The sequence below is a fragment of the Mustelus asterias genome, chromosome 12, assembly GCF_964213995.1.
Source record: "Mustelus asterias chromosome 12, sMusAst1.hap1.1, whole genome shotgun sequence".
Classification (NCBI taxonomy): Eukaryota; Metazoa; Chordata; class Chondrichthyes; order Carcharhiniformes; family Triakidae; genus Mustelus; species Mustelus asterias.
This window is the reverse complement of record NC_135812.1, coordinates 44205179-44493536: the sequence shown is the minus strand read 5'-3', so window position 1 is coordinate 44493536 and position 288358 is coordinate 44205179. Positions and strand designations below refer to the sequence as shown.

The following is a 288358-nucleotide window of genomic DNA, read 5'->3' as shown; positions in this document are numbered from 1 at the left end:
TTGCTTCTCTGCTAAACAATTTGAGTGGTTTTATTAATTTCAGGCGTAAACTGGAATGTGCATGATTTTTTTTTGAAAGAGCCTGTGGCACCACCAGCCTTTTAGGAGTACAATATCCATACTGAGAATATTAGTGTTAACACTGACTGCCCACTGCATGCACAGGTAAATGCGATCAAAAAGTGGTTAAAAAAAAGTGAAGTCTGCATTTAGTCACTGCCTCATTTGTTGTAATCTCTAGTGAGTTGTGCCCCTGAAGTAATTGCATTCTCTTTAGAGTAGTGAAGGTTAAGAGGGGTTTCAATAACTTTCTCAAAATCATTGTGGGGGGAGGGTGAGGGATGCTGTTGGGAGGGAGTCACTGGGCCATAACTTCCAATTAGGATTGGGGGGGAACCCCAAAGTTAAAGTTTAATTATTAGTCACAAGCAGGCTCACCAAATCATTGGGGGGGTGGCATTGTTGGTCAGGGAAAATGTTACAGCGGTACTCAGGCAGGATAGATTAGGGAGCTTGTCTACAGAGGCCCTATGGGTGGAGCTGAGAAACAGGAAAGGTATGACCACGTTAATGGGGTTGTATTATAGACCACCCAATAGTCAGTAAGAATTGGAGGAGCAAATCAGCGGAGAGATAGCTGACAACTGCAAGAAACACAAAGTTGTGATAGTAGGGGATTTTAATTTTCCACATATAGATTGGGACTCACATACTGTTAAAGGTTTAGACGGGGTAGAGTTTGTAAAATGTGTTCAGGAGAATTTTCTACATCAGTATATAGAGGTGCCAACTAGAGAGGATGCGATATTGGATCTCCTATTGGGAAATGAGTTCGGGCAGGTGATGGATGTGAGTGTGAGGGAACACTTTGGATCCAGTGATCATAATGCCATTAGTTTCAACCTGATCATGGATAAGGATAGACCTGGTCCTCGGGTTGAAGTTTTGAACTGGAAAAAGGCCAAATTTGATGAAATGAGAAGGGATCTGGGAAGTGTGGATTGGCACAGGCTGTTCTCTGGTAAGGATATAAATGGAAAGTAGGAGGCCTTCAAAGGAGAAATTTTGAGAGTGCAGAGTTTGTATGTTCCTGTCAGGATTAAAGGCAAAGTAAATAGGAATAAGGAACCTTGGTTCTCGAGGGAGATTGTAACACTGATTAAGAGGAAGAGAGAGTTGTATGAAATGTACAGGCAGCAAGGAACAGATCAGATGCTCGAGGAGTATAAAAAGTGCAAGAAGCTACTTAAGAGGGAAATCAGGAGGGCTAAAAGAAAACATGAGGTTGCTTTGGCAGACAGAGTGAAGGAAAATCCAAAGAGCTTCTATAGGTATGTTAGGAGCAAAAGGATAGTGAGGGATAAAATTGGTCCTCTTGAAGACCAGAGTGGTAGATTGTGTATGGAACCAAAAGAGATGGGGGAGATACTAAATGGTTTTTTTGCATCCGTATTTACTGAGGAAATGGGCATGGAGTCTACGGAAATAGGGCAAACTGGTAGGGAGGCCATGGAACCTTTACAGATTAAAGGGGAGGAGGTGCTCGCTGTCCTGAGGCAAATCAGAGTGGATAAATCCCCAGGACCAGACAGGGTATTCCCATGGACCTTGAGGGAAGCTAGTGTTGAACTTGCAGGGGCCCTGGCAGACATATTTAAAATGTCAGTATTCACGGGGGAGGTGCCGGATGATTGGAGGGTGGCTCATGTTGTTCTGTTGTTTAAAAAAGGTTCCAAAAGAAATCCGGGAAATTATAGGCCAGTAAGTTTGACGTTGGTGGTGGGCAAGTTATTGGAAGGTGTGATAAGGGATAGGATCTACAAATATTTGGATAGACAGGGACTTATTAGGGAGAGTCAACATGGCTTTGTGCGTGGTAGGCCATGTTTGACCAATCTATTAGAGTTTTTCGAGGAGGTTACCAGGAAAGTGGATGAAGGGAAGGCAGTGGATGTTGTCTACCTGGATTTCAGTAAGGCCTTTGACAAGGTCCCTCATGGGAGGTTAGTTAGGAAGGTTCAGTCGCTAGGTATACATGGGAAGGTAGTAAATTGGATTAGACACTGGCTCAATGGAAGAAGCCAGAGAGTGGTCATGGAGGATTGCTTCTCTGAGTGGAGGCCTGTGACTAGTGGTGTGCCACAGGGATCGGTGTTGGGTCCATTGTTGTTTGTCATCTATATCAATGATCTGGATGATAATGTGGTAAATTGGATCAGCAAGTTTGCTGATGATACAAAGATTGGAGGTGTAGTGGACAGTGAGGAAGGTTTTCAAAGCTTGCAGAGGGATTCGGACCAACTAGAAAAATGGGCTGGAAAATGGCAAATGGAACTTAACGCAGACAAGTGTGAGATATTGCACATTGGAAGGACAAACCAAAGTAGAACATACAGGGTAAATGGTAGGACTCTGAAGAGTGCAGTTGAACAGAGGGATCTGGGAATACAGGTACAGAATTCCCTAAAAGTGACGTCACAGGTGGATAGGGTCGTAAAGAGTGCCTTTGGTACATTGGCCTTTATAAATCGGAGTATCGAGTATAAAAGTTGAAGTGTTATGGTAAGGTTATATAAGGCATTGGTGAGGCCGAATTTGGAGTATTGTGTACAGTTTTGGTCACCTAGTTACAGGAAGGATGTAAATAAGGTTGAAAGAGTGCAGAGAAGGTTCACAAGGATGTTGCCGGGACTTGAGAAGCTGAGTTACAGAGAGAGATTGAATAGGTTGGGACTTTATTCCCTGGAGCGTAGAAGATTGAGGGGAGATTTGATAGAGGTGTATAAGATTTTGATGGGTATAGATAGAGTGAATGCAAGCAGGCTTTTTCCGCTGAGGCTAGGGGAGAAAAAAACCAGAGGGCATGGGTTAAGGGTGAAAGGAGAAAAGTTTAAAGGGAATATTACGGGGGGCTTCTTCATGCAGAGAGTGGTGGGAGTGTGGAATGAGCTGCCGGATAAAGTGGTAAATGCGGGGTCACTTTTAACATTTAAGAAAAACTTGGACGGGTTCATGGATGAGAGGGGTGTGGAGGGATATGGTCCAAGTGCAGGTCAGTGGGACTAGGCAAAAAATGGTTCGGCACAGACAAGAAGGGCCAAAAGGCCTGTTTCTGAGCTGTAATTTTCTATGGTTCTATGGTTCTATTAACGCTGCAATGAAGTTACTGTGAAAATCCCCTAGTCGCCACATTCTGGCGCCGGTTCGGGTACACTGAGGGAGATTATAACTGCCTCTGCCCCCTGCCTAGTTGCTGCCAGTCTGGGGAGTTAAAATTGAGACCTTAATGTCATTGAACCATAGAATCCCTACATTGCTGAAGGAGGTCATTTGGCCATCGAGCCTGCAGAGTCAAAAATTCCCCCCAGGCCTTACATATCCCCATAACACTATGTATTTATCCTGCTAATCCCCCTGACACTAAGGAGCAACTTAGCATGACCAGTTCACCAAACCTGCACATCTTTGGACTGTGGGAGGAAACCGGAGCACCCGGAGGAAAACCATGCAGACACAGGGAGAACGTGGGCGGCACGGTAGCACAGTGGTCAGCACTGCTGCTTCACAGCTCCAGGGTCCTGGGTTTGATTCCCGGCTTGGGTCACTGTCTGTGTGGAGTTTGCACATTCTCCTCATGTCTGCGTGGGTTTCCTCCGGGTGCTCCGGTTTCCTCCCACAGTCCAAAGATGTGCGGGTTAGGTTGATTGGCCATGCTAAAATTGCCCCTTAGCGTCCTGAGATGCGTAGGTTAGAGGGATTAGTGGGTAAAATATGTAGGGATATGGGGGTAGGGCCTGGGTGGGATTGTGGTTAGTGCAGACTCGATGGGCCGAATGGCCTCTTTCTGTACTGTAGGGATTCTATGATTCTAACGTGCAGACTCCGCACAGACAGTCACCCAAGCCAGGAATCGAACCTGTGTCCCTGGCGCTGTGAGGCAGAGTGCTAGTCACTGTGCCACCGTACCACCCACTTACATATAATATTAGCTTGGAGGTCATGTGGTGCAGTGGGTAGTGTGTCTATCTCTGTGTCAAATGTTGGGGGTTAGTCTTTAACGAATTTTAAAAGAGAACATCTTTCTAGACCAGCTTCATTGAATTTTCTGAGGAGGTAACAGAGAAATATAGGACTTTATGACCATTGAATGGTCATAGCATAGCCAAACAGGTTGATTATCTGCCTGATATCAGGCAGTAAGAGTGGGCGAGTTTCCTGGTTGGCCACACTACAGAAGGCAATGGCAAACCATGCAATGCTCTGTCAAACACGATCATGGACCAATCCAATGCCAGTCCATGGTCGCCATGAATATGGTACCTTAAGGAGAAGGAGGTTAGCATTATCCGCCAGTCAACTAGCGCTGCACTTTCCTCTAAAAATATTTAATAATGCCTCCACTATCCCTTCCCTAAATTATTTTAAAATGCACGGAGGTAGCCTGTCCAGACCAGGGGTTTTATCCTCTTTACGTTTGGTAAACTTATTTAATATTTCACTACATTTTTAAATGCAGTCATTGGGTAAAACTCTCAACATGAATGGCAGGTGCATCATTTATTCTGTGACCCTTTCTTTGAGGTTACCTTGGATAAGTGGGAAAGCCCCTCCCCCCACAATCCCATTTGGAATTTCATCCCCACTGTGCCCAACGAGGCACAAAGTGCAACATTATTCCATTCGTAAACTAACATACCGCAGAGCGCTTCGTCACTTCCATCCCAGCAGTCATTGATGTCATCACAGTATCCATTGGTTTTATTGACACAGTATCCACTGGCACAAGTTAGCATGTAGTCTTGGCACTGTTTAACTACAAGTAAGATCATGAGAGACATTTATCTGCTAGCTAAATAGTTATGGTTGTTTTATCAACCTACACTTTTCTCATATATGTGGTTAAACTATACTTCCTCTCTTCGTAAACCAAGTCTCCACTCTTTATATTCAACTGGCTTAGCTCTTCCACCTAGCCATTGTACATGTTTAATAAGGACAAGTTTGATGTTTGCTTTTTTGTTAATCTTGAACACTGGCAAGGCTGGTATATATTGCCCATCCCTAGCTGCCCTTGAGAAGGGGTTGGTAGACCTTCTTACATTCTGGCAGTCCATGTGGTGAAGATGTTCCCACATTTTGACCCAGTGACGATGAAGGAACATGATATCTGTCCAAGTCAGGATGGTGTGCGACTTGGAAGGGAATTTGGAGATCATGCTGGATGGAATTTTCCCATCCTGCCCGCCACGGGAATCATAGCGGGCGGGACACTGACCATGCAATGGTCAAGATTGAGGATTTAAAATATACCACTGAAGAATCCTTGGCAATTTGCTGCAGTGCGTCTTGTAGATGTACATATAGCAACCAAGGTGCACCAATGGTGGAGGGAGCGAATATTTAGCTTCAGAGATGTTCCCATATCATCTCAAATGGTGGAAAAATACCACATTGCATACAGAAAATTCAGTAGAAGATGGAAACAAAACATCTTTGGGGGGGGGAGGGGGGAAGAAGAGGAGGAGGTGGACGGGGGGCGGGAGGGGGTGCATTCTAAAACTATTAGAAATCTGAGGGAAGCTGTAGAGTCAGCTATTCTCCAAGAATGTTGTAGCAACTTTGGCCACAAATTCACCGGAAGCTACTCCCACTTGCCTCACAGGAAATGCCAATGACCTGCCTAAATCTTTCCAATGCACATTCAATGAAGTGAATGGAAGCAACGCTATTTCTATCATGAGACTACAACCGTTAAAAGTAAGACTTACTGTTGCTGTCGATGCGAATTGTTAATTGTCCGCTATTGGGCAAGGTTATGTTGCCAACAATTTGCTTAAAAATTCCAGCAATGTCCTCTTGCTGATATGTAACATTGCACCAGAAATACATCCAGAATCGGATAGCGGAGTGGACAGGACTGTGTAAAGAGAAATAGGTCCATGAGTAGAATATCTGTTCATCTTTCCTTGACATTTTAGAAATAATGGGCTCTTCGGCCAAAGTTTTAAATCTAAAGTCTTGCCCGGTGGGGGTCAGAGGTAGAAAAAAGGGATAAGATCAGTTTTGGACTACACTATTCAGTGTTTTAGTAGAATATCTTCAAATCTATATTACATAAACCAAGACCTGTGTTTTGAGTGAAAGCAAAATACTGCAGATGGTGGAAATCTGAAATACAAATAGAAAATGCTGGAAATAGTCGACAGGTCAGGCAGCATCTGTGGAAAGAAACAGAGTTAATGTTTTGGGTCTAAATGATTCTTCTACAGAATTTATAAGAGTAGAATTCTAACAAATTATATAGTTGGAAATAGGGCAGAAGATGTGGGCAGAATAGAAGAACGGGGGTAGAGCGGAGCAATGGCGCAGTTGTATTGTCACTGGACTAGTAATCCAGAGACCCAGGATGGTCAGCAACTTGGAGGAAAACTTCTAGTTGATGGTGTTCCCAGGTACCTGCTGCCCTTGTCCTTCTAGATGGTGGTGGTCATAGGTTTGGTAGATTTGCAGATGGTATAAAACATGGAAGTATTGTGAACTGTGAGGAGGATAGTGTAGAACTTCAAAAGTACATAGACACATTGGTAGAATGGGCGGACAGGTGGTATATGAAATTCAATGTGGGAAAATGTGAAGTGATTCATTTTGGTCAGAAGAATATGGAAAGACAATATAAAATAAAGGGTATAACTCTAAATGTGCGCAGGAGCAGAGGGACCTGGGGGTAAATGTGCATAATCATTGAAGATGGAAGGACAAGTTGAGAGAACAGTTAATAAAGCACACAGACTCCTAAGCTTTATAAATAGGGGCATAGACAGAAATGTAAGGAAAGGATGGAGGGTGAGGGGAGTTGATGTAAGGAAGTTATGTTAAGTTTGTACATGACACTGATTGGATCTCAACTGGAGTTTTGTGTCCAGTTCTGAGGAGCCACACTTTAGGAAGGATGTGAAGGCATTGGAGTATGGAAAAGATTGACAAGAATGATTCCAGGGACAAAGAATTTCTATTATTTAGGCAGATAGATCGCAGAAGTTAGAACTGTCCTCCTTGGAGAAGGGAAAGAAAGAGATATTAAAAATCCTGAGAAGTCTGGACAGAGTGGACAGGGAGAAACTGCTCCCACTGGTGGAGGGATCGAGAATTAGAGGGCACAGATTTTCGATAATTGGCAAAAGAAGAAATGGCAATATGAGGAAAAACTTTTTCACTAATGGGTGGTTAGATTTGGAATGCGCTGCCAGAGGGTGTCATAGGCATTTAAGAGACAAGGATCTGGAATCACATAAAGATAGGTTTTCTTCCTAAAGGAAGTTACCACAATCAACAATGGGTTCATCGTCACCATTTTAATTCCAGAATTTTTATTGAATTCAAATTTCACCATCTACCATGGTGGGATTCGAACCCAGGTGCCCAGATTATTAGTTCAGTGATAATACCACTACATCACTGCCTCCCCCTCATTCATATTATCTGCACTGTCCCCTTTCCTTCTCTATGAAAGGTATGCTTTGTCTGTATAGCGCTTCAGAAAAACACTTTTCACTGTATACCATTACATGTGACAATAAATCAAATCAAATCAAAATCTTGTCTTGTGAGCTAGGCTCAGAGCTCATATCATTATCAACTCCCCTCCATCCACTATCTTGCCCTATGCCCAGACCAAGGAGAATGTAAGAGGGATCTGAATGAAAAATAAAATATAAAATAAAGCTTTAAATTGGGAGCAAGTGGTTGCACTATCTGAGGCTATTCTACGTTTTATATTACCCTGTCAGAATTTTTTTTGGTGATGCAAATTCTGTGGCCTCTGATGCTTACCTTATACCAATGAGTTTTGTAGTTATATACATCGTTTTGAGAGCTGATGATCTGTAGGTCATATTTATCTGTCAGGAAATATATATTTTTAAAAATAGTCACAAGATTCTCATATAATAGCAGCTGTAAAAAAAAACAAAGACGAGTGAATACAATAGGGTACATTCTACTTACTCCCCTGGCTGGCAACTTTGCCTACTAGGTAAGGCAAATTGGGCAATTGGATGGAAAAGTCCTTGTGTAGAGTAGAGGGTTAAAATCAGAAGCAAAGGATGTGATGATGATATAACATCAAATGATTGAAAACAGATATCTGGGGGAGCAGAAGTTCTAACCTTGTGTGGAGGTTCTAATATATATATAGTATTTGTAAATAAAGAGCAATGGCTTCATCAAACTGTAGCCTTGAACTGCTTGCTTTGGGAGAATAGATGAGAACCAAGGAACCACTTCTAGACCTTAAACACACGATGAAACAGCAAGTAAAAGAACCAGAAAAATATCCAAAAAGCAGCTACATACCTGGCAAGTCAAGAGATGCTTAAAAGAAATCATAGATTAATAAAATCTCTAATGAGCAGAAAGAGGCCATTCAGCCCATTGAGCCTGCGCCAACAACTATCCCAGCTAGTCCCGATCCCCATAACCCCACGGGCACAATCTTACCAGCTGTCCACACCATACATCCGCTGCAGCAAAGTCAGAGAATGTGGCACCCAGACAAATCTACGTTCACTGTAGCGGGCTAGGAAAATCCAGCCGGCATGAATGGTGGCAACATCCCCCGCTGACACTAAAGGGCAATTTGGCATGGCCAATCAACCTAACCCACACAGACGTGTGGAGAATGTGCAAACTCCGTACAGGTACCCAAGGCCAGAATTTAACCAGGAAGATCAAAAAGAATAGATTCAAATCTCACCAGAAAGTCAGAGAATCTCAGCTGCAGTAGATGAAAGGTGCGGCACAGACCCAGGGTCCAGACAGCCGTGAGCACAGATTAGAGAGAACAAACTACAGTAGTGAAGCAGCGGCAATTCTAGGGCTCAGTACAAGGATGGAATCCACACTACCACTCCCAGAGCCATACCAGAGTGCTGAAAGCTCAAAACAGGCTCAGTACTGAGACAACTCAAGAAATAGGCTTTCTAGATATATAACCAATTCTGGTTTGCACAAAAAAGAACAAAAGGATCAGGTCAGTTCATTACTGTATGCAATTGCAGCTATTGCTGATGATGTAAATGCGAGTTTTTTTGAAAATATGTTTTCAAATATGTTTTTCAAATTTCGATTGACAAAAACTCCTGCAATTTGAACTGAAGCAAGCTGCTTAAAAATGAAAGGTCACATTCCAAGGTCAAGGAGAAAAACAAACAGATCACCCTCTGAGGAGTGTGTAGAGAGAGACATTTCCTATAATTCAGACATCCGTCAAAACTCTTAACTGTCTAAGGAAAGTATATTAAAAATGCAAAGTACTGGATATTGAAATGATGGTTGTCACAGACCCAAAGCCCCTTAGAAATGCGCAATGGGTGAAGTATTTATTTATTTTAAGTTTATTTATTAATGTCACAAGTAGGCTTACATTAATACTGAAGTTACTGTGAAAATCCCCTAGTCACCACACTCCGGCACCGGTTCAGGTACACCGAGAGAGAATTTAGCATGGCCAATCCACCTAACCAGCACGTCTTTCGGACTGTGGGAAGAAACCGGAGCACCCAGAGAAAACCCATGCACAGACAGTAACCCAAACTGGGAATTGAACCTGTGTCCCTGGCACTGTAAGGCAGCAGTGCTAACCACTGTGCCACCATGTTGGTGGATTTCAAGGCAAGACAGCCAGCCACTTGAGAGAGATTGCAAGTGACACAAGAGGTATCGATAAAGTTTTCAGCTGAGGAAACAGGCTGAAGACTGTACTCTCTCCCTTTCTCTCTTTTGGAATAAGTGAGTCACCCATTCAAGAAGCCAACTATATGAGAAACCTACCAGCGAATCGAGATCTTAAAAAATTACAATATCTGATTGCATCCAAGAAAGCAGCTAATTGAAAACGGTCACAACGTTTAAGATCCCTGCCTTGTGGACATTCAAAGGACATCTAACTATATATTCTCTTAACTTGTGTGTGTATGCCCAAACTATTCCGTGAGGACTGAATGCCTAATGTTGCATTTTTTAAATCACTTTTTTCACGATTAGTAGTTAATAAATTTGCTCTTTCTTTGACTGAAGAAAAGCTTGTTAGATTGGTTCCTTATTGTTCACATCTTAAGTAGTTAAATTCTGATTTGGAAGAGATATATCCTTGTGAAAAAGAAACTTAAACCTTTGTTGTGACCAGCTGAGGGGTTTGAATAGAAGGGAGCCAGCATGGCAAGCGGGGCATAAAGTTATTTTACAAAGAAATCCTGCAAGCATTTGATACATATTTCAGCATTCGCAAAATTTAATCATACAAAAATATAACATAGACCGGATGAGAGCATGGATTTGTTTATCAATGATAAAGTTTAAAGTTTATTTATTATTTATTAATCATAAGTAGGCTTACATTAGCATTGCAGTGAAGTTACTGTGAAATTCCCCTAGTCGCCACACTCCGGTGCCTGTTCGGGTACACCGAGGAAGAATTTAGCATGGCCAATCCACCTAACCAGCACGTTTTTGGACTGTGGGAGGAAACTGGAGCACCCGGAGGAAAACCATGCAGACACGGGGAGAACATGCAAACTTCACACAGACAATGACCCCAAACCAGGAATCAAACCTGGGTTCCTGGCGCTGTGAGGCAGCAGTGCTAACCACTTGCCACCATGCCGCCCCTTTAAATATCGACTGTTACCTTGTTTTCGATGGCTTGAGCAACATTTATATATTCTTCTGAGTTAGGGTCACTGTTGAGTTGAATGGAGGCATTCTGAATCACTTTCAGTTCTCCCACAAAGTCGCATTTTTCCTCTGTACTGTAGATTTGTGTGTTCGTCCATGAGCTGTTTACGCTGCTAATGTTGGAGTTGGCTTCCGTGCTGTAGTTTTGTATGGCCACACTCGAGTTGGTCACACTGCTTATCTGGGCCTTGCCCGGCTGGCTCGTGGGAACATTGTTACTGCTCTCCCCTTGTGGGTTGCTGTTGGTGGGGCTCGTGGTGCTGATGGTGCTGGCCAGGCTGGTTGTGATTGATGTCTTTGCAGGATGATTGGGGGCAAACCCATTGACTATAATTGGAACCTCTTTAAAAAAGAACGCAGTTGTTAGTCTGGTTCGAACTTGTTTCTTTAATGAAATGGATCAATACTGTGCTTTTAAGAGGATGAACATCCTTATATAAAGGACAACTATACAGGTTTGCATTGCCCTGAGAGGTTTTGGTTTGTAGGAAAATCACATTGAAAGAAATGGCCTTCAGTTTAATCATAGAATCATAGAATGCAGACAGTGCAGAAGGAGGCCATTTAGCCCATCGAGTCTGCACTGACAACAATCCCACCCAGCCCCTATCCCCGTAACCCTCCTGATAATCCCCCTGATCCTAAGGGGCAATTTAGCATGGCCAATCAACCTAACCCGCACATCTTTGGACTGTGGGAGGAAACCGGAGCACCCGGAGGAAACCCACGCAGACACAGGGAGAACATGCAAACTCCGCACAGACAGTGACCCATACTGGGAATTGAACCTGGGTCCCTGACGCTCCTTCCCACCACCCCCCCCCCCCCCGCCACCTCCCGCCGCCACCACCCCCTCCGACCCCCAATCAGTCAATTAATCCAATGTTCCAGTTCGAGTCCTGATGGTAGAGGAGTGGGGACAGCAGTTATACTGAATCTGTGCACTCTTTGGAATTTATGATCTTCTCACAGCAGGAATTGAAGTTGTGGGTTTATTTGGGAACTCGTACTGGATGTTACCTGCTGCTCACACCATAAATATCAAGAGCTGAACTTTGTGAATGGAATGGCTGATTTGTGTTGTAAAACCCTATGGGCGGGATTTTACAGCCTTGCCTGGGCGAGATCATAAAATCCTGCCCAAGGCCAATGGAAATTTCCATTCTGGGAAACTCGCCTGCCCCGATTCCGGGGTGGGTAAAGTGGTCGGGTTTCGGCCTCTGACGCTATAGCTGCTTTCTCACCAAGAAATCCACGAATCAACGTGATGGATCCTGTCACCACCAATAGGAATATAAATCCGATGACAATCTGAAGGCATTTATAACAACAAGGGCACAAGCATCTCCCAGGAGCTGTTTCCTGTTGGGACAAAGCGATTTGATTATGACAATGCAATAGAGTAATTCTCTGCAACGGTCCAAAAAAGAATGAATCCACTTGGTTCTGCTCCCTTGGCTCAGAACATCACCTACCAGGAGGGCGGGTTGGAAAATTGGGCAGGGTTCCTCTGCGCTGCGTTCGCACAATTCTCGAAGGGGTGCTCCCCGCAGATGCTGTTCCTTGTCAGGAACACCAGAGCAAAATCATTCCTCATGGCATTGCCCGGTTCCAGCTGTTGCTCAGTTAGCACCACCTGTGCAGCTGGGTTACAAGGTCATGTGTGCAAGTCCCACTGCAGCCACATGAGCATGGAATCGAGGTGCTGAGGAGAAGTGCTGCACTGTCAAAGGTGCTTTTGGATGAATTGCTACATTGAGGTCCTGTCTGCCCTCCCAGAAAAGAAAGATCCCATAGCACCATTTTGCTGAAGAGTTGGGGAATTCTCACTGGTGTCCTCGCCAATGCCTGTTCCTCAAACAACAGCACCCAAAATGGATTATCTGGCTATTATCTTATTGCACTTTGTGGCAGCTTACTGTGCTCCAGGGTGAGAGGACATGGTCTAAATATTAGAGTAAGAAGTTTAACAACACCAGGTTAAAGTCCAACAGGTTTATTTGGTAGCAAAAGCCACAGAAGCTTTCGAGGCTCTGAGCCCCTTCTTCAGGTGAGTGGGAATTCTGTTCACAAACAGAACTTATAAGGCACAGACTCAATTTACATGAATAATGGTTGGAATGCGAATACTTACAACTAATCTGCTTTCTTGCATCTTTGTAGAAACTTGATGTCTGTGTCGATATGCGCGATCTTCTTGGCGATCCTCTCCACTTGGAGCCGGCAGTTTGCGGTGTCTATGGTAGTCATGATGTGGAGATGCCGGCGTTGGACTACCGCAAACTGCCGGCTCCAAGTGGAGAGGATCGCCAAGAAGATCGCGCATATCGACACAGACATCAAGTTTCTACAAAGATGCAAGAAAGCAGATTAGTTGTAAGTATTCGCATTCCAACCATTATTCATGTAAATTGAGTCTGTGTCTTATAAGTTCTGTTTGTGAACAGAATTCCCACTCACCTGAAGAAGGGGCTCAGAGCCTCGAAAGCTTGTGTGGCTTTTGCTACCAAATAAACCTGTTGGACTTTAACCTGGTGTTGTTAAACTTCTTACTGTGTTTACCCCAGTCCAACGCCGGCATCTCCACATCCTAAATATTAGAGCCAGAACTTTCAACAGAGAAACTGGAAGGCTAACGAAATTTGTCATGTCTGCTACGACTCTCACCAATTTTTAGGGATACACCATAGAAAGCATTCTTTCTGGTTGTAACACAGCTTGATATGGCTCCTGCTCTGCCCAAGACCGTAATAAATTATAAAGGGTTGTGAACGTAGCCCAGTCCATCACTCAACCAGCCTCTCACCCATTGACTCCATCTACACTTCCCGCTGCCTCGGAAAAACAGTCAGCATAATCAAGGACCCCACGCACACCGGACATATTCTCTTCCACCTTCTTCCGTTGGGAAAAAGATACAAAAGTCTGAGGTCACGTACCAACCGACTCAAGAACAGCTTCTTCCCTGCTGCCATCAGACTTTTGAATGGACCTATCTCGCCCTAAGTTGATCTTTCTCTACACCTTAGCTATGACTGTAACACTACATTCTGCATTCTCTCATTTCCTTCTCTATGAACGGTATGCTTTGTATGCAACGGTATGCAAGAAACAATCTTTTCACTGTATACCAATACATGTGACAATAATAAATCTAATCAAATCAAATCAAAAGACATTTCTGCACACAAAGGGTGGTAGACCATTCTGAACTCTCATTGCCAAATGGCAACTGGTGCTAAATCAATTGTTCATTTTAAATCTGAGATAGACCATAAGGGGAGAAAAGACTTGTATTTATATCATATTTTGCACAACTGCATGGCAGCTCGAAGCACATTGAATAGTTTTGAATTGAAGTCAATATTGTAAATAGCAGCTAATTTACACCCAGCAATCTCCTGAAAAACAGTAATGTGAAAGTGAGCAGAAATCTGTTTTCACGATGTTGATTGAGGGATAAATATTGACCAGGACACCAGGAATAACTCCCCCGCCCTTCTTCAAAATAGTGGCGTGAGACATTTTACAACCACTTGACCAGGCAGATGGGGGCCATGGATTCATGTCTTGTCTGAAGTATGGTATCTCTGACAGTGCAGCACTCTCTCAGTACTGCACTGGAGTGCTGGCATTACTTTTTATGCTCAAATCCAGGAACAGGACTTGAAGTGGAAGCTTGTGTCTCAGGGGTGAGAGCGTTACCAACTGAGTTACTGTTGACACTATAGGACAGAAAGTTGGATATATGGAGATAGATCACAAATCAGCCATAATCTCATTAATTAGCAAAACAAACTTGGAAAGCTATACTGCCTACTCCTGTTCCTGTGAAAGCTCACCTCCTTTTGGTTGAGGAAGGAATTTGGTCAGGATAATTCCTTTCTTCAATAAGAGTGTGAGTTCTTTTGAATTCATCTGAATATTAACCTTCGTTTTAACAACTGTACTGTGTTGGAGTGTCAACCTGTGTTCTGAGCTCATGTCTTGGGGTGAGTTTTGAACTCATGATCCGCTGGCACAGAGTTGAGTTTAACACCAGCTAAACCAAGCTGACATGATTTACTTGTCTGGATAATGGATCAGTATTCACCTCCAGCTACCCCAGTTTCTCACTTGCTCCAGTTTATCATTAATATAACATACTAACAAATAGGAAAACATACAAATTAGGAGGGGAAGGCCATTTGGCCCCTCAAGCCTGCTCCACCATTCAATAAGATCATGGCTGATCTGATTGTAACTTCAATCCCACATTCCTCTTGTTAGTCAACCATAATTTTGTTTTCTCTCAGAGGGCTGTGACCCTTTGGAACTCTCTTCCTCAAAAGTCAGTGGAACAGAGTCTTTGAATATTTTTAAGCAAAGCTAGATAGATTCTTGATTAACAAGGGGGTGAAAGGTTATCGGGGATAGATGAGAAGTTGCAATCAGGTCAGTCATGACTTAGTAAATGATAAACCAGGCTTGAGGGGCTGAGTGGCCTACTCCTGTTCTTAATTCATAGCCATAAGATACCAATTAAATAGTTTTCCCTCACTGACAGAAATCAGCTGAGAGAGAACAAGGGGGAAGATGCTCATTCATAGGCCCCAAATAATTTTTTTAAATTGCGATTATAGTTATTTATTTATAACCCTGCCTGAGGTTCCTTAGACAGCACCTTCCAAACCCACAACCACTACCATTTAGAAGCACAAGGGCAGTAAATATCTGGCAACACCACCACCCGGAGGTTCCCCTCCAAGCCACACACCATCCTGACTTTGAAATATATCGCCGTTCCTTCACGCTCCCTGGAACTCGCTCCCTAACAGCGCTGTGGGTGTACTACACCTCGGGGGCTGCAGCGGTTCAAGAAGGCAGCTCACCACCACCTTCTCAATGGCAATGAGGGATGGACAACAAATGCTGGTCTAGTCAGCAATGCCCACATCCTGTGAGAGAATGAAAAGTAGCGGGGAACACTGCTGGCCAAAGAGAAGGATTAAAGAATCAGGTGTACAATCTCGTAGAACTAGTCAAGATCATTTTGTGCAGGTTTCCTCAGTGAGAGAACAGGATCACAGTATAGAATCATAGAATCCCTACAGTGCAGAAAGAGGCCATTTGGTCCATCAAGGCTGCACCGGCCACAATCCCACCCAGGCCCTATTCCCGTAACCCCATATATTTATCTTGCTAATCCCCTGACACTAGGTCAATTTAGCATGGCCAATCCACCTAACCCACACATCTTTGGAGTGTGGGAGGAAACCGGAACACCCGGAGGAAACCCACACAGACACGGGGGGAAAGTGCAAATTCCACACAGACAGTGACCCGAGGCTGGAATTGAACCCGGGTCCCTGCTGCTGTGCGGCAGCAGTGCTAACTACTGTGCCACCGTGTCGCGCTCACAAAGTCTCACTTATAATTCTAACGGAGAAAAATATTCTTCATCCTGAAATCTGGGTTTAGTTCATTGCTGAAATAAGAGTTGACTCGCTGTCAATGAGTTGCTGGATCTGGTAAGTCCTTGATCTTGGCTCTGTATGTGCCTCAAATGGAGAATTGTCAACTCAACACTATTAACCCTCACCTTCAACCATCATGCTCTCATGCTGACATCAAGAAATATGTCTTGCCTCTTCACAGCATACAGACAAACATTATATTTACCTTCACAGACTGACGGCTTCTGCCATTTCTTTGACCATTTGTCTCCTTTGTGTTTATCATCTGGAAAGTTTCAGAAAGAATGGCAGTGAATGATCATAAAGTGGTAAAGACTGAGTAACATCTACTGTCTGGTAAGCAATTACCCTATTTCTGTTCAAAAGCTGCAATCTGAAAGTCTGGATTCTTGATCACAGACACATTCCCATCCCCTTCAGACATTGGCCCATTCAACATCCCCTGACCAAGGGAAGACCCAATTGACCTGCCCTCAGTGCTCTGTGTCCAGTGCTGCCACATGAATTGGATGCTGCGAATTAAGTTTTAAAGTTTATTTATTAGTGTCACAAATAGGCTTACATTAACACTGCAATGAAGTTTCTGTGAAAATCCCCTAGTCGCCACACTCCGGCACCTGTTCGGGTACACTGAGGGAGAATTTAGCACCGCCAATACATCCAATCGACACGTCTTTCGGGCTGTGGGAGGAAACCGGAGCACCCGGAGGAAACCCATGCAGACATTGGGAGAACATGCAGACTCCACACACAGTGACCCAAGCCGGGAATCGAACCCGGGTCCCTGGCGCTGTGAGAAAGCAGTGCTAACCACTGTGTCACCGTGCCACGTATCATCAATACAAACTAATGATTATTAATTCCCCACTTTCTCCAGGGTATCTTCCCCAGCAGTTTGACTGAGGAATCCTTTGCGCATGGAGTTTTAATCATTGCTTTGGACAGTGCAGCTATCTCTTGTACCTTATTAAATTCACTACCTTTGAGCAACTAAGTACAAAGATCTCAGTATTTGTTCCTTAAGCCAAACATTACTGAATAAATAACAGCATCTGAACAACACACACTGTTATTAATGTGCCAATCAACTTGTAATGAGGGAGAGATACCCAGTGAATTGCTAATAGCCACAATTATTGTCTGATTTGTGCTGCTCTGCCATTAACTTTGCAAAAACAGCATCTCACACTTGACATCCTCATCATTTGATTGAAATTACTGCATTTGCATATTAATTGCCTGTTAGCTACCAAAAGGTTTAATCTAGTAATTAACAGTGTAAGTATCCTTTTAGCAACATGATAATTTTGCATTACTGGCAGTCATTCTCTCTTACCCAATAAGTAAATAAATTTATGTGTGGAATCTCATTTCATCAGATTTTAAGAGTGTTAAATTAAAGTTTCAAAACAATTTTTTTATGTTTCCTTTGACTATTTTTCATTCTCTCTCTTAATTCACTCAATTCCTCCCTGTAATTCTCTTCCCGTACTGATTAGACATTGAATGCCCCCTCACTAACTCAATCTCTTTCTCAGTCCTTCCTGTATTACAGATCCTTAATCACATTGGTTAAGGAGATGAACTGCCGAAGAAAGAAAAGGAGATTTGAAAAAAAGGCAAAAAGATTTGACAGAGGTGTTCAAAACCATGAAGGGTCTGGTCAGATAGGCACTCAAGGTAATTGGCAAAAGAACCCATTGAGGAGAAAGGTTCCCGCACAAAGACAGGGTAATGCCTGAGAGTGTAGTGGAGGCAGATTCAATCTTGGCTTTCCAAAAGGATCTGGGAAAACACTTGAAGAGCACAAACCTGCAGGGCTACAGAGAAAGGGTGGGGAGTGGGGCTAGCATAGAGCCATCACAGATTTGATGGATCGAATGGCCTCCTCCTGTGCTGTAATCATTCAATGATACTATAATGATCGGCTTATCCTAAATTCCAATCAATTTCTCAGGCGGAAGAACAACTGGATTCGATTCACAAAGAGTGTGAATTCACTGTCGAATCTCTATACAGCAAGAGGCAGTTTCTGTTGCACTAAAGGTTCAGACACCTATGGTCCAATTTTAAATCATAGAATCCTCACAGTACAGAAGGAGGCCACTCGGCCCATCAAGCCTGCACTAAGAACAATCCCACCCTATCCCACATACTTACACTGCTAATCCCCGTGAAACTATGGTCAATTTAGCATGGCCAAACAACCTAACCTGCACATCTTTGGACTATGGAAGGAAACCGGAGCACCCGGAGGAAACCCAAGCAGACACGAGGAGAACGTGCAAACTCCACACAGACAGTGACCCAAGCCGGGAATCGAGACGGGTCCCTGGTGCTGTGAGACAGCAGTGCTAACCACTGTGCCACCGTGCTGCCCTCATGACAATTGACAATGGTTTCATGGTCATAAGTAGATTCTTAATTCCAGGTTTGTATTGAATCTGGAATACAATTCAAGATTCCCATCCATTGATTCTGTCTACACTTCCCACAGCAGCCAGCATAATTAAGGACCCCGCGCACCCTGGACATTCTCTCTTCCACCTTCTTCCGTCAGGAAAAAATATAAAAGTCTGAGGACACGTACCAACCGATTCAAGAACAGTTTCTTCCTTGCTGTCATCAAACTTTTGAATGGACCTACCTTGCATTAATTTGATCTTTCTCTACACCCTAGCTATGACTGTAACACTACATTCTGCACCCTCTCCTTTCCTTCTCTATGAACAGTATGCTTTGTCTATATAGCGTGCAAGAAACAATATTTTTCACTGTATACTAATACATGTGACAATAATAAATCAAACTCAAATTTCACCATCTGCCATGGCAGGATTTGAACCCGAGTCTCCAAGGTATTACCCTGGGTCTCTGGAATACTAGTCCAGTGACAATACCACTAGACCACTGCCTCCCCAATAGTTAAGTGATAATAACCACTAAGCCATTGGCTTCCTAGGCAAACCGCTGGAAGTGGATGGATTCTGAATGAGTTAAAGTCTCTCTTCAGTTTCAAACTTGATTATACAAATGTAATCTTCAATTTCAATTCATCCTGAAGTAATTAATATCAGAATTCCAACTTGGCTATTTTGATTTAACAAATCATCAGAACTTAGTGCTTAAGTTAATGAGATATACATTTGGACAGGATCTGCTGCAATACAGATGCTGATGAATCTTTCATGAGCATACCTATTGCATACCAGTAAATTGCCATCATTTATCAATAAATGACTTCTGGTTTTCATTCAGAGAGTGAATTACCTATAATGCTTTAACCTACTGAACTAATACTTCCAGCACACACAGCTAACAAAAGAATATACTCATTTAACACTTCAATAAACACAACCAATACTCAATTCATGCTCAATGTGCTTAGCTCATAGACAACATACCTAGCAAATGCTCCATTACTAAGCTAATATTACAATTAAATAAACCAATAGATCAACAACAACAACTTAATAGGCAACACGGTGGCACAGTGGTTAGCACTGCTGCCTCACAGCGTCAGGGACCCAGGTTCAATTCCCAGCTTGGGTCACTGCCTGTGTGAAGTTTGCACATTTTTCCCCGTGTCTGCGTGGGTTTCCTCTGAGTGCTCTGGTTTCCTCCCACACTCTAAAGATGTGCAGTTTAGGTGGATTGGCCATGATAAATTTCCCCTTCGTGTCAGGGGGACCAGCTAGGATAAATGCATGGGGTTATGGGGATAGGACCTGGGTGGGATTGTGGTCAGTGCAGACTCAATGGCCTCCTTCTGCACTGTAGGATTCTATGATTCTATTCTATAACTTGCATTTGAATTGCACCTCAGTGAAGCATCCTAAGCCACATCGCAGGAGAGTAAAAAGACAAAATTGACACTGAACCAAAAGACACCAATAGAACGGTCACAGAGGTAGATTTTAAGAAGCATCTTGAAGCAGAAAAGAGCGGTGGAGAGGTTTGGAGAGGGAATTTGAAAACTTAGGACTTTCATACCAATTGAGGGGAGGCAGGGAGGAAGGAACAGGACATACATACATACAAACAAGGAGCAGGAGTTGTCCATTCAGCCCCTTGAGCCTACCCTGCCATTTAATAGGATCGTGGCTAATCTGATAGTAACCTCAAATCTACATCCCACCTACCCACCCCCCTCCCCCCCACCACTTCCCAAGATTCTATCCACAGTGGGCAAGAGGCCAGAATTGGACACGTGTAGAGTCCCTGAAGGGTCAGGCAGGAGGAGATTACAGACATAGGGGGAAGAAGTCTGATGCACTATCAATAAGGCGAAAGACTACCGATATGCCAATATAAGTGTAGGCTTTTATTCACAACAGAATCAGGAGCAGATCCCAACAATTAACCGACCTGGACTGAACAAGGGGGAGGAGACAGCCACCTTTATACTAGGTGCTGAGGGGAGGAACCAAACTGGAAGGGGATGTGTCCAGGTATGACAAACACACACAACGGTGGTCCATATAGGACAAAGGCACAACTGAGGTCCACAAAGTCCAAGAAGGAATTTGAAAACAAGGAGGAGAATTTTAAGATCGCAGCATAGAGTGATCAGGAGCCAATGTGGATAAGTAAGCTCAGGGATACCCAGTGAGCAAGCATTGGGGTGAGCTAGGACACAGGTTGTAGAGTTTTGGATGTCAATATTTGAACTAATTTAGCTATTTTAAATTAATTTAACCCAGTTAATGCTGAACATGCCCAACTCATATCCAAAATACTCAGCAAATTATTCAACATTTCTAATATGATGAATATTTCAACAAATCCAGTTAACATTTCAATAAACTCAGCAAATATTCAACATACTCCAACAGTACTTGGATATAAATATCTCAACATAGACAATATTCAGCAGAGTCACATGACATTTTAAATATTACAAGAATACTTTCAAATAGATACTTTGATAGAAGGGAAATGGCATCTAAATTTCAAATGACAGAGTTTCTGAAAATGTGTACTTATTACACACTTGAACTAATTCCACAACAAAGACGTTACCGTGCTTGTCGCCTTATGTTGCTCTTGTAGAGAATCCAAGCATGGAAGCGCTCTTATCAAACTTCAACCTATGCTAGTGTGAGAGGAGGTAAGCAATCCTGAGGCAGTGTGTTCCCAAAGTGTTTGGCAATGAAAATGACAATAGGCCAACTGAAAACACATTAACAGAGGAGGGGCCACGTAGCAATGGATAATATCAAGCCTGACTGAAAAAGAATAATGGTAGGTTTTCCAACACGAGCTGTGTGAAACCCTTATCAGCCAAGCGTAGCTCATTGATGTGAAGTAGTTATATGTGAACCTCAGTGAAAGGTTCATGAGACCCAGTCAAAGGCATTGATACCATTCTCCCTGGGCCCTATTGTGATGCAGAACAGCTTGACATTGACTGATAGAAAAATAGATAATATTGAAGAATGAATAAGAGCCACCCATAAAGCCATCAGGTGGCTCAATAGCATTATAACCAACAGGAGGAAACCTCGATGAACATGGCTGAACAATGATCGTTAGCTCTAGTCTTCAACTGAACCAATCTTCTGTCTTCAGCTGAACCAATTTTCTCATCTTCAATTCCCCACAGTGAACTGTAGGGCCTGAAACAAAAACAGAAAATGCTGGAAAATCTCAGTAGGTCTGACAGCATCTGTGGAGAGAGAATAGAGACAACGTTTTGAATCTGGTTGACCCTTCAACAGAACTCGAAACGTTGGCTCTATTCTCTCTCCACAGATGCTGTCAGACTTGCTGAGATTTTCCAGCATTTTCTGTTTTTGTTTCAGATTCCAGCATCCGCAGTATTTTGCTTTTATATTAAATTTTAGGGCCTTTTTTATCATTTGAAGGCTGATTTATGATTTGGGCAGTCCTGGTGAGGAATGGTACTCTAGCAGAGAGAGATCTTAGGAAATTGCAGCCCCACAGTCTCTAACTTTCTATCTGTTTAATTGAATGAATATAAAATTAAGGGTTTGTCTCATGATTTCCCAACCAGTGCAGCCTGAGAGGTCATCCCGCACCCAGGCAGAGCTGCCTACCCAGGGAACCATGCCCCACTTTGTGGAATATTGTGTTGAGCAGGATTGTAGTATAAAAGGTTCATGTTAAATATGTTAAAATATGCTCTATGTCAGTGGTGGGCAACCTGTGGCCCAGGGGGATTCTGAGTGCGGCCCACAGACATTTTGTTGACTGTTCCCACACGCAGGGTTGCCACATTCCGCTGATTTCCTTCCGCTTAACATTTTTCCACCAGTATGACTGAAGTGATTTGCACGTAAAGCAAGGGCAAGTGAAGTGAGGTGCATGCTGCTTGCTCACAACATTGACTGTGAGAGCCGTGCTCAATTAGATCGGGAGTTTCAATTCTTTTAGCCGCAGAACAGTGGTTAAAACCAGACTTCCTCCAGCCAAAGACCAGAAGGGTTCATGCTCCATCAGACGTTCAACTGAAAGTCATAAGAACATTCGAATTAGTGGCAGAATAGTCCACTGGGCCCCTCGAGCCTGCTCCGCCATTCAGTAAGACCATAGCTAATATGATTGTAACCTCAATTTCACATTCTGCTTACCCCGGATAACCTTTCACACCCTTGTTAATCAAGCTCTGCCTTAAAAACATTCAAAGACTCTGCTTCCACTGCCTTTTGTGGAAGCGAGTTGCAATGACTCATTACTCTCTGAGAGAAAATAATTGTCCTCATCTCTGTCTTAAATAGTTGACCCTTTAGTTTTAAGCAGTGATCCCTAGTTTCTAGATTTGCCCACAAGAGGAAATATCCTCTTCACCTCCACCCTATAAATACTCCTCAGGGTCTTGTATGTTTCAATCAAGCCAACTCTTACTCTTCTAAATTCCAGTGGATACAAGCCTAGCCCGTTGAACCTTTCTTCATAAGACAACTCGCCCACTCCAGATAATGGATGAGCAAACCGTCTCTGAATTGCTTCCAATACATTAACATCCTTCCTTAAATAAGGCCAAGGGAGAGGTGACTGCAAAACCCCAGTACAAAGGAAGACAAATCACAGAAGCTGTGTCTGGTATCCACAACCAAGAATGTTCACTGTTCAGCGAAAAAGCGTGTATAGACATACAACCCGAGTAGAAAGTTGATGAATTGGAAATCCTTGAGCAAGCCAGACAGAAGATTTCCCAGGAACAGCGGGTGAAGAAACAAAACAAACATGATCAAGACAAACAACTCACAACAGTGGATGCATTGTCATGCATTTTCATCGAAAAACCTGAACAGGAGGATATAAATGTCATTGGAGATGTAGAGCCATAAACCTCATTGACTACAAACTTCTTACCAGCAACAACACAGAGGCTGATTGAAATTGACAAATACGGAAAGTGAATGAAGAATGTGCACAAATTAAGGAATACTGCAAAAATGGAAGGCCGGAATACATTCCATCCTGAAACAACACCTTGAACAATCCAGACGGCGCAGTGTCGTGGATAGCCTATTAATTTTTGATGAGAAGTTGGCCATAACAAGAGGCCTCAGACTTGAAATCCTTCAGAAAATATACCTGGGACATTTAGGCATTACAACGTTTCAGTCTGGAAGCCAGGGATCTCAAAATTACTAAAGGAGATGATTTCAAGCTGCATCAACCGTGCAATCCATCACCAGGAGCAAAGAGAACCATTGATGGTTTCCTCATTCCCATCCAGACCGTGGGAATGTCTCCGAATGGATCTTTTCGAGCTCATGGGGAAGGCATTCCTCTTGGCTATTAACTATTAATCCAGATGGATTGAGGTTAAATTTCTTCATGGAACAACCTCAGAGTCAGTCATTCATTCATGAAAGAATTTTTTGCCACATGTGGCATTCCAGATCTTATCATTTCAGAACAATGGCCCACAGTTTGCGAATGGAGGTTTCAAGGAATTTACAGAGGATTACGGATTTGTCCACACTATTAGTTCACCCACGTACCCACAAGCAAATGGAGAGGCTGAGAGAGGAGTAAGATGGTTGAAAGCTTTGTTGAAAAAGAATGATGATATCAACTTAGCACCGTTGAGCTACCATTCCACCCCACTTCAGAATGGTTTGGCTCCATCAGAACTTCTGATGGGAAGAGGTCTACAGACTCACCTTCTTTTTCTTCCACATAGACTTCTGACATATCTAAAAGTAATTCTGATATTAGGGAGAGTAAGGAAGAAACAGGATGGCTACCTTGAAAGTTAGTCCGGAAACTACAATCAACGTCATCAAGCGTATGATTTACCAAACTTCCAACCGGGTGAATCAGTCTGAATTAGAAACCAGAATTGAGAAGGTCAAATACTGGAGAAGATACAAACTCTGAGATCTTGTCTTGTTGAGACTGACAATGGGATAGTGAGAAGAAACAGAAGCGCACTTATCTCTTCAAAAAGGAGACTATCAAGGAATGGGCTAACTACTCACATGACCCGAAAGACAAGCTGAACAGAGAGTCTGTGATAATTCACACACCACTATACAGTGTTCAAGAGAGAACATGGAGAACTCAAATCCCATGCAACTTTTGAGGGCACTGAGAACAAGGTTGGGAAAATAGGTGAAGCCACTACAATGCTTATCTGTGTGAACCTGAGATTTTGATTTGATTTGATTTATTATTGTCACATGTATTAGTACACAGTGAAAAGTATTGTTTCTTGCACGCTATACAGACAAAACATACCGTACATAGAGAAAGAAAGAACAGAATGCAGAATGTAGTGTTACAGTCATAGTTAAGGTGTAGAGAAAGATCAACTTAATGCGAGGTAGGTCCATTCAAAAATCTGATGGCAGCAGGGAAGAAGCTGTTCTTGAGTCGGTTGGTACGTGACCTCAGACTTATGTATTTTTTTCCCGAAAGAAGAAAGTGGAAGAGAGTATGTCCAAGGCGTGTGGGGTCCTTGATTATGCTGGCTGCTTTTCCGAGGCAGCAGGAAGTGTAGACAGAGTCAATGGGTGGGAGGCTGGTTTGCGAGATGAAGGCAGAGACTTCATGGGAGACGTTGGTTAATGTCAATAATGTATTTATTGGAGGCAAAGACTTGGGGGAGGTGTAATATAAAGGATTGATGTTAAATATGTAAATAGATAGTCTACATCATCAGTGATGTAAAATCACAAGACAACAGAGCGTGGAGAGAGATAATTCTACGTAAAGCTTTGTGCTGAGTTCGAAAGTTAGTAATGTCTCCAGCATGGTCTATAAATCTGGATCATGAACAACGCTATGCAAGATCCACAATGATGATAACATAAGGGTGAGGAGTGTCAGCACTGGGAAATGGTGCATCTTTCCAAATAACAGAGGAACATTAGGGAGAGGAAGAGGTCATTCAGCCTGAACCACCGTACAATTAAATAAGAACTGATGTGTATTATAACTCTTTGCTGCCTGCGCTCCATTTCTATTGATGTCCTTCCCCAACTAAAACAATAATTGAGGTCTGACTTATTTCCGGAAACTGATTAAGCTCAATTTCACAACGGGCAGTCCCCAGAATATAACATCATCAAAGAGCATTGCGGTCTGTATGACTGAATGATGCTCACTGTGAGACTGACACTGTGCTGCAGGCACTTATTATTATTATCACTAAATAATTCAATACAACTAAAAGACATTGTGTAAATCAGACTGATGTACAATAGGAGTAAACTGACCTCTGGAGGATTTGATAGAATAATTTGGAGCTTTTGCCATTAGCCATGCCTCCAGTCATAAGGGGGATATGTCCTTGTTATTAGATGACAGTAGCACGGTGGCACAGTGGTTAGCACTGCTACCTCACAGCGCCAGGGACCTGGTTGGGTCACTGTCTGTGTGGAGTCTGCACGTTCTCCCCGTGGCTGCATGGGTTTCCTCCGGGTGCTCCGGTTTCCTCCCACTGTCCGAAAGATGTGTTGGTTAGGTGCATTGGCCATGCTAAATTCTCCCAGGTGAACAGGTGCTGGAGTGTGGCGACTAGGGGATTTTCACAGTAACTTCATTGCAGTGTTAATGTAAGCCTACTTGTGACACTAATAAATAAATAGATTTTTATCTGTCGATCCTGGAGTGATCCCAGATCATTTTCATACATTCTGAAGCAAATCCTGGTGGAGTTCCACACAGCCCTTCAATTCCATGCAACCTAGGGTTATGGGGGGGATGGCGGTTTGGGAGCTCTGAGGCTACTTCCACTAACACTATGGGAGTTGTACCTTAAACTGACCAGTTCCAATGGTACATCTCAGCAGCAAGTTCACAGCAGCAGTGGCAATTGCCACCTGCATTTCACCGTTGCCTCTATCCTGGGAGGCAAAGCGTACGGGGATTAAATCAATGTGTTTTTAATCCCATTCTCGGGACTGAAGGGGAAGTGTGTGATTTAACTTTATCCACCATTGTAATGTAGAGCTAATGATTTTTTAAACAACTGGTCACTAGATGGAAGTCACGATGTGGAGATGCCGGCATTGGACTGGGGTAAACACAGTAAGAAGTCTCACAACACCAGGTTAAAGTCCAACAGGTTTATTTGGTAGCAAAAGCCACTAGCTTTCGGAGCGCTGCTCCCTCATCAGGTAAGTGGGAGTTCTGTCCACAAACAGGGCATATAAAGACACAAACTCAATTTACAAAATAATGGTTGAAATACGAGTCATTACAGATAATCAAGTCTTAAAGGTACTAGATGGAGCCTCTGTATTTGTTTAGTTAAAGGCTTCATGGTCCATTGTTTACTTTTAACACTAGTGAGTCTGTCTGTCGGTCAGATGCAGTGCCTGGTGTGTAACTGAGCCAAACAGCCCAGGATGGGCCCATGTCCCAGGACTGTGCTGAGGTCAACTGCAGTTCAAGCTTCAGGGATAGTGTCAGGGATTACAAGAGTCACATCGGACTCAAAACATTGACTCTGCTTCTCTCTCCACAGATGATGATGGACATGCTGAGTTTTTCCAGCACTTTCTGTTTTTATTTTTGAAAAGTAATAAAATGAATTTGGTCTGTTCGCCATCAGCAAGGCACAAGTCAGGAGTGTGATGGAATACTCTCCACTTGCCTGGATGGGTGCAGGTCCAGCAGCACTACAGCACTACTATACAGTGGACCATGAAGCCTTTAACTAAACAAATACACTAGAAGCTCGACACCATCCAGGACAAATCAGCCCATCCATCAGCTTCAACGTTCACTCTCTACTACCAGTGCACAGCGGGAGCCATACACGATGCAGTGCAGGAATTCACCAAGCAGCACCTTCCAAACACACAAGCACTACAATTGTGGTGGACCTCAGTTGTGCCTTTGTCCTATATGGACCACCGTTGTGTGTGCTTGTCATACCTGGACACATCCCCTTCCAGTTTGGTTCCTCCCCTCGGCACCTAGTATAAAGGTGGCTGTCTCCTCCCCCTTGTTTAGTCCAGGTTGGTTATATGTTGGGATCTGCTCCTGATTCTGTTGTGAATAAAAGCCTACACTTATATTGGCATATCGGTAGTCTTTCGCCTTATTGATAGCGCATCAATTTTATTCACAACAGTTACTAGTATGGAGCAGTTTCTAAAACCCGACAAGTTAGCATTAGACCCTCAAGAGGTTGGAGCCTCTGATAAATTTGATCATTGGTTGGACTGCTTCGAAGCATTCGTCGACACCGCTACGGCCATCGACACCGACGCTGCTAAACTCCACGTGCTCCGCGCCCGGGTAAGCGAAACTGTCTATGGAATCTTCCGGGACGCTGCTACTTACGCGGACGCTATCGAACTCCTAAAAGGGCAGTTCCGAAAGAGCCCTAACGTGGTTTACGCCAGACACCTCCTAACTACCCGCAAGCGGCAGCCAGGAGAATCGTGCGCCCAATTTCTGCGCACCCTGCGGGTCCTAGCTCGAGCTTGTGACTGTAAGGCTGTTACAGCAGCTCAGAACATGGAGGATCTGATCCGCGACGCCTACGTTGCGGGCATTGAGTCTACATACATCCAGCAGCGTCTGCTGGAACAAGATGACCGAGATCTCCGGAAAACGGCCACAATGGCTGAAACGTTAGAGGCGGCCTCCCATAATCTCGGGTCTTACCTTGCATCCCATTCCACCGACGGCTCCACCGTGACGGCTGTTCCGGCGGGGCCCAAATGTTACTTTTGTGGCCTACCTAAGCACCCTCGGCGTCGCTGCCCGGCAAAGGACGCGATTTGCTCCAGATGCGGTAAGCTAGGCCACTTTGTTAAAGTCTGCCGAGCAAAGCCGCTTCCGAAGCCTCGTGGAGCCATGTGTGCTCCGAGGGCGCAGCCATCTTTGATGCAGGCGGTGGCTGCGCGCGAATCGCCATCTTTGATGTGGTCACCGGAAGTGCGGGAATCGCCATCTTTGATGCGGTCACCGGAAGTGCGGGAGTCGCCATCTTTGAGACTGGCATCAAGGTGAGCTGAGCAGGAAGCTTCATCCGTGACGTCATCAGACGGCGACGAAGATGGATTCTTCTTTAATTCAACGGTGGCATCGATTTGCCTGGACCAGTCGCAGCCTCATCAACTCTCCAATTCAATAATGGAGATCAAGGTAAATGATTATGCAGAAAACTGCCTGTTTGACTGTGGGAGCACGGAAAGTTTTATACACCCTCGCACAGTGCGTCAATATGCCCTTCCCGTGCGACCCTGGAGCCAGACCATCTCCATGGCCTCGAATTCTCACTCAGTGGAGGTCCTCGGGTGCTGTTTGGTGACGCTGACGGTACAGGGCACAGTCTACGAGCGTTTTCAGCTCCTCGTGCTGCCGCGACTCTGCGCAGCTGTACTGCTGGGGTTAGATTTCCTCACCCATCATAGGAGCGTCATCCTGCAGTACGATGGCCCTTATCCCCCGCTCTCTGTCTGCCAGGCGCCGTCACGGCAGCGCCCCTCGCGCACCACCTGCAGTCTCTCGACCCTCAAGATCACCCCCCCCCTGTTATTTGATAACCTCACCCCGGATTGTAGGCCTATAGCCACCAAGAGTAGGCGCTATAGTGCGGATGACCGGGCCTTCATTCGGTCCGAGGTACAATGGCTGCTCCAGGAAGGGATGGCCACCTCTACCAGTTCCTCCGAGTCCCCTTTGGTGTCACCAATGGGGTCTCAGTCTTCCAACGGGCCATGGATCAAATGGTAGACCAGCACGGACTACGGGCCACTTTCCCGTATCTGGATAACGTCACCATCTGCGGCCATGACCTGCAGGATCATGATGCCAACCTACAAAAATTCCTTCGTATGGCCACTCTCCTGAATCTCACATATAATGAGGCGAAGTGTGTTTTCCGGACACGCCGCCTCGCCATCCTTGGGTACGTGATAGAAAATGGTGTCCTTGGCCCCGACCCAGCCCGTATGCGTCCCCTTATGCAGCTTCCCCTCCCTACTACCCTGAAAGCTCTGAGGAGATGCCTGGGCTTCTTCTCCTATTATGCCCAGTGGGTTCCCCGTTACGCAGATAAAGCCCGTCCGCTCCTAAAATCGACCTCTTTTCCCCTGGCGGAGGAGGCCCGTCGGGCCTTCGACGACATCAAAGCGGACATCGCGAAGGCCGCGATGCACGCTGTGGACGAATCCATCCCATTCCAAGTGGAAAGTGATGCGTCTGACTTTGCCCTAGCCGCCACCCTTAACCAGAGGGGCCGTCCGGTGGCCTTCTTTTCCCGGACCTTACAAGGCCCTGAGATTCGACACTCCTTGATCGAGAAGGAGGCCCAGGCCATCGTGGAAGCCATCCGGCACTGTTCCCCATACGCCACCAGGGCCACTGCTCACTCCTCTCGCCCCTGTGTACAGCTCGCTTGAGTCGCCGGAGCCGTCGCCACGCAGTGCCCGACGACTGGACGGGACGACGGATCGGTCCGCTTCACACCACCTAGTGCCTTCTCTCGACGCTCACTGTACGGAGCCTGGGCCGACATCGCTCCCTGCTCGGACGACTCTGCGACCTGCACTACGACGATCGCGACGGCGGACCAAGCCACCGGTTCGTCTGGACTTGTAATATTGTTTCCACTTCGCCCCCGTGTTGTTTTTTAAAGGAAGGGGTGAATGTGGTGGACCTCAGTTGTGCCTTTGTCCTATATGGACCACCGTTGTGTGTGCTTGTCATACCTGGACACATCCCCTTCCAGTTTGGTTCCTCCCTTCGGCACCTAGTATAAAGGTGGCTGTCTCCTCCCCCTTGTTCAGTCCAGGTTGGTTATATGTTGGGATCTGCTCCTGATTCTGTTGTGAATAAAAACCTACACTTATATTGGCATATCGGTAGTCCTTCGCCTTATTGATAGCGCATCAACAATCTAGAAGGACAAGGGTAACAGATACCTGGGAACACCACCACCTGGAGCTTCTCTTCCAAGCCACTCACCATTCTGACTTTGAAATATATTGCTGTTCCTTCACTGTCACTGGGATCAAATCTTCCCGAGCAGCACAGCGTTCCTACACCACACGAACTGCAGGATTCAAGGAGGTGGTTCACCAACACCTTCTCAAGGGCAATCATGTGTGCACAATAAATGCTGGCCTAGCCAGCGTAACAGATCGAGGGAGAGTCAATCTGGCTTCAATTAACAAAGGCTTTATTGCCAACATTAAATAATTATATATACAAAGGTCAGGCTGAATTGGCTGCACGACTGGGCAACTCCCAGAGTCTAACTGCAGGACCTCATCGATCCGGCCCTTGCTCCTGATTGGCTCTGCTTCCCGCCTTGACAATCCATAGTGTCCAACCCAATCATGTGGCCCTCGGGGAACACCTCCTTAAAGAGCCATGCTCCCACAAGCCAGCAACAACTATACCCTGTAAAATATATTTTTAAATCACTGCTGGAATACAGACGGTGGTTGTGAAGAGTTGTGCTGACTTATGGGCCCCCCCAAGTCAAAGTGCCTGCAGATACACATCGAGTGGATCCTTATTCCTGAGATGATACATCTGGCATCCTCTGGACTGACAGTTCAGATTGAGATTCCAACAGACACAATCTCAAACCTGCAATTTTCCTCCCAACCAAAGGATTGGGCAGTTGGTCTGGAGGATACAGAATTGTGAGCACAGCCATGTACAAAGGTGTTCTCTCTGAACAACAGAATCTTCATTTACCTCCAGCGGCCACCAGGGGGTGCCCAAAGACTGATCTCAAATGGACACGTGCGGCTGAACCTGGATTAATTTCAATTTATCAGCCATTATAGAGTTTTTTCTCTTGTATTAATGACTCCTCTGCAAGCCCTTATCACAACATATTGATAAAATCAATAAGCTGGAGAGCCAACAGATATTGTTTCTATTACTCTATTCAGCTGACCCAGATCACAAGAAACTACAAAGGGTTGTGAATGTAGCCCAGCCCATCACGCAAACCAGCCTCCCATCCATTGACTCTGTCTACACTTCCCGCTGCCTCGGAAAAGCAGCCAGCATAATTAAGAAGCCCACGCACCCTGGACATTCTCTCTTCCACCTTCTTCCGTCTGGAAAAAGATACAAACGTCTGAGATCACGTACCAACCAACTCAAGAACAGCTTCTTTCCTGCTGCCATCAGACTTTTGAATGGACTTACCTTATATTAAGTTGATCTTACCGTACACCCTAGCTATGACTGTAACACTACATTCTGCACTCTCTCCTTTCCTTCTCCCTCTATGAGCAGTATGTTTTGTCTGAATAACGCACAAGAAACGGTACTGAAACATGTGACAATAATAAATCAAATCAAATCAAATTAGAGGCACTGAGCAGAGACACTGTGACAAGAACAAGATCAATGAAACTGAAATAGAAGATAGAAACTTAAAGTTCCTGTCAGATTGTCGGGTCAATGGTTAACCAGTTCACTTGATACTCCTCCAGCCCTATTTTAACAGGGGTATCACTCCATAAAAAATCATTTGTCAAACTCCACTCCAACCACCTGAGCTTCTGCTCTAAGCTGACATTCCAGCGCAGTACAGGGGGGAGTGCTGCATTGTTATTGGCATCATTTTGAGGATGAGTTAAACCACGGACTCCTCTGCCCTCAGGTCAACAGTGACGATTCCCATGACTGTACTCTGAGGAAGAGAAATGGGGTTTGTTCTGGTTTCTTGGCCTCAATCCTATCCCAATCACAAAGACAAGTTGCGTGGAATTTCATGCCCTCCCTCAAGGTGAGTTTGGTGGCATGTGGATATTTAATCAGGTGGGAGGGGAGTGGTTGGGAACCCCGACAATTCCCCACCTCTGCCACAATTAAACCACCCACAAGCCTTTCCCACTCGTTGCAAATTGAGGCTCTTCAAGACCTTCATGTTGCCGACAGGGTATTCAACCTCTGACGGGCAGGTGACTTGCCATGTTGGAAGAATCACATGTTTGCTTGTGGACTTCTGTTGGAGGTGGTTGGGTGGGGGGTGGGAGGGGGGTGTGGGGGGAGGTGAGAAGCTCATTGAAGAGAACTCAGTGGCTGATCAAGGGACCCGACACCAGAAAGACACGGGAACCAACCCCCTCAGCCCTTCAATTCCTGTGACTCCCCCACCCCGCCCCCGACTCAGTGACCCCCCTCCCTCCCCTCATCACCTGTGACCTCAGCCTACTATTGTTATTGTTATAACCAAGCCTCGGGTAGTTGTAATTTTTTAAAGCACAGTTCCTCCATCTTGATATCAATACTATACTATCTGGAGACAGTCCCTTCTCCATCAGAAGCCCTGAAGCCCAGTTAACTCCCATACTGGTGACTGCCTTTATAAGAACATAAGAAATAGGAGCAGGAGGAGGCCATTCAGCCCATTGAGCCAGCTTCACCATTCAATAAAATCAAGTCTGATCTTCTATCCCAGTTCCACCTTCCCACGAGAATAGGGTGGAGACATTTTATTTGGTTTTGTAACATCAAGTATCCCTGGCTGTAGATAAAATGAAGCTTGTAGCTTATGTCTGAAGTGGCTAAAATCAATGTTCAGATCAGGTGGCTGTTTGATTATCATCGTAATACTCTGACAATGAAGGAATAACCTTCATACTCAAGAAAAGTCTGACTCGTACATAGGTCATTAAGACCTCAACAACAGGCAGTAGCCTGGTGGTATTGTCACTGGACTAGTAATCCAGGGACTCAGGGTAATGTTCTGGGGACCGGGGTTCAAGTCCCACCATAGCAGATATTTGAATTCAACACAAACACAAAAAGTTTAATGATGACAATGAAACCATTGTCAATTGTCCTTTAGGGAAGGAAATAGGCATCCTCACCTGGTCTGGCCTATATGTGACTCCACTGACTCAGTTCAAGGGCAATTAGGAATGGGCACACCCCATGAATCAAACAAAAAACCTTGAATAATTGAAAAGCAATACTTATCACAGACAATGACCATCTCCAACAAGAGAAAGTCCAACTACCTCCCCTTGACATTCAATGGCATTACTGAGTCCCCCACCATCAGCATCCTGGAGGCTACCACTGGACCTGCCACATAAATAGTACAGCTATAATAGCACCGGGAATTCTATGGCGAGTAACTCATCTCCTTGTTTCCCTAAAGCCTCGCCGCCACCTACAAGTCACAAGTCAGATCCACTTGCCAGGCTGAGTGCACCTCCAGTCAAGATACAGGCTTTAAAGGAAATATTTAATAATTCTCAGCAAAGATTTATCCCGGGGGAAAGAAAGTCTCTAAGAGAAGGATGCATCATCCCTGACTAAGGAAGTTAAGTATAGTAACAAATTGACAGCAACTTTGTACGGGTCTGCAAAGATCAAACAGATTTTAAGAACAGCAAAGAATGAAGAAAAAAGGGGGAGAAATTAGAGTATGAGAGGAAGCTAGCTAAAAATATAAAAACTGATGGTAAAAGTTTCTACAAGAACTTAAATAGGAAAATAGTAAGTAAAGCGAATCAGTCTGGGGAATTATTAATGGAAGACAAGAAAATGGCAGAAGCAATGAATAGGTTTGTGTCTGTCTTCATTGTAGAATACTTAGAAAACTTCCCAAATATACATGAAAATCAAGAAGTGAAAGGGAGGGAGGAACTTAAAACATCACCAAAGAAAAAGTGCTAGGAAAACTATTTGACCAAAAGGCTGACAACTTACCAGGACTAGATGGCCTCCATCCAAGGGTCATAAAAGAAATGGCTGCAGAGTTAGTCGAGACATAAGAACATAAGAACATAAGAAATAGGAGCAGGAGTTGGCCATCTAGCCCCTCGAGCCTTCCCCGCCATTCAATAAGATCATGGCTGATCTGACGTGGATCAGTACCACTTACCCGCCTGATCCCCATAACCCTTAATTCCCTTACCGATCATTGGTTATAATCTTCCAAAATTTCTTAGATTCTGAGAAGGGCCGTGTGAATTGTAAAATAGTAAATATAACATCTTTATTCAAGAAAGGAGGTAGACAGAGAACAGGAAACTATGGGCCAGTTGACCCAAATTCTGTCATAGGAAATTGCTAGAATCCATTATTAAAAAATTACCTTTTTACTTAGAAAATTAAAAGATTCAGTAGTTCAATCAGGCAGAGTCAACGTGGTATTGAGAAAGCAAAATTGTGTTCAACTAATTGGTTGAAGAAAGAAAGTACCTCCCTATGGTCATGCTGGCGCTCACTGTACCTCACTATGGTCATGCTGGCGCTCACTGTACCTCACTATGGTCATGCTGGCGCTCACTGTACCTCACTATGGTCATGCTGGCGCTCACTGTACCTCACTATGGTCATGCCGGCGCTCACTGTACCTCACTATGGTCATGCTGGCGCTCACTGTAACTCACTATGGTCATGCTGGCGCTCACTATACCTCACTATGGTCATGCCAGCGCTCACTGTACCTCACTATGGTCATGCTGGCGCTCACTGTACCTCACTATGGTCATGCTGGCGCTCACTGTACCTCACTATGGTCATGCTGGCGCTCACTGTACCTCACTATGGTCATGCTGGCGCTCACTGTACCTCACTATGGTCATGCCGGCGCTCACTGTACCTCACTATGGTCGTGCCGGCACTGACAGTACCTCCCTATGGTCATGCTGACGCTCACTGTACCTCCCTATGGTCATGCTGACGCTCACTGTACCTCACTATGGTCATGCCGGCGCTCACTGTACCTCACTATGGTCATGCCGGCGCTCACTGTACCTCGCTATGGTCATGCTGACGCTCACTGTACCTCCCTATGGTCATGCTGACGCTCACTGTACCTCACTATGGTCATGCTGGCGCTCACTGTACCTCACTATGGTCATGCCGGCGCTCACTGTACCTCACTATGGTCATGCTGGCGCTCACTGTACCTCACTATGGTCATGCTGACGCTCACTGTACCTCACTATGGTCATGCTGGCGCTCACTGTACCTCACTATGGTCATGCCGGCGCTCACTGTACCTCGCTATGGTCATGTCAGTGCTGACAGTACCTCGCTATGGTCGTGTCAGTGCTGACAGTACCTCGCTATGGTCGTGTCAGTGCTGACAGTACCTCGCTATGGTCGTGTCAGTGCTGACAGTACCTCACTATGGTCGTGTCAGTGCTGACAGTACCTCACTATGGTCGTGTCGGCGCTGACAGTACGTCGCTATGGTCATGTCGGCGCTGGCAGTACCTCGCTATGGTCGTGTAAGTGCTGACAGTACCTCGCTATGGTCGTGTCAGTGCTGACAGTACCTCGCTATGGTCGTGTCAGTGCTGACAGTACCTCACTATGGTCGTGTCAGTGCTGACAGTACCTCGCTATGGTCGTGTCAGTGCTGACAGTACCTCGCTATGGTCGTGTAAGTGCTGAAAGTACCTCGCTATGGTCGTGTCAGTGCTGACAGTACCTCGCTATGGTCGTGTCAGTGCTGACAGTACCTCGCTATGGTTGTGTCAGTGCTGACAGTACCTCGCTATGGTCGTGTAAGTGCTGAAAGTACCTCGCTATGGTCGTGTCAGTGCTGACAGTACCTCGCTATGGTCGTGTCAGTGCTGACAGTACCTCGCTATGGTCGTGTAAGTGCTGAAAGTACCTCGCTATGGTCGTGTCAGTGCTGACAGTACCTCGCTATGGTCGTGTCAGTGCTGACAGTACGTCGCTATGGTCGTGTCAGTGCTGACAGTACCTCGCTATGGTCGTGTAAGTGCTGACAGTACCTCGCTATGGTCGTGTCAGTGCTGACAGTACCTCGCTATGGTCGTGTCAGTGCTGACAGTACCTCGCTATGGTCGTGTAAGTGCTGACAGTACCTCGCTATGGTCGTGTCAGTGCTGACAGTACCTCGCTATGGTCGTGTCAGTGCTGACAGTACCTCGCTATGGTCGTGTAAGTGCTGACAGTACCTCGCTATGGTCGTGTCAGTGCTGACAGTACCTCGCTATGGTCGTGTCAGTGCTGACAGTACCTCACCATGATCGTGTAGGCGCTGACAGTACCTCGCTATGATCATGTCAGTGCTGACAGTACCTCGCTATGGTCGTGTCGGCGCTGACAGTACCTCACCATGATCGTGTAGGCGCTGACAGTACCTCGCTATGATCATGTCAGTGCTGACAGTACCTCGCTATGGTCGTGTCGGCGCTGACAGTACCTCGCTATGATCATGTCAGTGCTGACAGTACCTCGCTATGGTCGTGTCGGCGCTGACAGTACCTCACCATGATCGTGTAGGCGCTGACAGTACCTCGCTATGATCATGTCAGTGCTGACAGTACCTCGCTATGGTCGTGTCGGCGCTGACAGTACCTCGCTATGATCATGTCAGTGCTGACAGTACCTCGCTATGGTCGTGTCAGTGCTGACAGTACCTCGCTATGGTCGTGTCGGCGCTGACAGTACCTCGCTATGGTCATGTCGGCGCTGACAGTACCTCGCTATGGTCGTGTCAGTGCTGACAGTACCTCGCTATGGTCATGTCGGCGCTGACAGTACCTCGCTATGATCATGTCAGTGCTGACAGTACCTCGCTATGGTCATGTCGGCGCTGGCAGTACCTCGCTATGGTCGTGTAAGTGCTGACAGTACCTCGCTATGGTCGTGTCAGTGCTGACAGTACCTCGCTATGGTCGTGTCAGTGCTGACAGTACCTCGCTATGGTCGTGTAAGTGCTGAAAGTACCTCGCTATGGTCGTGTCAGTGCTGACAGTACCTCGCTATGGTCGTGTCAGTGCTGACAGTACCTCGCTATGGTTGTGTCAGTGCTGACAGTACCTCGCTATGGTCGTGTAAGTGCTGAAAGTACCTCGCTATGGTCGTGTCAGTGCTGACAGTACCTCGCTATGGTCGTGTCAGTGCTGACAGTACCTCGCTATGGTCGTGTAAGTGCTGAAAGTACCTCGCTATGGTCGTGTCAGTGCTGACAGTACCTCGCTATGGTCGTGTCAGTGCTGACAGTACGTCGCTATGGTCGTGTCAGTGCTGACAGTACCTCGCTATGGTCGTGTAAGTGCTGACAGTACCTCGCTATGGTCGTGTCAGTGCTGACAGTACCTCGCTATGGTCGTGTCAGTGCTGACAGTACCTCGCTATGGTCGTGTAAGTGCTGACAGTACCTCGCTATGGTCGTGTAAGTGCTGACAGTACCTCGCTATGGTCGTGTCAGTGCTGACAGTACCTCGCTATGGTCGTGTCAGTGCTGACAGTACCTCGCTATGGTCGTGTAAGTGCTGACAGTACCTCGCTATGGTCGTGTCAGTGCTGACAGTACCTCGCTATGGTCGTGTCAGTGCTGACAGTACCTCACCATGATCGTGTAGGCGCTGACAGTACCTCGCTATGATCATGTCAGTGCTGACAGTACCTCGCTATGGTCGTGTCGGCGCTGACAGTACCTCACCATGATCGTGTAGGCGCTGACAGTACCTCGCTATGATCATGTCAGTGCTGACAGTACCTCGCTATGGTCGTGTCGGCGCTGACAGTACCTCGCTATGATCATGTCAGTGCTGACAGTACCTCGCTATGGTCGTGTCGGCGCTGACAGTACCTCACCATGATCGTGTAGGCGCTGACAGTACCTCGCTATGATCATGTCAGTGCTGACAGTACCTCGCTATGGTCGTGTCGGCGCTGACAGTACCTCGCTATGGTCATGTCGGCGCTGACAGTACCTCGCTATGGTCGTGTCAGTGCTGACAGTACCTCGCTATGGTCATGTCGGCGCTGACAGTACCTCGCTATGATCATGTCAGTGCTGACAGTACCTCGCTATGGTCATGTCGGCGCTGACAGTACCTCGCTATGGTCGTGTCAGTGCTGACAGTACCTCGCTATGGTCATGTCGGCGCTGACAGTACCTCGCTATGATCATGTCGGCGCTGACAGTACCTCGCTATGGTCATGTCGGCGCTGACAGTACCTCGCTATGATCATGTCAGTGCTGACAGTACCTCGCTATGGTCGTGTCGGCGCTGACAGTACCTCGCTATGGTCATGTCGGCGCTGACAGTACCTCGCTATGGTCGTGTCAGTGCTGACAGTACCTCGCTATGGTCATGTCGGCGCTGACAGTACCTCGCTATGGTCATGTCGGCGCTGACAGTACCTCGCTATGGTCATGTCGGCGCTGACAGTACCTCGCTATGGTCGTGTAGGTGCTGACAGTACCTCGCTATGGTCGTGTCAGTGCTGACAGTACCTCGCTATGGTCGTGTCAGTGCTGACAGTACCTCACTATGGTCGTGTAGGTGCTGACAGTACCTCGCTATGGTCGTGTCAGTGCTGACAGTACCTCACTATGGTCGTGTAGGCGCTGACAGTACCTCGCTATGGTCATGTCGGCGCTGACAGTACCTCGCTATGGTCGTGTCAGTGCTGACAGTACCTCGCTATGGTCGTGTAGGCGCTGACAGTACCTCGCTATGGTCGTGTCAGTGCTAACAGTACCTCGCTATGGTCATGTCGGCGCTGACAGTACCTCGCTATGGTCGTGTAGGTGCTGACAGTACCTCGCTATGGTCGTGTAGGCGCTGACAGTACCTCACTATGGTCGTGTAGGTGCTGACAGTACCTCGCTATGGTCGTGTAGGTGCTGACAGTACCTCGCTATGGTCATGTCGGCGCTGACAGTACCTCGCTATGGTCGTGTAGGTGCTGACAGTACCTCGCTATGGTCGTGTAGGCGCTGACAGTACCTCACTATGGTCGTGTCAGTGCTGACAGTACCTCACTATGGTCGTGTAGGTGCTGACAGTACCTCGCTATGGTCGTGTAGGCGCTGACAGTACCTCACTATGGTCGTGTCAGTGCTGACAGTACCTCACTATGGTCGTGTCAGTGCTGACAGTACCTCACTATGGTCGTGTAGGTGCTGACAGTACCTCGCTATGGTCGTGTCGGCGCTGGCAGTACCTCGCTATGGTTGTGCCGGTGCTGACAGTACCTCGCTATGGTTGTGCCGGTGCTGACAGTACCTCACTATGGTCGTGTCATTGCTGACAGTACCTCGCTATGGTTGTGCCGGTGCTGACAGTACCTCACCATGCTCCTATGGCTCTCTAGAAGGAAGAAGTGGGAAAGTCAGAACTGAAATTTACAGCAGAATCGTTTAGGATACCTCCCAACATCTGGAGGATTGCCCACCTGAAGTATTTGGAGAGGTATTCTCAGCATCCTATTGGCCTTTTGGGTGGTCAGCCAATGGCCAAAGGGGGGACTGAAAGGGTTAAAAAATCACACAAGTTTAAGAATCACATAAGCTGCAAGCTGAACCTCAGTCGCACGGGGAAAGCTATGTGCAAAGGACAGATTTTGATTAAAGTAAGTCCAGATAACACTCAGGGACTATCTAATCGAATTATGTGCAGCTGCAGTTCATATCTGCCTATTAGAACAAGGGACAATGGAAAGGGAGGTTCAGATACCATTGGTCAGAGATACAGCTATCATTTCTTGATGATATAACATGCACAAGTTTCAATTGGACATTATACCCTTATGTATGCATGATGTAACCTTAAGTATGGGCGACACAGAGACCAGAGCCCTCACAGAGCCAGAGACCCAGGTTCAATTCCCGACTTGGGTCACTGTCTGTGTGGAGTTTGCACATTCTTTGTGTGTCTGTATAGCAAAAGAAACAATACTTTTCACTGTATACCAATACATGTGACAATAATAAATCAAATCAAATCATTCCTGACCAACTATTTTGTTAACTTCTACATTGGGGAGTTGGCATTCAGTGTTGTTAGGTTTAGAATCTAGTCTTAAGCAAATGAAATCACAATTAATCCCACTGCCGGCATTATCTTGAGTATTCCTTTTGTTCCTTCAGTGGCACTTACTAAAATGCCAGGCTGGTAGTGTCCCAACTTTACACACTAAGCACCTCTCTTTGAAGTTGTATTTACAAAACTTAATGTAAGGTAACAAAGTGACATTAATCATAGAATCCCTACAGTGCAGAAGGAAGTGCACTGACAACAATCCCACCCAGGCCCTATCCCCATAACAACATGTATTTACCCTGCTGGTTCCCCTGACACTAAGGGGCAATTTAGCATGGTCAATCTGACTGACCTGTACATCTTTGGACAGTGGGAGGAAACCAGAGCATCCGAAGGAAACCCACACAGACACGGGGAGAAGGTGCAGACTCCACAGTGACCCAAGCCAGGAATTGAACGCAGGTCCTTGGCACTGAGGCAGCAGTGCTAACCACTGTGCCACTATGCCGCCCTTAATAGTTGACAATCATAGAATCCCTACAGTACAGAAGGAGGCCATTTGGCCCATTGTTTCTGTACTGACCACAATCCCACCCAAACCCTAATCCCATAACCCCACACATTTACCCTGCTAATTGCTCTGACACGAGGGTCAATTTAGAATAAACAATCAACCTAACCCACACATCTTTGGACTGTGGGAGGAAACTGGAGCACCCAGAGGAAACCCACACAGACACGGGGAGAAAGTGCAAACTCCTTACAGTCAGTGACCCGAGGCTGGAATTGAACCCTGGTCCCTCGCACTGTGAGGCCATCCAAAACCGTCCACCGTGCCGTCCAAAATGTTCAGAAATGACCTCTTGATAAAGGAGAGTAGTAGAAGGCTTGTACAAAGCATAAACACCAGTATAGAGCACTTGGGTCAAATGGCCGAATACTATGCTGCAAATTCAATATAGTAAGTAAGTATGGAGAATTATGCAAATAAAACAAACATTATTAGAGTTTTATTTATGGCACTCACAACCACTTTCACAATTGTAACGTTTATTTTCACATAAATACAAAAAGCTAAGAACTAAATACAATTTTGCAAAGTATTAACAACCACTTCATTTTGATTACATGGTTCCTCAAGGGAAATAAGCCATTGTACACTGCCCCTACAAAGATGGCGGCCACGCATGCGCCCTGCTGCATATTGCCCTATAAAGATGGCAGCCGCGCATGCGCCATGTTCCACATTGCCTCCTATAAAGATGGCGGTCGATCATGTGCCCTGCTGAACATTGCCCCCTACAAAAATGGCACCTGTACATGCGCCCTGTCACACTTTGCACCCTATAAAGATGGTGGCTGTGCAAATAAGTTTATTTATTAGTGTCACAAGTAGGCTTACATTAACATTGCAATGTGCACAACGTTGCCAGCAATCAGACTTTTATGACAATCCAGTCCTTTTATTACTAAAACTATCTTTTAATTCCAGATTTTAAAAATTAATTGGTTGAATTCAAATTCCAAGTGTTACCTTGGTGGAAGGTGAAGCAATCTGATTTTTCAGTTTCCCAGGTCAGCAACATAATCACTATTCTACTGTGACTAATACCCAATTCATAAATTTGCCAATACCTTCAATAAGTGTCAATATCTTTCTACAAAAGGGTTTTTTAATATTTCTTACATTAACAAATCTTACAATTTCTAAATTTACCAGCTATCAGAGCTTTAATTTTGCTAATGGTGTTGCTCAGCAAAATTATTGTTGGTTTAAATTGGAAGCGCTGAGTTTGGTCCAGTTTCGGAGGCAACAGTTACCTCAGGGAAATATCCTTAGATCCTAAGAAATCCCCCTAGATAATGCAATCAGGTTACAAAGATCTGGCAGGAATCGTGGGCAATGATAGGGAAAACTGAATGTCCTGGGATTGCATGCCTTACCTTCCAAGTGTGATGAGAATGTAAGATTATTTCTGCAGTATGACATAATTATCCCAACAACAAAATCTTAATTAAAGGCAGAGTCCTGGAGCAAAATTGGGGAGTGAATCTTCAGCTTTATAATAAAACTAGGAAATGACTTAGAGAGAGGCTAAAATCACTAAGAAAGGTTTCCAGCATACACTTCACTGAAGTCACACCATGTGATACCGATGTACTGACATGAAGTGTAGGTATCTGAAAAACATCTTCAGCAATTTTAACTGATCTGTTATTTAAAAATAGGTTATAGTATCTGTTTAAAAAGTTGGACGGGACACATACTGTGAGCATTCGTAAGTTAGTATCATGTATGTGATTTGAAGGCTTCCATCCTGAATAGCAGTGTAACGGTATTTAACCATTAATTGCTAATGTTTTCCTGAGCCTCTTTTGCATACATGGCAGACCGGCCTCTGGACATTCCCTGATATTTCCAAGGTAGCAGCTGCTTCTCATTCATATCTATTTTATTGACACATTAAGAGGCACGTTTGAATGACAAGATTCCTACCTAAGCTGATCCAATGAATAAGCTTATTCCTAAATGAAACCAAACGCAGATATCATTCAAAGCCAAAGTTGAAATCCAAGTTCTGAGAGGCAGGAATCCAGCAATCTGCTCTATGTTTCTTGGCATCCTTTGGAGCATTGAGATTTGCTTACATCTGTTTCCATTCTATGCAGCTGTAATCCTTGCTTTCTGGAACAGGGGAGTGTAGAATGTGCTCAGTGAAAGGCTTGTACTTGTTAGGGAAGAAGGTTTTGGACAAAAGGCACTGTAAAAAAAAACCTATTCAACCGTTTCTGCCACAAAGAGTGAAGTATATTGAGTGTCATGGTACCATTGCTAAACAGAAGGTCATGTGTTTCTGGTCACAATTCTACACGTTAACTTCCTAATTTCAAATGTGCCATTTTGTGAACAAAAGCCAACCAGACTTCAATGCCTGACTCCTGACTGAATCAGCAACAGGTAGTGTCACTAAAAGCTGAGAGCAGTTATATACTCCAGGCCTCTCTTGCTCTGCTGCTTAAGCGCTGATGGGAGATTAGAGTGTGAGGCTTCTGTCAAATGTCTGCTGAAATTGGGAAGCAAGCTTCAGAAATTCAGTAATTTCAAATCGTGACCTGGCCCTAGTATAAATCAGTAGAACTCAGGACATAAGCATGAGATCAACATCATGTTAGCTGCTTCTTTGTAAGGCCACAACAACCAGCACAAGTAAAGGAAGCCATTCAACCCATCATCTGTCAACAGAAACTATCTCCCACATGAATAGCTCCAGAGTTTGTCTCCACTACCTTGCTGGGTAAAGTAAATAAAGTCACCATAGTCCCAGATGGCCATAAGCTGCTCTCCCCATTTGAGGGGGATTTTAATCTGAGGATCACCACACCTCAGTTGAGGGACAAGATTGAGGAGGCAGGGCCTTCATGAATAACTTCAGCCAGTATAGGAATTGAACCCACACTGTTGGGGTTGCTCTGCATCGCTAACCAGCTGTCTAGCCAACTGAGCTAAACCAACCCCCATTAGTAGCCATGCTGAGTGAAGAAACACTTTCTGATACCCGTCCTAAACCTATCGCTTTGCTGTCTCCTTTTCCTGCAACTGTGGCTGTGGTTCATGCACCAATCATGTTACCTCTGTTATGCATCCTTTCAAGGCTGGATTACTGTTTACCGCTTCTACAGAACACAGTCCACTGACACAAGGGATCAGCATTATGATCTTGCCAAGCTTGAATACTTCCCTGGCTCTCAGTGCATAGAATTGAATGCCTCACACTAAATGGCTTCAGTATGAGAGCCTGAACCTAAACTGAACTGATTTAGCAAAATAACTTTGTATTCTGACTGCTTTGTGCATTCCTATCCCCCTGGACATGGGTAGCATAGAGTCTACGTTCACTTCCAGAGTACTTTCAACAGCTCCCTTAGCTTATTCAGCATCAAACATTATAGAATCATAGAATGGTTACAGCACAGAAGGAGGCCATTCAGCCTATCTTATTCTTGTCAGCTCTCTGCAAAAGCATATAATCTAGTTCCAGTATCCAGCCCTTTCCCCATAGCCCTGAATTTTATTTTCTCTTCAGATGTTTATCCAAATTCCTATTGAAAACCAAGATTAAATCACACTCTCAGGCATGTATTCCACATCCTAACCACACTCTGCAGTGGTTAGCACTGCTGCCTCACAGCTCCAGGGACCCGGGTTTGAATCCTGACTTGGGTCACTGTCTGTGCAGAGCCTGCACGTTCTCCCCATGTCTGCGTGGGTTTCCACCGAGTGCTCCGGTTTCCTCCCACAGTCCAAAAGACGTGTTGGTTAGGTGCATTGGCCATGCTAAATTCTTCCCCAGTGTACCCGAACAGGCACCAGAGTGTGGTGACTAGGGGATTTTCACAGTAACTTCATTGCAGAGTTAACGTAAGCCAACTTATGACACTAATAAATTAACTTAAAACTTTGATGTCTTTCCTCAAGTTGCTGTTCATTTTTTAGCCATTCTACATAAATCGCTGCCACCTGGTTCACAATACTTGCGCCAATGGGAACACTTTTTCTCTACCTACTTTAGAATCATAGAATCCCTACAGTACAGAAGGAGGCCATTTGGCCCAGCGAGCCTGCACCCACAGAGTATTTTAGCCAAACCATATCCCAGCAGCCCCACGTATTTATCTTACTAATTCTCCTGACACTAAGGTACAATTTAGCACAGCCAATCAACCTAACATGAGACCCTAATTCCAAAAGGCGAAAAGACGCAGAAGAAGGGCACCACGGACGGCATGGACCAGTTGGGCTGAAGGGCCTGTTTCCCTGTGTGGTGAATCACAGATGGTTATCACTATGGGTACTTGTACATATGTTACTCTTGTTACTGTTGGGGTTAGGGTTGGGGTGTTCCACCTGTTGGTATTGTTCTGTGGTACACTCCGGTTGGCTCCGCCTTCCTATAGGAGTATAAAGGTCACTGCACTTCCTAGTGACCCTTTAGTCTGGGATTGTATTGTTAAGCAGTATGCTCCATTCTTATTGCTAATAAAAGCCTTTATTTCCCGGGTACGATCCAGCCTCCCGAGTGAATTAATCGCGCATCAATTTTATTAGCAACAATTTTTGTTTGAAAAAAAAACCATGGAGCAAATGTTAAAACCCGATCGGCTTACCTTAGATCCGCGTGCAGCTGGAGCGTCGAACACTTTTGACCATTGGTTGAAGTGTTTCCAGGATTATATCGACGCCTCAACAGCAATCCAAAACGATGCCGACAGATTGCGGGTCCTCCACGCAAGGGTAAGCGACACTGTGCATGCAACAATCCGCGATTCACAAGACTACAAAGAGGCCATCGAACTACTTAAGAAGCTGTACCATAAACCGCCAAACGAGATTCATGCTCGGCACCTACGAGCCACTCGACGGCGGCAGCCCGGTGAAACGACGGGACAGTACCTGCACGAACTTCAGCAGCTAGCCAGAGCCTGCAATTGCAAGCCAGTGTCGGCTACTCAATATACTAACGATTTGATCCGAGATGCGTTCGTGGCGGGAATCGGCTCATCCTATATTCGCCTGTGGCTGCTGGAGCAAGGGAACTTAAGACCTAGCTAAGACGGTGGAATTGGCTGATGCGATGGAAACGGCCTCCAGAAGTCTTGAAACTTACCCCACCGACCACGTGGGAACATCGTGGCAAGTACAGCCACCGACTCAACTCTACCCAGCGGCTCCGAGGAACTGCGCGATCGTGCTTTCAACCTCGGACCTGACGGCAGCGGCAGCTCCAGGTGGCCCGCGGTGCTATTTCTGTGGATCGGCGAAGCACCCTCGTCAGCGATGTCCGGCCAGAACGGTATTTTGCTCCGCGTGTGGGAAGAAAGGGCACTATGCTAAAGTGTGCCGAGCGAAACACCTTCGAAGCCAAGCAGTGCTGCGTGTGACTCCCCAGGATCCGTCTCCTCATCTCCGGCTTCGTCGATGTCTTCAACCACGTGCGATTCACGGGCGCCGCCATTCCTGAGGACGACGACGCAAGACACGTGCGACCTGTGAGTGCCGCCATTTTCAATGCCATCGACCACGTGCGATCCATGGGCGCAGCCATTTTGGTCGACACCGACCGCAGACGACCAGCAGGGGTCCTCATCATTGACCATCTCAGCTGCCTGCAGTTGCACTCGGGATTCAACGGTGGTGTCAATCATCCTGGACCAGGCCAAGCCTCACAGACTCGACAAGTCCATGATGGACATAGAGGTAAACAGGCGTCTGATATATTGTCTGTTTGACAGCGGGAGCACGGAGAGTTTCATTCATCCGGACACCGTGAAACGGTGCGGTCTCCGAGTACAGACTGTCAGGCAGACAATTTCTATGGCGTCGAGGTCCCAATCTGTTACCGTTCTTGGGAGTTGCGTGGTAAATCTAACGGTGCGGGGCACAGTTTATGAGAACTTCAGGCTCCTCGTGTTACCGCACCTTTGCGCTCCGGTACTCCTGGGACTAGACTTTATGGTCCACCTGAGGAGTGTGACCCTGCAGTACGATGGGCCACTCCCTCCACTTTCAGTGGGAGAACAGCAGCCTCCAAATTGCCCAGTGCGCTACACGTGCAGTCTCTCGACACTCAGAATCACCCCGCCGTCTTTATTTGAAAATTTCGTGCCAGGCTGCAAGCCCATCGCAACTAAGAGCAGGCGTTACAGCGCTGAGGATCGGATCTTTATTCGATCTGAGGTTCAGCGGCTCCTCAGGGAAGGGATCATTCAACCTAGCACTAGCCCATGGAGAGCACAAGTCGTGGTGGTTAAGACTGGAGACAAGCCCCGGATGGTCATAGACTATAGTCAGACCATTAATAGGTACACGCAGCTGGACGCGTATCCTCTCCCGCGCATATCTGACATGGTCAATCAGATTGCGCAGTACCGGGTGTTCTCCACCATCGACTTGAAGTCAGCCTACCACCAACTCCCCATTCGCCCAGAGGACCGAAAATACACGGCATTTGAGGCGGATGGCCGTCTCTACCACTTCTTAAGGGTCCCTTTTGGCGTCACTAATGGGGTCTCGGTCTTCCAGCGTGAAATGGACCGAATGGTGGACCAAAACGGGCTACGGGCTACCTTCCCGTACCTGGACAACGTCACTATCTGCGGCCATGACCAGCAGGACCACGATGCCAACCTCTTGAAGTTTTTACGCACTGCGTCGCGCCTGAATCTGACCTATAACAGGGAGAAGTGTATATTCAGCAAGCACCGCCTAGCAATTCTCGGATACGTGGTGGAAAACAGGGTCCTCGGCCCTGATCCAGACCGTATGCGTCCCCTCCTTGAACTTCCCCTACCCACTAGCGTCAAAGCACTGAGAAGATGCTTAGGCTTCTTTTCGTATTACGCACAGTGGGTTCCCAATTATGCGGACAAAGCCCGTCCGCTCATAAAGTCTACCTCTTTTCCCCTGGCAGCAGAGGCTCGCTTAGCCTTTGAAGGGATAAAAGCCGACATCGCGAAAGCCACGATGCACGCTGTCGATGAGTCCATCCTCTTCCAGGTGGAGAGTGATGCATCTGATTTCGCCCTGGCCGCCACACTTAACCAGGCGGGCAGGCCCGTCGCCTTTTTCTCTCGCACCCTCCAAGGCCCTGAAATTCGGCACTCCTCTGTGGAAAAAGAGGCTCAGGCCATTGTGGAGGCCGTCCGGCATTGGCGCCATTATTTGGCTGGAAAACGATTTACCCTGCTCACGGACCAGCGGTCCGTGGCATTCATGTTTAACAACACGCTAAGGGGTAAAATCAAAAATGATAAAATCTTGAGGTGGAGAATCGAACTCTCCACCTACAACTATGATATCATGTACCGTCCGGGGAAGCTCAATGAGCCCTCAGATGCCCTGTCGCGTGGAACATGTGCCAGTGTGCAGGAGGACCGGCTACAGGCCCTCCACAATGATCTCTGCCATCCGGGGATCACTCGGCTTTTCCATTTTGTAAAGGCCCGGAATCTGCCCTACTCCATAGAGGATGTCAGGTCAATAACTCGAAGCTGCCAGGTATGTGCTGAATGCAAGCCGCACTTCTACCGACCTGACAGGGCACACCTCATTAAGGCCACTCGCCCTTTTGAACGACTGAGTGTTGATTTCAAGGGTCCCCTTCCTTCGACAGATCGGAATGTGTACTCCCTCAACGTGGTTGACGAGTACTCCCGATTCCCTTTTGCCATTCCCTGTTCAGACATGTCCGCTGCCACGGTCATCAAAGCCTTGCGGAGTCTTTTTACCCTGTTCGGCTACCCCAGTTATATCCACAGTGATAGGGGTTCGTCGTTTATGAGCGACGACTTGAGGCAATACCTGCTCTCTAAAGGAATTGCCTCAAGTAGGACTACGAGTTACAACCCCAGGGGTAACGGGCAGGTCGAAAGAGAAAACGCTACAGTCTGGAAGGCTGTCTTACTGGCGTTGAGGTCTAGGGGTCTTCCAGTCTCCCGTTGGCAAGAGGTACTTTCTGATGCGCTCCATTCAATCCGGTCCCTCCTGTGTACGGCAACCAACGCTACCCCACATGAGCGGATGTTTACCTTCCCTAGGAAGTCTTCCTCTGGGACCTCACTGCCGTCTTGGTTGACGTACTCAGGACCTGTCCTCCTGCGGCGGCATGTAAGGACCCGCAAGTCCGACCCTTTGGTTGAACAGGTCCATCTCCTCTACGCCAACCCTCAATATGCCTATGTAGCATATCCTGACGGGCGAGAGGACACGGTCTCTATCCGAGATCTGGCGCCTGCAGGGGACCTGGAAACCCCCGTCGCTCCCGCACCCCTGGTTAGGGTTCCTTTGCCCATTATCTCCCCTCCTGACACAGTGCGAGCAGTATCGGGACCTCCACTTAATCCTCTTACTCCCGTGTACAGCTTGCCTGAGTCCAGGAGATTGTCGCCTCCTCGAGGTCCACCCGTCCGTGAGGAACTGGAGGAGTCGCTGGACACCACCTTGGAGAGAGGGTCACCACGGTCACCAGAACTGGCACTACCGCCAGTGCTGAGGAGGTCGCAGAGACGGTGCGGCCCTCCGATACGACTGAACTTGTGAATATATGGACAGTTCGTACTGTTTTTTTGCCCCACCGGCCTTTGTTTTTAAAGGAGGGGTGAATGTGGTGAACCATAGATGGTTACCACTATGGGTACTGAACCATAGATGGTTATCACTATGGGTACTTGTACATATGTTACTCTTGTTACTGTTGGGGTTAGGGTTGGGGTGTTCCACCTGTTGGTATTGTTCTGTGGTACACTCCGGTTGGCTCCGCCTTCCTATAGGAGTATAAAGGTCGCTGCACTTCCGAGTGACCCTTTAGTCTGGGATTGTATTGTTAAGCAGTATGCTCCATTCTTGTTACTAATAAAAGCCTTTATTTCCCGGGTACGATCCAGCCTCCCGAGTGAATTAATCGCGCATCACCCTGCTGTATTGCTCTATGACTCTATGACCCTATGACTTTGTGATTTCTCCCAAGCAACATTTTTCTTCAGTTCCCAGGTCAGGTGGACTATTAAACAATTTAGTCTCTTGTGGTGATATGGTGATTTGTGTTCTTGGAGTCTGCAAAGCAGCTTATCATCCTCTCCCAGTGACAATGTTTCTCTCAATTCAATTCAACTTTGTCATTGTATAGTGCACAAATACAATGAAAAGTGAGCTTGCAGGCTCCCAAGATACAAAGAAACAAAGCAAATGTAAGTAGTAATGATAAAATAGTGCCAATAGTCATTAAGTGTAAACATGCATATTGCACAATACCGATCACCTGGGAACATGTTGCTGCTCTATCAGGGTATGTAAAGGCGCCTACCAATAGTTAAACTTGCCCTTGCAGATATAACTTATTTTCATGGCAAATTGCTAAAAGTGCAACCTAATAATTGTGGCAGCAGGGGAAACAGGCCATCTGGGTTTTGAATTAATTGGGCAAGAAGTTGAAAAAATGGCAAATTTAAAATTTGACAGTTTAATATCTCCAACAACGATTAAAACTTGAAGGAATGAGACTTCATGCTTCCAATGGTTCATTTTCAGTGCTGGAGAGGTTGCTTGTCAATAATTGGCATTAATCACATTATAAAAAGGATATGGACAAAACCTGCGGTGAGCTGATTTCCTTTGTACTGTTCACATAAGTCATCAGAGTTTGCTGTCTGGTGCAGCATTGAAATGCAGCAAATGGGAACCAGGGAACAAAATACCATTTTTATGAAGATAATGGCAGCGGATCGATGCAACTTGGTCAGGAACTTCTGATGGCCCTCGCGTGAAGTTGCAGTACCACTTGGGGAGGCGATGGTCTGATGGTATTATCGCTAGACTATTAATCCAGAAACTCAACTAATGTTCTGGGGACCCAGGTTTGAATCTTGCCACGGCAAAGGGTGGAATTTGAATTCAATAAAAAATTTCAGGAATTAAAAATCTACTGATGACCATTGTCGATTGTTGGAAAAACCCATCTGGTTTACTAATGTATTTTAGGGAAGAAAATCTGCCGTCCTTACCCAGCCTGGCTACACATGGCTCCAGATTCACAGCAATGTGGTTGACTCTCAACTGTCCTCTGAACAAGGGCAACTAGAGATGGGTAATAAATGCCGGCCACCCAGTGACGCCCGTGTCCCACAAATGAATGAAAAAAAATGCTAATTTCTGAATCTGGCTTATTTTTATCCCTTGGATGTGTCGAGAGTATAAAACTGGTGTTTGCAAATGTATGACTTGTTGATCAGACAATATTGCAAGTATTGCTGTACTGAATGTGTGTCTGTACACTGCACATACACACATATCTCCCCTGGTGTTGGCTGGTCTGCATTTTCTGCTGTTGCTTTGTGCAAAAGAAATACCTGCTCCATCCAGTCTCTGGGTAATGACAGATAAAATTAACACCTTATTGGAGGGATGATGTCTTTTAAAAGAGATGGCCGATTACTGATGCTATCAGTGTTATAAGTTATTGACATTAAAGTGAAAGTTTTGCAAGTCAAGCAGTCTGCATTCACAAGACTGCAACAAGCTACCACCCGCACTCTGTGTTGTTCACGTAGATAATAATCTTATAGGAGTTTACAGGAGAGAAAATAAAACAAGGTGTAAACAGAGCAGTGGGGGTGGCCTAACAGTACAGTCAAAGTGATAGAATTTATGAACTTTTGAAATCAGGTGGAAAGGCAGTAAGGCTTTAGGAGAAAATGCCAAAGGGCAAAGGGCTAAATCCTCTAATAATGCAACAGGGGACACATTGGGATGCAGCATAGAAACATAGTAGAAAGGAGCAGGAGGAGGCCATTTGGCCCTTTGAGCCTGCTCCACCATCATCATGATCATGGCTGATCATCCAACTCAATAGCCTAATCTTGCTTTCTCCCCAGAATCTTTGATCCCATTCGCCCCAAGTGCTATATCTATTCTGGTGCAGATCTGGTCAGTACAGCAGGAGACAATGTTAAAGATGGAGAAGAAGGAGACCCCCTGGGAGAGTGAGAAGCAGAGTTTTGAAATGGATTCACTGAGTCCATTGGTGGATCTTGACAGGGATAAACAAAATGATAGTGCAGGACTCTGTGTGGGCAAGGATCCAGATTATTCAATTCTGGATAGCTGGCACTAAACCAGCTCAGACCAAGTCACAAATTTTATTAAGGGCAGGAATTGAGAGAGCAATCCTTGAGATAATGAATATACAGATAAAGATTTTGATAGCTGAGAAAGGTGGGGATGAAATTTTCTGGAGGTGGTCCAGAGAAATGATGGAGAGGTGGAGCTGGGTGTTATCAGCATGTATTTAGAAGCTGTCCCTGTGTACACAGACAATGTCACCAAGGGGCAGCAAGTGGATGATGGTTAGGAGAAGCCAAGGACAGAGCCTTGGACGACTTGGGAGAATAATGGTGCTGGGGAGTGTGGAGAAACCACTGCTGGAAATACTTGGCAATGAGTAGCTACAGTAGTAGAGTTAGAGTGAGGGCAGTCCTTATGAACTGGGCACAAAATAACGGTGTTGGTGGAAGATGGCTGAGTTGATTATGTCAAAGGCTGAGGTTGAAGTCGGAGAGAAGACTACACTGACAGTCACAGGGAATGTGATTTGTCACTTTGGTTGGGGTTCGGGTACACGCCAATGCTATAGTTAAGAAAGCCCACTAATGCCTCTTAGGAGACTAAGGAAATTTGGCATGTCCACTATGATTCTCACCAACTTTGACAGATGCACTATAGAAAGCATCCTTTCTGGTTGTATCACAGTTTGGTATGGCTCCTGCTCTGTCTAAGATCACAAGAAACAACAAAGGGTCGTGAACAAAGCCCAGTCCATCATGCAAGCCAGCCTCCCATCCATTGACTCTGTCTACACTTCCTGCAGCCTCAGAAAAGCAGCCAGCATAATGAAGGACCCCCACGCACCCAGGACATACTCTTTTCCACTTTCTTCCATCAGGAAAAAGATACAAAAGTCTGAGGTCGCGGACCAACCGACTCAAAAACAGCTTCTTCCCTGCTGCTATCAGACTTTTGAATGGAGTTCTTCTCTAAATCCTAGCTTTGACCACATTCTGCACTCTCTCCTTTACTTCTCTATGTATGGTATGCTTTGTCTGTATAGCATGCAAGAAACAATACTTTTCACTGTATACCAATGCGTGTGACAATAATAAATCAAATCAACTTAAAGTTATTTTGTTCCCCTTTCAGAGCAGAAACACAATTTGAGAGATTGAAAGAGGGAGTTTCAGGAAAGATAGCACAGATTGGGGAAGTGTCAACACATGTAAAATCTTATAAACAGAAAACTGAAAGAAATGAACCAGCGCAAGACAGATAATGTCATCCTAAGCTCTGAGCACAGTCAAACTGAGAAAAGTAACAAAGTTAAGAAAGTACAAATACTTGGATTATGTGGGCACAAAACAAATTGCTTAAGAGTTCAGCTCAAACAGATCAGAACAAAAATACAAACTGAGGTATTTAAAGTCAGAGGAAGCAACTCAGCTTGGGGAAGAATCCAAATCAACATGATTATCTCAATGAAAAGCAAGCTTATACTTGTGAAAAAAGCTGATCGAACTTATCACAGCCAATTATTTCAGTTCAGGTTCCGAAATGAACCATTTCCTTCAAAAGACAGATAAAGACATGCTTTATCATGCTTGTGTCACATAGGTAAACTCAAACCATGTGATTTTGTTACCTCCATTACAGAGACTTTCATTAATCATAGAATCCCTATAGAGCAGAAGAAGGCCATTCAGCCCATCAAGTCTGCGTGATCACAATTCCACACAGCCCCTATTCCTGTAACCCCATGCATTTACCCTAGCTAGGTCCCCTGACATTAAGGGGCAATTTATCATGGCCAATCCACCTAACCCACACATCTTTGGACTGTGGGAGGAAACCAGAGCACACAGAAGAAACCCATGCAGACACGGGGAGAATGTGCAGACTCCACACAGACAGTGACCTAAGCTGGGAATTGAACCCGGGTCCCCGGCACTGTGAGGCAGCAGTGCTAACCACTGTGCCACCACGCAACCCCAAAGGAAATGATTGCTAACTCGTATCTAACCCTCAGCTTTTATTCCAATAGAAAATAGGTTGATGGATGATTCCTTGCAGAACAGAAATGAATGGAAGCAATTTACAGTAAATGACCCACAGACACAGCTTTTGAAGAGGTGACCCATTGAAAGCATAACCAGTATTATCTTGAACTTAAACATATCCTATAATCATGGAAACTGGGTCTCGTTATTATATCATGTTCAGATGAACCAGCTAATGCTGTAACACTAAAGGGCATTTAAGGGGAGATGGTGGCATAGTGGTAATATCACTGGACTGGTAATCCAGAGACAGAGCCACAGGCTCTGAGGAAATGGATTCAAATCCCACTACAGCAGCTGGAGCACTTTGAATTCAATTAATAAACCTGGAATTAAAAGCCAGTAACAATGACCATGAAACTATCATTGATCTCACTGACTCAGGAAAGCAGCCAGCATAATCAAGGAGTCCAGAGATCATGTACCAACTGACTCAAGACCAGCTTCTTCCCTGCTGCCATCAGACTTTTGAATGGACCTACCATATATTAAGCTGATCTTTTTCGATACCCTAGCTATAACTGTAACACCATATTCTGCACCCTCTCCTTTCCTTCTCCCCTATGTACTCTATGAACAGTGTGCTTTGTCTGTATAGTGCAAGAAACAATACTTTTCACTGTATCCCAATACGTGTGACAGTAATAAATCAAATCAAATCATTGTTGTAAAAACCCATCTGGTTCATTAATGTCTTTTAGTGAAGGAAATCTGCCATTCCTACCTGCCTGGCCTACATGTGACTCCAGAGCCACAGCAATACGGTTGAATCTTAACTGCCCTGTGAAATAATCTAGCACACCATTCAGTTCAAGGGGAATTAGAGATAGGCAATAAATGCTAGCCCTTCCAGTGGCACCCACAATCCATGTAAAAATGTTTAAAACATTGTGCTCCTCCTGGCTCTGGAGAGAAACTGAAATATAAAATCTGGACGTCTCCAGGTGCCAGCTCCTCTTGCTGCCAGAGTGGACTAGTAGGAAAGCTACACCACTTCCCTAGTCAGGTGATAATTGCAATCAGGGCCCTACGCCATCATCAGAACCCCATCCCTAAATTTAATGATGGATCCTTTTGCCTACGAATGAGTGTTCCTCTTTCCTATTCGTAAGAGCAGATTACCATTCAACTACGATCATTGCAGATAGGTCACACAGACAACTAGCACTGTCTACAAATCTTGTTTCTACCAAATGAGCAGGGTTAAAATTGGTCCTTAAGATTCCACTCTATTATTGTGCTTGTAATGATTTAGATTCTGTTGGTTTTTTGCTAAGTAGCCATCACATTTTGACCTGGTATCACCATTACTGAACTGTATAATGGTGTTAACTGTGGTGTTGCAGATGCAGTTATTAGGATTTGAATGTTGTGTCAGTTGTTAATGTCTTCCAAACATATTAGAAATTGGAATTTCCTGCCATGCAGTTTCACCATCAGAGGCAACCTTGCCCAATCCTGTTCTATCCTGACACATTTACTTTGGTTGGGATCAATTGCATGTGGAATGCAGGCTCTCAGAGCAAGTTATTTATTTATTGTTGTTACAAGGAGGCTTACATTAACATTGCAATGAAGTTACTGTGAAAATCCGCTAGTCGCCACATTCCGGCGCCTATTCAGGAAGAATTTAGCATGGTCAATGCACCTAACTTCTTTGATTTGATTTGATTTATTATTGTCTCATGTATTAGCATACAGTGAAAAGTATTGTTTCTTGCATGCTATACAGAGCGTACCGTTTATAGACAAGGAAACAAGAGAGTGCAGACAGTCACCCAAGCCGGGAATCGAAACTGGGTCCCTGGTGCTGTGAGGCAACAGTGCCAACCACTGTGCCACTGTTCCTGAATGGTGTGGAAATGGGGCACTCACTGCCACAATGAACGGGGAAAGAAGCTAATGTCAAAGGGTGCAGAAACTTCTTAAAAGTTTCAGTATTTCCTTGACTTGGATGTTCTATTCTCAGGACAGGCATTTTAGATGTAATTGGGTCTTTTTCTGGTTGGCCAGATGTGGTGAGTGGTGTGCCACAGGAGTCTGTGCTGGGGCCTTAACTTTTACAATGTATATAAATGGCCTGGCTGAAGGGACCAAAGGTATGGTTGCTAAATTTGCTGATGAAACAAAGATAGGTAGATGTGAAGAGGATACAAGGCGGCTACAAGGGGATATTGATAGGTTAAGTGTGCGAGCAAAAACCCTGCAAATGGGAATAGTGTGGGAAATTGTTCATTTTGGCATAAATAAGAAGCATTTTTTATATTTGTTCGGGGATATGAACATCACTGGCTGGGCCAGCATTTATTGCCCCAAACATACTGTTCATAGAGAAGGAAAGGAAAGGGTGCAGAATTCAATTTCCATTGAATACACACATCTTCTATTGTTCAGGCTGATGGGTACCATCAGACGAAGTCCAACAGGACAATGTCCAAGCATCCATTCAAACAACAAATGCATGTCAGTTAATTTAAGTAACAATTTAGAGCTTCCTACTTGTGGATATCTAATTGCAGAATGTTTCTGGTGAACCTAGGGCCTCTGTGTAGCCATACTTAATGGTCTCCCAGGCATGTACTAACGATCAGAACATAGGCAGGCAGAGTCAGAGGGGTCCTATACTGCAATGTTACACACACCCAAGAATTCTGCCACAGATAGCACCAGTCCAATTTTCAAATCAAATTTACTCTAAAATAAGACTGCCTAAAATAAGGCACCAAGTCAACAAGTCTGAAACAACTTTGAATTCAATAAAAACTGTCTGGAATTAAGAATCTACTGATGACCATGAAACCATTGTCGATTGTTGGAAAACCCCATCTGGTTCACGAATATCCTTTAGGGAAGGAAATCTGCCGTCCTTACCTGGTTTGGCCTACATGTGACTTCAGAGCCATAGCAATGTATTTGACTCTCAACTGCCCTCGGGCAACTAGGGATGGGCAATGAATGCTGACCAGCTAGTGATGCCCATGTTCAACAAATGAATTTTTAAAAAGGTGGAAGTTGGCAAAGCAGTTGTTTATCAGTGGTGTACAGACCACTAAATGAAACGAAAAATGATGGTGCAGATAACTCAGGGAGGCCAACTTGCTGTAGAATTTGCACTCTCTTTCTCCCTGCTCTTGTGAAACTCATGCCCACTGATGCTATCACTCCATATGGTCACTCTGTCATCTCTTCCAACATCAAGATTTCTAGAACCATTGTTTCATGCTAGATGTGAGATGCCCAAAGTATTTCAACTACTGTCTGTACACCACTGATAAACAACTGCTTTGCCAACTTCCACCTTTTAAAAAATTCATTTGTTGAACATGGGCATCACTAGCTGGTCAGCATTCATTGCCCATCCCTAGTTGCCCGAGGGCAGTTGAGAGTCAAATACATTGCTATGGCTCTGAAGTCACATGTAGGCCAAACCAGGTAAGGACGGCAGATTTCCTTCCCTAAAGGATATTCGTGAACCAGATGGGGTTTTCCAACAATCGACAATGGTTTCATGGTCATCAGTAGATTCTTAATTCCAGACAGTTTTTATTGAATTCAAATTTCCACCATCTGCCGTGGTGGGATTCGAACATAGGTCCTCAGAACATTAGCTGAGTTTCTGGATTAGCAGACAACAGCACTAGTCCATCGCCCTGTTGTAAGGCACACATGTTTGTACATATCAAGCAGTGCCGATTTAGACTCGGTGAGGCCCTAAGCTATATAAGCTTGGAGGCCCCTTGTTAAAAAGTTACACCAAAAGGTCTCACAAAGCTGCGTATCAAAACAGGATCTTGGGTTGCCACAAAAAAATTGAAAACATAATTATGCCTTTTAATTATTTAATAGCAAGGTATTTAAAGTGAAAAATACAAATTATTTTCAAATGAATGCTGATTATTGATTACATATTTATCATTTGGCTGGCTTGATCTCTCTCATAGATTATAATATAGTATACCCTGGAAACAATACTTAAATGTAATTTTTAAAATAGTTTTAAGATACATTAATACATATACAAAATGCTGACAAAATAAGTAATCAGGATCACTTTTATTAATATAATGAAATTGTTTGCAAAATCAGAAAACTGATATCAGATACAACTTAAAACATTTTCTTTCTTGATTTTTCAAAAGCAAAATCATGAATTATGTCCTCAAATGATATGCTATGCAGCTTATCGCTTTCTATGCACATGGTGCTAAGTGCAGACACCTTGGGTTTATGGATCCTTATCTGTTTCTGGAGTAAAGTAACTGTCAACTTTTGGTAATTTTTTGAGTTGCTCTTCAAGCTGGTTCTTTCTTTTTCTGGTATCCGCTCTTAAAAGTTCTCTTCATTGTAAACCTTCTGAAATTTTGTGAGGCCCCTGCGGATTGTGAAGCCCTAAGCTGTAGCTTGTTTAGCTTATGCCTCAATCCGACACTGATATCACGGTACAGCGGCACTCCCTCAGTGCTTCCACAGGAGTGGCAGCCAAGTAGCAAGAGTCCCACCAAATTGTTGGGCAGCACGGTGGCACAGTGGTTAACACTGCTGCCTCACAGGGCTAGGGACCAGGTTCAATTCTCAGCTTGGGTCATTGTCTGTGTGGAGTTTACATGTTTTCCCCATGCCTGCGTGGGTTTCCTCCCACAGTCTGAAAGACATGCTGGTTAAATGTGTTGACCATGCTAAATTGTCCCTCAGTGTACCTGACCAGGTGCCAGAGTGTGGAGATTTGGGGATTTTCACAATAACTTCATTGCAGTGTTAATGTATGTCTACTTGTGACAATTTTTAACTTTGTTGTGGACACGATTCTTAGGAAAGGAAGATAAGAGTGGTCAACTCATATATTAAATATTTGAACTGTACAACATCTATCAGTTGGCCATTGAGCAAATATAAACCTTATTGGTCCTCCCCAGACCCAGCCCGAGCCCTTCCACTCATTCACCATTAATCAGCAATTCATCTCAACTTTGACCCACTTGGCCAACCTGCCCCATTACGTCACCGCACGGCCAGCACCACACTGACTAAGGGGGAGGGGGAAACACTTTCAGTCACTATTATAAAATAGGATTCTTATAGCTTTCACTCAGAGTTCTTTTTACTTTAAAGAGTGATATATTTTTGAAAACACCTGAGGCTAAGATCTGGTTTGAATGCATTAACTGACACGGTTTCAGTCTTATAAATTATTTTATATCCCCCTTTGCCAATAATGGTTCATTCCATAGTTGATGGGCGGGGCGAAGAGCTATGGACTGTGCCATTATTTTACAGAGGGGAGGTTTATAATATTATCCCCTTTTATTTAAAAGAACGCACCGTATTTAAATCGGACCATCGTGGTTTTAACACTAATATTTATGATTATATATTGACTATTACCCTGATAAGGGAGGTCCTGATTTATTTGATGTGAGCAGTGTGTATTTTCTCCAGCCCCCCCCCCCCATGCCCGGAGTGGTGGAGCTTGGCTCGAGCTGTCTGTTGCCTAGAAGCCGCCGCCGCCATTGAATCGCTGGTGCTTGACTCTCTCTAGGTGAGTATCGCTTCCTTCTCTCAGGTATATGCTACCGCCGCCTCCTCAGCAGCAGCGTGGGGACGGGACGGTTAGGATGGATTGGAAGGGGGCGAGGGGAGCTTCCGAGCCGCCCGGTCCTGTTGAGGGGAGGTGTGAGACGGTGATGTCCGCGGGGTCCTAGCGTCGGTGTCCTCTCCTCCGCATTCAGTTGGGAGGGGGGGAGGTGCTGTAGCTCGTCCAGCCGAACATTCCCTATCCTAACCTTTGGAGAGTGGAGGCTGCTTGGCATTAGTTTGTGCTCCCAGCCTGCGCTCTTACCAGGTTAGGATCACTCGGCTGTTGCTCAAGTCCTTGGTCATCTTGAAACTTATTTATTAGTGTCATCAAGTAAACTTACATTAACACTGCAATGAAGTTACTGTGAAAATCCGCTCGTCGCCACACTCTGGCGCCTGTTCGGCTACACTGAGGGAGAATTTAGTATAGCCAATCCACCTAACCAACGTATCTTGCGGCCTGTGGGAGGAAACCGGAACACCCGGAGGAAACCCACGTAGACATGGGGAGAACGTGCAGATTCCACACAGACAGTGACCCAAGCTGGAAATTGAAACCGGGTCCCTGGTGCTGTGAGGCAGCAGTGTTAACCACTGTGCCACTGTTAATGTTTTGCCCATGGTTACCCATGAAGGTATCAACGGTCTCTCCTTTCCGCCACCCCCCCACCCCCCGGTGTTTGCCACCCCCTCTACTGTGATCGAAATCTGCGAAAGAGCCAGGAAGCATCTGGCAACCTGCAAACTTCTTTGGCCAAACCATGATTGCATTCTGTTTGACCTTAGGGCTTACTTTGGGTCAGGGACATAATTTGCATGATGACTTCACATGAGCCCTTTCCAAACTGCTTAGGTGTGCAGTGTGAAACTTCAATTTCTGTGATCTGCACTACTCTCTCATTGTAGATGCTAATAAGAGCTTGGTGATCTCAGTTAGGATTTATCTACCAGCCAGGCTTTCCAAACCTTCCAACTATGCAAAAGTTAAACACATGAGCAAGAATCTTTCGTGAGAAATGGAATATGGGTTGCTTTTGCCTGATTGATCAGATTACTAAGGGTAGAAGGCAGAGTGGACCACTTTGAATAGCCTCTTAAGTTATGATGCTTACTTGTTAACATTATGTCCCAGGCCCCAACCTGCTTGAAGGACTGTTGGAGATTGATATGTCCAGATTCCAGTCAGGCATGTTGGTATCTGTTTTATACTGTGTCTGTCTAACATGATTAAATTTTTGGAAAGTGACAAATAGGGCCTGGGGTGGGATTGTGGCTGGTGCAGAGTTGATGGGCCGAATGGCCTCCTTCTGTATTGTAGGGATTCTAAGATTCTATTCTATGACAAACAGTATTGATGAGGGTTGTGCAGTTGATGTGGCCTGTATGGATTTTACCAAGGCCTTTGACAAGATCCCACATAGCAGACTTTATATTAAAAAAAAGCCCATGGGGAATGTAGTAAGCTGGATACAAAATTAGCAGGAAACAAATGGTAATTGTTGACAGGTGTTTTTGTGACTGGAAGGCTGTTTTCAGTGGGGGTTCCGCAGGGCTCAGTACTAGGTTTCCTGTTTTGTGGTACATATTAATGATTTGGATATAAATGTAGGGGGAACCATTGAGGAGTTTGCAGATGACACAAAAATTGGTTGCATGGTTGATGGTAAGGAGGAGAGTTGTTGATTGCAGGAGGATACCTGTGGACCTATCAGGTGGGCAGAAAAGTGGCAAATGGCATTCACCCTGAAGAAGTGTGAGCTGATGCATTTGGGAGGTCAAGCAAGGCAAAGAAATTCATGCTGAGAGGATGTAGGGTGGCACAGTGGTTAGCACTGCTGCTTCACAGCACCAGGAACCCGGGTTCGATTCTGACCTTGCCTGACTGTCTGGGTAGAGCTTACACATTCTCCCCGTGTCTGTGTGGGTTTCCTCTAAGTGCTCCGGTTTTCTCCCAGCGTCCAAAGATATGTAGGTTAGGTGGATTTGCCAGGGTAATTCCACAGGGTTACGAGGGTAGGGTGGGGAAAGGGGGCCTGGGTAAGATGCAGTTTTGGAGAGTTGGTGCGAATGGCAGCATGTTGGGAGTCTATGTGAGGGACTATGGAGTGAATGTCCACAGATTCCTGAAGGTAACGGGAGGTTGATACGGTAGTTAAGAATAATTTCCTTTATTGATGTATAGAGTATAAGAGAAGGAATGTAATATGTTCTGTTCTTGTCACTCATTACAAAAAGGACATAATTACACTAGGGAGGGTGAAGATTTATGATAATGTTGCAGGACTAGAAAATCACAGCTATGAGGAAAGATTGGATAGGCTGGAGTTGTTCTCCTTGGAACAGAGGAAGCTGAGGGGGTTTTGACTGAGGTGTACAAGGTTGTGAGGGTACTGGATAGAGTGGATGGGAAGGTCCTATTCACCTTCCTTAACAGAGAGGTCAGTGACTAGGGGACATAGATTTAAAGTGATTGGGAGAAAGATTAAAGGGGAGATGAGGAAAAAAGACCTTGCCCCAAAGGGTAGTTGGGGTTTGGAATTCGCTGAATGAAAGGGTAATAAAGGAAAAAACCCTCAGCTCAATTGAAAGGTGTCTGGATGTGCACCTAAAGTGCTGTAGCCTCCAGGGCTACAGACCAAAGGCTGGAAAATGGGATTAAGCTGGATGGTGCATATTTTGGCTGGGGCAGAAAAGACGAGTAAACACAGTAAGAAGTCTAACGACACCAGGTTAAAGTCCTACAGGTTTATTTGGTAGCACAAGCCACTAGCTTTCGTAGCGTGCTGCCCCTTCGTCAGGTGGAGTGGGAGAAAAGAGGAGCAGATGGGCTCCTGTACTGTAAGCTTCCTGTGATTTCTTTCTAATGAATAGGAGTTTCTTTATTTTTAATGACCGATCAGTGTCTTGTGTTTGTGACCAACAGCAAAGCATGTGGACTGTAGAAGGCCATTCAGTCATTCAAGTCCTGATCTATGACTTGTCATGTGCTCTCTGATATCATTCCTGAACAACTTGTCTCCAATTGTCATGTTGCACCTCCATGTTCTGGATTTGTTGACCAGAGGAAATGATTTCTGTACCATTTTGATCTCTGTTTCTTTTGATAATTTTGACCACCTCAAAAACCCCTTAACATGGTTCAAGTGTGGAAGTTGCGACTACAGGAAGCAATTGAGACATAGATGCTTTCAACAAGAAACTAGAAGAGTACATAAGAGAAGGAGGCATAGAAATATATGCTGAGATAAGACAGATGAAACAGGAGGAGATTTATGTGGCTCCAGCACAGACTAGTTAGGCTAATTGCCAGTTCCTATGTGTAATTTTAAACCTAGCAAACTTAAAACACTGTATTTTCCTTCATCCCCATGCACCTTATTGCAGCCTGGATTAAATAGGTTCAGGATATATGCTCCTGTTTACACTTTCAGCCTGGCTATTGTAACTTGGAAGATTCCAGTGATTGCTTTAGTTACAAGGTGTGTTGTGAAGTGATACATAAATTGGTAAATATAAGGAATTACAAGGTTTGAAGACTTGTTGTACTACCTGAATTCATCACCGTGGCTAATTCATTTCAAGTGGTGCCTTCGTAATTAACCCCTGTGGTATTGATAAATGTTAGTGTTACTTACCTGATCAAATGCAATGTATTTGTTAAGCATGATGGTGTAAGTGGAGGGACTGCATATTGAAAAAAAGCACTGAGCTTCTCTGAATGAAGTAGGAGCGTTTGATTAGTCTTTAGTAGGAAGTTTTGTCCTGATGGTCATTGTAGATTAGAATTGAGAAAGGTCAGTGCTTGCGTATCTCTGAAAGACTAATAACGGGTAACTGTTTTTCAAGGCAATTGTGCTTGAATTTGTTTCACCAGGTTGTATACAAAATGTTAGTTGGCCCTGCTGTTTTGAAAAGATTGGGAATTGTAGAAGGGATAGTATTATATGAACTGGTACTTTTTTTTCAGAGGGGTGAGGTTTTTTTAAGATATAAATAGTTTTGTATGAATATGATCACCACCTAAGCAAAATGTGACTTTAATGCACATGATCTGTTATACTAATAATGGTTATCGCACGTGTCTATTATTAAATAAATATTTATTTTGTACAAACTGTTTGGACCCTCATCTGATCCAAGTATTTAAATGGGATCAATCAGATGCTACAGAAGCTTTCCAGGTGTTGTGTGCTGCCATTGTACATTTGACAGTGATCGATAAATGAATCAATGCTGTCATTCACAGCCCTTGCCAACCACTGTCTACTCCCCACCTGGGTAGCATTCGTAGAGAAATCTATTTTTTAAAATTTGGCTTCAGTATTCACTCACCTCTGGTTCAATGTGCTTGCCTCCGCAGTCTGCTTCCCTCAAAGCTCAGTTAGAGCATTAATATCCGTAATAGAGCAGTTAAAGCACATCTATTTGTACCTTTTTAATTAAATAACATCTTCCAGGATGTGAACGTCCCTGACAAGGTCACAATTTATTGCCCATCCTTGGTTGCCTTGACTGAATGACATGCTAAACTTCAGAGGATAGTTAGGAATTAACTAGCTTATTGTGGGACTAGAAACATATGGGTAAGGGGGGCAGGTTTTCTTCTCTAACGGACATTTATTAATCCAGTGTGTACAAAAATCTGATAGCTTCACGGTCAACTTCTCAGTGTTTTGTTTACCTTTTGAATTGCCAGATGGATTTTGAGCTTGCAATCTATGGAAGTCTAATCCAATAATCAAATGCCTACACTACAATATGCTGGATGTTTTGTTTGTTGCTGGTGCTCTGTTTTCTGGGATGTGATTGATACACTGGCCGATGCCATATTTTTCACAATCTGATTACTAAGGGGGTATGCTAGTATAGTCTTGGGTTAGTAATCCAGAGGCCAAGGCTAAAGATTTGCAGACATGAGTTCATGCCGCAGCGCAGAAGTTGAGAGATTTAAATTCAATCAATTGAACCTTGAATATCATCAGTAACGATGATGTGGAGATGCCGGCTTTGGACTGGGGTAGGCACAGTAAGAAGCCTCACAACACCAGGTTAAAGTTCAACAGGTTTATTTGGTAGCACGAGCTTTCGGAGCGCTGCTTCTTCATCAGGTGAGTTCATAAAGTGAATCAGTAACGATGACCAAGCACTGATCAAAGTGTTGCAAAATCTATCTGGTTCTTTAATGTTCAGGGAAGTAAAATTGCTGGTCTAGCCTGTATTGTCTCCAGACCTAAGGCAATGTGGTTGACTCTTAAATGCTGTCTGAAATGGCCTAGCAAGTTACTTTTGATTTCAAGAAGATCACCCTCTCGGGACAGGCAATAAATGCCAGTGATGCCCACATCCTGTAAATGAATTTTAAAAAGTTAAACTTGCTGTTAGGAACATAGGAGTTAGGAGCGGGAATAGGCAATTCAGCCCACTCTGCCATTTAACATGATCATGACTGATCTTATCCTTGCCTCAACTCCACTTTCCTGCCTGCTCCCCATAGCCCTTTATCCCACTTTACATCAGAAACATATCTATCTCTTTCATGAATCTGTTGATTGATCCTGCCTCTGTTCTGCAGCATCTTTCACATGGTGGTTTGGCCAGGCCTCCATCTAATCTCAAAACTCAACAAAAACCATCACCCCAACTTGCTTCCTTGGTTGATCTTTTTCATCAACTTCTACCTGTTGCAATAAAGTGCTTATTAATGATGTTTGATGCATTATTGTCTAACAAGTTAGGTTCGGATGAGGGGGCGAATTTTGCCTTAATGGTAAAGAACCAAGCTGAGTACGGAATGTATTGAGGAAATCTAAAATCAGAATGAGGTGCAAAGAGAGGGAGTATGAGAGTGGCTCATCTAACCGTCACCCCATGACATTCAATGGCATTACAATCACCGAATCCCCCACTATCAACATCCTGAGGGTTATCATTAACCAGAAACCAATCTGGACTACCCAAACAAATAAGGTGGCTACAAGAGTAGGTCAGAGGCTAGCAGTCCTATGGAGAGTAACTCGTCTCTTGACTCCCCAAAATCTGTCCACCATCTACAAGGCACAAGTCAGGAGTATATAGTGAGAAACTGTTCCCACTTGAGAGCATGAAAGAAATTAGAGGGCACAGATTCAAAATAATTAGCAAAAAGACAAAGTGATGTGAGAAAGTGTTCTTATCATCCAGAAGGGTGGTTGATTTTTGCGAGGGTGGTGGAGGCAGGTTTGATCGAGGTATTCAAAAGGGTATTGGATTGCTATCTGAAAAGAGAATGTGCAAGGTTACAGGAATAAGGTAGGGGAGTGGGACTCGGTGGAGTGCTCTTTCGGAGAACCAATGCAGATTTGGATGGGCTGAATGGCCACTTTCTGCACTGTAAAGCTTCTGTGGTAGAAAGAACGGAGAGAGGCAAACAATGTGCAAGTGCAGGAGAAGGCAGCAATGAGGAGGTTGCCTCTGACTTTCAAAAGAATTGAAAGTCAGACAACCGGAGGAATGGATCTGGTTGTCTTCAGCCACAGGAGAAATTCAGTATCTTGCTTACTTGAGCAGATGTAGTTTGCGTGAACCACAAGGATTTGTAAACAAAGATGTGCTGAGCAGCCGCTGTCATGGCGGTTGATGTTATGGTACCATGGTCTCAGTTCAGCACAGATAAGCTAATATAATCCAGCATCTTGACAGCTTTGTGCGTATGTGGAAACTGTCAAACTCCACGGCTGGAAGGAAGATTCCTTTGAGGAATTGGAAGCAAGTGTTCAATTGGTTATTTCTCACAAAATAGATATTTCTAACCTATGACTGAGTTAATGTTTTTAATGGGCAGTTGTTAATAGAATAGAATCCCTACAATGCAGAAGGAGGCCATTTCGCCCATTGAGTCTCCTCCAACCACAATCCCACGTATTTAGCCTGCTAATCCCCTGACACTGAGGGAGAATTTAGCACGGCCAATCAACCTAACTTGCACGTCATTGGACTGTGGGAGGAAACCGGAGCACCCAGAGGCAACCCACGCAGACATGGGGAGAATTCCACACAAACAGTCACCCAAGGCCAGAATTGAACATGGGTCCCTGGCGCTTTGAGGCAGCAGTGCTAACCATTGTGCCACAGTGCCGCCCCCTTTGGAATTCTCTTCCTCAGGCAGCAGTGGAGGCTGGACCATATACTGGAGAGTTCAAGGTTATGAGGGATAAGCAGAAAGTGGAGCTAAGGCTATGATCAGATCAGCTCTGATCTCTATTCGAGCCAGGCGCAGGGCTGATTTCTACTCTGATTTCTCATAATTTTATAATCAGTTGTGCAGTTGTAGCTGACGAAGGCTGGAGAGTGAAGACCCCCCCCCCCCCCCCCCCCCCCCCCCCGACGAACAATGCCTCATTTCATCGTCTTATCTGAAAAGTTTATTTATTATTGTCACAAGTAGGCTTACATTAACACTGCAATGTAGTTACTGTGAAAATCCCCTAGTTGCCACACTCCGGTGCCTGTTTGGGTACACTGAGGGAGAATTTAGCATGGCCAATGCACCCAAGCAGCACGTTTTTCAGACTCTGGGAGGAAACCAGAGTACCCGGCAGAAACCCACACAGACATGGGGAGAATGTGCAAACACCCGACAGACAGTGACCCAAGCCGTGAATTGAACCTGGGTCCCTGGTGCTATGAGGCAACAGTGCTTGCCATTGGCTTTTCAGCCTGGATTAATAGCTCAGATTTCTGGAATAGGACTTGAATCAATAGCTGTCAGACTCAACGACACTGCCAATGGATTACTGTGCTCAAGAAATTTGAGGGTTATTTTGCACTCTAGCTGAGAAGATTGAGTTGTGACTTGAAGCCCTCAACACACAAAGTGTTGTGACAAAATCAGTAACTATGGATTGTACAGTTCAATGCAACAAAAAGGAGAAAGCACAAATTTAAGTTAACTGAAAGTTAGATAGAATTCTGAATCGCAAACCATTGTTGCAGAATTCCTAACCTTTTAAAAGGAAATTTGAGGCCGCCCTTCAGAAGGAAATTTGGTGGTGGTTCAAAAATGAATACTAAAAGGAGAGTAAGATTGCTTCAGGTGGTTAAGGGGGTGTAATTCCAGCACACATTTCATGAATCAGCTGGCCTATATCTGTGTTGCGACATTCAATGACGTTGTACTTGAGCAAATGCTGGGCAGTTCTATCTCTGGTTGATAAGTCCGAATGAGATATTACATCAAATTTCAATAGATATGATGCAGGCGAGGGATATGGGTTTTGGAAGCAGGAGCTGAGGAACAAGGCAATGAATTAAAATTTTATTGAGGAAAAGGAGTTGCATTTCTGTAACTCTAATGTGGTAGATGCAATGAGGAAGAAATTAAGTGAGGCTCTGAGACTGGTTTTTACTGTGGAATGCTGTTTGGCTAGTTTTTGCTCACCCAGAACAATAATGCCCTGTGATTGTTCTCTAATGTCCTGTTAGGGTGCTGGACCTATTATTCAGCCAAGCACACATACTCTGCCTCTCCGTCTTTGCTGTATTTCAGCAGTAGCCGTGGTGTTACAATTGGCCACTGTGTCCTTGGGGCCACATCTCTACTGCCTGCTGTTTGTAGGCCCTTTCTGGAAAATGTGTTTTTGTGGGTGTCAGTCCAGGAGAAGACTGGCTTTGCTGGTGATGCCGTGTGGTGGCACAACTTGCCAGTGCTTGTCCGTGAAGACTAGATAAGGGGAGAGAGCGGCATTTGAGGATTTGATTTTGGTTTGATTTGATTTATTATTGTCACGTATTAACATACAGTGAAAAGTATTGTTTCTTGTGCGCTATACAGACAAAACATACCATTCATAGAGAAGGAAACGAGAGAGTGCAGGATGCAGTGTTACAGTCATAGCTAGGGTGTAGAGAAAGATCAACTTAATGCAAGGTAAGTCCATTCAAAAGTCTGACAGCAGCAGGGAAGAAGCTGTTCTTGAGTCGGTTGGTATGTGACCTCAGACTTTTGTATCTTTTTCCCAAAGGAAGAAGATGGAAGAGAGAATGTCCGGGATACGTGGGGTCCTTAATTATGCTGGCTGCTTTGCCAAGGCAGCGGGAAGTGTAGACAGTCAATGGCTGGGAGGCTGATTGCAAGTTCCTTTGGAACCTTGCCTCAGCCAAAGTCAGTGGCTTAAGGAGGGGAGGGAATTGAGGTGGGCAAGATGTTTCAATTCAATCCTGCAATTTGGTTTTTGACTTGCGATTGAAAAGGTTTATTGATTTTAAGCAAAACTGGTGCTCTTGTATAAATGTGTACAGATCACCGCAAATCAGGCAAGTAAGTCAAACAAAATAAAGGGATCACTTTGCTGTTACCATTGCAAAACATACCCCTCAAATGATTGATCCAGTATTTGAGTTGCAGATTTCACACTGGCAAATGAAACTCATAGTTATGCACAAATAAGTTAAGATTTTGCCTCAGCACTGCTGGACTTTCAGGAGAGTTTCAGATTTTGTTTTCTTCCATGTGCAGATTAGGTGGACTGGTCATGCTAAATTGCCCCACAGTGTCCCAAAATGTGCAGGTTAGGGGGATTAGCCATGGTAAATGCACAAGCTTACGGGGATGGGGCAGGGGAGAGGGCCTTGGTAAGATACTCTGTCAGAGAGTCGATGCAGACTCGATGGGCTGAACGATCTCTTTGGCACAGTAGGAATTCTCTGATTCTGCTGAGAATTTGGGAAGATTTTTATTTTCAGATATAGTTAACTTTGGCTGCAAACTATTTTTCCTAGCTGTTAAGTTAATTATTCCCATTTTCAAGGATCATTCTATAACGAGAAGATGGATGGGGACCACTTTCCCTTTCTATCTGTCCCCTGCTTGGCTACTTCCCAACCAGCTCATCGGCATGACTGAAATTGTAAGTTCCATTGTGCGTTAAAGCCTGGGTATGGAATATATTATTGTTGGTCAGCTAAAGGCTATTTACACCAAAAGCAGAAATACTGGAAACATCAAGTTGGGCAGCACCGTCCTCCAATCCCTGCTGTCTGAAGAAATGGGAGCTATAAAAGCCTGTAATTGAGGTAGAAGATCGGTCATGATCTAATTGAATGGCCGAGCAGGCTTGAGGGGCCAAATGGCCTACTCCTGCTCCTATTTCCTATGTAAAGAGTGTCATCGAAAGATGAGACCCTGTTCCCTGAGCTTCCGTAGTGCTCAGTGTTATAGGCCAAGGATGGAGAGGAATGTTTCCTCTTTGTGTGCGCTGCCTTTTCATTTAACTTTTATTCTTAATTTTTTTTCATGCAGCTGCACACATGCAGTAACTTAAAAGGGCTGATTTATGTTAGGTCTACAAGGGCACTTCTGTTATATTAACCAAAGATGTATAGGTTAGGTTGATTGATGTGGAGATGCCAGCATTGGACTGGTGTTGAACTCCCACCCACCTCACGAAGGAACTGCCAGTTCCGAAAGCTAGTGGCGTTTGCTACAAATAAACCTGTTGGACTTTAAACTGGTGTTGTGAGATTTCTTACTAGGTTGATTGCTCCTTAGTGTTAGGGGAATTAGCAGAGTAAATACGTTATGGGGATGGAGTGGGATTGTTGTTGGTGCAGGCTTGATGGGCCGCTTTCTGCACTGTAGGGATTCTATGAACCAACATACGTAAAAGGTTAGGGCTGTCACTATGGGGGTTGGTGGGGTCTGTACTAGTAATAAGCCACATGTCGAATCATCTCTTCACTGGAAGCTTTCCCATTGGCCGAAACGCATACAGAGTGGGTTTCTGGGTGTACCTTAACTTTGTTTGTTTCTCTTTCTTTGATCTTTTAACCCCCAAAACAACAACTTGCATTTATGTAGTTAATTTGTATCTCAAAGTGTCTCACAGGATTGATATTAAACAAAACTTGACACCTAAACCATATTAGCAGGAAATGGAACAGGTGACTGAAGGCTTAGTTAAAGAGGTAGGTTTTAAATAGTGCATTCTCCTCGTGTCTGCGTGGGTTTCCTCCGGGTACTCCGGTTTCCTCACACAGTCCAAAGATGTGCGGGTTAGGTTGATTGGCCATGCTAAAATTGCCCCTTAGTGTCCTGGAATGCATAGGTTCGAGGGATTAGTGGGTAAAATATGTAGGGATATGGGGGTAGGGCCTGGGTGGGATTGTGGTCGGTGCAGACTCGATGGGCCGAATGGCCTCTTTCTGTACTGTAGGGTTTCTATGATTTCTATGATGATTGTAACAAAGGAGCTCATTAAGGAACCTGCCAATCAAGGAGCCCACCTTGAAAGCCGCTGCCGTTTTTACTCTTGTTTTAATCTCTCCCTCTAGTTTTTATTCACTTTTTGTAATACTGTTTCTTTTTTGTCGTCTTTGTTCTGTTTGTGGCTTTCACACTAAAAGACAGCTCTGAGGGGGAGTATAAGCAGTCCTTGATAAAACCTTGGAGAATGTTGATCTTGGTTGCAACTGGAGTGCTATCTGCCCGTGGAGTGACTTGGAGTGCAGCTTTTTCCACTCTGCCTTGCATAACGTTTGTAACAAGAGTTGTTGACTTGACCACTTGTGCTTTCAGAAGTAATCATGGAGTTGACGTGCATAATTGCTGACTGAATGCTGCCAATGCAGGTATTGTAGTTTTAGACGGAGGTTGTCTAGATCACCAGTTACCAATTTTCTTTCTTTGTACGCAGCCTGATACACTGTGCAGTCTCTTTAAGATTGCCTTATGGCTACACATCTTAAAGGACCACTTTTTGTGCATGGTCTGTTTGTCCCCAGCCCAGTAAGTTCTGCATAGCTGCACACCAAAATAGCTTGGAGAGAATGTAGACGGTCACAATGCTAAATGAGAGATTTAAAACAGATCAAGTAGCTCTAAACTGGGCATGCAAGAGTTGCTGTGGGCCCGCTGTGGTAGCAGAATTGTATTGCACAATGATCTCTAACTTCATGTCTCAGCATATCCCTCATTCTAACATTACCAATCAAGCTGAGGACCAAGTGTGATTCAATAAACAAAGAGCAGCAAGCTAGGATTAACACCAGATGTGTTTAAAAATTGGTGCCAACCTTAAATTAGAGCACACCAGGCATGCTAAGCAGTGGAAGCAGCATGCGATAGGCAGAGCTAAATGATCCCACAACCCATGGCTCAGACCAAAGCTGTGCAGTTCTGCTACATTCAGCCACAAATTCTGGTGGACAATTAAACAGCCAACAGGAGGAGGCAACTCTCTGATCCTCATCACCGAGTCCAACACATGAGAGCAAAAGACCAGGCAAAGGATTTTCAACCATCTTAAACCAAAATTACTGAGTGAGTGATGCATCTCTGCCTCCTCTGGCGGTCCCCACCATCACAAGCTAATCTAAAACCAATTTGATTTGTTCCACATGCTATCTAAAATAGCTGAGCTCACTGGATATGGCAAAGGCAATAAGCCCCGACAACATCCTGGCTGCAGTTCTAAAGACTTGCAGTAGTGCCTCTAGTCAAGCTGTTCCAGTACAGCTATGACACTGCCACCACCTGACAAAGTGGGAAATCACTCCGATACCCTGTTCATAAAAATCAGACAAATCCACTCCAGCCATTTACCACCCCATTAATCCACTCTTGGCCATCAGCGAAGTGATGGAAGGTGTTGTTGACAGTGTTACTAAACGACAGGGGCTCGGTTTTGCCAGGACCATTCGGCTCCAGACTTCATTACAGACTTAGTCTGAGTATGGACAAAAGAGCACAATTCCAGATGCGAGATGAGAATGACTGCCCTTGACATCAAGGCAGCATTTGAGCAAGTATGGCATCAAGGAGCCCTAGCAAAATTGGAGTCGAGGGGAATTGCGTGGAGGACTCTGCTGTTTGGTGTCATACCTAGCACAAAGGAAAGTAGAAGTAGTTGTTGGAGGCCAATCGTCTTCCCTCAGCTTCTCTTCATAAATATTGATACCACTTTCATTGCCTCCTTCATCTTTTTACTGTTCCTTTAAGAAATGTATTCGAATTATGTTTCTTGTGAAAGCTATGTTTAAAATTCAGCTTTGTTTATGGTGTTGATTTGCCTGCTCCAGGCAGCCCAAGTGCTGAGAATGCAGTAGAGAAATTGATCCTTAAACCACGCCCCCCCGAATGGCCAGTCCTGGTCACAGCCCTCCCTCCCTCTGTCACCCAGCCCGAGTGCACAGTAGCAGCGGGATCCCCCACTGATCTCCCCCTGCTGCCCCGAGGCCCTGCCCCCTCATTAGGCCCCATCTCCTTTGCACTGCCCAGTGGGGTGGCATTGCCACTTTGAGCAGTGTCCAGAGCTCAGGCTGGCACTGCCATAGTGGCAATGCCCAGAGGCTAACCCCCCCGGTGCCCAACTCTCTGGGGGGGCCTCGATGGCCGCCCTTCACTCCAGCGGGGTCTGGCCGCTAACTCCCTGCAAGTGCGGAGCTATAGTAAACCCCGCTGGAGTGAATCACTCCTGACACGGATGGGAGATGCTAGCAGGCCCGGAGATTTCAGTCCTGGGCCTGCTAATGATATTTAAAATATATTAGAATTTAAATAAATAATGCAGCTGTGCGGCACGACGACACCAGAAATCTGGCTGCCGGAGGTCATGGCGCCCAGCGGGGTGCCCGCGAAACGGCCTCCGCTTGTGTCTCCTGGCCTGCTGCGCTACAAAAGCAGTGCAGTGGGCTGGGAGAATCACCCCGAGGGAGTTTGATAAAAGCTTCCGAGCGTGGCAACAGAATCACACCTTGAGTGAAACACCTTATCCTCTCTCTAATGCCAAAATAAAGAAAATAGTTTGGACCTAGGCTAACTTCGTAATGTACCTTGGGGTTTCTGATCTGGTCCCTAACAATACTGACTGCAAATGGGTTGGATATATTCTGACCAATTTTGTTCTGACCTTGAGTCTAGACCAAGATATTTCTTGATTTGAGACTGTTGTTATACCATGGGCGCCTGGTCTAGAAGTAATGAAAATGCAAGGTTATCATCCACTAGCACTACATACCAATTTCCTTTTAATATTAAAGTTCATAAGACTCGGTTTAAATTTCACATTAACATACATAATAACTGACCTGTTATATGTGACCAATTAAACAAATGTAAGGGACTGGTGACCAAGAGTTTCTAATTTGTTCATGGGATGTGGGCATTATCGGCTAGGCCAGTATTTATCACCCTTGATTTCCCTCAAGGTGGTGGTTGTTAGCGCCTTTAACCGCTGGAGTCAATGTGCTGTAAGAACACTCAGTAAGTCAGGCTCAGTAACTGAGTGGCTTGGGGAGAAGCTTCCAGGTGATGGTGTTCCCATGGATCCGCTACCCTTATCTTTCCAGATGGCAGTGGATGTGGATTTGGGATGTGCTTTTTAAGGAGTCTTGATGAATTCCTGCAGTGCATCTTGTAGCTAGTGCAAAGTGCCACTGTGCATTGGTGATGAAGGGAATGAATTTTTGTGCATGGAGTGACAATCAAATGGGCTGTTTCGACCTGGATGGTGTGCCGCCTCTTGTGTTTTGGAGCTGCATTCATCCAGGCAAGTGGAAAGTATTCCATCACATTCCTGACTTCTGCCTTGTAGACGGTGGACGGGCTTTAGGGAATCGAGGAATGCGTTACTCGCCGTAGAATTCCTAGCCTCTGACTTGCGGTCGCAGTATTTATAAGGCTAGTCCAATTCAGTTTCTGGTCAATGGTTAGCACTAGGATGTTAATAGTGGGGGATTCCGCGAAGTTGAGGCCATAGAACATCAAGGGGAGATGGTTAGATTTTCTTTTGTTAGAGGTGGTCATTGCCTCGTACTTGTGGCACAAATGTTACTTGTCAGCCTAAGCCTGGACATTATCCACGTGTACTGAATTCAGACATGGACTACTTCAGTAATTGAGTCACAATGTTGAGCAACATTTACAAAGTCAATCAGCGAACATCCCCACTTCTGACCTTGGGATGGAAGGAAGGTCATTAATGATGCCTAGGATAGCACCCTGAGGAAATATGTGTATTCCATTATTGGATGTTCGTATTATCTTGTGCAAATTCTTGCACTTTGGAACTACTCTGATTAGAGTGGACTGGTGTTGAGTGTGAAAAGACTGTAAAACTGATATACTTGTGAGCTGGTTATGCAAGATTTTTAAATCAGTGGGTGGATGGGCAGGGCTGATGGATAAACAAGTAAAGCATACTAGATTTCAGATACCTATTGCATAGTAAAATAAAGTTTTGCAATATTTATAATGTGATATGTAGATTACCAAGTTTGTGATTATAACTAAAACTCCTTGTATGGTAAAACAATCTGGCAATGCTGGGGACTTTGCTACACAAACTGTGTTGAATGCTGGTCGTACTTTTTTTTTCCTTAGTTGAGGGCATGTTTAATTCACATGACTTTTATGGCTTTGTAGACTTCAATTGTTTCACTTTCTCTTCCTTTCCTCCTCCTCTGTGAAAAAGCATTGGTTCCTCACTGTAATGTCAGTTTCATGGGTGACCATTGATGCCTCTTGGGTGTCATTAGTAACTTGCAAACCTGGATTGTATGTGCCAATAAGCTATTGCACTGTCAGGCCACATAAGAGTCCAATCTTCTTCAGGCACTTCTATAAAGATTGGAAACAAGCTCCCTAGCTAATTTTAAAAAGTAAACCCCCTCCCCCACCCCCCACTCATCTCCAGAATCACTGGAAGCTTCTGCAGCACCCTGTACGTTGCCTAAATTATTACAGATTAGGGACGAAGCTCCCAGGTCTGAGAGGCTCAATTGCACACTACACTGAGTAACGTTCTCCTAGTGGACAGGTACTTTGGGATAGTTCCACTCAACCGTTGGAGGTTTGGAATCCTGTTGAGAGAAGTGAAGCTGTGACAGTTGTGGTAGAAACCCAGGGTAAATTGAACTGATGCTGTTTGCATAATGTCCTCGTGTGCCCTGGGCTGCTGAGTAATACTCATCTAATTAGTGTTGATAACTTGTCTAATAATACTACATACACTATGCTGACGCTTTGTTTCAACTTCCTTTATTAGTCTGGAATTGTTAGTTTGTGCTACGCTGAATCCATACAGCAAAGAGGGCTGCATCCAATATTGCAACAAATGCATGCACATAGTTAACTGCAGTTGCACTTGCAGCTTGTCATTCTTGTATCCAGCTCCCTTGATATTGGAAAAGGTCACAATTTATTGTAGATGTGCTGGTGAGCTGCAGCCAGATTGGATATGGTGGACCTGTAACAACAAAACAAGGGTGAGAATGGCTCTCTTGTCATTGGAGCTGCTTGCTGAAGTGGGCTTTTCTGGCCATAATATGCTGCAACCTGGATCAAAAGCAGTGCAGGATATTTTGGAAAACACTCTTGCCATTGGTTGCTGCTCTAAAGTAAAAGGGGGGAGGGGGGGGGTGTGATTCGTAGAGTTTTTATTTTCTATCACGTTGCCAAGCTCCATGTTGTGATGGAGGGAAAGCTCAATAAGTATCAGGGTGAAAGGAATAAAAGGGTATGGTAATAGGAGTAGATGAAGTAGAATGTTTGCATGAGGCATTAACACTGGCATAGACCCAGGCTGAATGGTCTGTTTCTGAACTGTTAAGAAAGAGGAGATTTGTATGTGGGTGTTAGTGGTTTTCTAGTTAAGGGAAAATGGAACCCAATAACTATATTGTTCCAGTCAGTCTAAGGTGGCGCTGCACAACTGATCCAAAGTAAATTGACTTTAGTCACGTAAATAGTAGATGAAATTGAACATCACTATCACAGTATATGCAGTGCCTCTTGATTTAAGAAAACAAGGCACTATTTAATCAATTGAAGTATTGTTTTAATCCATCAAAATCTGTATCATGCTCTCAGACTACAGAACTGTGTTTATCTCTGAGCTTACCCCACCTGTGTCTGTGACCAAAGAGCCACAGATCTGATTAGTTTAGAGAATTGATTTGAAGAAGGGCTGGGAAAACGTGGCTTTTTCAAAGAGCAAACTAATTTTTATATATCGCCTTTTAAAGCTTCACAGCACCCCAAAGCACTTTTCAGGCCATCAAGCATCTTGAGGTGTAGTTACTGTTGGAGCTTGGGAAACATTGAAGCTGATCGCCACAAGGCAAGAATCCACAAACAGCAGTGTGATAAATTCTATCAGGGAATTTATTTTGGTGATGTTGATGAAAAGATAAATATTGCTCAAAATACCGACAGAAGTCTCCAGCACAAACTAAACCATGATCGTAAGATAAGGAACATTGGGACAAAAACAGAAAATGCTGGAAAAACTGAGCAAAGAAGTGACAATGCTTGAAATAGAATGGGGGAAGCATAAACCCTGGAATCATTTAAGTGATTGGATGGTGAGGAGGTGGCAGCATAGGGGTTGTATGGTATCTCTGGATGGAAGATCTAAAATGGGATGCATGACCTTCCTCATCTGTTTGTTTTCAGTGAACCTTGGTGTGTGCAAATTCCTAGTACAGACAGATCATTTTTCATAGAATTTGTAATTTTGGACACTTGTTTTGATGTATGAAGCTGAGTGTGCCAAGTAGCTGGTGTTAAACTGGAGCCAGAGATCAGCCTTTCCTTCCATTTCTGATTGAGTTCCTGAGTGAGTTGAAAGAGCTGGTATGCTCAGTTTCTGATGCGAATATACCTGCTAATGAGTTGAGTGTACTCATTCATAACTTTGACGCTTGCAGCATCGGTCCTGAATGTGACACATCTTGTTCTCCACTAGCATTTCTTTAAAAGGCTCAAGTGCTATATTGGTTTGTTTGTTTGTTTTGTTTGGTAGCATCCTGTGATCTATTCCCACGTTCTTGAATTTACAAGGGGGTATAACTTAGCCAATGCTGATTCAAAAAAAAGGAAGTCTTTCTTCACAAACTGGGTGATTGGTTAGTTTGTACTGTTCTTATCCAGGGTAATTATTAATTGATGCACGCCAGTAATTTCAATCATATAACATTGGATATCCAAACTAAGGTCTGGTAATCTGTCGCATGAAGCTCAGACACATTTTGACTTTATTTATTGGCTAATCTGCCCTATTTAAATTAATCACCCTGGAGATTTGAGGGAAAAATATCTGGTTGGTGGATGACTCTGAAATCAAATCTCTGTCTGGTTGGTAGATGATTCCTAAATCAAAATTTGCACAATCTGTCAGAATTGTCAATTTACAATTAGATGCATGTTAATAGGATGTATACTTTGTATGCAGTCTCTGATGTACTCTATCCGGTGAAAACAAAAGTTTAGACACTCGTAATGTTGCCAAACTAGGTTTTGTCAATATTGTTGGATGTATTGGGATGCCTGTTGCTTTTCTGCGTAAGGGGACTGCCACGTACCACTCACCTGGCATTCAGCATAAGTATTATTTTCCTTTTTGTTATTTCATCAACTCTGCCCCACCAATTTCCTTGACAGCCCACCCTGGATAGGAAAAAATCAAAAAGAATGAGCAGAACTTTTACCAATTACAAGACTTAAACATGACACAGTAAAATTCTTAACAGCTAGCTATCTCTGTTGTTCCAATTTAAAGCAATACCCGATAGACATTCACCCATCTTTAGAATTAGCACTAATGCAAGTATGTTGACGTGATGCTAGATTTTCAGCTTTCTAATACTTCTGGACAGATATCCAGACAGTAATCAGAGTAGGAGTCTTGGCCAAGAATGTCAGCAGCTCTTTCATTTGTTGGTTGGGAGGGAGGAAAAAAAGCGTTACAGCTTTGTGTTCTTCAATCACATGCATGCATTACTCCAAGGATCCCTTCATCACAAGTGAGAATTGGACCATCAACTACTTTTTTCAGTCCTAGCTTAACGATATTATCATCTTCAGGGCCCTAGCTTATTCAAAGCGGAGATCAGCTAATCCTGTGGGTCAAATCAAAATTTTATATGACTTGTCTGCATAACAATAGTGACTATGCTTCAAAAAATAATTCATTGATTTGAAGCTATTTGGGATGTTTTTCGGGAAAAGTGTCCTATAGTGCAAAGTTTTTTTTCGTCTCTTATTAGAGGTGGTCTCATTCTATAGTCTGTAGGCCAACTATGACCTCAGTTGCAGCCCCCTGACTAGATGCGATACGAACTTAAATTTCACTTGTAATTTGCTGATCATACCAGCTTTGTGGTATCTTCTGTTTCTTTGAATCTATAGCACCAGTCAATGTCCACTATAAGTCTTGAAGGCTCCTTGTTTAGTAGAGGACTTTCACTGGTGCTATAAATTAATACAACCAATGTGACCACAAAATAGAAAGAAAATGCAGCAGCACAGAAATGAGAAGAGGGAGCAAGTGACCCACAGGGAAGATGTTGTGGGAAGATGAGAAAGAGCATAAGGGACAAGTACATTCATGTACTTTAGTCAATGGGCTGAATGGTGGCCTCCTGCACTGTAGGGATTCTATGGTTCTATGTGGGCCTGGGTAAGATGCTGTTTCAGAGAGTTGGTGCAGACTTGATGGGCTGAATGGCCTCCTTCTGCACAGTAGGGATTCCATGGTTCTGTGTCTTTACAGCACTCACTCTAACATTTTCTTTGTGATTTGAATGGCAGCCGCATTTTTGTTACCCATGCTTGTATGAAGTTAGGGGAGGTAAATGCCACACACACACCCTGTGCACCTGAGTGCCACCCATCAGTATTGCAGCAAACTGCTCAAAGTTGTAAATCCTTCAATAGGGCTTTGCACCAGTTATTTTTACCTGTAACTAATTCCCCTTCTCTCCCAAATGATTTCTGATGGGTCATTATCTTTGAGCTATTGGGTGACTTGTAAGATGGACATGGATTGTCCCTTCACCAGGTTTGTTTTATTGGCCTTTTTGAGTACATGGCTGATTTTTGGAGCATTAAATCTTGCCACTAGCAATATTTAAACACTGGCAGCTTCAGCTTTCCTTCCAGTAAATAGTCTTCATCCTGCAACATATTAGAATATGTAGTGTATTATGTATCCATGTCACAGATATGTGTCTCAGACAGATATTTATGTCAATAAGTACTTTCTACTTGGACACAATTAGCAATTAAAATACTTCACAAATGAATATTATATATCTGAGAAAATTAACTGAAACCACAAACCTGATTCTTGTGCAAACAAGTATTCCTTGTCCTCCAGCAAATTGCCTCCTCTGGCCTTGATTCGCATCTGCCTTCCTCCCTGTTGAAATGCAGAGAGCAAAAACAGCAATTTTATGTTTGCAAACAGCTACTGTGGTCATACGAGGGGAAACAAAGTGTTAAAGTGACTTCCCTTGCTGGGTTCTCAAGTCTGAATTGTTTATACTTGGTGTCATTTTCAGGCTTTAGGTTGCCCGATTAATCAAATCTTGATTTGGTCCTTGGTAGTTTTGTACTGCTAAAGGCACCCCATGGTGTAAGGACGTATGGCTTATAATCAGGGTCACTGTCTTTTATGGTGACAATCCAAATTCTCTTGTTAATTGCACAAAATGCATGGATTTTTGTTTACTATCTGCGATTCGATGGCAGGATTGTTCCATGAAAAATGAAATGGTTAGGAAATGTATTCTTTTGGTTGTTCATCTTGTTGTATTGTATTTTTGTGTCATCTTTGGTCAAGAGCCCGTCATTTACTAAATGAGTAGGTTTTAAAGTTTGATCAACTTCACCTGTGTCAACATCAAATTTTCTCATTTTAGATATAGCACTTTTTGAATACAAAGAATTTTTTTGACAAATTCCTCCTCCACCCTTAAATATTTTTTCCCCTTGCCTCAATTCACGAGTCCTTTACTTCCTTTAAATCATCTCCTTTTGGCCAAGCTTCCGGTCGCCCTTCTCAATCACAGACTTCTTGACCCGTCACATTTTCGCCTTGCCTCTTTCAAAAACACCTTGGATCTACCTAAACGGTAAATGCACTATATAACTCTAATTGGGATAGGTTACCCTAGATTTCCTAGATATTTTACTAAGAGCAGGGACTTTAACCACAAAGAACTTTACCTTTCCCCTCATTCAAAAAAAACGATTGCACAGTGCCAAATTTTTTTGGGATCTTGTGATAACATGTGTCCAAATTCCTTTGTCATGCAGCATGTGCCTAAGGAGTGATTATGCAACTGGTTCACTTTCTTTTTCATTACTTTCTGTCGTAGAGAGATTTCTAAAAAGGAAAGGCACAGCTTGTTATCATTACTCTGCGGATTAGTTCATGAACAAGCAGAGTATAAATTGCTGCAATCAGTTGATTTTCTAATCTTGTGACTAAAACCCACAAGTGCTGTGTCATAGTTTCACGCAGGTGTTTGTTGAAATTGCTGGGGGAGTTCAAATGAGAAATGATGACTAACTTGCATGTGACATTTTGAACTACATTTAGCCCAGGATCATTTTGAAGTGTAATTATTAAAGCCTGTCAACTGGAACTTTTCAGGCTAGCAAGTGGTCAAAAGCTTTAATCAGAATGCAGATTTTACATAGAAACATGGGAGCAGGAGGAGTCCATTCAGCCCCTCGAGCCTGCTCCGCTATTCATCACAATCGTGGCTGATCGCCCAACTCAATAGCCTAATCCTACTTTCTCCCCATAACCTTTGACCCTGTTCACCCCAAGTGCTATATCTAGCCACCTCTTGAATACATTGTGTCTTGGCATCAATTACTTCCTGTGGTAATGATTTCCACAGGCTCACCACTCTTTGGATGAAGAAATGTCTCCTCAACTCCTTCCTGAATGGTCTATCCTGTAACCTCAGACTGTGACCCCTGGTTCTGGACACCTCCACTATTGGAAACATCCTTCCTGCATCTAGTACTATAAGAATTTTATAAGTCTCTGTGAGAATCCACCCCCCCCCCCCCCTTCATTTGTCTGAACTCCAGCTAAAACAATCATAACCTAGTCAATCTCTCCTCATTCATTAGTTCCGCCTTCCCCGGAATCAGCCAGGTGAACCTTTGCTGCACTCCCTCGAGAGCAAGAACATCCTTCCCTGCATAACAACCCTTGTATATTGTCTATATAAGATTATAACGCACCTCTTATGACCTTGGAATGTCCAAAAGCATTTTGTAGCCAATGGAGTGCATTTTTGAAGTGTAATCTTTGTTATAATGTAGAAAAAGTGGTAAATTAAATCAGAACCAACTTGACACAATAAGCTCACATAAAACAGCAATGAAATAAAGACTAGAATTTTTTGGCAAATATATACTTTGTTCATAAAATATCTGCAGGAACATTACAGTCATTCCAAAATGGCCATCACACAATATTCAAGTTCTTTACATACATCAAGTAACACCCTTGAGACACTTCAGTGCAGTCAAAGAAACATTACAGACATTTTAAAATGGTCCTTACAAATGGTGTAAAAGTATTTAAAGGTTGTTTACATTGAACAAGTTGCACTCCAAGGTGCTTCAGCACAACTGAGTTTTGAGTTGAGAGCACTTACATAACAGCCATGGTGCTTTAGTTAGCCTTCAGGCCTGTACTTTAGCCTGCCATCATGAGCTGGTACCACTTTTTTGCTAGACCAACTATGACCCAATAAAGAAATATTTTCCTGGCTATTGGTCTTTTTATAAAGAGCACCATCTTGGCAGGTTAATTGAATATGGCTACTAACTTCAAATTTTATGATGTTCTGGGATTTAGTACCATTATAATTGTTTGATTATATCTAATTTTTCAACACATCCAGTGATCATGATGATAGTTGACCAGTTCTTGCAAGTCCCTTAAATAGGACAACTGCAATCATCAAGGCGACTGAACTTTGTTATTTGTTGTTAGGATGTAGAGAGACACTCTCAAAATGAAGTATTTGTTGCCCATCCTTAGTTGCCCTGAAGGCATTAAGAATTAACCATGTACTATGGGACTGGAGTCACATGTAGATAAGATCAGGTAGCTGTTTCTCTTCCTTGAAGGATGTTAGTGGACCAGTTGGATGTTTACAGCAATATAGCAGCATTCCTAGTTGTGCCAGTCTACAAATTTACCAGATTCATAGATGAATAGTTTGATATAGCACAGAAGGAGGCTATTTGGCCTATTATGTCTGTGCCAGTTATTTAAAAGAATCATATAATTAGTTCCACTCCCTGTTCTTTCATGATAGCCCTACAGATATTTTCCTTTCAAATATATATCAAAATCCCTTTTGCGAGTTATTATATTCTACTGCCTACTTGGATAGCATATTCCAGATCATCACACGCTAAATTAGTACATTTAAAAATAATTCTTCTCACCACTGTTTTCTTTGTCGATTATCTTAAAGCTGTTTCCTCCAATTACTGACTCTTCTGCTACTGCAGAGTTAAATTTATGCCATGCCATTTTGTGTGGTACTGGACTAGCAATCCAATGACTCATAACCAATAAGACTACCAGCCCCAGCATGAATGTTGGACATTCACAGATGCCAAAGGCCTTTCAAGGACTTTGAAAGGTCTTTGGCATCTGTGAACCTCACCCAAAGCATGAATAGTTTCCTCCGAATAGAAATGGGAAAGGAGGAGATGTGGCAGCAAAGAAATAAAAATGACAACAGGCACAGTGAATCCTTTATCTCGGTGGTTCCCAAACTTTTTTCACTGGGCCGCACTTTCGGAATAAATATTTGCTCGCGCCACACCAAATTTTTTATTGATGATAAATACATTCAAAAACAAAAAAAAACTCCTGGCAGTGCTTGCTTGATTCATAACGTAGAACACAACTACTTTCTAATATGATCATGGGACATCCAGAAAGTATAAAACAATGCTTGTTTAAACCATGTTTAAATGTTTCTTTGATTGTCCTTGAATCTTCCCGCCACACTTGCCATTCTCTCTCGCCGCACCAGTGTGGCGCGCCGCACCCTTTGGGAACCACTGCTTTATCTACTGAATCATTGAGTGCATGTTCCTAGTTATACAGAGACATAGAAGTTTAGATCTGAGGAAAATGCTGTTGAATCATATTTTTAGTGTATGTGGACTTCATTGATGAATCTTGTGAACAAATTTGCTTTTTATGACCAATAGTTTAAATGAGGTCAGCATTTCTTGTGTCCACTTGAATTATTAAAAGCTAAAGGACCATTACAATTGTGAGTTTTGTCCTTCCAAATGTGAATGGAATTGAGATTGTGATCAGCCGTGATCTAATTGGATGGCAGAACAGACCCAAGGAGCTTAACTCTGTTCCTATTTTATCAAATATTATGTCAGCCATTTCAGTTCTCCCTCTGATTTGAGACTGTTCTTGGTGACTGTAAATAGTGGACTGTGTATTGTGCAATGAGAAAGGATTAGTTGGCAATCAAGTTGTGGGGACGGATGACCATAATATAATTTTTTTTATCAAGGTCACTGCATATGGCATATGAAATACCAAGGGGCAAAAAACATTTGTAAGGGTGTTATTCAGACCACCAAACTAGTGGTAATGTTGGAAGAGCATTAGACAGGAAATCAGAGATGCATGTGTTAAAGGAACATCTGTGATTATGGGTGACTTTAATTTGCATGTAGATTAGGTGAGACAAATTAGACACAGTACAATTGAGGAGTAATTTCTGAAGTATATATGGGTCTAATACATTGAAGAACCAACTGAATAGGCCATCTTGGACAGGGTATTGTGCAATGAGAAAGGATTAGTTGGCAATCTAGTTGTGAGGATGGGTGACCATAATATGATAGAATTTTTTTTCAAGGTGGATTATGAGGTAGTTGATTCTGAGACCAGGGTCCTGAATCTTAATAAAGGTAACTATGATGGTATGAGTTGGACAGGGAGGCACTACTGAAAGGAAGGACAGTGCACAGGCAATAGCAGACATTCAAGGAACTAGGAATAGGTGAACTCCAAAAGTTGCTTATTTGTATCTAACGCAAGAATGGAGAGGGAACTGTGGTCATACCATGGCATACAAGGGAAATTAGAGATAGTGTTAGATTCAGAAAAGAAGCAAACAAATTGGCAAGAAAAAGCAATAGACCTGAGGATTGGGAGCAGATTAAAATTCAGTAAAAGCAGACCAAGGGATTGATGAAGGGGAAAATAGAGTATGCAAGTAAGCTAATGGGGAACATAAAACTGACTGAAAGTTTCTATGGGTATGTAAAGAGAAAAAGATTGACAAAAACAGATAAAGGCCTTTTACAGTCAGAAACAGGGGAATTCATAACTGGGAACAAAGAAATGGCTGAGGAACTAAATTTGAACTTTGCTTCTGTCATTGCAAAGGAAAACATGAATAATGTACCGGAAGTTCTGAGAAATACAAGTTTTAGTGAAGAGCTGAAGGAAATCTTTATTATAGAGAAATGTTTTTTGGGGAAGTTAATGAGATTGAAGGTGGATAAATCTCCAGGGCCTGAATCTACATCCCAGAGTACTTAAGGAAGTGGCCCTAGAAATAGTTGATTCATTGGTGGTCATCGTTCAAAATCTTTGGACTCTGGAATGGTTCCTACAGATTGGAAGGTAGCTAATGTAAGCCCACTATTCAAAAAGGGAGGAGCAAACTGGATACTATAGATCAGTGAGCCTAACATTGCTAAGTTGCTAACGTCTATTATCAAGGATTTCATAGCGCAGTGATATAATCAGGCAGAGTCAGTATGGATTTACAAAAGGGTAAATCGTGTTTGACAAATCTACTGGAATTCTTTGAGGATGTAACTACTAGAGTTGACCAGGGAGAACCAGCAGATGTGGTTTAATTAGACTTTTAGAAGGTTTTCAACAAGGTCTCTCATAGCAGATCACTATATAAAGTTAAAGTGCATGGAATTGCAGGTGGCATATTGAGATGGATAGAGTGCTGGTTAGCAACAGGAAGCAAAGAGTTGAAATAAATTGGTCTTTTTCCGATTGGCAGCCAATGACTAGTGTGGTACCACAGGGTGCGAGGACAGATTATGTTCACATTATGTATTTGGCCGAAAGGACTAATTGCATTATCATCAAATTTGCAGATGATAAAAAGTTGAGTGGGAGGGTGAGCTGTGAGGAGGATACAGAGATATTTCTGTGTGATTTGGACAGGCTGAGTGTGTGGGCATACGCATGGCAGATGCAGTATAATGTGGATAAATGTGAGGTTATCCACTTTGATAGCAAAAATAGGAAGGCAGATTATTATTTGAATGGTTGTAAATTGAGAGAGGTGGATACTCAGCGAGACCTTGGTGTCCTCGTACATCAGTCACTGAAAGTAAGCACACAGATAGGAGGCAGTAAAGAAGTCAAATGTTAAGTTGGCCTTCATAGCAAGAGGATTTGAGTATAGGGATAAGGATGTTGGTGAGGTTACACCTGGAGTATGATGTGCAGTTTTGGTGTCCTTATCTGAGGAAGGATGTCCTTGCTATGCAGAGAAGGTTTACCAGGCTGACTCCTGGGATGGCAGGTCTATCATATGAGGAGAGACTAAGTCAGTAAGGAGTTTAGAAGAGTGAGAAGATCTCATAGAAACTTATAAAATTCTCACAGGATTAGACAGGGTAGATTCAGAAAGAATGTTCCCAATGGTTAGGAAGTCTAGAATGAGGGGTTATAGTTTGAGGATAAGGAGTAAACCTTTTGGGACTAAGGTGAGGAGAAATTTCTTCACCCGGAGAGTGACAAATCTGTGGAATTCACTATCACACAAAGTAGTTGAGGCCAAAACATTGTGTGATTTCAAGAAAGAATTAGATATATCTCTAGGGGCTAAAGGAATCAAAGGATATTGGGGGTGAAAGGCAGGATCAGGATATTAAATTTGATGAACAGCCATGATCAGAATGAATGGTGGAGCAGGCTCGAAGGGCCGAATGGATTACTGCTTCTAGTTTCTGTGCATGTTTCTATGTATGTATCCTCTTTGCCTTTGTATGTCTTTAGGCTGTATTCGGATAATATATAATGATTCAGTCTTTTGTGTCCTTAAGAGTTGGGTCAATATCTCAGTTCAGTTCCTGTGGAGTAGATACTCCTGTTTGATTTATTACTATTGAAGCTTTTATGTTTAGGCTAACTCTTAAACTGAACACCCAAGGAGCTTTCAAATCAAAATGTTTTGCCTGAAATCTGGTTTGCCTGCTTTGTTCTTTACAGCAATCCTGCCTACTTCCACCTCCACAATAACAGGCTACCATCCTTTAAGGCAAGAGTCAATCAGGGTGGTACAGTGCTCTGCAACTGCTGCTGACATAGCTCTGTATTGAGGAACAAGGCAGAATTGACAAAGCTATTTTAGCTTCATTTAGCCCACTGTGAAGCAGACAACTGCAGACAACTGGGCGGCACGGTAGCACAGTGGTTAGCACTGCTGCTTCACAGCTCCAGGGACCTGGGTTCGATTCCCGGCTTGGGTCACTGTCTGTGTGGAGTTTGCACATTCTCCTCGTGTCTGCGTGGGTTTCCTCCGGGTGCTCCGGTTTTCTCCCACAGTCCAAAGATGTGCGGGTTAGGTTCATTGGCCATGCTACAAATTGCCCTTAGTGTCCTGAGATGCGTAGGTTGGAGGGATTAGTGGGTAGATATGGGGGTAGGGCCTGGGTGGGATTGTGGTCGGTGCAGACTCGATGGGCCGAATGGCCTCTTTCTGTACTGTAGGGTTTCTATGATTCTATGATGAACTGTTCAGCCTTTCCAGACACTGTCCCATACAATTAAATAGAATTGTTGAATTAATCTCCACCTACAATTTACTGTTCAGGCTTCTTAGGCACATATCCAAATCTGAGATTTGAATGCTTCGGATAGCTGAATTCAGTTTCTCCTGGTGCAGCAAAACCACCTCTCTGGCAATGACTCAGCACTACATTCTTGAAGAAAAGCAGAAAAGGACAAACAAGTGGAGGTTCAATTCTGCCTTGTTCCTCAATACAGAGCTATGTCAGCAGCAGTTGCAGAGCACTGTACCACCCTGATTGACTCTTGCCTTAAAGGATGGTAGCCTGTTATTGTGGAGGTGGAAGTAGGCAGGATTGCTGTAAAGAATAAAGCAGGCAAACCAGATTTCAGGCCAAAACATTTTGATTTGAAAGCCCCTTGGGTGATCAGTTTAAGAGTTACCCTAAACATAATGTCTGTGCTTGGACCTTCTGATTTTACATACTAGCTTAAGATAACCACTGAGCTGAGGCATGCTGATAACTGTACATACAGTAACCACAATGGATTTTATGAATGGTTTACTACAGGGCACACTTCAACTGAGCTGCTGCTAATTATTGTTTGTTTTACTTATTGAATAGTTTTTATAGAACTGCTACTCTTTTTAAGCTTGATACTTCGGTGGGTCACTGGCCTCTGTCAGCTATGTCTCAGTAGTTAACTTACTCTGATCAAACCCCACTCCAGAGATGAAGCACATAATCTAGACTCATTCCAATGCAGCACTGAGGGAGAGCTGCACTGTCAGAGCTGCCATCTTTTGGATGAAACTTTCAAGCCAGGCCACGTCTGCCTTTTCAGATGGACATAAAAGAACCCACTAGGTTATTCAAAAAAGAGCAGAGGAATCGTAACTCCTTGTCCTGGCCAATGTTCATCTCTCAACTGCCACCACTAAAGCTGATGATCTGGGTCATTATCATGATATTGTAAAAGAAAATGCAGTGCAGAAGATCCTGCATATGCATGGAATACCCTGTCTTGCTTGCCATGTCTCAGCTCCTGAATTGGATTTGGATCAGCAATAGTGCTCTGCATTACTCCCAACAACATGCTGCAACTCGGACATAAAAGTGCAAAGCTGTTTCCAAACCTGTGTCCCTCAACATTTATCAAGATTTGGCAGCATTTTGGGAAATCAAGTAGTATTGTTTTATCTTTTCACCATAAAATTCAGTGTCTAAATGTCGTCCTTGTATTAAAGGCATAAAACCCTACTCAAGGGCTTAACCTAATTGAGAATATTGGATCTGGGAAACAATTATTCATGGTTTAGCTTTTTCATTGTGGCTTGAGTTTAAGTGAGAGGACATTTTCCTATTGACACTGCCAAGCTTTTGTGAATAAATCTGCTTTGAATTGTGGCATGGGTTCATTGCCCAACCCTGCCAACCTCAAAACAGCAGGATTCTAAGACCCGTTGACTTCTGGGTGCAAGTTTGGTACCAGTGTAATGCTGGTATTTTCACCTCTGCAATTCTAAATATCAAATATAATGATAAAAGACAACATGCCCTTTCCTCTTCTCTTCCCCAGCAGCCTCTTGAATACATCTGTCTTGTTTGTCTCAGCCACTAATTACCTAGCAAGTTCCACAATCTAACCTGTGTTTGGGTAAAGAATTTTCTCCTGAATTCCATATTTTTGTTAATGACTATCTTGTATTAATAACCCCTAGTTTTGGTCTCCCTGACAAATGATTTGATTTATTATTGTCACATATATTGGGATACAGTGAAAAGTATTGTTTGTTGTGTGCTATATAGATAAAGCATACCGTTCATAATACATAGGGGAGAAGGAAAGGAGAGGGTGCAGAATGTAGTTTTACAGTCATAGCTAAGGTGTAGAGAAAGATCAGCTTAACATCTGGTAGGTCCATTCAAAAGTCTAATGGCAGCAGGGAAGAAGCTGTCTTGAGTCGGTTGGTACGTGATCTCAAGCTTTTGCACCTTTTTCCCGATGAAAGAAGCTGGAAGAGAGTATGTCCGGGGTGCCTGGGGTCCTTGATTATGCTGGCTGCCTTTTCAAGGCGGCGTGAAGTGTAGATGGAGTCAGTGGGCGGGAGGCTGGTTTGTGTGATGGACTGGGGGCTATATTCACAACCCTTTGTAAATGGAAGTATTGTATTCCATTCTTCCCACGCCCCCTATATCTCACTGAGTGAGACATCCAGATTTCATGTCGCCGTCTTCTAATGTTATGTCGCACAAATCTTTTGTTAATGAAGACTGTTTTCGAAAAGGGAGTTTGTTGGGAAAATTAAAAGCAGAAATTGGCTTTTTCCAAAAGTGCTAATTAGTTTCTTGTTTTAACAGCTTTATCTGTAAGGAACATGGATTCTTCTGAAGTGGAATCTGGGGCATCAACAGCAGGCAGTGATGCAGAGTCTTCTGTGGTGGTAGAAGAATCGTTATTTAGTACGCTGGACATCTTTTTATTCTCCCTTATTGCTGGGTTTGCAATTTATTGGTTTGTCTTTAGAAAGAAAAAGGTGGAAATCCCAGACTACAGAACACTTCAGCCACAGTAAGTATTTAAACAGAAATGCCTGGAAAGTATTCTGCGGGAACTAATTGTCTTGTGGAGAACTCCACAAAAATATTGAAACTCAACCAGATTTTTTCGTTGCAACCTAGTGCCAAGTTTGATCACGCACCTCCACTCCACCACTGAGACTGTCAAATTCAAACTCCTAAACATGTCCTGACTTTGCCTCTTTGTTACTTCTAGACTCAAACTATTCCAAAGTACTTGCGGCCAATCTCCAATCTTTCACCCTCCATAAATTTGACCTCATCTGAACTGCTTAACTTGCAGCGAATCTCATTCACCCACCACCCTGACCTTGCTGACCTACATTGGCTCCTGGTTGAGCAACACTTTGGTCTCAAAGTCCTCATCCTTGTTTTCAAATCCTTCCATGGCCTCTTCCCTCCATACCTCTGTAATCTCCTCCAGCCCGACAACTCATCTTTGTTCCTCCAATTCTGCCCTCTTATACATCCCAAATTTAATCACTCTACCCTTGGTGGCTGTGCCTTCAACTGCTTAGATTTGATTTATTGTCACATGTATTAGCATACAGTGGAAAGTATTGTTTCTTGCACAATATACAGACCAAGCATACCATTCGTAGAGAAGGAGAATGGAGTGTTACAGTCATAGCTAGAGTGTAGAGAAAGATCAGCTTAACATCTGGTAGATCCATTCAGAAGTCTGATGGCAGCAGAGAAGAAGCTGTTTTGAGTCGGTTGGTATGTGTCCTCAGACTTTTGTATCTTTTTCCTGATGGAAGAAGGTGGAAGACCGTATGTCCGGGGTGTGTGGGGTCCTTGATTATGATGGCTGCTTTTCCGAGGCAGCGGGAAATGTAGACAGTGTCAATGGATGGCAGACTGGTTTGAGTGATGAACTGGACTTCGTTCATGTCTTGGACAGAGCAGGAGCCATACCAAGCTGTGATACAACCAGAAAGAATGCTTTCTATGGTGCATCTGTAGAAGTTGATGAGAGTTGTCGCGGACATGCCAAATTTTCTTAGTCTCCTGAGAAAGTAGAGGCATTGGTGGACTTTCTGAACTATAGTGTCAGCATGGAGGGACCATGACAGGTTGTTGGTGATCTGGACACCTAAAAACCTGAAGTTCTCGACCATTTCTACTTCATCCCCATTGATGTAGACAGGGGCATGTTCTCCTCTATGCTTCTTGAAGTCGAGTTTTGTTCCTTTCTGTACCTACGTGGTTTGTAGATATTTCTGTAATCTACTGTCCTCTCATTCTTTCAGTAAATCCTGATATAAATGGAAGGCGGATTAACTTAAACAGTCCTGATTTCTCCTCTTTCCACCCATCCATAAACAGAAAGATGTTTTTGATTTTTTTTCCTCCTTTAGAAGTGGTGCCGTATTTTCCTATCCCTTTAGTTGGGTGGTGATCTATTAATAACACTACAGCAAACTCGAGATAAGGTAAAATAAGAGGGTTGGCTTATTTTACACACACTCAAAACCTGGCAAAGGGTTTTGTAACATCCACCCCTTTTCCCTCGTACAATAAAAGAGGGACAAGGGAAAGAAAGGGGTACAGGGCAAGGCTACGGTAAGAATAAGAGTTGTGGTTTCATGTGGGTCCACATCCAGAATGAAAAATCCAATGGTGTATTCCAGTACGGTGGTTTAGCACTGCAGCCTCACTGCGCCAGGGACCCAGATTCGATTCCGTCCTCGGGTGACTGTTTGTCTGGAGTTTGCACATTCTCCTTAGTTTCCTACCACAATCCAAAGATGTATAGAATCGGTGAATTGGCCATAGTAAATTGTCCCTTAGTATCCAAAGCTGTGTTTGTTAGGGGGACTAGGGGGTAAATGCATGGTCTTCCAGTTATAGGTGTAAGGGGAAGTTTTTGCTTCCGAACAGCATAAAAGACAAGCAGACATGAGTACAGTACAAAAGGCAACACAAGCTTTATTCCCTGTCCAAAATAACAAACCACAGGCCTGGGGGAACACAGCTGCTTGCCAACTGCTTCCCCTGGTCATTGTGCGCTTTACAATTTATAGGGTTTTGAACTTCACGCCAAACATATGGTAATGGGCTCATTCAAAGCGGTTGCTGATAGCATGAATGGGACCCACGTGGATTATTATAACACTAAGCAGTGACACAATAGCGAAGTATTGAAAAGCCATTATAGATAGGTGGGGTTGATCTGTGGCTAATGGTGAAGTGATCCTATTTCTCCTGGGCCGATCTCTTTCTGGAGAGTTCCCTTTGTGATTTGAACTCCTTGCATAATCTAATCAGTTGGACTATTGTCTATGTTTCCCTGCCTGGAGTCTAAAGTGATTAAGCCTGTCTGTAGTGATTAGAGGGTGCAAGGAACCTCTCCATGAGTCATCGCATTGCTGTGAGCTGCTGACAATATTTTTCATCATTCACTGCCAGGCAAAATAAATTCGATATGAACACGTAAAAATGTCCATGATATTAAGCATAAAAGTCGTCCCCTTCATAGGTTATGATTAAGATGCTCTTTTGGAGAGTTGATGCAGCCTTGATGGCCAAATGGCCGCCTTCTGCATATAGGGATTCTATAATTCTACAGAGATCAGCTAACTGAAACTGCTGTCGGGTGATTTGTCTTTCCAAAAGCGAGGGCTTACACAATGCAGCAATATGGAAGTTTCAGTGGTATACTGTAGATGATGTCCAGGCAATTTACCTGGCCAGGCTTCTTTGTACTGCTGTGTGTTGGGTGGTAAAATGGTAGACTGCCTGGGTTCAATTCCACACAGTAATTTTACAGGTTCTGGGGAGAGATCATGTGACATATCTCCCACTTCTCCTGGGATGTTGGACAAGGGTATCCCCCAAGGTCTGGAATCTTGAGAGGTTTAATAGATGAGTCAGGATCCCTAATGTCCTTGTGAACATCTTGCTTCTGTTGACCAGAGTGAGGTCATTCCATTAAAAATGTCAAGGAGATTGGTGGAGTGTTTTGGAATTTGATGTTCTCCGGTCTCTCTACAGATAACCGGGCCCCTGATCCTAGAAATTCCTCTGCTATGAATCATGGCTATTCAGGCATGTCAGGGTAGAGCCTTTGTCTATTTTTACAAGTAAAATAAATTTATAAAATAGCCAAGTTGATATATATTTTCTTTCCTGTCTCCTGGACGTGATACTTGCTTGTATGTCTCCTGGTGTGTCTAAGTTCCTTTATTGCAGCACTCTGTTGCCATCTTTCAGCTTAATGTCTGTATGCAGTAGGACAGCAGCCCAATGGGCAAATTAATATGTAGTTTGAGAACTTGGACCCTCTCAACTGTTGTAGTACATGGATTTTTAAAAAACTTAGAGCTGAGAGACTGAGATCTTGGAGGGACTGCACTGAGATTGTCAGGAAGGCTTAGGCTGTTTGAGAATATAGCAAATTATTTGGGGCCTGGCTGCACGCGTGGGCCGCGATTCTCCGATCCCGCTGTGCTAATTTTTTTTGAGCAGCGGGCCAGGAGAAGTTTGCAGCAGGCGACGATTGGGATTCGCGCACACGTTCCCATCCCGATAGTGTCTCCTGGCACCAGATTTCCGGCAGCGTCTGGTCCATGCCGGAAATCGGGGAGGCGTGGAACTAATTTAAATACTCATTTAAATATACTTTAAATGTGACTAGCAGGCCTCCCAAGTTTTCTTCGCAGGACTGAGTCATTTCACTATGTGGAGCTGCCGGCGTTGGACTAGGGTAAACTCACTAAGAAGTCTCAGAACACCAGGTTAAAGTCCAACAGGTTTATTTGGTAGCAAAAGCCATGACTCATGGCGTCAAAAGTGGCTTTTGCTACCAAATAAACCTGTTGGACTTGAACCTGGTGTTGTGAGACTTCTTACTCATTTCACTATCCCAGTGCTGCCAGATCCTAACTTTAATTTCTACTCTAAATCCCACTGCAGTGAACCACTCTGCCCCCCAGAGTGGTTCACTGCAGTGGGATTTAGAGTAGCTCCTAACTAATGGGGAACTAGCAGCCCAACCCCTGGAGGAGTGAAGGCGGGGGGGGTAGTAATCAGGGCCCCTGAGGGTTGGGCAGCGGAGGAAAGGTTCCCCCTGGTTGTTGGCACCCTGGCAGTGCCAGCCTGTGCCTCCTGGCACTGCCCAAGGGGCAAAGTACCAATGCCCAGGGGGCAACTTGGCACTGTCCATCAGCCATGGGGCAATACCAAGGGGGCAGGGCATATGGGAGGGCTAGGGGGCTGGGCCTAGGGGATGATCATTAGGGTAGGGCGTTCCGCTGTCACTCTACATAGGGATCGTTGGAGAAGGAGAGGGCCAGTGATTGGGGAGGGTGGGGGAGTGGGCACTGGAGATCGAGGTGGGGTCAGGGCGGGAATGGTTGGGGCGCCAGCGATTGGACTGCACTGGGCGGGGGGGGGGGGGGGGGGACAGCCAACAATGAGGCGTTGCGGGGGTTACAGGGCTGGGCCAGCAATCGGGAGGCCATCAGTGTGAGGCCGCTGCGCATACAATGATCTCGGTGCTGACAGATCAGCGCGTGCACAGTGGCCCGCTCAGTGTGCTGATTTGAGCCTCTCCAGCAAGGCCCCACCCCCTAGTTTTTAATGAGATTCATGCCGGTGGCTTCTGCAGTGTACAGTGTGTGGGAAATCCTTCTCTGAAAACCCACTGCAAAAAACAGCGTGAATTACTCCAGTTTTCAAATCGACACTTGGAATTTTTTTCGGGAGAATTCCAGGCATGACGTATGGAAATGAGTATCTGGCATGATTTAAATTAAAGTTAGGATCTGGCAGCACTGGGATAGTGAAATGAGTAAGAAGTCTCACAACACCAGGTTCAAGTCCAACAGGTTTATTTGGTAGCAAAAGCCACTTTTGACGCCATGAGTCATGGCTTTTGCTACCAAATAAACCTGTTGGACTTTAACCTGGTGTTCTGAGACTTCTTAGTGAGTTTACCCTAGTCCAACGCCGGCAGCTCCACATAGTGAAATGACTCAGTCCTGCGAAGAAAACTTGGGAGTCTTCTGCTTAAGTTAATGAGAGGCAAGAGGAAACTGCTTAAAGTCATGGGAATCTAAGATGTGTCTCTCCAAAATGGTCAACTCCTTTGTCCTGAGAATGTGAGTCATAGTTTGAGACTCTGCAGCCAGTGGAAACATCCTCCCAGCATCTACCTTGTTGACCTCTCTCGCAGTCTTAAAGTCCCAGTGAGATCATTTCTCATTTTTCTCAACTCCTTAGAGGTTAGGCCCATCTCACTCGATCTCCTCCTAGGATAGCCCCCTCATCCTAGGAATCGATCTTGAGATCTTTGTTTCATTCCCTCTGAGGCGACATAAGCATGCTCCCACTCAGCCTCTTGACCATTCAGTAAGATCATGGCTGATCTGATTGTAATCTCAAATCCATATTCCCAACCCAAGAACCTTTCACCCTTTGCTTGTCAAGAATCTATCTACCTGTGCCTTATAAATATTCAAAGACTGTTTCCATCACCTTTTGAAGAAAGGACTTCCAAAGACTCATGACCCCATGAGTCAATTTTTCTTCCTCCTTGTCTTAAATGGCCAGCCCATTATTTTTAAACAGTGGTCCTCTAGTTCTATATTCTTCTGCAAGAGGAAATATCCCTTCCACATTCATCCAGCAAAATCTCTCATGTATGTTTCACTCGATGTTCCTTACTGTTCTAAACTCCAGCAGATATAAACCTAGCATATCCAACCTTTCCTCATTAGTCTGGTAAATCATCTCTGAACTGCTTAAATACATTTATATCCTTCCTTAAATCAGAGACCAATACTGTACAGAGTATCCCAAATGTGGTCTCATCGTGTCTAACTGAAGCATAACCTCCTACTTTTGTATTTAATTCTGGGCACAATAAATTATCACATTCTATTAGCTTTCCTAATTACTTGCTGTACCTCTATAATAACCTTTTACGATTCATGCACTAGGACACACAAATCCTCTGCATCTCACCATTTATATAATAAGCTGATTTTTATTCTTCCTGCCAGAATGGACAATTTTACATTTTCCCACATTATATACCATTTGCCAGATATTTTCCAACTCGACTAATCTACCTCTGTAGCTTCCATATATCCTCTTCACAACTTACTTTCCTATTAGTCTGTGTCATCAGCAAATTTAGGAACCATCCCTTCATCTAGGTCAGTTATAAAAATTTGAGGTCCCAGGACTAATCACTGTGGTGCAACACTTAGATCATTTGCCACAGAAAATGATCCAATTATGCCTACTCTCCTGTTAGCTGGCCAACCTTCTATCCATGCCAATATGTTACACCCTACACCATGAGCTTTTTCTTTCTGCAATAACCTTTGATGTTGCACCTATCAAATGTATCCTTACAATTTAAGTACCGTACATACACTGTTCCCCTTTATTCACCCACTACTACTTCAAAATCCTCCCAATAAATTGGTTAAACATGATTTCCCTTTCAAAAAACTATGTTGAGTGAGTCTGATTACCTTGAATTTATCTAAATGCCCTGCCATTACCTCTAGCTTCTAACATTTTCCTTACGTCAGATGTTAAGCTAACTGGTCTATAGTTTCCTGCCTCCTGTCTCATTCTCTTTTGAATAAAGGAATTATGTTTGCAATTTTCCACTACCAGCCACAGATTACTCTTCCCTGCAGGTGTGAGAGAGATGGCTGTGGCTGGTAGTGTACCAGTGATGGTGCCAGGAGGGATCGGCCGCAGACACGCAGCGGAACCCCCCCCGACCAGAGGATGATACGTCACCCCCCCACCCACCCAGGGGATGATCGGTCACACCCCCTCCCCTCCCACCCCTCCCCCCACCCCCAAAAGGATGAAACGTCACACCCCCCCGCCCCCCCCTCCACAGAGGATGAGACGTCACACCCCCTCTCCAGCCACCCCCCGACCAGAGGATGAACGTCAGAGAGCCGCTCTCTCCGCTTTCTGCCTTTTTTTTTTCACGCCCGGGCACGCTGTCAGAATTTTTTCGAACTGCGCATGCGCAGTTCAGAGCTCCGATTGGTCCACCAGCTCTAAGCTCCGCCCACAGCGTGAATCGGGTCGGAGCCGGCAAAACGCGTATGGGCGCGCTGCAAAGAGGATTCCAGACGTGGATCTATTTGACGCCCAGATCCGGCACTTAGACTCAAAATGGTAAAATTCCCCCCATAGTCTTGGATTTGTATTCTCTGTCCCTCACTGTCATCATGTCTGTTTATCATTAGCCATATTAATACCTTTCCCTCTTGCCTTGTCTTTACTCTTTGGTTTACCACATCTTTCCAAATTTGATCCTTTGCTCACATTGTTTAATTTAAAACCCCCTCTACTTCCCTAGTTACACGGTTTGCTAAAACATTGTCCAAGCACAGTTCAGATGTAGACCGTCTCGAAGGTATTGCCTCCGCTTTCCCCACTATATAGTGCCAGTGCCCCTCATACCAGAGTCTACTTCCACAACAGTCTTTGAGCCACATATTCCTCTCACTAATGCCAATTTGCACGTATAATATTTCAGAGATTATCACCTTTTGAGGTTCTGCTTTTTAATTTAGTGCCTAGCTCCTCGTACTGAGTCTGCAGAATCTCTTTCCTTCGTCTCCTATGTCATCTACATGGACAACTGGATCTTCACCCTCCTACTGTGAGTTCCTCTCCAGTGTCGAGCAGATATCCTGAACCCTGACACTAGACAGAGAACACAACCCTCTAGATTCAAGTTCTAAACCTTATACTGTTCCTTAATACCACCCTTTCATTTTGCTCCTCCTGCTTTAACAGCTTCCTGTCCTTAGTGCCGTGGCCAGTCTGCTTATCTACCCTGCAGACCTCGCTTTCATCCACAAAGGTTGCAAGGACTTCAAACCTACTTGACAGTTACAAAGGCTGAGGCTCCTCAACTGTCTGCTCTGCCCCTTTACCTACCTCACTCACAGTCATGCCCTCCTGTCCCTTATTACTGACAGAAGCCGATGACTCTGTACCAGAAGACAGCCACAGCTCTTGGAATAAAGTGTCCCGGTATTGCTGCCCCTCCCTGATGTTGTGCAGTTCGGCTTCTAGATCCATGATCTTGATCTGAATTCCTCTAGCTGCTTACATTTTCTGCAAACATGTTTGTCCTGAATTGCATTGGTGTGCTGGAGCTCCCACAATCCACAGCTACAACACAGCACCTGTCCTGTCATTGTTCCTTATGTTATTTAGTTTAATTTAGTTACTTTCCTAATTAACTTAGAATAATTCCTATGTATACAGGTCAAGAATTCTTTATCTGAAACCCTGGAACTGATTTGCATTTTGGTATTCGGATGTTGTTCAGTTTTCGGACCTACTGTATGTATGGTAGGCCTAGGCTTACTTGCATTACAATAGCCTAGGTCTCAGCTAGCTATAGTCTACAAATACTAGGTTGCTCCTCCATTTCTTATATACTGTACTCCTTACCTGTTAACACTTATTACACCTATAATACTACATTGCTTTACTAACATTAACTGTATGGTCGTTCAAAGAAAATTTGGTTTTTGGATGTGTTCGGTTTTTAGATACATGTTTAAAGGATATTTGACTTGGGCTACAATTTATTGTACTTATTAAATACTACTACTACCTTCAACTTGAGTTACATGTTTCTTAATTCCTAATTAGCTTTACAGTTACTTACCAAACAGCTGCTTCCACTGCACTAAAGGAATAAAAAAAAGTTTAAAAAATACAACTCTCTCTCTCTCTCTGAACCCTTTATCAGTTCACTCTGTTTGCAATCTGCACTCTTTTTTTATTTCTTCCTTGGGTAAGGAAACTAAAACTGCACAGAATGGTTTCACTAAAATCTCATACAACTGCAGCAAAACTTCCAGTGTGCAAAACTTACATATTGAAACCTTGTGCAGTAAAGGGCAAAATAAAATTGTCTGCTTTATTTGCTTGCTGTACCTCCATTTTGACTTTAATTAGTGTGCAAGGATACTCAAATCCTGCAATAGCAACATTTAATGGTGTCTCACCTTTTTTTCTTAATCTGCTTTTCCATTCTTCCAACCCAGTGGGATAATTTCACACTTTTCCACATTTATAATCTACCTGTCTCTTTGCCCAATCACTTAACTGGCCTGTATCCCTTTGCAGACTCTGTGTCCTCCTCAGTTTCCTTTCCCACTTAACTTTGTATTATCAGCAAACTTGGACATGTTATTCTTGATTCACTTATCTGTATGGAAGGATACAATGGATATGGAGGCATTTTGGCTCATGTAGTCCATACTGGCCCTCTGCAGGAGGGGGAGGGTCACACAGAGCAAGCATGTGGGCAGCAACATGAATGTTGCTATCTAAGCTGACAGTTGATCAGCAATCGTTTCGATAAAGTTTAGATGCCTGTGACTAGCACTGTAACCATTTGTGACAATATGCTCAAGAGAAGAACCAGAGAGCATAAAGCTAATATTGGAATCTATCTCAGGAAATTGGATAGAGGAAGACGAACTCAAACTTGCATGCTTCAATATTCCTCTTGAAATGTCAGCTCTTTTCTCCTCTTACAGATGCTGCAAGACCTGCTGAGATTTTCCAGCATTTTCTCCTTTGGGGTCTCAGCATTGTTGTGCCAAGATCCCCCTCACTTCGTGATCATGTCCAGGGACGAGGAAGTTGTCTTGTGATGGAGGCGATTTGAATCTTTTAGTAAATATGGAAGTTTAAGCTAAAGTTGTGATGTAGTTCCTGGTTCAAATTGTTCCATTGCAATGCTCCTCTGTCTGCTCGGGATTAAAACAAATCGCTTGCAATTTGCCTCCAGATTACCAGGGATCTTTGGATAGCCTGGTTTAAAATGAGCATGTTAGAGGGGGAGGGGAAAGCTGCTGTTCATGTGTGACTGAGTTGGCTAGAACTCATGCATGTTCTTTGAAAAAATTTACCATTGTACGGTTGGCTCAGCAAGTACAATTTGTAAAATCAGTCACTGAGATACAATCCCTGTTTTAATTTTTGCACATAGTTAGCAAGGACTGTGGAGGGGTAAGCAGGGTGTGATAATTGTCTCCTGCAATTTGTGTTTTCTGTGATCATCTAAATGTGATGCATCATTCGTTGGGGCGGTGAAAAGAATTGGAGATATGTCATGAGTAGGAATCTTTTATGATGGATTAGGTAACCATAGCAGCAGGCTTCCTCTGTTCAGTTCTGAAACAGCTGCCTTTCAGCTCAGTTATTTTCCTCGGGAAGCCATTGGATGTGATGTGGCTGTTGCTAAGGGAAACCCGAGTGTCGAAGAGGGGCATGTTGCAAAAAGATTTGTACATAGATGGACAGGCCTGCCAACAACTGTAGAAAATGTAATTAGTTGTTAGTGCAGCCACTCGAGTGTCAGTGGATCTTGGCAGGAGTGCAGTGACAGCGCGGATATGGATCACGAATCAGTTCAACTGACATCAGGGATTCCACTGGGGAGGTAGAGGTTCGCACTGTTGTATTCAAAGATCTTGATTGTGACAGGATGAATGGTCTGTAACAGCGGAATAAAGCAAAAACATAACATATATACAGGAAAATTTTGCCTAATTTGCAGCTTGCGTGATAGGCTGAGAAACCTGCAACTGGAACTATGGGCTGCATATACTCTGTTCGCCAGCAGGAAACAGAGCCAAGCAGGTTGGTGTTTTCCAGTTAATTAATGCTGAAGAATAACACTACTGTAATGATACAACATAGCAAGACAGCTTGCATTTTGCTGCTTTGTGTTAATTGCACTAACATATTGATTGCTCAGTTTAAGTTTTTAATTCATTAATGGAATGTGAGCATTGTAGCCCATCACTAATTGTGCTTTGAAATGGGTGTGAGGAGTCGTCTTGAACTGTTGCAGTTCTTGATGCGTAGGTACATCCACGATGCTGCCAGGGAAAGGTCTCCAGGACATTTGACCCAGTGACAGTGAAGGTTTCAAGTCTGAATGGTGAGTGTCTTGGAGGGGAATTTGTAGGTGTTGATGCTCCTATGTGCTTACTATCCTTGTAGGTGTTAGAGGTTTAGGGTTTGGAAGGTGTTGCCAAAGGAGGTTTGGTGAGTTACTGAGGTGCACCTTGTATATGGTACACACTGCTACAAATCTGTGTCAGTGATAGAGGGAGTGAAAGTTTCAAGGTGGTGGATGGGGTGCCAATCAAGAGGACAGCTTTGTTGGAGATGGTGTTGAACTTCTTGATTGTTGCACTCATCTAGGTGAACGGGGAGTATTCCATCACTACTGGCTTGTGCCTTGTTGATGGTGAGCAGGGTTTGGGGAGTCAGGAGGTGGGTTACTCGCTGCAGAATTCTCAGCCTCTGAACCTGCCCTTTTGTCACAGTATTTATATGGTTGGTCCAGTTACGTTTCTCGTCAATAGTAACCATCCTCTCAGGCTGATGTTGGTGGAGAATTCAGTGATAGGTAATATCGTTGAAGGTCAAGGGGAGATAATTAGATTCTCTCTTGTGGCACGCAATAACCACTTAGTCCAAGCTTGAATGTTGTCCAACTCTGCTGCATGCGGGCACTGACTGCTTCAATATCTGAGACATTGCATATGGTTCTCACTTGGTGTCCATGCCTCTGGATGCACAAGGTACACCTCACAAGGTAGTTTTACTCTGTCTCCAGACAGTGTGCTGTTTGCCAACTTGCAACCAGAAAAAGCCCTTTGGATCTGGCCATGAGAAATTTAGCACTCTGCTAGCAGTGGGATTTACATGTTGCAGTTGACCCTAAAAGATTTCAGTGTGAAATTGCAAACACAACATCTTGAACAGCAGCGGAGGCACAAAATAAAGAACTGATCATTGCAGGGAAAACTATAAAATCACATGCTGACAATTCAAGTCATAGAGTGCATTGATTATCCTGACTTGCATGTGAGGAACAAGCCTATATAAAGTTGAAAGAGCGGTGACGGGGTGCTGTTTGTTCCAGTTCATTTCCCAGGAATCTAGCCTTGTGTTGCTGAGTAATCCTTTAAAAACAAGTTAAATTACTTGTCTCCTACATGAAGCAGGAGTTTGCATTACATGAAATGCAGATGGGAAACAGGCTACAAAAATGCTGATTGAGTTGGAAGAATTGGCAGTGTAATCTTCCATCTCGAGTGAAGAGAAACCTCGCCGATCATTTAACCGTCAGTGCGTCATTATTCACCTTTTGTGGGCATATTGTTCTTTTCTTTCACAGATGTGCCTGACTCATTAATTGTCCCTGTTGGATGTAGCAGCAACATTTCATGTAAATAATCTGTTTGCTTTTATATATTCTGCATTTAGTTACAATTTTATTGGAATAAATAATCCCATCTCCAAGGTGCTTTGAGGGGAACCTGTATGGTTGCATGCTTTCTCTTGAACTTATCCATCACCTTCCCCCTCACCCCAGCCACATACCAAAACGATGCAGATTTGGACCTCATTATATCTCATTCTGTTTTTTTTCTGAAGAAAATGAAATGGGCAACTTCCAAAGAGTCTTGGGCTTCTTGTCTTTCTCCTGAAGTTGTATACATGTGGTAATGGCAGAAATAAAACTGGATAAAGTGTTAGTGTTGAAGCGCACACCAACAATGACTTTTTTCCCCTAACCTAATTGGGCCAAATACAATTGGCTGTCATCACAAAATGAGGAAAAAACATTTCCTATTTGTGTAATTGAGAGAAATTTGAGATTTTCTCTGAAGGCAGCTGTCAGTTATTCTAATGAATGATCTGCTGTGTAAATTGGATTCACTGGCACTTTCAAACTGTGGTTTGAAGATGCCAGTGAATCCATCATATTCTTCATCATATGGAGACAAATTTATTTAACTCCTAATCGGTATCTCTTGCGTTAATTTTAGCACTTCATTGCAACTGCATGATCCATGAGTTCAAGGTTGGACATAGTGGGGAATGAGTCATAATGTTTCGTACACAATGGCAGATTATTCCACCCGCAGTGAGTCAAATTAACAGCAAAATTTGCAAGTGTTGTCTGGCTTGGTTGGCCAGATTGTAAAGTCAGAACAAATTGTAGTTTGAATAGCCTTTTAAGACTAAACAAGCCACTATAAATCTCATGTGTTCAACTCCAATCTACCTGCATAAAAGATTACGTGAGATTGAACAATTCATCATCTTCCTTTGGGAAAAAGATACAAAAGTCTGAGGTCACGTACCAACCGACTAAAGAACAGCTTCTTCCCTGCTGTTGTCAGACTTTTGAATGGACTTACCTTGCATTAAGTTGATCTTTCTCTCCACCCTAGTTATGACTGTAACACTACATTCTGCACACACTCGTTTCCTTCTCTATGAACGGTATGTTTTGTCTGTATAGCATGCAAGAAACAATACTTTTCACTGTATGTTAATACATGTGACAAATCAAATCAAAAACGATAAAGACTAACAGGATGTGCCTATTACATAATGAATCAATGTTTCCTCAGATATAGCAATTGATCAGTGACTCGTTTTGAAATCAACAACAGAACATGGGAGCAGAAGTAGGCCATTCAGCCTGTTGATCGTGTTCTGTCATTCAATTATATAATTTTATCTTAACTCATTTTACATGCTTTACCTAACAACTAATTTGTTTTTGAAATTTTCAATTGAACTAGCCTCAATGGCTTTTTGAAAGAAGAGTTTCAGATTTTCCTGTAGTAGTACGGTGGCGGCACAGTGGTTAGCACTGTCTCTCAGTGCCAGGGACCCGAGATCAATTCCAGCCTTGGGTCACTGTCTGTGTGGAGTTTGCATGTTCTCCTCATGTCTGCTTGGGTTTCCTTCGGGTGCTCCAGTTTCGTCCCACAGTCCAAAGATGTGCAGGTTAGGTGGATTGGCCATGCTAAATTGCCCCTTAGTGTCCCAAGATGTGTAAGTTAGGGCGATTAGTGGGGTAAATGTGTGGGGTTAAGACAATGGGGTGAGGGGTGGGCCTGGGTGAAATGCTCTGTCGGAAAGTCGATGCAGACTCGATGGGCCGAGTGGTCACCTCCTGTACTGTAGGGATTCAATGAAGTGCTTCCTGACAACATCCCTGAATGGCCTAGCTTTAATTCTCAGGAATGATCTGGACTCTCTCCCTATTACCTCCATTAGTCATCTAGTACACTTCAATGAGATCAGCTTTCACATGCAAAGAGTGGCTAGAATGTGAAACTCAACATCACAGGAGATGTTTGAAGCAAAAGACTTGGATGCTTTCAAAAGCTTAATCTAATGTTAAGGTAACATTAATCTACAGTGATCATAATATGAGTTCAAAGTTAGCTTTGCAAAGGAAATGATTCACAGTTACGAAGATTCTGAATTTTAATGAGTCTAATTTTAACAGGATAAAACTGAGCCTGATGTCAGCAAACTGGTCAATATTGTTGGGTAAAAGTAATGATAAACAGTCGGGAGTCTCCTGTTTCATAATGATTCAACATTTCCTCAGATATAGCAACTGATCAGTGTCTTGTTTTGAAATCAACAGCAGAACATAGGCTGAATAGCCTACTCTGCTCCTATTGGAGGAGGAGCTAGGCCAGCATTTATTACTCATCCCTAATTGCCATTGAACTGAGCGACTTGCTAGGCAATTTAAGAGTCAATCACATTGCTGTGGGCTTGGAGTCATATGTGAGCCAGACCCTCCCTAAAGGCAGATTTCCCTGCCTAAAGGACATTCGGGAACCAGATGGGTTTGTGCAAAAATTGATAATGGTGTTATGATCATCATTGGACTTTTAATTATTGAATTCTGATTTCACCACCGACCATGGTGGGATTCAAACCTGGGTCCCCTGGCTTTCTGGATTACTAGTTCAGTGACAATACTGCTACACCACTGCCTCACTCCCCCAAGCTTGGTTCCTATAACCTCTTCTTCCCCCTGACACTCAGCCCCTAATTGGCTGCCTGGGTTATATGAGAGATTCCCATTCTGTATTTCTTTTTTCTTCAAGTATCTTCTTCTGCACCACTTCTCTAACCAAGTCATCAACTGCTCTACCCACTTGATATTTTAAGTTTTCTCCTCTTCTCCACCAGTCATCTTCCTGCCTGGGTGACTGCTGCATTGAGCCACATGTCTGGCTCCAACATCAGGTTTCTGAAGCACTTGCTGCAATGTTTTTCATTTTGAAGAAACTTTGAAGTAAAAGGCTTTGGGGAAGGCGAAAATAGGCAAGTGTATGATGGATGCAGTGCTGGTAGTGAGACATCACTCTTGCGCTATCTGTGAATACCCTAAACCAATAGGACTTTCTTCATCTGAACGAGATAAATATTTTGCCACAATTGATTGGCAAAAACAAAGTGTATAATAACTACACAAAAGTCAGCTGATTACATTGCAACCGTTGTAAACCACATTCTCCCTGCACAGATACAGTATCAGTGGTGCAACTCTCAAACTCCTTCAAACCAAGTTTCAGAATAGCAACTAAAAGTGACTGCAAGCCCATTCAGCATTGTGATAGACTTTGTTCATGTGACTTTCTTTAGCTTGCAATGTTACTCTTGTGGTTTGATATGTCTTTAGTGTATTTAGTGTTGCATTGCCTACTGTTGGAATAATTATTTCAGTTTTTGGAAAGATAGTTTGTTGGCTCCAAAGTGACAGCTATTTTAAAAGTCAGCACAAAATTAACACCCAAGTAATTAAATGATGAAATCATTAAGTTATATCAGCAATTGTGTGCAGGATTTCAACAAAACAGGATGTGATTTCTGTATTATCTTCACATTAACTCTGGAGAATATTAACCAGTTTAATTTTCCCATGTTTTGGAAGCAACACTATTTCTGTGGTCATTGTAGTGAAGAATGTTTCCCTTTTCTGGGGCCCCAGCAGTGTTATGACACCTCTGCTGGCTTTTGTTACTGGCTGCAAATGAGGCCAAGCCATCAGCTAGCAAAGCAAAGGCACGTTTTAATATTGATATTAAACTGAAGTTCAGATGCAACACTTCATCCATATAAACTGGTCATGGGAATTCGGGAATTCTCAAGCAGGCTTCTTGAAGAGGCATGCTGGAAAATCTCAGCAGGTCTGGCAGCAAAGCTTTGACAAAGGGTCATCTGGACTCGCAACGTCAGCTCTTTTCTCTCCTTCCAGATGCTGCCAGACCTGCTGAGATTTTCCAGCATTTTCTCTTTTGGTTTCAGATTCCAGCATCCGCAGTAATTTGCTTTTATTCTTGAAGAGGGATGGCTATTTTAGTTGGATGATTTTTGGGGTCTTGTTATATTTTACTCCATACAATTAGTTGGATTTGCTGTGTTGTCTACCATTTCCCTGGGGGTTTTTTTTATTTCCTGTTTGTCCTCAACCAACCTCACTGAAATTCCTCCAGATAGCAAAGGATTATTATGCTCATTTTAAAAACTGGATCGTGACTCATTTCACCTATCATTACAACCAGCAGTCTTTCAACCCACCTCCCATTTACTGGTTTCAACCCCAGGCCATTGAGAATGTACTTCGAGCAGTACATTTGATGAAGGACTGATGAAGGTAGTTAGAATAGAATCCCTACAGTGCAGAAGGCAGCCATTCAGCCCATCAAGCCTGCACCACCGACAATCGCAACCAGGTCCTATCCTTGTAACCCCACGTATCTACCCTGCTAATGCCCCTGACACTAAGGAGCAATTTAGCATGGCCAATCAACCTAACCCGCACATCTTTAGAGCTACTGGATGCTAACTTTGGAACATGGCAGGAGGGATGAGTTTTGGTTGGTCCAGCAAAAAACTGGTCACAAACTTAAGGCCAAATGGCTTACTTCTGAGGTGAAAATCTGTGTGCTATGAATTTATCATATTATGGAAGAAGTATGTTGGTACAAGGTAAGTTTTCTGGTACATATGACTTTTCCTAGTGTACTGGATAACTATAATGGCTGCTCATTGGGTGAAAGGTATTTTACCATTCATTGATCTCCTTTTCAGTAAGATGTGCAGCAACATGACATTTATGGACCAGATATTGAAGAACAACTCTAAAGAAAGCTCAATTATCTTGTTTGAGTAATCGGTTTACGTTGTGTTTGCAGGGTACCAACGATACGAGAAACCAGTTTCATTGAAAAGATGAAGAAAACCGTAAGTGCATTTTTCACTTATGATATTCTGTGGAATGGGCATGAATCAATTCCCACCATTTATTTTCCCCAGTTACCTTTCATTAGTTTCAGCATGCCCTACTGGTTCGGTTTAAACTTGAGTTATGTTCTGGATAAACATTTTTACTATCCTGTACAACTCCTTAAGAACCCCTGCTAAACCAAAAGGATCAATATCTTGATCTTGCTCCATAACTCCGGTGATACTTCAGATTGGTCCTTGTCCTTAAAAATGTAGAATCCTGGAAACTTGCAGCACAGAAGGAGACCACTCAGTTTACAGTGCCTGAGATGCCTCTTCCAAAGACCCATCATGCATATTCCCACCTCTCGACTTTTTGTCTGTAATCCCACAAGTTTCTCATCCTCCAGCACCTGTCCAATTTTCTTATCTAAAGAAAATATAAAATATGCTTCCAGTAGAACATTTTCAGATTCTGACAACTTGGATGGGGGGGGGGGGGGATGATCTTTTGATTTATTGTTGAATCTATAACCATGAGTTATTGACCCATTCATAAGACAAAGTATTTTTCTCTCTATCAAAAATATCATTTTGAAAACCTCTATCATGTCATCTGCCAAGATGACCTAACTTTTGCAATTTCTCCTTCGAAATGAAGTTCCTCATCCCTGGTAACATACTGGTAAACTTCTTCCCTATCCTTTCTGTAACTTTTACACCTTTCCTGACGTGTGAAGCCCAGATTTGTCTGCAATACTCCAGTTTAAGTATAGCCAGTGGTTTATAAAGCACAATCGCTTAGCACTTTTATATTCTCCTCTTTTATAAACCAAACAACTTGATGTTTTTTTAAACCTACCTTATCAACTTCTTTCGTACCTTTTGAGTTTATGTATGAGGATTTGTGTATATGGACACCAAGGTGTCCCTGCACTTTTCAAAAATCATGCTTTCTATTGTATTCTTTCTTTCAATAGTAGTATTCCTAAAATGTATCATTTCAAATTCTCTACGTTGAATTAGATCTTCCATGCTTTTACCCATTTTTGTCACCCTGAAACCATAACTGTCCTCAAGTTTCATAACATTTGGTCTTTGTTTCTAAAAAGTGAAGAGTACTGGGCCTGAAACTGGCTCTTGGGAAACACCACTGCAAACCAACTTCATCTACCACCACCTTTTGCTTCCTGCCTCTGAGCTAATTCTGCATCCAACCCACTACTTTCCCCTTCATTCCCTTCAGTAGTCCTTTTATTCTTCCCTTTGTGTTTTCCTTTTTCCTTAAGCCTCTGATCACTTGAAAGTGAAGGTTCCATATGCATCCTCCAGTCCCTTGAGGGAATGACTAATTGTCCCCACATGAGTAACTTTACAGATAACGTCAGTAAGCTGTTCAATTATAGGACATCAGCCGAGCTCTGTGCTGTTCTCATCAAAAATTTGCACATGCAATGATCTCGTAATGATTTGCACGCAATGATTTGCACATGCAAATTTTAATCCTTTTCTATTCCCTGTATTATCCTACTTCAGACGTTTGAGGCAGTGAAACAGTGCTTCTAATTCCTGATTCTATTCAATAAAATAAAATGACACCCTTTGTGTCCATGTCATGCAAATTGCTTAGAACGCCATGTCCTAATTTCAGACATTCTGAAGTGTTATTTTGTGCTTTTCATATTCCTTCTTGCAGGGAAAAAACATAGTTGTGTTTTACGGCTCTCAAACAGGAACAGCGGAAGAGTTTGCCAACCGGCTCTCAAAAGATGCCCAGCGGTATGCAATGCGAGGCATGGCTACTGATCCAGAAGAATATGATATGGTTGGTACCACATTTCAATGACCATAAAGAACACTCAGGAGAATGGCACTAAAGCTGATTGTGGATGTATATACATATATCATAAGCAGTGATTTCTCATGGCATTTCTTAAATTTAAGGAGTTGTGTTTCTCTTCCAACAATGATTCTGATTGTCTTCTGTTCCATCTGCACCCTTTGCTCCATATTACTCTTGTGTCTCATTCTAACTCTTTTTCTGTCTTCCCCTTCACTCAGGAGAGCCGCACAAAAACATACAGGTCCATCCCTTTTGAAAAGAGATTTGATTTATTCAGTAGATGTAATTAGGGTTGGAATAAATGGAATAAATTAGCAATGAAAGCACTTGACAATTAGCTTCACTAACTGTTAACAAAGAAAATGATTCATGAAGTAATAGTTATTTAGAGAATGTAACACTTGAACAATAACAAATTTTTAAAAGCCATAAATTAGCAATTTCAAAATGAAATTCATTTGACAACCTGGACGTCTTGTCAGGCAAGCAGGACATCGGGTCATTACAGTAGCATAGTTATTATCTAAAATGTTTTTCATTATTAAATTGTCCCCACACTGCAATAAAGCTTCCTTTTCTAGCAATGTTGTGTTTAAAGGGGGAGAGACTGATTTCCTCCCAGGCTGCTATCAGTTGTTTCTAGTAGATGACTAACTTAATGAACTCGCATCCTCTGCAACTCAGCACCTCTACCAGCTGGGAGTGAGATATTTGAACCCTGAATATTGAAACCTGACCCAATTAATCTGTTTTCCAATTCATGAATTTACAGCTGCCACTTTATGCTGAGGCCCATTCCTCAGATAATAATAGGCTGACTATCATCTTGTTTGATCATAGATATTCACCTAAAAGCAGAAATTATTTTCTTAGAATCATAGAATCCCTACAGTACAAAAGGAGGCCATTTGGCCCACAGAGTCTGTACCGACCACAAGCACACCCAAGTCCTATTCCCGTAACCCTCATTTACCCTGCTAATCCCCCTGACACTGGGGTCAATTTAGCATGGCCAGTCAACCTAACCTGCACATCTTTAGACTGTGGGAGGAAACCAGAGCACCCGGAGGAAACCCACCCAGTCACAGGGAGAAAGTGCAAACTCCACAGACTGTGACTGAGGCCGGATCTCTGGCACTGTGAGGTAGCAGTGCTAACCACTGTGCCACCGTGCTGCCCCTATTTCCCCCTCTTGATGAAGAACATTTTTGAGTTGGATTCTGCAGGAGCCTGTCACTGCCTGGTTCCTTTTCCAGGTATCTATAATGCACTTATGAGCATTAATCATGTTGGTGGGTTGTTCAGCCTTGGGGACTTCACCTCTGAACTTGAGCACATCCGGCTATGACCCCTGCTCTCAATCAAAAACCTATTAATGTTCCACTATCACTACATTAACTAATATCCTCTCACTACAGAGCAGGGATGGAACTCTGCAGCTCTCTTAATCTGTGTTGCATGGCATTGCCATTGAATAAATTTATTGATTCATAGAATTGCACGTTTTTTGGTTCCTATTTAGGAACACAAAGTAGAAACACAAGTAACTCAATAAACCCCTTAAACTTCCCCTATATTTAATATGGCTGATCTTCCCCCACTGCCACCTTCCTGGCATTACCATATCCCTTGATTCCCAAATATTTATCAGTTTCGGTCATGAATGTACTTAATTGTGCATCCACTGGGTAGAGAATTCCAATGATTCACAATCCTTTGAGTAAAGAAATTACTCCTCATTTCAGTTCTATGTGGCTGACCACCCCTTATTCTAAACTCCCCAACCAAGGGAAACATTTTCTCAGCGTCTGCTCTACCTAGTCTCTTAAGAATTTTGTGTTTCAATTTGATCACATCTCTTTTATTCATATTCTTGGGAATGCAAGCTTCACCTAACTCTTTCATATGAACAGCCTCCTCATCCTAGGGATCAATCCAGTGAACCTTTGCACTCTCTCCTTCCTTGGGAAAAGAGAGCAAAACTCTACACAGTATTCCAGGTGTAGGCTCGACTCTCAGGAACTCTTAAAAGATTAAATTTCTACTTTGGAAATCCTATTGAAAGAAACTGAAGAAAAATGCAAGAGCAGAGTTGAGAACAGAGGATGCACAGCTGGTGACCGAGTTAAAAGAAGTCATTGCAGAATGGGATGAGTTCATGAAAAAAATCGAATAGACGATGAGAAATTATACCAGTTGGAACTGGAGAATAGAGGAATGAATCTCAATAAGGTTTTTAATGTGAACCCTAATGTAGGAATCGTCAATCCTGTAGCCAAGCAGAAAACATTGATAAAATTGCCAATTATTTTGTTAGTGTCTCAAATCTAAATTCACTGGAATTTGCGGGAGTGGGAAATTGACAACATCAGCACAACCACCTGGATCCAATTCAGAATTCCCTCATTCTTGACATTGGGTTCAGTAGCAATGGATGCCACAATCTCCGAATAAGGGAATTTAAGTCTGAGATGAGAAATTTCTTCAAAAGTGTTGAATCTTTGGAATTTTCTAACCCAGAGAGCTACAGATTCTCAGTCGTTTAAAATATTCAAAATGGAGAAAGATTTTCAGATAGCGAAGGGCATTGGGGAATTTAGGAAAGTGTAAGATGGTGACTCGAGATGAAGATTGGCAAGATCTTAGTGACTGCTCTACTCTTATTTCTTCTGTGTTATTGGAGGAAGACTTGTATGTCAGCCCTTTATAATGAAGGCTAACATATTTGCTTTACAGATTGCTTACTGTACCTATATGTTGGCTGTCTGTGGTCTACAATCCCAACATTTCTCTCATTTAAGAAAAATCTACTTCTTCATTTTTTTCCACCAAAGTGAATAGCTTCACATTTCTCCACATATTTCATCTGACTTGCTTTTGTACACTTATTTAGAATCATAAAATCCGTACAGTGCAGAAGGAGGCCATTAGGCCCATCGAGCTTGCACCGACAACAATCCCACCCAGGCCTTATCCCTGCATTCCCATGTATTCCCCTGACACTAAAGGACAATTTAGCATGGCCAATCAACCTAACCCACTCATCTTTGGACTGTGGGAGGTAACTAGAGCACCCGGAGGAAACCCATGCAGACATGGAGAGAACATGATAACTCCATACAGTGACCGAGGCTGGAATTGAACCCAGGTCCCTGGCGCTCTGAGGCAGCAGTGCTAACCACTGTGGCACAGTGGTTAGCACTGCTGCTTCACAGCGCCAAGGACCCCTTGACCTGTTTATATCCCCTTGCAACCTTTTTATATCCTCATCTCAGCTTACTTTCCCAACTAACCTTGCATTGTCAGCAAACTTCTTGATCCCCTCATTAAATCATTGACATAGATTGTAAAGAACTGAGGCTCAAGCATTGACAACCAGACAAAAGTACTATACTCGAGACATTAAGCTAATGTATGCATATCATGGGAATGATCAGCGATGCATGAAAACTTGGATTATGCACATTATAGCTCATGGAATAAAAGGGTTAGCAGCAGTGTGGATGCAGAATTGAGTATTAATGGTCAATTAATATTTTTTGGGCTGGAGGAATGTTTGTAGTGGTGTTCCCCAAGGGGTCGATATTGGTACCCTTGCTTTTCCTGATATGATTTAGATCTCGGTGCGGAGGGGACAATATCAAAGTTTGTGGATGACACAAAACTTGGAAGTATTGTAAACTGTGAAGAGGACAGTGTAGAACTTCAGAAGGACATAGACAAGTTGGTGGGGTGGGTAGATAGATGGCAGATGAAGTTCAATGCAGTGAAGTGTGAGGTAATATATTTTGTTTAAAGTTCTAAATTTTATTTATTAGTGTCACAAGTAGGTATACATTAACACTGCAATGAAGTTACTGTGAAAATCCCCTAGTTGTCACAATTTGGTGGCTTTAGGTACACTGAGGGAGAATTTAACATGGTCAATCCACCTAACCAACACGTTTTTTGGACTGAGAGGAAACCGGAGCACCCGGAGGAAACCCACGCAGACGTGGGGAAAACGTGCAAACTCCACACGGACAGTGACCCAAGCCGGGAATCAATTCCAGGTCCCTGGTGCTGTGAGCAGCAGTGCTAACCACTGTGCCACCATGCCTGTAGGAAGAGCATGGAGAAGCAATATAAAATAATGGGTAGAAATCTTAAGGGAGGTTCAGAAACAGTGGTTCCTGATGGTAGACGGGTGGAGAGAGCAGTCAATAAAGCATTATAGTATTCTGGCTTTATTAATAGGGACATAGAGTACAACAGCAAAGAGGTTATGCTGAACTTATACAAGATGCTAGTTGGACCTCACCTTGAGTATTGTGTACTGGATGCCAATGAGTGCAGAAGAGGTTTACAAGAAGTTTCCAGGGATGAGGAACTTCAGTTATGAGGATAGATTGGAGAGTTTGGGACTGTTCTCCTTGGAGAGAAGAAGGCTAAGAGGAGATTTGATAGAGATGTTCAAAATCATGAGAGGGCTGGGCAGAGTATCAGGAGAGACTGTTCCTGCTTGTAGAAGGATCAAGAATGGGAGGGCATAGATTTAAAGTGATTTGCAAAACAAGCAAGTGTGATGTGAGAAAAAACTTTTCACAAATGAGTGGTTTGGGTCCAGAATGCACTGCTGGCAGTGTGGTGGAGACAGGTTCAATCAAAGCATTTAATAGGGCACTGGATGATTATTTCAATAGAAACAATCTGCAGCGGAATAGCATTAAGTCATGATGTTCATTTGGAGAACAGGTGCAGGCATGATGGGCCAAATGGCCACCTCCTGCACTGTAACAATTCTGTGATACTGTATAAACATATTTTGCACTGTGCAAAAGTATTGTCATGGTTATCTCAATATTACAGTCACAAATGCATATGCTATAGATTGTAGTCTGAGGTAGCACTCAAAGAATTGTCGTATTTGAAACTGTCGGATGCGGTACACTTCAAATGCTTTGCCACCTCTCTCTGTCACACACAATCGCTACGCAATACAGGTAAGCATTATGAAGGTGAGGGTCCACTCAATGGAGCAATGTTGCATCCCTTACTACTTTAGCTGGAAATAGCATCCTAAAACCTAGTAGATTCTGATAATTGAATACAATCCAAATAGAAGGCAGTGATGTGCTGTTTAGTTAGATGGAGAAATGTTCACAGAACAAATGTTCACAACGATGCATCTGCATGTGGTAAAAATGATGATTTGTTGAAACAAGATAATGAGTCACTTGAAGCAAGACTTACTGTCCACTGTGTCTCCTTCTACTCAACTTTGTGACCCTTCATGGCTAGTGCCTTTCAGAAGCTGTATGAACCTGGAAGCAGATTATAGCATTGACATTCATACATGACACTGCTCAATTGTGTGGCAGGCAGAAGTGTCTTTTTGGACTGTTGGCAGCATCATATTGGCCATAGCCACTGTATAATAGCAGCGTGAAATGGTTTGGTTAACCTGTTGTTCAGATTTTTGCAATACTTTGCCTTTCCAGGATAATTTTGGGTAGACTGCACTCTGTTCAGTTCTGAAAGTGGTGGCCACGCAAGTCGTATTTTCCACTGACTGGATTCTGCCATCAGTCCAAAATGACACTCCATCTACCATACATTGAAGTTCATACACAATGTTGCATAGTGCCTGTGATAATCAGTTGAGCTTGTAACATGGTTCATTTAACCTTCCCAATAGCAACATACATACATTCGTAGTGACCTGTTCTCTGCAAACAAAAGAAATATGTTCAAGCTTTACAGGTTTTTTGGTGGGAGCCTATAATTCCCTGTTGCTTTCTCTATGGCAGCGCTCGGTCCAATCAAGAGTAGACTTGCCAACCAGTCAGCACCCTCTTCTCCTGAAGTACAAGTTGTTGCAGTTGTTTGAAATTTGAAATTCTTGTGTTTGTCTTGATGAGTGCATGATGAAAAGCTTTGATAACCTTTCTCTCTTTTCAGCAATATCCCAAAGCTGATATCTTATGTATTTATTTACTGCATGTGGGACCCCAGTTTATATAACTTGGCAGCAATGCTTAACTGTCTCACAAAAGTGACTACACTTCAAAAGTATTCCATTGCTTGTTAAACACTTCTCAATGGCCTAGGGATGTAATGAAGCACAGTTCCAATTATTGTATTTTATATTTGACTGAGTTAGGTGTAATTTTCTATTCCTTTCAGTCTGAATTAAACCGACTTACAAAAATAGAAAACTCACTGGCAATATTCTGCATGGCAACATATGGAGAAGGTGATCCCACTGACAACGCACAGGACTTCTATGACTGGATGCAAGAGACTGATGTAGATCTATCTGGTGTGAAATATGCGGTAAGTATTAGGGAAATAAGGGTTTCTGGCTTTATAGGTCTTTTATAATCTCAAGGGAACCTTGGGGAGATTGAGTATTTTGTGCAATCTGTTTTTAATTGTATGTGGCTTGTGGTATGTTTTCATCAGATTGATTTTTTGAAACTTGGCATTGGGTTTCTTCCCTATTAATAAAAACTAATCTTTAAAATGTTTATTGCAAATGTAGAAAATAACTTACAAAATAATGCATCATAAATAAACTTAATATACATAGTACAGAGGATGTAAATTCCTAAGAAACAGACTTCATAAAAGAAATACAATACAATGGGAATTTCACCATGACATGACGGGTATTGCGTGCTCGGGGTTGGGTATGGGGAACATAAAGATTCATTCTTTGAGTTGCCACCACCGAGAATTGCTGACTATCTTTGGCACTACACAGCTGCCAGAGTAATAGCTGACCTAGGTAGACCTTGATCTTTCTCCTGGTAGCAATTCCTATGTTCCAATGATGCTTCCCAAGACGAGGCCTGCTGCAGTAGAGTCCCAGGCCCCAGTATTTATTTGGGAGGTGAGGCGGGTGCGGGCAAAATCTAGCCACGTACAAACATATGAATTAGGAGCAGAAATAGGCCACATGGCCCTTTGATCCTGCACCGACATTCAATAACATCATGGTTGATCTATCTGCAACTTCCCGCCTATCCCTGAACCTTAAGAATCCATCTACCTGTGCCTTGAAAACATTCAGAAACTGCTTCAACTTCCTTCTGAGGAAGGGAGTTCCAAAGATACACTATCCTCAGAAAAAAAATTCCCCTCATCTGTCTTGAATGGGAGACCACTTTATTTTTAAACAGTGACCCCTAGTTTTAGATCCTCTCTCAAGAGAAAACATGCTCTCCACCTCCACCATGTCAAGACCCCTCAAGGTATTTCAATCAAGTGATCGTTTGCACTTCTAAACTCCTGTGGATACAAGCCAAGCCTGTCGGTCTTTCCACGTACAACAACCTACTTATTCCTAGTATTAGTCTAGTAAACCTTCTCTAAACTGCTCCTATTGCATTTGCATTCATCCTTCAGTAAGGAAACCAAAATTGTACACAATACTCTAGATGTGGTCTCACCAATGTCCTGTACAACTGAAGCATAAACTCCCTACTTTTATGCTCCATTCCCCTCACAATAAACAATAACATTCTATTAATTTTCCTAATTGTTTGCTGCACTTGTGAACTAACCTTTTGTGATTCGTGCACTATGACACCCAGAACCCTCTGAATGTAAGAGCTCTGCAATCTCCAACCATTTAGGTGATGTGCTTTTTTTAAATGCTTCCTACCAAAATGGACACTTCACATTTTCCCACATTCTACACCATTTGTCAGATCTTTGCCCTCTTACTTACCCTGTCAGTCCTCTTGTAGCCTCTCTGTCTTCTTCACAACTTTCCTACCTATCTTTGCATCAACTAATTAAGCAACCATATCATTGGTCACTCCATCCAATACATTTACATAAATTGTAAAAAGTTGAGGCCCCAGCACTGATCCCTCGTCACATCCAGTTAACAAGAAAAAGGTCCCATTTATAGCTACCGTCTGTTTCCTGATCTAGCTAGCTGATCTTCTATCCATGCCAATATGTTCCCACTGCACCGTGACCTTTTATTTTCTGCAGTAACTTTTGATGTGGCAATGCTTTGAGCCAGCAAGTGAAGTTCTTGTCAAATTTACCAGCAGGAATCTTGCGTTTTTATTTCTTTACCTGCTCAGCAGCTGGCCTCTCGCCAGGAAAACCAGTGCCAGGAAGTTTCTGCCAGGACCCTTGGAAACTGTCCTTGGCAATCAGGACAAAGAGAGAATGAGTGTTCAGGTCAAGGTGAAGAGGGAGGGAGAGAGAGTGCATGTTTGAGATGGTAGGCCATTGATCATGGCAAGGGTGAGAGAGGCGTCACAATTGACAGGCCTAAGGCTTCTATGAGCTGGAGTAGTCATTCCTACTCCACAGCGTGCTTTAAAAGACACTTGCCCTGTGGTGCAAACAGCTCTGCCTCTCTTCGATGCCAGCTTTCCAGGGCACTGGGAAGCACAGCCGACAACTGTTATATTCGAATCAAAAGTTTTAAAGTTTATTTATTAGTCACAAGTAAGGTTTACATTAACACTGCAATAAAGTTACTGGAAATTCCCCTAGTTGCCACAGTCCGATGCCTGTTCAGGTCAATGTACCTAACCAGCAAGTCTTTCAGACTGTGGGAGGAAACCAGAGCACCCAGAGGAAACCCACGCAGACACAGGAAGAACATGCAAACTCCACACAGACAGTGACCCAAGCCAGAAATTAAACCTGGGTCCCTGGCACTGAAGCAGCAGTGTTAACCACTGTGCCACCATGCCGCCCAATTGTACTGTTGGAAACTGATTTTAAATATGTTAATGAAGTTCAAGACCAGAAACATGCACAGCATGTTGTGTTCCCCATTTTATTATTGTGTTCCCCATTTTAAAATTTTCCATGGCATTAATATCCAGCCCTCGCTGATGCTTGGTTTTTTCTGTGTTAACTGAGTTGTATTACTTTAGCCTGGCGCCGAACAATTCAAAGCAAGAGTGCTTCAAGCAACACCTCTGCTGGGGAGTGGGTGAAAGTGTGGCCACCAATGAATTGATTCAATCTGTTGAAACTAGGGGAGGGAAGGAAAGGGGTACGAAAATTAAAATCGATACACCATGATTGAGAGTTGAACTTGGTTACCCAACCAGCTGCTGTGCTCTGAATTTTCAACTGTATACTGTGCTTGGTAACCAGTCACTGCGGTGACAGAAACTGTTCTTAGATGTCAACCCTTGTCTGCATTGGTTCAAAATGTGCAAACCGTTCACCTGACCCACTCTCAAAACAAAAAAATGTGCAAAATCAGTTAAGAATTTAGAATTTTATTTTTCTTCTAGGTTTTTGGGCTTGGAAATAAAACTTATGAACATTTTAATGCAATGGGAAAGTATGTAAACAAGAGATTGGAGCAGCTGGGAGCAGAAAGGATCTTTGAACTAGGGCTGGGAGATGACGATGGCAAGTGAGTGCTTTTTCCAGTCAAGTTCTATAAATATGACACTGACAGAAAATGTTCTAGCCTTCAAGTTTCTCCTAGCTGTGATGCCAAGATTAAAGGGTGTTTTATATTGTGTCTACTAAAATCGAGGTCACTTGCATCATTCCAGATTGAATGTTATTCGAATACTAATATTAAAAATAATCTCCATCATTTTTTCTTTAAGTGCAAGTCTTGTCTTGCTGTTTAAACGGTAAAGCACGCAGTGACTGGACATCAGGGCTTCCATTTCTGAGAGTAAGGTGCTGATGCTTTCACAGATGACACCTTGGTTCATTACATTCAGTAAACCAGTGGCAAAATGCTGAAAGCTGAGCCTAATTGCCGAAATCTCAAGTGACATACTTAACTGCCATACCTCAGATATGGAAATGAGACTGAGGCATTAATGAAAAAGAGTGGCCAAGTGTTCTTTTGAACAAATAAGTTGCACCTCTAATGTTGCTGGTAAGCAGCAGTTGTATATATACTTAAGGGTGGTATTTTTCTGCAATGGTTTAAGATGTATAGACCCTCCTGGCACGTGTCTGATACCATTCTGACTAAAACAAGAGCAAAATACTATGGATGCTGGAATTCCGAAGTAAATTGGACAATGATGGAACTACTCAGGCCTGACAGCACCTGTGGGGAGACGAATAGAGGTAACGTTTCAAGGTGATGATCTTTTATCAGAACTGTCATCACCCTATTAGCTCTTTGTGTCTCTGTTCAGATGCTGCCAGACATACTGCGTATTTTATTCCTTTCCAATTAAAGTGGCAAGTGACCATTTCTCTTTCCAATGATTTATCCAAAAATAATAGAAGTCGGTACTGTCTCAAATAAGGAAAGCCAAAGTTCTTGATAATGACACAGTGATGAAACTTACCTCTCTCATGATATGAGCCTGTTTAATCTTTAACCAGCTGCTGGGAAGAACGTCAGAGTCACCTTCAAACATTTAGGGTGTGATCTTACTGGCTCGCCATGCTGGTCGATCAGCGCATCAAGCCATTAAAAATGAATGCAAGGCCAACAATCCAGTTCGTGCTGGGCGTGGACGGTTTGGCATTACACACAATATTCCCGGCCATGTTGTGCCAGCGGGATTGGCTTCGTGCCCGAAGCCAATTTACAAAGGATGGACTCCTTTTTCCAGTCTCCCAGTTCACTGAGAGAATGAGCGTTCTGCAGCTGGCTTCCACAGTGTACTTTAGCTCCGTCTCCCCCACCTTTGCAAATCCCCCTGCTGTCAGAAGTGGAAAGATTGCAGTGCCGAACGCATGCAAAAAACCCAGGGACCCTCCCGCTTTCAGACTTTTGTGACGCACAGAATTTTGGGGGGGGTGGAATTCCACCCATTGTGTATAAACAAAGATCAGGATATGATTGCCATAGGATTACAAGTTTTAATGCCTTGTGTTCCTGTGGCAGTTCTGCTACAAATCGTCAGGCATGTTGTGCTGAATGACATATTGGCCATCCCAAACCCTGCTCCTCATGTGTGCTGACCATGGAAACCCTACAGTGCAGAAAGAGGCCATTCGGCCCATCGAGTCTGCACCGACAACAATCCCACCCGGGTCCTATCCCTGTATCCCTACACATTTACCTGCTAATCCCTCTAACCCTCATATTTACCCACTAATCCCTCTAATCTACGTATCCCGGGACACTAAGAGGCAACTTAGCTTGGCCAATCAACCTAGCCCGCACATCTTTGGACTGTGGGAGGAAACCGGAGCACCCGGAGGAAACCCACGCAGACACGTACCAAATACTATTCACCCATCATCCATGTGCTCAATGATCTATGTGGCTCCTGGTTAAGCAACTTTTCTTTGTTTTCAAATCCTTCAGCCCCACAACTCTGCCTTTGTGCTCTTCTAATTCCAATCCTCTTTAACATCCTCAATTTTAGTCTTTCACCATTGAGAGCTGTGCTCAGTTGAATAGGACTCAAACTAGAGATCGCTCCCCAAATCTCTCTGACTTCTACCTCCCTGTCCTCCTTTTGAAGTATTACTTAAAATCTGCGTCTTTGGTTGAGTTTTGGTCATCTGCCCTATGAGCTCCTTATGGCTCTGTCAAATTTTAAATTCCTGTGACCCACTTTGGTTCCTGTTGCGTTAAAGATATTATAAATCCAAGTTGTTGATCGTTTCGGGGATATTTCTGCTTTTTTGTGTGCTATTATCAAGTGTCGATTATTGCATTCTTTTGGATACTGCCTTGAGATTTGGCTGGGAAACTGAATTAGAGGAGTAAATAAATAACTGGCTGTAGCTTCACATTCATTTCTACATTCTGAGATTGGTTTTTCAATACATTCGTGGGTGCTGAGCTACCTTCTTTATTGGCTGCAGTCAATGCGGTGTAGGTACACCTACAATGCTCTGAGGGAGGGAGTTCCAGGATTTCAATCCACCGACAGTGAAGGAGCGGTGATATAGTCAGGACTGTGGGTAGTTTGGAGGGGAAGTTGGTGATGGTGATGTTACAAGACTTCTACTGCCCTTGGTGGTAAATGTTTTGGGTTTGAAAAATGCTGCCTAAGGAGCCTTGGCAAGTTGCTGCAGTGCATCTTGCAGATGTTACACACTGCTGATGTGCGTCGATGGTGGAAGGAGTGAACATTTTAAGGTGGTGGATGAGTGCGGATCAAGTGGGGGCTGCTTTTGTCCTGAATTTTGTTGAGCTTCTTGTGCAGTTGGAGTTGCTCTCATCCAGTCATGTAGAGAATATTCCATCACACTTCTGCTTTGTAGATGGTGAACAGGCTTTGGGGAGTCGGGAGGTGAGTTACCACAGAATTCCCAGCACCTGATCTGTTCTTTTAGCCACTGTATTTATACAGCTAGTCCAGTTCAGTTTCTTGTCAGTGGTAACCCCAGGTGGAGAGATTTAGCAATGGTAATGCCATTGAATGGTTAGGTTCTGTCTTGTTGGAAATGGAATTTGCGCATGTGACAATGTTACTTGCCACTTACCAGCTGACATCCAAATGTCGTGCAGATCTCGCTACATGCGAGAAGGAACTGCTTCAATATCTGAGGTGTTGCTGACCACTGCAGTCATCAGCAAGCATCCTCGCTTCTGAACTTATGGTGGAGGGAATGTCATTGATGAAATGGCTGAAGATAGTTGGGCCTACGACACTATGATGCCCTGGGGTTGAGATGACTGACCTCCAACAACCACAATGATCCATTGATTTCAATTTTACGTGATGCTGCACTTAGTCAAGTGCTGCCATGACATCGAAGAGCAGCTGCTCTCACCTCACCTCTCGGATAAAATTCTGAATTCTAGTTTGCACCAAGTTAAATGAAGTCCAAAGCCATGTGGCCCTGACTGAACACAAACTGAGCATTGGTCAGAAGGTTACTGGTGAGTAATTGCCACTTGATAACACTGTCAGTGGCACCTTCCATTACTTGTTGACAATTGCAAGTAGACTGATCGGGCTGTAGTTTTCTGGATTGGATTTGTCTTGCTTTTTATGGATAAGACATACCTGGGAAACCTTTTGTGTTGTCAGGTAAATGCTAATGTTGTGGCTGCACTGAAATAGTTTGACTTGGGGCCTGGCTAATTCTGAAGGACAAGTTTTTAGTGTTACAGCCGTAATGTTGTCAGGACCCAAAGCCTTGGGTTTAGATTCCACACAACTAAATGTATGTTGAAGTGAGAAAGAAGTGGTGTTGTCATTATGTGTAATTGTTTCAGAAGATTATTCATTTTTTACCAATTAATTATGAGTAAATATTTTTGTTGCATTAGCCTTTGGAAGCTGGCTTCTGATATTGATGCGTCACCACTTCAAAGACACTGTCACCATGGTGCGAGTCTGCATTTAATCCAGTAGACAGGTCACTTGAATTCGGGAATTGATAATTTTGTGGCTCATAAATGTCTGCAAATACATAAAAAGATGACAGCATTTGGATTATAGCGTCTAGGTTTTGTTTTTTTTCAACTGCTGGGAGCCTGTTGAGGCTAAAATCATTCACTTTTTTAAAAACAATTAACCAAGGACACACTTTTGGAGCCCCCCCCTCCCCACCACCTTGCTTATAAGGGATGCATCTTCTGCCCGTAAACCAGAGTACAAGCTCAGTATTATTCTGACAATAGAAAGAATACCATTCTAGAGTGGCAGCCAGTTCTGTTTCTGTGGCTTGGTGCTCAGGCTGGGATTGGATTTGAACAGTGTCCCTTCACTACTACAGGTACCTGACGAGATTATGGACTGTGTGACATGTGTTCAGAACACACCCCATGTTATGAAATGAAACTACAATAATATGAGGCATGTGTTGGCTATGATAAATTGGGAAGCATTGCTTAAAGGGATGACGGTGGATAGGCAATGGCAAGCATTCAATGAACACATGGATGAATGGCAACAATTACTGCAACAAGGGATTGCTTTAATTTGGCATCATGTTCGGCACAACATCGTGGGCCGAAGGGCCTCTTCCTGTGCTGTATTGTTCTGTGTCATTTAATGCAAGCCTGAAATCATAACTCATGGACACTGATGAGAGTTTTCAGTTTAATTAAATCTGAAATGTTTTTCTACCCGTTAGCCTGGAGGAGGATTTCATCATGTGGCGGGAGCAATTCTGGCCAGCAGTATGTGAGCACTTTGGTGTGGAAGCCACTGGCGATGATTCCAGGTGAGTTCCCTCTTTTATGAATGGCAGAGATCATATTACGTTAACCTGGGTAAATTCTTCAATTTGACAATCACTTTGAAAACTATTGAGCAGTGCAGAATAAAATCAAACTGATCCTAGTCAGCACAGAGAATATTGCATCCAAAACGATTCATGTGAACCTGTATGGTCAGTTTACTTGAATAGAATACTGACGATCAGACTGCTTTAATGGTAGCTGTTGGATTTGACCGGTAGTGCGTGCAGAATCAGGCTAACTCATAATTTTAGCTGTGCTAGAGTGCATAAGCACCAAACTCTGACATTTGATTATACATAATGCATGAATTGCCTAAGTTATGATGAATGTTGTCAAAATGTCCCAGCCATCAGCTGCTTTCCTGGTTACAGATTGTTTATCACTATCATTTCACTGTGGAAGAAGCGTCAGATCAAGCCTAAGATCGGGTGCAATGCCTTTTCTTGTCAGCTTGGATCTTGTGGGGAACATGAATTTAATTCAGTTTGAATTGGCTTTTGCAGTAAGGATTAAGGGCTTGCCCGGTCCACTCTGCGCAGAATGGAAGCTTGCAGTAACTACCTTAATGACTTGATAACCAAGACTTGATTATTTCACGCCACCTGCCAAGCATGCAGGCTGTTTAAAAGCAACATTGTACTTACTGCTTTTCAGCATCCGTCAATATGAGCTCGTGGTGCATAACGACATGAACATGAACAAGGTCTACATTGGAGAGATGGGACGGTTGAAAACTTATGAAATTCAAAAACCGTAAGTAAATTTTTGCAATATTCTTTCAATTGTCGCGGTTTTGTGTTGCAAAAACACAAATTGTAATTTCAATGCACACATTGAATGAAGAGAATTATCTGTCATCCTGTCTACTCTGAACTACGCCTACTTATTGATACTGATCAACAGATTTGGCACAGAAACTCGCATCTTGGTTGCTGAGTTTGCCCCATAGCCAGTGCCCTGCAATCAGTTTGTGAAGTTAAACATCCATAAGCCTGTCTTCATCTCTCTGATAAGAACATTATCATTGTTTTTGTGAAATCACCAAGTTAACCCACTTGTTGAAAGATGCCAAAGAACAACATGCAGGTTGAGTCATACTCTAACTTTGTGTCACACTTCTTACTCCACCATTGTTCTCAATTCAATATAAACTGTATTTCTTGAGAGGTAATTCCAATCTAAAACTCTCCCACCTTCCAAATACTTCAATAAAATTGCTCATCATTTTCCTTGCTTGGAGAAATCTCTGAGCCATCAACAACAGGATGAGACTTTAACGGGCTGTTAGAGATTCCTCCTGTCATGAATAGCTTGATATTTTATCATTTCTGAACTGGCAGATATCCTAAACTAGGGAAAAAATAGCTCAAGAACAATAAAATTCCCAACATGCGTTAAAGGCTGGTTTGCTGTACATGTAAAATATTCCTTACCAAGCATTAATTTGGGATCAATATCCAAAATTGAGTTTGGCTTGGAGAACTCGGTTATGTTCTAGTTAAAACACTGAAGAGACTAAAATCATTACAGAATAGGCCAAGTAAGAGACAAATCCAGTCGATTTTGCCAGTGATCTGCATTGGAACACAACTTGATAAATTGAAGCACTTGGATTTTGATAAAACATAAGCCGCTGGATGCTTCTGCAAATCTTGCAGACTCAATTGTATATACTGATACCGAATAAACAGTAAATGCTGGCAAATCTCAGGTACGTGCATGCATGGCTTTGCATCAATCTGAAATGTACCGTGCATTGAAATAAATGGGCCACTCAACATCATGAAAGCTCAAGTATAAATAGTCCATGGCCACGATAGTAGTGTTCAGAGGAGTTTGTAGTACACCCAGCACAACGAAAAATCAGTCGGAGCTTTGCTAGAGAGTGGTGTTGTACCTGTTAATTCTCAGATACTTTCAACCAGTTTACTTACTCCAAGGTTTTACCCCGGTGCCCTTATTTGCAAGGTGGACAAAGGACAAACACAAGTAAAAGTTCAACAAGTTTATTAAATAACTCTATTAACCCTTAAATTACCCACATAAAACAAGAGGATACCCCAGATTCAAGTATACTACCCGTAAAGGTGGTTTGGTTAAACTGTAGGCCCGATTCTCTGAGTCCCTCTGGTCTGTCACGAAGGTGCGTCTCGATGGCCGCTTCTTCCTTCCTTCCTTCCTTCTCTGGTCAGTCTTCCGAATGGTCACGGCTGTCTCCCCTGTCGAGTCTTCGCTGCTGTGTGCCTCTGAGTGTGCCCCTTTATTCCTAGCCTGCATGCCTTTCCAGAAACTTCTCTGGCTTCCGGCCAATGAGGTCCCAGGAGGGGGTTCCGATACCCAGTGGGTTTCTTGATGCCTGACTGACAGGACACCAGGGTCCGCCCCCCAGGTGTCCATCTCCATGTTGTTAAACTTGTTATCAGGTAAGGTTTCTACAGGATCTCTTGGTGACAGAAAGTCTGGCCCGATCTGGGCTTCCAACAATAGACCGATGCATTTCAATGAGGTGCCATGATCTCCTGCTAAGTCTCAAGTAGTGCAACGACCTTTGATGGGTGGTTGATGGGTCAGGCCCAGACACATTTGTGTATTGTACAATTGGCCTGCCTGAGGTTTGACTGTGTTTGATTTCAATGTGCCCAATTCTTTAATTTAGGATATCCAATTTTATCAGCCTTAAAACCAGGCCCTGTTTATATCACCACATTCCCTCCTCTTGATCCAATGAGCTTCAGCGAACCGGATCACACAATTCTCACCAAACCATCTGAACAAGCAAGTACCCCGAATCTGGAGTTGACAGTATCACCCCTAACCCACAATAGTACTAACAAATTTAAATGAAGTAAAATCATTTTAGAAAAACAATAAGCAATTGGGTATATACAAAACAAAGCAATGAACAGTACAAAATGAAGTAAAATAATTTTTAAAAAACCAATAAGCAATCGGGTATATACAAAACAAAGCAATAAACAGTACAAAATGACAAGTGACCAAGATGGGAGAGTATCAAGGCTCTTGATTGTAGAGCCTCTCCCGATGTCGGAAGGCCCTTGCCGAAATTCCTTAGAATGATAGGGAAGCCGGAGCAGTCTGATTGTTGTTGGAAGAAAACGTGGTTGGAAAACTTCCAAGTTGCTTCTGTAAATCAACCATATACTGGTAACACTGAGCGTAGTAGGCCAACTGGGCATCAACATAGTCATGCAGGCAACGAAGGTGATGAGCATGTGTACTGCTAATTCTTTCAAGCAAAAGTCTTGTGATCTCTGCCTGGCGATCAAATTCACTTTGTGTAATTCGTATTTCCTGTTCTGCTGCTGAACGGGCCTCTGAGACCTTTGCCTTCTTCAGTCTTGCTTTTGCTGCATCTAAATCAAGTCTTTTATTCTGCAAGAGTTTACGTTCTTTTAGATATTGTTCTGTAGTCCCCTTCCAGAAAGTTTCTAAGGGATGCCAAAAGGTTGACCTCTGACGAGTGTACTTCCATCGGGCGTGGGGTGAACCACATATATCCAGGGTATCGTAGGCTGATCTTCTGGTATTTGGTTGGTGTGGTGTCTGTGGTTCGGTCTGAGACAAGGAGTCCCAGATAACAGGGAAGTATGTAGTTCATTCTGGGGAAGATCAAGGTAGCACCTGTTAATTCTTATTAATATCTGATTCTCTCTTCCTTTTCTTTACTAGAATGTCATATGACTCCTTTTTTTTATAAAATAAAACCAAAGAAATAAGTAAAGGAATAATAAAGGCCCAATCGTTTCATACGAAGGGTAGTGGGGTAAGGACTTTGCAGAGCGTGAAAATAAAATGTTGGGTATATGGCACGTGTCCTTGTTGTTGGAGGACTATGGCACAGTATAACAATAGATTCTTCATCTCACAACCAAACTGTGGTGTGTCGGAAGATTATGACGCAGTATAATGTGGGCAGATAAGAAACCCTTTTCAATTGGGTGATGCGTGGAGTGGACGGATAAAGCTATTTACAATTTGGACTGTGATGTCCATATTCTTTCTTAGTGGAGGGAACCTATATGGGCGGGTTTTGGCTGCCAGGTACCCACTGCATTACCACCTCTGGTGGTGAGCGCCGGGTCAAACGGTTCTGGGAGTCCGGTACCAGGGGCGCCACAGGGGGTAAGGTTTGCGGGTTCCCCATCCTTTCCGTCGGGGTCCCCTGTGCCGGGGTTTGGCTGATTCCCCTGGCTCCTCCCCCATTTTGTTTTGGCAAAAATGGCCCCTTGGGGTCTTTTATTGCCGGAACCTGGCATTAATGGGGCTCCCTGCCGTAGGTTAGGTTGTCTGCCAGGAATGTGGGGGTTATAGATGCTTGTCGGGCCGGTCCTTCAAGGGGCATGGGTCGGGTCCATCGTCGGGGAACCGCTGAGATGGCTATGCGGGGTAGTTGGGTGGTGCCCTACAGTTCCGGGCGAAATAGTTGGGTTGCCCGCAGGTATAACACTGTGCTTGTGGGCATGGGCCTCTGGGCTCAGCTCTATATCGTTCTCGGTGTCGGGGGTTGGGCCTATGTCCTGTGCGGCCTTGTGGTTCCCTGTGTCGGTAATCAGCAATAGTGTATGGGTGTGCGGGGTTTGCTAGTCCCCTGAAATTTGGTGGTGCCCTACAGTCCCGGGCAAAATGGTTGGGTTGCCCACAGTTATAACACTGTGCTTGTGGGGGTGCATATCTGGGGTTGGTTTTATCTTGTTCCCTGTACCTGGGGTTGGGAATATATCGGGGTTCTGCGCGGGGCTGCGGTTTTCTGTATCGATGATTGGCACCGGTATATGGGGGTGAGTTTCCCGGTCCCCTGTTTCCACCTCCCCCTTTGTTACACCAAACCGGGGCCAGGTCTGTGTGGATTGGGTTCATCAATCCGTGTTTTGTGGGCTTGGGGGTGTCTGTTTGTCTGACTTCCCGTTCCCACACACGAGTCATTTTGCGGATGGCCCAGGCTTCTGTGTGTGTATTATCATCGGGATCAAAATTCTCACAGGCTTTCCGACTCCCCTCGGTGGCGTGTGCTATCAGGGTCCGGATCCATGTGGGCCGGTGGTGTGCATTTAATTGGACTCGATTTAATTGGCCAAAAACCGCAACAAATTGGTTCCATAGTCGGCCAGCATAGGCTGTCGGGTGCTCCCCCCTCTTTTGTTGGCAGTTGTTTAAGCCTTGTACCGGGGCATTCCTATTGTAGCCTATGGCGGCCAGAACGGCCGCCTTCATTTCTGGTAGGGTTCCCCCAGCCACGTTCTGGGGTTCGGGTAGGGCAGAACGGATGGCAGGACTTAAACATAACAGAATAAGTTTAACCTCTTCTGCCTCGTCTAGGCCGTTTGAAACACGATATTGGGTGACCTGGTCAAAGAGAGCATGTGGATCCCCGGAGGGTTCAAATATTCCAATCACTTTAGCTATGTCAGTAAGCTGTGTCATGGTGTATGGAGTTACATAAGTCACATTGTGGTTCTGTCCGTCCTGTCGTTGGGTGGTGACCGGATTCATCGGTACAGGAACCGGATTAGTGACTGGGCTTTTTGGGATGGTAAAAGGACTAGGAGCTGAGACTGAGTTTCCCCAGATGGGGGCCAGATTAGGTGGTGCCGTTGGTTCCACTACCGGGAAGGGAGGTGGGGGTCCCCTGTCGGCAGTGACGCTAGCTGTTGCATAATGGCAGGCATCCTCTTCTAAAGCCCCCCACTCTACCCCTGGGTCACTATCCCCTGTTTCAGTCGTGTATGCACACATTACCCCCCTTTTTATGGCTAGTTGTGCTTTTAAATCTTCAATCTCATGCAGGCATTTGGAGTGGTCTGTTGCGCAGGCTGTATTTACTTTTCCTGCTTGGGGCAAAACTTTTACTGCAGCCTGTAGGTCGCTGCATTTACGTTTAACTTCCTCTACCTGTTGCAGCGCAGCCTCTCTCTCACGGACAGCACGCTGTGCCTTTAGGGAGGCTTTATCACATTGAGCCTGGAATTGGCTCATGTGTATCATATTGATTTGGTTCCTTTCCTCTCGTGTGTTTACCTCCGCTTCCAATTGTTGTATGCGCGCGGTCTTCCATCGGGCGCTCTTAAATGTGAGGATGGTTAGGTACACTATCATAAGTAGGATTCCTATTACGGCCAGTTGTGACAGAATGCGGACCCATGGGTGGATTTGGACATTTGAACCCCAATCCCAGAGGTCCTCCCATGCAGCATGACTGGCCATGATTATTTCCTTTTAGGATTCGTCACTTGAGTATAGGTAAGGGATCAGAGTAGGGGTCCGGTTTTCACTAAATTCCCTCCCGTAGATTTTACCCAAATTCCCCAGACTGTTCTAGTTCTGACTACACAGTTTGTCCACCTTGTGTTACAGACACCGGGTTTATGGCCCAATTTACTGGTTGAATCTGTATTAGTCCTTCACTCACTTAAGACTGGCCGTCACGTGGGGCATCTGCCCTCTTAATTCAGGCTCAGACGGAGTGTTGGAGAATACTGGGTTGAAGGTTCGACTTCGGAGCAACGTATTACTTCTTATCGAAGTCCCATCTGGGGTGCCACTGTTGTACCTGTTAATTCTCAGATACTTTCAACCAGTTTACTTACTCCAAGGTTTTACCCCGGTGCCCTTATTTGCAAGGTGGACAGAGGACAAACACAAGTAAAAGTTCAACAAGTTTATTAAATAACACTATTAACCCTTAAATTACCCACATAAAACAAGAGGATACCCCAGATTCAAGTATACTACCCGTAAAGGTGGTTTGGTTAAACTGTAGGCCCGATTCTCTGAGTCCCTCTGGTCTGTCGTCACGAAGGTGAGTCTCGATGGCCGCTTCTTCCTTCCTTCCTTCCTTCTCTGGTCAGTCTTCCGAATGGTCACGGCTGTCTCCCCTGTCGAGTCTTCGCTGCTGTGTGCCTCTGAGTGTGCCCCTTTATCCCCAGCCTGCTTGCCTTTCCAGAAACTTCTCTGGCTTCCGGCCAATGAGGTCCCAGGAGGGGGTTCCGATACCCAGTGGGTTTCTTGATGCCTGACTGACAGGACACCAGGGTCCGCCCCCCAGGTGTCCATCTCCTTGTTGTTAAACTTGTTATCAGGTAAGGTTTCTACAGGATCTCTTGGTGACAGAAAGTCTGGCCCGATCTGGGCTTCTAACAATTGACCGATGCATTTCAATGAGGTGCCATGATCTCCTGCTAAGTCTCAAGTAGAGTGTAATGACCTTTGATGGGTGGTTGATGGGTCAGGCCCTGACACATTTGTGTATTGTACAATTGGCCTGCCTGCGGTTTGACTGTGTTTGATTTCAATGTGCCCAATTCTTTAATTTAGGATATCCAATTTTATCAGCCTTAAAACCAGGCCCTGTTTATATCACCACAGTGGGACAAATTGGTTCAGTCTTTCAAAGATCTGGTACAAGCATGATGGGCTTGAATGGTCTCCTTCTGTGTTCTATGATTCTAAGACCCACATTGGAGGACACTACCAAGGTTGGAGTAGTAGAGGTGGTGAGGCAAGTCGAAAAATATGGGCTGTAATGAGTGCGGTTAAATTTTAACTACCTCAGTAATGTAAGAAGAAATGAATGGTGGGTTTATTCCTGACACTAAATGAAATGACAGCTTGAATGATGCATTTTGGAAACCACCCATCTTCCTTGATTTGATAACTTGATTTGATTTATTATTGTTACATGTATTGGTATACAGTGAAAAGCATTTTTTCTTGTAGGCTATACAGACAAAGCACATCATTCATAGAGTCCATAGGGGAGAAGGAAAGGAGAGAGTACAGAATATAGTTTACAGTCATAGCTAGGATGTAAAGTAAGATCAACTTAATATCCGGTATGTCCATTCAAAAGTCTGATGACAGCGGGGAAGAAGCTGTTTTTTGAGTTGGTTGGTTCATAACCTCTGACATTTGTATCGTTATCCCAATGGAAGAAGATGGAAGAGAGAATGTCCAGGGTGCGTGGGGTCCTTGATTATGTTGGCTGCTTTTCATAGAATCCCTACAGTGCAGAAGGAGGCCATTTGGCCCATTGAGTCTGCACCGAACACAATCCCACCTAGGCCCTATTCCTGTAACTTCCCATATTTACCCTGCTAATCCCCCTGACAATAGGGTCAACGTAACATGGCCGATCAACCTAACCCGCACATCTTAACTAGGGTGTCGCTATGGAGGGTCCAGGTTGTTGGTGACCTGGACACCTAGAAACTTGAAGCTCTCAACCATTTCCACTTCATCCCCGTTGATCCTTCACTACCCTTCCTGAAGTCCCTATCTTTCTATTTTGTTGTCTTCTGATGCAGATATTGTGGAGTAACCCTTTTTGTTTGATGCGAGTGTTGCTCTAATGTTTGTTTCAAAAAAATGTTGTTTCCAATTCAGACCTTTTGATGCAAAGAACCCATTTTTGGCATCGGTGACAATGAACCGGAAATTGAATAAAGGAGGAGAACGGCACCTCATGCACCTGGAGCTGGACATCAGCACCTCAAAGATTAGGTAAGAGATGAAGGACTTGAGCTACTTGGACGCTGGTTTCTCCAAATAATGGGTCCCATTTTGAATTTTGTTGAATATGAATTAATTTCATAAACAGCAGGGAGAAACTTGTTTAGTGCTTCAACAGAAGGGAAGTCAGGTGGTGAGGAACACTTTTTTTAAAAAAACTGTTGAAACTAAGGTTGAGCACAGGGTGATTATTTCCTCCAAGTCACAAAGGAAAGTCAAGAGTAGCATGCCACCAAACTGATTAAAAGCAAATTACTGCGGATGCTGGAATCTGAAACCAAAAGAGAAAACATTGGAAAATCTCAGCAGGTCTGGCAGCATCTGTAGGAAGAGAAAAGAGCTGACGTTTTGAGTCCAGATGACCCTTTGTCAAAGCTTTGAAATGCTGACAGATGCTGCCAGACTTGCTGAGATTTTCCAGCGTTTTCTCTTTTGGTGCCACCAAACAAAAATAATCTCAAACAAATTAATGATTTTGATATAAATGAGCTGGAAATTTTGTTGGGCTTTTCTGTGAATTATAAAGAGTGAATTTGAGGATTATCTGTACAATGAGGGTCTAATAAATAGCAGCCAAAATGAATTAAGGAGGGAAAGTTTGCACCGGAAAAGTCTCTTTGGCCTTTTTTTTTTGAGAAAGTAACAATCTGAGGGAACTCTTGAAAGTCTTATGTGGCATATCTCAACTTAAAAAGCATTTGATACTAAAGATGATTAAACTGAAACTATAAGGTACAGTGTCATAATGGCTGTAGGATGGAAAACCACAGGTACATAGAAGTTGTGTCAAGTTAATGACTGGCAGAGGAGGATGAATGGATACCGTGGACGACTATTGTGATCGCTGTTATTTCTGATTTTCATCAGTGTTTTGGCTCTTGAAACTCAGTGCAGTTTGGCCAAATTTACATATGATAGCAAACTGGGAATGATGGAAGCCTTTTAGGAATTATAAAAATAAGTTGAGTAGTATCTTAATTATGTATTTTCCTTTGAATTCAGTAAATACTGATGGACAGCAATGATGGTTGTTCCTTGATTCTTTTAAGGTGTAGAAAGTAAACCTGAATGTATACACCAGAGGAGCAGGACAAGAGAGCAGAGGTTCAGGATTATGAAGAAAAGTTAGGATAAGATGTCAAGAACAAGTTCTTCATTTATAGAATGATTAATAGCCTGGCCTGGTTCCCAGGAGGGGATTGAAATCATGGAACTGGACTGGTTTAAGGCTCAGTTAGATGTTCTAATAGAAAGACGGTAGGAGCCATGTAAACCAGGGATGCTGCAGGTAGGAATCCCCATTTTATGCTCAGTTGACCACAGTTGGGTGATGTTGGGAAACTTGGTACCTGTTGGGTGGAGATCAGTCAGGAGTGGCATCCAGTAATCAGCTAACATGCCACCGTTGACCATTTTCTTTCCATAACCTCAGAAACCTTCCTTTTACCAGATTAATGTTCTTTGTACCTTGCTCCTTCTTAAATACCTCAGTTGACCTAGAATCATCCCTACAATGCAGAAAGAGGCCATTCGGCCCATCAAACCTGCGCTGATAACCATCCCACCCAGGCCCTATCCCAATAACCCCACATATTTACCCTACTAATCCCCCTGACACTAGGGTCAATTCAGTATGGCCAATCAACCTAACCCACACATCTTTGGAGTGAGAGAGGAAACTGGAGCACCCGGAGGAAACCCACGCAGGCACGGGGAGAATGTGCAAACTCCACACAGACAGTGACCTGGGTCCCTGGCGCCGTGTAGAAATTCATGGATACAAAGGGTTCCAAATTCATGCAATTCCTGTGTGCAAAATTGTTCTTGAATGTACATTTTACTCAGCTCAAATTCTGGTTATGCATGTGGGGCGAGCAGTGACACACACTGGGTCACAATGTGATTTGTAGATATTGTTAATATCAGTGCAGTATACAATGGCATTGAAATAAAATTTATATTATAAGAGACTTGCTTAACCTGGGAATGTCCCAAAGCACTTTGAATTAAACACTTTTTAAATACTGTAATGTAGAAGAAACATATGGCAAGGTCCCATAAACAGCAATGACATAAATGCTAGGTTGACTGTTTTGGGTACTGATTGAGGAATAACTGTGGACTGGGACCACTATCTGCTCATTGTGCTTTGGAATCTTTTACATGCACCTGACGGGGAAGATGGAACCTCACTTTGATTCCTCATCCACAGGATGGCACTCCCAATAGTTACAGTACTCCCTCGGTGATGCTGCATTTCCTCAGTGTTGTGTTAAGGTGTCACGACTGGGTTATGTGATTGAACCTATAAAAGCAGAGAAACAAAATCTTGTGGTACATAGCAGAATAGAATGTTTCCCAGAAGTAACTGGACTCTGGATGGGCCTAGCCCCATCTGGGACAGTTCAGTCATTCTACTGCATCGGACAACTTGGTTTTGGAGTAGGGGAGTCACCAAGAAAACTACTGAAGTGATGAAAGGGATTTGGTAATTGAATTTTTGGGGTGAGATTAAGGAAGCTGTGAATATTAGCGTTGGAGGAAAGTGTGCATTGTAGAGGCGTTTTCAAAGTTTGAACGGTTTTAACTTTTTGATGTAACTGAGGGGGTGGGGGGAAGGGGGAAGTGAACAGAACGGGCTTGCTTCACAGTGTACAAGGGAAAGCTTTCTCAGTGGAGACTGTGCCATAAGGTTAATGTGTCATTGATATAGTCTCTCGGCAAAAGAAGCAATTCTGGGGAAATGTGAGAGTTATGGGAGTCTAAGGCCAGTTAGGGAGATAGGAATGCAGAGGAACTGCTGTGTTTTAATTCCTTTGTATGGTGTTTCTCTTCCTTTTACAGGTATGAGAGTGGAGATCATGTGGCTGTGTTCCCCATCAACGATTCAGCAATCGTTAATGAGATTGGCAAAATACTAAACGCAGACTTGGATATAATATTTTCCTTAAAAAATCTTGATGGTGAGTGATGAGCAAGCGTCCTCATTCAATAAAGGGTGTAAATAGGAAAAACAGGAAGTAACATCGAATGTTGACAAAATAGTAGAATATTAAACACTTGGTTCACATTCAAAGGGAAACTTCTGGCATTTGTGATGTGGTAACTACCAAGGTCTGATACATGATATGTTTAAAACTGGTATACTCCTGACAGCCAGTCGGTGAAGGAAGAATCCAAATCCAGTCTTTACATGGAATCCATTTATTCAGAATGATACATTACAGGTATATATCTCCCGACTCCACTTTGTTCCAGTCCTTGTGTCTCTATATGTGCTCAAGTAATCATCTGGTCAATGCCTCCACCTGCATGTATTTAATTTCAATTCATACAACTGACAACTTCCAGCTCTCTGTGGAGTTCATTGGAGACCTCTTAAATTGTCATTTTTATTAATCACGCCACCAGAGGGAAGATGAGATATGGAAAGGATCATTCTAATTCCCCTGGAGTTTACTCCATTGTCATATTTGATGCAGTGCATCTCTTCAGTGATGGCACTTTTGGATTGAGCTACCAACCTTTTTTTTTGTTACCTGATAAAAGGTCTATTCTCTATTGAGATTAAATGCAAACCAGTTGAAGTAAGCTGCTGGATTTAGAAGGCAAGTGACCTGTCATAAATCTGGTCAGAAGCACTGAAATCAGCATTTCCAGTTGCAACAGGAGGTTCTAGACCTCTGTCTGGGATTGATGTTTAGACATTTGACTATATAAATAAAAATCATGCAGGTTGTCTCTGGGTTAATGCTGATTAGGGTTGGTTAATGAGCTTTGATTAAAATAAGAGGATACACAGAACTTGGCCTTCATTTGGAGAAAGCTAACACTTACCCACAAGTGGGACTCATTTTGCTTTGTTTGAGATCAGTTATTCTTCAAGTGCATCAAATGCACATCTTAATTCATTTCCACAACAATAGAAATGCTGAACAAGTGCGCTCTCCAGTGTGTTGTTAATTTATCCTTTGTTGTGTCTGTGTTTCTCTAGAGGAGTCCAATAAGAAACATCCATTCCCCTGCCCGACCACGTACCGAACAGCTTTGTCACATTATCTAGATATCACCAATCCTCCACGCACTAATGTTCTCTATGAACTGGCACAGTATGCATCCGACCCCAAAGATCAGGAATTCCTCCGGAAGATGGCTTCATCCTCACCTGAAGGAAAGGTAAGTGCACCAGTATTTATTGAGAGCCTGGTAAAGTAAATCTTGTTCAGACACAATTGAACATCCACTTTCATGACTCATTCCCTCAGCCCCTCTCTCTCTTGCTCACTCTCGCTGTCTCCCATTTTGTTCATCCCTAACTACAGCATTTAAAAAACATTTGCCTTCAGCAGTCTCAGTCCCAAATTGGTTACTGGTGTGATTTGATGCTTGTGTTCAATAAAATGCTGCCAATTATATTGCTTATGTGCTCATAGTTAGATAGGGCACATCAGGCTGACTCCTCGAATTATTTGTTGAGTAGTGTATTCTGCTGCCCCAGAGTCAGGAGAAATTAATGTTCACAAATGCTTAAAAGAATGGCTACAGATTGGAAAATGAGGTAATATCTTCAATCTTTGTATTAAGGATGTCTGTATACTGTGTTTCAGTTGCAATACGTCAAGTGGGTGGTGGAAGACAGGAGAAATATTCTGGCCATTTTGCAAGACTTGCCGTCTCTTCGCCCACCAATCGATCATCTGTGTGAATTGTTGCCACGGTTACAGGCTCGCTATTATTCTATTGCTTCATCTTCAAAGGTGAGATTTGCTGAGGAGTACTGTATAAAGCACTTGCAGTAAGCTATTGATTGTAGTGTTGACGAACGCGGAATTTTAAAATTTCAAATCAAAAAACTGCATCTTGATTTTTGATAAATTCCTATAGCATCGTCTGGTCACCTGAGTCATTGAGTGAAACCTTGAGATGTGGACGTTGTTGGCTAAGCCAGCATTTATTGCCCTTGAGAAGGTGGTGGTGAGCTGCCGCCTTGAACCACTGAAGTCCCTGAGGTGTAGGTACATGCACAGTGCTGTTAGGGATGGAGTTCCAGGATTTTGACCCAGTGAAGGAATATATTTCCAAGTCAGGATGGCGAGTATCTTGGAGGGGAACTTCCAGGTGCTGGTATTCACATGTACCTTGCCCTTGTCCTTCTAGATTGTTGAATTTATGGGTTGAAGTTGGAAGATGCTGTCTAATGTGCCTTAGTCAATTCCTGCAGTGCATCTTATAGATGATACACATTGCCGCCACTGTGTTGGTGGTGGAGTGAGTAAATGTTTGTGAAAGGGGTGCCAATCAAGCGGGCTGCTTTGTCGAGATCATATTTTGTGGGGACTGGGACTTGTGTGCCACTAGACCTCCCGCAAAAGGTATGGCTTTGATGTGGTGTTGGTTTCAGTTGCATCTCTTTAATGCAGCAGGATGTCCAACAAAACTTGAGCAAATTGGAAGATAAAACAACTTTGCTGCGCTTGGCTCCTTGGGCAAGGAAAGAGTGTTTGCTGAGCCCATGTTGATTGCTCAGAACAATATTAGTATTTTGGTTTTACTGCCTGAAGGGTCAGGTGATCTGCTTTGTCCTGGGGGTCACGTGAGGAATTGTGGAAGGAAAGTCCTGTGCATCTCTCCTAGAGTTCTTCGGGCTTCCAACTCTAACCACGCCATTTTGAATTGGATAGGGAACCAGAATCCATGCCCATACCGAGGTCACATGAGCACTAGAAATTAACCCTATGTCGCACTCAATTAGCGTGTATAGCAACAATTTGGCTTGAGGTGAATTTTAACTGCAGTCTTGTATCCTGATAAGGATCTGGCTGCAAGTTTTTAAGTAACTAACAAACCACTTGGGACATCAATGCTTCTGTAACAACTTGTATTTTCATATTTGGCAATACTTTCTTGCACAGCACTAAAGAAGTTAATTTTCGAGCAGTGATTTAGTGTTGTTTGATTTGATAATAGGTTTGCAATCTGTTTCTGTAGGTTCACTCTGATTCAATTCATATTTGTGCGGTTGTGGTGGAGTATACATCTAAAGCGGGCCGCATCAACAGGGGTGTTGCGACAACCTGGCTACGCAACAAAGTGCCAACTGGTAATGATCACAAGTCCACTGTTCCAATGTATGTGCGGAAGTCTCAGTTCCGGCTGCCCTACAAACCCAGTACACCAGTTCTCATGATCGGACCTGGCACTGGCATCGCTCCGTTCGTTGGCTTTATTCAGGAGCGGGCCTGGCTGAAGCAGCAAGGTACAGGAGCAGAACAATATCCTCTTAATTTTTAATCATGGCCTGAATCTTTCCTCCTTTGGATGATTTAGTCTAGTGTCAATGCATATGAATCGGGCCTTTTTCCTTCTCCATTTTAGCTCTTTTGAAATGTTGCTTTCCCTCTTTCTCGATACTGTTTCACTTCTATATTGAATGCTGGTTCTATCACAATTAATATATAACCAACATCCTGAAGATTTGCCTGTGGAGCACGTTCCCTGCTGGTGGCTTAGATGATTTTTCATTGCAATGGAACCAGCCTTTAATAACAAATTTTGAATATGTTAATTTCTAGTTTTTAAATTTTGTGGCAGCTTGGCTAAGTTGGTAACTTTTGTTCCTGAAGAAAGGGTTTTGTATACAAGCCCTTATCCCCATTCTTTAAATTGGAGCAGATAATCTAGACTGAGACTCTAGTGCAAAACTGAATGTACTGCATTGTCAAAGTGCCCTTCCTCAGTTTAACCAGGGACAAAAGGGCAGAATTCCATTGACCAAGTGTGACATCGAGAAGCAATAGCAAAATTGAAGCGACCCAGCTTTCTACTGGCTCAAGTCATACCCGGTAGAAGGCAAGATGGCTGTGGATGTTGAAGGCCAATCTTCCCCAGGATGTCATTGCAGGCGTTCCTCATGGGAGTGCATGAGGCCCAACCATCTTCTGTTTCAGCATTGACCTTTGCCTCCAACATATGGTCAGAAGAGGGTGTTCAGAATCTTTGCAGAAAAAAAACCTTGGACAAGATTCAGACTTGGGCTGTTGGCAGCAAGTTAACATGCGTGCCACAAGTGTCAGGCAATGACCATGCCTGATGAGAGAGTCCAACCATCTCACTTGACATTTAGTGTCACCGTCAAAGTGCCCACCTTCAATATTGACTTCACCATTGATCAGAAACTTAACTGGTACTGGACCAGCCATGTAAATACTGTGGCTACAAGAACAGGTCAAAGGCTGGACTTTGTGCAAAATGAGACTCACTTCCTGACGGCTCAAAAGCCTTTCTACCATCCTCGAGGCACAAGTCAGGAATATGATGAGTACTCCCTACTTGCTGGTTGAATGCAGCTCCAATAATAGTCAAAGCTCGCCACTAACAAGTTTAAAGCAACCCATTTGCTTGACAATCTATCGAAGAGTAGGAGGTTTATGCTTCAGTTATACAGGGCATTGTACAATACTTGCATCCACTGGAGTTTAGAAGATTAGGAGACGTCTTTATTAAAACCTTTCAGATCCTGAAGGGTCTTACCAGGGTGGATGTGGAAAGGGAGAATCTAGAACTATGGGTCACTACTTAAAAATAAGGGGTCGCTTATTTAAGAGAAATGAGAAAAATAATGTTCTGAGGATTGCGAGTCTTTGGAATTCCCTTCCTGAAAAGTTGGTGGAGGCAGAGTCTTTGAATATTTTAAAGCAGAGGTAGATAGATTCTTCATAAGCAAGGAGGTGAAAGGTTTTTGGGGGTAAGCAGGAATGTGGAGTTGAGTTTACAATCGGATCAGTCATCATCTTATTGAATAACAATGCAGGCTTGAAGGGCCAAATGGCCTACTTTTGCTCCTAGTATATACGTTTGTATGAACTCTATTGCTGTCTCTTCATTGTCGATGGACCATGTCAAATCTTGGCACTCCCTAACAGCACTGTGGGTGTACCTATACCACATGGTCTGCTCCAATCCCAGAAGTCAGCTCACCACCACCTGAAGGGGATTTAGGCATGGGCAATAAATATTCACTTTGTTCTTTCCTTCACTCTGTTTATTGTCCAAAGTTTGACCACTAAGATTCAGGTTTGCTTTAACATCTTGAACCTAAAGAACAGGTCATTGATCAAACTCCATCAACCATAAGGCAGCTAAGCCTAGACCAGAACCTCAAGGTGGGCAGGGAGGTGGGTGCTTTAGGATTCCTGTGACTAGATTTGGTCCTATTTTGTCTGCTTAAGCTGTCATTATCTCAACAGTAGGTTTTACAAAGTCCATGGTGTCACAAAGACAAATGCCTGAATCTTATTCTCAGTAGTTGAAACTATGGACAGTTGGTTCCCCCAACCCAAACTCCATTTTTGGAGATTCACACCACTCAATGAAGCCCAGCATTCTGATTTGCACTGGGGTCCAGGATTTTAAGATTGCCAAGAAAACTAAAAATATTTCTCTCAAATTGTCCAGCTAAATTAGTGACCCTTGTTTAATGTCAATCTAGCATCTGTAGAAGGCCACTTCAAAAAGTTTTCAAAGTTTATTTATTAGTCACAAGTAAGGCTTACATTAACACCAATGAAGTTACTGTGAAATTCCCCTAGTCGCCACACTCCGGTGCCTGTTCGGGTCAATGCACCTAACCACTGACCAAGAATCAAGACTAATCACTGGTGTTTTCTAGAATGCAGAATGCCACAACACAGACACAGGATTTGTTATATTTTCCTGTGGGTTCAGGCCTGCCCACGCTGATGGGATGAATATCTCTAAGAGAATATTACGCCAAAAAAAGGGCTCATTCTGCCCATGAAGTCTGTGTCTGTAACTATAAGCCACCTAGTTAAATGGCATATTCCTGTGGTACCCTTGCCCCTTTTGATATTCCTCTTTTTCGATCTAATTTCCAGAACACAGTGCTTTGTCCAACCCAAACTATTTCAAGATAATGAAACTCCTTGGCTTCCAGCCTTCATTCTTATTAGTAGGCTTTTAACAGTTAGGTTTGATGTTACCTAACTAGTATTACTAGATTTTCTCATTTATCTTGCTCTTCAACCTAATGTAGTGCCATTTATTGAGTCTTTTTGCCTTTCCTGGTTTTCTAGTTGTGTCTTAGTGGCTGTCGTAACCTTTCAAATATTGTTTGATGAGAAATCCTTTTCTTCTACGGTTTGGATTTCCCCAAATGTGTGTTTTATTTTTAGCCATTTCCTTCCACTCTTCAAAATCCCAAACTGACCTTTGGTTTATGAAGTACAAATGGAGCTGAATGTGTTCAGGGAATAAAAGACCATTGCACATTTGTTTTACAGGGAAAGAGGTTGGCGAGACTGTGTTGTACTATGGCTGTCGTCATAAGAATGAGGACTATCTGTATCAGGAAGAGCTGGAGCAGTTTCAGAAAGATGGTGTCCTTACTCAGCTGAATGTAGCAGTCTCCAGAGACCAAGCCGAAAAGGTGAGCCACTGAGAGGCGAGCTGAGCTAGGGTCATGAGATATGGTCTACATTACTTCCCATCTCCTGCACCTAGAAAAACCTTGATATTTCATAATTATAACTAAATTAGTTCCATTAAACACAAAACTTGAAAGCATTTACATTTATATTGATAAGATAAATGAGGAGCATAGACTTCATCAGGAAAGTTTAATGTTATGTGTTTCATCTTTAACAGAAATGCTTAACCACAATGATCAAAGTTAAATCTGAGGTTCTACTCTTTCTCGCAGGGGTTGGTGTTAATGTGAACCACATTCAGAAGCCCAGTGCAAATGGTCATATTCAAAGGTTGGACCAATGAAGCAATACTCTCTCAAATAGTATCCACTGATGTCTCCCTTTCAATCAGTTCCTTATCCACCTCCCAAGAAATTATCTAGATTTCAATAAGTTCCATGTGAAAATCCTGAGGCAATGGGTATTTGAGATGAAAACAAGAACAAAGAACAATACAGCACAGGAACAGGCCCTTCGGCCCTCCAAGCCCGCGCCGTTCCCTGGTCCAAACTAACCATTCTTTTGTATCCCTCCATTCCCACTCCGTTCATATGGCTGTCTAGATAAGTCTTAAATGTTCCCAGTGTGTCCGCCTCCACCACCTTGCCTGGCAGCGCATTCCAGGCCCCCACCATCCTCTGTGTAAAATATGTCCGTCTGATATCTGTGTTAAACCTCCCCCCCTTCACCTTGAACCTATGACCCCTCGTGAACGTCACCACCGACCTGGGGAAAAGCTTCCCACCGTTCACCCTATCTATGCCTTTCATAATTTTATACACCTCTATTAAGTCTCCCCTCATCCTCCGTCTTTCCAGGGAGAACAACCCCAGTTTACCCAATCTCTCCTCATAACTAAGCCCCTCCATACCAGGTAACATCCTGGTAAACCTCCTCTGTACTCTCTCCAAAGCCTCCACGTCCTTCTGGTAGTGTGGCGACCAGAACTGGACGCAGTATTCCAGATGCGGCCGAACCAACGTTCTATACATCTGCAACATCAGACCCCAACTTTTATACTCTATGCCCCGTCCTATAAAGGCAAGCATGCCATATGCCTTCTTCACCACCTTCTCCACCTGTAACGTCACTTTCAAGGATCTGTGGACTTGCACACCCAGGTCCCTCTGCGTATCTACACCCTTTATGGTTCTGCCATTTATCATATAGCTCCTCCCTACATTATTTCTACCAAAATGCATCACTTCGCATTCATCAGGATTGAACTCCATCTGCCATTTCTTTGCCCAAATTTCCAGCCTATCTATATCCTTCTGTAGCTTCTGACAATGCTCCTCACTATCTGCAAGTCCTGCCAATTTTGTGTCGTCCGCAAACTTACTGATCACCCCAGTTACACCTTCTTCCAGATCATTTATATAAATCACAAACAGCAGAGGTCCCAATACAGAGTCACAGGCCTCCAGCCGGAAAAAGACCCTTCCACTACCACCCTCTGTCTTCTGTGACCAAGCCAGTTCTCCACCCATCTAGCCACCTCCCCCTTTATCCCATGAGATCCAACCTTTTTCACCAGCCTACCATGAGGTAGGTAACCAGGTAATGGATAAGGAATTGATTTTAGAACAAGACATGAGTGGATACTATTTAAAGGAATGATGTTTGACTGATCCCATCTCAGATTTGACAAATTTGCTTTGGGCTTCTACTGAACGTAATTCATATTAGAAACCACCTGGCCCCACTTCCAGATCCCTGTGGGTATTGAGTAGAGCCTTGAGGGTTTTTGTAAGTGTAACTCCTTATTTCCAACATGTATCCACAAACTACATTCAGAAGGGTTGAGTGAGAGTCTAATGAAAGAACCAAAGAACTCCAAAAGAAACTGAATACTGTTTACAACTGTAGGGTAATAATGACAGTTAAATTCAATACATATCAATTCAAGATGTTGCACTGAGATCTGGGAGTGAAAGTCAATGGACAGGACTTTTGAAATGGTGTTGTTTTCCACACTGCCACTGAAAAAGCCAATGTTGGCAGTTCTGCAACTATTTAATGTTCCATGGAACATGAACTGTTTGGAGATATTCCCCCCCCCAAAATAGCAATCAGGTGGGAAGCAGGCCCTTAAGTGGCGATTTAATTGATCATCCAAGTGCCCTAATTGGGGTTAGGGTAAGTGGGCTGTCCTAGACCTCGCCCACCTCTCTCAGAAAATCTCAGGCACATCGGGGACTGGTGAGCAGGAAAACCACACGGGGAATTTTACAGACCCCGCCATCAGGGTTAGAATATTCTGTCCAGTGTTTTCCCTGTCCGTAGAATCCCTGCTGTGCAGAAGAAGGCCATTCGGCCCATCGAGTCTGCACCGACTCTCCGAAAGAGCATCCCACCCAGGTCTTCTCCTCCGCCCTAACCCCCATAGCCATGAGCATTTGCCGTAGTTAAACTGAAAGAGTCCAAAAATGGCTATTTGCCACTCGCACTGCAATAATTTAAAATATAATTGCTGAGTTTTACTGCCAAAGCAAAAGAGCATATCTTGAGGCCATCATGCTGAAGCAATGTCATGCTCTGAATTCAGTTCTGGTAACTGAGGCACAAAGGGAAGAATTTCACTTTCTGGAAGAGGTGCCGAGAGGATTGAGTTATGGCATTAGAAAACCATTGATTCTTCAGGCACCAATGAGAGGGCACCTTCGAGGATATAAGATGGCAACTGGAACAGAAAAAGTTAATCTTGAGCATCATTCCTCATTAGGCCCAATGCTGTAAGATGGTGAGGTTTAACAGTAATTAATTAGAAAAGCAAGTTCAAGATGATACCAATAGCTGTAAACCCCCCACCTCCCATCCTTTTTAAGGCTCTCCTTAAAACTTTGACCATCCTCGTTCCAGGGATGGCAGGTCTATCATACGAGGAGAGACTGTTGGTTAAGATTATATTCATGATGTGGAGATGTCGGCGTTGGACTGGGGTAAGCACAGTAAGAAGTCTCACAACACCAGGTTAAAGTCCAACAGGTTTATTTGGTAGCAAATACCATAAGCTTTCGGAGCGATGCCCCTTCGTCAGATGGAGTAGTCATCTGTTCTCCAACAGTACACAGACACAGAAATCAAGTTACAGAATACTAATTAGAATGCAAATCTCTACAGCCAGCCAGGTCTTAAAAGGTACAGATAATATGGGTGGAGGGAACATTAAACACAGGTTAAAGAGATGTGTATTGTCTCCAGACAGAACAGCTAGTGATATTATGCAAGATCAGGGGGAAAGCTGTGGGGGCTACTGATAATGTGACATAAATCCAACATCCCGGTTTAGGCCATCCTCATGTGTGCGGAACTTGGCTATCAGTTTCTGCTCAGCGACTCTGCGCTGTCGTGTGTTGTGAAGGCCGCCTTGGAGAACGCTTACCTGAAGATCCAAGGCTGAATGCCCGTGACTGCTGAAGTGCTCCCCCACAGGAAGAGAACAGTCTTGCCTGGTGATTGTCGAGCGGTGTTCATTCATCTGTTGTCGCTACGACAACGGATGAATGAACACCGCTCGACAATCACCAGGCAAGACTGTTCTCTTCCTGTGGGGGAGCACTTCAGCAGTCACGGGCATTCAGCCTTGGATCTTCAGGTAAGCGTTCTCCAAGGCGGCCTTCACAACACACGACAGCGCAGAGTCGCTGAGCAGAAACTGATAGCCAAGTTCCGCACACATGAGGATGGCCTAAACCGGGATGTTGGATTTATGTCATATTATCAGTAGCCCCCACAGCTCGCCACAGCTTTCCCCCTGATCTTGCATAATATCACTAGCTGTTCTGTCTGGAGACAATACATATCTCTTTAACCTGTGTTTAATGTTCCCTCCACCCATATTATCTGTACCTTTTAAGACCTGGCTGGCTGTAGAGATTTGCATTCTAATTAGTATTCTGTAACTTGATTTCTGTGTCTGTGTACTGTTGGAGAACAGATAACTACTCTATTTGACGAAGGGGCATCGCTCCGAAAGCTTATGGTATTTGCTACCAAATAAACCTGTTGGACTTTAACCTGGTGTTGTGAGACTTCTTACTAAGATTATATTCACAGGAGTTTAGAAGAGTGAGCGGAGATCTCATAGAAACACACAAAATTCTAACAGGGTTAGACAGGGTAGATTCAGAAAGAATGTTCCTAATGGTGGGGGAGTCCAGAACTAGACGTCATAGTTTGAGGGTAATACCTTTTAGAACTGAGGTGAGGAGAAATTTCTTCACCCAGAGGGTGGTGAATGTGTGGAATTCACTACCACAGAATGTAATTGAGGCCAAAACGTTGTCTGATTTTAAGAAGAAATTAATTATAGTTTTTGGGGCTAAAGGGATATAGGGGGAATCAGGATATTGAATTCAATGGTCAGCCATGATCAAAATGAATAGCGGAGCAGGCTCAGAGGGCAGAATGGCCTACTCCTGCTTCTAGTTTCTGTTTCTATGACCAAGTTTTCACCCTACTATCTTCTCTTTTGGTTCAGTGTCTGAGTGTTATTTTTAATAATGCTTCTGTTGAGTGCCTTGGGATGTTTTGCTACTTGGATGTCATTTGCTGTTGGGAAGGCCTTGCAGGTAAGCAAGGTAGAAGAAAAAGTTTCTTGTGTAGATGCTGGCCAAAGAGAAACTGGCCAATGGCCTTCCTTGTTTATTGCTTTGGGATTTCAGATAATAATGTTTCTGCTTTTCTCTCTCTTTCTCATCTCTATCAATCCTCAGGTGTATGTCCAGCATTTGCTAAAGAAAAATAAAGAGCACTTGTGGAATCTGATCCAGAAGGAGGGAGCACATATCTACATCTGTGGGTAAGTGAAGAGCAAAGAGGAAATGCTTTTTTCATTTGTGTTGCATAGAACTGCACCACTCATTTATCAGTTTCAATTGGAGAAATAATTAATGTGTTCACTCCCAGAACATCTGATCGCTCTTAAAGCAAAGCCTAGGAAAAGCTAGAAATGCAAAGGTCAGTCAGCAATAGGGAGGGTCAAAAACAGGACATTGACCAGGAGAACATCTATACGTTTCCACTCCCACCCCCAATAGATTTTATTTGATTCAAATTTCCAAGGCTCATGTTTTAGTTTTGCTCCCACATGTGTTTTTTTGGTATTGATCTTGGTAGTGAAGGGTGCACCTATCCCCAGGAAACATTCACTTTAACTCGAGTTATGATAACAAGATTTGGATGTGGTTGGAAGTTTACAATTACACTATTCATTGGTAGCTAGCTGATCCTCTCAGTAAGTGTGCAAGTGGACTCCTGCTCTCCTTCATACTTAAACCTTTTAACTGAAGTTCTTAAATGGCCATCACATTTCACCCTTGTCCATTCTTCCATTCTTGTCATGTTCTTCACCTTGTAAAATATTTTATTGTTGCTTAGTTTTTAAAGTTATAGCCTGCAAAAGTTTGCTGATCCCTTAATAGGGAAAATCAGCACAAAATTGTAATATTCTGCCAGAAATTTACTAACATTTAATACCTCTAGTCCCCTCTCCTGATGTTATATAGCTGTCAGGCATACTCTCATTCTTCACTGAAACACCATCCATCATTGGCAAGCCCAGACAGTAAATATCAGTGGCTTTTTAACCGTTGAAGGGCATCACATTGAAACCTGAATCTGTCTTAAGCTGACATCCACAAGGAGACACAGAATAATGATCAGCAAGAGGAACTCTCACTGCCTCATTTCTTTACCCTCAACCCATGCTGCTCAGGTTAGTTGCAGCTCCCTGCTTGCCACCCTGGCTGAGACCAGCAAACTCAGAACAACCCAGAAACCCACATTTTGGGTTCTTGGCACCTTCCTTTAGAGGTTCCTGTCTCTTTCCTTTGACGTTACAGTTGTATGGTGATAACAACAGCTCATTGGGCTGAGTGCCTGCTGTCCCTGTTCTCATGATGACTCTTCATGATGACCTCTTAGCCTGGCTGAGATAAGAATTCACCAACTGGGAAAATTGCCTTTTCATCTTGTGGGTAACAGGCAGTAACACTTGCCTTGAAACCTTTACCCAAGTTGGGCTGGTGGGAAGAAACTCCAGCTGCATAACAATAGTGTGCACAGGAGAACAGGCTTAACCACAGTAGAAAAGACTTTTAGAAGTAGCAATCTGGTCCCAACAACCAAAAACAACACTTTGCCTGAATTTCCCTGTTTCCGCAAGTGAAAAAGTTGAATCATCTGTATAAATTTAACTGAACTTTAGGAATTGGTGGTGACTGAGTGACATTTGCCATTCCGTACTCTTCGAGCTACCCACAGGTTCTACATGGGCTTTAGAGTGACAATTTATGGTTATCGGGTTTTGATTTGATTTATTGTATTAGTATACAGTGAAAAGTATTGTTACTTGCGCGCTATACAGACAAAGCATACCGTACATAGAGAAGGAAATAAGAGAGTGCAGAATATAGTGTTATAGTCATAGGGTGTAGAGAAAGATCAACTTAATGCGAAGTAGGTCCATTCAAAAGTCTGATGGGAACAGAGAAGAAGCTGTTCTTGAGTTGGTTGGTACGTGTCCTCAGACTTTTGTATCATTTTCCTGACGGAAGAAGATGAAAGGGGGTATGTCCGGTGTGCGTGGGGGTCCTTAATTATGCTGGCTGCTTTTTCAAGGCAGTGGAAAGTGTAGACAGTGTCAGTGGATGAGAGGCTGATTTGTCTGATGGACTGGGCTTCGTTCACAACCCTTTGTAGCTTCTTGTGGTCTTGGACAGAGCAGGAGCCATACCAAGCTGTGGTACAACCAGAAAGAATGCTTTCTGTGATGCATCTATAAAAGCTGGTGAGAGTCCTAGCTGACATGCCAAGTTTTCTTAGTCTCCTGAGTAGAGACATTGGTGGACTTAACTATAGCATCGGCATGGAGGGACAAGGACAGGTTAGAATCTGGCCCATCGAGTCTGCACCGACCACAATCCCACCCAGGCCCTACCCCCATATCCCTGGACATTTACCCGCTAATCCCTCTAACCTACGCATCTCAAGACACTAAGCGGCAATTTTAGCACGGCCAATCAACCTAACCTGCACATCTTTGGACTGTGGGAGGAAACCGGAGCACCCGGAGGAAACCCACACAGACACGAGGAGAATGTGCAAACTCCACACAGACAGTGACCCAAGCCAGGAATCGAACCCAGGTTGCTGGAGCTGTGAAGCAGCAGTGCTAATCACTCTGCTACCGTGCCGACCAGGTTGGTGATCTGGTCACCTAAAAATCTGAAGCTCTCGACCATTTTTACTTCGTCCCCATTGATGTAGACAGGGGCATATCCTCCATTATGTTTCCTGAAAATGTCTGAAAATGTGAGCCTCGACAAGGGATCTGGAAGCTGTATAAACAGGGCAGCAACTATGTGGCTGTTCAACATATCAGAATGAAGAATACTTACTATGACATAAAGAGCCCCATTTTATCTCTGCAACTCAATGTATTTTGAATGAGTTAAGATCTGTCAGTCTGAAATGTTTTTTAGAAAAATTTGCCATACATTTGGGAAGTGTATATTTCAATATTTAATTCAATATACAATCATGTGCAGAAAGCAAAATAAGGAATATAAGATGAGATTGAGAAATAAGAGGGAAAGTTTTTTTTTTAAAATTGAATCATCAATGATGAAAAGAAATAAGACTCCACAATTGTTAATTTTTAGTGCCAGAGAGGTTGATAGTAAAGTCTTCATTCTTAAATTTAACTTAAACACTTGAATGGACAAGCCCTAACTTTTTCGGTTGTGTTTAGTGGGCAACTATTGCAGATTTGTATTTCAATGCCAAGTCTACTAGCAAGATGCCAAAATCTGTTGAGGAACAGGGCAAATTGGAGGTCTTCCAGATTTTGTGATTAATTGCACATGTGTGGTTGCCACAAGTGGCTGTCCAATTTACACAGTGGGTCGTAATGACCTGGAACACTCTGCCTACAAGGGTGGTGGAAGTGGAGACGGTTGTTAGTTGGATGTGTGTTTGAAGGAAATAAGGTTGCAGTGCTATGGGGATGAAGTAGGGGAATGGCATTGATGGAGTTGCTGCTTAGGGAAGTGGCATAGACTGATGGGCTGAATGGCCTTCTATGGCAAAATGGTTCTATGACTCTATAGTGACTAATAGTACTGGTTATTTTATTGCGAAGTCCAGGCCATTTAGAGCAGAGAATTTCTCTGATGTTTTGAACAATAGTTATTCTTGACCAGCATCACTAAAGTAGATGATCACATAACTGATTGTGGAACCTTGCTATCTGCAAATTGGCTGCCAAGTTTCCTACATCACATCACTATACTTCCAAAAAAAGGTGCTTTGGGAATGCCTGAGGCAATGAAAGGACCTATATAAATGCAAATCTATTGTGTCTTTCTTTCAGTGATGCAAAGAATATGGCAAGAGATGTCCAGAACGCGTTCTATGAAATTGTTTCTGAACTCGGAGAAATGACACACACGCAAGCTATTGATTATGTCAAGAAACTGATGACAAAAGGCCGTTACTCTTCTGATGTCTGGAGTTAAAATGGGAACGGGAGCAGTAAGCTTCCAGAATTGAAGGGTGTATCAGTGGTTCCCAGCTGATGACCACCACCAGGGTCAATGCAAGAATCTGGAAAGTTAAGCAATGAGGCAGTGATTTTTTTCTATATATAAAAATGAAAATGTCCTAGACACTTTATGCTTTACTAAATACTGTACTCCTTCAGAATTGATATTTTATTATAGACTTTCCATTGCAGTCTTTTAAAAGTTACTTGATTATAAATCCCCTGATCCAGAAGAATCCTTTACAAATAACATTTATTTAAAAGGTCAGTTGCAGCACGCCATAGTAAAACTTCCAAGTCTACTGAGTGGGGCCTTTCCCATGACTTGTCATGGTAATTTAAAAAAATGAAACTTTAACTAATGCAGGAATACATTGGGTTAGTAACTTTGAAAATAGCACTGGGTTTTACATAGAATAATTTCATGAAGAATAATTTCATGATTTGATCAATCTTTTTATTGATGCAACTCCTTTATATCTTTTGATTCACAATGGTTAATCTTTTGAGGGAAGCATGGTGGACAAACTTGTGTGCATGAAGGTGTTGGAATGCATTAAACCCTGAGCTTTCTCTATCCTTTTGAATTCAGGATGCATTCTGCATTGCATATACAGTCCACAAAGCTTTGATTTAACTTTATCTTTAAAAGCAAAACTGTTAGAGCTGTAAGATGTCAAGTTGCGATGTACTTAGACCTAGCAACTCTAATCTAGCTCCTGGTTTCCAGACAGGAATGGGAAATGGTTGCCTCTAATGAACTGTTCCTTATTGAGTCTCCTCTGCGCTGGGTTAAAGTTTTGGAAAGTTGTTTTAAGGAGTTAAAACTGGCTTGAGTCTTTATAATACACGAGTTTGTAAATCAAATAATAGCAAAGGCTGCAACAAATGCAGTATACAATCCAAAGTTTAAACTAAAGCCCCTGTATCAGGGAATGTAAATTCTGCCACCTGTTGGGACAGAAGCACAGATTGGTTGTTCTGAATCTCCACACTGCCAGGTTAAAATGTTGCAGAGGCCATGTGCAAGGCGATGGCATTTGAATAATGGAAGTTTCTGTTCAGCAACGTGGCACACGAACAGATCTCTGCAACATTGTTTTCAGAGAACATCTTAGTCCCAAATCTGCACCTTTGAATCAAAAGGAAGTAAATTGAAAATGAAAAAGATTGGAAATGTACAGTGACATCTGAAATTTGCTGTTTTGGTTGTAGACACCATTTTAATCAAGTCCTATGCCTGAAGCTTCCTCTTTCTCACCACAGATGCTGACAGACCTGCTGCATGTTTTCAGAATGTTCTGGGGTTTATTCTAAATTTCCTTTCATGCTGCAACTTGTGCCATACACCTAATTCATTACTGTTGAGTGCATTAACAGAAGCAATAAACTAAAATTTTATAAGTAGGTTTCATTACACCGGAGCCTTTCCAGAAACTTTCTTTTAAGAATTGAAGCTGATGAGGCCAAGGAAATGTCCCATTTTTAAACCCCCTTTTCTTATGTTCTGCAGCTGAGGGACAAGGTAGTTGATCTGCCCTTGAGTCTCTGCTAGTGAATCATTGCGATATCTGAGACAGTGACAGAGAACTTGCTGTTTTTTTTCTCTTGTGTTTTTGCCTTTGCTCACTCTGGGTGGTGCTTATCCATTATTTAACCCTTCCTGTGATTCTAAGCTTGTAGTGCTAATACACCACATCACAACATCCTGTCCTCTTTGGTCAGGCACTCCAAAGAAGTGGATTGTTGGCTTTTAAGAAAATTTTGAACTTTTGCTTCTTTTAGTTTGATGCGTATGCCCATTGCATCCTCATTAGATCTTTTCAGAACCATTCAAAAACTAAGAATGGTGTTGATTGCAGTTGATACTTTTTAGTATTTCTTGTTTAGACAACTGATAAAATCATTGGGAAATATGAAAGGAGACTGAACTCTGTGACAAGTGGCTCAGACAGCGAGTATCAGTCACTGTTCCTGTAATTTGCATTCAAATGATTCAGAATCAAATGTATAAATAGTCAGATAGGGAATTTTACGACCAAAAATTCTGACTTTCAGTATCTTCACAGAACAAAGCACTTTCTCATTTTAGGATTGGTTGAGTTTTTTGCAATTTGTCAGCCCAACCCTGCTCTCATAGGTACTTGAACCAATATTCCCACCAGCTTCTGTTTACTGTGTGTAGCTATTGTTGCATTATGCAGTCCCTTTAATATTGACATATGATCACGCATATGCCTGTTTGTTGCTTATGTATAGCCTGTTCCCTGTGCAGCATGTTCCTGATTGCTGTGAGGTGCTTAGTTTAGAAGGAACATTGATTTGAACAATGATGTGAACTGATTTAACCTTCTAAACTTCCCTTGTTTTGTTCCACCCAAGCATTCCCTATACTGCTAACCTGTTTCAAAAGAAGCAAATCACTTGATACCCTTGCATGCAAGCTGCTAAAGTAACAAGTGACTGAAAAGTTGTACAATTCCTTTGTAGGTTTGGATCATACAGCAAGGTATTAATGTTCATATTTATGCCTCACAATAACATCCGTTATAGGTTAGATTTTGCAATGTAATTTGTGTTAACAAACTCAAAAAATAAAAGTCAGCTGTTTAAATGGCCTTTCAGTGGACAGAGTAGCAGAATCTTACCCACTGCAGCTTGGTAATTCCATTAAACATCTGGAAATACTCAGCAGATTGAGCAGCGTGGGGGGGGGGTGAACGCGACAGTTAATATCTTGGGTCAATTACCTGGTGGCTATTATTTTGTAAAAAGAAATGACTAAAGGAAATGCAATTTCACAATCCGAGGCTTCTGCCTACTTCCAGGCAACAACAACTAAAATTTTCATTTTTAATTTAGCGAAGGAAGTGATCTCATTTTCCAAAATCACTAAAAGAACTTGATGCAGTCAGTCTCTGACAGGTATAAATGTGGACATAGCAGCTGGTTCTGTGGCATTCATAGTTCAATGGACCATGTTAATTTTCAGCAGATTGAATCTGCAAAGGGAGCACCTTTGGTCGTTGTCTGAAATAGTTGGATGTAATCAATTAAACACCAACTCTCAGCAAGCATGATCCAGTGAGAGTAAATTTATGTACATCAATCGCTATATACAGAGCAGACTCTGCTGAAGCTATACTTTGAATGGAATGTGCTTCTTGGTGGCTGTTGCACAAAAATCCTTCCCAATACGAGTTAACAAGAATGTATAAAAATGCATCCGGGACTGGAAATTAGTAGCTCTCCCAGGGTAATAATTAGTGCCAATTCTTTCTACTTGACAGCTGCTTTGGAAAGTCACATTGCTTTCAGAATTAGGTATTTTTTTAAGACCAAAAACCAAGTTAGAAACTGACGAGGGATATGAATATATGGGGAGGGGTAAACTCACCTGATTCAGGCACATTAGAAGGGAATATCTCCACACACGGGAAGAGGCTGGCGCCTCCTGCCAATGAAAAGGTTAATCCCAAGTACAGGATGGAAAAGCCTATCATACTTATGTCAGCTGTTTGCTAAAATGACCAGTGAAAGATTGTCACCTCAACTGTAAAATGAGCAGTGGGTTGTGGCGGAGTGACATACATTCAGCGAGATTGTGACCCTAACTACACAGTCACTTGATTGCGCTCTCTGAGGTGCAGGTTGTAGATAACTGGCTCCTCTTGAGCTGAAAATAAATGCAATTCATATATATTTTTAAACTTTTGTATTTGAGTTGGTTAGATTTGTTTCTCTGCCTTAATTGAAAAACATGAATTGGAACAACCCAGTGAATGCTCACTGGTAGAGTCTGTGTTGGGACTCTCGGTTTACAGTTAGGGCTGTTCCAACTGGACCATGGGAGCATCTAAAGATGTTCAAACTGGGCCATATGCACCCTTGGCAGTTCAGCCCTGGCAGCTTCGGTCCTTTGTTTGTGTGTGTGTACTTTTGTGTTTGTACCATTGTAACTTTGTGGACCCAGTGGTTTGGAAAGGGCTGCTTGTTTTCTTGATGGATAACTCAACTCAACATTTGAGATACTTGGAAATGAATGGGAACTAGAATGTATACATCAGCTATGAAGTTCATGATTATCCTTCCTTGTATAAAAACAGAAAATGCTAGAAATATTCAGTTCGGGCCACGTCTGAGGGGAAGGGAAGAGTTAATGTTTCAGTTTACTAACCTCTTCACAGAACTACTTCTTTTGTCTGTGCGTTGCAGAGTCCTTGACTTAATCTGTGTGACTGCCACTCTAAATCACTCCCATTCTGCAATCAGGCTTTTCTTCGTGGATGACGGAAAAGCTGTAGGAAAACCATCCCAAACCTGACATGATGCCGATTAAAGGAGTGCAAAGGTTGTCAGTCCTATTAGCAGCAATTGATATTGCGTTGAGAAAATAGGGCTGCAGTGTTGCAGCAAACACAAACTGCAATGATAAAGTTAACTGAAGCTGTAAGCTCTTCGTCTCTTTAAACCAGGTTACTGGAGATGAGCCAGTTTGCACATAGGATGCCTTGCTTTAATGCAAATACTGTGTTATGCAGCTGGCCCCGACTCCCTTTTCCCCTCTGAAAAGGTCAGGATTTGTTTGATGTAGTGCAATACATACGTTAAATTTAAAGGTGGCACGTTGACAGCCACGTGACATTGATGTTCATTTTGATTCCTTCTGTTACCAAATTAAAAGCCTTATTTATCAACTGAAAGCTCTGGGGAATCTGTACGAGTCTATAGGCGGGCCGCTCTTGATTTTGAATTTCATACGGTTATTGTTCAGTTGTGGATGCAGTTTGACTGCTAACTTTGTGTTGCAAGTTGGAAACATGTATACATATTGTCAAATGCACTATTGTGTCAGTGGCCCCTATGTAATGTGGAACTCTGGATGTTTATTTGACATCAAACTCATTGCCTTTTCTATAGAAAGTTGCTGATTGATGTATAAATCACCGGTAGTTTTAAATGGAATTGCAAAGTGAGATGAAGTGCGAGATTTTTTTGGGTTGTTTGGACTATATAGGTGACCCCCATCTTAGTTTCATAGAATGAATACAGTAGTGTTCTTTCTCTCTCAATTTTCACTTGCCCTTCTCTGGCTCCTAATAGTCCTACTATGTTTGTTCAGTGTCTGCAGATCTATCATGTAATTTGTCTCTGAAAACATTAAAAGAATTAATAAAAATCCAGACTTGAATCTTGCTTGTCCATCCTGGTATTGGGTGCTGTCATCTCACTGGCTGTTTTTTGGCATTGTGCATCTGAATGGTGTCATGTGCGGAGGGCAGGATTAGCCTGTAATGTGCAGTAGACTGAGGAACTACTGTCATTTACCAGAGGCCCCCTCAAACCTATGCAACTAAATCACAAGTCATTGAATTCTGTAGCCCTCATTTTATTGGTACTTTTTTTTCAAAATTAAAAGAAGTATTTGTCCAGAAACACACTCCAGTCTTGCATTAATATGGAAATATTTTTGTGAAAATACAGGTTTCTTATTGAATTTAACCTGCAATTTTATCTCCATTCTATTTGCACAGAGCATGATTAAATTGTTAAATCAATGTGAGCAGCCGTTTTATTCAGCTAAGAACTACTGGTGAAGGAATTTGGGCTTAAAAAGCTTAATCCAAAATGAAGTATTGCAATGCTGACAGCTGGAAATATAGACACTAGTAAAACAGCCTTCCATTTCAAACAAACACTACTGTGGTCCAGCTAAATGTGATTTGCAATTAGCCTGTGGACAATAGGATAGCAAAGACTCTCTGCTCCTGGAGGAAAAAGGTTCTGCTGAGCCAACCCAGGCTGTCAGAAAACACTTCCTTACGCACAGAGTTCTAGATTTATACTATCTCTCAAACAAATCTGCTGAGGTGAAGTTCATTAACAATTTTAAGCTTAAATTGATGGAGACCATTCACCTAACAGTTACCCACAGTCGCTGAAAAGGGGTGGGGGAAGAGAGAGACTATGGCCGGGATTGGGGGGGTAACGGAGGACGAGGGTGGGGATGGAGTGATTTGGGGAATAAGGATGTGGAGTAGATTTGAGTCTAGAGGGCAGTCTTGTCAGAGATATGTCCAAAGGCAAGCATGAAGACAGCTTCTCACTTAGACTTTATACTGCCTTAATGACTATCACGTGGTGGCTCTGATATCCATCATTATGAAGTGCTTCGAAAGGTTACTCATGGCATGAATCAATTACTGTCTCCCAGATTGCCTGGATCCACTGTGTTTATCTATTGCTGCAACAGGTCTACAGCAGATGCCATCTCCCTGCTCCTACACTCAACCTTGAAACACCTGGATAACAAAGACACGTTGTTAGACTCCCATTTATTGAGTACAGCTCCGCCTTCAACAACATTATTTCTACAAAGCTCATCTCCAAAGTCTGTGGCCGAGGGTTCAGCTCTTCCCTAGACTTCCTAACCCGCAGAGTGCAATCAGTCAGGATAGGCAACAACACCACCTCCACAATCATCTTCAACATCCTTCTTCAGATAAGGATACCAAAACTACACCAGGTGTGGCCTCACCTATACAATTACAGGAAAACATCCCTATCCCTATACTCATATCCTCTCGCGATGAAGACCAATATACCATTTGCTGCCTTTTTTGCCTGTTTTCAGTGACTGGTTTCACTACCATCATCAGCCTGCCGCGATCATACCCACACAATATCGTTGCATCTTCTCCATTGGTGTTAAGTGGTGAACGTCAGCAACACCACCACCCATTCGAGCTATCTCAAGTGTGTTGTGAGCTCACTCTTCCTGCAGGACAAGGTGGGAATGATGTCTGAGTAAGCAGCCCCCTCTCACCTATTCCAGCATCACCGAGGAACATGGGATGCCATGTTCCTTGGTGATCTCAACTGAGCCCCATACATGAGGATGGCTGACCTCACTGTGATGCAACTGGCCACTTGTTCTGACAATGTTCGGGGGACCTATGGGCACCCAATCAGCTCAAATGATTGCTGCTGTCACCCAGGGGCCACTTGCCACTCACATTCCCTGACCTTACAAGGTCATTGAACCTTTGGCCCATGGCCTCCTCCATTCAGGCCATTAGGTTCCTTGAGGCAGGTTTCTTCCACTGAGTACTGAAAGAATTTCACATCTCGTAGCACTGACCTTTGTCAATGCCTCAAGAGCGTCAGCAGAAAACCTTGGCGCTGCCCATGGATGCCTATCCATGCCAGCCCTGGCTTGATCATAATTCTCCTGCAACATATCTTCAAGGGAGTGGGAAACCTGGTCATGGCTGCTCCTCTTTTCAAAGGTTTTTCCTGAATCCATGTTCCGCTCCCAAAACAGCCTTTTCTCAATATTTTTATATCTGGTAAAGAGAAATGTTCAATGAAATGACACCAAAAAAAACAATTTTTTTTAGGCAGGGTGGGGTTGCTAATCAAAGAGGGTCTGGTGGACTGAAGTGCATCTGTTTCAATGTGAGAAGTGTAACAGGTAAGACAGATGAACTTGGAGCTTGGATTAGTACTAGGAACTACAATGTTGTTGCCATTACAGAGACTTGGTTAAGGGAAGGACAAGATTGGCAGCTTAACATTCCAGGATACAGATGTTTCAGGCGGGAAAGAGGGGGCTGTAAAAGGGGTGAGGGAGTTGCTCTACTGGTTAAGGAGAATATCACAGCTGTACTCCGGGGGGACCCCTCAGAGGGCTCATACAGCGAGGGAATACAGGTAGAGCTCAGGAGTAGGAAAGGTGTAGTCACAATGTTTGGGGTTTACTATAGGCCACCCAATTGCCAGCGGGAGATAGAGGAACAGATATGTAGGCAGATTTTGGCTAGGTGTAAAAGTAACAGGGTTGTTTGGTGGGAAATTTTAACTTCCCCTATATTGACTGGGACTCAGTACTAGGGGTGTGGATGGGGCAGAGTTTGTAAGGAGCATCCAGGAGGGCTTCTTGAAACAGTATGTAGATAGACCAACGATGGAAGGGGCCATACTGGACCTGGTATTGGGGAATGAGCCCAGCCAGGTGGTCGATGTTTCAGTAGGGAAGCAGTTCGGGAACAATGACCACAATTCAATAAGCTTTAAGGTACTGATGGATAAAGGTAAGTGTAGTTCTCAAGTTAAGGTGCTAAATTGGGGGAAGGCTAATTACAACAATATTAGGCAGGAACTGAAGAATGTAGATTGGGGGCAGATGTTTGAGGGCAAATCAACATCTGGCACGTGGGAGGCTTTCAAGTGTAAGTTGATAGGAATTCAGGACTGGCACATTCCTGTAAGGCTGAAGGATAAGTATGGCAAGTTTTGGGAGCCTTGGATAACGAGAGATATTGTGAGCCTAGTCAAAGAGGAAAAAGAAGCATTTGTCAAAGCTAGGAGGCTGGGAACACACGAAGCAAGTGTGGAATACAAGGAAAGTAGAAAGAAACTTAAGCAAAGAGTAAGGAGGGCTAAAAGGGGTCACGAAAAAGCATTGGCCAGCAGGATTAAGGAAAATCCCAAGGCTTTTTATACGTATGTAAAGTGCAAGAGGGTAGCCAGGGAGAGGGTTGGCCCACTCAAGGACAAAGGAGGAAACCTATGCGTGGAGCCAGAGGAAATGGGCGAGGTATTAAATGAGTACTTTGCGTCAGTATTCACCAAAGAGAAGGACTTGATGTATGATGAGTCTGGAAAAGGATGTGAGATAGTTTGAGCCATGTTGAGATCAAAAAAGAGGTGGTATTGGGGTTCTTGAGAAACATTATGGTAGACAAGTTCCTAGGGCCTAATGGGATATACCCCACAATACTGAGAGAGGCAAGGGAGGAAATTGCTGGGGCCGCAAGGGAGGAAATTGCTGGGGCCAAGAGCGAAATCTTTTTATCCTCACTGGCTACAGGGGAGATCCCAGAGGATTGGAGAATAGCCAATGTTGTTCCTTTGTTTAAGAAGGGTAGCAAGAATAATCCAGGTAATTACAGGCTGGTGAGCCTTATATCAGTGATAGGGAAATTATTGGAGAGAATTCTTCGAGACAGGATTTATTCCCACTTGGAAATAAGTGGACGTATTAGTGAGAGGCAACATGGTTTTGTGAAGGGGAGGTCGTGTCTCACGAACTTGATCGAATTTTTTGAGGAAGTGACGAAGATGATTGAGGGTAGGGCAGTGGATGTTGTCTACATGGACTTCAGTAAGGCCTTTGACAAGGTCCCTCATGGCAGACTGGTGCAGAAGGTGAAGTCGCATGGGATCAGAGGTGAGCTGACAAGGTGGATACAAAATTGGCTCGGTCAAAGAAGACAGAGGGTAGCAGTGGAAGGGTGCGTTTCTGAATGGAGGGCTGTGACAAGTGGCATTCCTCAGGGATCAGTGCTGGGACCTTTGCTGTTTGTAATATATATATAAATGATTTGGAGGAAAATGTAACTGGTTTGATTCGTAAGTTTGCGGACGACACAAAGGTTGGTGGATTTGTGGATAGCGATGAGGACCATCAGAGGATACAGCAGGATATAAATCAGTTGGGGACTTGGGCAGAGAGATGGCAGATGGAGTATAATCCAGACAAATGAGAGGTAATGCATTTGGAAGGTCTAATACAGATAGGAAATATACAGTAAATGGCAGCCCACTTAAGAATATTGATAGGCAAAGGGATTTGGGTGTTCAGGCACACAGGTCACTGAAAGTGGCAATGCAGGTGGAGAAGGTAGTCAAGAAGGCATACGGCATGCTTGCCTTCATCGGCCAGGGCATTGAGTTCAAAAATTGGCAAATCATGTTGCAGCTTTATAGAACCCTAGTTAGGCCGCACTTGGAATACAGTGTTCAATTCTGGTCGCCACACTACCAGAAGGATGTGGAGGCTTTGGAGAAGGTACAGAAAAGATTTACCAGGATGTTGCTGGGTATGGAGGGCATTAGGTATGAGGAGAGGTTGGGAAGCGCAGGTTTAAGGTGCGAGAGGCAGATTTTTTACACCGAGTTGTGGGTGCCTGGAACTCGTTGCCGGGGGAGGTAGTGGAAAGGGATACGGTAGTGACTTTTAAGGGCCGTCATGACAAATATATGAATAGGATGGGAAACGAGGGATATGGTCCCCGGAAGGGTACGGGATTTTAGTTAAGTTGGTGCAGGCTTGGAGGGCCAAAGGCCTGTTCCTGTGTTCTTGTTCTAATGTCCCGATTTTTTTTCTCTCCAGGCTCACGCACAGCAGTGTCCTGGAGATTGATCTATACTGCCCAGAGACTCCAGGCCAATCCCGGAGAGCAGGCGACCTTAGTATCAAGTGGCAGGAAAACAAGAGTGCATCAGGAGTTTGGTGGAGAGTAGGCCTGTACAATTTTATTTGGTGATTACGTTAGCAGAGTCTGATATTAAATTAACACACTCCACATGCACACAGCTCTTCCTGTAGTCCCCGGTGTCAAACTGGATAAAACAGATGGGGGTCAGTGAAGAGGAAGAAGCTACAACACAATGTGCTGCATTTCATCAACACAAAACCATAATCGAAACACATCTTCCTCTCTTGTCCTGGTCTTTCACAATTGTTTCTTGACTTTCTCCTCCCTCTGTTTCTGTTTTTGGTAGATGACTCGAACTGTCGTCAGGAAATTTCCCAGGAAGAGAACGAGAAATGCGAGGCCACACATGGAAACCTGCAAACAATGGGAGGGACAGGTGCAGTGAGTGAGACCGAGAGGGACACATGCAGTAAGTGAGATTGAGGGGGACCAAGAGGGGTACATGCAGTGAGTGAGATTGAGGGGGACGCATGCAGTGAGTGAGATTGAGGGGGACACATGCAATGAGTGAATGAGACCGAGGGGGACACATGCAGTGAGTGAATGAGACCGAGGGGGACACATGCAGTGAGTGAGATTGAGGGGGACGCATGCAGTGAGTGAGTGAGACCAAGAGGGATACACGCAGTGAGTGAGATTGAGGGGGACACATGCAGTGAGTGACACCGAGGGGGATATATACAGTGAGTGAGATTGAGGGGGACACATGCAGTGAGTGACACCGAGGGGGATATATACAGTGAGTGAGATTGAGGGGGACACATGCAGTGAGTGAGTGAGACCGAGAGGGGTACGTGCAGCAAGTGAGACCGAAGGGGACACGTGCAGCAGCGAGTGAGACAGAGACCAGGAATCCAAGGTGGAAATGACAATCAAACCTCTCACAGTGGAACTCATCCAGTTGCCTCAATCTCTTGCCAGATATTGAAATGTTTTTGTGAACTTATAAGTGGCCTTATATGATTCTCAGGGGGTTTGACAAGGTAGATGCTGAGAGGATGTTTCCTCTTGTGGGAGAGTCTAGGACCAGAGGGCATAGTCTCAGAGTAAGGGGGTCACCCATTTGAGACAGAGATGAGGAGGAATTTCTTCTCTCTGAAGGCTGTGAATCTGTGGAATTCTTTACCACAGGCGGTTGTAGAGGCTGGGCCATTAAGTATGTTCAAGGCTGAGGTAGATTTTTAATCAGGAAGGGAATCGAGGGTTATGGGGGTAAGGCAGGAAAGTGAGGTTGAGGATTATCATATCAGATCAGTCATGATATCGTTGAATGGGGGAGCAGATTCAATGGGCCGAGTGCCCTACTTCTGCTCCTATGTCTTATGGTCAGGAACTGTCACACCAGTGGATTCACTCCACTGATCATGTAAGTCCTGAAGGAGCCATGTAATTACAATTGTTGCAGGAACAAACTAGCTTTAGAGTAGAAGAGAGGATATGTAACTGACTGGTTTGAACAATTCTTTCTAATGCTTTCATTTTGGAATATTCCCAGTTTACCCCTTTTAAGATGTGATTGCACATGAAAGAGTACAGAGGAGTTTCCCCAGGATGTTACCTGGGTTGGAGCGTTTCAGCTGGGAAGAGAGGCTGGTTAGGCTGGGCTTGTTTTCCTTGGAGCAGATACGGCTGAGGGGGGACCTGACTGAGGTGTATAAAATTATGAGGGACGTAGATAGGGAGGAACTTTTCCCCTTTAGTAGAATGGTTAATAACCAGGGGGCATAGATTTAAAGTAAGGGGCGGGGGGATTTGAGGAAAAACGTTTGCATCCAGAGGGTGATGGGAATCTGGAACTCACTACCTGTGCTGGTAGAGACATTTAAAATGCATATAGATGAGCACTTAACGTCATAGCATACAAGGCTCGGGACCAAGTGCTGGAACTGGGTGCTTGATGGCCGGCACAGACATGCTGGGCTGAAGGGCCTGTTGTGCTGTAAAATCCTATGACTAGATCTTCAGGAGATGACCATGGGTTGAAATTACTCTGTGTTGTCATCATCATAAACACTTTACTCATTCTAACTTAATTCCTCTCTCCACAGTTCTAACGCAGGTGCTAACATTTTTATTTAAACTCTTCCTTCATGATAACAAACAAATGAATTAGGAGCAGGAGCAGGCCCCTCGAGCCTGCTCCACCATTCAATAAGATCATGGCTGATCTGATTATAACCTCAACTCCACATTCCCACTTATCCCCAATAACCTTTCACCCCCCCCCCCCCTCCGCCCTTGTTAATCAAGAATCTATCGAACTCTGCCTTAAAAATATTCAAAGGTTCTGCTTCCACTGCCTTTTGAGGGAGAAGGTTCTAGAGACTCAATCCTCAGAGCAAAAAGTTCTCCTCATCTCTGTCTGAAATGAGCAACTGTGATAATTTGTTTGTTATAGCCACAGATGGTAATTTCTACCTTGCATTTTGTACAGTAAAATCTCTTTTTGGTCGCTGTAGAAACAGTGGGTAAGACCACCATAAAAACTTACAGCATTTCAGTATTGGGTTGCAGAACAGACCCCACGATGAGAGCAGGATTATCCTGCACAAAATATGACTATCGAGTGGAATTAATGAGGCATGCACGGGGATATTCAGCTAAAACTACCCCAAAATCACATCCCTCCACATTACACGCTCAACTCACAACTCTCTCCCTGCGGCCGGAATTTACATTAACTTGCAGTGGATGAAGATTTCCTCCCTGAAGCTAAACTAAGACGAGTTTCCTAAAGCTTGTATTGATGAGTTTGCTGCATGTGGCTCACAACACAAGGCATCTTTCACAGAGTATTCTGGGAAGAAAAACCTCTCGCGAACCATGCTTACCTGCCACTCTTTACAGTCTGGGTGGTTCGTTAGTTTGAACAAGGTGATTGCATTATAAAACTGCCAGAACTGTAAAGGCAAGAGAAAGATCAGGTGAATGAACAGCATTCTCGGGCTAGTTTGCACTCTAATTGGTAAGCAGGGCTGAATAATAGGTGAATATTAATGGTATATAATAAGTGAGATGGCATCACACACAGTGGGGACCATTAACCTCTAGCAGAGTGAAAGATGGGTGCCATATTCCACCACTGGACTGTGTTCAGTGCTGAGGGACATCTTTTGAGGTCCAGATCAGAAGGAGAAGCATCTCATTTTCAGCTTTTCTCCAGTCCAAATTCCTCCCCGCTTCCCTAGCTCTTCTCAAAGCTGTTGATTTTATTGGATGCATTTCTACAAAGCACAGCAGTCTCCTGCGGCAGTTTTCTGTGCACATGTCTAGATAGCAACCATCAATGGTATGTGGAGTCATTAAGTGTCCAGTCCTTTCATATCCCTCTCGCACACGTTCCAGCACTGAAAGAACGAGGGATGATATAATTGAAACACAAGATTCTGAGGGGGTTTGACAGACTAGATTATGTTTCCCCTTGTGGGGAATCTAGAACTACAGGGGCACTGATTTAAAATTAAGGTCTCCCATTTTGACCATAAGTTTAAGTTTACTTATTAGTGTCACAAGTAGGCTTACATTAACATTGAAGTTACTGTGAAAATCCCCTAGTCGCCACACTCCGACGCCTGTTTGGGTACACTGAGGGAGAATTTAGTATAGCCAATCCACCTAACCAGCAGTCTTTCTGATTGTGGGAGGAAACTGGAGCACTCGGTGGAAACCCATACGGGGAGAATGTGCAGATTCCACACAGATAGTGACCCAAGCCGGGAATCAAACCCGAGTCCCTGGCGCTGTGAGGCTGCAGTGCTAATCACTGTGCGTAAAACGTAGAGGCAGAAGTAGGCCATTCGGCCCATCGAGTCCAGAGGATGAGTCATGGAATGTATTCAAGATTGGTCGACAAAGGAGTTGAGGATTATGAGGGCAGACAGGGAAGTGAAGTTCAGGCCACAGTCTGATCAGCCAGGATTGTGTTGACTGGCAGAGCAGGCTCAAGGGGCTGAATTGCCTACTCAGCTTCTATTTATTATGTTATTCATTAATAACTAGGTGGTCAGGAAACACAACTTTGATTTTGTTTCTGTCCAAAACATGGGGCACTGAGGCCGACTTTACTGCAGCTAACACTGCATCAGCCGGTTCAACAGCAACCAGGATTCAGACCTGGGACCTTGGCTTTGCTTTCAACTCCAACGACAAGCAAATATTTCAAATGACTTACATGACCAAAGAACAAGAACGGCAGAAGAAACGTGAGGCCTCTCCACATCCACGACTGGAAACCTTCTGTAAACACAAGACCCCAATCCACAGTTAGTCCTGGCTAGGGGAAAGGCCATCACAGACATTTCCCAGGTTAAATGTTCATGGGTGGATTTAGCTGAACTGAGTGTGGCCATTTTTAAAGAAGAAAATATGTATTGATCAAACTGCCTCGTTCTCATAGATCAGCATAGACACTGGTAAAATATCCAATCTGGATGTTCAATAGAAACCCAGCTACTGGCTACGGAGCAGAAAGTGCAAACTCATTGGGAGTGAAAGGAAGTTACACATACAGCCTATGGCTGGATGATCATGAGAGTTAATAATATTCCAGGCACACTGACTCAGACAAGCACAATACCAAAAGAACTTGGGGGGGGAGGGGGGAGGTACGTCCTTCCCAGTTCTTCAGGGAAGCATAAAGAATGATATATAACCTGCGTACAGCGCTGGAGTTTTCACAAGTCTAGAATACACCAGCACTAGACACTTGTACATTGGGCACTGCCCACATTTAGCGTGGAACTCAAGATCCAGCTTCAAAAAGGCAACAGCTTCTCCATTTTCCCAAGTTGGTTTGGTTAATATCAACCTCTGTTACTGAGCTTATTGAGAAAGTACAGGCTGAGGACTGCGAGCAAGGAACAACTCTCTGCACACCTCTTCTATTATATCTGGAATGATCCTCAAAAAGGATATTATGGTCACAGAGGGAGAGCAATGAAGGTTCACCGGACTTGTTCCGGGGATGGCAAGACTGTCACATGAAGAAAGATTGGGCAAACTGGGCCTGTATTCTTCAGAGTTTCAAACAATGAGTGGTGATCTTATTGAAACCTACAAAATATTGTAGGAATAGATAGGAATATTGTAGGGTAGATGCAGGCAAGGTGTTTCCAATGTTTTGGGGGAGGGGGGAGGGAGGGGGGCAGTGTCTAGAACCAGGGGACACAAATTCAAAATAAGGGGGAAAGCTACTTAGCACCGAAATGAGGAAAAGTGTCGAGTGGGTTGTGAATCTTTGGAATTCTCTACCCCAGATGCTGTGGAAGCTCAGTCACTGAGTATGTTTAAGGTAGAGATTGATTCTGATTAACAATAACATAAATTAGTGTGGGGGAAAAGCATTGAAATGTCTGATCAGTGATCATCATTCGGTGACACAGTGGTTAGCACTGCTGCCTCATAGCACCAAGGACCCGGGTTCGATTCCCGGCTTGGGTCACTGTTTGTGTGGAGTTTGCACATTTTCCCCGTGTCTCTGCGGGTTTCCTCTGGTTTCCTCCCACAATCTGAAAAATGTGCTGGTTAGGTGGATTGGCCATGCTAAATTCTCCTTCCGTGTACCCGTACAGGCACCGGAGTGTGGCAACTAGGGGATTTTCACAGTAACTTCATTGCAGTGTTATCATAAGCCTACTTGTGACTAATAAATAAACTTTACTTTTAAAAAATCGTATAGAATGGTGGAGCAGGCTTGATGGGCCGAATGGCCCACTCCTGTTCATATGTATGTGTTAAGTGTGATGGTCACATTATTAATTAATGTAACATCTAAGGGGATATTTATTCTCGAGGGGGATATTTATTCTCGAGGGGTCTAAATGGGAAGATTATGAGGAATTCAGTCAGATTATTTACCATGTTTCAGCATATCACCCACTTCAAGGCTATGAAATGATTATCTGCACCCATTAACTTTATCTAGATAACGTGCCTATGTGTAAATCAGTAAAAATTAATTTGCTACTTAATTATCTAGATCAATGCGGATAATTAAATAGCAATCAATCAATAATTACATGGCATTATGTCGAATGTACAGCACAGAAACAGTCTATTTAAACCCACTGTTCCACACTAGTGTTCATGCTTCATTCGAGCTTCCTATTCATTATTTATTGACGAGTCGACTCACCTACAGTCAAGTCCATGTTATGTCTCTCTCCCAGGGCTCGGAGCCTGTACAGGCACCCACTCTGATAGTAATACTGTAGGAACTGCACAAAGCCTGTACAATACAACACAGTCAGTCAGCCAAGAGCCAAGCACAACAAACCCACAAAGCAACCTCTTTGTATACCTCTCACTGCAGAAACTGTATGGATTTTACTGGGCTCCAGTCATGTTACCGATCTGTGATACAGAATAGGAAATTGGGCGTTTGGGGCAGGATTTTAGCAGAATCGGAATGACTCCAGAGCCGTTTCAAGATGGCGAGTGGACCCCAGTTCCAGGATTCCCACCCCTTCTCCTGGCACCAGCAATTTTCACTGGCCGGGGTTAAGTGAGCCCACACCCTGTACTCTCAACCCGTCAGGCTCAGAGGAGTCATGAATTGCTCTTTGGGAACCTTTAGAAAGGTAATCTCAAAAAGTCTTACCCATACATCCAGCCATGCCCCATGGGGTTGTGGTGATATAAACAGGGCCTAGTTTTAAGGCTGATAAAATTGGATATCCTAAATTAAAGAATTGGGCACATTGAAATCAAACACAGTCACACCTCAGGCAGGCCAATTGTACAATACACAAATGTGTCTGGGCCTGACCCATCAAGCACCCATCCAAGGTCGTTACACTCTACTTAAGACTTAGCAGGAGATCATGGCACCTCATTGAAATGCATCGGTCTATTGTTAGAAGCCCAGATCGGGCCAGACTTTCTGTCACCAAGAGATCCTGTAGAAACCTTATCTGATAACAAGTTCAACAACATGGAGATGGACACCTGGGGGGCGGACCCTGGTGTCCTGTCAGGCAGACATCAAGAAACCCACTGGGTATTGGAACCCCCTCCTGGGACCTCATTGGCCTGAAGCCAGAGAAGTTTCTGGAAAGGCAAGCAGGCTGGGGAGAAAGTGACACCCTCAGAGGCACACAGGAGCGAAGACTCGACGAGGGAGGCAGTTGTGACCATTCGGAAGACTGACCAGAGAAGGAAGAAGCTGCCATCAAGACTCACCTTCGTGGCGGCAGACCAGAGAGACTCAGAGAATCGGGCCTGCAGTTTAACCAAGCCATCTTTACGGGTAGTATACTTGAATCTGGGGTATCCTCTTGTTTTATGTGGGTAATTTAAGGGTTAATAGTGTTATTATTAATAAACTTGTTGAACCTTTACTTGTGTTTGTCCTTTGTCCACCTTGCAAATAAGGGCACCGGGGTAAAACCTTAGAGTAAGTAAACTGGTTGAAAGTATCTGAGAATTAACAGGTACAACAGTGGCACCCCAGATGGGACTTTGATAAGAAGTAATATGTTGCTCCGAAGTCGAACCTTCAACCCGGTATTCTCCAACACTCCGTCTGAGCCTGAATTAAGAGGGCAGATGCCCCACGTGACGGCCAGTCTTAAGTGAGTGAAGGACTAATACAGATTCAACCAGTAAATTGGGCCATAAACCCGGTGTCTGTAACACAAGGTGGACAAACTGTGTAGTTAGAACTAGAACAGTCTAGGTAATTTGGGTAAAATCTACGGGAGGGAATTTAGTGAAAACCGGACCCCTACCCCAATCCCTTACCTATACTCAAGTGACGAATCCTAAAAGGAAATAATCATGGCCAGTCATGCTGCATGGGAGGACATCTGGGATTGGGGTTCAAATGTCCAAATCCACCCATGGGTCCGCATTCTGTCACAACTGGCCGTAATAGGAATCCTACTTATGATAGTGTACATAACCATCCTCACATTTAAGTGCGCCCGATCGAAGACCGCGCGCATACAACAATTGGAAGCGGAGGTAAACACACGAGAGGAAAGGAACCAGATTAACATGATACACATGAGCCAATTCCAGGCTCAATGTGATAAAGCCTGCCAAAAGGCACGGTGTGCTGTCCGTGAGAGAGAGGCTGCACTGCAACAGGTAGAGGAAGTTAAACGTAAATGCAGCGACCTACAGGCTGCAGTAAAAGTTTTGCACCAAGCAGGAAAAGTAAATACAGCCCGCGCAACAGACCACTCCAAATGCCTGCGCGAGATTGAAGATTTAAAAGCACAACTAGCTATAAAAAGAGGGGTAATGTGTGCATACACGACTGAAACAGGGGATAGTGACCCAGCGGTAGAGTGGGGGGATTTAGAAGAGGATGCCTGCCATTATGCAACAGCTAGCGTCACTGCCGACAGGGGACCCCCACCTCCCTTCCCGGTAGTGGAACCAACGGCACCACCTAATCTGGCCCCCATCTGGGGAAACTCAGTCTCAGCTCCTAGTCCTTTTACCATCCCAAAAAGCCCAGTCACTAATCCGGTTCCTGTACCGATGAATCCGGTCACCACCCAACGACAGGACGGACAGAACCACAATGTGACTTATGTAACTCCATACACCATGACACAGCTTACTGACATAGCTAAAGTGATTGGAGTATTTGAACCCTCCAGGGATCCACATGCTCTCTTTGACCAGGTTACCCAATATCGTGTTTTAAAAGGCCTAGACAAGGCAGAAGAGGTTAAACTTATTTTGTTATGTTTAAGTCCTGCCATCCGTTCCGTCCTACCCGAACCCCAGAACGTGGCCGGGGGAACCCTACCAGAAATGAAGGTGGCCGTTCTGGCCGCCATAGGCTACAATAGGAATGCCCCGGTACAAGGCTTAAACAACTGCCAACAAAAGAGAGGGGAGCACCCGACAGCCTATGCTGGCCGACTATGGAACCAATTTGTTGCGGTTTTTAGCCAATTAAATCGAGTCCAATTAAATGCACACCACCGGCCCACATGGATCCAGACCCTGATAGCACATGCCACCGAGGGGAGTTGGAAAGCTTGTGAGAATTTTGATCCCGATGATAATACACACACACAAGCCTGGGCCATCCGCAAAATGACTCGTGTGTGGGAACGGGAAGTCAGACAAACAGACACCCCCAAGCCCACAAAACACGGATTGATGAACCCAATCCACACAGACCTGGCCCCGGTTTGGTGTAACAAAGGGGGAGGTGGAAACAGGGGACTGGGAAACTCACCCCCATATACCGGTGCCAATCATCGATACAGAAAACCGCAGCCCCGCGCAGAACCCCAATATATCCACAACCCCAGGTACAGGGAACAAGACAAAGCCACTTCCAGATATCCACCCCCACAAGCGCAGTGTTATAACTGTGGCCAGATCAACCATTTTGCCTGGGACTGTAGGGCACCACCAAATTTCAGGGGACCAGCAAACCCCGCACACCCATACACTATTGCTGATTACCGACACAGGGAACCACAAGGCCGCACAAGACATAGGCCCGACACCAAGAACGATATAGAGCTGAGCCCAGAGGCCCACGTCCACAAGCACAGTGTTATACCTGCGGGCAACCCAACCATTTCGCCCGGAACTGTAGGGCACCACCCAACTACCCCACACGACCATCTCAGCGGTTCCCCGATGATGGACCCCGACCCATGCCCCTTGAAGGACCAACCCGACAAGCAGCTATAACCCCCACATTCCTGGCAGACAACTTAACCTACGGCGGGGATTCCTGGCAGACGACTTAACCTACGGCGGGGAGCCCCATGAATGCCAGGTTCTGGCAAAAAAAGACCCCAAGGGGCCATTTTTGCCAAAACAAAAGGGGGGAGGAGCCAGGGGAATCAGCCAAACCCTGGCCCAGGGGACCCTGACGGAAAGGATGGGGAACCCGCAAACCTTACCACCTATGGCGCCCCTGGTACCGGGACTCCCAGAACTGTTTGACCCGGCGCTCACTACCAGAGGTGGTAATGCAGTGGGTACCTGGCAGCCAAAGCCCGCCCATATAGGTTCCCTCCACTAAGAAAGAATCAGGACATCACAGTCCAAATTGTAAATAGCTTTATCCGTCCACTCCACGCATCACCCAATTGAAAAGGGTTTCTTATCTGCCCACATTATACTGTGTCATAATCTTCCGACACACCACAGTTTGGTTGTGGGATGAAGAATCTATTGTTATACTGTGCCATAGTCCTCCAACAACAAGGACACGTGCCATATACCCAACATTTTATTTTCACGCTCTGCAAAGTCCTTACCCCACTACCCTTCGTATGACACGATTGGGCCTTTATTATTCCTTTACTTATTTCTTTGGTTTTATTTTATAAAAAAGAGGAGTCATATGACATTCTAGTAAAGAAAAGGAAAAGAGAATCAGATATTAATAAGAATTTAACAGGTGCTACCTTGATCTTCCCCAGAATGAACTACATACTTCCCTGTTATCTGGGACTCCTCGTCTCAGACCGAACCACAGACACCACACCAACCAAAGACCAGAAGATCAGCCTACGATACCCTGGATATATGTGGTTCACCCCACGCCCGATGGAAGTACACTCGTCAGAGGTCAACCTTTTGGCATCCCTTAGAAACTTTCTGGAAGGGGACTACAGAACAATATCTAAAGAACGTAAACTTGCAGAATAAAAGACTTGATTTAGATGCAGCAAAAGCAAGACTGAAGAAGGCAAAGGTCTCAGAGGCCCGTTCAGCAACAGAACAGGAAATGCGAATTACACAAAGTGAATTTGATCGCCAGGCAGAGATCACAAGACTTTTGCTTGAAAGAATTAGCAGTACACATGCTCATCACCTTCGTTGCCTGCACGACTATGTTGATGCCCAGTTGACCTACTACGCTCAGTGTTACCAGTATATGGTTGATTTACAGAAGCAACTTGGAAGTTTTCCAACCACGTTTTCTTCCAACAACAATCAGACTGCTCCGGCTTCCCTATCGTTCTAAGGAATTTCGGCAAGGGCCATCCGACATCGGGAGAGGCTCTACAATCAAGAGCCTTGATACTCTCCCATCTTGGTCACTTGTCATTTTGTACTGTTTATTGCTTTGTTTTGTATATACCCAATTGATGTAATTTTTCTTGTTTTTACAAATTATTTTACTTCATTCTGTACTGTTTATTGCTTTGTTTTGTATATACCCGATTGCTTATTGGTTTTTAAATTATTTTACTTCATTTAAATTTGTTAGTACTATTGTGGGTTAGGGATGATACTGTCAACTCCAGATTCAGGGTACTTGCTTGTTGAGATAGTTTGGTGAGAATTGTGTGATCCAGTTCGCTGATGCTCATTGGATCAAGAGGAGGGAATGTGATTATATAAACGGCCTAGTTTTAAGGGAGATAAAATTGGATATCCTAAATTAAAGAATTGGGCACATTGAAATCAAACACAGTCAAACCTCAGGCAGGCCAATTGTACAATACACAAATGTGTCTGGGCCTGACCCATCAACCACACATCCAAGGTCGTTACACTCTACTTGAGACTTAGCAGGAGATCATGGCACCTCATTGAAATGCATCGGTCTATTGTTAGAAGCCCAGATCGGGCCAGACTTTCTGTCACCAAGAGTTCCTGTAGATACCTTATCTGATAACAAGTTCAACAACATGGAGATGGACACCTGGGGGGCGGACCCTGGTGTCCTGTCAGGCAGACATCAAGAAACCCACTGGGTATTGGAACCCCCTCTTGGGACCTCATTGGCCGGAAGCCAGAGAAGTTTCTGGAAAGGCAAGCAGGCTGGGGAGAAAGGGACACACTCAGAGGCACACGGCAGCGAAGACTCGACGAGGGAGGCAGTTGTGACCATTCAGAAGACTGACCAGAGAAGGAAGAAGCTGCCATCGAGACTCACCTTCGTGACGACAGACCAGAGGGACTCAGAGAATCAGGCCTGCAGTTTAACCAAGCCATCTTTACGGGTAGTATACTTGAATCTGGGGTATCCTCTTGTTTGATGTGGGTAATTTAAGGGTTAATAGTGTTATTATTAATAAACTTGTTGAACCTTTACTTGTGTTTGTCCTTTGTCCACCTTGCAAATAAGGGCACCGGGGTAAAACCTTAGAGTAAGTAAACTGGTTGAAAGTATCTGAGAATTAACAGGTACAACAGGGTGGCACGGTGGCTCAGTGGTTGGCACTGTTGCCTCACAGCGCCAGGGACCCAGGTTCAATTCCGGCCTCTAGTCACTGTCTGTGCGGAGTTTGCATGTTCTCCCCGTGTCTGTATGGGTTTCCTCCGGGTGCTCCGGTTTCCTCCCACAGTCCAAAGATGTGCGGGTTAGGTTGATTGGCCATGCTAAATTGCCCCTTAGTGACAGGGGATTAGCAGGGTAAATATGGGGGGTTACGGGGATAGGGCCTGGGTGGGATTGTGGACGGTGCAGACCCGATGGGCCAAATGGCCTCCTCCTGCACTGTAGGGATTCAGTGTTCAGGCCCAAATAGCAGAGAGCCAATGTGGCCCTTCTAACCAGCTTGCCGCAACACTCACCTGTCCTTGGCTACGTTCTGCTTCCAGGGTCAGTGGGCTTGACTCCATCTCACACCCGCCTTCTGGGAGCAAAAACTGTGCGATTCAGGACAGTCTGCCAAGTGGAGAAATTTCTTGACTTGAGCTATCTACCCCGATAATGAGAATCCAGCTGTCAGCATCTTTCAACACAGTGAGATTCACATGCAGCCGCAGTGTGACAACAGAAAAAACTGTCAGTCCATAACCAAGTCATTTTCAAACATCCTCACAGTGGTAATGTAGGAAATTCAGTGGCCGCTTTGTGAATAACAATGACCCACAAACAATGTGACAACAGCCGTGGGGGTACGGTGGCGCAGTGGTTAGCACTGCTGCCTCAGAGTGCCAGGGACCCGGGTTCAATTCCGGCCTCGGGTGACTGTGCAGAATCTGCACATTCTCCTCGTGTCTGCGTGGGTTTCTTCCGGGTGCTCTGGTTTCCTCCCATCGTCCAAAGATGTGTGGGTTGGTTGATTGGCCATGCTAAATTGATCCTTCAGTCGGGTAAATACGTGGGGTTACAGGGATAGGACCTGGGTGGGATTGTTGTCGGTGTCGGCTTGATGGACCGAATGCCTCCTTCTGCACTGTAGCGATTCTATGTTTCATGACCTATGTTTTGTTAGTGATGTTGATTGAGAGTTAAGTATTGGCCAGGACAGGAGGGAGAGCAACTCTGTTCTCCTTCACAATAGTGCCAAGAATCCTTAGTGTCCACCTTAGAGGGTAGTGTTTAATGTCCCCACTGCAACTGAACCCTGATAGGGGGGAACAACATGTTTAGCAGTAGCCCACGGCTCCAAAAAACTTAAATTCCTATTCTGACTTATCACATTGCTCAGAAATATTTGAAAGCTGCCATGCTTCCCATAGTAAGGAGTCGCACAAAACCAGGTTAAAGTCCAACAGGTTTATTTGGAATCAGGAGCTTTCGGAGCGCTGCTCCGTCATCAGGTGAGTCCTGAGATTTCTTACGGTGCCCACCCCAGTCCAACGCCGGCATCTCTACATCATGCTTCCCATAAGTTACTATGAAACACACATAGACACAAAGACATCAACTATCCTTCCAAATAGCAACATCCTGCAAACAGTATGATACTGCCACAGAACAAAAAGGATAATGCAGTCGTCAGAGGGATGGAGGGATTGGGTTGGGAGGAGTGATTAAGGGGGAAGAGAAGGTTCCAATGTAATTTAGTTGTTACCTTTAGGATTCCAAAGGAGCCAGACAGTGGTGATCAAGGCAAGCTTGTCCAAAACCAGGACATGTGACCCACACATGAAGTTTTGGGGTGGAGATAAATTCAATATTTCAATGAATGAATAGTCACTCTATGGAACCCAGTCCCAAAGGGCAATGGCAGAAGCAGATAGCGTTGACTTATTCAAGTACAAATAAGACCGACTTCTTTCTGAAGTTATCATTACGCAATAGTTTATATAAGTGATTTGAGACATGACAGGTTGTAAGCACTGAACATTGTATCTGGGGGAGGGGTGGGGAACCCCAAAAATGCAATGGTGAATACCTGCATGCCACCCCTCCATCCCACCAGACGTCCCCGGGTAAGGATTGCCTGGCAAGCGCAAAGTTCTGATGGGCAATTGTCCTGCACCCGGGAACCATTCAGAAATGTGATTGAAATTGTAAACTTTGGATGGTTACAACTGTGTCACATCAATAGTTACCGAGACTTAAAACCACTTCTAGCTTCTGAGTTACTATCATACAGACCCACACCACCCTTCCAGGAACTCCTTCCACCCCAGCCCAAAACCCACCCCAGCTACATCATGTGACTACCATGGCGAACTAGCTGGACCGGTCATTTTTCCATCCGGCAGTTCCCATCTTCCCAGGACTTATTTGACTGAGAACCAGTTTCTGGTGCAGAGGCAGGGAGGTGGCACAGGGCAATGGGAGAAACTCCATGGTCAAATCATGCTGTGAGAATCTTTTATTTCCCAATCAGGGCCTTGAATTGAAGTCTCAGCTAAATGGATGAGATGGCCGTTATCTGAAAGCTGGTTCAAGTGGTGTAAATTAGTGTAGCAGGAAGCCAACTAGCTAGTGACTCCGAGGGTCAATAAAAGGACAGGCACACCATCAGTAAAGGTTGCATGAGGAAACAGGCAAATATGCCAGAGAGACCGGGACCAGACGAGTGGCAAATTAGATTCACATGGTAATTTGATGCTTGGGGGACAAGAGGTGTGATACACATAAAGCTAATTAATCATCGAATCCCTACACTGCAGAAAGAGGCCATTCGGCCCTGCACCGACAACAATCCCATTCAGTCCTGATCCCCATAACTCCATGTATTTACCCTGCTAGTCACCCTGACACTAAGGGACGATTTATCATGGCCAATCCACCTAACTTGCACATTTTTGGACTGTGGGAGGAATCCGGAGCACACGGAGGAAATCCACGCAGACACGGGGAGAACGTGCAAACTCCACACACACAGTCACCCAAGACTGGAATTGAACCGGGTCCCTAGCACTGTGAGGCAGCAGTGCTAACCAAAGAACACCTCGTCTGCCTGCACAACTTTCTCACAACTTCTAAGCTTACTGTCAGGGAATTGAACCCCTGTCTCCTGTATGACAGCTGTGGATACTAACCACTGTACTAATGGGGAACTCAAAGTCTAAGTGAGTAATTAAATCAAGTTAACTAAATAACATAAGGACCAATAGTAGGATAGGTGTTGTGTTGCAGCTGCGAACTGTGGGAGCTTTTGGACTCTAAGGCAATCCATGACAACACATCTGCGGAAAGTATGAGAGCTCGAGGAATCCCTATTCAGGAATATTGATCTGGAAGCTGAACTGCAGACACTGTGCAACTTAAAAGAGGGAGGATATATATTTGGATACTTTGTTCCAGAAGTTGGTCACGCCTCTTTGAATTAGGCCGTCTGTTTTGGTCGGCAGTGAGAGGCAGGAGGATGTGACCGAGAGTAAGGCAGTTACAGGCACTGAACAGACAGTAGTGGAGGAGCCTCAAACTTTGCAATCATCAATAGGTGTGAGGTGTGGACAGAAATGAGGTCTGAAAGGTGCATGAGTAGCCTGACCATGGCGCCATGGTACAGGAAGCCATTCAAGCAGGGGGAGCAAACAGGAATGTAAGAGACAATACGGTGAGGGGGATTGACAATGTTCTCTGTAAAGAGATAGTGTCCAGACAGCTATGTTGCCTGCCAGCATCAGGGCTGGAGTGGAATTTGCAGTGGGAGGGGGAGGATCCATTTGTCGTGGTCCATGAAGGTACCAATGACATTGACAGGACGAGGAAAGAGATTTGGCAGAGTCAGTATAAGAAGCTAGGCACCAAATTAAGAAGCGGAACCTCAAAGGTAATAGTTAGACTATTATTGGCACAGTGGTTAGCACTGCTGCCTCACAGCGCCAGGGATCCAGGTTCAATTCTAGCCTTGGGTCACTGTCTGTGCGGAGTTTGCACATTCTCCCCATGTCTGTGTGGGTTTCCTCCGGGTACTCCGGTTTCCTCCCACACTCCAAAGTTGTGCAGGTTAGGTGGATTGGCCATGCTAAATTCCCCTTTAGTGTCCCAATCCATGTAGATTAGCGGGGTAAATGCATGGGTTTACAGCGATAGGTCAGGGAGTGGCCTGGGTAAGATGTTCTGTTGGAGAGTCAGTGCAGGCTCAACGGCCTCCTTCTGCATTGGGGGGATTTTATGATTACCTGATCATGTGCAAATTGGCACAGGACAAATCAGATTTGAGAGATGAATGCATGGCTCAAAGACTGGTGCTGGAGAAGTCGGTTCCGGTTCGTGGGACACTGCCACAAATCTGGGCAAAGTGAAGGGCTGGTCTACACCGGAACCATGTTGGGACCAGTGTTCTTGCGAATCGCACAACTTGTCAAGTAGAGGGGGCTTTAAACTAAACAAGGAGGGGGGGGGGGCGGTGAGGGATTAAGCTTGAATGGATGTAGCAAATCAAGGGGTAGATTCAAGGCAGGAGAGTAACATGGGAAATCAGGGTCATAGAATGGCAGGAAGGGACAGAGAGAAAAAAATGAGGAATACACCAACAGTCAAAACTAGGTGTTATATAGATGACAAGAAGACAAAACTAAAGGCTTTGTATCTAAATGTGTGTAGCACTTGTGGCAAAGTGAATGAGTTGATAACTCAAATCTGATAGCCATTACGGAGACATGGCTGCAGGATGATGAGGATTGGTTCCTGAATACTGAGAGGTAGACGACATTGAAGAGGATTAGGAAGCTAGGTTAAAGTGGAGGGGTAGTATTGTTAATCAATTGGTGCAATAGTTAGAGATGTCCTGGCTTCAGGAGATCAGTATATGGAATAGGCTTGGGTGAAGATGAGGACTAAGTGGGGCAAGAAGTCACTCGTGGAAGTGGTCTACAGGTTTCCTAACAATAAACACAATGTTGGACAAAGTATAAAAGGAGAAATATTGGGTGCTTGTATTAAAGGGGTGGCACGGGTGATTTGAATCTACATAGTAACTGAAAAGCCAGATTGGCAGGGATCATCAGTATGAGATAGTTTTTTAGAACAGCACATTCTGGAACTAACAAGAGAGCAGGTTTTATTAGACTGAGTGTGATGTAATGTGACCGGATTAATTAATGACTTCAGGGTGAAGTCGCACATCAGAAGCGAGTGTACAAATTAAAGCAAATGGGATTGGGGTAATATACTGGCATGGATTGAGAATTGGTTAGCAGACAGGAAACATAGAGTACGAATAAATGGGTCTTTTTCAAAGTGGCAGACAGTGACTTGTGACGTCCCACAGGGGTCAATGCATGGGTCCCAGTTATTCACAACATACGTCAATGATTTGGATGTGGAAACCAAATTTAATATTTCCAAATTTGCTGATGACACAAAGCTTGGTGGGAGTGTGAGTGGTGAGGAGGAAGTGAAGAGGCTTCAGTGTGATTTAGACAAGTTGAGTGAATGGGCAAATACATGGCACACGCTGTATAACTTGGATAAATGTGAAGCTACCCACTTCTATAGAAAAGCAGAATGGCAGAGAATTATTTAAATGGTGATAGACATTGGAAATGCTGATGTACAAAGGGACCTGGGTGTCCTTGTACACCAGCCACTGAAAGCTAGCATGCAGGTACAGCAAGCAGTTAGGAAGGCAAATGGTACAGACAATGATATAATGGTCTCACTGCAGCTGTGCAAGGCCTTGGTGAGATCACACCTGGAGTACTGTGTACAGTTTTGATCTCCTCACCCAAGGAAGGATGTACTTGCAGCAAAAGTTCACCAAACTGATTCCTGCCGCAGCAGTATTGTCATATGAGGAGAGATTAGATTGACTGGGCTTGTATTTATTGCAATTTAGAAGCATGAGGGGGGATTTAATTGCAACATATAACATTCTGGCCGGGCTGGACAGACTGGATGCAGGGATGTTGTTTCCTCTGGCTAGAGGGTCTAGAACAAGGGGTCACAGTCTCAGAATATTGGGGCAGGCCATTTAGGACTGAGATGAGGAGAAACTTCTTCATTCAGATGTTGGTGAACCTGTGGAATTCTCTACCACGGAAGGCTGTGAAGGCCAAATCACTGAATATATTTAAGGAGGAAACAGATGGATTTCTAAACATGAAAGGCTTCAAATGGTACGGGGAGAGCACAAGCGTATGGAGATAGAGGATCAGCCATAAGGAATGGTGCAGCAAGCTCAAAGGGCCGCATGGTCTACTCCTGCTCCTAGTTTCTATGTTTCTATATTTCTGACTATAAAGAAAAATTCTAAAGGGAGGGCCATTCATCTGTGGTTAACTGGAGAAGTTAAGGAAAGCATCAAATTTGCATATAACTGTACAAAGTTAAGTGGCAGGTCAGATGATTGGTCAGAATATAAAGAATGGCAGAGAGTGGGTAAAAGGTTAATCAGGAGGAAGAAATTAGAGTATGAGAGGAAGATGGCTAGAAACAGACGGCAACAGATTCTACAGGTATTTAAAAAAGAAAAGAGGGAGTAAAGTGAATGTTGGCCCTTTAGAAGACGACAATGCGGAATTGTCAAGTATTTGCTTAGCTGTAACAGTAATAAGAATTTTAAAAGACCTGAAAGGTAGAAATCTACCTAACAACCGTAACAGCAGCATTTCCAGAGGCAGACAAGTCTCTAAAACTGATCAGGCATCCCAAAGGCATGAGAGCATCTAAAGATGACCAGGTATGAATTGTTCTAGGAATAGAAACAGATTACTTAGGTGACTGCTATAGAAATGTTAAGTTCCCAAATGGAAACAGTTTACCTAAATGACTGGGTGATTCAGGGCTATAGAAATGCTAAGTTCTACAAAAGGAAAGAATGCAAGATATGTAGACAGCCAACTCTCCAGTTCGAAATAACCAAAGTATAACTGTTACCCCCCTCAGAAACAGAGAAGGCAGCCCACACCTCACATCCAGAAGCCAGTCCACAATTCGCCACCAGGAGGCTAGGACTCATTTCACAGACAAAAGGAGTCCTGTAACATCTTTTATTTCTTAGAGATGCCCTTGTGTTGCATCTAAGTCTCGCCAAGACATTGCAAGAGATCTTCGTAAATGCAGATCACATATGTTCGTTGAACTTTTGCTTCTTTTGGACGTTCATATGTCTCTGACAATGCAGACTCAGTATTGTAGATAGCCCAACTAGTTTGTTGCCTGTTGTCTACCACTGCAGCTCTCTGACCTCGAGGCCAAGGACAAGCTGGTATCATGGTGGTGCCAACTCTTGAAAAAGATAGCTGCAGATTCAACAGCATCGTTCATATTGTGCTGCTGTCAACGGAGGGGAATTTAATCAGATCTTAGTTGGGTCCTTTTGCAGAAGTGTTGCAAAATTATCTTATCTCCTAAAGTCATGGCTGTGTTTGGGCAGTCTGACTCCAGTTCCCAAAAGTAGGGGACAGAAGATTGCATCTAATTGGAAAGGTCAAGACAAAGAGTGGAAGATGGTGGCCAATGTGGGATCTAGATAAATGTCACACTGAACCAACAGAATAGCTGGTATTTCACGCTCTGTCTAACTCCAGTTTACCGAATTTAACTTAAATTTTAGTAATGATTGTGCAGAATCCGGACATCACGTACCACCGGATGGTTCAGGAGGTGAGGGAAAAGCAGAGGAGACCAAGTAATCAGTTAAAATATACTTTTATAAAAAAAAACAGGAAGTAAGATTGAATGTACTCACTCTGATACATGGAAAACGAGATAAACTGGTTTCGAAATATCTGGTACATCTTCGAATCCGGCCTAAAAATGAGATGTGAATCTGTAATGAGTGCATTGACGCTAACAAAGCACTCAGCGTGCCTGGATTTCTATCAGAAACCTGCTTCCGATCAACAAACCTCATTCTGTTTTCTGTGAATTAAACAAGTTTAAGTAAAAGGTCAATGAATAAATGCTGAGTTATCGCAGGCCATCAAGTTCCACACCCCGCATAGTGTAGCAGATGTTAAAGCAACTGCATCCAGAATCCACTCCATCTCCCAAAGCCTCTACCCTTCCAAAAGCTGTTTGTCTCCAGAGCGAGAGTACTCCAGGGCCAGTGCCATCCACAGTGCAAAGGGAAAAGAAGAGAGAGTGAAAGAGTTAGAAACTGAGAGAGAAAGAATTAGAGAGGGGGACAGAGGGAAAAACAGAAAGCAAGAGAGAGAGACAGATAGATAATGAGGTAGAAGATAGAATGAAATAGTTTTTATTTAGCACTATTCACTGCTCGTTTGTAAAATGGTAGCTGATAAAAGTACAAATTATGGCAAATATGTAACAAATTATCATTCAAGGTTAGAGGACATGTAGAATCCGGTCTCCTGTGGATTACTGTACTCACAGTAAGAAGTCTCACAACACCAGTTAAAGTCCAAAAGGTTTATTTGGTAGCAAAAGCCACGAGCTAAAAAAAAGCTAGTGGCTTTTGCTACCAAATAAACCTGTTGGACTTTAACCTGGTGTTGTGAGACTTCTTACTGTGTTTACCCCAGTCCAACGCCGGCATCTCCACATCATGATTACTGTACTCACCAGGTCAGCATGACTCCTGACAGGAAGGCCGAAACATAATGATGCATTACCCACCAGCCTTTAATCCTGAGGAAAGATAACCAATGTTGGACAAAGTGAAATATTATCAACATTTTAAGACTGCATGAAAGCAGGGTAATAAACTGCCCCACATATGCTAAGCTGTTCAGAACCAGAGATTGCAACTTTCACATTACAACTGTGCTGAACTTACAAAAAAGGGCAGAAGCCGAGCTGATAGACTTGCGATTCAAGGCCAAGTCGGGGTGGCACGGTGGCACAGTGGTTAGCACTGCTGCCTCACAGCACCAGGGAGCTGGGTTCAATTCCAGCCTTGGGTCACTGTCTGTGTGGAGTTTGCACTTTCTCCCCGTGTCTGCGTGGGTTTCCTCTGGGTGCTCTGATTTCTTCCCACAGTCTGAAAGACATGTTGGTTAGGTGCACTGGACATGCTAAATTCTATTTCAGTGCCGGAGTGTGGCGACTAGGGGATTTTCACAGTAACTTCATTGCAGTGCAGCGGGGTTCGTGGGGTAAGAAAGGAAACGGCCTGGGTTACTGTAATATATTATCATTGGCTGCCTGATGAGTTTAGAAGCAGTCCTACAGAAGGCATTTGGAGGCCAGATAAGCTAGATAGTGACCCCTGCTGGGAAGTGTGTGTGTTCACATGCCAGTTGAATATAGCATTCATTGGACTGCGTTATGATGCCTCCTCAATCAAGTTGCTAATACTGTCGAGAGTCTCAGGGAGAGACAAGCAACATGGGCAAAGTACAGTCTACTATCATAGATTCAGAGAGCGGATTGGAGATTTTAAAAAGCTTATTATTCTCTTTACTTGGGTAGTTCTGTTTTGTATACAGCAGCAGGCAGTGATTCTGGATTTGCGAGCGCGCAGTGTGTGGGAGAATAGATTTGAGATTTATCAGAGACAGTTAACAAGCAGGATTAACACAGGCCAATAATCCACGGGAACATCCAGTCTGGATCAATCTGAATTTACCTCTGTGTGGCTCCAATTTTAAATTGAAAACTCGGGGGACAAGAGGGTTTAAAAATAACTGGACGATGCCAAGGGTGTGTTTTAAATGGTAAAATCCAAGGATGGAATAAGCTTGTGGAGACTAAGGATTAAGTTTAGATTTATAAGGAAATCGAAAGGCTTATGGAATGGCGCCTTGCAAACTTTGGAAAAACAAGGCAGGAAAATTCAGAGGAGCATGGCAATGATGATGAGCTGATGTTATGATGGACGCATTGGTGTTTGGTGGTGAGAAAGGGGTCTTTTAAAGAACCCAAATTTTTTGAATGGTGTTTCTTTAAAGATTGTTCCTGGGATGTGGGCACCCCTGACAGGGCCAGCATTTGTTGCCCATCCTGTTTTCCCCATTGCCAACAGTTAAGAGTTAACCACATTAACCCCATATTTAGGGGGGGCATGGTGGCACACTGGTTAGCACTGCTGCCTCACAGCGCTAGGGACCCAGGTTCAATTCCGGCCTCCGGTCACTGTCTGTGTGGAGTTTGCATGTTCTCCCCATGTCTGCGTGGGTTTCTTCCGGGTGCTCCGGTTTCCTCCCACAGTCCAAAGATGTGCAGGTTAGGTGGATTGGCCATGCTAAATTGCCCCTTGGTGTCAGGGGTAAATATGTGGAGTTTTGTGGATAAGGTCTGTGTGGGATTGTTGTCGGTGCAGGTTTTTTTGGGCCGAATGGCCTCCTTCTGCACTGTAGGGATTCTATGATATTGTATGGGTTTGGAGACACATGTAGGCCAGACTGGATAAGTACGGAGGATTTCCTTCCCTAAAGGATATTAGTGAACCAGATGAGTTTTTAATTGATGATAATTTTACAGTGACAAGTTTTCAATTTCAGATTTTTTTTAAAAATGTAATCCAGCTGCCACGGTGGGATTTGAACACATGTCCCCCAAGAGCCTGGGCCTCTGGATTACTAGCTCAGCGAAATCACCGTTACACAACCACCTCCCACAGGAGAGAGGAGCTGCTGGGTTTACCTTGATCCATTGTTGATGAGGATGCTCTCTCGGATTGTGAGTGTACAGTAATACCACACCAAGAGGAAGTTAAACACGGAATCTACCACCCTGCACAGGAACAAAGGCCAAGGAGTTAATCTCTAACTCAAATCCATTGGAATCAGCAACAAATTAATTGTGAAAGACAGCTCATTAGGACTGTAGATTGCTATGTGAATCACAGTGACTGTGGGGGTGCACATCAGAACAGAATCTAAATCTGATTTAAACAACTGACAGAGAAAAGCTGCTATCCTATCAATTTGCACCCTATCCATTACTTGTACCATCTCCACTTCTACTGATATTCTGTCAGCATCAGCCTCCTTGGTAAACACAGATACAAAGTATTTATTAGCTATTCTAGACTTTCCTGTGCCTCTAAGCATACATTATAACGTCTTTGTCCCTATTGGTCCCACTCTGCCTCTTAGCTACCTGTTCACTATTGACATGACAGTAGAAGATGTTTTGGGTTAACTTTTACAATAGAACTGCCATTCTATTCCTATATTCTCTCTATGCCCATCTCAGGTGACTCAACCGGAGAAGTAGGCCAATCGAGGTTGTTCACTAAGATCATGACTGATCTGTCTGTGTTGAGTTCCACATTCTTTAACTTCTTTAGTAAACCACAGATGGTGGCTCCTCCCTTTAGATTTTTTCTTTACAGCAAGAATATACTTTTTCTGAGTATTCTGAAATAGCCCCTTCAATGTCTGCCACTGTTTCTCTATTGATGTATCCCCTAGCCTAGTACACCTAGTTCAGTTTTCATGCAAACATAATTGCCCTACTTAAGTTTAAGATAGTAGTTTTGGACCCACTCTTCTCCCTTTCAAACTGGATGTAAAATTCATTCATATTGTGGTCACTGCATCCTCGTGGTGCCTTTACTCTGAGATCATTATTTTATCCCGCTACATTCCACAATAACAACCTGCTCTCTGGTTGGTTCCAGAATGTGCTGCTCTAAGAAACTCTTGCAAAAGCATTCTGTGAACTTCTCATCCAGGCTACTACTGCCAATTTAATTTTTCCCATTTATATGTAGATTAAAGTCGCCCATAATTATTGCTGTTCCTTTATCTAAAACACCCAACATTTCTTCTGTATACTTTGTATACTAGGTAGCATGGTAGCACAGTGGTTAGCACTGTTGCCTCACAGTGCCAGGGACCCGGGTTCAATTCCCAGCTTGGGTCACTGTCTGTGTGGAGTTTTCACGTTCTCCCCGTGTCTGCGTGGGTTTCCTCCAGGTGCTCAGGTTTCCTCCCACAGTCTGAAAGACATGCTGGTTAGGTGCATTGACCTGAACAGGCGCTGGAGTGCAGCGACTAGGGGAATTTCACAGTAACTTCATTGCAGTGTTAATGTAAGCCTTACTTGTGACTAATAAATAAACTTTACATTATTTTATTTTCCCCTATATTGCGGTTACTGGTAGGGATCACTCCCACTAGTGACTTCTTTCTCCTACTATGCCTCATCTCCACTCAAGCCAATTCCAAATCCTGATTTCCTGAACCAAGGTCATCTCTGACTATTGTAGCAATGCCATCCATGATTAACAGTGCTACCCCTCCACCTTTACCAAGCTTCCTATTCTTCTTGAATGTTATATATCACTCAGCATTCAGATCTCTGTAATGGCTAGCAGATCATAGTTATTTATTTCAATGTGTGTTTTCATTTACTTTTTTCACATGCTCAAGTCTCTGGACTTGGAACAAGTTATCCTCTGACCATAGCTGACACTTGTGGGACTTATAACCTGTGAAACCTACAGGCCTCCGTGGAACTGTTCCAAAATTGGAGAAATGTGAAAATGGTACCCGGGGCTAGTTTTCAAAAAAAGTCAGGGTAGATTCAGAAAGAATGTTCCCCATGGTGGGGGAGTCTAGAACTAGGGGCCATAGTTTGAGGATAGAACTGAGGTGAGAAGACATTTCTTCACCCAGAGGGTGGTGAATGTATGGAATTCACTACCACAGAAAGTAGTTGAGGCCAAAACGTTGTCTGATTTCAAGAAGAAATTAGATATAGCTCTTGGGCTAAAGAGATCAAGGAATATGGGGGGGGAAGGAGGGGGATCAGGATATGGAATTCGATTATCAGCCATGATCAAACTGAATGGCGGAGCAGACTCGAACGGTCGAATGGTCTACTCCTGCTTCTAGTTTCTATGTTTCTAAGTCAAACATTCCATTGAGCACGCAATGGTACCAGACTGGCATCTGGTAGCTCAGATACAATCCCGCCTGCTCTCAGTTTAGGGATCCCTGTTGTATCCTGTGCACTGAATGGAGAATATCAGTTATCTGCTAGGACCAAATGAGATGGTGAGGGGGAGGGGAGAGGTAGTGAGAAGGGAGGCATTTTCCCAATCGCATTGTTACTTTGCATTCTTCAACCAACATCTCACCTGGAGTTTAGCAAGAATCTGCAGGTGAAGGAGATGAGGAGGAGGATGATGGTAAGATATAGCTTGAACTTCTCATACTCATCCTTGTAGGCAAACCTGCAGCAGGGAAAAAGCAGAGACGGTCACACAGGATGCAGGAAAGTTTAATTTTGATAATTATTTACAATTAGTTTGCAGCTTAGTCAAATAATTGAAGTATGTCAACCCGATATGGTTTTGTGCTGAATTCTGGGACATGAATTCATCACATGACTTGGTCTTAGCAACACAACCCAACTTGACCAGAGAAAAAATATATGGCCCTTAAGCCAGTGATGTAAGACATCACTGAACAATAACTGGTGTGGACAATCTATCTCCCTGGCAATTAAAATTATCAGCTGCATTCTCTAGAATCAAAGATCTATTTTGCAAATAAAAACATGTTAAAACATTCAGCCTTGTTTATTAATTTAGTACAGCTTAACTTCTGATGTTTAAATGAATCTTTCTTTTACAGCTGTAACCACCTTTGATTTTGTAAACTAAGAATTAAGTTCAGTAATTAGTTTTTGAAACTCTATATAAGTTGGTTGAATGCGTTGTGTTATATTTAGCAAACCAATCACTTTCAAGCATTGATTTTATATAGATTTTGCATACCTGCAACTTTGTAAATTTTGTAAAGCTATTCTGTATTTTTAATTATAGTAATCACTGACAGATATAACAAAAATGCATTATGATAAAGCAGTCCTTGCAACAAAAATTTATTGAAAAACACCAATTTTAATGTAGTTCCAGAGGACATACTGATACCTGTGGATTAATTAGACATCTAGACCAGTGAATCCATGTTCCCAAATAAAAGTATTTGTTCTTATGAGGAGAGGTTGAGTAAGTTGGGCCTGTACTCGCTGGAGTTTAGAAGAATGAGAGGTGGCCTTATTGAGACATATCAGATTCTCAGGGGGTTTGACAGAGTAGATGCTGAGAGGCTGTTTCCCCTTGTGGGAGAGTCTAGAACCAGAGAGCATAGTCTCAGAGTAAGGGGTCACCCACTTACCCAGGGATGAGGAGGAGTTTCTTTTCAGAGGGTAGTGAATCTGTGGAATTCCTTATCACAGAGGGCTGTAGAGGCTGGGTCATTAAGTATGTTCAAGGCTGAGATAGACAGATTTTTAATCAGGAAGGGAATCAAGAGTTATGGTGATAAGGTGGGAAAGTGGAGTTGAGGATTATCCCATCAGATCAGTCATGATCTCATTGAATGGCAGAGCAGCCTCGATGGGCTGAATAGCCGACCTCTGCCCCTGTGTCTTACAGTCTCACAAATAATTGACACCTTAGAGGACCAGTCATGGGGCAATAAGTGATCAATCAATAGATGACCATCACCCTGGACAAACCAATCAGAAACTGGACATGCGCCACCCAAACCAATCACAGATTGATCATGCCAATTAGGCATGAACTAATTAGAAAATAGCCTTGCCTCATTTCGGCCAATCGGAATGCAATAGCGTCATTGATCACTCTGTGGGTTGTGGCTTGGAAAAAGTTAATTAGCAGCGGTTTTCACTGAGCAGGTTGTGCAGCAAGAACCTTCTGTACACAGAGAAGCAGACGTTACGGGGAGTCAACCTGCGCCTAAGGCAGAAAGCAAGGGCTCTAGCACGCTAGGCAAGTCTCACCCTGTTATGGATAAGTATTAATCTACAACATATTAAATATTCCCTGAGTTACGTCAGCAGGCTGTCTCCCGTTGCCTAAATGGCTAAAGTCTTAAATGAACTGATGGAGGGTATTATAGAATTCTTAGTATGAGGCCCTTCATTTTAGCTTTACTATAATGAGTAGACTAGGTTAAGGTAATTATAAAGTGCCTTTAACTGTATAACCACAAATTAACCAAGTATTATAAACTTAAACTGTATTTTCAACATATATGTATTGTGCGCCTTGGCCAACTTCATTCTGAATGATGGGAAACACAGTGGTAGACAGGTCAACTTCTTTTAATACAATGTCAATGCATAGAAAGGCAGCTTCTGTGATCTGTTTTTGGATATGTGAAAACAAGTTTAATCATAGGCCTGCTATTTAAGGGAGTAAATTCATTCATGAGTAGCGAGGCTGGAGCAGTCTCTCAAGCTGATACAGGAGGTCCTGGTTCCAGCGAAAGAATGACTCCTTTCACCAATTAAAATTCGCAGGTGTTAGATATGGCCTTGATTATTGGTAATGACGTGGGTTAGGTTTCCTAGGTAGAGGGGAAGGAACCTACATGGGCAATAAGCTAATAATATCCTATTCCTGTTGACAGGTGGAATGTTATTGGCTAAGGTAACAATATTTAAGATTGTGATTGGGCCCTCCAGTCTGATTGATGAGACTGGGTGGGGTAGTGAAATGTTCAGAATAATATAACAATTTTACCTTGCAATATTAGCTCAGAGAGGACAGTCAACCCTCATGGACTGTGCCTCTCTCCTGATGCATGCATTAGCAAATAAATTCCTTTTCGTTCTTTAACGATATACTGTCTTTCGCAGTCTATGTATTGGTTGAGTGAGGTTCAACAAGTACAGAGCACCCCAGAAGGAAACCTCAGAAAATTGTTCTTATATGAACACAATTAAAATTTGAATTTAAATAATGCCTAGAACTTGTAAGGGTGGCACGGTGGCACAATGGTTAGCACTGCTGCCTCACAGCACCAGGGACCTGGGTTCAATTCTCAGCTTGGATCACTGTCTATGTGGAGTTTGCACATTCTTCCCGTGTCTGCGTGGGTTTCCTCCAGGGGCTCTGGTTTCCTCCCACAGTCCAAAGATGTGTGGGTTAGGTTGATTGGTTATGCTAAATTGCCCGTTAGTGTCAGGGGATTAGCTTCGGTAAATACATGGGGATAGGACCTGGGTGGATTGTAATTGGTGCAGACTCGATGGGCTGAATGGCCTCCTTCTGCGCTGTAGGGATTCTATGATTCTAACTGAACTTTTCGATTAGAGGCCGTGTTTGAGCCCAGTGAATACTTACTTGGCCTGTTTGCTGAGCAGAGTCACATTGACATTTCCCAGAACCAGACTCAAGTACAACCTGCAACAGAAGAAGAAAATCACTGTGCTTCCAGAAGGCAATGGTCAGGTCAAGCTTTCAAACCAATCACGCACCATGTGGGTAAAATATTTGAGAAACATATGCCAAGACACACAGGGCCCCGAGGGCAGCTGGCAATGCAACTATCCAACAGGATCCCCACCCCTACCTGCAAGGGAATCTTTTACACTGAGTAAAGAGTAACACCTCCGATTGTTAAACACGAAGAACAATGAAACTCTGCCACGAGTAACACACACAGAAATATCATCTGAACCCGTTCATGAACTTTGCTGGTTCCGAGCTGTAACTTCCATTATTTTTCCTTCTAATTGGATGTCGTACAAATCTCTAATCAAAATTGTTTTTATTGGTTGATAGTTTGCTCGAGGGAAAGGTTTCCTCACCTATCCAAGGTCTAGACTCTGAACACGTGCATGAATAGGTCAATGTGCGACCAGCAAAGATGGTCTTAGCAAGTCAGCCTTCCTATGATGAGGAAATGGGTTATTAATCCCCAGAGTGCAGAATGCATTTGATCCCTGAAGGCAGCCACAAGGGTAATAAGGTGGTTACGAAGGCAAATAGGATACTTGCCTTTTTTAGCCATCATCCTGGATAAACCAATCAGAAACTGGACATGCACCACCCAGACCTATCACAGACTGATCATGTGCCCCTTAAGCCAATTAAGTTGACCTTTCTCTGCATCCTTGCTATGACTGTAACACTACATTCTGCACTCTCTCCTTTCCTTCTCTATGAATGGTATGCTTTGTCTGTACAGTGCACAAGAAACAATACTTTTCACTGTCATCAATACATGTGACAATAATAAATCAAATCAAAATTAGGAAATAGCCTTGCCTCATTTCGGCCAGAATGCAGTAGAGTTATTGATCTTGGCTTGGAAAGAGTTAATTAGCAGTGGTTTTCACTGAACAAGTTGTGCTGCAAGAACCTGATGTACACAGAGAAGCAGAAGTTACAGGGAGAGAACAGAGACTGAATGTCAACCTGCACCTAAGGTTAAACCGGAAAGCAAGAGCAGGGAGGTCATGCTGGAACTGTATGAAACACTGGTTAGGATGTATCTGGAGTACTGTGTGCAGTTCTGGTCACCACATTATAGGAAGGATGTGATTGCAGTGGAGGGGGTGCAGAGGAGATTTACCAGGATGCTGCCTGGGCTGGAGGGTCTGAGCTATGAGGAAAAATCAGATAGACGAGGGCTGTTTTCCTCAGAGCTGCTAAGGTTGAGAGGGGACTTGATAGAGGTGTATAAGATTATGAGGGGCAGAGATAGGGTGGATAGGAAGGCACTTTTGCATTAGTAGAGGGTCAATAAACAGGCACAGATTTAAGGGAAGAGGTAGAAGGATAAGAGGGGGGTTGAGGAGAAACTTTTTCAGAGGGTGGTGGGAGTACCCTGCCTGAAAGAATGGTTGAGTCAGAAACTCTTGTAACATTTAAGATATTTACTTGTGCTGTCATAACCTCCAGGGCTAGGGGCCAAGTGCTGGAAAATTAATGTAGTCAGATCTTTGTTGATTGGTGTGGACACGATGGGCTGAATGGTCTCCTTCCATGCTGTAAATGTCTATGAACCTATGGATGATCTGGATGAGTAAACCTGTCATGATGTTGAAAGGGTTAAGCAGTCAGGGTTGCTCGGAATGCTTACTTACCCGTTTTTCTTTGGCAGGAAAGCTTCCATTTCAAAGAAGATGTTTTGTCTTTCCTTCATCAGTTCCTGGATGAAGCCAGTGTCTCTCAGCTGCTCTTCAGTCTCTGACAACTGACAGCTAGGAGGATGGGAATCAGATCAAGAGTTAACATTGCAAAAATCGCCCATTCCCAGCTGAAAGTGCACTGGTGTGCCAACTTGGCTCAGTTGGTAGCCAAACGCAGCAAGCCCAATTCCTGCACTTGAGCAAATAGTCCAGACCAGGACTTCAATAAAGTGCTGAGAGAGTTCTGCACAGTCAGAGGCCTTTGGCTGAAATGTTCAATAATGGCAGTCTGACCTCTCAACTGGACATAATCATCAATACCCATTGACCAAAATCTGAACCAGCCATATAAATACTGTGGCTACCAGAGCAGGTCAGAGGCTTGAAATTCTATGGAGTAATTCACCTCCTGACTCTTTATAGCCGGCCCCACCATTTACAAGACACAAGTCAGGAGTGTAATGGAATACTCTCCACTTGCCTGGATGAGGGCAACTCCAACAACATTCAAGCTCAACGCCAGCCAGGACAAAGCAGCCCACTTGATCAGCATCCACCACCTTGAACATTCATTCCTTCCACCAGAGGCGCACAGTGGCAGCAAGGTGTACCATCTACAAAATACACTACATCAACTCACCAAGGTTCTATTGGCAGCACCTTCCAAACCAGTGACCACTGCCATCTAGAAAGACACGAGCAGCAGATACTGGAACACAACCACCCGGAGATTCCCCGCTAAGCCATTTACCATCCTGACTTGGAAATATATCGCCATTCCTTCACAGTCACTGGATCAAAAATCCTGGAATTCCCTCCCTAACAGCATGGTGGGTATACCTCCACCACATGGACTGCAGCGGTTCAAGAAGGTAGCTCACCACCACCTTCTCAAGGGGCAATTAGGGACGGCCAATAAATGCTGGCCTAGCCAGCAATGCCCACATTCTGTGAATGAATAAAAAATATTCCAAGGGATTCACATTGACCAGGCCGAAATTTATCCCGCAACCTACAAAAGAATTGTCTGCTCCATTTTCCTATATTACAACAATGATTGAAAAGTATTTCACTGGCCATAAGGTGCATTGGAAAGTCCAGACGCTATATAAATGCAAGTTCCTTCTTCTGTGGGATTTGGTTTGAGCTCATCTTTCTCTTGTTTTTTGCAGTCAGATAGCAGCTAACGTTGCCATTCATACCTCTTCCGGACACATCTTTTGTTTCTTTACTTTATTCCATTACCACTCCCTTTGCCATCAATCCTTTCACCATTTCAATGCTCCTGTCTTCCATCCCATCACAGATCTTTTCTTTTGTCCTTTTTCCCCATGTCCTCCTTTTGACTGATTTTAAACCTATTACTTTTCTAACTTTACCCGGTTCCAGTGAAGGGAATAAGGAGCAGGAGTGGCCATCCAGCCCTTTGAGCCTGCTCTGTCAATCTATAAGATCATGGCTGATCTGATCATGATCTCAACTCCACATTACTGTTGATTTCCTTGTCTATCAATATCTGTGTAACTTGGCCTTGAACAAATTCAATGAGCCAGCCTCCACTGCTTTCTGGGGAAGAGGATTCCACACACTAATGGCCCTTTGTGCAAAAAACAATTCTCCTCTTCTCCGTCTTAAACTTCTTATTCTTAAACTGTGTCCTACTCTTGTCTACTCTCCCCCACAAGAGGAGACATCCTCCCACTATCCACCCTATCAAATCTCCTCAAGATCTTCTAAATTTTATTAAGATCTCCGCTCATTTTTCTCAACTCCAATGGGCATAGGCGCATCCTGTTCAACCTTTCTTCATAACGTGGTGGCATAGTGGTTAGCACTGCTGCCTCACAGCACCAGGGACTTGGGTTCGATTCCCAGCTTGGGTCACTGTCTATGTGGAGTCTGCACATTCTCCCTGTGTCTGCGTGTGTTTCCTCCCACAGTCCAAAGATGCGCTGGTTAGGTGTATTGTCCATGCTAAATTGCCTCTTAGTGTCCTGGGATGTGTATGTTAGAGGGATTAGCAGGGTAATTATGTGGGGTTTTGGGGATAGGGCCTGGGTGGGATTGTTGTCGGTGCAGACTCAATGGGCTGAATGACCTCCTTCTGCACTGTAGCATTCTTATGATTCTTATACAAGCTCCTCATCCCAGGAGTGAGTTGTGGGATCCTTCTCTATACTGCTTCTAACACAATGATATCTTTTTTTCCAATAAGGAGACTAAAACTATGCACAATACTGCATATGTGGTCTCACTAATGCCCTGTACATCTGCAGTGAAACTCCCCACTATTCCATTCCCATTCCCCTTGCAATAAATGTCAACATTCCAGTTGCCTTCTTAGTCACTTGCTGTACCTGTATATTAACCCTTGTGATTCATATTCCAGGGTGCCCCGATCCCTCTGTACCACTGAGTTCTGCAATCTCTCTGTTTAAATAGTATGCTGCTTTTCTATTCTTCCTGTCAAAGTCGACAAGTTCACATTTTCTAATATTATACTGTGTCTGCCACATGTCACTTAATCTATCTATATCCCTTTTGTAAAATCATAGAATCCCTACAGTTCAGAAGGAGGCCATTCAGCCCATCGAGTCTGTACCGACAACAATCCCACCCAGGCCCTATTCCAGTAGACCTCATTTACCCTGCTAAACCCCCTGGCACTAAGGACAATTTAGTATGGCCAATCAACCTAACCCGCACATCTGTGGACTGTGGGAGGAAACCGGAGCACCTGGAGGAAACCCACGCAGACATGGGGAGAACTTGCAAACTCCACACAGGCAGTGACCCAAGGCCGGTATTGAACCGGGGTCCCTGGTGCTGTGAGACAGCAGTGCTAACCACTGTGCCACCATGCCATCAATCTTTACCTCCTCTTGACAACTTACTTTCCCACCCATCTTGATGGCATCAGCAAACGTAGTTACCATACATTCATTCAGTCCCTTCATCCAAGTTATTGATGTCGAGTATAAATAGTTGAGGCCCCAGCACTTATTCCTGTGGAACTCCATTAGTAATGGCTTGCCAATATGAAAAGGCCCATTTATCCCTACGCTCTGCTTTCTTTTAGCCAACCAATCCTTCATCTGTGCTAATGTTATCCCCTACACCACGTAATCTTTCCTTGTGTAGTTAGTTACCTTTGACGGGCACCTTATCAAATGCCTCCTGGAAAGATCATCAATATAAAAAGTTAACTCTGTTTCTCTCTCTGTACTTACACTTTCTGACCTGAGTATTTCCAGCATTTTCTGTTTTTATTCTTTTTCACTTAGCTCTATTTTATTTTATTTTCCACTTCCCACTGGATGAACCGTAGAATTCCTACAGTGCAGAAGGAGGCCACTCGGCCCATCAAGTCTCCACCGACTCTCCAACAGAGCATCTTACCCAGGCCCACCCCCGCTCTATCTCTGTAACCCCACACATTTACCATGGTCAATCCACCTAACCGACACATCTTGGGACACTAAGGGGCAATTTGCCTTGGCCAATCCACCTAACCTGCACAACAACCTGTCCTGGTCCCCCCATGCCGACACTATAGTTAAGAAAGCCCACCAATGCCTCTACTTTCTCAGAAGACTAAGGAAATATGACATGTCTACTACGGCTCTCACCAACTTTTATAGAAAGCATTTTTTCCAGATGTATCGCAGCTTGGTATGGCTCCTGCTCTGACAAATACTGCAAGAAACTACAAAGGGTCGTGAATAAAGCCCAGCCCCCCCATCCATTGACTCCATCTACACTACCCGCTGCCTCAGAAAAGCAGCCAGCATAATTTAGGACCCTATGCACCCTGGACATATTCTCTTCCACATTCTTCCATTGAGAAAAAGATGCAAAAGTCTGAGGTCACGTGCCAACCGACTCAAGAACAGCTTCTTCACTGCTGCCATCAGATTTTTGAATGGACCTACCTTATATTAAGTTGATCATTCTCTACACCCTAGCTATGACTGTAACGCTATATTCTGCACTCTCTCCTTTCCTTCTCAATGTATGGAATGCTTTGTCTGTATAGCGTGCAAGAAATGATACTTTTCACTGTATACTAATACATGTGACAAGAATAAATCAAATCAAAGTCTTTGAAGACAAGTACAATGTTATGATTTGAGGAAGGAGCATGAATGGGAACACTTCAGAATTAAGTTTAGCAGACCAATGTACAGGAAATAGTTACCGTTCAAGACTTTTGGAGAGTCCCTTGTATTTCTTCTTCTGTCGTTCAATGGAACTGAGGCAAGAATTTTGAAGTTTGATTACCTCTTCCAGCTGTTGCTTGTACTGTTTGTGTGTTTCCTGGAGGGGAACCAGAGGACAGTGTAACGTATTGATGTAGGTAGGAATCTCAGACTGCACACCACAACTAAACTTTGTCCTGCGGATTAGCAATCCGGGGCTGAAAATGGAAAACGTCCCTGTGGATTTACAACCTCCCAAGATCTCTGTGCCCTCTAATCGCCAGTTTCTGTCACGGGGTGACCATCAACTTTCCAGGCTTGTAGCTCTGTCATAGAATCATAGAATCCCTAAAGCGCAGAAGGGAAAGTCGTGTTTGACGAATTTATATCATAGAAATATCATAGAAACCCTACAGTACAGAAAGAGGCCATTCGGCCCATCGAGTCTGCACCGACCACAATCCCACCCAGGCCCTACCCTCATATCCCTACATATTTTACCCGTTAATCCTTCTAACCTACGCATCCCAGGACACTAAGGGGCAATTTTAGCATGGCCAATCAACCTAACCCGCACATCTTTGGACTTTACTAGATTTTTATGAAGATGTAACAAGTGCAGTTGACAGAGGGGAACCGGTGGATGTGGTGTTTTTGGATTTCCAGAAGGCGTTCGATAAGGTGCCTCACAAAAGGTTGCTGCAGAAGATTGAAGTACACGGAGTTGGGGGTAAAGTGTTAGCGTGGACTGAGGATTGGCTATCTAACAGGAAGCAGAGAGTTGGAATAAATGGGTGCTTTTCTGGTTGGCAGTTGGTGACTAGTGGCGTGCCGCAGGGATCGGTGCTGGGGCCTCAACTGTTTACCATATACATAGACGATCTGGAGGAGGGGACTGAGTGTGGGTAACAAAGTTTGCGGATGACACAAAGATGAGTGGGAAAGCGAATTGCATGGAGGATGCAGAAAGTCTGCAGAGAGATTTGGATAGGCTAAGTGAGTGGGCGAGGATCTGGCAGATGGAGTATAACGTTGACAAGTGTGAGGTTATCCACTTTGGAAGGAATAATAGTAAAATGGACTATTATTTAAATGGTGAAAAATTACAACATGCTACTGTGCAGGGGGACCTGGGGGTCCTTGTGCATGAATCGCAAAAGCTCAGTTTGCAGGTGCAGCAGGTGATCAAGAAGGCAAATGGAATGTTGGCCTTTATTGCGAAGGGGATGGAGTATAAAAGCAGGGAGGTCTTGCTGCAATTGTACAAGGTACTGGTGAGGCCGCAACTAGAGTATTGTGTGCAATTTTGGTCCCCTTATTTGCAGAAGGATATATTGGCCTTGGAGGGAGTACAGAGAAGGTTCACCAGGTTGATACCGGAGATGAGGGGGTTAGCTTATGAGGAGAGATTGAGTAGATTGGGCCTGTACCCGTTGGAGTTTAGAAGGCTGAGGGGAGATCTTATAGAGACATATAAGATGATGAAGGGGCTAAACAGGGTAGAGGCAGAGAGATTCTTTCCACTTAGAAAGGAAACAAGAACTAGAGGACACAGCCTCAAAATAAGGGGGAGTCAGTTTAGGACAGAGTTGAGGAGGAACTTCTTCTCTCAGAGGGTAGTGAATCTCTGGAATTCTCTGCCCATTGAAGCAGTGGAGGCTACCTCGTTAAATATGTTTAAGTCACAGGTAGATAGATTTCTGATCAATAAGGGAATTAAGGGTTATGGGGAGCGGGCAGGTAAGTGGAACTAAACCACTATCAGATCAGCCATGATCTTATTGAATGGCGGGGCAGGCTCGAGGGGCTAGATGACCTACTCCTGCTCCTATTTCTTATGTTCTTATGTTCTTATTCGGCCCATCGAGTCTGCACTGACCACAATCCCACCCAGGCCCTATTCACCTTAACCCCATATATTTACCCTGCTTTTCCTCCTGACACTAGGGGCAATTTAGCATAACTAATTAACATAACCCACAAATGGGAGGAAACCGGAGCACCAGGAGGAAACCCATGCAGACACAGGGAGAACTTGCAAACTCCACACTGACACTGACCAGAGGCCGGAATCAAAACTGGATCCATGGCGCTGTGAGGCAGCAGTGCTAACCACTGTGCTACCGTGCCACCCATTAAAAACTCACTTTCACCCATTTCACACGTGTGGTGGATTTCAGTTATGCCTGGACACATCCCCTGCCGGCTCGGCTCCTCCCCTTGTCACCTAGTATAAAGGTGGCTGTCTCCTCCCCCTTGTTCAGTTCGGGTCGGTTACCTGTTGGGATGTGCTCCTGGTTCTGTTATGAATAAAAGCCTACAGTTGTATTGGCACACAAGTAGTCTTTTGCCTAATTGATAGCGCATCAACACAAAAGTTTAAAGTTAATTTATTATTAGTGTCACAAATAGGCTTACATTAACACTGCAATGAAGTTACTGTGAAAATCCCCTTGTCGCTACACTTGGGTGCCTGTTCAGGTACACTGAAGGAGAATTTAGCATGGCTGATGCACCTAACCAGCATGTCTTTTGGACTGTGAGAGGAAACCACAGCACCCGGAGGAAACCCACGCAGACATGGGGAGAATGTGCAGACTCCACACAGACAGTGACCCGAGGCTGGAATTGAACCCGGATGCCTGGCGCTGTGAGGCAGCAGTGCTAATCACTGTGCCATCGTGTCGCCTAAATTGACTCCTTAAACATCTCCCACTCTCTCTCCTGCTTTGATGCTCCCTTAAACCTACCTCTTTGACCAAAATCTTTGCTCACTTGCCCCAACGTCTCGGTGTGGCTGTGTTTGATAAGGCTTTTTTCAAGCACCTAAGGATGTTTTACCACATTATAGGTGCTATATAAATGCAAGTTGTTTTGTTCAAATGTTAGCAAGAGATCTGCTATCTCTCGGCTTTGTATTTTCCCGGTGCTTCGGTGTATGTCCAGTCCACACAGCAATAAGAAACCGGCAAGAAAAGACACAGTTCAGAAAACCAGATCTTCCAATAGGCCAGAACAAGATTACATTAAATCCTGGTTCCTTTCCCAGGTCAATGAGAGAGAGAATGATGTGAGCAGAAGAGAGAAAGAAACATAAAAGCAATTTGCATGTCTATAATTAAATATTGCAGATACCTGGGTCTGAAACAAAAACAGAGAATGCTGGAAAATCTCAGCAGGTCCGTAGGAAGAGAGAATAGAGTGAATATTTCAAGTTTGACCCTTCATTGGAAATGAAAGAGAGGGAAAATGTGTTGGATCTTATACTATAACTGGGAGGGATTGCAGCAAAAAGATGTAGCAAATTTAAGAACAAGAGACAGCTGGCCCAGTGTGGGAGGGTTTGCAATGGGAGGGTTATTGCATTGAGACAAGAAATGTAAGGGATGTAAAAAAGGGGTTAAGCTTGAGGAGAAAGGTCACAGTCTAAAGTTGTTGAACTCAACTTTGAGTCCTGAGGGTTGTAATGTGCCTAATCAAAAGGATTTATATAGTGCCCTATATATTTATATTTATATAATCTTCCCAAAGAACTTTACAGCCAATTAAGTCAATATCATAGCAAAACAGTGCAGATAACATTTGTGGGGCGGCACGGTAGCACAGTGGTTAGCACTGCTGCTTCACAGCTCCAGGGTCCTGGGTTCGATTCCCGGCTCGGGTCACTGTCTGTGTGGAGTTTGCACATTCTCCTCGTGTCTGCGTGGGTTTCCTCCGGGTGCTCCGGTTTCCTCCCATAGTCCAAAGATGTGCGGGTTAGGTTGATTGGCTAGGTTAAAAATTGTCCCTTAGAGTCCTGGGATGCGTAGGTTAGAGGGATTAGCGGGTAGAATATGTGGGGGTAGGGCCTGGGTGGGATTGTGGTAGGTGCAGACTCGATGGGCCGAATGGCCTCCTTCTGCACTGTAGGGTTTCTATGTTTCTTCTATGTGTTGGCTCAGAGATATGATCAGAATCTTCTATATCCATTTGAGAGAAAGGAGTTTTGGTTTAACCTCTCATCTAAAACAAAGTATCCTCTTTTAGTGTCACATTCCCTCAGTAATGCTCTGAAATGCCAGTCTATATTACCATAGGACCCATAATGATGCAGAAGGAGGCCATTCGGCCCATCGAGTCTACACAACTCTCTGACAGAGCATCTTATCCAGGTCCACTCCCGACCTATCCCTGTAACCCTGCACATTTACCAGGGCTAATACACCTAACCCTCACATCTTGGGACACTAAGGGGCAATTTAGCATGGTCAATCCACCTAATCTGCGCATCTTTGGACTGTGGGAAGAAACCAGAGCACCCGGAGGAAACCCATGCAGACACTGGAAGAACGTGCAAACTCTGCACAATCAGTCACCCTAGGCCGGAATTGAACCTGGGTCCCTGGCATTGTAAGGCAGCAGTGCTAACCACTGTGCCACCTTACATGCTTAAGTCTTCAGAGTAGAACTTTAACCTTTGACCTTCTGACTCAAGAGGCGAGAAAGCTATCACCAAACTTAGGCTAATGCTTATTATTCAACTTTAACTGAAGTACTACACACTGTTCAGCTGACAGGGTGGTCATTATTTGACACTGCATGATCATAGAATCCTACAGTGCAGAAGGAGGCAATTTGGCCCATCTAGTCTGCACCGACCATAATCCCACCCAGACCCTATCCCCGTGTACTTACTCTAGCTAATCCCCCGACACTTAGGGGCAATTTAACATGGCCAATCCACCTAATCCGCACATGTTAGGACTGTGGGAGGAAAGCAGCGCACCCGGAGGAAACCCATGCAGACAAGGGGAGAATGTGCAAACTCCACACAGACAGTCACTCAAGTTGGAAATCAAACCCGGGTCCCTGGCGCTGTGAGGCAGTAGTGCTCACCGCTGTGCCACCCAGGTTGGTTTCACTTGGCCAAGGGTCAGCGACTGGCTCAGTATGAATGAGTCAGTGAGATTGAGAATGTCCTAAGACATGAATGAGTCTCAAACTCCTGCAGCTGAAAAGTGGTCAAACTCCAGCCAAGGTTCCAGCTGCATTTCTGGCTGCAATCGCAGAGTGAGGAATGAACAATCTTTGCATCCTGCTCAACTCTGACCTCAGCTTCCTGCTGTGTGTTCCTCAACTACAAAAGACCAAGATTGTTACACTGATCAAATTTACTGGCACCGCTAAAACGTTTGAAGAAAAATAATAAGCAGAGAGGTGTGGGATGTTAGCACATTTTCCCAGCATCAAGCACTCCCAGGCCAAGTTAAGCACAGTCAGCTAGCCAACAGTCAATCCACCTAACCTGCACATCTTGGTACATTGAGAATTTAGCATGGCCAATGTACCTAACCTGCACGTCTTTCAGACTGTGGGAGGAAACCGGAGCACCCGGAGGAATCTCTACAATTTGTCTTATGTCCTACTTCCAAAGGGCAGCTCTTACTAAGCCAGTCTTACATATTCCAGTTCCTATGCCAGCCATTCTTGTGGCATGAGGGAGATTGCCAATTTAGTCACAGTCAGAGAAGGTTGTGGCTTAAAGCAGCATTCCAGACTTGAGCACATGATCTCAGCTGCCACTCTCCAGTGCAGTATCATCAGAGGTGCTGACTTGTGGACTTGTTCAGGTCGGCATAAGTTTTTTTTCTCCAAACTTCTCTGTGTCCTGATAAACATTCCTCCCTCATTACCAACCCAAACAGATTCACTGCTCATTTATCTCAGTGCTGTGTGTAGGATTGTGCACTGTACATATTCACTGCAGTGCTTGCCTACTCTACAACAGCACCTAATCATCAAAAGTAACTCAGTGGTTCTTGGGCACCTCAACAAGAAAAGCACATTATCACAGTTCTTTCTGTTTTAGTGTTAATTTTATGCAGACTGCCCAACTCATTTCTTGCAGAGATTACAGTCGACAGAGATGTCCTTCATCCCATTACTTAAGGCCAGATTGAAAACCAGCTCTCTCCCAGTCAATGAGAGGTGAAAGCATTTAATAAACAACAGAAATCTACATTATGAGGGAAAGGAGTTGGACTTGTTATGAAGGCAAAGTTGCTTGCTTCAGAAAGCATAAAAGGCTCAATACGAGCAATTAAGGAGGGAAACCAAAATTGTAGATTTGTGGATTTAGTTGTCACAGGAGGCCTTTGATTTGAATGGGTATGCAGATCCAGGTGTCCTCCCAGAGTCCTAGTCAACATTCCTCCCTCAACAAAAGCAGTAGTGATCTTCTTATACTGCCCTCTTCAGTTGTTTGTGGGAGCACCAACCACTCCCCCCCCCCACCGTCATGTTTAATTTCAAATTGTCTAATATCATAAACTGACCTGCTCCATCATAGAATGCCCACAGTGCAGAAGGTGGCCATTCAGCCCATTGAGCATCTCACCCAGGCCCACCCTATCATGGCAAATCCACCAAACCTACACATCTTTGGACACTAAGGGGCAATTTAGCATGGTCAATCCATCTAACCTGCACATCTTTGGACTGTGGGAGGAAACCGGAGCACCCGGAGGAAACCCATGCAGACACGGAGAGAATGTGCAAATTCCACACAGACACCCGAGGCCGGAATTGAACCGGGTCCCTGCCGCTGCGAGGCAACAGTGCTAACCATTGTGCCACCATGCACCATCTTTCTCCACAACCACATTTCACAACTTTCTAGTCTTTGGATGTCAATTTTTCCCAAGTTTCATGTTTCAACTCTTGTCCAACAATATGCTTCAACTCAGCCTTGATTATCATTTTCTTAAGATCGCTACTGATTCCTATTTGCAGGATGCATTCTTTGCCATTCCAGCTCTACTTTATCTATAGCAGTGACCTTCTTTTAAAGTTTATCTATTAGTGTCACAAGTAGGCTTACATTAACACTGCAATGAAGTTACTGTGAAAATCCCCCAGCGCCACACTCCAGTACTTGTTCGGGTACACTGAGGGAGAATTTAGCATGGCCAATGCACCTAACCAGCACATCTTCAGGACTGTGGGAGGAAACCGGAGCACCCGGAGGAAACCCACGCAGACACGGGGAGAACATGGAGACTCCACACAGACAGTGACCCAAGCCGGGAATTGAACTCAGGTCCCTGGCGCTGTGAGGCAGCAGTGCCACTGTGAGGTCCCATTCTCAGGTATTTGAATTGTGTGATACCAGTTCCAGCTGTTGACCTCCGCTTTCGTACCAGTATTTCTTCAACAAATAACCCACAAAAAACACTGATGATTGAAAGGTCTGGCTGTACACCAAAAGCTCATTATATTTGCCTAGATAAGCTATCGCTGCATTTCACAGTAATTACAGTAAGAAGTTTAACAACACCAGGTTAAAGTCCAACAGGTTTATTTGGTAGCAAAAGCCACCAAATTTTGCTACCAAATAAACCTGTTGGACTTTAACCTGGTGTTGTTAAACTTCTTACTGTGTTTACCCCAGTCCAACGCCGGCATCTCCACATCATTTCACAGTAATTGACAGTGTGATTAAAGTTCCAATGTAAACTTTGTTGTTGCTGTCAGCTCTGCAGATTGGCAAATTTCACTAAGCCTCGGGAATCTTAGAAACTTTTATTTGTCCCTAAATCCGAATAATGACCTGCTCTGCAAGCAGGGCTTTTAAATCTAACATTAGCAATGTAGTTTTCAGCATGGTTATTCACTCCACCCCAACCCACTGTCTTCAACCTGTCCAATAGTTTACTCTTTCTGTACTGAACACCACAGAAATATGCCGGCGCACAAAACAAAGCATTGAAGATTTATGCCAGCGTCACGCTGACTTTGAAAAGCTTTCATGTCAATCTTTTAAAGAATATAGTTGTAAAAAGGAAGTCCAGAGTCCGGGAAAAAGCAAGAATTTGGTAACATTAGAGTTTTTTTCTTAAAAGATTAATTTCAAAGGGATTGTCGAGACTGGGTGAAATAATTTCAGTGTGTTAGACATTTGGAACAGGAAGCGGTGATTAATTGGAGGAGTCTTTAGGAGACACGTTGCAGTTTACAAAGTAATTTCACGAACTCTACCCTTTGATCCTGGTCTGTGGAAATCAGCAGAATATCTGATTGACAGGCACATTGGCCAATCAGGAGAGAGATCGTTGCGACTGGATCTAGCGATCCACTAATGGGAGACAGGAGAAGGGTGGGATCTCATCTGAGGAGGGTTGGATGGGGGATCAGAGAGGCGAAGGTCTGACCCTGGGGTGGCTTACTGTTACCTGTAAGAGCTGATAATCTTTGTCCAGGCTTTCCCATTCCTCCCAACACTCCTGGAAAGACATGCTGCTCCTTTCCCCCTCCCCACCTCCTCCCTGCCAGCCGCCCGGGATCCAGCAGCCAGCCCGGGATCCACTTGCGCCTTTGCTTTTTGTTTTGACAGGAGCGCTACATTCAGAAGAAAAGACCAGGGCAGCTCGCTTCCGGGTTAGCATGGGGCAGCCAATCATCACCGCGAGACAGCCAGACACAGGCCCCGCCTTCTCCCTGTTCCATCCAATGGGGGCGCCCGGAGAACAATCGCCACCGGCTCGGCCAATCCACTGTGAGCCTGGTTGTGTCAGTTTCAGGGGAGGAGGGATTTCCCAGAGAGACACCCAACTGATAGTCATAGAACATAGAACAGTACAGCACAGAACAGGCCCTTCGGCCCACGATGTTGTGCCGAGCTTTATCTGAAACCAAGATCAAGCTATCCCACTCCCTATCATCCTGGTGTGCTCCATGTGCCTATCCAATAGCCGCTTAAATGTTCCTAAAGTGTCTGACTCCACTGTCACTGCAGGCAGTCCATTCCACACCCCAACCACTCTCTGCGTAAAGAACCTACCTCTGATATCCTTCCTGTGTCTCCCACCACGAACCCTATAGTTATGCCCCCTTGTAATAGCTCCATCCACCCGAGGAAATAGTCTTTGAACGTTCACTCTATCTATCCCCTTCATCATTTTATAAACCTCTATTAAGTCTCCCCTCAGCCTCCTCCGCTCCAGAGAGAACAGCCCTAGCTCCCTCAACCTTTCCTCATAAGACCTACTCTCCAAACCAGGCAGCATCCTGGTAAATCTCCTCTGCACTCTTTCCAGCGCTTCCACATCCTTCTTATAGTGAGGTGACCAGAACTGCACACAATATTCCAAATGTGGTCTCACCAAGGTCCTGTACAGTTGCAGCATAACCCCACGGCTCTTAAACTCCAACCCCCTGTTAATAAAAGCTAACACACTATAGGCCTTCTTCACTGCTCTATCCACTTAAGTGGCAACCTTTAGAGATCTGTGGATATGGACCCCAAGATCTCGCTGTTCCTCCACAGTCTTCAGAACCCTACCTTTGACCCTGTAATCCACATTTAAATTAGTCCTACCAAAATGAATCACCTCACATTTATCAGGGTTAAACTCCATTTGCCATTTTTCAGCCCAGCTTTGCATCCTATCTATGTCTCTTTGCAGCCTACAACAGCCCTCCACCTCATCCACTACTCCACCAATCTTGGTGTCATCAGCAAATTTACTGATCCACCCTTCAGCCCCCTCCTCTAAGTCATTAATAAAAATCACAAAGAGCAGAGGACCAAGCACTGATCCCTGCGGCACTCCGCTAGCAACCTGCCTCCAATGCGAAAATTTTCCATCCACCACCACCCTCTGTCTTCGATCAGACAGCCAGTTACCTATCCAATCGGCCAACTTTCCCTCTATCCCACACCTCCTCACTTCATCATAAGCCGACCATGGGGGACCTTATCAAACGCCTTACTAAAATCCATGTATATGACATCAACTGCCCTACCTTCATCAACACACTTAGTTACCTCCTCAAAAAATTCTATCAAATTTGTGAGGCACGACTTGCCCTTCACGAATCCGTGCTGACTATCCCAGATTAATCCGCATCTTTCTAAATGGTCGTAAATCCCATCTCTAAGGACCTTTTCCATCAATTTACCAACCACCGAAGTAAGACTAACCGGTCTATAATTACCAGGGTCATTTCTATTCCCTTTCTTAAACAGAGGAACAACATTCGCCATTCTCCAGTCCTCTGGCACCATCCCCATGGACAGCGAGGACCCAAAGATCAAAGCCAAAGGCTCTGCAATCTCATCCCTTGCCTCCCAAAGAATCCTAGGATACATTTCATCAGGCCCAGGGGACTTATCGACCTTCAGTTTATTCAAAACTGCCAGGACATCCTCCCTCCGAACATCTATTTCCTCCAGCCTATTAGCCTGTAACACCTTCTCTTCCTCAAAAACATGGCCCCTCTCCTTGGTGAACACTGAAGAAAAGTATTCATTCATCACCTCGCCTATCTCTACTGACTCCATACATAAGTTCCCACTACTGTCCTTGACCGGCCCTAACCTCACCCTGGTCATTCTTTTATTCCTCACATAAGAGTAAAAAGCCTTGGGGTTTTCCTTGATCCGACCCGCCAAGGACTTCTCGTGTCCCCTCCTAGCTCTCCTAAGCCCCTTTTTCAGCTCATTCCTTGCTAACTTGTAACCCTCAATCGAGCCATCTGAACCTTGTTTCCTCATCCCTACATAAGCTTCCCTCTTCCTTTTCACAAGACATTCCACCTCTTTCGTGAACCATGGTTCCCTCACTCGGCCATTTCCTCCCTGCCTGACAGGGACATACCTATCAAGGACACCCAGTATTTGTTCCTTGAAAAAGTTCCACTTTTCATTAGTTCCTTTCTCTGACAGTTTCTGTTCCCAACTTATGCCCCCTAATTCTTGCCTAATCGCATCATAATTACCTCTCCCCCAATTGTAAACCTTGCCCTGCCGTACGGCCCTATCCCTCTCCATTGCAATAACAAAAGACACCGAATTGTGGTCACTATCTCCAAAGTGCTGTCCCACAACCAAATCTAACACTTGGCCCGGTTCATTTCCCAGTACCAAATCCAATGTGGCCTCACCTCTTGTCGGCCTATCCACATATTGTGTCAGGAAACCCTCCTGCACACACCGCACAAAAACTGCCCCATCCGAACTATTTGACCTACAAAGGTTCCAATCAATATTTGGAAAGTTAAAGTCCCCCATGACAACTACCCTGTGACCCCCACACATATCCATAATCTGCTTAGCAATTTCTTCCTCCACATCTCTATTACTATTTGGGGGTCTATAGTAAACTCCTAACAACGTGACCGCTCCTTTCCTATTTCTAACGTCAGCCCATATTACCTCAGTGTGCAGATCCCCCTCGAAGTGCCTTTCCGCAGCCATTAAACTATCCTTGATTAACAATGCCACTCCTCCACCTCTTTTACCAGCTTCCCTACACTTAGTGAAACATCTATACCCCGGAACGTCCAACAACCATTCCTGTCCTTGTTCTTCCCACGTCTCCGTAATGGCCACAACATCGTAGTCCCAAGTACCAATCCACGCCCCAAGTTCATCTACCTTGTTCCGGATGCTCCTTGCATTGAAGTAGACACACTTCAACCCACCTTCCTGTCTACCGGTACCCACCCTTGACCCTGATACCTTCCCCAATACCTCACCACCCTCACTGGCTTCTGGACTACAACTCATTTTCCCACTCCCCTGACAAATTAGTTTAAACCCCCCTGAAGAGCCGTAACAAATTTCCCTCCTAGGATATTGGTGCCCCTCTGGTTCAGGTGCACCCCGTCCTGTTTGTACAGGTCCCACCTTCCCCAGAATGTGTTCCAATTATCCACGTATCTGAAACCCTCCCTCCTACACCATTCCTGCAACGACATGTTTAACTGCACTCTCTCCCTGTTCCTCAACTCGCTATCACGTGGCACCGGCAACATACCAGAGATGACCACATGTTTCGTCTTGGCTCTCAGCTTCCAGCCCAGCTCCAGAAATTCCTGTTTTAAATCCCCGTACCTTCTCTTACCTATGTCATTGGTACCAATGTGTACCACGACTTGTGACTGTTTCCCCTCCCCCTTCAGAATCTGGAAAACACGGTCTGAGACGTCACGGACCTTGGCATCCGGTAGGCAACATACCATCCGTGAGTCTCTTTTGCTGCCACAGAACCTCCTATCTATCCCTCTAGCTAACGAGTCCCCAATAACTATTGCCCTCCCGCTCTGCCCCTTACCCTCCCGAGCCACAGAGACGGACACAGTGCTGGAGATCCTCTCACTGCGGCTCACCACTGGTATGTCATCCCCCTCAACCGAATCCAAAGCGGAATACTTGTTGCTAAGGGGAACGACCACCGGACTGCTTCCTCCCAGCCCCTCTCACCATCACCCATCTGTTTTCATTCCTCGGAGTAACTGTATCCCTAAAGCTTCTGTCTATGGCCACCTCTGCGTCCCTAATGATCCTAAGTTCATCCAACTCCAGCTCCAGTTCCCTAACACGGTTTTGGAGGAGCTGCAGATGGGTGCACTTCCCACAGGTGTAATCAGCAGGGACACTGTCGTCGTCCCTCACCTCAAACATAGTGCAAGAGGAACATAGCACTGCCTGCACACCCATCCCCTCTAGGTACCTTGCCAGTACCAGGTAGAAAGTGCAAAAATGAATTAAGCTCACCCCTGCTCGCACTTTCTGCCTAAGCCCTGTGAGCCAAAGCCTTATAGCTCACACTCTGCTTCCCACACACTACGCTGCCCACTCCCGACGCTGCCCGCTGTATACTGCAGCCTACCTTTTTTACTTCGCGCGCTTAAAAAACCCTTCCCAGACTCCTTAGCAGCCCACTTCCAGTTTTCACTTTAAACTTAAAATACTACTACAAAAGTAAAGGCCAAAAAAAAACACACACTAGCTGACTAATTAAATAAATAAACAATTCAATCAATCAATCTCTCACCAGCACTGCTGCCTCCAATCACTCCCTCTCAGCTTGCTGCAGTGGAACAATGAGAACAATGAGTCACCCAGAGTCTTATTATCGAGGGGCAATTGCTGTGTTCACCCAGTGTCTGTTATTATTATAGAGGGGCAATTGCTGTGTTCACCCAGTGTCTGTTATTATTATAGAGGGGCAATTGCTGTGATCACCCAGTATCTGTTATTGTTATAGAGGGGCAATTGCTGTGTTCACCCAGTATCTGTTATTATTATCGAGGGGCAATTGCTGTGTTCACCCAGTATCTGTTATTATTATAGAGGGACAATTGCTGTGTTCACCCAGTATCTGTTATTGTTATAGAGGGGCAATTGCTGTGTTCACCCAGTATCTGTTATTATTATAGAGGGGCAATTGCTATGTTCACCCAGTATCTGTTGTTATTATTATAGAGGGGCAATTGCTGTGTTCACCCAGTATCTGTTATTATTATAGAGGGGCAATTGCTGTGTTCACCCAGTATCTGTTATTATTATAGAGGGGCAATTGTTGTGTTCACCCCGTATCTTTTATTATTATAGAGGGGCAATTGCTGTGTTCACCCAATATCTGTTATTATTATAGAGGGGCAATTGCTGTGTTCACCCCGTATCTTTTATTATTATAGAGGGGCAATTGCTGTGTTCACCCAATATCTGTTATTATTATAGAGGGGCAATTGCTGTGTTCACCCCGTATCTTTTATTATTATAGAGGGGCAATTGCTGTGTTCACCCAGTATCTGTTATTATTATAGAGGGGCAATTGCTGTGTTCACCCAATATCTGTTATTATTATAGAGGGGCAATTGCTGTGTTCACCCAGTATCTGTTATTATTATAGAGGGGCAATTGCTGTGTTCACCCAGTATCTGTTATTATTATAGAGGGGCAATTGCTGTGTTCACCCAGTATCTGTTATTATTATAGAGGGACAATTGCTGTGTTCACCCAGTATCTGTTATTATTATAGAGGGGCAATTGCTATGTTCACCCAGTATCTGTTATTATTATAGAGAGGCAATTGCTGTGTTCACCCAGTATCTGTTATTATTATAGAGGGGCAATTGCTGTGTTCACCCAGTATCTGTTATTATTATAGAGGGGCAATTGCTGTGTTCACCCCGTATCTTTTATTATTATAGAGGGGCAATTGCTGTGTTCACCCAGTATCTGTTATTATTATAGAGGGGCAATTGCTGTGTTCACCCCGTATCTTTTATTATTATAGAGGGACAATTGCTGTGTTCACCCAGTATCTGTTATTATTATAGAGGGGCAATTGCTATGTTCACCCAGTATCTGTTATTATTATAGAGAGGCAATTGCTGTGTTCACCCAGTATCTGTTATTATTATAGAGGGGCAATTGCTGTGTTCACCCAGTATCTGTTATTATTATAGAGGGGCAATTGCTGTGTTCACCCCGTATCTTTTATTATTATAGAGGGACAATTGCTGTGTTCACCCAGTATCTGTTATTATTATAGAGGGGCAATTGCTATGTTCACCCAGTATCTGTTATTATTATAGAGAGGCAATTGCTGTGTTCACCCAGTATCTGTTATTATTATAGAGGGGCAATTGCTGTGTTCACCCAGTATCTGTTATTATTATAGAGGGGCAATTGCTGTGTTCACCCCGTATCTTTTATTATTATAGAGGGACAATTGCTGTGTTCACCCAGTATCTGTTATTATTATAGAGGGGCAATTGCTGTGTTCACCCAGTATCTGTTATTATTATAGAGGGGCAATTGCTGTGTTCACCCAGTATCTGTTATTATTATAGAGGGGCAATTGCTGTGTTCACCCAGTATCTGTTATTATTATAGAGGGGCAATTGCTGTGTTCACCCAGTATCTGTTATTATTATAGAGGGGCAATTGCTGTGTTCACCCAGTATCTGTTATTATTATAGAGGGGCAATTGCTGTGTTCACCCAGTATCTGTTATTATTATAGAGGGACAATTGCTCTTCACCCGGTATCTGTTATTATTATAGAGGGACAAATGCTGTGTTCACCCAATGGTCATGCCAGGTGGCATGGTGGCACAGTGGTTGGCACTGCTGCCTCACAGTGCCAGAGACCTAGGTTTGATTCCGGCCTTGGGTCACTGTCTGTGTGGAGTCTGCATGTTCTCTCCGTGGTCTGCGTGTGTTTCCTCTGGGTGGTCCAGTTTCCTTCCACAGTCCAAAAATGTATGGGTTAGGTTGATTGGCCATGATAAATTGCCCCTTAGTGTTAATGTCACCCTTTAGGGTAAATATATGGGGTGACAGGGATAGGAACTGGATGGGATTGTTTTCGGTGCAGGCTGGATGGAACAAATGGCTTCCCTTCTGCACGGTGGGGATTCTATGATCTGTTATTATTATAGAAAGGCAATTGCTGTTTTCACCCAGCAACTTCTGTTATTATAGAGGGGTAATTGTTGGGGTTACAGTCAATCTATTACCCCGCATTCCTCCTACTTCAATGGCAGATCCAGCCAGACTTTGCAACCCGTTAGCGAGGAGAGAAGTGCAAGATTTGTGTTTTCGTAGATACTGTCACAACCCCAGTGTGCCCCAAAGCTCTCCTCAGACTTGTTTTCAGTTTTAACGCCTCAAAACGCTGTCCAGCCAAGGAGGTGTTGTTGAAGTGTGGTCTCTGCTGCAATACAGGAAACGTATCAGCCCACTTTGCACATAGTACAGTATGTGGCAATGACCAGATAATCAGTTTCTTTAAAAGTGATATTTAATTGGGGGGATAAATATTGGTCAGGACATCAGGGTTGGATAACTGCCTGTCTCTTTGATGCACCTCAATGAGCACCCGGAAACAAGGCTTTAGAACTGAAGGCTTTAATACATTAACAATGAAACTACTAACACAAATTCACCCGTTCAGACTGAAGGGGTCCTGCCGGAGCAGGGGGTCTTATACCCTGCCACCGGAGGCGGGACCCCACTGGAGTGTGCCATGATAACACTTAGGACAGGTAAACACCCTAACCCAACAACATAGTACAACCCCCATAACAACAACACCCTAGCCCAACAGTAACACAATAACAACCCCAGTGGTGAACCAACGATGGTTCACCACATTCACCCCTCCTTTAGGAACCAAAGGTGGCGGGGTGGATGAAAACAGACAATGACAAAAAAAAATAACAGGATTCACAAGTCCAGACGGTCTGGAGGACCACACCGACGCTGCGATCTTCTCAACACCGGTTGCGAAACCGGAGCAGGTGCTTGCGGTGGCTCTCTCAAAGCAACATCTGGCTGTCCCCTCAAAGACTCCCGGGCCGGCCGGCCCTGATGAGGCGATGGTGTAGGGGATCCTGGAACGTTTGGTGGTGGTGGTGGTGGTGATGATGGTGGCGCCGATCTCCGAGTCTCAGGCAAGCTGTACATGGGAGTAAAAGTGTTATGCACTGGTCCCGGTGCTGACCGCGCCACGTCTGGGGAAGTAATGAGGAGTAGTGGATCTGTGACTGGGGGAATAGGAGCGACAGGAGTTGCTACGTCCCCTGCGGGCGCCAGGTCTCTAATGGAGACAGTGTCCTCTCGCCCGTCAGGATATGCCACATAGGCATACTGAGGGTTGGCGTGGAGGAGTTGGACCGGTTCGACCAAGGGGTCGGACTTGCGAGCCCTCACATGGCGCCGCAGAAGGACGGGTCCTGGGTACGTCAACCAGGCTGGCAATGAGGTCCCCGAGGACGACTTCCGAGGGAATGAGAACATCCTCTCGTGGGGAGTAGCATTGGTTGCCGTACACAGGAGGGAGCGGATAGAATGGAGCGCAGTTGGAAGGACCTCCTGCCACCGGGAGACTGGAAGGCCCTTGGATTTCAGTGCCAGTAGGACAGCCTTCCAGACTGTAGCATTCTCCCTTTCCACCTGTCCGTTACCCCTAGGGTTGTAGCTCGTGGTTCTACTAGAGGCAATCCCGAATGAGAGCAGGAATTGCCTCAAGTCGTTGCTCATGAACGACGAGCCCCTGTCGCTATGAATATAGCAGGGGTACCCGAACAGGGTAAAAAGCTCACTGAATGCCTTGATGACGGTGGCAGTCGACGTGTCCGCACAGGGGAAAACAAACGGAAACCGGGAAAATTCGTCTATTATGTTAAGAAAATAGACATTCCGATCCGTTGAGGGAAGGGGGCCCTTAAAATCTACACTCAGCCTCTCAAAAGGGCGAGTGGCCTTGACCAAATGTGCCCGGTCTGGTCGATAAAAGTGTGGTTTGCATTCTGCGCAAATCCGACAACTTCTAGTAACTGACCTGACCTCCTCCACCGAGTAGGGTAGGTTGCGGGCTTTTATGAAGTGGTAGAGTCTGGTGACTCCAGGATGACACAGATCATTGTGGAGAGCCTTCAAGCGGTCCTCCTGCATGATGGCGCATGTTCCGCGCGAGAGGGCATCCGAGGGCTCATTGAGCTTCCCTGGACGATACATAATATCGTAATTATAGGTGGAGAGCTCAATTCTCCACCGCAAGATCTTATCGTTCTTGATCTTGCCCCTCTGCGTGTTACTGAACATAAACGCCACGGATCGTTGATCCGTGATCAGGGTGAACCGCTTACCTGCCAGGTAATGGCGCCAGTGTCTGACTGCCTCCACAATGGCCTGAGCCTCCTTTTCCACCGCTGAGTGCCGAATCTCTGGGCCTTGAAGGGTGCGGGAAAAAAACGCGACGGGCCTGCCTGCCTGGTTTAGTGTGGCGGCTAGGGCGAAGTCCGATGCATCACTCTCCACCTGGAAAGGGATGGATTCATCCACCGCGTGCATCGTGGCTTTCGAGATGTCGCTTTTCAAAACCTTGAAGGCCAATTGGGCCTCCGGCGTAAGTGGGAAGGTCGTGGACTTAATGAGCGGACGAGCTTTGTCCGCGTAGTTGGGGACCCACTGTGCATAATACGAAAAGAACCCGAGGCATCTCCTCAGTGCTTTCGTGCTAGCGGGCAAGGGAAGTTCAGTGAGTGGGCGCATACGGTCTGGATCAGGGCCAATGACCCCGTTTTCCACCACGTATCCGAGGATGGCTAACCTACGCGTACGGAATACGCACTTCTCCCTGTTATAGGTCAGATTCAGGCGAGATGCAGTGCGTAGAAAGTGTTGGAGATTCGTGTCGTGGTCCTGCTGGTCATGGCCGCAGATGGTGACGTTATCCAGGTACGGGAAGGTAGCCCGCAACCCGTTCTGGTCCACCATTCGGTCCATAGCACGCTGGAAGACCGAGACCCCATTGGTGACACCAAATGGAACCCTGAGGAATTGGTATAGACGACCATCCGCCTCAAAAGCCGTATATTGTCGGTCCTCTGGGCGGATGGGGAGTTGATGGTAGGCGGACTTAAGGTCTATGGTAGAAAACACTCGGTACTGCGCAATCTGATTGACCATATCAGAAATGCGCGGGAGAGGATACGCATCCAGCTGCGTGTATCTATTAATGGTCTGACTATAGTCGATGACCATCCGAGGTTTGTTCCCGCTTTTGACTACCACGACCTGCGCTCTCCACGGACTAGCACTGGCCTGTATGATCCCTTCCTTGAGGAGCCGCTGAACCTCAGATCTAATAAAGATCCGGTCCTCAGCGCTGTAACGCCTACTTTTAGTAGCGATGGGCTTGCAGCCAGGTACCAGATTTTTAAAAAGGGATGGTGTCGTGATCTTCAGGGTGGATAGATTGCACGCGGGGCGCTTTGGGCAATTTGGAGGCTGCGGCTGGTTCCCTACTGCCAGTGAAGGGAGTGGCCCACCGTACTGTAGGATCACACTCCTCATGTGGGCCATAAAGTTTAGTCCGAGGAGAATTGGCGCGCAAAGGTGAGGTAGCACAAGGAGCCTGTATTGCTCGTAAACTGTGCCCTGTACCTCAAGAGTTACCATACATCGTCCTTGGATCGGTACAGACCGGGACTGTGATGCCATGGAAATTGTCTGTTTGGCAGGGAGAACCCGGAGTCCACACCTTTTAGCAGTTTCAGGGTGTATGAAACTTTCGGTGCTCCCACTGTCAAACAGACAATTCACAGTTCTGCCACTAACCTTTACCTCCATCATAGAATGTTCCAGTCTGTAATGCCTGGTCTGATCCAGAGAGATCGACGCCACCGTTGGCCCCTGGGCGTCACTGCATGCTGCCGATGTGGATGCTGAGGACCCCTGCTGGTCGCTGCTGCATGCTGCCGATGTGGATGCTGAGGACCCCTGCTGGTCGCTCCTAGTCGTCGTGGACCATGATGGCCGCCCCCATGAATCGCATGTGGCCGAGGGCTCCAAGCGCAGCGACTCCTGGTGGTCTTCCTCCTCCTCTGTCTGCCACGATGGCGCCGTCCTGAGATCGCACGTGGTCGGACCTCGTGGGTACTGCAGCGCCGAAAGAGATGGTCTCCGTTCTGGAGGGTTACAAGCTGCACTGCCGTTTTTAGGTTTGGACCTGCAGACTTTGCCGTAGTGGCCTTTTTTACCGCACTGGCTGCAGATTGCCGTTCTTGCCGGACACTGTTGCCGTGGATGCTTGGCCCCACCGCAAAAATAGCATCGCTGGCCACCTGGAGCTGCCGCCGTCGTCGAATCGATCTGGGAGCGCGGGTTCGCGGGGCGAGGAGGGAGCAGAGCTTGCTCCAACCACGTTGACTGCACGTGGTCCTCGGGGTACAGCGCCAAGCTCTTCGACGCCGCCTCCAACCTCACGGCCATCCCCATTGCCTGGGTCAAGTTGAGTTTCCCCTTTTCTAATAATTTAAGTCTGATGTACGAGGACCCTACCCCTGCTACGAACGCGTCTCGGGCGAGGTCTTGCATGTACTGCTCGGCGGAGACATCCTTACAGTCACAACCCCTGGCAAGCTGCAGGAGTTCATTGGCGTAGTCTTCTATGGTCTCGCCCGACTGCCGACGTCGTGTAGCGAGGAGATAACGAGCGTGAATCTCGTTGGGTGGCGTAATGTACCTATTCTTTAGGAGCTCGACGGCACCCTGGTAAGTGGAAGCTGCACGAATGGCTAGGTAAATCGTGTCACTTACCCTTGCGTGGAGGACCTGGAGTCTATCACTGTCTGTAGTGATAGCTACCGAGGCTGCCAGGTAGTCCTCGAAGCACTTCCACCAATGTTCGAACGTGTTAGCTGCACCGACCGCACGTGGGTCCAGTGTTAGACGATCCGGTTTTAGGATCTGTTCCATATTCTCAGTTAATGTATTAAATTGATGCACCTCAATGAGCACCCGGAAACAAGGCTTTAGAACTGAAGGCTTTAATACATTAACAATGAAACTACTAACACAAATTCACCCGTTCAGACTGAAGGGGTCCTGCCGGAGCAGGGGGTCTTATACCCTGCCACCGGAGGCGGGACCCCACTGGAGTGTGCCATGATAACACTTAGGACAGGTAAACACCCTAACCCAACAACATAGTACAACCCCCATAACAACAACACCCTAGCCCAACAGTAACACAATAACAACCCCAGTGGTGAACCAACGATGGTTCACCACACTCTTATTCAGAATTGTGCCATGAAATCAACAACAGCCACCAGAGCAGGCAAATGTGGCTTCGGGTTAACAAAACATTAGAAAGACATTGGGGCGATTCTCCCAGCCCGCTGCCTGCTCGAGCTCGAGCAGGCTTCCCGCCGGGCACCACGGCCTCTGCACGTCTCCCAGCCAAAGATTTCCAGCGTCATCAGCTCCGCACCAGAAATCAGCACGGAGCTGATTACAATATGGAAATCTTCATTAGTGAGTCTGGGAATGAATTCTCCAGGTCTCCGCGTCTCCCCCACCCTCCCCACCAGGAGTGGTTCTCTCCTGCGGGGTGTACAACTGCTCCCCACTAACAGGCAGCCGACCCCGCTGGAGGGAACAGAGGCCATTGAGGTCTCCCCAGGAGGTCAGGAGTAAAGGAGGTGCCCCTTGGGCAGTGCTGGGCTGGCACCCTCGCACTGTACAAGGGACACCTCAGCACTGCCCACCAGGCATCGGGCAGTGCCAAAGGGGCAGGGCGTATTGGGGGGAACTTGCTGCCACTCTGCACTGGGATCATAGGCAGAGGGAGGTAAGAGGCGATCAGGGCTGGCTATCTGGGTTGGGGGGTGGTGCAGGGGGAGGTGTCGGGGCTGGGGGTGGGGTTGGTACTGTCAGAGGGCTGGGACTGCCGGGGGGGTGGGGTTGGGGGTGTCAGTAAGATTGGGACTGGCTGGGGTGGGCTGGGAGGGTGCGGAGTTGGGCCATCAGGGCTGGCCCAGGGAGGTCCAGAACACCAGCGTTGGTGTTGCAGGCCTGGCCAGCGTGTCGGAGATTTATTCTGTAGATCACGCTAAAAAAACCCAGCAGGATATACTCCCATTTTCCTGCAAATTGGGGACTTAGAATTTTTTTGGGGAGAATCCCAGCCATTAACTCTCTCAATGCAGCACACCCTCAGTAACAGGCTGGGGTTTCAGCCTAGATTTTGATTTGTGCTGGAGGGGGATTTGATCCTTGGATCTTGAAAGCTGCCATCTGAGCTACAGTTGACATGGTAAAACTAACAGAGTGCAGTGGTCAGAAATCAAAGCTGGGTCAACTGCTTGGGAGGATACTAGGCTCACCACTGTACCACATCGCTAAACTTCAGAGCTAGCTGAGTACTTCTGAAATGTTATCAATGTTAGAGGAAACAGAGCAAACAATTTGGTTACAAAAAGGCCCTGCACAGGAATGTGGTGAGTTGGTTTATAGTGATGTTTGAATGAGGGATAAATTATTGGCCTGGAAGCTGCAAGATCTCCTCTGTTCTCCCTCAAAATACTGTCGCGATATCTTTCATATCCTATTGCAAGAACAGATGGGACCCTCAGTTGAAAGTGTCACCCAAAAAAAAGCACCTCGCACAGTGCTGCATTCCCTCGGCACTGCACCAAAATATCTCGAGGCTTGGAACATGCAACTTCTGAACTAGAAGTGAGAGTGCCGTGACTGAAGGCTGGCACTAGCTAATGATCTAATCATTAGATTCATAGAATCATAGAAACCCTACAGTGCAGAAAGAGGCCATTTGGCCCATCGAGTCTGCACCAACCACAATCCCACCCAGGCCCTTCCCCATATTCCTACATATTTACCCACTAATCTCTCTAATCTACTCATCTCAGGACACTAAGGGGCAATTTTAGCATGGCCAATCAACCTAACCCGCACATCTTTGGACTCTTTGGATAATTACTTAGCCTCCCTATAATAATTCAGAATTGCACTGAAATTCAGTAGATATACTTCCTTCGAAAGAGATGGGCAATGCTCCAGAGTTCTATTGATAACACTTATATTTATGTAGCACCTTTAACATAATAAAATCACAGCTGTGTTATAAAACAAAATTTGACAATATTAGGGCAGATGACCACAAGCCTGGTCGAAGATGTAGGTTTTAAAGAGAGCGTTAAAAGGGTAAAGAGAGGTGGAGAGGACTAGAGAGGAAATTCCGAAGCTTAGGGCCTTGGCAGCTTGTATTTAATTCATTCACGGAATGAGTGGGAGGGGAGGGAGGGAGGTGGGCCAGATGGCTCCCTGGTTGCGGAGGTGGGGGGGGGTGCGGAGAGAGGGGGGGCTCCGCTGCCACTCTGCGTGTGATTGGTGGGGGGGGGGGGGGGGAAGGGGGGTCCGCTGCCAGTCTGCCTGCAATTGGTGGGGAGGAAGGGGGTGTCTGCTGCCATTCTGTGCGCGATTGGTGGGGGGGGGGGGGGGGGGGGGGGGGGGGGGGGGGGGGGGGGGGGCGGGGGGGGTGGGAGGGAGTCAGGGGGCTGCAATCGGTCTGGGTAGCGGGGGGGAGGGGGCGGGGGGGGTATAAGGGTGTTGTGGGGGGGTGAGGCTATATCTGGAGAGGCCAGGGGGAGGCATTATCCAGCCCAGGAGCGATGAGGCAGGGGAGCATTTTTCTATTTTTTTTCCTGTGCATGCACAGTTGAAGGCTCGGATTGGAGCTGCAGCGTTCCGGGCGTGATACGTCCTGCCCACAGGCTTGTGCTGTGTGATTCAGAATCGCTGCTATTCTTTCAGGCAGGGTGTGTATGGGAGTGCCACAGAACGGGTCTAAAAGTCAGATCTGAAATACTCCCAGATTCAAGTCCGCCCAGCACTTAGAATCAAAATGGTAAAATAGGACCCATGGTTTCCCAGAGGAATCAATGTCAAAGCTGGAGTTAGGTTCTATCAGACATTTCTCATCCAGAAAAAAACAATGTACAAGTTGAAGTTCTGTACCATCTGTGTACAACCCTTGCTGAAATAGTAAATCACTAAATATAAATTCAAATTAGAAAACACTCACCAGTTTCTCTCTTAGTCAGATCCTTGGGTTTGGAGATGCCTTGCTTTCACTCCAGCTCAATCTATTGGGGAGATGTTTTTACCTCTTCACGGATGTTTTGAGGACATCTAAAGCTTTTCAATGGAGCTGGCTTTGAGTGATTTGGAGCCATGATGCTGGGCATGTTGGTTTGGGGGCAGACCTGTCCGTTGCATCTTAGGGAGTTGCCAAAGCACTCTCGCTATATCAGCTGTCGTTCGCCAGCCTCATGATGTTGTAAAACAACATTATCAAACACCTTTCGGAAGTCTATATGCACATTAACTCTATTATTTCATCAAAGAACTCAGTCAGGTTAGCCAACCATCATTTGCCTTTAATATTTGGCTGATTTTTCTTATTACTCCATACTTTGCACCCAATCCAATTCTTTTCCTGCACCCTAGGCAACTTTCATCTTGTTTCCATAGCTAGTAATTCCTGGAACCCGTTGCTAATATCACCAGGGGCTTATAGCTTGAGGGGCGCCACCCTACATCAAGTGTGGCTGACCGGGAGTCTCTCCTGCTCTTACTGCCAATCATTGGTGTGTTTGGAAGAATTTTTCAGGTTGACACTAAACCTGCTTTGCCACAATTATGAATGCATCTTTCTTGACCACCAAGTCCTGGGTGGGACTTGAAACTAAGTTTCTGGTTCAGAGGCAGGCACGCTACCACTGTGCCACAAGACCTCCAAAGCCATATTTTAACAAGTATTAATTTATGTTGCAATATTGTCTCTAAAAGATTCCCTGTCACTGACGTTAAGGTGGCTAACATGTAGTTGATGAGTTTATTCCTCTCACTTTTTTGTAATACTTGCATTCCTCCAGTCTGCTGTCACCTGCCTCCCACCCCAATATGTAAGAGGGATCGGAAGAGTGTGGACAGAGCTTCTCCAGGATCAAATCCTTATTTCCCTCAATAAGCTAGCATGCATCCCATCAGGACTTTCCTAATGCAAGGACTTCCAAGCTTTTAAGTTCATCCTTTTAGTTTTATCCAATCCAATATTGCCATCACCCTGCGACATTTGCAGCAACCTCTTCTCTGATTCAGTACCTAAACCATTCCCTCTGGCTCCACACGCATTTTCTTTCTTGATCCCCATCAGCCCCACCCTTCCTTTGATTACCTTTTTACTTAGATGTTTAGATATAAAAGACATTTAGATTCCCTTTTCTTGACTGCTTATCCTCTTTGTCCCTCTTATAACTTTTATTCAGATTGTCTCTTTTCTTCCAATATTTAGCCCAATTTTCCACCATATTTCGTGCCTTACATTTGTCATAAATAAATAATTTTAAGAATGAGGGAGTCCTGATTTTGAAATCAAGATGTGGCTACTCTTGCTGGCCAATGTCTATGACTGTAGGAGGAACAGATCTTACAACCAACCACATCTTGGTTGTGAAAGGCATTTTATAAATGCAGGGTGTTTCCTTCTGAGTACATAGGAGGTACATCACCAAAACCGGTCCAACCAACCTATGTTGACACTTACCCTCCACACAAACAAAGAGTTTGAATTATGTTTACCTTCACTGTTCCTATATTCAATCATTTTTCTTTCAACTGGCAAACCAAAGAGCTTCTACAAATATATAAAGAGCAGAAGGGTAACTAGGGACAGAATAGGGCCTCTTAAGGATCAACAATGTCATCTATGGGTGAGATCCTAAATGAATATTTCGCATCAGTATTTACTGTTGAGAAAGCCATGGATGTTAGGGAACTTGGGGAAATAAGTAGTAAGTAGTAAATCTTGAGAAGCATACATATCACAGAGAAGGAGGTGTTGGAAGTCTTAAAGCGCATGAAGGTAGATAAATCCCCGGGACCTGATGAAGTGTATCCCAGGACATTGTGGGAGGCTAGGGAGGAAATTGCGGGTCCCCTAGCAGAAATATTTGAATCATCGACAGCCTGAAGATTGGAGGGTAGCAAATGTTGTGTCTTTGTTTAAGTAGGGCTGCAGGGAAAAGCCTGGGAACTACAGGCTGGTGAGCCTAACATCTGTAGTAGGTAAGTTGTTAGAACGCATTCTGAGAAATAGGATCTGCAGGCATATAGAGAGGCAAGGGCTGATTAAGCTCAGTCAGCATGGCTTTGTAGGTGGAAAATCATGTCTCACGAATTTGATTGAGTTTTTTGAAGGGGTAACCAAGAAGGTAGATGAGGGCAGTGCAGTTGATGTTGTCTCCATGGACTTTAGCAAGGCCGTTGACAAGGTATCGCATGGTAGGTTGTTGCATAAGGTTAAATCTCACAGGATCCAGGGTGAGGTAGCTAATTGGATACAAAATTGACTTGATGACCAGAAGCCAGAAGGTGGTTGTAGAGGGTTGTTTTTCAAACTGGAGGCCTGTGACCAGCGGTGTGCCTCAGGGATCGGTGCTGCGTCCACTGTTAGTTGTCATTTATATTAGTGATTTGGATAAGAATTTAGGAGGCATGGTTAGTAAGTTTGCAGATGACACCAAGATTGGTGGCATTGTGGACAGTGAAGAAGGTTATCTAGGATTGGAACGGGATTTTGATCAATTGAGCCAGTGGGCTGATAAATGGCAGATGGAGTTTAATTTAGATAAATATGAGGTGATGCATTTTCGTTCATTGAAACAGGGCAGGACTTGCTTAGTTAATGGTAGGGCATTGGGGAGAGTTATGGAAAAAAGAGATCTAGGGGTACAGGTTCATAGCTCCTTGAAAGTGGAATCACAGGTGGACAGAGGTGAAGAAGGCATTCAGCATGCTTGGTTTCATTCGTCAGAACACTGAATACAGGAGTTGGGACGTCTTGTCGAAGTTGTACAAGACATTGGTAAAGCCACATTTGGAATACTCTTGTATAGTACTGGGCACCCAATTATAGAAAGGATATTATTAAACTAGAAAGAGTGCAGAAAAACTTTACTAGGATGGTACCGGGACTTGACTGTTTGAGTTATAAGGAGAAACTGGATAGACTGGTACTTTTTTCCCTGGAGCGTAGGAGGCTTGGAGTGATCTTATCGAGGTCTATAAAATAATGAGGGGCACAGATCAGTTAGATAGTCAATAACTTTTCCCAAAGGTAGGGGAGTCTAAAACTAGAGGGCATAGGTTTAAGGTGAGAGGGAAGAGATACAAAAGGGGCAATCTTTTCACAGAGAGTAGTGAGTGTCTGGAATGAGCTGCCAGAGGTAATATTAGAGGCAGGTACAATTTTGACTTTTAAAAAGCATTTAGACAGTTACATGGGTAAGATTGGCATAGAGGGATATGGACCAAACGCAGGCAATTGGGACTAGCTTAATGGTAAAATTGGGCAGCATGGACAAGTAGGGTTGAAGGGCCTGTTTTCATTCTGTAAACCGCCATGGCTGTATAATCTAATTCTAAATATTCACCTAAGTTCTGTCTCAATCACTAGTCCAGAAATGAAACCCGCAGCCTCAACTTGCTGTGTGAAGACATTTCTCCTGTTCTCTATTCTAATACTCTCACATTTAGTTTTATATCTTCAGCCCCTCAATTCCTAGGATTAGTCTGCTTTTATCTACTCTTAATTATTTTACTAAAGTCTATCATATTGCTGTATTGTAATATAAACAATGTTTTCGAGTCTCTTATTGTGTTTTGTCATATCAGGCAGCATCCTAATAAACAAGTCTTGTGCCCTCTCTAAGCATTAAAGCTTTTTCTTTAGTGTGGAGCCCAAAACTGCAGACAATACTCTCACTGAAGTCTTGGTCTTATTACTTCTCCATATTTTATCAGCTTCCATACATTGTTACATGCTGACTGTGATATTGCTGCCACAGTCTCTCCCCTCAGAGATACCGTTTGTGCAGAGGCAGAGAATGATTCATCTCGCTAGATCATATGCAAGACATGCAAGGTCTGACAAAGGGCACATTCTGAAAGTAACTATTAAGGAGCAATGAATCAGGGATTAATTATTCACATTGTGGATGGGTTTAACCATCACAAAATCACCCTACTGAGTGAAAGAAACCCGCTTGTGATTACATCTCCAAAATAGTTTTAACTTTGGATCAGCACAAAGTCCCCTAGCAACGCGTCCAATAAAAGTATTTCTGCTCGATGGCATTTCAGTTTGTCCACGTTTAACACAACACCGCATTCACTCTGTCAATGAGGAAAAGCTTCCTGGCATTTGTCATGGTCACAATTTGCTTTTTCAAGAGTCTCTCATAGAATCCCTACAGTGCAGAAGGAGGCCATTCAGCCCATCGAGTCTGCACCGACCATAATCCCACCTAGGTCCTATCTCCGTAAGCCCACATATTTACCCTGCTCATCCCTCTAACCCATGCATCCCAGGATACTAAGGGGCAGTTTAGCATGGCCAATGCACCTAACCCGCTCATCTTTGGACTGTGGGAGGAAACCGGAGCACCCGGAGAAAACCCACACTGATACTGGGAGAACATGCAAATTCCACACAGACAGCCACCCAAGCTGGGAATCGCACCCGGGTCCCTGGTGCTGTGAGGCAGCATTGCTAATCACTGTGCCACTGTGCCGCCCTTAGCCAACTATTTAAAAATAATCTTCAACGACCTCTATCATCTGCAGTCCTTCTACCAGCTCATGCTTTGAGCGTTGGAAGATTTTTAATGCTGGATTGATTCATATGTTTGCAATGGTACCCACCAAAAGGTGTATGAAATGTGTTTAGATATTGTGATGATAGGAGAAGGAGGAGAAGTCGAGGAGTGAAGATACTGAGGCTGAGGTTCAGCTTTCAGAAACAATCTTTGACCAGATGGTTGATAAAGAACAAGAACAGGTGGAGGATGAAGCGGGTATCTTTAGTTAAGGAAAGTTGGCAGAATTACAACAGAAAGATGCAGTGATAAAGCAGCTGTATCAGAAAGCAGGCACAGAAAGAGAATCTGACTGTATACCAGGGTTATTACATAAGAAATAATGGGCAGAATTTTCCCCAAAAAACTCAGTGTCATAAAAGTCTGAATACGAGAGTGTTCCACACCAGTCTTTTGGACGTGTTTAGCATTGCCGAAGTATGCCAGGGAAGCCGGCTTTGAGTGCCATTGCATGAAATACCCCAATCTACCAGTGCACAGGGAGACCTCTTCCCACCCCCACCCCGGCCCCGATCCCCCCCATCATCGGTGGCATTGCTACCCTCCACACCAACACAGGTTGCTGGCATCAGGCATCAGGACACTCCCGATGAGTTACCTGGTGTACCTCCGACATGCCCCCATCCATCACAACCCCCTCCACGGCCCACCCCTGCAAAGCACCCCTCCGCCCGACCACCCCCCTTGCAGAGCTCCCCTGCATAAGCCAGCCTTGCCCCCGACCACCCAGGGGCTTCAATGGCCTCCGATCTCCCTTGGCATGGTTTCCATTACTGCAGGGCAATAGTGATTCTCGCCGGCGTGACGTCTCGCCAACAAGGGGGTTAAGCAGCCTTGAGGGCGGAAGCAGCTATATGGGACCAGGCAAGTCCTTTTAACTCTCATTAGCTCTATGTAAATAGTCTTTGCGCCCTTTCTGGGCATGAAGCCATTCTCGCCAGCAAAACAGGGCCACACGGATACGAAACAGGCGCAAATTGGTTTTTTACCCTCATATGCTATCTTCCCAGCTCACCACACTGATGGACCGGTGTCTTAGTGAGGAGTGGAGATCTTTATATATTCAGGCAGATGTTAAATGGGCAGAAGTTTATCAAGTTGTATTACCGGTGGGTTATAGAAAGGATAGTGCATGATGTTCCAAAAGGAGGCCATTCAGGAGTAAGGAAAACTCAAGCGAAAATACAAAAACACCTTTATTGGCCTGAACTACATAAAGATGTGGTTGAATTTTGCCGTATATGGCACACATGTCAGGTAATAGGAAAACCTCAAATGGTAATAAAACCAGCACCCTTAATCCCCATTCCAGCATTTGAGGAACCTATCACTGGGTCCTAATTGATTGCAGGGGACTCCTGCCTAAAGCAAAAAGTGAGAATCAGGATTTGTTGACCATAATGGATGTGTCTGCTAGATTTCCAGAGGCCATTCCATTACGTAATATTACAGCTGAGAGGATTGTAGGGGAGTTACTTAAATTTTAATAAATTTAATACAGACTGCCCACAGAAATCCAATCAGATCAAGGATCAAATTTTATGTTGAGGTTATTCAGGGAAGTTATGGATAGCTTGGATTAAAGCAATTTAAATCAACTGCGTATCATCCAGAATCACAGGGAGCATTAGAACGGTAGCATTTAACTTAAGAGAAAAAATAAACCTCTCACCATCTAATAAAAGCCTCCATGTCATTGAATGTAAGAAAAAGTTGCAGTCTGCTGTGTGAAAAAAAATCCTGTAATACTTACAATCCTATTAGTTTGCTTTGACAAACTAGAAACCATATTAAAGGGATAATCTGTTATTATAACTTCTTGGAACAGTCATTCATTCTCAGATGAATGGAACATGTTCTGTGCTGAAACTTGAAAATAAAACTAAGTGCGGCCATTCACACATCGAGACATACCTCCATACCAAACAAAAATTGTATAAGACAGACATAGAAGCACTGGAGAAAGTACACAAACAGATTTAGGAAGATGATACGAGAACTTTGAGATTACAGATCTTGAGAAAGATGGAACAGATTGGAGCTTTTGTCTTTAGATAAAGAGAAAGCACATAGATGACCTGATAGTGGTCTTTAAGATTGTGAATGAGTTGGACAGGATCGATGTAAAAATATTTCTACTTGTGGGAGAATATAAAACTAAGAGCCCTAAACACGAATAAATTCAATAAAGAAATAAAGTCCTTACTCAGGGAGTGATTAGAACATGGAATTCAATACCACAGAAAGTGATTGGGGCAAATGGCACAGCTATATTCAAAAGACAGTTAGACATGTGCAAAAGAGAAAAGGGAATAGAGAGGCTGAGATTAGATAAAGGGAATAGATGGAGATCCGTGTGGATTCTAATCACCAATACAGACTTATTGAGACAAATGATAATTTATGGGCTGTATATCTTCTGTGATTTGATGCAAGTCAATGCTGTTTGTTTCCTCCAGTCTAATCCCATTCTCCTTCTCACTCTAATATCTTATAATATTCCAAATTCATTGTGGTAAATTCCTTTTACTAATGTCTACTTTCCAATTCTTTAGTACTAGGTCCCATTTCAGCCCAGGTCCCATTCCTCAACTGCTACTAATTATTCTTGAATGCTTTCAGGATCTCTACTTAAAAGAGTAACAAGGGTGAGAGGCATGTCGGATTATGTAAATGAGAGTCCCACCACAGTTTCCTCTCGACCTGATTTCATGTCTAGTTAGCCTGCCTCTTGAAGTGGGGAAAAACATAAAGATGGGTACATAACACATAAAATGGCTGCCTGGCACATAAACAGTCACCTGGGAAAGAGACATGAAACAGGCACTAACTTTTAGCCCAGACAGCTACTTGAAATTGAAACATACAGGACAGACAGTTATTTAAAGTTAAACATGCAGGAGTCAGATCCTGCAGGAAGCCAGCCAGGGCTTGAGGCACTTTTAAGATAAGATCTAGGACAATAAGGACTGATAAGGAGGTTAGCCACAAACGGGAACAGGAATACATAAATGCAGGAAAACCAATTACTGTATGTATAGACCAAAACTAAAGTCATTGATAGGGAAAATGTATCCATTCTATGAAACAATGCGATGTTAAAAGCCAATGTCTGTATATGTCTGGCTGTAACGATGTGTTAAACTATCGATCCTACTCAGCTATAATGATGTGTTAAATGGCTAATGTCTGAACTATCCATTGTCTGAAAAGTATAAAAATGAACCACTCCTATTGTAACATTGAGAGAAGGTAGCTGCTAAAGTACTGCGGAGTGCCAGTGCCTTTCTCCACGAAGCTTCGTTAAATAAAGCTGTATTGTTGAAACCTCCAAGTCTGACTCTGAAGTGGAAATTTTCCCACAACACTCGAATGTATCCCAGACCTCTTCTGTAGTTCTCCAGGTACATTCAGCAGTGAGAAGATACACTCTATCACCTCTGTGAACAAGCATCTGTGGTACACTTGCCAAACTGAATGTGTGATGCATGGGCTACAACCAGGTGGGCCCATTGATATGGACCACTTTCTGAAGGCCTTTCCCTCCCACAGCCTGAGGAATCAGGCAATCACCGGATGACGGAGGCCCCAGCTGTTCAAGGGGCAGACCATCAGAGATGGGTGGCACGGTGGCACAGTGGTTAGCACTACTGCCTCACAATGCCAGGGACCCGGGTTCAATTACAGCCTTAGGTCACTGTGTGGAGTCTGCAAGTTCTCCTCGTGTCTGCATGGATTTCCTCCAGGTGTCTGGTTTCCTCCCACTGTCCAAAGATGTGCAGGTTAATTTGATTGGCCATGATAAATTGCCCCTAGTGTCAGGGGATTAGCAGGGTAAATGCATGGGGCTATGTGGATATGGTCTGGGTGGGATTGTATTCAATGTAAGCTCAATGGGCCAAATGGCCTCCTTATTCTGCACTGCAGGGATTCTATGATGTTATAATTATAAGAGACAAACAAACCATGCTTGTATCAAATGACCAAACTAAGCTCCTATTTAGGAAAGAATGATGCTGCACCTAGCAGCGTTCATGCACTGTTATTAACATAATGATGAAAGCACCTTAATACATGTAACGTGTACTGCCCAAGAAATTGCAGTGTTGAACTGCAAAGCTTGTTGCTAGCACCACCTGTGGGCAGTGGTGAAACTGCAGCTGCAGTTCTCCTACATGACCAGTAAGAGGTGTAAAGAGATCAAACTCAACAAGGCTGCTGTGTGGAATGGAGTTATATTTTACTTTTGCTCTGAAACTATCGGCCCTTTTTTGAGTTTGTAATTCACCCTTTGTAGGAATGTGTTTGAATAGCTACAGAATCGTAGAATCCGACAGGACAGAAGGAGGCCATTTGGCCCATTGAGTCTGCACCGACCACAATCCCACCCAGGCCCTAGCCCCATGGATTTACCCTAGCTAGTCCCCCTGACACTAAGGGGCAATTTAGCATGGCCAATCTACCTAACCCGCACATCTTTGGACTGTGGGAGGAAACAGGAGCACCCAGCGGAAACCCACACAGACAAGAGGAGAACGTGCAAACTCCACACAGACAGTGACCCAAGTCGGGAATTGGTCCCTGGCGCTACGAGGCAGCAGTGCTAACCACTGTGCCACTGTGCCACCATCAGTAAAGAACATTCACATGATTAATACTGAGATAAGAGCAAAATACTGCGGATGCTAGAATCTGAAACAAAAACAGAAAATGCTGGAAAAACTCAGTGGAGAGAGAGAATAGAACTAATTAGCTCCATTCTCTCTCCACAGATGTTGTCAGTGCTGCTGAGATTTCCCAGTATTAACTATTAATTCTGAACAGTTTGGTTTATTTATTAGTGTCACAAGTAGGCTTACATTAATACTGCAATGAAGTTACTGTGAAAATCCACACTTCGGCGCCTGTTTGGGTACACTGAGGGAGAATTTAGCATGGCCAATACACCTAACCAACACATCTTTCTGACTGTAGGAGGAAACCGGAGCACCGGAGGAAGCCCACACAGACATGGGGAGAACATGCAAACTCCACACAATCACTGAGGGGATATTAGTGATATTGGATGGGATAAAAATAGATAGAGGCACGTAAAATGTTTGCAGTGCTCAAAATAGACAGGTCCTGTAGCGTGGCCCCTTTAAGGTGACGACTCATGAGGGTCACATGATTGGGCCGGACTCTATGGAGAGTCAATGTGGGATGTCGAACCAATCGGGAGCAAGGGCGTGCATCTGGGGCCGGGGTGGAACCTCAGTTGGAGCCAGGGAGCGGAGTGTGTAGTCGTGTCTTGTAGTTCTGTTTGATCATTGTTTATGTTTATTGTTGGTAATAAATCCTTCTTAACTTGAAGTCACAATGAGTCACCTTCAAAGTTATTACGCAGGTCACCCAGTCCGAATGGAATATGTCGCAGGCCACTGTGAGTAAGGGTGGAATTGCAGAGGCAGTGACCACAATCTTCCAATTCGCCTTAGACACGGGGACGGTACCAGAGGACTGGAGATTTGCAAATGTTACACCCTTGTTTATATAAGGGGAGAGGATTTTAAAAATTCATTCTATGGGATGTGGGCGTCACTGGCTGGCCAGCATTTATGGCCATCCCTAGTTGCCCTTGAGAAGGTGGTGGCAAGCTGCCATCTTGAACACTGCTGCTCCTGAGGTGAAATACACCCACAGTGCTGTTAGAACATAGAACATAGAAAAGCTACAGCACAAACAGGCCCTCCGGCCCACAAGTTGCGCCGAACAATTCCCTTAGCTTCTAGGCTAATCTATAACCCTCTATCTTACTAACCTCCATGAATCTATCCAAAAGTCTCTTAACAGACTCAATCGAATCCGCTCCCACCACCACTACCGGCAGCCGATTCCACGCACCCACCACCCTCTGAGTGAAAAACTTACCCCGAACATCTCCTCTGTACCTACTCCCCAACACCCTAAACCTGTGGCCTCTCGTGACAACCATTTCAGCCCTGGGTAAAAGCCTCTGAGAATCCACTCTATCAATACCTCTCAACATCTTATACACCTCTATCAGGTCACCTCTCATCCTTCGCCTCTCCAAGGAGAATAGACCTAGCTCTCTCAACCTATCCTCATAAGGCATACCATACCACTTAATCCCGGCAACATCCTCGTAAATCTCCTCTGCACCCGTTCTATGGCTTCCACATCCTTTCTGTAATGAGGCGACCAGAACTGGGCACAGTACTCCAGATGGGGTCTGACCAGGGTCCTATACAGCTGCAGCATTATCTCCCGATTTCTAAACTCAATTCCTCTATTGATGAAGGCCAGTATTCCATATGCCTTCTTAACCACAGCCTCTACCTGCGACGCCGCTTTGAGCGTCCTATGAACCCGGACCCCAAGATCCCTCTGTTCTTCCACACTACCAAGCGTCTTACCCTTAATATTATATTCTTCCATCCTATTCGACCTGCCAGAATGAACCACCACACACTTATCTGGGTTGAAGTCCAACTGCCACTTCTCCACCCAGTCTTGCATCTTATCTGTTAGGGAGGGAGTTCCAGGAATTTGACCCAGCGATAGTGAAGGAACAGCGATACATTTCCAAGTCAAGATGGTGAGTGACTTGGAGGGAAAATTCCAGGTGGTGGTGTTCCCAGGTTTCTGCTGTTCTTGTCCTTCTGGATGGTAGTGGTTGTGAATTTGGAAGGTGCTGCCTAAGGAACCTTGGTGAGTTCCTGCAGTGAATTTCATAGATGGTATACACTGCTGTCATGGTTTGTCAGTGGTGGAGGGATTGAATGTTTGTGGAAAGGGTAGAATCAAGTGGGCTGCTTTGTCCTGGATGGTGTCAAGTTTCTTGAGTGTTGTTGGAGCTGCACCCTTCCAGGCAAGTGGAGAGTATTCCATCACACTCCTGACTTGTGCCTTGTAGATGGCGGACAGGCTTTGGGGAGTCAGGAGGTAAATTACCACAGGATTCCTAGCCTCTGACCTGTTCTTGTAGCCAGAGTATTTATACGGCTAGTCTAGTTCAGTTTCTGGTCAATGGTAACCCCCCTGAAGTTAAATCCAATAGCTACAGGTTAGTTGCCTGGTGGGAAAACATTCAAAGACAATTAGTGGGATTGAAAGCAATTGTCACTTGGAAAAACATAGCTTAATAAATGACAGCCAACATGGATTTAGTAAAGGTAAACTGTGTTTGATTTGAATACGTCCTGATAATTTTATTTTTTATCTGGACGGGGGTGGGGATGTTGTGCAGTGGATGGAAAGAGATTTGATTTGATTTATTATTGTTACAAGTATTAGTATACAGTGAAAAGTATTGTTTCTTGCGCGCTATACAGACAAGGCATCCCATTCATAAGAAGGAAAGGAGAGAGTGCAGAATGTGGTGTTACAGTCATAGCTAGAGTGTAGAGAAAGATCAACTTAATGCGGTCCAGAATGAGGGGACTTGATGTTTGTGGAGGAGAGATATGGAAGAGGCTGAGACAGGAGTGAATTGTGGTTTAAGTCAGAGTCTTGCAGCAACTAGAGTTCACTTGGGAAATATACCAATGTGAAGAAAACAGTTTTGCAAAGTCACATGATACAGAATGTGTATGAAGAAATATTCCTTCATGCAAAACAAAAAGGCATCATTACTCAGGAGCGCCTTCTCTGTTTTTGCCTCCTGTACATCCTCCTGAGGGTGTGTGTTTCTGCTTCCCTTTTACCATCCAGAACTGGGAATATTTAAATAATTGCCCAGTTTAGTGTTCAAGAAGCTGCAATGTAGCAAACAGTGGATGACGTTGCAAAGTATATGAGAAATTTTAACGACAAGGTCTGCAGTTTTACAATCTTTCTACAGTTTCAGAATCCTCAAAATGAAGTCTAAGGATTTCTTTGGAAAATTATAATGGGTTGGTAACTGCAGTAAGTTTTTGTTCCTAAACTGACCATATTTTAATTGAAGGACGGGAATTAACTTGTGCTGATTCCACCAGTTGTACTTTCCAACTGAGTTCAAATCTCTGGAAAGTCTCAGACTGCACTGGGCCAATCTGGCATTAAAATAATAATCAGTTTGGGTAAATATCAAGTTCTTCTCAAGGGAAAATATATCTTCATAGAGAATGTGAATCGGAATGCTGGGGTAAATTTCCTCCTATGATTATCATTTAAGGCTGTTACAAAGAGCTTTCTGAAAAGACTTACATTTATAAAGCACTTTTCGTGACCATCAGCCGTCTCAAAGTGCTTTACTGCTAACAAAGTACTCCTGATGTGTCGTCAGCATCCTTCCATCTACACAAGATGGTGGACACCCAACAAATCAAACACACTGGGGATGGGGTAACTCTGTATGGTGCATTTTTACTAATGGCTGAAGAGACCAATGTGTGAGGGGCAGCTTCTGCCACGAGGGCCAAAGTGGTCATTGAGTGTTGCTATTTTCCTCTGCTGTCAGCCAGTCTCCCACCGGTGCGAGAATCAGTCTTTAGGCCCTTTGTGTGAAGGAAGGCCACTGTCCTTGGTAAACAATTTCCATACAATAAACACCCACAAATATCTATGTGATTGGAATCTGTTTTTTGTGATTGGAATCTTCGACATAGTTCCATGGGATCTTTTACATCCACCCAAGCAGGCAGCTGCAGCCTCAGTTTCAGCTGAAAGGCAGCTCGTCCAGCAGTGCAGCACTCCCTCTGTACTGCACTGGAGTGTTAGCCTTGATTTTTTTGTGCTCAAATGCTGGAGTGGGACTTGAACCTGGAAGTTTAGAGCTCCCACTTGAGCCATGGCTGTTATTTCAAACTACCAGATTCCAGAATTTGGGTGGGATTTTCCAGCCGCACTCATCCCAAAACCAAAAATCCTGTCCGAGGTCAATGGAGCTTTGCATGGTCTGCCCTTCGCCTGCTACGATTCCCGTGGCGGGCAGGACGAGAACATTCTAGTGATCATCTTTTTATGCTGTTTTAAAGTAATAGAATAGTTTACATACAGGTAACAGTGTCATCCTTTGGTATCAGGGAATAAGGCTAGTTTCACTACCCATTGCGAGAGTTGTTGAGTTATTAATGTGTAAAGTTGGTCATTACCTTGTGAGACTTTCATACCATTCTCATGCTGTAAAGCTAATCATTGGACCTTTTAATATAATAAGCAAGAATGGTGTTTTTGATGTTCTACTGTATACTCTTGCTTCAGTAAATCATTTGGGTTGTTAATGAATTTGGCCAAGTAATTTTAACATGTTAGTTTGGAGGGATGTACGTTCCGTTTTCTGAGGCAACAGAAAAATATGATTCGAGGTCGACTATTATATCAGCAAAAGAATGAATGAAATTGGTGGATTGTTCTTTAATAAAAAAACTTACAGGCGGTTGGGGAATTTGGGGGGAAAATGAGACCTGAGAACATGCAACAATTGAGGAGGTGGCACGGTGGTTAGCACTGCTGCCTCGCCAGGGACCCGGGTTTGATTCCCAGCTTGGGTCACTGTTTGTGCGGAGTCTGCACATTCTCCCCGTGTCTGCGTGGGTTTCCTCTGGGTGTTCCGGTTTCCTCCCACAGTCCAAAAGATGTGCTGGTTAGGTGCATTGGCTATGCTAAATTCTCCCTCAGTGTACCCGAACAGGCACTGGAGCGTGGCAACGAGGGGATTTTCACAGTAACTTCATTCCAGTGTTAATGTAAGTCTACTTGTGACACTAATAAACAAACTAAAAACTTAAGGTTGTGCTTCTTTATCAAGGTTGAGACTATCCATTCAGCTGCCTCTGCCATTTCCCTTCCTTCCCCAATTCACCAAACTAAACTTCCCCTCATGTTCCTCATTGCCAGGCCCAGCATTCTCACCTAACTCTAGCTTCTTTCCCTCAAACCCCGAGTTCCATGAAGCCAATCTCCTGCCCTCTCGACCCTTTTCCACCAAAATGGTGACCACCCAACGTCCCTTCCTAACTCCCACATTAGCTGATATCAAGTGTCCTCAGACCCGTCTCAACTCTTGCATCACCTGCTCTTTTTAAAAACCCACCCATGACACCTCTATTCTCGTCAACTACCATCTTCAACCTCCCTTTCTTCTCCAAATCTTTGAATGATGTGGCCTCCCATATCCTTGCACAGTTCCATGTTTGAATCCCTCCAATCTGGTTCCTGCCTGCCACTGCATGGAGGTGACTCCAAAAGTCCCAAAATACACTTGCTGTGACTGTGACCATCAGTTTTTATAAACTACCCCCCTCATACTTCCAATCTCTACATCCTTTGGCGGTTGACCACACTATCATCTTCAACACCCCTTTTCCATTATCCAGCTGAGATGCATCGTCCTTATCTGGTTCCACTTATTCAGCAATAACCTGCTCACTGACGCTCAATTTAGACTCCACCAGGACCACTCAGCTCCTGCTTTCATTACAACTTTAGCCCAAACATGGACGAAAGAGCTGAATTCCAGAGGTAAGGTGAAAGTGACTGGCCTTGGCGTCAAGGCAGCATTTGACCAAGTATGGCATCAAGGAGCCTTAGAAAAACTGGAGTCAATGGGAATCCCGGAGGAAATGTTTGCTGATTGGAGTCATACCTGGCACAAATAAATATGGTTGTGCTTGCTGGAGGCCAATCATCTCAGTACCAGGATATTGATGCAGCAGTTATTCAGGGAAGTGTCCTCTGCACAAATATCTTCTGCTAATTCATTAATGACCTTCCCTCCATCATAAGGTCAGAAGTGGGGATGTTCTCAGATGATTGCACAATGTTCAGCAACATTCGCAGCGATTAATACTGAAGCAGTCTGTACCCATATGCAGCAAACGTGGACAACATTCAGGCTTGGGCTGATTTGAGGCAACATTTGTGCCACACAGTGCCAAGGCAATGGCCATCTCCAATGAGAGAAGAATTCAACCCTCTCTCCATAATACTCAATGGCGTCACCATCACTGAATCCCCAACAACCAACATCCTGTGGGCTACCATTGAACAGAAACTAAACTGGACTGGTCGTATAAATCAGGGGTCTCCAAACTTTTCAGTACGAGGGCCACCTCGTATATTTTACACATTTTCAGGGGCCAAAGAAAAAAATTAGTTTTATAAATTAATGAATAAAATTTAAATGAATGAATAAATTTTATTTGGATCATCTTTGTAATCAGCATGATATGATTCAGAACAAAAGAGAAATGTGACAATTACAAAGAAACAATGCCGTGCTTACACTGAGAAATGATATATAATGAGTAAAAATGTCAAACATTAGCAAACGCTCTGACAAAATAATCAATTACTTAACTGCAGATGAGAAAAGCAGGCTATTCATTTTTTAATTAATTTTATTTACTGAAATTTTACAAATGTTTACTTGAAATGAGAATTTGCCCAATTTTGTGGCACCCAATAAGGAAAAATAAACAAGCCCCAAGAAAGAACTTCAGTGAAACAAAGCAAAGAAATTCAAAATAAACTTGAACCATTAATAAAGGTCGAACAAAAATAAATTCAGTCTGCACCTTTCTACACAATTCTGGCAATTGGAGTTTTCAATCGTAACCAACAAATCATGAAGTTTTGCACAAGATTAATGGGAATGATGGAACTGCTTTTTAATTTCAAAATATTGCTGAACTGAGGTTTCAAGCTGGAGGAGCCAATTATTAGAATGGACTTCAAATGCTCATCAGATAAATTTGCTCGATATTTGGACTTGACATACTTCATTTTTGGAAATGTTTGTTCACACAGGTACGTTGTACCAAAAACTGATACAAATCCACAAGCAAATCGCTTCAAATTTGGAAACTGCTCAGGCTGCAAAGATTTATAAAATTGGATCAGATTTCCTTCTTTATACTTGTCTTTCAGCATGTCATCTGATTGGAGATCAATAACTTCCATTTGAAACTGACTTGGGAGTGGTTCAACATTGCAGCCAAATGGATTTTGAAACAGCTTTATTTCATCTGTGTTTCCATCAAGAACAGAAAATCGTTCCTGAAATTGTTTTTGCAAGTCCTTAATGATTTCTGTTGCAAATGAAGTAGGAAATTCTGCTTCACTTTCTTCATGAAATTTTTCACAACTTGGAAAATGAACCAAGTTATGTACTTTCAACTGTCCTTGAAATAGCATCAGTTTTGCCCCGAATGCCTTGACATGCACAAATAGATCACAAATCAAATTTGTTTCACCCTGCAACTTCAGATTCAATTGATTCATATGGCCTGTCAAAAAATGCCAATTTCCAAAGCCAGTCAGTGTTTGATAAAAGTAGTTCGGGTCGATTCTTCACTGTGAGAAAGGAATCAATTTCCTCTCTGAGCTGAAGGAACCGTGATAGAACCTTTCCACAACTAAGCCATCGAACTGCTGTATAATAAGGCAAATCACCGAACTCAGAATCAGTTTCTTTCAGAAAATCACGAAACTGGTGATGATTAAGCCCGTGACATCGAATGAAATTCACCGTTGAAACAATAGGTTTCAGAACGCAAGACATATCCACATATTTTCCGCACAATGCTTGTTGATGGATAATGCAATGCAGAAACATGGGCTTTGAGAATCCACCAACCTCACAAACTTTTGTGATTTGTCCAACCAAACCTTTCTTCACTCCAGACATGCTCTTTCCTCCATCAATTGTCACACATTGCAGTTTATTCCACTCCAGGTTATATTCTAACACAGTTTTTTGCAATTCTTTGATGTCTTCTCCAGTTACTGTGCTGTGCATGCTATGCACTGATGCTAATTCTTGTGTCACATTAAATTCACTGTCGACGCCACGGATGAATACTAGGAGTTGTGATGTGTCACACACATCAGTCGATTCATCAAGTGCGAGAGAATACAACTGAAAATGTATTGCTTTGTCTGCAATTTGATGAAATATACTGCTTCCTATATCCTCAATTCTACGAGCAACAGTATTTGGCACAAGACTGATGATTTTGAACAGATTTGCTTTTTCTGGGTATAACTCTTCCACTGCTTCCATTATGCACTCTTTGATGAGATCTCCATCGGTGAATGGCTTTCCTCTTTTATGATGTGGAGATGCCGGCGTTGGACTGGGGTAAACACAGTAAGAAGTTTAACAACACCAGGTTAAAGTCCAACAGGTTTATTTGGTAGCTTTTGCTACCAAATAAACCTGTTGGACTTTAACCTGGTGTTGTTAAACTTCTTACTGTGTTTTCCTCTTTTAGCCAACACATAAGCTAGTTTGTAACTGGCCCTGGTTAAAGCTTCATTTTCAGTTATCTTCTGCGTAAAAAAGCTTGTTGGGAAAGCAACCTGCATTGCATTGATTCAAATTTTTCTGAATGCTGTGTTCCTGTGAATTGGGAATAACTTGGTTCATGTTTGGTCTCATAGTGCCGACGTACATGTACTCCTTCAAAACTGTAACAGTTTCGTTGCATATGACACACAAGGCTTTATCACCTGCTTGTACAAAGAAGCACTTTACACCCCATTCTTCATTAAACAGGCGGCACTCACTGTCCACTTTTCTTTTCTCCTTCCATAACTGAATTGGTCTGAATTGCCGCCATCATTGTCATTGTTCTCGCTCAGTTCAGACAGATGGAGCTTACGGATTGGATAAAGCAGCGGTCACTCAGTCAATGCAGAGCGGCAATTGGATAACAGATGTCTCAATTGCTGATTCGTTTAATGAACTGTCAGTCACAGGACGGCAGCTCTGATTGGACAATAGGCTGGTAAAGAGGGCGGGGATTCCCATGGGTCCATCAGACACCGCGCGGAGCGGCAGCAAATGTCCGGCCTGTGGCTTCCGTGCCCGCGTCCGGATCCTGAGTCAACGGCAGGGTTCCGGACGCGGGAGTGTTTTCGGCAGCAGAATCCCGTCCCGCCCCACTGGCTGCGTGGCTATAAGAGCAGGTCAGAGGTTGGGAATTCTGTGGCAACACACTTCCTGACTCTCTAAAGCCTGTCCACCAACTATAAAGCGTAAATCAGGAGTGTAATGGAATACTCCCCTCTTGCTGGGATGTGACAAACACTCAAGAAGCCCGGCACCATCCAGCAGAAAGCAGCCTGCTTTATCAGCACACCAGCCACTAACTTAAATAATCACTCTCCCCACCATAGGTGCAGAGTGGTAGCTGTGAGTAGCATCTACAAGATGCACTGCATCAAGTCACCAAGCTTCCTTCAACAACCTCCCAAACCCTGGAAAGACCAGGGCAGCAGATGCTTGGGAACACCACCACCACCTGAAAGTTCCCCTCCAAGCCATACACTAACCAACTTGAAACTATGGCTGTAATTTTCCAGCTATTCATGCTGGTGGGATCTTCCAGCCCCGCTGATGGTGCACCCCCTGCTGTGAGTTTTTTGACTGTCAGGGATGCATTCAGCGGAAAACCCCGTCGACAATGGCGGGACCAGAAGATCCCACCGCCGGCCAATGGTGGGCTGCCCCTGCTGCTGCAAAACATGTGGCTATTTCACGGAGAATCCCCCACCCACCCCCACCCAAATCACCGTTCCTTCACTATAGAGTCATAGAGTCATAGAGGTTTACAGCATGGAAACAGGCCCTTCGGCCCAACTTGTCTATGCCGCCCTTTTTTTTTAAACCCCTAAGCTAGTCCCAATTGCCCGCATTTGGCCTATATCCCTCCATACCCATCTTACCCATGTAATTGTCTAAATGCTTTTACCCACCTCCAGCAGCTTGTTTCAGACACTCACCATCCTCTGAACAAAATTGCCCCTCTGGACCCTTTTGTAACTCTCCCCTCTCACCTTAAATCTATGCCCTCTAGTTTTAGACGCCCCTACCTTTGGGAAAAGATATTGACTATCTCGCTGATCTATGCCCCTCATTATTTTATAAGATCACCCCATTGCCTCCTATGCTCCAGGGAAAAAAGTCCCAGTCTATCCAGTCTCTCCTTATAACTCAAACCATCACGCCTTGGTAGCATCCTCGCAAATCTTTTCTGTACTCTTTCTGGTTTAATAATATCCTTTCTATAATAGGCTGACCAGAACTGTACACAGTATTCCAAATGTGGCCGAACCAATGTCTTGTACAACTTCAACAAGGTGTCCCAATTCCTGTATTCAATGTTCTGTCGCTGGGTCCAAATCCTGGAACAGTAGGAATTCTAGTGAAATCCTGAAGATATGAGACAAGGTACGGCAGAAACCTCAGTTAAACTCTTCATGAAAGAAGCTGAATTTTTGGCCGTATTTCCAGGAAAGAGGAAGTATTAAGTTTGTTGAAAGTAACAGATGAAGATGGAATTGGAAAGTGATTGACTTTAGGCTTTGGATCTGATGGACTGCTCTTAATAAGACCAGAGAACTTAAGATAGTGTTTATAATACAAGTCAGGTATCATGAGAAGAATAGGAGCAAAATAAACACTGATTTTGGATTATGCCAGCGTGGGGAGCATGTAGATGAGAAATAGGAAGGGGACCAAGGATGGATCCCTTGGGCACGCTAGAGATGACCATGTAGAAGCAAGAAGGGCTATTGCAAGTGATACTCTGGTTACGATTAGATAAGAAGGGAACCAGATGGCTGTAGTCTCACCCAGCTGAACAGCAGTGGAGGATGGAGTGGTCAACCAAGTCAAAGTCTGCAGACAGGTGGAGAAGGAGGAGGCGGTGATAACTTGCCTTTGACATAATTGAATATGATGTAAATGACATCTTCATCTGCATCTCCCAAGATGGCGCCGGAGCGTGGCGACTTCTTGCAAGCTGTGCCCAGCATACCTTCTAATTCTTTTACTCTCGTTCTATGCTTCTAAAACACTACATCCTGCACTCTCTCCTTTCCTTCTCCATGAACGGTATGCTTTACCTGTATAGCGTGCAAGAAACAATACTTTTCACTGTATGTTAATACATATGACAATAAATCAAATCAAAAACTTTGGTATGAACCATTTCAATACTATGGCAGCAGCAAAACCCCAATTGGAGGGAATCAAAAATGGGGTTCTGGGAAATATAGGCAGGTAAGGCAACATGTTCTGGGACTTGGGAGAAAGAGGAGGTTGGACAGGAGTATTGACTCAAGGGTTGTTTTTCGAGAGGGGTGATGATGCAGTTTTAAAAGGAGGGACAACACTGATGAAAGAGAGCCGTTAACAATATTGGCGAACATGGGGACTGAGAGGATAATCAGCACAGTAAGGAAGCCAAACAAGGTCTTACGATATGTGGCTCGGGAGACAGAATGTCAGGAAAGTACAAGGAAATGATGTTTCAAATCTTTAGCATAATTTACTGGAATGCTGTTGAGATAGAAAATGGCATGCCAAATTCAGCAAGGTTATAACTCCTAATCTTACTCATCCCAATTCTCAAACCTGCTCTCCCATTTTGAGGGACTCGGTACCAGAGGTAGTCTTTTATTTAAAAGTTTGCTATCTTGAAACTGACAGTAGCAACAGGAGGCAGCGATTGAACTCTTCAAACCTGTTCTGTCATTCACTTGGGTCACAGATGATCCATACCTCAAATCCAAGGCAGCATAGCTTCACTTACATGCCTTTATCCCAGATAGATTGGGTAGTCTGATCCACCAATAACTTCTGTCCGTCTTGAAATCTCCAAACGTCATAGCACCTGCAGTCCTTTGAGGCAGGGAATTTCAAACTTCTAGCAGCTTGTGTGTGAAAAAGTACTTCCCAATTTCCATTGTAAATGATCTAGCTCTGACAAGGTGAGAGAACGGCACTAATAAATCAGAAATAAAGTCACTCTCCAGCTAGGGCTTCAGCTATGTCTCATCTATAACTAACACTGGAAAAGGAAAATGCTACACACAAAAGTGAGTAGATTGACGTGGGCTGTATTCTGCCGTGCATCCTTGGGACCAGTTTCAAACCCAGTCCAACCAAAGACTTCGCTGCTTGCAGGTTGCAAGGGCAATTCATTAAAATCCAATCAGCTAACATTAAACTGCCACTGGTTTGGCAACCTTACTCCGAGATGGGAAAGTCACACTGATACAACAGAAGTACCATTAAAGACAAACAGGATGAGTCCAATGACACTGTGCGGGACACTGGCTGTCTGAGCTGGAACTTATTCTGTTCCTCGACAACAACACACCTCACTCGAAAAGACAAAGAAAAAAATGATTTGCCAAAACCAAATTGGATTTGAATCTTTGGAAGAAAGAACCAAGTAGAATCAGTTTAGATAGGTTACAAATCTGAAGAAACATTGTATCTATAGTTTTACTTATAGTTTTAGTCATTAGTACTTTCTCCCCTTCTGTATATACTAGAATTCGAATTCGAATAGACCAAGCTTTTTAAAAAAAATGTTAGGACCATAAAGCAGGCCCATCAGCATCTGAAACAGGGAAGTACAGAAACAGAAAATACACTGCAATATATGTGGCAATCCAACAGCTAATCTCATCAAGAGGTCGTTTCCTCACGTGTGCATCTAATTATCCCAGGTATCTCTGCAATTAGAATATAGAACAGCACAGGAACAGGCTCTGCAGCCCAGGATATTGTGCCAAACATGATGTCAAATCCCTTTGCCTGCCCTTGGTCCGTATCCCTCTCTCCCTTGCACATTCACATGCTTTTTTAAAAGCCCCTTAAACACCCCTATCGTATCTGCCTGCACCACCACCACTGGCAGCGCGTTCCAGATACCTATCACTCTAAAAAAAAACTTGTCCAGATAGCCATCATCCCCACCCCAACCCTCTAAACATTTATCCAGTCCTCCCTCCACCTAGCCCCCATTGCCCCCTCAATCCCAGGCAACATTCATCCAATCCCCCTCCACCACGCCCCCAGGCATTAATTTACACCCACCCCTGACATCCATCCAATTGCCTCCCACTGTACACTCCCACTTACATATTTCTGTGCAGTCTCTGCCACTCTGAACAAATTGTGCCATGCATCCAGCAAAATCACCCGAGTAAAGTCTGTGCACAGTGTCAGTTTTGGGATGTGTGTGCGCTTCGGAACTGGCCCAAAATGTTCACTCATTTTTGCCTTTCAGCTGCCAAGCAGCTCACTGTATATTTCCAGCATTGTGTTCTCATATAAAATTGCCAAGATTCAGAGTCCATTTATATACTAGACCTGGCACGGCACTCGTCTTTTTCTCATCTGTTAGAATACCAGGAGATGCAGACCAATTGCTACCTTGCCATATCACTGAGCTGCAACCCAGTGCTGCCAGATTTTAACCAGCTATTGAGAAGTGGATTAGTGGAAACTGAATAAATCCACTTGCAACAAACGGGGCTGCCAGTGTTAAATTAGAGCCAAGACCTTTGCATAGCTTTCAGTTTATTAATAAGAAAAAAAAGCATATTCATTCTTTTACCAAAAAAGGTACTGCCAGGACTACAGAACAAACCAATACTGCAGCATTAAAGGACACCAGTAATCAGAGACAATCTCAAATACGACTAACCTCTTCAGAAAGAACTGATTAACTAAAGCATCAGGAATGACAAATAGTCACCTTCAGCTTTTACTTTCTGGCAAAACAAATATTTTACTTTCTAAAAATTAGATTCAAGCTCAGGTTAGTTACTGCTCTGGTGATTATTGCAGCAATAGCCAACATCTAAAATGGTCCTTAGAGGCATATAATTACTCAAATTTACCAACAGTCAGATGTCATGCCGTGCACAATTTTCACTTGTGAACTTTGTGTGCAAGTCCCCGCCTAGCACTGGAGAAGGAAGCACCTAGTCTTCAAGCAGTTCCTAGATAATTGGAGCACCTGCTATTGCACTAATCTGCCACTACTCCACTTCTGATGTCAGCTATGCTGTGACTGTACTAAGTAAGATGGCCATATTAAGGTACTGCTAAAGACTCTGGGTCCACTGGATTGGGTTGCAAACACATTTCACAAAGACCCTTGCCAACATTCTGGGCTTGGATTTGAATCCAGTGTCGAACCCACTGCACCATCCAGTAATTAAACTAAATCTACACTGACAGGTTTTATGGTCTATCAGTATCTTCGAGGCAGCAGATTACTTGGAAGGTGTTAACACTTTCTGAAAGTAAGCACACTGCCAATTGTTTCCATCTGTCTACCAGTGTAATTCTTTTGCGAGGGATGCAGCCTTCTTCCGGCACAAAGGCAGCTTTTCCTGGCTGGAGCCAGGAATTCACCATTGGGGGATGATTGGTGAGGCCTCACTACTCTCTGACACAATGTGAGCTGGCAACTGACTTACCCTGACTAACTGCATTCATCTGGGCAAAGGCAATCATTTTTTTTGGAGTTGCAATGTGAAGGCAGAGATAAACCATGTGTAGGATGCAAGGGGACAAATCATGAGGTATCGTGTTTATGTAATATTAATGCACAAAAATTAAATTCAATAGCCAAAAACCACAGTTCTCACACCTCTGATGTTACAAAATCTATTTTGCAATACTTTATTTCAAATGTAACTTCCATTTCTCCAATAGCTACAGGACAAATCTCCATGCAGCCACCAAGGTAGCAAAATGATAAACGGTACCACATACAAAGTATGTACAAGGCTCGCAAGCAGAAAATAGTCGTCAAAGTACGAGAGAAGAATTTTTTTTTAAAAAAAGGCAACCTCTTTTTTTGTCCAGGAATTTGGTTTATAAAAATTGAAAAAAAAAGTAGTATACCGACTGTTGCCTCTCCTGCAGGTTACTGTAACAATAAGCTTCGCAATGAAGCACAACTACACTCTTCTCAGACTCAAGTCACAGAAGTTTTTGACCTCAAAGATTAAGACAATTAAGTGCTCAAATACAAAGCACAGAAGGTTGGCATATACTGCACATGGGAAGCTTAAGACAACACACTGCCTGGTCCAAGGAACAATCAGACCACAATAATGTTTTTGAAAAATTAAACACCAATAATTGCATATTGAAGCAGTTGTAGGTCACTGATTTTAGTAAAAGGCCACGGTTGTAGTTAAGCATGGAAAAGCTGGTACAAGTAAACAGCAAACGTGCAACAATTGATCTCTTTTTTGATGTGTGCAATCTTACAGTGTGTACATTCAAAGTGACTGACTCCTATCCTCACAAACCCCGATTGAGGAGCCTGGAGACCAATTTCCTCTTCACCTATTAATGTCTCCAAGAAATTTACATTAACTTTCTCATCCCCCTGCATACCCTTCCAGAAAGGATTGTTCATCAGATATTAAACAAGTTGATAAGGCTAGGTGCTGATTTATTCAATGGAATAGTAATGCACAAACCAGTCATGGGGTCATTATGGCACAGAAGGAGGCCATTTGACCCAAACACTGAAACCAAATCAACCATTTAGCCACCAATTCTCATAGCTGTCTCCTCCTACCCTTTGACAAAGGTGGATTAAACAGATAGGGTTCAAATGGGAACTTTTTTTTCCATTCTTACTGAGATGTGGTTGACGTCAAATTTTTAAGTTTCAATTTCATCTGCTAGATTTACCAATGTAACTTATTTAAAAAGGGCAGTTTCAATTGTTAAAACAAAGACACGGACTTAAAATGGCATGTCTGCAAGTTGGTCATGTTTCTGAAAGTTTCCAAAGTTGATTACCATTAGGACATGTCATAGAAATCATAGAAACCCTACAGTACAGAAAGAGGCCATTCGGCCCATCGAGTCTGCACCGACCACAATCCCACCCAGGCCCTACCCCCATATCCCTACATATTTACCCACTAATCCCTCTAATCTACACATCTCAGGACTCTAAGGGCAATTTTTAGCATGGCCAATCAACCTAACCCGCACATCTTTGGACTTGTCCATGCAGTCCTCCTCACAACTGATGTCAAGAGTTACTTCAAATATTACTTAAAACTTAGAATGACTGTGACCATTTGCAGCAATATAATGGTTACATTCCATTTCCATCAGGTTAAAGACATAGCCAACAGAGACAATGCCCATGTTGGAGGTGTTGATATGTTCTTCCTAGGTCATTACATGGAAGAATGGGTCACTCAGAAGTGATGACTTGGACATTAAAAATTAATCACCTAATCCATAAAACAATAGTCAAGGTCTGTCCAGACATGAGCTAGTCAATCACCTACTGTGGAATACTCAATCGTTACAGCGAGGGGCCACGTGATTGAGATCACCATTTTGGAGTGATCTTTTTACAAAATCCTCCTTGCTTTCAAGCAGTCTAGAAAAGGTAACATATGAAAGCAGGTGACATCACTGGCCAAAGGCTCTCTGGTTCTTCTCCCTCTCTTAATTAACTTGAACCCTGACTGCTTACATCATACTGTGGAAAGCAGAAAGAGAATTTCTAACAGTAGGATAGGTGCATTGGTCATGCTAAATTGCCCCTTAGTGTGCCAAGATGTGTAGGTTCGAGGGATTAGCAGGGTAAAAGCCTGGGGTTACAGTTACAGGGATTGAGGGGGTCTAGGCAAGATATTCTGTCAGTCAGTGCAGAGTCAATAGGCTGAATGGCCTCATTTTGCACTGTCGGGATTCTACGATAAGGACCAGTTCAAAATCCAAAACAATGTTCCCAGGAGAAAACCAAATGCAACTGAAGAACTGCCTCAGCCCCAAACAACATTGTAAAGGATTTACAATCAGTGAACTCCTTATTTACTTACTTTCTATTGTTGAATCTTAATTTTGCCCCAAGTTACTTTGTAATTGTATTTTTGTGTGCTTCCATGGGCAGCACGGTGGCACAGTGGTTAGCACGGCTGCCTCACAGCGCCAGGGACCCGGGTTCAATTCCAGCCTTGGGTCACTATGCGTGTGGAGTTTGCACATGCTCCCCGTGTCTGTGTGGGTTTCCTCCGGGTGATCCGGTTTCCTCCCACAGTCCAAAGATGTGTGGGTTAGGTTGATTGGCCATGCTAAATTGACCCTTACTGTCAGGGGGATTTGCAAGGTAAATGTGGGGTTACGGAGATAGGGCCTGGGTGGGATAGTTGTTGGTGCAGGCTTAATGGGCTGAATAGCCTCCTTCTGCACTGTAGGATTCTACGATTCTATTATTGTGTGCGCGTTTCAACAATTGGGATGTTTGTTCACCTTTTTAATATTTGAATATCTTTACCTGGGTGGGTTTATACATGTTTAAACTCAAGAAAGCTTGTTGAACGGAGTTATTTGCAATCAGCACGTAAATAGTTAAGTACACATGCTGAATTGGCACAGTCGTTTTTATAATATATATTTTTTAATTACGATCAACTGAGGAACAAGGAAAAAAAAGAGGGAGTCCTTACGTCCTGCCTCACCTGGTCGCGACACTATAATCATAACTGAAGTGGGCTCAACTTAAATCATTCCTGATTCGCTCCAAATCCAAAACAAGAAAATGTTGCATCATTTCTTGTATCTTATATTTTGAGTAGGTCCTAAAATTTAGCAAATTAGTGTTGTGACAACTGGCTGCTCTGTTATTAAGACTCAATAATCCAAATCTTGAAATCTTAACTGAGGACGGTGAAGGGCCAGGCTCCCCAGTGCAGGATGGACCATGGTTAAAAAGGAGTTGGGAAGGAGTGAGTACAATATGAATCAAGTAAACAGCGTTTAGATGGCACAAAGACACATCCAATGTTTTAAAGTCACATCAGAAAATATTTCTCTCTTCTTTTGCGTGGCAGGAGTTGAAAAGATAAGTGGTCTCCATTTCAATCGACATCACTGGTGTCACTGCCTGCTGAGATCAGAACAGTTCACTACCCTGTACAACAAGACACCAGGATCTAGGGTATTAGATTAAATAAGATTATCCAGATCAGGGTTATAATAGCATATTGTTAATAATATGGAGGCACAGTGGCACATCGCATTGGCGCATCAGTATGCTATGGAATAGAGGAACACAGGCTGAACGCCCAATCCACTGAGCTCCTGATAATATTAGCCCATAGCAAAGCAGGAGTCAAGTGGGTAGCCCCACTGGATTATAACACTCCCCTTCTGACCAGCTGGGAGGACCACTGGATATCTAGTCCTGCAAGGACCCAGCGAAAACTGCTTTTAAGAATTTCTCTGCAGGATACAGGGAGGAAGAATGCATTGTAAAAATCTGTGACATTTCAGAAACACCATTCTACAACACCACATATCCTTAGACCTTCTGGTCAGTTTCCAGCTTTTCATTTCTGCCTAATCCATCGCACTCTCAGAACGTCAGATTCCTGACACAGGTTTAAACCTGTACTGTAAAACCAAACTGGAAGGTTGGAGAGGAATTGGGATTGGTCTACATCTGGTAATCTGGAACAGTTCCTCTAGAGTTTTCAGTCCTGTAAGGAATTAAGCTTTTTTTTCTAAGAAAAAAAAGGTCAGCATCCTTTTCGTTCAAATCACAGTCCCTCTGCAGTCGGGGTGGCATCCGTACAACCTGAAGCACTTTTGGATAAGTTTAGGATTCCAGTTTACATCTCAGCTCTGAGACAAAGGGAAAGAGTTGCATAAGCCTTGATTTTTTTGTTTCTTGAGACAATGCAGTAAGTACTGTAACCACAAAGACCATGTAAAGCTGCAGCTGTAAACGTGGATTCCTGAATAAACAGGAGGGCCCATATGGCACTTGCAACGGAGATCATACGGGCAGCAAAAGCCCAGAGCCCCAGGCTGGGCGAGTAAATCCTTTTGGCGATTGGTTACTTTTTCAAACCATTTGCAAGACCCGGTCGTGACCGTCCAGCTGCACTTTCAGCTTATGCAGCTCTTCAATTTCCTGGTTGTGACGTTCGGTTTTGTGCCCTACCAGCGAACGGTAAAAGTGTATGGTGAAAATGACAAAGATAAGGCCCACCGGTACCATGATAATCGTGGATGCCAAAGCTGCATTCCACCCAGTGTGCCCCGCCTGGGCTGGATCAGTCTTTTTGCCGTCCTTCCCAGTTTGGTCTACCGGTAGAAACTTGATCCAGCAAAGCAGGACCACCTCTGTGAGGAAGAGTAGGATACCCAGCGCCGTCGAGAAGCCCCAAGCTAGCTCGATGTAGTAGTGCATGCGCTCGTGGGGTGATTCATTGACTGAGTTGAGATTATGGATGTTGCTGACTGCTTCCACGTTAGGCAGGATGCAAGTGCTGATCAGGAGGGCAAAGAGGTGGACAGCTACCAGCACAGTTGTGCAGGCACTGAAGGCGATGAGCAGGAACTTGGGATAATTGTACTCCATCTCCAGCTGAACTTCAACCATGGCAACCTGTAAGAAAAAGAAAAACGTTATTGACAATTTTCTGATACATACTGGCACTAGATTGACAATTTCACATAGAAAACACAGCAAGATTCATGACTTGTGTCACACTGGTGAGACACAAGTTGCTTTTCTGCATTGGGCTGGCTGGAGCAGCGCAGGAGGAGACATTCTCTGCATTTAAGTATATACTACATCTGTCAAAGAAATGCTACCACATGCTTCATATGGTGGGGATGTGCATTCCATGCTCCAACGAGGTCACCTCGATGAACATAAAAATACACAAGAAAAAATCTGTTTCATTAAGATTAAACAATTTTCCAATTCACTTGAATGGAAATTCACAATTGTGTATGAATTTGGATAAGTAATAATGAGCAATGGATGCAGTTTATTTACAAGGCAAAAAAAAACAACACAAATGAAACACGAGAGAACAGGAAACAGAGAATGATTAATGCAGCCCTATCGCAGAAGTCTGGAGCAGCAGGATCACACAGCATTGCACGTAAACGGGATTAGACATCGGGTATGGCACCGTGTGAATCAACAGTGGCTGCTGAGACTGTTTACAGTGTTATTCAGCAACTCACAATAGCTCTGCACAAAGGCTAGAGTGAGGATGATGTTAAAACCCTCCATAAAACTGTTAGAGTAAGAGAGATATTCAAATTGGCATAAAGATTTGATCACACCAATCTGAAATATGTTAGGTTATTCTAAGACTCCAACATTTCACTTGGGTAATATTACAGGGTCTGTTTCACTTGAGCTCATTTTGTCAGCAAAATTCTGGAGCCAAAAATAAAATCTCTAATAAAACAGGTTTAATAGTTTAACGTGTTCGGGGTGTGGGTCCGAACACCAGCAATTGATACGAATGAATGACTGGAATGCTCACTCTTGGCATTTTCCAACAGTAAGTTCACATTTTTTTCCCTTAAATAAAATTCATAAAATCATTTAGAAAATAACAAATGCATAACTGAACCATTCACAATTGTTTCCCTGGTAATGCTTGGCCAATGGATGAGGCCAAAACATGTTTTTTACACTGTCAAAGGGAACAAATGATGAGGAATTTTACCATTTTAGTATTGGGATACTGGTGCAATGGATGAGGCTAAAACATTATCTGGTCAGGTGATGTTAGGTTTTAGTGACTGAAGGATTGTAGATGATTATTCTGCCCTATGACTCCAGTTCTCTCCTCTATTTCTTTACTCTTTTCATGGAGTGTGGGTTTCGCTGGCAGTGCCAGCATTTGTTGCCCATGCCTAATTGCCCTTGAACTGAGTGAACATTTCAGAGTTAAGAGTCAACCACATTGCTGTGGTCTGAATCACACACAGGCCAGACCAGGTAAGGATGGCAGATTTCCTTCCCTAAAGGCCACTTGTGGGTTTCCACGACAATCAACAATAGCTGTCATGGTCACCATTACTGAGACTAGCTTTATATTCCAGACTTATTAATTGAATTTAAATTCCACCAGCTGCCTTGGTGAGATCTGAATTCATATCTGCAGGCATAGTCCAGTGGCATTACCACCACGCCAATAACCCCCCCGTTCCTCTCTGCCAGAAACCTGAAATGAATTGCCTATTTACATTAGACAAAAGAAACACATTCAATATGGTCTAAGTAGTAAGAGATGCAGTACACAGAAAGCTGCCTTGACCACAGCTAAAATACACCCACTCCATTTTGACAAAAGAATCCCATCTCTATCAGGAACCTTCTTCGTACAGTGGCCAAGGTATAACTCCAATACCAATTCTCCTCATCCTTAGAAACAGTCTCCAACTGTCCAGCAAACACTCCTGCTCCTTTTCCACACAGCAGCCCAACTAACCAATTCTTGTCTGTACCACATAGCATGGATGCAAACTTGGTTTGAAAGATGAGCAGAATAAATAGGTGTTATCGGATTGGAGATCAGATGGGAAGTGACGCTCCACCTTTCCACCGATGCAAGCCTGGTGTAGAAAGACACTCAATGCCGGATTGAGGAACCCGATATCGGGAAAGCAGGGGCCTGAGAGCCAGTCCCCAGCCCACCCCCCTTGCTCCCACCACAGCCAGCGACTCCTCTTCCCACGATCCCATTTCACCCTCATTCACCTTGCTGATCCTGGGTCTCTGCTGGGCACACGGCCGGCAGCTACTACAACTGCTTCCGGCTGTGCCTGCAATGGAGAGCTGCGAGCCTCTGATTGACTTGCAGTTCTCGGGGGTTGTGGAGGATGGGAGGGTGCAGGATCTCTGCACCTCCTGGAGTCCTTGATCCTGTAAAATGCCCACTGCCAACCACTGAAGTGGCTGACTGACACTTAAGGGTGGCACGGTGGCACAGTGGTTAGCACTGCTGCTTCACAGTGCCAGGGACCCAGGTTCAATTCTGGCCTCGGATGATTGTCTGTGTGGAGTTTGCACGTTTGCCCCATGTCTGCGTGGGTTTCCTCCGGGTGCTCCGGTTTCCTCCCACACTCCAAAGATTTGCGTGTTAGGTTGATAGGTCATGCTAAATTGCCCCTTAGTGTCAGCGGGGCTAGCAAGGGTAAATAGGTGGTGTTAGGATAGAGCCTGGGTGGGATTGTTGCCGGTCCAGACTCAACAGGCCAAATGGCCTTCTTCTGCACGATGTGGAGATGCCGGCAATGGACTGGGGTAAACACAGTAAGAAGTCTCACAACACCAGGTTAAAGTCCAACAGGTTTATTTGGTAGCAAAAGCCACTAGCTTTCGGAGCGCTGCTTCTTCATCAGGTAAGTGGGAGTTCTGTTCACAAACAGGGCATATAAAGACACAAACTCAATTTACAAAATAATGGTTGGAATGCGAGTCTTTACAGGTAATCAAGTCTTAAAGGTACAGACAATGTGAGTGGAGAGAGGGTTAAGCACAGGTTAAAGAGATGTGTATTGTCTCCAGCCGGGACAGTTAGTGAGATTTTGCAAGCCCATGCAAGTCGTGGGGGTTACAGATAGTGTGACATGAACCCAATATCCTGGTTGAGGCCGTCCTCATGTGTGCGGAACTTGGCTATCAGTCTCTGCTCAGCGATTCTGCATTGTCGTGTGTCGTGAAGGCCGCCTTGGAGAGCGCTTACCCGAAGATCAGAGGCCAAATGCCCATGACCACTGAAGTGTTCCCCAACAGGAAGAGAACACTCTTGCCTGGTGATTGTCGAGCGGTGTTCATTCATCCGTTGTTGTAGCGTCTGCATGGTCTCCCCAGTGTACCATGCCTCGGGACATCCTTTCCTGCACCGTATCAGGTAGACAACGTTGGTCGAGTTGCAAGAGTATGTACCGTGTACCTGGTGGATGGTGTTCTCACGTGAGATGATGGCATCCGTGTCGATGATCCGGCACGTCTTGCAGAGGTTGCTGTGGCAGGGTTGTGTGGTGTCGTGGTCACTGTTCTCCTGAAGGCTGGGTAGTTTGCTGCGGACAATGGTCTGTTTGAGGTCGTACAACCACACAACCCTGCCACAGCAACCTCTGCAAGACGTGCCGGATCATCAACACGGATGCCATCATCTCATTTCTTACATCTTCTGCACTGCAGGGATTCTACGAATATCTCAAAGGAAGCGACACGGGGCTCTTGCCAGCTCTCCAGACAGCAGGCAAGACCCTCTTCACCTGGACTAAAGCTCACACATGGTGTGCAATCCTCGAGTAAGCAAAGAACCGCCTGAAACCAAATCCAGCTACATTTAACCAGATGTTGTGCACTTCTGCACTCTTCCAAGTGAATTTGTTTAACTGACAATGGGTGCCATTTTGAAACAGCAGATTCTAACATGGGTTTCTGTAAGATTCCTTTCATTTGTGGTGTTCTACCATTAGAGGTTTCTCCCTCAGACATAGCAATTAATTCCTTCTGGAAAGGAAGGAATCCACCACAAGATGAAATAAATACTCCAACATTTCCTTTCAAGAGGCTACATAGATGATAGCATAGGAAATGTGGGTGGGGGAAGGGGAGGGTGGAAAAGACTTAGAGTCATTGAACAATACAGCACAAAAGCAGGCCCTTCGGCCCAACCGGTCAATGCCCTCCCTGCTTGGTCTTACTGGTTCCTACTTTGTACCTTAATGCCCTACTTCAGTAGGTAATACACCATCACTTAAATCTTTCTTTAAAGAAGAGTATGTTTAACTGTCTGCATTGTCGCTGTTGAAATGTAAGGGACAAATATTGAAACTTACTGCCCCAATACCTGATGACAGACAGTCACCTTCAGGAAGTCTGGTCACAGTCTGAGGGCAATGACACCACAGAGCTACACGTTAGAATCTGTTTCAAAATGGCATCCACTGTCATTGAAACTAATACACTTGCAAGAATGTACAATGTCTGGTTAAATATAGTAATGAATATGTGATAACATTATCAAATATTTAATAGTTTAGGGCTATCTTCATTTTTAGCCAATAGTTTAAACCGAACAACCAGAGTCACCCCTCAGTAAATTGGAGGTGACACAAGGAAGATAGTAGTTTAGGTGTCTGTTACCCCTGCTACCACATACCAAGGCCTTGGCCGTGGTAATCTAGGATTGTCATCATTTCAAGTTCTACTCCAGAGAACCTGGCTTAGAATTCAGTGCAGCCATGAAAGAATGTTATTTGGGTCTTTCAGATAAGATCCTGGCTGTCTTCTTGAGCAGAATTAAGGCACTATTCCAAGAAAAGAGGAATTTTTCTGCTGTCTTAGCCAATATTCTTCCCTCAAACAACATTAACATTACTGCTTAACTGTTCATATTTCCATTTGCTCTTTGCAAATATTGGCTGCTGTGTTTCCGAGATTGCAACAATGACTATTTTTTAAAATTACCTCACTGGCCGTGTCATGCTTTAGGAATCCCAGGTTTGTGAACGATGCTATACAAATATAAGCTCTTCCTTTAACTATATTGCACTTTCTTCAAGGTTCATGTACGGGCTTTTGAACAACAACTTGCATTTGTATAGTGCCTTCTATATAGTGTCCTCAGCATAGTAAAACATTTTTAAAAAACTAACAAAGCTTGGCCACAAAACAAAAGGAAATACCAGGGAAGATGACTAAAAGGCTTGGTCACTGAGAAGCAAAAAGGCCGCGATTAGGGAAGGGAATTCCAGAGCTGGGGGGAGAGGTGGCGAGGCAGCACTGCCAATTCTAGTGCAATTAAAAATCGGAGATGCTCAGGAGACCAGAACTGGCGAACTGCCAGAAAGATTGAAGTGATGGTGTATTATCTACTGAAGTAGGACATTAGGGTTCGAAGTGGGAATCAGTAAGACCTAGCAGGGAGGGCACCATGGTCGGTATGGACCGACTGGGCCAAAGGCCTGTTTCTGTATTGGGTCGGAAGGAATTGAAGTTAGATGGGTGGGTGGGCAGGGGCAAGCGAGGCCATGAATAATTTTAAAGGAAGCATCAAAATTTTAAAATTATGTTGCCACACTGGGAACCAACACAAGTCAGTGAGCACAAGGATGATGGGTGACTGGGACTTGGTGCAAGTTAGGACATAGGAGGCAGAGTTTTGGGTGAACTTGCATTTATGTCAGATGGAAGATGGGAGGCTGCCCAGGGAAGCATTGGAATGCAGATTAACATATGTAGTTCCTGTATTTGGAAGACAGCAAAATACAATAGGTTATAACTAACACTATGATTCCACCCGGTTTCTCCTTCCCCATTTAAATTGGCTTTGTCTGCCAGTGCTGTACTGTTATTTCTGCATCGTACTGGGAGTTTATAAATTGAGCAACACAATATGGGTACATTTAGAGTCAATCCATTTAAATAATGTGTTTTACCAGCTTCACTTGTTATAAATTTATAAACATTAAAGCCAATTTGACAGTACAGCTCATTACAAAGGATCTCAGTGGCTTCCTGCTTCTACCAGATTATCTTTAATAAACTCTTTATTATGTGACCAAGTGTCATCATTCTGAAATGTTCACTGATTTGTTCTCCCCAGAGTATTTTCAGCACTTTCTCTTTTTATTTCAGATTTCCAGCATTCGTAGTATTTTTGCTTTTGCGCAGGTTGAATCTTGGGTTCGATGAGAATGCAGGATGGCAGATTAGGAGCTTACAAGGGTGGGATGATGGCTCGAAAGGACATGATAGCATGGTAATGTCAGTAGCACAGTCACAAGAAAGGCTGCATCGAGGAGCAGCCGGAGATTTAAATGAGATTTTCTTTTTGGAGGAGGCAGCAGCTGTCAGTGAGATCCCAAGCCTCTGTCAACGTGTAACATGTTGGTGGAACTTCGCTCTTCAGATCAAAAACTAGGTGTTTTAAAGTACACCAAAACCAAACACATGCACGAAAGATCAACTACGATCAGTTGATCTTATTCCATGCAAGAACCTGAAAATCTTTTCAGTTTCAGCTAACATAAAAACAGGAAATGCTGGGAACACGCAGCAGCTCAGGCAACATGCGTAGACAGAAAAGACACGGTTAATCTTGAGGCACATCATGATCTTTCATGTTTCCAGCTCTTCCTGCTTTCATTTCAGAATTCCAGTATTTGTAGAATTTTGCATTTTGTTATATTACAGCTAATCGGCACTGAGTAAAGAAAACTTTATAGGTGGATAACAAACCCATTAAAAACCATAGATGTGAAAGCAAGGTCTGTTCATTGCCATCTGTAAACATATCTACATTGGGACATTTGATTACCATGAAGGTACCAGATAGATACAAGTTGTTGTTCAGAAGCCAATGACAGATTTTCTTTCGCTTGTACTCAAAGATCATGCCGATTAATGGAGATGATAATAGCCTATTCCATGCTAATGAAACATTACCAGAACAAGATTTAATGCACAGTTCCCTGACAATGGACCTCTTTCTCAGGCAGCAGTACCTCAGGGTCTACCTCTTGACAGGGGTTTGATAGTCAGCCTTTACTAGGAACATGCACTAGGCTATGGGAAATCACTAACTTACCTTGTGCTACCCCAACAAAAAAGGATGGGACTTTCTGCCCATTGCTGCCGGCAAGACTGTCCAGCCCTGCTGAATGGCGAGCTTGGTTCCCTGAAGGGAGAGGGTACAATCAATGGAAAGCCCTGTTGACGGTGGCAGAACCGGAAAATCTTGCTGCCAAGCAATGGTGGGCCGCCTCCGCAAAACATGCCGCGGGGGTGGGTGCTGGGGAATCCTGCCAAACAGTTCTGTGCTTCCCCACAAACATGAGCCATAATCAGAGAATTATACAGCACAGGGAACTCATGAACTCATGACACCGGTGCCAGTTCTGTGAAAGAGTTAAACAATTAGTCCCAGTCCCTGTCCTGTCTCATTCACCCCACCTTTCCCCCCCCCACCATGCAAGTTAAGTAAGTTTATTCATTAGTGTCACAGGTAGGCTTACATTAACACTGCAGTGAAGTTACTGTGAAAAGCCCCTAGTTGCCACATTCTGGTGCCTGCTCAGGTACACTGAGGGAGAATTTAGCATGGCCAATGCACCTAACCATGAAGCATATATCCAATTCTCTATTGAAAATTATTATTGTATCTGGTTCCTTCACCTGCTTCAGGCAGTGCATTCCAGATCATAACTTGCTGCATAAATTGTGCCGCCATGTCCCATATGGCTCTTTCGCCAATAAAGCAAATGATTTCTATTTACAGTGCGCCCAGATAGGATTACCTTTAAACAGTTCAGTCAGTTTCCCATCATGCTGGGTGAATCATTCAATTTACTGTTGATCATAGGGAGGGGACCAAAAGCTGGGAGTGATCCCGACCCCTAAACTTCACCAGTTTATAAAGAGAAGCTCTATCCAAGCTAGATCCAATAAGTCTGCTCAAAAATAAGCCAGAATCTAACAGGAGAAATGGAAACAACCATATTAATTTGTTACTGGAAATTTTACTCAAACAGCCGCCAGCATCCATTCTAGCAAGAGATTTTGCCAAAAGGTTGGCTGTGATGATTCTGTTTAGCCTAAACTAGCTACATCCATGATGATCAGTAGGATAATGATGATATCATGATCCTCCAGCATCCCAATTACCTCTTGCCATTATGTACACGATATCCTCTCGCTCCTGATTGCAGTTAATGACAAATGGCACACTTAAACATTAATTAGAGGGGACTCAATAGGAGTTAACCCAAGCCTCAGCTAGTAATTGACCACTGCTATTTCCTCATCAGACTGCAGTTAGCCGAAAACAATAATTATAACACAAATGTTTCTCATTCAATTTACAGAGCTCTCCTGACTGCAGTGAGTGGGCCAAACGCTCTTTTCACGTCTCTAACTTTGATATCAATGTGCTGCACAATATAACACTGAGGAATTACATTTTATTATTGTGTAATACCCATGACATGACAAAGATTAGAGAACCCCAAGCAGCAAGTGGGAGATGACTGAAAGCGTGGCTGAAGAACGAGGTTTCAGAAGGACCAAAGAAACTGCCACTAAGTGGCTGTCAAATTAGAGACAACAGGGTCACAAAAGAAGAATGGTGCACTGTCGTTACTTGCATGTAGGTTATCACTTGCCTCTCTCTATAATGATCTTCTTGTAAGTGGGACAAGAATAAAGGTGAAAGGATTAAAATAGGGAGAAGAGATGCAAGTTTGGTAGTAATAAGTGTGCAGCTACAGAATTTTGAACAAATTGAAGTTTGCAATAGAAATAAGCAAGCAGAAAGTTGGATAAGTCAATTTTTGAGATGGTGAAAGCTTTGATTCTGTTTTATTTTAAACAGTTGTGAGGGAGGCGGGGGCCTAAACGGGTAATGCTCCAGAACCGAATGGAGGTAATCTTGCCAATAGACTGGAAGTGGAAATATAAAGCACGACACGACTAGACATGGAGTGAAAGGCTGAACTCAATATTGAAAAGGATGCCATGGTCACAGATGTCCAAGCCTGATGCAGTAATTCGGAAGTGAATCAGCTCGAGTTGGGAACAAGGTGTAACTTTGTTAAGGTTACTCACAGACGTTCCAGGAATATACTTCATCACTATTAAGACGTACAGTTTATCTTCACTACTCATGGAGCCAAGTCAGCATTCCTAAACCTAATCAAGCTATAAATCTAGATTTTCCTATAAATGCCCATTTTTACAGGAAGGAGAACGAGATGGAGCAACAATTAACAATGAAGAAAAGCTGCCCAGGCTTTGCTTAACCCTGTCTGTCTCAACAGCTTGCTCAGTTCTTGATGAATTTGTGCACCCCCAGAATTACTTGTCCAAACACAAGATTACAATTACGTTTCTGAGTTCTTTTAATACAGTCATCTAGTTAATTTTATTTTGCAAGAATAAATAAGGGCCTCCCCTCTCTACACCAACCCTATTTCTGTTCAACCAATTTGAAAATGTAGTGACAGGAGGATTTCCTGCTCAGATATCCTGCAGAACATATGTGACTTTATCTCACTGTTATCACAAGTACAAGAGAACTTACTGTACTATTCAATGATAGAGACCACATCAAGCTGCACAGAAAATGTTTCAGTCCACCGTACCTCTTGTACTTGGCTCCCTTGAGAAAAGGGATGGATTTTGGACGGAGAAACACCAAATAAACTGGGGAGGGGGAAAGGAGTAGCTAACATTTGAGTCCTACTTTTATAAACATGTATTTTCTTTGAACTTCAAGTTACCTGAAGTTGCTGGGAAACTAAAAGTGTTGAAGCTTTAAACCTTAATCATATGTCCGGGGAATCATATAGAACATACAGTGCATGAGCAAGTCATTCGGCCCAACCAGTCTAACAGCATTTATGCTCCACTCCATCCTCTTCCAAATCCAGATATTATAATCTACTCATCATTATCAACACCCCCTCACATCAAAGATTATTTTTCCTTGCAGATGGCTGGGTTGGGAGATATCAGTGTTGACTTGTAGTTTCAGAAATGGCTCATGAGATCCATCTTTCTTAGGCTTACTGGCTACCCCATAAGCAAGGACATTAAGATCATAAGAAATAGGAACAGGAGTAGGCCATTCAGCCTTCCGAGCCTGCTCCACCATTAATAAGATCATGGCTGATCTAACACTCACTAAGTCTATTTTCCTGCCTTCATTCCGTAACCCTTAATTCCCCCACTGATTAAAAACCTATCGAGCTCAGTCTGAAAATGTCCAAGGAATCGGCCTCTACAGCTTCCTGGAGCAAAGAATTCCAAAGATTCACCACTCAGAGGGGACATTCTTCTTCAAATCCGTCTTAAATGAGCATCCCCGTATTCTGTGACTATGTCCTCTGGTCCTACACTCTCCTATTACCTATTATGTTTGTATGCTAGCATTCTGAACAAGGATCCCCAAGTTCCTTTGTGCTACAGCTTTCTGCACTCTCTCTCCGTTTAAATTATAATTCACCTTCTCATTCTTTCTTCCAAAATGAATCATCTCACATTTCCCACCTTGAATTCCATTTGCCAATTTTCAGCCCGCTCATTTAACCTGTCAATATCTCTCTGTAAACTATTTATATCCTCCTTACAACCTGCCTTCCCCTCCCACCTGTGTGTCACCCCCAAATCTGGCCATGGTAAACTCTGTTCCTTCCTCCAAATCATTTATATTGTGAAAAGTTGCGGTCTCTGTGGCTCTCCACTGGTTGCTGCCCTCTAACCTGAGAAAGACTCCCGTATTGCTACTCACTGCTTCCTGTCAGCCAAAACTCTATCCATGCCAGAATATTACCTCTAACACCAGGAGCTCCTCCTATCTTGAATATTAGCCTTTGACATTATGAAATATCTTTTGAAAATCCAAATATAAAATATTGACTGGCTCTCCACCACCTACTCTGTCCTCAAATAACTCGAGTAAATTTGCCAGACATGATTTTCCCTTCTTGAAACCATGCTGATTCTGCTTGGTTAGATTATGACTTCCAAATGTACTGCTATTCTCTCTTTAATAACTAATACAAATATTTTTCTAATAGCTGAAGTTAGGCTAACAGGCCTGAACAAGGGTACCACATTGGTAGTTTTCCAATCCTTTGGCACAGTTTAGGAATCCAAGGATTTAAGATCCTTTAAGATCCAGTGGTGCAAATCATCTGGTCCAGGGGTCCGCTTTTAGTCACATTAGCTTGCCTAAAACAAATTCTCTGGTGACTGTATTTAATTCCTCCCCTTTACTTTTTACTATTTCTTGGACGCTTGTAGTATCCTCTATTAAAGACCAATGCAAAATATCTATTTAACTCCTCTGTCATTTCCTTGTTCCCCATAGTTACTTCCCTGGTTTCATTCTCTAAGAGGCCAATGCTTTATTTCATTTCTCTCTTCCTCTTAATGTACTTTGAAAAGCTCGTCTGTTTTTATGTTTCTTGCTAGCTTAAGCACAGTTTATTTTCTCCTTCCTGATTATTTATTTTAGTCCATCTTTGTTGCATTCTGAATCTATGCCACTCTTCTGACCTAATACTAACCTTTGCCAGCTTATACGTTTCCACCTTCAACTTAATACCCTCCTTAACTTTCTTGGTTCAGTTTGTACAGGTCCCACCTTCCCCAAAACCTGTCCCAATGCCTCAGGAAACTGAAATCCATCCTCCCACACCACCTTCTAGCAACACATTCATCCTACCCATGCTCCTATTTCTGCTGTCAATAGTGTGTGGCACTGGAAGTAATCTTAGATTATTACCATAGAGGTCCTGTTCATTAATTTACCACTGAACTCCCTGTATTCAGCTTTCAGGACCTCATACCTTTTTTTAAAAATCGATATCTATGGTTCCAATGTGTACCACAACTGCTGGCTCTTCACCTTCCCATTCCAAAGTAGTCTGCAGCTGCTCTGTGACATCTTAGACCCTAGCACCAAGGAGGCAACATACCATCCGAGAATCACCTTTGTGGCCACACAAAACACCTATCTATTCCCCCTTACAATTGAATCTTCAGTCACGGTAGCCATACTCTTCTTTTCCTCCCTGTCTGTGCAGCTGAGCCATCCAGGGTGTCACGGACTCGACTTTCACTGCACTCCCTGAGAAGTTATTGCTCCCAACAGTATCCAGAGCAGCATATCTGTTTGAGGGGGGTATGGTCCCAGGAGAGTCCTGCCTACCTGTCACCCATTCTCTGTGCAGACTTAGACTGACCACCTCTCTAAACATGCTAGCCACGAAAATCTCAGCGTCCCTGATGCTGCAAAGTGACTCCGGCTGCCTCACCAGCTCTGATTTCCAGTGGCTGCAGCTGGAGACACTTCCTGCATGCATGCTCATTCTGGACAATGGAATTGTCCCTGGTTTCCCAGGTAACACGAGGAGCATCCTATGTGGCCAAGCTGTCTTGCCATGACTTTCCCTTAGATTACTTCCAAGTTCAAGAATATTAATAACACCAAGGACCATCTTCTACTCTAGATGTCAACTCTGTAACAATAGACCTTACCTGTATTCTTACTGCAATATCAAATGGTAGATACTTACCAGTTCCTACTTGCCATTCAGCAGGCTCCCATCCAACATTGATTGTTGGTCTGTAGAGGTGGTTACTGTTACTAAAACTGTTACTGTGTTTACCCCAGTCCAACGCCGGCATCTCCACATCATGACTGTAGAGGTGGTGGCAGACTCTTGGCTCAAGCAGCTGTTCTATTCTTCAATCTCATTGTTTTCTCGGGGTGGAATTTTAAAAATGAATTTACAGGATGTGGGCTTTGCTGGGTTAGGCCAGTATTTATTGCCCATCCCCAACTGCCCTTGAGAAGGTGGTGGTGAGCTGCCTTCTTGAATCGCTACAGTCTCTGTGGCATTGGTACACCCACAGTGCTGTTAGGGAGGGAGTTCCAGGATTTGGACCCAGTGACAATGAAGGAACGGCGATATATTTCCAAGTCAGGATGGTGAGTGACTTGGAGGAGATCGTCCAGGTGACCTTGTCCTTGTAGATAGTAGCGGTCGTGGGTTTTGGTGGTAGCTGTTCTTATTGATTGGAAGGCCTTTATTGTTGCTAATGGACTGCCAATTTTCGTTATGATTGGACATCAGTCTTCCATGTGTTGATGTTAATAGGGCAAAGTTAAGAGGCCTCGAGATTAAATTCAAAACTTTTCCTTTGGCTGGTGTAGCTGGGGCGAATGTTACGATCCCAGCTGATGTTTCTACCGGACGAGTCAGATCCATGGGGTGGAACCTGGCATCATATATCCTAACTTTTATTTTTTTGCTTAGAAACGTGGAGGGGCACCTACTGAAGAGTTACAGAGACTGCTGATATACTTTTAACAAAAGAATAAAACATTTAGTAAACAAGAAAAGATTAACTATAATACACTACCCCTTTACTCTATATTTACAGAAATATACAAATTTGTAAGGATAACATGAGTTACAAAATCTACCTTGTACCTTAATGTTCACATTAAGTAAACATTCCATTAGGCAAACTGTGGTCAGACATCCCACACTCTGAAACCAAAGTGTCAGATGCCAACCAAAACAACTTCTACAGATTTCTTATCAGTTTCCCCAGGCATCTGTCACATTGTGAACCGACTGCTCTCACTGGAACTCTGACTTTCACACAAGGGTTTCCAAACTCCACCCTTGAAGAACACGCTTGGAATCTTATCTCAAATAATCACTTATCTTTGATGCCTTCATCAAGGATCCACCTCCAGATTTCAACCTCTCCTTTCAATCTTCCTGTGCCTTGGATTGCCACATGCAGTCAAGCTTCATAGGCCCTTAGTAAAGAGTCATCACCCTTTAGGTATCCTTGGATATCTGGCTTCTCACAATTGCACGTTACCCCAGGTCTGCACATTGTAGCACTGTCCTTTTAATTTAGAGCCTCTGCTCCTCACTCTGAACTTTATTTAACAGGACCTTTTCCACATTCTTGTTTTGTCCCTTTGGCTAAAAGGTCTTCTTAGAACTTCCTTCTGTCCCTCTCCTTGATTCTGGGACCTATCTGTTCTTTAATTTAGGGCTTGCTGTCTGCAGTCTCCCTTCATGTCCTGCCAGAGAGAGATTTTAACTGCTCCCTGCACCTCAAGAGCATAATCACCAACTGAACTGATACTGTTTTTAGCTGTCTATTTAGGCCTGTCGTTGCTAGACAACAGGACAGTTTTCCCTACTTTAAAAGTCATCAAACCTCATTAGAAATGCAGGCATCCTTTAAAGTGAAAGTAAACTTCAAGACTCCCTAACATACCAATACTGAAATACAAATTAAATACAAATTAGGCTGTTTCCTAATACCCACACATACAAATATAACTTACTTAAAACTACATTTTTATTTCCTAACATGAGCTGCAGCCATCAACCATGTTAACAGGTGGTGGGTAACCTGAACATCCTCCCGAAATTAGGATTACCTGCATAATACGAAAGATTTTTCCTGACAAATAAGCAATCATGGAGCACAGCAGCAGACTGCTTAGGGTTGGTGGTCAGGGTGGTGAGGAGGTGCCAAACCCACTTTATAGCACCATGGCAAGGCAAGCAAGGCTGTGGCATGGAGGAGCACAGTGGCTAGCACTGCTGTCTCACAGCGGAGGGACGCAAGTTCGATTCAAGCCTGGGCTGGCTGACTGCGTGGAGTTTGCACATTCTCCTCGTGTCTGGGTGCTCCGGTTTCCTCCCACAGTCCAAAGATGAGTAGGTTAGGTGGGTTCGCCATGGTAAATGCACGGGGCTTTCAGGGATAGGGTGGAGGGGGCGACCTGGGTGGGTTGCTCTTTCGGAGAGTCAGTGCAAACTTTATGGACTGGGGGCCTCTTTCTGCACAGTAGGGATTCTATGATTGCCATTCAATAAGTCCTTCCCCACAACAAAATCCCTCAGTGGTGGCTTGCCTGAAAGTTGTCAAGGTGGACAAAAGGTTCCAGCAGTGAAGTTGTTCTCAGTCACAGAGGCTTGCCTGATCTTTGCAGTGAGGCAACGTCCCACCAACTGTGAGACTTCTTGTGCAACAGGCCTCCCACTACAAAAGACAACATGCAGAGGCCCTTCTATAGGCAGCAAATTACATGGACTAGTTTATCCTTGACTCAAGACCGATTCAGGTCAATGAATTCAATGAAGTAGGTCATGCAAGACTTTACATTTTCAAACACAAACGGACTGTCCATTATTGCATTTCTGGTTTCTAGATGCTTTTCTATTTTCTCCTTTAGTCAAAATTCCCTTTCTTTACTACGACTGGTTTTCAGCTGACTGATTTGTAGCCCCCTATTTCATAGGATAGTGGCTTGTAACTGTCAGCGTTCCCGTAATAACAGCCTTCACATTTCAACAGTTAGCAGTCGGAAATTGGACATAAAGGCATGTGTCATTTATTCAAACCGCTTCCTTCTTCTCAAAAGAAGTCAAACATCAGGAAATCCTGTCAACTTCATGCAAATGGACTGTTGCAATTTCATGATTATAACAGTGAGAAAAAAGATCAGCCTCAGTTTTAAATCATTCTGCACTGTGAAAAAAAGATAAATTCCTATTGTTAAATCTAACATTATAAATGTTTCATGTTGTACTTTATATGGGTGAAATTTCATTCAGTAGGATGTTTATTTGTAAATTGAATCTCTCATTTTCATATCTAACGCAGCAGATTAAAATTGTTGATCAGAGCATTCTCACTTCATTGAGTTATCTGATTATGAGAATCAAGATACGGAACTGCAGCAATTCTATCCTATATTAGGCGGTGCTTTTAAATAACTTGTATTTATATAATGCTTTGCATTGCCTCAGGACTCCCCTCCAATAATGCAGCACTCCCTCAGTACTTCACCGAAGCGTCAGACTAGGATATTTGCTCAAGTCTTGGAGTTTGACTTGAACTCTCAACCTTTTGATTCAGATGATCACTGAGCCAATGCTGACAGACACCTTATATAGCGTTAGCATTTCTAATTCTTTTTACACAAAAGTCTGTTCATCTTTCCCATTATTTGTTTATGAGTTATTTAGTCCTCACTTTCAAATTATTTTGAATTAAGATAAACCAACAACTTGTCCTGGTCCCTCCATGCGACCTGTAGTAAAGAATGCACACCAATGCATCTATTTTCTCAGGAGGCCAAGGAAATTCAGCATATCCACTACGATTCTCGACAATTTTTACAAATGTACCATAGAAAACATCCTTTGTGGATGTATCACAGCTTGGTATTGCTCCTGCTCTGACCAAGACTGCAAGAAACTACAAAGGGCCGTGAACGTAGCCCAGTCCATCAGGCAAGCCAGCCTCCCATCCACTGACTCTGTCTTCACTTCCCGCTGCCTCAGAAAAGCAGCCAGCAAATCAAGGACCCAACACACCCTAGACGTACACTCTTCCACCTTTTTCCGTTGGGAAAAAGATACAAAAGTCTGAGGACATGTACCAACTGGCTCAAGAGCAGCTTCTTCCCTGCTGTTATTAGACTTTTTAATGGACCTATCATATATTAAGTTGATCTTTCTCCTCACCCTATCAGTAACAGCAACACTATATTCTGTACCCTCTCCTTTTCTTCTCTCCATGCACTCTATGAACGGTATGCTTTGTCTGTATAGCGCACGAGAAACAATACTTTTCACTGTATCCCAATACATGACAGTAATAAATCACATCAAACCCAAAGGACTATTGACTGTTAAATGAGAGTCTAGTTTGCAAACTGTATAGTATCTAAGCTATGTTGATTTGCGTTTTGAGAATTATTTTCCTTTGTAAGTAAATATGGACACAGGTTTCACCCATAAAAAGTGACCTAACCGGTTCATGACTTCCATCATCAAAAATGACAAATGATATCCATACATATTTCCCTGGTAACTCACCTTGATCAGGGTTAATCATTAGACCTCAGCAACACTAATCTCAATGCGAGTGATCTGGCCTTACATAAATTATTCTCAAGCTTTTCTTCAGTGTTCACCAAGGAGAGGGGCCATGTTTTTGAGGATGAGAATGGGATACAGGCGGATAGGCTGGAGGAGGTAGATGTTCTGAGGGAAGGTGTATTAGCAATTTTGAAAAACCTGAGGGTCGATAAGTCCCCTGGGCCAGATGGGATATATCCTAGGATTCTTTGGGAGGCAAGGGATGAGATTGCAGAGCTTTTGGCTTTGATCTTTGGGTCCTCACTGTCCACAGGGATAGTACCAGAGGACTGGAGAGTGGCGAATGTTGTTCCTTTGTTCAAGAAAGGAAATAGGAATGACCCTGGTAATTATAGGCTGGTTAGTCTTACTTCGGTGGTCGGTAAGTTAATGGAAAAGGTCCTGAGGGATAGGATTTATGACCATTTGGAAAGATGCAGCTTAATCCGGGATAGTCAACACGGAGTCGTGAAGGGTAAGTCTTGCCTCACAAATTTGATAGAATTCTTTGAGGAGGTAACTAAGTGTGTAGATGAAGGTAGTGCAGTTGCTGTCGTTTACATGGATTTTAGTAAGGTGTTTGATAAGGTTCCCCATGGTCGGCTCATGAAGAAAGTAAGGAGGTGTGGGATAGAGGGAAATTTGGCCAATTGGATAAGTAACTGGCTATCTCACAGAAGACAGAGGGTGGTGGTGGATGGAAAATTTTCGGACTGGAAACTGGTTACCAGCGGTGTACCACAAGGATCAGTGCTGGGTCCTCCGCCATTTGTGATTTTTATCAATGACTTGGAGGAGGGGGCTGAAAGGTGGATCAGTAAATTTGCTGATGACACCAAGATTGGTGGAGTAGTGGATGAGGTGGAGGGCTGTTGTAGGCTGCAAAGAGACATTGATAGGATGCAGAGCTGGGCCAAAAAATGGCAGATGGAGTTTAACCCTGATAAGTGCGAGGTGATTCATTTTGGTAGGACAAATTTGAATGCGGATTACAGGGTCAACGGCAGGGTTCCGAGGAATGTGGAGGAACAGAGAGATCTTGGGGTCCATATCCACAGATCTCTGAATGTTGCCACTCAAGTGGATAGAGCCATGAAGAAGGCCTATAGTGTGTTAGCGTTTATTAACAGGGGATTTGAGTTTAAGAGCCGTTGGGTTATGCTGCAACTGTACAGGACCTTTGTGAGACCACATTTGGAATAGTGTGTGCAGTTCTGGTCACCTCACTATAAGAAGGATGTGGAAGCATTGGAGAGAGTGCAGAGGAGATTTACCAGGATGCTACCTGGTTTGGAGGGTAGGTCTTATGAGGAAAGGTTGAGGGAGCTAGGGCTTTTCTCTTTAGAGCGGAGGAGGATGAGAGGCGACTTAATAGAGGTTTATAAGATGATGAGGGGGATAGATAGAGTGGACGTTCAGAGACTATTTCCTCGGGTGAATGTAGCTATTACTAGGGGACATAACTATAAGGTTCATGGTGGGAGATATAGGAGGGATGTCCGAGGTAGGTTCTTTACTCAGAGTGGTTGGGGTGTGGAATGGACTGCCTGCTGGGATAGTGAAGTCCGACACTTTAGGAACTTTCATGCGGTTATTGGATAGGCACATGGAGCGCACCAGAATGATAGGGAGTGGGATAGCTTGATCTTGGTTTCGGACAAAGCTCGGCACAACATTGAGGGCCAAAGGGCCTGTACTGTGCTGTATTGTTCTATGTTCTAATGATAAGAGAAAATAAAGGCGTTGAAAGGCAGCTTAAACATTAAGAACATCACAAAATGTAGTTTGAAACCAAAATAGAAAATGCTGGAAAATCTCAGCAGGTCTGGCAGCATCCGCAAGGAGAGAAAAGAGCTGACGTTTCGAGTCCAGATAACCCAAAGGGTTATCTTATGGATGCTGCCAGACCTGCTGAGATTTTCCAGCATTTTTTCTTTTGGCTTCAGATTCCAGCACCCGCAGTAATTTGCTTTTTTACAATATGTGGTTTATTTGATTATAAAATATGTTTTTAGCACAGAGGGGGCCATTCACCATATTCGCCGGAATTCTACCGCCCCGCTCACCACTGGAATCGGAGCGGACAATGGGAAGGTCCGTTGACCTCGGGTGGAATTTTCTGGTCTTGGGTTGAGCGAGGCCGCAATATCCCGTCCATCATGTCTATACCTACTTTATGAAGATTGATCTTTTTACTTCCATACCCCCTCTTTTTGTCCATAATCCTAATCTACAGCAGAGATGGAATTTAGTTTAAAGTTTTTCCAAAGAATTTTCACCATCAAGTCTTTGATTTTGTCTGTTTAAGAAAGTCAAGATAAAGGAACAACTTGTACCAGACATCCTAAAATACTTTACAGTCAATTAAGTAATTTGTGGACATGCAGTCAATGTTGCAAAATTGGGGACGCAGCAGGCAATTTGTGCTCAGCTGTGACAAAAAGCAATGTGATAATAACCAGATAATCTGTTTTCGTGATGTTGATTAAGGGATAAATAAGATCAAAAGACGTAGGGGCAGAAGTAGTCCGTCGAATCTGCTCCGTCATTCGATGAGATCATGACTGATCTCATAATCCTCAACTCCACTTTCCCACTTTATCCCCACAACCCTTGATTCCCTGACTGATTAAATATCTGTCTATCTCAGCCTTGAACATACTTAATGACCCAACTTTTACAGCCCTCGGTGGGAAAGAGTTCCAGAGATTCACTTCCCTGTGTGAAGAAATTCTTCCTCACCTTGAGCACAAAGATTGACCGGGGGTAACTCACTCCCTGCTCTGATTTGTGAAAGATCCCACGGCAATATTTTGTCCACCTGAGGGAGAAAACATCTGACCCAGAAGACATCACCTCTAACAATGCAGCATTCCCGTAATACTGCACTGGAGTCAGCCAAAATTGTTGCGTTCTGGAATGGTACTTCAACCCACAAGCTTCTAGCAAAATCATAGGAAATGGGAAAAGCAGACCATTCAGCCCATCAAACCTGCTTCAGCCATAAGAACATGACTGACCTGATTGTTAACTGCATAAATTACGGTTAAGTAGGTGAGAAGTGCACATATAAGGAGCCACTTATTGACAGTGGTGATGGGTTGTAGAGTTAGAAGCTATGCACTTGCAATTTCTCACTTTGTAAATAAGTCTAAAAATCAGTAAAGCTTGACTTCTGGTCACCTTCACAAACTGGTGATAAGTTTAACACTTATTGTGGCCTTAACTCTACTTATCTGCCGACAATTCCTGTGACCCTGGACTCCTCTGTAGATCAATAATCTGTCAAACTCAAACTCAGCCTTGAATATATTCAATGACCCAGCCTCCACAGCCACTACAGAAGAGATTTCCAAAGACCAGCAGCCCTCAAAGAAGTAGTTGCTTCTCATCGCCATCTGAAACGGGAAATCCCTTACTTTGAAACACTTCCTCTAGCTCTTGGTGGGCCCACAAAGGAAAACGTCCTCTCAATAGCTACCCTGCCAAGCTCCCTCAACATCCTATACATTTCAATAAATTCACCCCGCGTACTCCAAAGAGTATAGGTCCAACCTGCTCTTAAGGCAATCCCTTCATCCCAGGAGTCAATCTAGTGAACATCATCTGAGCTGCCTCCAACTCAAGTGTTTCACTCCTTAAGAAAACCAAAACTGTACACAGGATTCCAAATGCATTCTCACCAATGTATTAAACAGATGTGGCAAGGCTTTCTTACTATTATACTCCATCCTCCTCACAATAAAGACCAACGTTCCATTTGCCTTCTTCATGATTTGCTGTAACTGCGCACTGACCTTTTGTGTTCCATGTGCAAAGACACCCAGATCCCTCTGACTCTCAGGCAAATGTGCTACCAACGAAGTCACAGCTGGCAAATACACTTCCTGACTTCTAATGGCTGCACAAAAATTATAAACACAATTCCGTTCATTTTTAAAAATTTTACAGTCATGAGATTGTCGAGGGAGCCTAACGGATAACAGGTACTGGCATAGACACGAATAAAGGCCACTTATCAAATTACCAAAGGTTAGCTGGTGCCAATAGAACCACATAGCCCAAACAACCACCTCCGTTAGGGATGGGGAGAAACCAGAAATAAGAAAACTCAAGCATTTAACTCTACTGCATCTGTTCATGTTTGACCAGTTGGAGGGGATGGGTGAAGGAAGTTAGTGTGACATTAGTTTTAAGCATGAATGGCGCTCTGTGAACTAAAAATGACATCTGTGACTGGTACAGTAGAATATCTGAATCTCTTTCAGCTTCAGAGGGAGTTGTTAATTGTACTAAGTACAAACTGCAAGAATGCGTGCAAAGGACTTCAGTAACTGTACAGAAAATTACACATATAGAAAAATCACCATCTCTTTGCAGCAGCTTCAAGTCATGTTCCTTTGTGAGCCAGCTACCCTGCCTTGAAAACTAGCAGTGTTTATTCTCACTTCTTCATACTACTACTTTAAAAAGATTCCACATAAATGCGTTTCTACCTTAACATCTTGGCAATAGATAATTACAATAGTGGACTGCAAAACACAGATCAAGTATGGATTCTATCCTTCCAAACTTGGGTTGCGGCTACATAGCATTTTGAGTTGTATAATTGAGTTGTATAATGTAAACCAGTAGTTCAACTTAGTATTATCATATTATCTATGATAATACTAAGTTGAACTACTGGCTTACATGTCTCTCTTTCATAATAGAGTGGTTACTCTTCAGGCACTTCATTGCCCTATCCAAATGCAGTAACTCATCCATAAGGACTCCATTGCCCTATCTACAATGCAGTAACTCATCCATATAGGGTTCATTGCCCTGTCTACAATGCAGTAACTCACCAATATGGGGTCCATTGCCCTGTCTACAATGCTGTAACTCATCCATATGGGGTCCATTGCTCTGTCTACAATGCAGTAACTCATCCATATGGGGTCCATTGCCTATCTACAATGCAGTAACTCATCCATATGGGGTCCGTTGCCCTGTCTACAATGCAACAACTCATTCTGTTCCTTTGGTTTTAAAAAGTGAGTTTTTGTCGTGACACGGTAACAATATATGATCTCTTTCAGCCTATCTAGGAATGGTGAAAATTGATTAAAATATAAACAGCTGGTCACAAACTCATCTGTACTCGCCAGCTCCAAAATTAATGAAAGTCCATAAAGTAAAAGGAAAACAGCAAAAGCTGGAGATCTGTCAGCAGCTGCAAAAAGAAAAGGCTGGAAAAGTGTTCTCCTGTAATTGGAATACAAGACAAAAGGATACACACCTAAAATCCCATAACTTGCCTTTTCGTTTTAAGGTAAGCTTTAAGGTACTGATGGATAAAGCTAAGTGTTGTCCTCAAGTGAAGGTGCTAAATTGGGGGAAGGATAATTACAACAATATTAGGCAGGAACTGAACAATGTAGCTTGGGGGCAGATGTTTGAAGGCTAATCAACATCTGGCATGTGGGAGGCTTTCAAGTGTAAGTTGATGGGGATTCAGGACCGGCACATTCCTGTAAGGATGAAGGATAAGTATGGCAAGTTTTAGGAACCTTGGATAACGAGAGATATTGTGAGTCTAGTCAAAGAGAAAAAGGAAGCATTTGTCAAAGCTAGGAGGCTGGGAACACACGAAGCAAGTGTGGAATACAAGGAAAGTAGAAAGAAACTTAAGCAAGGAGTAAGGAGGGCTAAAAGGGTAATGAAAAAGCATTGGCCAGCAGGATTAAGGAAAATCCCAAGGCTTTTATACATACATAAAGAGCAAGAGGGTAGCCAGGGAGAGGGTTGACCCACTCAAGGACAAGGGAGGGAATCTATGTGTGGAGCCAGAGGAAATGGGCAAGGTATTAAATGAGTACTTTGCGTCAGTATTCACCAAAGAGAAGAACTTGGTGGATGATGAGTCTAGGAAAGGATGTGTAGATAGTTTGAATCATGTTGAGATCAAAAAGGAGGTATTGGGGTTCTTGAGAAACATTAAGGTAGACAAGTCCTGAGGACCTGATGGGATATACCCCAGAATACTGAGAGAGGCAAGGGAGGAAATTGCTGGGGCCTTGAGAGAAATCTTTGTATCCTCACCGGTTACAGGGGAGGTCCCAGAGGATTGGAGAATAGCCAATGTTGTTCCTTTGTTTAAGAAGGGTAGCAAGAATAATCCAGGTAATTACAGGCCGGTGAACCTTACATCAGTGGTAGGGAAATTATTGGAGAGGATTCTTTGAGACAGGATTTATTCCCACTTAGAAATAAGTGGATGTATTAGTGAGAGGCAACATGGTTTTGTGAAGGGGAGGTCGTGTCTCACGAACTTGATCGAGTTTTTCGAGGAAGTGACGAACATGATTGATGAGGGTAGGGCAGTGGATGTTGTCTACATAGACTTCAGTAAGGCCTTTGACAAGGTCCCTGGTGCAGAAAGTGAAGTCGCATGGGATCAGAGGTGAGCTGGCAAGGTAGGTACAAAACTGGCTCCGTCAAAGAAGACAGAGGGTAGCAGTGGAAGGGTGCATTTCTGAATGGAGGGCTGTGACAAGTGACTTTCCTCAGGGATCAGTGCTGGGACCTTTGCTGTTTGTAATATATATATAAATGATTTGGAGGAAAATGTAACTGGTTTGATTAGTAAGTTTGCGGATGACACAAAGGTTGGTGGATTTGGGGTTAGCGATGAGGACCATCAGAGGATACAGCAGGATATAGATCAGTTGGAGACTTGCGCGGAGAGATGGCAGATGGAGTTTAGTCCGGACAAATGTGAGGTAATGCATTTTGGAAGGTCTAATGCAGATAGGAAAGATACAGTAAATGGCAGAACCCTTAAGAGTATTGATAGGCAGAGGGATCTGGGTGTACAGGTACACAGGTCACTGAAAGTGGCAATGCAGGTGGAGAAGGTAGTCAAGAAGGCATACAGCATGCTTGCCTTCATTGGCCGGGGCATTGAGTTTAAAAATTGGCAAGTTATGTTGCAGCTTTATAGAACCTTAGTTAGGCCGCACTTAGAATATAGTGTTCAATTCTGGTCGCCACACTACCAGAAGGATGTGGAGGCTTTGGAGAGGGTACAGAAAAGATTTACCAGGATGTTGCCTGGTATGGAGGGCATTAGCTATGAGGAAAGGTTGGAGAAACTTAGTTTGTTCTCACTGGAACAACAGAGATCAAGGGGTGACCTGATAGAAATCTACAAGATTATGAGAGGCATGGACAGAGTGGATAGTCAGGAGCTTTTTCCCCAGGGTGGAAGAGTCAATTACTAGGGAGCACAGGTTTAAGGTGCGAGGGGCAAGGTTTAAAGGAGATGTACGAGGCAGATTTTTTACACAGAGAGTAGTGGGTGCCTGGAACTCGTTGCCAGGGGAGGTAGTGGAAGCGGATACGGTAGTGACTTTTAAGGGGCGTCTGGACAAATACATGAATAGGATGGGAATAGAGGGATATGGTCCCCGGAAAGGTAGGGGGTTTTAGTTAAGTCAGGCAGCATGGTCGGTGCAGGCTTGGAGGGTCGAAGGGCCTGTTCCTGTGCTGTAATTTTCTTTGTTCTTTTTGCACTTCCAGCTATATCTGCTTATTTTAAAAACTTTGCTCATCCAACTTGTATATTTCCACTAAATCTTTTTTAAGGTGCCTTACTGTAAGGGAAGTCTTGTAGCAGCACAACTATTTGTTGCATCATACAATGGACACGCAAGATTGAACCCGTAATCCACAACTCCTCCCCTCAAATATACACAGCGAGTTCTAGTCACGCGAGGAGAGCTAGCAACAGATGCAGTGATGGAGGAAGAGAGGGACAAAAGAACTGACATAAGAAAAATTCTCAAAGCCACTCTTGTGTTAGTTTCAGAATGAACTGAAAAAGATCTGAAAGTACATCATGAACCTACTGATTCAGGCGGCCTCCAGACCTGTGGGTTAATCACATTTGGGGCAGGAAATTTTAGTGACATAAAAATGATAAACCAGTTTCCCAAATGGCCCTCAAGGGAAAAAACACAATGTGAAGATTGTGGTCAGAAGACCATAGCGCAGGCAGGAGCATGGAACGTTGCAAAAGGCGCCTATGCTTTGGCCAGGGTTCCAGCTCTTGATCATTGCCATTGGTGGAAGTCAAGAACAGGCTCGACCATAATGTCCAATTGCAGCTGAATGACTCTCACACTCACTCAGGCCAGAGGTGCCAAAGTTTTTTGCCTTTGGGGGCTATTTTGCTCAGAATGAAGCATTTTTGCCTAGTGTTGCTTTGGTGGCTGTCAATGTGAAACAATTCTAAAGAGTGGCAGATAGACATGATCCCCTTGAGTTAAAGCAGAGTTATCCAATACATTAGGAGTGATACGTGGTTAGCACTGTTGCCTCACAGCACCAGGGACCCGGGTTCAATTCTGGCCTCGGGTCACTGTCTGTGTGTAGTTTGCACATTCTCCCCGTGGGTTCCCCCCGGGTGCTCCGATTTCCTCCCACAGTCCAAAAATGTGCGGGTTAGGTTGATTGGTCATGATAAATTGCCCCTTAGTGTCAGGGGGACTAGGAAGATAAATATGTGGGGTTACGGAGATAGCACCCAAGTGGGATTGTTGTCAGTGCAGACTCGATGGGCCAAATAACCTCCTTCTACACTGTAGGATTCTATGATTAGAAATTTGCAGATAAATGGGAATCCTAATGTGGTTAATTGCCTTTCTGATTAGTACATAAAATCTTGAGTTACAGACCCTATAATTGGGTATGTAATCCCAATATTCACATTCACATAGTGTGTGTATACTTTAACCTGTTGTGTGTTTTTGTTGGTAACACAGTAAGCTGAAAAACTGTGTGCAAGTGTTTTTTGATCATTGCGCTTTACTTTTGGTTGCTGAATGGTGGTAGAGGTTTGTTAAGAAAATATACATGAAGTACAATTGCGCATATTGTGTGTGTACATATAAAGTATTTTCCATTGAAATGAGTGTAGGCAGTTAACACAGCTTCACCGTAGCCTCATCCGTAACTAGCCAGTACTTTCTATTGGGCATTAAGGGGCAATTAAAGAATATTGCCTGGCAGGAACAGAGAGATCCCAGAAGAAAGCATCTGAAAGTTTAAATTGTGAGCTTTGCAAAATAAATGCATAAATATCAGTTCCTGCTTTTTTCTCCTTGAATTGATAAATTGCACATTGTAAATTGTTTAGTGACTCACTTCAGTCCTAAATTAATAAACTTGCTTTATATTTTATATTTCAAACTTTAGCTTATCCCACTCTTGAATCCTGAGAAAGAAAATCAGGACTCGGACCAATACTGGGGTAATTGGGTAAAGAGAGGCTGGTTGGGCTTAGAACAGAAAAGGCTGAGGGGGGACCTGACTGAGGTGTAAAAAATTATGAGGGGCATAGGAAGGAACATTTTCCCTTATTAGAGGGGTCAGTAACTAAGAGGCATGGATTTAACAAAGGGGCAGGAGAATTAGAGGGGGTTTGAGGAAAAACCTTTTCATCCAGAAGGTGGTGGGAATCTGGAACTCACTGCCTGAAAGGGTGTAGAGGCCAGTACCCTCACAACATTTATGAAGCACTGAGGGGCAGCACGGTGGTTAGCACTGCTGCCCCACAGCTCCAAGGACTTGGGTTCAATTCCAGCCTTAGGTGACTGTCTGTGTGGAGTTTGCATGTTCTCCCCATGTCTGCCTGGGCACCTGGGTTTCCTCCAGGTGCTCCGGTTTCCTCCCACAGCCCAAAGATGTATAGGTTAGGTGGATTGACCACAGCACATTGCCCAAGTGTCCCAAGATGTGTAGGTTAGGAGTATTAACCATGGTAAACTTGTGTGGTTATTGCGCTAGGGCAGGGGGGTGGGTCAGAGAGTCAGTGCAGATTTGATGGGCCGAATGGTCTCCTTCTGCACTATAGGGATTCTAAGATAAGCACTTGAAATGCCATAGCATACAAGGCTATGGGCCAAGTGCTGGAAAATGGGATTAGAATCGATCAGTGCTTGATGGCCAATACAGACACAATGGGCCAAAGGGCCTCTTTGTGCTGTAAAGCTCGATGACTCTTAACTCATAGTTTAGCATTTCAATCATAAAGCTTCTTGTACTGAAAACATATTCTTTTTTAGGACAAACAGTGACTGACCTATGTATTTCCAGCATTATCTGTTTCTAACAAGATATTATTGAGAGGAATAGAAAGGCTTACTACAAAGAAAGATCAAATATGGAATTGCTTTCTTTAGTGAAGGATAGGTAGCTAAATTGGTCCTTTACTTGAATTAGTAGACTTGAGTGAATAGGCCATCATGGAGCTAGTGAAGTGAGCAGTACAAATTCAGAGAGCTGGTGTAGACATGATGGGCCAAAAGGTCTCCCCCGTTCTGAAACAGTTCAGTAATTCTGACTGTCAGATGTAATTTAATGCAAAGACAAGGGCTTAAGGATCTGGCAAGAACATGAGTTGCAGAGCTTTCAAAAGGAGCCTGATTTGTAAAAGATTTTGACCTGAAAAAATTCTTACACCCTTATAAATTAAAACTCTTTGGAGAAAGATGGATATAATGTGCCAAGAGTGTGTTAGAGCCCACAATAGCTCATTGGATTTGGGTGTTCTTTTTAATGGTTGAAGTTTGGCAAAGGGTCATCTCCACTTTGTACTGTACACTATCACACCAAGTTTAAAGTTTAAAGATTTTAAAGTTTAAGTTTTTAAAAAGTTTATTTATTCGTGTCACAAGTAGGCTTACATTAACACTGCAATGAAGTTACTGTGAAAATCCCCTAGTTGCCACACTCCGGCGCCTGTTTGGGTACACTGAGGGAGAATTTAACATGGCCAATGCACCTAACCAGCACGTCTTTCGGACTGTGGGAGGAAACCGGAGCGCCCGGAGGAAACCCACGCAGACACGGGGAGAACTTGCAGATTCCACACAGACAGTGACCCAAGATGGGAATCGAACCCGGGTTCCTGTGAGGCAGCAGTGCTAACAAATGTAAGAGTAGGCGAGAAGAAGCGGCAAATCCGATTAAACCGTGAATAGGCAACAAAACTTGCATTCTAGAAATCTGTAGGTTGTATAAAGAAGGGAAGAGTGAAGGAGAAATGCTTGGGAGAGCCTGCAAAAGCAGCTGGTCTTTATTAAACACAGAGGAGGAGGAACATGCAAAATCATGTGTTTTTCGAAGTTACATTGTACTTTATCATATTTTGACATGTGGATTATGAAAAATGGATTTATAAAATGAGAAAATAAAAGCTGAATGGGTTTCCCACCCAGGTTACTCTTAATAAGTTAGTCAATTCTTTTGCAAGCTTGAATTATTATGAGTAAATGTAAACAGCATAGAATAGGAGAAATTAGAGCCAGAAGTTTGAGACATCAGACAATTGGAATTGACTTTGAATTTAAAATATACTTCAGTCGTTTTTTTAATAGTGATATTAGGGATTAGTGCACTGCTGCTGTTCCTGATATAAAATGAGCTTTTACACGCACTGCTAGGAGCGATTTATAAAGTGAATTCCCATTTTTAAGCAGAGGTGTCCTATTGCATTGTGCATGGAATACCTTCAGATGTCTTGTGTTACAGAGCTATGATGAGTCAGGTAACTACTTGTGAAATAAGGTGGCTTTATTAAAGGAAAAAGAAATCTGCTTCTATCCTTACAAAGCAACATCTTCCAAGTTACCCAACATCAATTAACGCTCTGTCTCTCTGAGAACATACTTGATTGCACAATGCCTCCAGCATTTTCTACACAGCTAACACTGGAGGTTCACTCCCAAGATCAATTCCACAAACAGACTAACATTTATTTAAATTACATCTCTGAAACATTGGCGTGCCCTTTACAATCAATCACGAGTGTGACTCTTGCTATACAGTACAGCCAATTATAGCATACTTACAGAGTGTGCACGCACAAATGTGTACACACACACATACATACATCCTGTAAACAGCCACACATGACCAGTTAATCCATCTTTGGTGATACTGCTCGAGGGAGGAACCTTGGCCAAACGTTTCTGAAGAGCTGTTGTTATCTGGTGTGTGCTACAGAGCTTTAAAACATCCACCTGATTCCTGAGAGCAGGAAAAGCAAGATCTTAGCTTAACATCCTGTTTAGAGAATAGCACTCTCAACAATGAAGTACCTCCTCAGTACGTACTGCAATGAAGTGTCAGCCCGGGTCATGTGCTCAAACCTTGCAGAGTTGGCCTGAAGCTACTGATGCAAAGATGAAAATAATGCCAACTCTGCCATGATGACAACTCAAACAACAAAGGCAGCTGCTATTCCTTATTTTTTTCTTAAACTTTGTTCCCATATTTCCTAGTTACAGCAATGCCCTACTTCATTATCTACTCCACTTCAATTATTTAATTTCTATTTCCAGTATTCTAAGATTATTTTTCTATGCAACCTTTTCTCTGCAGTGCAAGGTCCGAACAGTTTGAATTTCAGTCCTCTGCCAGATCCAACCTAAAGATCAACTTTGGAACTGTCCTTGAGGTTTAAATGGCAAATTATAAATTAATACAAAGTAAAAGTCGAAGGAGCTAATGGTCAGGAAGGAAAAAAAAGACAGATGGCAAATCCAAAAGATTAAAAAAACAAAATGGGAAAAGGAACTCTCAGATAGATACAAAGTCAGAGGGAAAGAGAAGAGAGAGGAAAAGATAGACGGGTAGAGATGCAAATGATATATATATAAGAGGGATGCATACTGAAGAGAGGGGGACAAAGAAAATACAGAGGTGACAGAAGTCCTACTTCAGAAAGGGATTTATTCGCAGAAGGAAAAGCGTTACAAAACCATAGGCCAGGATATTCAGCTCCCATTACCGTTGTGTGGGTTTGGCAAGGAGAGTGAAAACTATTGCAAGAAGGCCAAAGTCACATTTCATGTCGACATAAAAACAGGAAGCAATCATCCCTTCCCCTCGTCAGTGTCAGGCCGCTTTTCCGACCATTCAATGTCAGGAACATCATTGCAATAAATTAACATTTCAGCATCAGACCCATACGTTGTAATTATACCCCCCATGTCAAACAACATGTCCGTGTGACAGGATTTCAGAACAGCACAAAGCACAACTGGTCTCAGATGGCATGCACGTGGCGAGTAGCACTCGGAGTTGAGTGCAGTACCCAGGGGAGAGAGGGTGGTGTCAGGCTGGTGCCAGCTTGATGCCACGGGCTGCCCCGGGTGAAGATTGCTTCCTGATTTGCTTGTTGTGCACTGGGGTGGCCTGTGAAAATGGTGCCCGGACAATCGATTCACTGAGTTGATGGTGGGGCTGTCGAATCAGAGGCCACCCACCAGAAATACGACATGGAACACCTGTCTCCAAAGTCCTGCACCGCATGACAAAAAAGGCTGCCATTGAGGCCATTAGTGGCCTCAACACTGCCTTTCCTTTCCAACATCAGCCTTTGCCGATACCGTAAAAAATCTCTCCCATGAAAACAGACAAGGAGGAAGACTGTAAATGGAAGACTCTGAGAAATAGACTGAAGGATTAGAACATGAGAGTCATAGAGGTTTACAGCATGAAAACAGGCCCTTCGGCCCAACTTGTCCATGCTGCCCTTTATTTTTAAAACCCCTAAGCTAATCCCAATTGCCCGCATTTGGCCCATATCCCTCTATACCCATCGTACCCATGTATCTATCTAAATGCTTTTTCAAAGATAAAATTGTACCCGCCTCTACTACTACCTCTGGCAGCTTGTTCCAGACACTCACCACCCTCTGTGTGAAAAAATTGCCCCTCTGGACACTTTTGTATCTCTCCCCTCTCACCATAAACCTATGCCCCCTAGTTTTAGACTCCCCTACCTTTGCGAAAAGATATTGACTATCTAGCTGATCTATGCCCCTCATTATTTTATAGACCTCTATACGGTCACCCCTCAGCCTCCTACGCTCCAGAGAAAAAAGTCCCAGTCTATCCAGCCTCTCCTTATAACTCAATCCATCCAGTCCTGGTAGCAACCTAGTAAATCTTTTCTGCACTCTTTCTAGTTTAATAATATCCTTTCTATGATAGAGAGATGGGCACTGAGTTAAAGAGGCTCAACCACTAAATATCTACATTTCCTACACAGTCAATTTTTAAAAGATTACTGGAAATATCAACAGCTTATCAATGTCAATAAATCACTGCAAAAAAGAGTTGGTCAACAACCCTCCCACTCAACATTCACATTTTAGAAAACCTCAGGAAATATTGAGCATAAATTGGCCCGCAACTGAGAGTTATGACAAAAGAAAACTGACAAGTGACTGGAACAAAGCACAAGATGAATACAGAAGCTGCAAAATGGATGGTGACTCAAGTTTGATAATAGGAAGCAGATAATCAGAACTTTTAACTACAACTGAAGTGTAATGACTTGCAGAGACTACCTAATACCTCTGTTGCCTACATTGGTTAATAACCAGTTACAGTACGACCTATGTGATGTCTGACAGCCCACTTCAACACAAATTGAATTAGCCCTGGTAACTTCAGATCAGGTAATGGCTTTTAATTCCAGAGATTCATCTCACAGGATGGCTCCTAAGCAGCCTCTAGAGGAAAGTACAAATGGCCACCAATGTGCGTTTATTTGGAGGTAGGTGATAGTGGCAAGACAACATGCACTGCCCAATGCTAGCTGCCCTCAACTCATTAAGCGTTACTCATATGGTGTGAGTGTGGAGTCATGTATAGGCCAGACAAGCAGATTCCTTTCTCAAAGGACACTGATGAACCAGGTTAGGTTTGCTTCACAATCCAGCTGTATTCAAGGTCATTTTCTGGTGCCTGCTCGCAAGTTATTAATTGAACGTTATTCACAATTTTCCATGATGGGAAATGAACTCAATGTCTCAGTTGCTAGTGCAGGACCATATACTAAAGAAATGGTTAATAAAGGCTACAGCAGTATGGTCATGTTACAGGACTAATACTGGACACAGGTCGCCACAGCAGCAATGGAATTTAAATTCAATTGAATAAAATCTGCAATTAAAAAGCTTGAATCAGTAATAGTTACCATTGAGGCCTCCAGGTTGTTGTAAAAGCCACCTGGTTTGTTAATGCCTTTAAGGACAGAATACTGCAGTCCTTACCTAGTCTGGCCTATGTGACTCCAGACTCTCAGTAACGTGGTTGACTCTGAGATGCTGCTTGGCTTGGCCCAGCAAGCCACACAGCTGTAATCAAGGAAACAGCTTCCCACCAGCATCTTCACGAGGGCATTTGGGATGGACAATAAATGCTGGACTTCCAGCAATACTAACACTCCAGGATGAATAAAAACTACTTGCATTTATCCAGCTCCGTTCACATTCTCAAGACACTCCAAAGTGCTTTAAAGCCAATGAGTTATTTTTAAAATTTAGCCACTGTTAGTTGGCAGACAAATGAAGAAGCCAATTTGTAAAAAACAAGGGCCCAAAAACAGCAATAAAACAAATGACTGGTTAATTCCTCAGTCATGATGTGGAGATGCCGGCGTTGGACTGGGGTAAACACAGTAAGAAGTTTAACAACACCAGGTTAAAGTCCAACAGGTTTATTTGGTAGCAAAAGCCACACAAGCTTTCGAAGCTCTAAGCCCCTTCTTCAGGTGAGTGGGAATTCTGTTCACAAACAGAGTTTATAAAGACACAGACTCAATTTACATGAATAATGGTTGGAATGCGAATACTTACAACTAATCAAGTCTTTAAGAAACAAAACAATGGGAGTGGAGAGAGCATCAAGACAGGCTAAAAAGATGTGTATTGTCTCCAGACAAGACAGCCAGTGAAATTCACTGGATAGGGAACCTGGTCGGTCTGGACAAGTTGTCTGGACGAATTTAAAAGCCAGTTTCACTGGCTGTCTTGTCTGGAGACAATACACATCTTTTTAGCCTGTCTTGATGCTCTCTCCACTCCCATTGTTTTGTTTCTTAAAGACTTGATTAGTTGTAAGTATTCGCATTCCAACCATTATTCATGTAAATTGAGTCTGTGTCTTTATAAACTCTGTTTGTGAACAGAATTCCCACTCACCTGAAGAAGGGGCTTAGAGCTTCGAAAGCTTGTGTGGCTTTTGCTACCAAATAAACCTGTTGGACTTTAACCTGGTGTTGTTAAACTTCTTACTGTAATTCCTCAGTGGCAGTGTTGAGAGGTGTGCATGTTGGGTGAGTGTTCCTGCTCTTCTTTGAATCGTGCACTAGTATGTTTTAAGCACACCCCAAAAAGGCATTTAGCATTCTAGTGCCACACCTCATCTAAAAGACAATATCCCCAACAACATTACACTGAGACAACATTACACTGAGGCGTCAGCCTGGATTATGGGCTCAAATCCTGAAGTGGGGTTTTGAATTGCAACTTTCAAACTCGGGCAAAGAGTAATGCCACGGAGACAAAGCTAATATATATCAAAGGGCTACAATGGTTGTGGATGGATTGTTAGGATAGGGAAACGAATGGAATTTTTATACAACTGGCTGAGTGAATCATCCGTTTTCATTGGAGAACAGTAAGTTGTGTGGCCTGAACTGACAGGGTGAATGCAGAGCACCAGACAAAGATTGAAAGGATAGGGTCAAGACGGTTACACCATCCACAAGACAGATTTCCAAAGAATGCACAGAGGGGACATCCAATTTGAATTTGGAATGACTTTATGAGGAAAAAGCTGAGAAAAGGGACTAAATTGGATACTCTTTCAAAAAACTGGCACAGGCTTGATGGGTTGAGTGGCCTCCTTCTGTGCTGCAAGGTCCTGTGGAACTATGGGTGCTTGAAAATTCTGTTAATGTATGGAAAACTTGTTCACCGTGCAACCATGATAAAGCCACTTCACAAAACAAACTAATTAGAGTCATAGAGAGATACAGCACGGAAACAGGCCCTTCGGCCCAACTCGTCCAGACCGACCAGGTTCCCTAAACTGAACTAGTCCTATTTTCCTGTGTTTGACCCATATCCCTCTAAACCTTTCCCATCCATGTACTTCTCCAAATATATTTTACATGTTGTAATTGTACCTGCCTCTACCACCTCCTCTGGCAGTTCATTCCATATACACACCACCTTCTGTGTGAAAACATTAGAAACATAGAAACCCTACAGTACAGAAAGAGGCCATTCGGCCCATCGAGTCTGCACCGACCACAATCCCACCCAGGCCCTACCCCCACACATTTACCCGCTAATCCCTCTAACCTACGCATCTTAGGACACTAAGGGCAATTTTTAGCATGGCCAATCAACCTAACCCTCACATCTTTGGACTGTGGGAGGAAACCGGAGCACCCGGAGGAAACCCACGCAAACACGACGAGAATGTGCAAACTCCACACAGACAGTGACCCAAGCCGGGTATCGAACCCAGGTCCCTGGAGCTGTGAAGCAGCAGTGCTAACCACTGTGCTACCGTGCCGCTTTTAAATCTGTCCCTTCTCACCTTAAATCTCTAGTTTTGGACTCCCCTATCCTGTGGAAAAGATCTTGACTATTCCCCTTATCTATGCCCCTCATGATTTTATAAACCTCTATAAGATCATACCTCATCTTCCTACGCTCCAGGGAAAAAAAACCCCAGCCTATCCAGCCTCTCCTTATAATTCAAACCTTCCAGTCCCGGTAACATCCTTGTAAATCTTTTTTGCACCCTTTCCAGTTTAATAACATCTTCCTATAGCAGGATGACCAGAATTGTACGCAGTACTCCAAATGTGGCCGTACCAATGTAACACAACGTCCCAACTCCTGCACTCAGTGCTCTGACCAATGAAGGCAAGCATGCCAAGCGCCTTCTTCAACACCCTGTCTACCTGTAGTAAAATGTCCCAAGGCATTTTCAGCTAGGTGGAAACAGAAAAGTCTCTGCAGAATCATCAACCTAGACTTCCCAATCGGCCAAATCCAATTTAATTTAAACATTGGTCAAAATGGGTTACTACTGCCACTAAAAGAAGGGCACTTGGAAAATCCAGATGTCCAACTCCTAACCCATGCTGGAAAGATGCCAGATCAGCGCACACATGGGATGTAAATCATGTCCTACATAAAACAGCACTTATGCATTCCGCAGAAAGTGATATCATTCCAGGGTATTTGCAAACACTATGAATGGCAAACAGCAGTTACAGAAATGCAAGGCATTACATACTTAAGCTGAAAGAAACACAACAAAACAACGAAGGGGCAGATATTGTTAAAAATGAGGAGGAAGATTTGCAAGCTGCAGCTCACCAATGGCTGAACTTGTTAGCAAGGGTGAGACCGCAAAATATCATTACACAGCTCAGGGGCTGCTCCTACACTATTTGTTTAAATTTGATTCAGGCAACTTTGGACCTGACCTACAATAAGTTTGTATTGATGCAAAGCCAAAATGCTCCATGTGACCCACTCCCAGCACACTGCCTAGAAACATTCTCTCCATGCTTAAACCATTGATTGCTTTTCTAAAGTTTCTTATTTCTCCAGCCAGTCACTATTTCTAACTATACTCAAATTCACTCCATGTATTGACGACAGCTCTCTTTTGCACTCCCATTTCTCTCAAATACCATGTCTTTTGGCTTGAGATTGAAGATTACTATAACAAATACTCCAATTGAATCTCCTTCAAGCATGCCCCTGATGGGAATAAACTAACATAGAAACTCAGCAGCTCTTGTGTTTGAGATCCAACCAGAGTGGGTCAAATGTAGGATAACTGTGAACTGACAGAAGCTCATTTAATCACCATTACATTTTACCATAAGTTCACATCCACAATATAAATACTGCCAGAGAGAATTAGAAATTGAGGACTTGAGGACTCAGAAAATTATCTTGGACACAGGTCAAATTTCTTTCCCGAAAGAGTAGTTTGCTCCCCCAAGTTTTGAACCACCAGCTAAGAACGAGGACCATTCAGCTGTTTACTCATTCAGTCCTTCCGTCTGCTGTAGCTTAGCCCTGCCGGGAGATGGATGTGTATCACGCTAGTCTGTCCTTACTGCAGTTTGTCCACAACTGCTCTGTGATGTCCATCATCCAGCTACGGCTACATCAACCTCTTTTTGCTGCTCTTCATGTTAACCTCCAGATCTTTTTAGCTCTGATCAAATATCCAAAATATTGACATTTTCTTTCCAGATGTCACTTGATAAAGATTTTTCTTTTTTGCTCTTGCAATTACAAGCACCTCTTTCATTTGTCTTATGGTCTGTAGATGGGATTTTTAGCTCAAGTCTTAGCATCCATATTTCAAAGTCTCGATTTCCTTCCCCAGACCTTTACTTATTGTCCAGGTTTCTGAGGCAGACGGGAAAATGGATTAAATGCAATATCTGATGAGCTTCTGGCTTGCGAATAGCTCGAGTGTAATTGTTAACACATTCTTCATCACTGCAATATTTATGAGACTTCAATTGCTTTTAAAACTGGAAAAAGCCCAGCAAGATTAGACACAAGGAAGCAGAGGCAGCCAAGTAGATTAAAAAGATTCAAAATCGGCACTGGGAGTCTGGATAGGTCACCACTAAATATTACAGAAGGTCAGAGCACATTAGCAGAGAGGAATAAGCTGGTTGGAATTTGAAAGAATGGAGAATGTTTCTGTGAACTCCAGCTGGCATGATTTTTTTTTTATTCGTGGGACCTGGGCATCACTGGCTGGCCAGCATTTATTGCCCATCCTTTGTTGCCCGAGGGCAGTTGAGAGTCAACCACATTGCTATGGCTCTGGAGTCACATGCAGGCCAGACCAGGTAAGGACGGCAGACTCCTTCCCGAAAGGACATTAGTGAACCAGATGGACTTTTCCGACAATCGACAATAGTTTCATGGTCATCAGTAGATTCTTAATTCCAGATTTTTTTAAAATTGAATTCAAATTCCACCATCTACCATGGCGGGATTTGAACCAGAGTGCCCAGAACATTAGCTGAATTTCTGGATCAATAGTCTAACACTAATACCACTAGGATGTGAAGTTTGGCCAAAATTTTGTATATCTCTCCCTCTTCATCGGAAGCTGATGGGTTCTTTTTTTAGTTTTGTGGCTCGTAGCATGAGGAGTTAATGTTGCTTTAGAATTATAGAATTCCAACAGTGCAGGAGGCGGCCATTCAGCCCATCGAGCCTGCACCGACAACAATCCCAACCAGGCCCTATCCCTGAAATGCCACAAGTTTACCCTACTAATTCCCCTGACATTAAGGGGTAATTCTGCATGGTCAATCAACCGAAGCCACACATCTTTGGACTATGTGACTACACATGGCCATTTCTTATAGCGCTATGGTAGAGTTCATAGGTTTATATACACAAGCGTAATAGACAGTTTATTAGGCTCCCCCCCCCCCACCCCACCCCACCCCAAAAGGAGTTAGCAGTGATCATCTGATGCCTCAACACAGAAATCAATCGCTGCTATAAAATAGATGAAAGCTTTATCCAATTTAGACAAAATGTTTTGGTGTAAACTAGCCTACGGATGAGGTGTTAAATTAAGGGTCTATTTGCACTCTCAGGTGGATGTGTAAGATTGGGAGCATCCATCTCTCCCACAAGAAATCATCAGCACCACCACAGAGTAAGTGGTTGTTTATCACTGCTGCTTGTGGAGCCTTGCTGAGCTTAAATCTTGTCTTAGTCAACATTACAAAAGAGACTGCATTTCAAAAGTTATGGGTGTGAAAGGTTGTAAATAAATGCAAGTGTGCCTGTTCTTACAATTTATGCCCGTTTAATGTCTTGATAATTGTATTACAAGCCAGAAGCTTGCTGTTACCAGGAGGCCACCAGAAGTGATGAATAATCACTGCTGGATGTCAGAGGGACACAGAAGCAGTCTTAACACTCGCGTTGCAGAAAAATACTTGACAAATTTTGGAAAATTAAGTAGGCTAACTCTCCCTGTACTTGAAGCACACGTATTTAAAAGCCAGAGCGCAGCAGATGAAGGATACGTTTCGATGAAATTATTCTCAGCTCATAAATCTTGCAAGTGATACGAGGCTTGCGGATTGAATTACAGCCCTGCCTACAGAATTGCAATGATATCAATGCTTCCGGCAACAAAAATGATGATGTAGCATGAATGTAGCAAAATGATCAGTCACCAAAATCGTTTACTGACTGGAGACTGACCAATCATTACTCAATTAGAATCCCGACAGTGCAGGAGGTGTCCATTTGGCCCATCGAGCCTGCACCGACAACAGGCCCTATATATCCCCCTAACCCCATGTATTTACCCTAGCTAGTCCCCCTGACACTAAGGGGCAATTTAGCATGGCTAACCAACCTAACCCACACATCTTTGGACTGTGGGAGGAAACCGGAGCACCCGGAGGAAACACTGGGAGAATGTGCAAACGCCACAGTCACCCAAGGCCAGAATTGAACTCGGGTCCCTGGCATTGAGGCAGCAGTGTTAACCACTGTGCCACCGTGCCGCCCTGTAGAAACCCAACATGGATGGCTCAGTTAAGGTCTGAACCAATGTGCTTACAGGAAGAGATTAATGTTGCCCTTACATTGATAACGACAAATTTAGTTATAGGGTGCAAGTGCTGTCAGTTACTGAGGTAGTGATTCTTGGATAACCTCAGAGCACAAATGAAAGCCATTAGGAACAGCCATTTAGTTGTTAAACCAGGTCTGCTGGTGAGCCAACCTGCCAGCGCCTGCGGTAGACCCACACTTTGGAATTAGCAACATTAAAACACTCCACAATGTAAAAGCAGATAAAATCACTTGTCGGCTGGCAGTCAAACTCTGCAAGCCACAGCACGGCCAAACATGGGCAAATGTAAAGTCATAAATCGCCGGAAACATTCGGCAGGTCAAGCAGAATTGTGGAGAGCAGTAGGTATGGTTAAACTCTTAACAGATGTAATCAACCTGGAATGTTAACCCTATCTTCCTCTCTTCCTGACCTGCTGAGTGTTTGGGGCACTGTTTCAGATTCTCAGCACCTAATAGTATTTTGAATTTTGTCTGAATCCTGATTGTTTGTTCAAAAATCACTTTAAATTACCTGATACTTTCAGGATATTCCTACTTTGCTTTGTTTTCCATGCTGCTTAATTCAAAACACTGCCTAATTCAAATGCAAAACAACTTATCAAGTGTAACAACCTTAAAATAGACTTTATTCTGCTTTTTGATAAGTCACACCTGCAAAGCAGAGATGTAAACAGATAGTAACACTGATCGCTGAAGAAATAACATTACACATGTACTAAATATCAGGAAACCAACTTCTTCAGTTTGGGCTGATTTCCCCAACCACTGATTGCAGCATAATAGTGTGCATGTTAAATGCAAAATAGAATCATAAGAACATAAGAAATAGGAGCAGGAGTAGGCCATCTAGCCCCTCGAGCCTGCCCCGCCATTCAATAAGATCATGGCTGATCTGACGTGGATCAGTACCACTTACCCGCTTGATCCTCATAACCCTTAATTCCCTTACCGATCAGGAATCCATCCATCCGCGCTTTAAACATATTCAGCGAGGTAGCCTCCACCACCTCAGTGGGCAGAGAATTCCAGAGATTCACCACCCTCTGGGAGAAGAAGTTCCTCCTCAACTCTGTCCTAAACCGACCCCCCTTTATTTTGGGGCTGTGTCCTCTAGTTTTAACTTCCTTACTAAGTGGAAAGAATCTCTCCGCCTCCACCCTATCCAGCCCCCGCATTATCTTATAAGTCTCCATAAGATCCCCCCTCATCCTTCTAAACTCCAACGAGTACAAACCCAATCTCCTCAGCCTCTCCTCATAATCCAAACCCCTCATCTCCGGTATCAACCTGGTCATCATCTATCATCATAGAATCCTACAGTGCAGAAGGAGGCCATTCGGCCTATCGAGTCTGCACCGACCACAATCCCATCCAGGCTCTATTCCTGTAACCCCATGCATTTACTCTAGCTAGTCCCCTGACACCAAGAGGCAATTTAGCATGGTCAATCAACCTAACCCGCACAGCTTTGGACTATGGGAGGAAACCGGAGTACCCGGAGGAAACCCACGCAGACACGGGGAGAACATGCAAACTCCGCACTGACAGTGACCCAAGTCGGGGATCGAACCCGGGTCCCCTGTACGTGCTACTTTTCGGATGATGTCCTTCCAAAGCTTGGGTTGTGAGTTTGCAGGATTTTCAATTATAGAGGAAATAATTTAAAATTGAATGAACTGGGCATCGGCTGAAATGTACACCCTCTGTGTGGTATTCTTCAGCAAAGCCTGGGACAGCATCATTGCCAAGCAGCATCAGGCCTCAAATCAGCAGGTGAAGATGACTGTAACACCACACTCTGCACCCTCTCCTTTCCTTCCCCCCTATATACTCTATGAACGGTATGTTTGTCTGTATAGCACGCAAGAAACAATACTTTTCACTGTATCCCAATACATGTGGCAATAATAAATAAAAGGAATCACATTATAATCAGTGTAAATCTTGCTGCAAGATATTAGCCCCACCACCTTCCCAAGCAATCCAGTCACGCCTTCACCACTAAATATATAGCCACACACCCGCTTCTTTCACAAAGAAAACCGGTATTCCTTCATCCCAATTTACATGGACAGACACCTCCACCATTTCCTTCACCCCCAAAACGTGTATCAGACATCTTCCCCTTTCATTCCTCAAATCTTTCCAGCAGAGATGAGCTGTATTTATTGTCCAGAGTCAGGAGTTTGCGTTTGGTTGGTGTTTGGACAATGAACAATGGGTAATAGTCAATAATAACGTAGATGGGTGGGGGGGGCAGTGATGGGTGGGGGGGGCAGTGATGGGTGGGGGGGGCAGTGATGGGTGGGGGGGGCAGTGATGGGTGGGGGGGGCAGTGATGGGTGGGGGGGGGCAGTGATGGGTGGGGGGGGCAGTGATGGGTGGGGGGGGCAGTGATGGGTGGGGGGGGCAGTGATGGGTGGGGGGGGCAGTGATGGGTGGGGGGGGCAGTGATGGGTGGGGGGGGCAGTGATGGGTGGGGGGGGCAGTGATGGGTGGGGGGGGCAGTGATGGGTGGGGGGGGCAGTGATGGGTGGGGGGGGGCAGTGATGGGTGGGGGGGGCAGTGATGGGTGGGGGGGGGCACTGATGGGTGGGGGGGGCAGTGATGGGTGGGGGGGGCAGTGATGGGTGGGGGGGCAGTGATGGGTGGGGGGGCAGTGATGGGTGGGGGGGCAGTGATGGGTGGGGGGGGGCAGTGATGGGTGGGGGGGGCAGTGATGGGTGGGGGGGGCAGTGATGGGTTGGGGGGGCAGTGATGGGTTGGGGGGGGCAGCGATGGGTTGGGGGGGCAGTGATGGGTTGGGGGGGCAGTGATGGGTTGGGGGGGCAGTGATGGGTTGGGGGGGCAGTGATGGGTTGGGGGGGCAGTGATGGGTTGGGGGGGGCAGTGATGGGTTGGGGGGGGCAGTGATGGGTTGGGGGGGGCAGTGATGGGTTGGGGGGGGGCAGTGATGGGTTGGGGGGGGGCAGTGATGGGTTGGGGGGGGCAGTGATGGGTTGGGGGGGGGCAGTGATGGGTTGCGGGGGGGCAGTGATGGGTTGGGGGGGGGCAGTGATGGGTTGGGGGGGCAGTGATGGGTTGGGGGGGGCAGTGATGGGTTGGGGGGGGGCAGTGATGGGTTGGGGGGGGCAGTGATGGGTTGGGGGGGCAGTGATGGGTTGGGGGGGGCAGTGATGGGTTGGGGGGGGCAGTGATGGGTTGGGGGGGGCAGTGATGGGTTGGGGGGGGCAGTGATGGGTTGGGGGGGGCAGTGATGGGTTGGGGGGGGGCAGTGATGGGTTGGGGGGGGGGCAGTGATGGGTTGGGGGGGGGCAGTGATGGGTTGGGGGGGGGGCAGTGATGGGTTGGGGGGGGCAGTGATGGGTTGGGGGGGGGCAGTGATGGGTTGGGGGGGGGGCAGTGATGGGTTGGGGGGGGCAGTGATGGGTTGGGGGGGGGCAGTGATGGGTTGGGGGGGGCAGTGATGGGTTGGGGGGGGGCAGTGATGGGTTGGGGGGGGGGCAGTGATGGGTTGGGGGGGGGGCAGTGATGGGTTGGGGGGGGGGCAGTGATGGGTTGGGGGGGGGGCAGTGATGGGTGGGGGGGCAGACGGTTTCCCCGGCCTCACTCACCATGGCGAAGCCGGACAGCAGCGCTGATGTGCGGCTTGATGCTTTGAGTTTGGCCCGGCTGAGGTAGAGCTTCCTCCAGGAGAGAGCCTGCACCGAGTGGTGGTTGGAGGAGACCAGCTCCAAGTAGCTGCGCCTCACCCAGTCGCGGTAGTCGGTCGCGCCGGCATCGGGCTCCGAGCCCGGGGGAGCGGGGGATCCGGCCGGCGCCGAGCGCTCCGAGCTCATGGCGGGGCTGCGGGTGGAGAAGAGTCGGGAGCCCGGAGAGCCCGCACCGAACGCAGCGCAGCCCCGGGAACAGCGCCGGCTCAGCGCGCGGCCGCGGGAACAGGCGCGCCACCGGGAACAGCGCGCGGCCGCGGAACAGGCGCGCCACCGGGAACAGCACGCGGCACCGCATTGCTCGCCTCCGCCACCAGGACGCATGCGCTAGGACACCTCCCTGAGTCATCTGCAGCCAACCCCAATCAATACCGGTGTGTACAATGGGCAGATACTGATATTAATGGTCAATGTTGTTGTGTGCAATGGGCAGATACTGATATTAATGGTCAATGTTGTTGTGTGCAATGGGCAGATACTGATATTAATGGTCAATGTTGTTGTGTGCAATGGGCAGATACTGATATTAATGGTCAATACCAG

At 44.1% G+C, this 288358-nt stretch overlaps 3 protein-coding genes and 1 long non-coding RNA gene across 4 annotated transcripts in view; 2 read left to right on the top strand and 2 right to left on the bottom strand.

Moving 5' to 3' along the window:
* Nucleotides 1–59514: 59514 nt before the first annotated feature.
* On the top strand, nucleotides 59515–154562 carry LOC144501407 (NADPH--cytochrome P450 reductase-like). Its single transcript, XM_078225133.1, has 16 exons — nucleotides 59515–59567; nucleotides 89571–89781; nucleotides 106847–106895; nucleotides 108574–108702; nucleotides 114886–115035; nucleotides 117981–118105; nucleotides 122716–122805; nucleotides 123479–123577; nucleotides 131225–131341; nucleotides 134195–134313; nucleotides 135345–135526; nucleotides 135958–136107; nucleotides 137339–137606; nucleotides 140650–140795; nucleotides 145554–145639; nucleotides 149213–154562. The coding sequence occupies exons 2-16, from the start codon at nucleotides 89588–89590 to the stop codon at nucleotides 149355–149357; spliced, it is 2049 nt and encodes a 682-aa protein (XP_078081259.1). The 5' UTR covers nucleotides 59515–59567; nucleotides 89571–89587; the 3' UTR covers nucleotides 149358–154562.
* Nucleotides 154563–159678: 5116 nt separating this feature from the next.
* On the bottom strand, nucleotides 159679–202169 carry tmem120aa (transmembrane protein 120Aa). The gene is made up of 12 exons (XM_078225134.1): nucleotides 201963–202169; nucleotides 193752–193870; nucleotides 189509–189625; nucleotides 187761–187820; nucleotides 184740–184835; nucleotides 182294–182383; nucleotides 180272–180337; nucleotides 179436–179497; nucleotides 165800–165892; nucleotides 163838–163902; nucleotides 162498–162566; nucleotides 159679–160020 (listed from the first exon to the last, which is right to left on the bottom strand). Exons 1-12 carry the CDS (start codon nucleotides 202023–202025, stop codon nucleotides 159904–159906), a joined length of 1017 nt encoding a protein of 338 aa, XP_078081260.1. The 5' UTR covers nucleotides 202026–202169; the 3' UTR covers nucleotides 159679–159903.
* A 37234-nt stretch (nucleotides 202170–239403) lies between these two features.
* On the bottom strand, nucleotides 239404–288047 carry orai2 (ORAI calcium release-activated calcium modulator 2). Its single transcript, XM_078225132.1, has 2 exons — nucleotides 287717–288047; nucleotides 239404–245734 (listed from the first exon to the last, which is right to left on the bottom strand). Exons 1-2 carry the CDS (start codon nucleotides 287939–287941, stop codon nucleotides 245189–245191), a joined length of 771 nt encoding a protein of 256 aa, XP_078081258.1. The 5' UTR covers nucleotides 287942–288047; the 3' UTR covers nucleotides 239404–245188.
* Nucleotides 288048–288060: 13 nt separating this feature from the next.
* Nucleotides 288061–288358, top strand: part of LOC144501406 (uncharacterized) — a 4666-nt gene continuing 4368 nt past the window's right edge. Inside the window, exon 1 of the long non-coding RNA XR_013499102.1 lies at nucleotides 288061–288189. This is a non-coding gene — a long non-coding RNA (uncharacterized LOC144501406). The remainder of the gene's footprint in view (nucleotides 288190–288358) is intronic.

Excerpts from the sequence above, each read along its gene's own strand:
- LOC144501407 (XM_078225133.1), top strand. The coding sequence starts at position 89,588 with ATGGATTCTTCTGAAGTGGAATCTGGGGCATCAACAGCAGGCAGTGAT. Across the intron at positions 106,896-108,573 it reads TTGAAAAGATGAAGAAAACC|GGAAAAAACATAGTTGTGTT; the intron begins GTAAGTGCATTT and ends TCCTTCTTGCAG. Across the intron at positions 137,607-140,649 it reads GGCCTGGCTGAAGCAGCAAG|GGAAAGAGGTTGGCGAGACT; the intron begins GTACAGGAGCAG and ends TTTGTTTTACAG.
- tmem120aa (XM_078225134.1), bottom strand. The coding sequence starts at position 202,025 with ATGTCTTTCCAGGAGTGTTGGGAGGAATGGGAAAGCCTGGACAAAGAT. Across the intron at positions 193,871-201,962 it reads AAGATTATCAGCTCTTACAG|GAAACACACAAACAGTACAA; the intron begins GTAACAGTAAGC and ends GTTCCCCTCCAG. Across the intron at positions 179,498-180,271 it reads TCAGGAGTCATGCTGACCTG|GCCGGATTCGAAGATGTACC; the intron begins GTGAGTACAGTA and ends TCTCATTTTTAG.
- orai2 (XM_078225132.1), bottom strand. The coding sequence starts at position 287,941 with ATGAGCTCGGAGCGCTCGGCGCCGGCCGGATCCCCCGCTCCCCCGGGC. Across the intron at positions 245,735-287,716 it reads TGCTGTCCGGCTTCGCCATG|GTTGCCATGGTTGAAGTTCA; the intron begins GTGAGTGAGGCC and ends TTTTTCTTACAG.